At 41.8% G+C, this 288,358-nt stretch overlaps 1 protein-coding gene across 5 annotated transcripts; it reads left to right on the top strand.

Moving 5' to 3' along the window:
• Nucleotides 1-66,990: 66,990 nt before the first annotated feature.
• On the top strand, nt 66,991-206,098 carry rbfox3a (RNA binding fox-1 homolog 3a). Of its 5 annotated transcripts, XM_068004508.1 has the most exons (14): nt 67,006-67,236; nt 96,190-96,330; nt 120,513-120,566; nt 133,192-133,284; nt 147,207-147,267; nt 151,031-151,084; nt 167,962-168,094; nt 173,253-173,292; nt 180,218-180,282; nt 194,383-194,461; nt 194,999-195,076; nt 195,755-195,827; nt 201,493-201,568; nt 205,039-206,098. In XM_068004508.1, exons 1-14 carry the CDS (start codon nt 67,021-67,023, stop codon nt 205,073-205,075), a joined length of 1,200 nt encoding a protein of 399 aa, XP_067860609.1. In that variant the 5' UTR covers nt 67,006-67,020; the 3' UTR covers nt 205,076-206,098. The 5 variants fall into 5 exon arrangements, with proteins under 5 accessions (XP_067860610.1, XP_067860612.1, XP_067860614.1 ...); XM_068004509.1 differs by lacking the exons at nt 195,755-195,827; nt 201,493-201,568; nt 205,039-206,098 and adding an exon at nt 197,774-197,874 and having other exon boundaries at nt 66,991-67,230; nt 195,025-195,052; XM_068004513.1 differs by lacking the exons at nt 194,999-195,076; nt 195,755-195,827; nt 201,493-201,568; nt 205,039-206,098 and adding an exon at nt 197,830-197,874 and having other exon boundaries at nt 66,994-67,236; nt 96,193-96,330.
• Nucleotides 206,099-288,358: the final 82,260 nt, after the last annotated feature.

The raw sequence follows: 288,358 nt of genomic DNA, 5'->3' as shown, positions 1-288,358 counted from the left end.
CCAAGCAGGTTTGTAGCTAATTGATGAGTAGGATTTGGTCAGCTTTCTACAAAACAGTCTAGTTCTTTCTTTTATCAAGAGTAACTGCTGAATGTGCACAATATCCATCATTTGAGAACAGTACCAGTGTTGGGGTTAGCAAATATATGGACACTGCTGCAAGATATGAGAGACTTGGTAGATTTGCTGATAGAATGGGTACAGAGGCAGCAGGCATCATACTTCCCCTCAAAAGCGATACTGTTCATGTTCAATGCCATCTTTTACTTGAATCATATCACCTTTTGGAGCCCATATGTGGTTGGATCACAGGATACACCATATTATGTTTCTGAATTAACAACTAAATGCTGAAAGATCCAAACCCAGCAAATAGATAGTATTTTGCACTGAGTTTTGGTACTTTTAAGTGGTCTTACCAATATTTTTTCCACTTTATTCTTAAATGAAACAATTTTTGCTTTTGCAAGATATACATGCGATGCTGATGCAATTAAAGATGAGCTAACAGCAGATGTGTTTAAAATTGGTCTGAATCAAAGAAATTAGGAATTGCTGTAATATGGTTGGAGTTCCCCAGAGGGAACTGAAACTATCATTTAAATAAGGCTTAGTAACAGCTTTCATGTTCATCTCTTCCCTCTGACTTTGGCTTGTGCAGATACTACACCCTGGCTGAGAGGCTGTGTTTGGGCTTCATTTTCATCAGTTACTTGATAATTTGCTATAATTGTGTTAACACATTAGCCAGATTTCTTCTGTTCCATGGCACTATTTTAACCGTCTATCACATAGAGGTTGAACTGATAAATCTAGGAGGCTGTACCTCTGGGCGCTCTCAATTACATCTCCTCCCATAGCCATTGTTGCCCTTGGGGAGGCAGAAGTCACTTTCTGTCTCTGCATGGTAATAGAACAGAGAGTGATTGAAGCACTGAAAAGATAGTCACTAAGATGAAAACCAGATTTAATCAAAGTACTTTCAGGCTTAATCAGTGGCTACACTTGGATTTAAATCACTCATTAACTTTGTTACACTGGCTACCCAATCATTAGGTACCAATGCAAATCAATTCACTGTATAGGCTTACTTCATCTGAGAGGATCTTTGTGCAAGCATCAACTTATGTGAATTGTAGAAAAGATACAAGTGTTGAATAAATATATGAAGATTATTTTTAAAGAGCACGATTGTGTGGCTTTGAATTGGGTAGATGATGTAGTGTTTTTTTTACAAATGTACTTCCTTTATGAAATCAGCATAAATAGAATATACTTTCCTCAATTAAACTTAAATTTGAAATTATTTTAAACAAAATCTCAGCAACAACTACTTGCATTTATATAGCACCTTTAACGTAGTAAAACATCCCAAGGCGCTTCGCGGGAGCGATTATCAAACAAAAGTTGACGACATGAAGAGATATTAGGACAGGCGACCGAAAGCTTGGTCAAAGAGGTAGGTTTTAAAGAGCATCTTCAAGGAAGAGAGAGAGGTAGAGAGGCTGAGAGGTTTAGGGAGGGAATTCCAGGCGGAAGGCACGGCTAGCAATGGTGGAGCAAAGAAAATTGGGGATGCGCAAGAGGCCAGAAATGGAGGAGCGCAGAGATCTCAGAGGGTTGTAAGGCTGGAGGAGGTTACAGAGATAGGAAGGGGCCAGATCTGGCAATGAATCGCTAAACTGGTTGTCTGCCATAAACATTCAAGTCTGCGTCCCTTGAACTTAACTGAGCGGAGATGGGGGCCATAGCAGGGGGAATAACCAGAGAGTAATGGTTTTAATGGGAAAAAAGGCATCAAAGGGCATCAAAATCTCTTACACTAACATTTTATCACCAATTATGCTGAATCTCAAAATGGAAACAACATTTGTCCAACATCTTTACTGACATTTAACTGATGTTGACATCCAAAACAGCAGCCATTTGGGCACTACTCACAAGTCAGGAACACTTCTGGTGTGGATGATATTAACATGATTGGTGGTTGATGCTGCCAGAAAAATACAACACCATTTTAGGGTATACAAATCCCAGCAAACCAATGGAGTGAGAGTTTTGTCTCTCTATGGGCTCAAAGTATTCTACCTGAAATGAATATGGTCAGCCTCAAACCAATTTCTTGAGGACAGAAAATCAAAGGAAAAGAGTGTCCAAAATTTGACATTCGTAATCTCACAAAGAGAGTCCATGAGGGTCATTGGTGTGGAAAATGGAAAAAGCTGCACTGGTGCAGTGGGAGATCCTCTTTTGACATGGGTTTAAACATGATGGTGGGACAATGGAAAAGAAATTTGCCCCTGCATTAGCTATACTATGCTTAACGTAGGTGACATTGAGTTGGGTGCCTTTAACAAATTGGGGTCTGCCGTAGATACTGACTGTAGTGCAGTGGCATCAGTTGCTCCTGTAAGCAGTCTGAGCATCTTACTTTTTGGAGGAGTTGACCCACACTGCCCTATATCTATTTGTAAGGGGTGTAACAGTAATACTCCCTTGTGATGTGGACTGGATATTTGTGTCTGTCACACATGTACTTTTACAATCTCTGAAAGTGGTCCAAGCAAACAGTTGGCAATACAAGGTCAGATACGAATTGTTAAGCTGCTTATTTTGCAGTAAGGTAAATATACAGAACAGCCATTATGATTGGACTAATTCAATCCATACAACTTTATCTTTATGTAATAATACAAAATAAAGAACACACCATGATAACATACATTCGTGGATCATCTTACTTGACTTAAACAAGATGGCTTTTAACTATTCTATAACATTTCTAACCTCAGTGTGAGTGAAAGCCCTCCTAGCTTTCCCTTCAGTAAACTTGACTTCCCTCAAAGCCTTCCTGTTTCAAAAAACCAAGTCCCTGTCTCTCGCTCTCTCTAATTTCTCCCTAATTTCTCCCTGTTCACACAGACAAGGATCAAAGGACTTTTCAACACAATGGGTATGAAATGTTTTCCAATTACCTAGCCAAGCTAATGTATTCTTTATTGTTTAGCCTCTACTGAAAGCAATTTCCATGTAGCATATTAATCACCTTTCTCTGTGTTTTTATTTATGAACTTGTGAGAACACACTTTGTTGAAAAACCCAACATTGAATGTAAGTTTTTTTTAATCTTTTCTGTGGAAAAATGGTTAAAAAATCCTGAGACGTGACAATGCCAAAAGTGGAAACATATTCTACTCCTGAACACCCACATCCCTCATCTTAATAAACACAAATAAATCTATCAAAAGGTATCAATCTAATAACATCATGATTGCATAGTGGTGCTGCTTGATGTGTTTGTAATAAGCCAGCGATGTATGTGATTGTGTAGTACTGGGATCTGATGGCCATTACATTGCATTATACTCTCATCCCATGAGATACAAACACTTCTGTTATTCCCACTGTCCTGTTTTCTTCACCTTTATGAGCATCTTTTTGTCATTTTTCTGCATTTGCATGGTTGTTAGAAATGGAATTTTGGAAATCTTTTTAAATGGATTGTGGGATATTACCCCTTTTAAAATATAATTGGCCTTTTCCAAAATCTAGAAGTAAACTTCATGATAATTAAGAAAAAAACATTTCTGCAACTTTCATCCATTTTTAAATTCCACCCCTTCGATCTCACCTGCCACGTCCCTGCCAAAATTAGGCCAGTATTCTCAACAAGAAGAACTGGAAGGTATTTGTGGCACTTATTGTCCAAGGTTTTAATGCTTCTCCACGTCCTGTTGCCATGAAGTGATGTAGTAATCTGGATAGATCTCCCTTTCCCTTCGGCACAGTACCTTGCGTCTGACTGATGCAATGCTGATGAATACTGTCAGAGGCTGAGATAAACCTGAGTCTCCAACTCTGTGATGCTCTATCGCTACCAAACAATGAAAGCCAACAAAATAGAACTGCACAATTCCCATCTAAGCATGTTCAGTTTAACAACTAAAAGCACCATTATAATTTCAGATGTACCATATGGGACCAAAAGACATAAACGAGAGCTCCACCTTTATTCTGAACTTGGGATCATTGCTATGACTCCAACATTCAATCTAAAAATGTAATAGGAACTCCTGAAAACTGAGGAAGTTCTTTAAAAATCTGCTTTAGGGATGCCCTGGTGATGCTGAGTGTAAATCTCATGGCAGGTTTGAGGAGTTGAAAATCCTGTAAGATATGTGCACATATCTTAGAATTTCACCTTTGATAAGTGTAAAATCCAAATATTTTGTTTGTCAATGATTATGTAATGTAAAAATAAAGATAAGGAACTTGCTGTCATACAATACATGATAAAGTTTAATCAGCCTCAAGTGCTATTTGCAGGAAGTGCGATTTAATCATCAAATTATCAAAGGGAAAATGTAGTGTGAATTCTGCTGATCTTGTAGTCTGCTGTAGGATTAAAACAAGTCATGCATTAAAACTGTTCATTAATTACGGGGGTTCATTAATTAAAGACATTTAATTTAAACAGTCTCTGATTTTATTCTCGCTTTATATTGTAAATTGTAAATTGAGTAAAATAAAAAAGGCAATCTGTGGGGTTTTAAGTGAATTTTGTCTATCTGTTTTTTTAAAAAAAAGTTTCAGTGCTCTGTCAATCTCTACAACCCAGCACAAAGAACAGGGACAAAGTACCCAGAGTACATCCTTCGATTATTTAAAAATATCTGCAAAAGCTGCTGGAGCTGTAGCACTGTTTCAAGGGCAATACCTAAAACAATAACAGTTCAGTGCAAAGGCACATGAAGCTATGGGTTTTTAAAAATCTGTAATGGTGCTGTCATGCAATAGGTGCAAAGTTATAATAGCATTTTGACTTATTAATGATACACTCTCTGTTGTACGGTTATCCTAAGCCCTGCATTATACTTCCACCGTTCATTCATTTTTACACATACATCGTTTGATATTAATGTGTGAAAAATGCTGCCTTAACTTACTACTTACACTTAACTGTGCTACCACATCCTCTCTTCCCCCATATTGTATTTTTTCTACTCCTACTCCATTTTAAGTTGTTCAACATCACATGTTATTCACCAACTGAGAACTAACCTGCTCCCATGGCATACCAAGTCCCCTTGTTTGCTAATATTATGCCTGGGCAGTCTTAAGTTGAGTTACATTGAGTCTACAGCACAGAAACAAGCCATTCGGCCCAACTGGTCTATGCTGGTGTTTATGCTCCATACAAGCCTCCTCCCTCCCTACTTCATCTAACCCTATCAGCATTCCCTTTCTCCTTCATGTGCTTATCTAGCTTCCCCTTAAATGCATCTATGCTATTTGCCTCAACTACTCCTTGTGGTAGTGCGTTCCAAATTCTTACCAGTCTTTGGGTAAAGAAGTTTCTCCTGAATTCCCTATTGGATTTATCAGTGACTATCTTATATTGATGACCTCTAGTTTTGGACTTCCCCACAAGTGGAAGCATTTTCTCCACATCTACCCTATCAAATCCCTTCATTATCTTAAAGACCTCTATCAGGTTACCCCTTAGCCTTCTCTTTTCAAGAGAAAAAAGCCCCAGCCTTTTTAGTCTTTTTTTTATATTGCAAAAATATACTTTATTCATAAAAATTGTAATGGTAAACAGAACATTGCAACTATCACAATACAACTACAGGTCATACATGATAAATACAGTTCATGACACTCCAGGGTGCCTCATTGCACTTGCAATCAGTACAGATTACAGTTACATTACAGCAATTACAGTCATTACACATTTATTACGAGGAGTTTTTTTTGGTTTCCAGTCCCTCGGCGTACGATGGCGAGAGCGTCCTAAACTGTGGCCTTTCCCCATCAAGCTTTTGCAGCGGCTGCATCTCAGCACCCAGTCCTGGAAATGCTTTAATATCTAAGGGTTGCTAGGTATTTTGCTGAAAAACTAACAGGACGCGAACAACGAACACCACTATTAATCGGCCAGCAAGTCCTTCGCGCTGACCGCTCGGACAGACAGTGATTAGAGCTTGGAAGTTACTCCATTGAAAACTCACCGCCTTGAGAGCGCGTGTTATTTCTATTTTTAGTCATAAACCAGGGGAGAGCGCGAACACAGTCCCCCACTACTACAGATTTTGCAGTCGGATATCCCGCATTTGGGGACATCGCAGGCGTCAGCACACCCGAAGTGCCTCGTCCTGGGAGATCTGCCATTTTTTCATAAAATATGCTTTATTCATAAAATTTGCAGCATATCCCCTCAGTTCTGGTATCAACCTTGTGAATCTTTTTTGCACCTTCTCCAATGCCTCTATATCCTTTTTATAATATGGAGACCAGAACTGTGCACAGTAATTCAAGAGTGATCTAACCAAGGTTCTATGCAAGTTTAACATAACTTCTCTACTTTTAAATTCTATCCCTCTAGAAATGAACTCCAGTGCTTGGTTTGCCTTTTTTATGGCTTTACTGTATCGTATTTTTCATGATTTGTGTATCTGTACCTTATTTAGACACTTATTATCCAAGCAATATGTGGCTTCCTTATTCTTCCGACCAAAATGCCGCACTTCACACTTATCTGTATTGAATTAATTTGCCAGTTACATGCCCATTCTGCAAGTTTATTAATGTCTTCCTGCATTTTAATGCATTCTTCCTTTGTATTGGTTGACGTTCCCTCCAGTTTCCCTTCATCACTCCAGGGAAGCACTTCACTTCAGCTTGGTGCCTCCATGTAATGGTTGAGCTACGACTGCAAAGTGCCAGTCGCATACAAAGGCAATTCGTGCTACTCTGGTACATTGTGCTATTACACAAATATGGACTATCTGTGCTCCAATCATTGAACAGGATGCATTGCATGCAGATGGTTATTGGAAAATGATATTAATCCGTGGACTGTTTTAAATGTGCAGTAAAGCTGCTGGAATAGCACTACTGACTTTGTACTTCAAAACTACACTTTCAGCAAGACTTCAAAAGAAATGTTGCAATGCAGCAAAAAGAAGTTCAGGGGCCAGGATTCCCAATGGAACTTCATGTTGCTTTGAACACAAGCCAGTTACAACTCCAACAAAGGAAGTAACTGTAACATCAATGTTAAATTTGGTCTTTGTCAAACTTTAATCTGCTCTTTTCTAAACACCCTGATCCCTGCATTAAAGCAGCATCCAAAATGCTTATCATATGAAATTACACTAGGAATGAGGTATTTGTTTTTGTTTTAATACAGCGTATTTTAGTGATGTTGAAATGAATATGAAATCATTGTAATCTATTGTTAACACATAATTCAGCTATCTTATTCCTATAAATTAACACCTGTGGGTCATTAATATTCATGATGTTATTCATGATGAATTGTAGAATGAAGATCAAAGAACTAGAACAATTTACAATGATAAGAAACCATATGGAGGGTGATGGGTGACAACTGGGAGGAATATTAAATGGCACCTAATACTTAATTCCAGAGCATGAATATATAGCAGAGCCAAATCCTCCATTTATAGTTGGTCTGGAAATTGGTATTTGTGTTGTTTACGATAACTGTTGTTGTATAGATCACGGACCAATTGCTCTCATCAGATTTTAGACTAACTGCTACCACCTCATCCTCTCAGTATTGTTTGGTTTAGTGAGGCAGGTGATTTGTGTCTAACCAATAATGTCTGACACAAACATCCTGCAGATGCAAACTTGAAATAAGAAGTCTGTGCACGCCTGGTTAATAAGACAATTTTAAACCTGCAGCATCAAGACAGTTTTCTACCCCACTCCTAGAAATTCAAGAGTAAAGGTAGAAAATGCACTTATTTGGTTAATCCTGACCTGACCTTGAATGAAGTCTCAGTGGGCTAAATTAAACCTCACAAGGGGCATTTTCAATTGTCGTTGACTATGAACTAATTTAGTGTTGACAAGCTCGTTGACTAGGCTTTGTTAACACCTATTTTAATTCATTGAACTCAATGAAACAGGGCTCTATACTTCTCACCTGTCCTATTTCAATCAGGATATCCCAACATTAAACAACGTTGTTGAGAAAAGAAGCAGTGATGTGCAAAACACGAGAACTGGCAAAATCAGCTAATTTACCGACTGCAGGAAACTGCACTTCTGCCCGAGTATTGACCCAAGTTTCACCCTTTCAACACAGTCCTTGTTGTAAGGTATAGTGATTATTTCTAGGCCCAGTGTTCAAATCTTACCTTAGACTGATGCAATGAGGATTTTCTTTCCCTGGAGGCTGTAAGGATCCTGAGTAAAATGACTCCGGAGAGCTAAATCCAGTTTCCAGCTGGTAAGTTTACAGCTCAGAAGTATACATAACTCACTATTAATTAGCATTAAATTGGCAGACTCACCGAGAGAAACTAGAAGGATAGATGGTGTGGGAAATGTAAAATTTACCTTGTTGCTCTTTTGAAGTTGGAGATATATTGTAGCATAGAAGAAGACATTTTATTCTGCAGTTGGCCTGTGCTTTACCTCACCAAAGTTGCTGACACGTTACCAAAAGTTGAAAAGTGTTCCAATTCCCAGTACTGATGACCATCACCTCAATTAGCATAAAACATCTCTCAAAAAAACTAGAACCATAGAAAAGATACAGCACAGAAGGGGGCCATTCGGCCCATCATGCCCACACTGGCTCAAAAAACAACTAGGTGCCCATTCTAATCCCACCTTTCAGCACCCGGTCCGTAGCCCTGCAGCTTACAGCACTTTCGGTGCAGGTCCAGGTACTTTTTAAAAGGGTTGAGGGTCCGTACCTCTACCACCAATTCGGGCAATGAATTCCATACACCCACCACCCTTTGGGTAAAAAAGTTTTTCCTCATGTCCCCTCTAATCCTTCCGCCAATCAGCTCAACTATATTAAACGTGATAGTGGAGGATGGTTTATCCACAAATTAAACATTAAGATTCCTTGATCTAATCAATAAACCAATTATTAACAGTTGCCCACAAATATGATTATTTTCTATTTTAGTGCTGTCACTGGTTCCTTTCACTAGCCATTAAACTAGCCAGCAGATTGTGTTTGACATTTGTCAATGGATTTTTGAGCTCCATTTGGTAAACCTTTTTTTCGTCTACTCACAACATTGGGAAGTAATGCTGTAAATTGTGACAAATGGATCATTATATGATTTTAACATGTCATTACCATAACAAAGATGTCATCCTAGTCAAACACTTTCTGATGAAGACTGTACCTTTTAATGAAAATGGCCTCAACTCTTCATTGTGACCATGGAGTTTCACTCTGCCTCATCTGTATGTATATGTTTCAACTTCAATTCTAAGCGTTATCTGTGTTTATAAATAGAAACAAATATCTGGTGTATGTTATGACTGCAAATTCTAGTAAGAAGCAAAAGTGTAGAAGCAGTGCGCCAGAGCTGCATGTATAAAATTAATTCTTATCCACCTCAAAAAAAACATATCATGAACTGGTGCTTTTCTCTAGCATTGTAATACAAGAGGTTTGCATTGTACAAGGATAAACAGCAAATGCAAATCAGTAGCAATTTTTTTTTGCTACTCAAATGCCAATGCATGATTGAGGGAGGTCATTTATCACCTCCGGACATGTTAATTGACTCGGGGAAGTTCCCTATATTATTGTTGAGGGAATTTCAATCAGCTCTGCCCAGGTGGATCAAAACTAAATGACATTACTGTCACTGGGGCTCAAAAAACAATTGGCCCAGAATTGGTTGGAGTGGGGTATCTTGTGGCATGCCCTGTGAGTTGGATTTTTGTTTCTCACCTTTCAGCTCAAAAAATGTTTATTGCTGGATGTGCGAGCTGATAACAGCGAGGTCAACAGGGCATCTGGGACCTTGGTGAACGACGGGACGAATAGTCTAACTCCTTAACAATGTGATTTAAGGATAGAGAAAGAAAGAGAATGAACGATGGAGAAGGAAATGGGGTGAATTAGAGTCAAATTAGATACAGAAAGAGAAATAAAGAGAGAGAAAGAAAGATCGGATTAAGAGTGAGAGAGAAATGAGACAGAAAAGCAAAGTAAGAAAGAAATTTTAAAATCTTTAAGAACAATTTACTACCTGCAGGAGTGAGACTCAGTTTCAAATTTTCCCTTTCTGGGCCTTCGAGCTTGAGTGGCAATCCAGGAACATAAATCTTGTCATTAAAAGGGTCTTTATGTCGTGAAATACCAGCCCTAACTTTCTTTGGTGAGTTTAATTTGTATTTACAGCACAAATCATCCATCAATTTGTGGCGATTTGCAAATCACAGTGTATCTTTTCCTCTCCACAAATTGCTGGGTTTTTCACGCACTAATAGCGGTGTGTGCCTTTAACCCGCCATTATTTTCCCAGCAAATTCTGGGCCAATGTAAAATGTGATACCACTGGTATTTGCAAACATAATGTAACTTCTGGAAGTTAGCTGATAGCAGCACACTGTTGGGTGTTAGCAATATGCAGTATATCAGAATTCATATTATGACTCATTTACTCAGAGCCATAAAGGTATTTAATGATCAGAGTATCTCACCAGCAATGGGTTATAGACATTCCTTCACTCTTGTAAAAGATTGTTGCAACCCCTGATCCCTGCAGGACTCGAGAGTTATGTGTCTTTCATGCATCTGAAAGAATTTTGATAAATCATGTTTACTGATGGGACAGCCCAAATGTCCTTTCACCTGTGCATCCTCAGAGCGAATCGTACATTGCATTACAAAACTGTCTTATGACCTGGTTTCAAATCTTGCATTTCATAATGAGCAGTGTAATGATTATCATATCGTTAACTCTGTATCGAAGACAAGTTGACACTAGGTTGGCAATTTTAACCCTCCCTGCCCAGCTGAAACAGGGCATGTGGAAAGTTAAAACTCCCCGGGTTACGTATCAGCTGATGACTGTGATTTTTACTCCTGCCCAAAGCTGGCAGTGTTCTTCTTTATATACAAATAGGCTAAATGACAGGAAACAGAGAGTAGTGGTCAATGGTTGTTTTTCGAACAGGAGGAAAGTGTACAGTGGTGTTCCCCAGGGTTTTTTTTTGATATATACTAATGACTTGGATTTGGGTGTACAGGGCACAATTTCAAAACAGGGAAAGTCGTAGTCTCCACCCACAGTCCTCCCCCGCCTCCCCTGCCTCCCCCCACTCCCTCCCTTACCCTTACATGAAATCATTCCAGATCTCACCCCCCACTCCTACCATCATGGCAGCCAAGGGACACCAGATTTTCCAAAGGCCGGTAGCTGCTTTCCACCCACTTCCTGCCCGTTGACTGGCAATATGTTAAGGAGGCCCAAGAGTTAAAATACCCCTGGCCTGTTTTCTGTTGCAACGAGTGAGTTAGAAACTCCTCATTAACATGCTGCCAGTCCAGTTACCACCCACCCAAAACATACCCTGAGTAAGACTTGGGATCGTGTGTTAGATCATTTCCCCTTTATAGTTGTGGGTTTAGATTTGGGAATATAAAGGATTCAAACATTGTCCCTTCAGCCCTCTCAGTTCAAAATCCCACACTTCATAATTGATGTTATACTGATTGCTGCCCTTTCAGCTCTAAGACCTTAGTCACAGGAACGGGAGGGGGATGGGAGTGCAGTGGAGTCTAGTGTTCATTACAAATTTGTTCTTTCTCTTCAAAGGTAAAGGATTCAGATCCTCACTAAGGCTGAGTTGGTGGTGCAGTGAATTTGAGCACAAAAATGAGTTTTAGCAGACGCAGTGGGGTTCTCAATGGACATAAGTCCACACTGACCTCAAATATGGTATTGATGAACTAGCACTAATTTGACAGTTGCTCTCTAAAAGGTTACAAGAAGATACATGTCAGACAAAATAAATGTCACTCTATTGCATTGAGAGCAGCTCTTCTGAGGCCGAAGCTGAGGTTTGTTGTTAGGTTAAGACTGTATTCTATATCTATTCCATTTCTTGCCCATCACGATAGTGCTGGAAAGTATCCCTTGATGATAGCTGGGTTCATTGAGGCAGATATTTCTACTCTTTACTGATTTCAATGAAAGAGCAGTTGTAAATCAAAAATGGTGGAGTAGAGATAGAAAGCATTAACCGACACTTTGTTTGTCCATGTTCAGTGCTGCTCTGACGATCCTACCCTTTACCAAATGTGCATCAGTAAAGAGAGATTTTAAAAGCCAGTTTTTGCTTTTCAAGGTCTTGTTCAGGTTACTGTTGAGAACCTGTGTAGTATTCCACCCAGGTACGTCTGTGTTCACCATCTTAATGACATACTTCCACATTTGCCGCCCCCGTTGCTTATTCAGGGAGCATCTTCTGTGACCAAAAACGTCTTGCTGATTTGCAGTGCATCATTGCTGAAGCAAAATGTTCAGTTAGCTTTGAGCCATTTTCTGGTACAATTGCCCACTCTATGGTCAGATTAATGAATTTTCCAACATCTTTACTGGTTAAGTGGCTCATTAACTGTTTGAGAACTATTAAAGGATCGTTATTGTGGGTTCATCATGACTGGCTACTAGTTTTTCATAGCCTCAGTTCGTGCAGTATGCTGCAATAGTTTATCTATGAAACTCCTCATTTTGACTCCGGGGGGCTGTTTCCCCTGATGCAGACACTAACTGCTGCAGGGTAATAATTTCATTAGGCCCTCATTGATCTTATACACATGAAAGTTTCAAAACAGTGTAAAGTACCAGAGACTTAAGACAACACTTTAAAAGTTTATTATAGCAGCCAGAATTCTAAGTTTTAGATGTAGCTTCCAACACCTCACTCCCCCGCCTCCTGTGAACGGTCCATCGTACTGCACCACATAGTCGTGAAGCAAGCTGTGTCTGCAGTTCCCCACCTAAGCACCTGATCCGGTTCTGGTGCCCTTATTTAAGAAAGGACATACTTGCATCGGAGGCAGTTCAGAGAAGGTTCACTAGGTTGATTCCGGGTATGGAAGGGTTGTCTTATGAGGAAAGATTGAACAGGTTGGGTCTATACTCATTGGAGTTTAGAGGAATGAGAGGAGATCTTATTGAAACATACAAGATTCTGAGGGGACTCGATAGGGTAGATGCTGAGAGGATGTTACCCTTCATGGGGGAATCTAAAACTAGGGGGCACAGTCTCAGAATAAGGGGTCGCCTGTTTAAGACAGAAATGAGGGGGAGTTTCTTCTCCCAGAGGGTCGTGAATCTTAGGAATTCTTACCCCAAAAAGCTGTGGAGGCTGAGTCATTGAATACATTCAGGGCTGAGTTGGACAAATTTTTGATCAGCAAGGGAGTCAAAGGATATAGGGAAAAGGCGGGAAAATGGAGTTGAGGTAAAAATCAGATCAGCCATGATCTCATTAAATGGTGGAGCAGGCTCGAGGGGCTGAATGTCCTACTCCTGCTCCTATCTCTTATGTCTTATGGTCTTATCTTAACTCTGTTGTTTCAGTAAGCTGCTGAATGGAAGTCAGGCATTTTCCCGAGGAAAAAAAAGTGATGGCCAGTCACCCTTGACATCTCTTGCACATCTCCCAGTTACTGACTATAAAATGGGATTGGATAAACCTTGAGAGCAGATCTCCAGCCAATTCTCTCAGATGCAGAAGGTGTGTTTAGAGAAGAATAACTAACTGGGGACAGGGGCATTTCTGTCGCTGTGTGATGTCTCTGTTCGCTCATTTGTTCTTTCTTTATCCCTAGCTGTCTCTTTCTTTCTTGTTGTTTTATTTATTTCCCTCTTTCTGTTTACCTTCTTTCTTATGTTGTTCCTGCTGTGGCCACCTTAAGCAAGGGTGCTGGCAGATGTAAGCGGTGTTTAATTTATGCTGTATTATTAGACCTAGCATTTTAACAGTGCCTCTTCATATGCATTATGAATATTAGGATAGCTTCATCTTTAAATATTCTATTCTTGGGGGGCCAAAACTCCTGGAACCCTGCTCTGCCATTGAAAGTGTGTACCATCTACAGGATGCACTGCAGCAACTCGCCAAGGCTTCTTCGACAGCACCTCCCAAACCCGCGATCTCTACCACCTAGAAGCACAAGGTCAGCAAGCACATGGGAACAACACCACCTGCACGTTCCCCTCCAAGTCACACACCATCCCGACTTGGAAATATATCGCCGTTCCTTCGTCGTCGCTGGTTCAAAATCCTGGAACTCCCTACCTAACAGCACCGTGGGAGAACCTTCACTACACAGACTGCAGCGGTTCAAGGAGGTGGCTCACCACCACCTTCTCAAGGGCAATTAGGGATGGGCAATAAATGCTGGCCTTGCCAGTGACGCCCACATCCCATGAACGAATAAAAAAAAGTGGAACAGAGCAGGACATCAGGCCAACACTGTGCCCCGGAGTTGACTCCAGCTCAAATCGCAGGGATAGGGTCATTTCCACGGTCAGGGTAGATGGCTTGTTCCTGTAGAAGTGCACCCAATGAACTGGCAGAAATCAGAGTGACACCTTGGCCCTCTGACAAGGGGACTCTAGAGCCCAAGAGGGGTCAAAGAAAGAAGGAGAGCGAATTTCTTGGTAAGCACAGAATCAATACCTTTCCCTCCAGCTGCCTGGGGCTTTCTTAAGGACTAGTACAGAACCTATGCCTATCAGGTAGCCTGCAGGATGGAATTCCTGCGGTAACCCAGGAATACCCCCAATGTCTTGCCTCGATGTACAGGACTCGGGCAGATGACTCATTTGCCCTAATTAAAATTTGGGTCATGGAAACCCAAGAGATCCAGATTCCGGCCCAAATTTCTGCTACCTATGGCCAATATGTCTGCTCTGTGCCTTCCCAACCCCGCCCCCGGAACTACAGTCCCTTGCATTCTTTCACTGGAGAGCAAGAGAAGAGAGGGAAAAATGCTGAATATTGGCACCAGTAACATCCAAAAGCCAAGAAGAGAGACAGAGAGATGTATATAGTCATAGATCTGTTAAGAGTTGTGGGTAAGAGAATCTTGACTTGCCCCCGTCCTTTAGCAAATATAAAACATTTGCTTTGTATCCACACCTGACCACCTCCTTGCCTAAGTTGATCCTAATTGGGGCAGTATTCAACATATATAAACTTACCTTGCAGTCCAATGGCGTGCAGTTACACTGGCATGAATTTTGCATGTCCTTGTCCATTCTCATTCTTTCCTATGTTCTTAATGCCACTCAGACTGAAGCTTTATTGACCAGGAAATAACAACAGGAACCCAAAGACAGGCCCTCTTTAAGACATTTTGCTCAAACTTGGGCTGTAATTTTGTACTGGAGGAAGAGTTAATCTACAGCCAGATGCACACTTGTGTATAATCTCACCTCATGGAGGTTCTCACATTGTTTCAGACATTCCTGACATTGAGGCTGCTTTGTAATGACGGCTGATGCTGTCTGGCGTAAAAGCAGATTTTCATCTGGTTAGAAATGTAATAGGGTCAAATTGATTCATGAAAGAATCCCTTTTGGGACTCGGAGTGTGTATATGAGAAGTACACTACCTGTTACTCTGACTGTTATGAAACTAGCACCACTGCATCAGAATTTCAATTAATTAACATAAAAATACTCTTTTATATTTGCACTTCATGGTTCGGTGGGTTTCCATATAGTAGAATCCTCAGCATGTAAAAATGACTAATTTGTAATATTTATACCTCAGCCTATTTAATCATTCTTTCCACAACTGAATAAAAAATTAAAGAACAGAACATCCTTCACTGTTATAAATTATATATTCTAAAAATGACTTTGTAATAAAGCAATATTGCGCATAAGCATTTAACATGTTCTTCTGTCTTTGGGTAAAATTGGGCCATGGAATAATAATACTTGATGTGCTAGGTAAAATCAGCCAATCGGGGAAGGCTTTATGCTTGGACGCTTTAATTATTCATTTAATTGTTATGGCCAGGCCATCTGTGTAATGGGAGTGAGCAGGAAGTTATAATATGTGTATAATATATATAAAATATATGTTTAGAGAGTGGGAAATAGTTTGGTACATTGAATTGAACACACAGCATGAGAGTGAACAGCAAATGGTCCATCTGCATCATGAAAACACAACTCCAAGAACGCACATTCATCATATTTTGCAGAAATCCATAGCTCAGACTTTCTCCCTTCTGATTGAAGGTTGTGGTTAGGAGGAGGTTCAAAAATATTTATTTTCAACATTTCAAAAGTGAAATTTCTCTGAAGTTCAAACTTTTCATACTTCTAATGATGTGCCAACCCGGGTTTCACTAATGTGGGTAAAAATGACAGCTGTTATACTTTTATCAAATGTAATCACACTTACAGGTGTTACAGGGCCATTACAGTTGTGAGTTTAGATGGGTCTTCCTGTATGCAAACATTTTCTATAGTTTCCTTCCCATAATCTGTGTCCCTTATTACATAAGGTACAAATATACACGTCATAAATTGATGGTGCTGCTGTCAGTGCTGTGCTCTTTTCATTAGAAGTTATAATCACTACAAGACCTGTGTGAAGCTGAAATATGGGAAGACTTGACACTCTCCAACTCCCTTTCATGTACAAGACTTGTACCTCGCTCCCCGCAAGTCAATATTATGTGTGCTTCTGAACAGTACTCAGTTTCCCCCTTCCCATCCAACATGTTATGTTGTTTATATGTATCTCTGACTATTGACCAAGTTGTGCACCCCAAACAAAGTTATAGCAGTTTTAAGTATTCACTCTGTGGTCACTGATTCCTGGTTCTCTCTGAATAGACAGTCCTAAATGAAAGCATGATTAGTTTCATGCCATTTTATTGCAAAAAAATGAAAAAGCAATGAATTTTATGTTTAAATTTAAAGATGATTAAATATCAGAAATGTGCAGCAAAATAATAGTAGGTCCTCTTTATAATGCTTCCTTTGGGAGCCATGAAAGTATGTTACAGTGAGAGGTGTGTTCTGTAAGAGGGTGTTTTACACATCTATTCATGAGGACCATACTAGATTGGAGGTCACAGTGTTCAAAAGCTGCTGAGTTTGCAAGAAACTAAGAAGTACAACATGGAAGTATGGAATCGGGAGTTAATATTTCAAAACAGCAGCATCATAATGCTGGTAATAGTAAGAAACTAATGAATCTTCAGTGGCTCAGAGGCTAAATGTTAGGCTGTCATGGTCAGTGAACATTTGTTTGCTAAGACCTGATTGAAACTTGCAGAACTCACTTCCTTAGGACAGTTAACATTCAGCTGATGGGCGAAACTTGGCCATTCTTCTCTGCTAGATTCATTCCTGGCTAACTGAAGGTAAAAGGACATTGCATCAGAATAACGTGTTGTTGCATTTTGAAACTTAGTCTCTGTATAAATGATCTAATTGTCTTCTTCAGAATAGTACAGTTTAAAATTAATTTACTTCAGGAAAATGGATCGCATCTATGATCATCACTTTCCAATGGTAAGCGACGGCACGAAGAAACTCGATGCCAAAAGGCTTTAGCTAAGAAGAAAAAATAAAATAAAATATTTAAAAACTATACCTTGGTACATAGTGACCCATATCGAGCTCAACCCGCACTAAAACCTGTGTGTCAACAACATAATAAATGGGTATAGCTCACCATGTTAACAGCAATTTCTAGTTAATAGGGCCATTAACCCCTTCAGATCGATTACAGTCATTTCTAAACAGTAATAACTTGTATTTTAGGATGTGGTAGGGTTTTTGCGAACCTGTGAAACTTTATTTTGCCAACTCTCCAATTACATTTGATTTGGTTAACACGTATAAAGTTTATGCTCACCACCCACTGTAAAGAGGTTAAAGCAGTGTTTGTGCTCAGAAGAAGACATGAGGCAAATAACAACTCAATCCTCTTGATCTGCAATGGCAAAAGACAGTTGATTTGCTACAATTTTTTCCCATCAGACTAAATGTGATGAATTCAAACAATCTTCCATTTCAATGGCACAGTTCTTAAATTATTGGAAAGGGAGTGGAGGTTTGAGGGCTACTATTGTAAAAGATGTGGGTTGTCTGCCCTATTTGGATCCAATGCGGAGTTTTTATTCTGAACAAAAACCCCTAACAGTAATATACCTATATATCTTTAGCCAGTAGAAGGCACTTTGATCAGAAAATGCCTCTGGACAGTATTAACCTATTCTTGGGTTAATGCACCAATCAGCTTTCTTCTGTGCAGTCGATAACAATTTATATCTGGGTCCCAGCATTATTTTTCCTGTATCCACATTCCCCTATTGCTGTCGCCTGTGGGCATACCTTTGTGCTAAGGGAGTTGAGGGTAGGATCTCGGATGGGACTGTGGACTTCTCTATCGTCTGTATTGATGTCTCTCCTTAACCAGCTGAAAGGCGATGGCCTCCTGCAGGTTCGAAGAGATCCTTGAAACTGAGCCGGTAAACAGATAAATGTGAAAGACTGCTGATTAGATCGATACACAGTTAAAAGTTCTCTCCCACATGTGGGGATTATATTACTGGTTCTGTGTATTCCTCTGCCTGTTTGGTAGTATTTTGCCGTTAATCCATTCAGCGAGTGCATACCCTCATTATACATTGGATTTCTTGCACCAGTAGCTGCAGTAATAGGGAAAAGATGTTTTATTTATTCATTGTATTCATTTTAAAGCAGTGTTTTGGTCCAGTAGCCCAGTTCAGATATTGTGAATCTCACCCATCCAAATCCATGTTTCACAAAATGTGATCATTCTTCCTGGCCTTGTCAGTTTCTTCTTTCCCTCCCTGAGGTGAAATACTCTTGTCGGTACATCTCCATCTAGCATCCCAACCAATAGCTGGCATTATTTTCCAATTGAGGGCAGCAGCTTTCAAATGCCAGACAACTGGCATTCAGACTCCACATCAGTGTTCAGCACTCAGATAAATTCAGACTTTGGATTTGAACTAAGGTGTTCAAAAATTCATATTGTCTTAATTGGAAGCTCAAATTGAACAGTCAGTGCATGAATAGGAGGTGCTTTCATTAAACAGTCAGGGATCAAGACGTATATTCACCATTAAACTGCCCAGGATGACGTGTGCCTACACCCCTCCCACTAGACTCTTCGAGAAGCAGTCACTTACCCACCAGATGGCCAGAGGCAATGGATATACTAATGGAATGGAAATGCCAATACTATCAAAATATTTTTAATCCCCTACTTTCTTTTTGCAGTTACTCCAAGTGACAGACAAAGCAGCAAAATGTATGTAATATGCAACTGAGCAACCATTTATTTATTTTGTGCTCATGAAGGTGAGGGGTGTTCGTACGGAGAAATGGGCAGCATTCTGTTAAGTGCTCCTACCTTACCAAAATGCCTCCACCCCCACCCCCCCCCCCAACCCCACCACACACAAACGCTGAATCTTACGACTTCCCTGAGAGACTCCCAACTTAGTGCTAGTTGTTGTCAAGTTATGGCCAATTTTGTATTGTGGACTTGTACCTACAAGAAACTGAATTGTAATTGTCCAAACTCATTTTGTTTCATGATGTTACAGCTATCAATTCAAAACCAGAGCCCAGAGATGAAAGGATATATTTGTGCTACTCAATGTTCAGCTCAGTAAACATTTCCCCAATTGATCAAACAACAAATAAAAGTAAGGGTTAAGCATGGTTTTACAGCTGCAGTTCTGTTAAAAGGAATGAGTTGGATTTTCTAGCCATTGACTATAGACTTAAATCTAACCCCTATTTAAAGAAACATAGTCGGCAAGTTTTAATGTCAATCCACAGGCCTTACCGATTACCCTTGAGAATTTATTAATAATTTTGAATTTGGTACAAAATTTCAACAAGTTTACATTGGTATTGCTGGGAGGAGTTATTGCCAGAACACCATGAATTAATAAACGCTTCTCGTTACTTGCATCTTTCCAGTTTTATTCTGTGACAGTCATCATCGGAAGCTAATACAAAACTTTTTTATTTCTCTGGAAATAATGATAGTTGGAAACTGGAAGTGCTTTTCAGTAGTCAAAGCACTAAAGCTGTCAGTGCAAAACTCTCTCCTGGTATCGGACATTCTTTTTAAATTAAATTTCTGTTTATAGTTGACAGTATTTTTAAGGAGCTTTAAGAAAGGTTATTGAGACTTCGAATGATGTCATGACCTGGCCAGCAACTTAATCTCTGGACTCCAATCTTGATCTTTTTTTGATTTATTACCTCTTCAGAACCAAAAAAAAATAAACAAAAAACAAGCCACGGCCTCAGTATAAAATGCTTCCAAGCGCAGTGTGCGATAAAATGGAATAAACCGTTTAAAACAGAAAGCTGCAGCCAGCAAACTTGGCTCATCTTATCCCTGATCTCCCTCCACACTGACTTGTGGGCCCAGGGACCACATGGAGGCCAGCCATTGCGTACACAACTGCAACTTCAACCTGCAAGTGTAGCCCTGGGAAAGATAAAAGTAAGAGGTTAGTGCTAATTCATTACAGCACTCACCTCCTTCACGCCTTCTGGCACCTCAGTAATTGAAATAGCTGACCTGTGTTGCTCAGCGTATCTGCTGGCAACTCACGTTGAGAGCCCCGGCCCCATCAGCACCGCCACCACTTGCAATGCCATCTGGAATGCCAGTTTTGACACTAAAAATCAGCTCCACGGCTTCAAAGGTTGACACTCACCTCCTAGGATCAAGTCAGCAGCTTCTATAATGCTGGTTTCAACAGAGCTGATGACTTACATTTAGGGGTTAGGCCGCTAGCCAGAACCTCCTTGTGTGCATTTTGGTCATATCTTTGGATTCAGTTTTTACAGCTAGCAGTCCGAGAGGCCATGGCCAATCTCACAATTTCAGAGAACCCAGCTGATGCTTGCTGGGTCTACTCACTGGAAAGCAAGAAACGTCCATAGTACACAAGCTACAACAGCTCTTGGAGCTAGCTGCAAGAAGGTGCATAACCAATCTGCGGTCGAGTGAGGGCCTACTCACAACAAATATGTGGCTGAAGCACCTTTACGACATATCTGAATCCGAACAAGTGATGTTTGGTTTCTGCCTGGTGAATGCCTAGCAACCTGGGATCCATTATTGGAGACATAACTTTCCCCCCCAAAACCCAAGCCATCTCCCAGGAGGAGAAAGTGGGCCAGCACAGACAGAGAAGTAAGCTAGCAACAAGAAGCACAGTGACCGCAGTCACTAGGACCACTGGTAGGCAAACCCCATATCCCCAAGCCACCCGACTTCCCTGGAACTAAGATCAAACAAATTGGTTCAATTCTTAAACCCAGACTGCTCTCTGCACAAGCTCCAGTGCACCAAGAAATCCTAATGTATCAATGTACTCCTCTCACAAGCACCGTGCAATCAAAATGTACAATGACTTCATAAAATATATATGTGGATGTGAATGTAAACTCTTAAAAATATAATAAAATAGAAAGGTTATTGAACTACATAAGCTTCAAATGCACATTAAATATTAAATGTTGTGCAAATAGGAAATGTCATTAAACTAATCATGCAAAAGTGAGAGATATTGATGAATAATGGTGTTCAAACTCATGTCATCCCAGAGGCTTATTGTTACAACCTATGTAAGCACAGTACTCTAGGGTATAAGTTCTTATTGTTAGTATTGCTTTTATGCTGTTTCTGAGACACATTTTAGAATTATACTAGAATTCATATGGTATTGCTTCCTTTGTATATCTCCCTCGTTCATGGCTCACAAGTATGAGATCTGTTGAAAGAGACAGAATCCATGAAAAAATAAAAACAAGAGCAGGAATGTTGGAAATCGGAATTAAAAATAGAAAATGTTGCACATCTGGTGGATCAGCATCTGAAAGACAAAGGGAAGTTATTTTTGTCGTGTAACCCTTTGTCACAACTGATGAATAATGTTTCCAATGAATGGTTAAACCTGAAGCATTAGCCTGTCTTTTTCTATCAGATGTTGAGCAATCTGCAGTACACGGCTAGCATTTTATGTTTTTATTTCCAAAAGGATGTTTGTTCAAATCTATGTAAAAGTTTTTGTTCAGTAAATAGATCGAACACTGCACTGCGATTGTTGTCCCGATTCCCTGATCCGCGCCTCCTTCAAGTAGATACTCCATTGGGAGCGCAGGATTGCTGAATTTATTCGATACACAGGTATCATGCATGCAGACAATGGGCAGAATTTTAACTGCCAATGGGTTTCTGGCGGGAACCCATTAGTTTCAGTCAGGTACCTGCCCGCTGTGGAATGAAACGATGATGATTTTAACAGTCGGGCATCATTTTTTAAAATTTCAAAATATACTTTATTCCATAAAATTTAAGGATACACACAGTTTACACGCAGTTCAAATAAAGGACACAAAATGCAGCAAAGCAGTACAGTACAGATCGTGTACACTATGATTTAATTATTACAATTTTAAAGCACATACATATTTTCTGATACATTCTGTACAATACAAGATAGGCTGGCTTTATATGGTGGCCTTTCCCCATAGGGCTTTTGCATAGGTTGCACCTCGCTTCAGTGCGTCCTATAGCATGTACTCCAGGACCTTGGATAGTGCCAGTCGGCAACACTCGGTCATGGACAGCTCCTTAAGCTGGAAGACCAGTAGGTTTCGGGCAGACCAAAGGGCCTCCTTCACTGAGTTGCTGGTCTCCCAGCCACAAGTGATATCTGTCTCAGTGTACGTCCCGGGGAACAGCCCATAGAGCACAGTGTCCTGTGTTACCGAACTGTTTGAGATGAACCGGGACAGATACCAGCGCATCTCTCTCCACACCCTCTGCGTGAAGGGGCAGCCCATCAGGAGGTGGATAATGGTCTCCTCCCCGCCGCAGCCTCGAGGGCAGCTCTCGGTGGCGCTGAGATTCCATGCATGTTGGGAGGACCGCACTGGGAGGCTACATCCTGGTGCCTGTTTATCGGCTCTGGGGATGAAACATTCTGCTAAATGGAATCGACCGTCTGGTCGGGGAAAAACCCAATCAAGTACACCCTCTCCTTTCCTGGCACGACTCTCAGAAAGTTTCATGTCGACCACTGTCTGACGGCCTTGCGGTCGAAGGGGTTCCTCCTCAGGAACTTCTCCACCTGGGACAGGTGGGGGAGACGGTCCAGCTGGACGGGACATCCTGAGCCTGTTCAGCCATGGCCAGACCCAGCCTTCTCAGTCTGTTGGACAGGTAGAAACTCAGCACATAGTGACACTTGGTGTTTGTGTACTGGGCCTCTACCAACAGTCGGACATCATTAACTCTTTTATTTCAAAACATCATTAACATGCCACCGGCCAACTGGGTACCAGCCTGTGGAAATTCGGGTGGCCCTTGGCTGCCCGCCAGCACTAAGTTAAGTGTAGGGACTGGGGGTCGGTCTTGTAGTAGTGAAGGGGGGTGACTCTGGGGGGTGGGGGGGGGGAGGCTTAAACTTTCCTTGCCGCAGTGGCTTCCCCACTCAGGTCAAAGTTAAAATAGCGGTCGGGGCCTGATGACATCATCTGCATATTTGTAGAAGGACCCTGTTAATGTCAAGCAGATTGCTTTGCCACCTGCTCAGAGATCTAGGCGGAGCACAGCTGGTCGATTTTAATTGACAGCGGAAGCAGTGCGGGTGAATTTAAAATTGACACCAACACGCATGTCCACAGAAGAGATCAGGAGCTGGGCGTGAGCACACAATGGGTCAGAAGAATGGTACATGTAAGGTTGGACCAGAAAGGGTGGGTCAAAAATAGTACTTTATGACTACAAGTTTGAGTCACAAGGATTTTGACTACAGAAGGATACTTTTTTTGGTATTTGGTATTTGTCAGCCAGAGAGGCTGAACATGAGTAGCAGTAGACTTCCATGGAACATATCTGTATGCATGATACAAGTTGAAAATCTTCATATACAGGAAGGGCTTTACATTAAGAAGGGGGGATAAAACAGTGGGCAGTAAGAAGGAGGAAAATAGGGAAATCAGAATGTTAGGGTGAGGAATTGAAGGCACATTTGAAGAAAAGAATTTTGAATGCAGTTTTGAAAGCAGAGTGAAGTAACCAGGAGTGTAGTAAATGAGGAGCCTAATGAGTGAACAAACAGCCACGAAGGGTGGAGCACTTGAGGAGGAGTAACCGTGTGTTAGAGAAGCAGAGACTGTGTACATACTTATTAGGGATGTGCATGCGAGAGGATGCCCTTTGTGGGCACGTATCATGGAACTTGTGCACCAGAATATACACTGGGAGTATCTGCATATTTGCTCAGTATATATTTCTCTGTGGACGTGTTTGGATGTGTGACAGGTCTATTATAACACCCATGCTTGTATGCATTGATGTTTATTTTTAATATGCATATATACATACTTCATGTTGTTTGGAATATGTTTGTGTGCACGATTAAAGAAGCAATGTAAATGGGAAAGGCAGATCTTGCCAGTATCCTGCCCATTAAGTGATAAATTGGTTAAATAGCTTTGTTTGCCGGCAAATTAGGACTTACAGCGATAGCACTGCAGTGAGCACTGATGTGAACATTAAACAGGATTGCATGGAGGAGGGCATTACTTTCATCTTTTATCTCTGCAATACACCTTAATTGTTGAAACTATAATGGCAGTTTTGCACCATGTGCTCATAAATAAAAAAATATATAATTTTCTCATAGACCCAGAGACATGTTTCATGTGAATAGACTTTGTTTTCATTATGTTTCTCAATAGTCCATGGTTAGGAAAAACGGAATATACAGACAAATGCTTTGTGTCGTCTAAAGTAAAATATATGATTCAGCCCTCAACTGGTTAAAGGATTTCTGCATTATCCAAGCTAATGGTTTAATAAGGGGAGGAAACTACACTCCAGCTACCACAATTGTTTTTTTAGAAAAACAGATAAAATCAAAGAATAGCCTGGGGAATGTATAATTAATGGATGAAGGAGTTTGGGTTACTTCCTGGATAATTTCAAAAGATCACACTCCTGATGGAACTCCGACTTCTACACAATCTATAATAACAAATCAAATATTACTACAGTAGTATGGGAGATTTAAACATCATTTCGCCCAGGTCTTACCACGGCAATATTATTGACTATTAGAATTTCGAGATGTAAACATCTTTTAACATGTAAAAACAAATTCAAGATCAGCAAAATGCCATAAAATTCATCTGACTCCACTTATTTTATGTAGCTTTTTATATAATGGACACTGATTAGAATATTAGTGCCCCTGCGTGTATATATAATGTAATTAATTTACCTTTACTTGTCCAAAATAAATCAAAATGCACTAATGGTATCTATTGAATGGATTGACTAATTTTCTGCAGACAGTAACATACAGCAACATACATCTTTATGTTGATGAAAATGGCAACATTAAAATATTAAAATCAATAAGGTACCGCAGTCAATCATGAATGATTGTCAAATACCCACTGGTTCAAATCTCCATGCCTGTGGTGTACAATCATTCTTCTAATACTCAGACCTACTTCCAATTCACCTTTATGAACCCTTTTGTGGAACTGGTTATTTCCCATTGGGAAATGATCAGGTGTGTCAAGACTTTCACAGGCCATTATGGCCTGGTGCTGTAATCTGGGCTCAGCATTTTGAATCCACAAAGGCAGATTGTATCTATATCAGGGCTGTTCTAGAATAGAAATATTTGTATATTGCTTTATTGTAGCCATTTTAAATTTAAAATGGCAGTCGCAGCAGCTGGACAGGGATGCTTGCACTGCCTGCTATGAGGAGAAGTTGCACTGGAGATGCACACCTGGAATTTCTTTGACGGTCCTTCCGATCTCCCGCCATAACTTTGACGGAGAATCAGCAGAAACCCCAGAGAATCAGCTTCTTACCCCATTTCTTTGGGGTTTCCGTCAAAGTTACAACAGGAGATCGGGGAACCCAGGTGGGTTCTACCATATTTTTTTTTAACTCGTCCGCTTCAATACTACAGTGGCATGTGCCGGAAGCAGCCTTTCAGTGGCCTGTGCCAACACTAATTCTGAATACATTACATCTGAGTATTCTATGCTTGGAGGTTTGATTTGGGTTTTATCCAAATTCTGAAATACGGTATCCAACACTCCGCGTCACAGGCACCAAATCTATCTGGAAGGCACCCAATAAGCCCACATGCCTGATCATGCTTGATCAGTGTTATGTTTAATGGAGTTGGCCAGCTCGGGTTGGCTTCTGCATGTCTACTCAGATGAATTATATTTTGTTTTATTTGTAAAAGCTAGTACCAATGGAATAAATAGTTAAAAGTTCTGTAGGGTCCTGACTTTACCTGAATTCTTAGAATTTATTTCCTGACCAGCGCTGTTCCCATGTGAACACTTAAAGTACTTATACCCAAATTCCTCTGTATGCATTTTATCGCAAGTGTTAAGTCATTTATTTTGAGTTGGTTAACACGTTAAAATGCAAGAGGAATTTTGTATGAATGCGTTAAATCTTCGTGGGAATAAGACAGAAGATATACCCCTGTCTTCCCAGGTGGATAGTGGAGGCAAAGCTCTGGGATCATTCAAGAGGCAGTTCATTTCTGGGGTTATTGAACTTCAACTGTAAAAGGCTAAAGAATAAGGGTGCATCTACATTATAACTGTAGCGTCAGTGCAAAGCAGGTTCACGTTTGCCTTGATCCTATATTTGTGGAGTGTGAATGCAGCTGTAATTCAACATTATCCAGCTATGATGTTTACCCTGAAAGCGCATCTTGTGTGTCAGGTCCAGAACAAAACTGCTGACGTCAAGCACAATTTCCATTGTTTCCTTCTGATGTACATCACACTCCCCAAGCACACGTGGAACTTAGGTAAAGTAAAGATTTGGGGAGAGGGGAATCATACTTATTAGAAGTTTCTGAAAGTTACAGATTAATCTGCTATAATATTTTTAGATTGTAAAGATGAGCCCAAAGGCACACACGTGATACCGGACAAGGTTCGCACACTTGCTGTGTTATGTGAATCTGTTAGCAACTCTGGAAGACATTGTTGATAGTTTTTTTCTCCAAAATTGCTAAACCAATATATGAAAATTGAATAATATTCTCTCCACTGATTACATTGGAATAGCACTTTTCTATTCAGTACATATTGTATTAAGTGGTTTATGATCCACACATATTGAATTAAGTTCTGTTCTTTGTGTATTGTATAGGCAATAATGACGGATGCCTGAGAATGATTAGTTCAACTGTAATCTAATCGAGGGGTTTGAGATGACATCATAAAGCTGAACAGTGGTTTATAATCATAATCGAAACTTCACAATTAGATCACAACCAGAATTCACTCCTTGTAGCTGTTATTTTTGATAGTTATTTCGTTGTTTTTTTTTGTAATTTATCTATTTTTCATCCCTTCTTGGATGATAGAATATGTCCTCTCTCTCTCTCCTTGGACTGGACAGTTTTCAGTGAGATAGTTGGAAAATATAAACCAAACACCAGTAGCTGGATTTTTAAAACAGAAATCCTAATTTCTTCTTCTGTATCTTATGATTTTGAGACATCAATTATTAGGATTGTTAAGGTTTTCAATGAATTTTCATCAGTGCAAAGACATCAGAACTCAAACCCTGATCTCACGCCCACACTGCTCCTTCGGCACCCTATTTTGTTTTGGACTTGGCAAAAGGAATCACTGCTCCTGCTACTGAGACCTTGACTGAATGTTCTCCTCCCTGACTATACAGACGTCACTCTATATAAGTTCACTACCTATTCTTGTTTCTCCCCTGCAAGCAGATGCATTACTCAGCTCATTGATACCCTGGATAACAGCTCAGAGGGACAGTTGAGTGGAGTGGAGAATCGTATCTGCGTCCTCACATCCCATGGGCTGTGCACTGGGGTTCCAGTGTGTCATTCCGTCGTCACCTTCCTATGCTGCTTATTATACTACTTTGTCAGCTTTGTATTCTATCTATGAGCCACATTTTTGCCAATGCTAGTTGATGGTGTATGTTTTGTACTTATTAATGATGATGTTTGGAAAAGATATTTTACATAGAATTACATAAAATTTACCTAGAGTCTACGTCACGGAAACAGGCCTTTCGGCCCATCTGATCCATGCCGGTGTTTATGCTCCACAAGAGCATCCTCCCACCCCTCTTCATCTACCTTTATCACCACATTCTTCTATTCCTTTCTCCCTCATGTATTTATCTAGCTTCCCCTTAAATGCACCTATACTATTCGCCTCAACTATTCCTTGTGGTAGCGAGTTCCACGTTCTAACCACTCTCTGGATAAAGAAGTTCCTCCTGAATTCCCTATTGGATTTATTAGTGACTATTTTATATATATGGCCCCTAGTTTTGGATTCCCCCACAAGTGGAAAAATTTTCTCTGCCCTTTCATTATCTTTATGACCTCCATCAGGTCACCCCTCAGCCTTCTCTTTTCTTGAGAAAAGAGCCCCAGCCTCTTTAGTCTTTCCTGATCAGTGTGGTATCATCCTTGTAAATCTTTTTTGCATCTTCTCCAGTACCTTTATATCCTTTTTATAATTTATGATTTGTGACTTGAGTACAAGGGTTTAAAATGATTGTGAATGTATTGGTCGCTGTGATTTACTTAACTGTGTTGTAACTTCCTGGTAAATTAATACAACTTGCCCAGATTATGTGCTTTGCCAGATGCAACCAGAATTCTCATAGTTGCACTACCAGACACCTTGTTTCCTTCTCCCTTGAACCCAACCTCTGATTTCATTTTCTTTACAATTGGCATCCATTGATGGTTCATAAGTCATGTATGTTTCCTTAGCCCTAAGTACTTATCTGGATTGTCAATTCAACAGAAATGAATGCGCTTTTGTGCTGCTGTTGAAAAGAGTTGTTAGTTATGCTCTCCCCAAATAATAATCACCAAAACAGGAGCCTTGGAGCACTGAATCATACTAAAGACAGGACTCTACCATATTAATTTCATCAGAATTTGTTGTATGTCTAGGAATTCCAGAATCCAACAATGCTAAAGTTCTGATTTAAACACCACAATTACAAGTTACATCTCCAGTGTTGAAATCAGTTTATATCCTTTGCTTAGTCATGAAGCTCGGCTGTGTACAATGTAGGATTCAAAAGTGCTTTCGCAGACAGCAGATAATGAAGTGGACTTCATTTCTGTGTTAATGGTATGTTTTGGACTTGAAATACAATGACATCTTGAATTAAATTACAGGGATGAAAATGATATCACTCTCTTTCTTCAGTCAAGCCAACCTATCCCTTTCAGGTCAATTTCATACATTCCAATTCAGCTGAATCAAAGATCTCTGTGAAAGTGCATTGTGAATATGATTTAGAAGCAGCACTGTCAGTAAATATACTACTGCAATTTGAGTGAAATACTTAACAAAGAAAAGTAGGTACAAGAATACATAAAGCACTAAGCAAAAAGTTATTTTACAAAAAATATCTACTGTTGTATTTAGCTTCCAAGCAAAATAAGTCAAAATACCTGAATGTTGAAATGTTTAAAGCAGTCTTTATTTAAAATGATCAGACAGTACTGATTTGAAATCCTTGACTTCAAATGTTACTTGTCAAAAATAGATTTATGGAAAACTTGAAGGAGCCTTATTCCTTAATTAGAATTGCTGAAGTTTTAGTGACGTAGTGGGCAGTTTTCCCTCACAAATGTATTTAAAAGATCACATTCTGGTTAAGGAAGTTTAGCAGCTGAGCTGTCAATAGGAGACTCTTTCCGTTCTGGGGGTGGTTGAAAAATCAGGCAGAGATCCAGCTCACTGGATCTTCATCTATTCTGCGCCATGTGTGATTTTCCAGCTGGACCGTATGGCTGGCCTTGGAAGCTCTCGCTGAAAATAGCTTTATTTTAATATGTTAATGTACTGAAATACATTAACAAGCATTACAGGGAATGTGCTGTGCCTTGAGTTTGTCGGTATAAAATGGACTGATTGATAAGGTGTCCCTATAACTGGCTCCACCACACCCATTCATGCAGCGGCCACGAAGACATTGGAGGGACCCGCAAAGGACGTCACAGGAATCAGCCACTTTATTTGTTTAGCTTTCAGAAAGCTGATGTTTTCTTTTCTGCACAACAAAACAATGACAGAAATATAGAACATGAATAGTTTTATTTAGTTGTACAGTTCAATTTGTGTATGCGTTTATTGTGTTTGCCTTTCATAGTTGCCCCTTGTGAGCCATGAAATTCTCCTTGTTGGTTGTGAATATACTAAGTGTTCCCCTAGTTAACAAAGTAGCACTGGTGGTGGCTCCATAGCCAACTGGAGAACTGCAGGGGATACAGCAGGTCCACTACTTGTATCTGGAAGTAACCTTGATCAGACTGCATCTGTGCCAGGGATATCATTTGGTGTATTCGCTGTAGGCTCAACACTATCAGAATCAGCACCTGTTATTTGTGCAGAACTATGGCTGAAATGAGTACCAACCGGCTGCTCCTCCATGCATGCAACTACTTCAGGGCATCTCCTCATGATGCCCATCAGTCTGTGCGTGAGCTGAAGTGGGTCGTGACTGCTTCTTGAAGTTTACAATGCACATCCTCCATACCAACATGGGGAAGACTCATGAGCAATGCCTCTGCTGAAGATACCATTGTGTAGATAGATGTTTAATGCCAGACTGCAATGCAGACAGTTGACTACGCAGACCATCTTCCACTAACATGTACAAGAATGCAAATATCTGCTCAACAAGGTTGCTGCTGTACCAGCTGCCATTCCAAAGGAGGTCTGTATTCTTATACAACTCAGTAGGGGTCCTTAGCGTACTTCATCTCTGCCTTGTACCTGCAAGCCCCTCATCACTGCTATCCCTTTCTCACAAATGTTCAGTACCTCACCCTATGCTTCCTCCTCCTCAACATTTCCCATGGTGCATATCTGGGCTGGTGCCTGATTCAAGTGGTGGTGGTGATAGAAACATAAAAACATAGAAAATAGGAGCAGGAGTAGGCCATTTGGCCCTTCAAGCCTGCTCCACCATTCAATATGATCACGGCTGATCCTCTATCTCAATACCATATTCCCACGCTCTCCCCATAACCCTTGATGCCTTTTTGTGTCTAGAAATCTATCTAGCTCGTTCTTAAATATATTCAGTGACTTGGCCTCCACAGCCTTCTGTGGTAGAGAATTCCACAGGTTCACCACCATCTGAGTGAAGAAATTTCTCCTCATCTCAGTCCTAAATGTCCTACACCGTATCCTGAGACTGTGACCCCTCGTTCTGGACCCCCCAGCCAAGGGAAACATCCTCCCTGGATCCAGTCTGTCTGGCCCTGTCAGAATTTTATATGTTTCAATGAGATCCCCTCTCATTCTTCTAAACTCGAGTGAATGCAGGCTGAGTCGACCCAATCTCTCCTCATACGACAGTCCTGCCATCCCAGGAATCAGTCTGGTGAACCTTCGCTGCACTCCCTCTATGGCAAGTATATCCTTTCTTAGGTAAGGAGACCAAAACTGCACACAATACTCCAGGTGTGGTCTCACCAAGGCCCTGTATAACTGCAGTAAGAAGGCCCTGTATAACTGCAGTAAGTGATGGATGATTGGTCCTCATTTGGTGCATTTGATAGACCATTCTTGGTCTGTGAAGAGAACAGATTACACAATGTGGCTCTATAAGCATTATTATTCATGTGGGTACTGTATTTTCATCAAATGCCGTATAATGCAATTGTGCACAATTAGTGAGAATGAGCAAATTAATTGAAGATATCACATAAATCATAGACTATTTGATTACTGTGGTATACACCAGTACACCAGTCCAATGTCCACACTTCTAGCACCTTTCAGACTCTCACTTCTGAGTAAAGCAACTATGACTATAGTGTGATTTGGTTCGTGCGTGAGGCTAAAAGGTTTGCTGAATGCTGTGCCTTCCTGTTATGAGAGCAGTAAGAATTGAGGCAAGGTGATTTGGCAGTTGAAATTCCTTCCTACAGTATATTCTCCTTCATATCATCCCATGCACAATCCTACTATTTTCATTTCTAATAGCTGACCTGCTATATCTTTGCTATCATTTTGCTGTCAGTACAGTGATTTTTGCATCTATCTCCAGCAACTATTGTTTTCCTTCATGCCCATAAATGTCCAATACTGTAATATTCATCCTTATTTTAAGTTGTAGAACTTTATCTGGACCTCCAAGTAATTGAAACTGCACTTCCAGTGATATATTGCCATGCCCAGCACCTCCTTTTCATAGTTAGGGGCCATCGTCTCCAACAAAAATATGCTTGCGTTTCTCCATAACAGAAGTTACCAACAAACTTAGGCAGAGGAATTTTAACTCTCCCCACCTGACGCAAACTAGGCAGGTTGGCACTTAAAATGGCATCAGGACCCTACTGCCATTTTAATGTTGGCCTGAGTGGGGAAGCGGATGCGGCTTTCCCGCAAGACAGAAGCGGGCCGGAGGCTGATCACCAGGAGAAGAGGCAAGTGTATTTATTTCCTTTTTGGAGCCTGGAGGAGCAGAAGCGAAAAAAGTGTTTGCACCCTCTCCTCACCGTCCTCACACTTACCTTGTGGCGCAGCCTCCGAGCCGCCCGATTTTAAAGACTGGACAACCTTTTTAATCGAGAAGTCTGCCAGTGGCATGTAAGTGAGGCCCAGACGACAAAATTGGTTGGGCTTCCCATTGCCTCTCCCGGGCACACCGACTACTCGCTGGGCCGTTTTGCTGCCCGGGAACTTAAAAAAATCCCCCAGAGTTCTCGTTATTAAATCACACCTTTTAAATGTTATCATTCAACCATTTTCCACAACTGGGTTAATGAACTTTTCAATGTTTTTCCCGGATGTGGGGCTTGCTTGTTAGCTGTTTGAGGAGCATTAAAGGATCATTACTGCAGGCAGATCATGATTGGCTGTTTGTTTTCCATTACTGCTAATAAAACCACTTTCTCAGGAAGCTCACATTTCAAAACCCTGCGTTCCTGTGATTTTGTGAGTAGCCCTAATATTTTTTTTGGATAAAAGGAATGTCCAATCCAAAAAGTCTTTTTCAAATATGAAAGTCCAGTTTTCCATTTGCTTCTAGATATGATGACTGAATGGCCTAGGCTCCGTGCCCCTCTACCCCCTGGATTGAGGCACATCTCTAACAGGCAGGACTTCCACCCGTCCCAGAGCAACACCGACCCTGGCCTTATTTCTGGTACTAGGTGTCAGCCTTCACTCACAGTTGGTAGCACTCTCACCTCTGAGTTAGAAGGTTGTGGGTTCAAGCCCCACTCCAGAGACTTGAGCACATAATCTCGGCTGACACTTCTTTGCAAAACTGAGGGAGCGCTGCACTATCGGAGGTGTCATCTTTCGGATAAGATATTAAACCAGTCTGCCCTCTCAGGTGCATGTAAAAGATCTCACAGCATTATTTCGAAGAAGAGCAGGGGAGTTCTCCCCGGTGTCCTGGCCAACATATATCCCTCAACCAACACCTAAAATGGATGATCTGGTCATTTATTTCATTGGTGTTTGTGGGACCTTACTGTGCGCAAATTGGCTGCCACATTTCCTTCATTACAACAGTGACTATGCTTCAAAAGTACTTAAATGGCTGTAAAGCTCTTCGGGTAGTCCTGAGGTTGTGAATGGTGCTGTATAATTGCAAGTATTTCTTTCTTTAACATACGGGAGGTGGACTTCCTAGCCTCTTTCAGGGAGTTGTGTCAATCTGGGGCCGTGGAGTCTTGCTGCAGTCGACCTCAGGAGCTTGCTGCAGTGGGAACACGAGGCAACAACAACAACTTGCACTTATATAGCCCCATTAATGTAAAAAAACATCCCAAGGTGCTTCAAAGGAGCATTATCAAACAAAATTTGACACCAAGCCACGTAAGGAGATATTAGGACAGATGACCAAAAGCTTGGTCAAAGAGGTAGGTTTTAATGAGCGTCTAAAAGGAAAAGAGAGGTAGAGAGGCAGACAGGTCTAGGGAGGGAATTCCAGAGCTTAGGACCTAGGCAGCTGAAGACACCGCCGCCAATGGTGGAGCGATGAAAATCAGGGATGCGCAGGAGGCTAGAATTGGAGATCTCAGGGGTTGTAGGACTGGAGGAGGTTACAGAGATAAGGAGGGGTGAGGCCGTGGAGGGATTTGAAAACAAGGAAAATCGAGGCGTGGACAGACCAGGAGCCAATGTATGTCAGCGGGTACAGGGATGATGGGTGAATGGGACTTGGTGCGAGTTAGGATAAGGGCAGCAGAGTTTTTTTATGAGCTCAAGCTTACAGAGGGTGCAAGGTGTGAGGCCAACCAGGAGAGCAGCCAGTATGCTGCCTGTAAGAAAAATAATACATTGTACAGCTGAAAATTTGACCTTTCCTTTGATAGGGCCCATGCATGAACACACTCGGAGGCGCTTGCACAGACCCCTTCTGCTCCATGGTCCTCTCACCAAGATTCAAACACTGGAGACTAAGGCCTACCAGGCAGCCCCAGTGTCCAGTGTTTGAATAGTGCAAATGGTGGCAACCACAGTGGAGGCTGTCTTTCCCTTATCTCAAAGCACTTATTATACATCCATCCATATATGGCTGGGCATACTGCGCCTCAATGGGATTGATCTCCAGAAAACAAGGGGGAGGGGGGACTCAGTGCAGTGCAGTCCAGTGGAGCGTGTTTCTGAGTTGCTTTCTGTCTCTATCCACCCCAGATCTACTGAAAATTTGGCTGGGGTTTTTATTGATGTTTTGAGGATTGATTCTGCAAATTTGTCAATTTTTCAGTGAAAACTGTAAATCAGTGGTCATAATGTGACCTTTTTACTTCATGCTTATGTTGGTCGGCTTAATAGCCAAATATGGGTAAATGTAGCAATTAGGAGCAAGAAATTTCACAGGAGAAAATACCTGGCAAAGTATATTAGCAGCTCTTTTACTGGTTTTGTTTTAAATCATATTCCAGGAAGACCATTATGAAAGCCCCTATGGATTATTTTTTTAAATTACCATAACTCTGTGCTGAGAGTCTAGAAAAGTCTGAGCAATCATGAACACATTCAAAGAGCACCTTTCATTGTTATGTCAAGTAGTTATCCGTTCACAGTTATTTAGCAGAGCATTATAAACATAATGAAACCTGTTAAAATTGTTACAAACACATCATCTGTTATGCAAATGTAATAGGTTGAGGCTTCCACTCAGTAAGGTGCTGGGAATGTCTTTGAGAAGCTCTTGATTTATGAAGTGAGGGCGGTCAAAAGTCAGCAGAAAAAAATGGAAATGAAATCTCTGTTTTTCTGCTGATTTCAATTCTTCTTGACTCTGAAAGATACAATGTACATGGGGGAGCTCTGATTAATCATCCCTGAAAATCAGCGGCACCTCGCGCCTCTGCAATATTTTCTCGGTACTTCTGTAACTCAGCTGGTGGATGAAAAGTCTTCAGTCTTTTGAATTGTCTTGAAGTAATCCATAGATAACCTATTTTTAATTAAAATGAAACAATGTTCTTCGTTGCACAGAATCCAATTTTTCCTACCTACAAAGTGCGGGAGACCCAGCGTTCCCTCTGGTTATTCTGTTCCCTCGTTATTCTGTTTCATGCTGTTTAGAGGCATCAAACATCTTGTATAGAACTTGCTGATGTGACGTTATCACGATGATATCACACTAGATTAGTTAAACCCAGAATTAGGGGGGTAGAGTTTCTGCTTTGGGTGCAATCGGGAAATTGCGCTGGTTAAGCTACAATTCAAGTTTCCGATAAAATTCATTTTGCATTATCACAAATGTAAAATCTTTAATGAACTAGCGCAATCCTGGGCAGCGTAATAGAATATAACAACTTATTTTTGTTTCTTTCCATTAAAAAGTATGCCTTGATATATTTAAGAGTGGTAACCTGTTGCAGTTTTATTAATTCAGCTGAAAACGGGTTTATTAATAAAAATAAGCATTTTTAATAAGAGTGTCCAGTCCTCCATCTGTGAGTAACCTGATTTAAAATCACTGAAAATTACTTTAAAAAGCTATACTGAACCATTTAATAGTTTCATTGGTGTACACTGGACAGTTTCTTAGTAAATTAAATACTTTTTGATATGAAGAAACTTGGAAAATGTGCCTACTACCAGTGCGTCTAAGAAAATTAAGGCAATTTGAAGAGCCTTCCTGAACTAACGCAATCGGTGGAAACTCGCAATGTCGACTGGGTACGTGGCCAGTTTTGCGGGCGAATTGAATCTTAAAACAGCGTAAAAGACCGGCGAAAACACGAATGTAAGGGTGTTTGGGCGTAACTCACTTACGTTTAAAATTCCCCGATCTTTTGCGCTGGTTCGGCCGATTTCACCCAGCTTACCCTGATATTACTGGCGTAAACGAGCAGAAACTCTCCCACAATGTGTGCAGATCCCATCCTGGTGAATTGTGAAACTGAATTCAAAGTATAAATGAATTCAACATACTTGGTCCAAAGCAAAATACTGCGGATGCTGGAAATTTGAAATAAAAACTGAAAATGCTGGAAATACTCAACAGGTCAGGTGGCAACTATGCAGAGAGAAACAGAGTTAACGTTTCAGGTCATACTTGGTCATTTGTGGGCTGTCACCAGAAAAGAACCACTGTGAAAGCTGTCAGATTGTCATAAAAAGCCACTATTGACTTTCAGGGAAAGGAACCTGCCTCCCCTACCCAGCCTGGATTATATGTGATTCCAGTCCCACTCTTTGTGATTGCCTCAATGTCCTCTGACGTAGCCTAGCATACCAGTAGGTTGTCAGGGCAACTAAGGATGGGCAATAAATGCTGCCATACCAACATTGCCTGCATCCTGAAAACAACTAAAAAATGAATGGAGATTTCTGATCAGATGGTGCCTATTTTCAGGGGTACATGAGGAATCTGGTGTTAGGCCTTGCACCTGGGATCTCTTAATGTTGGAAGGTCTGAGGGAATCAGACAGCAAGGTAGGAGAGGCCAGGAAGGTAAGTACTACCTCCCAATGGATCTTTGGGCCTGGAGGCCTTTGGCTGTGGGTGCCTATCCCACAGCAGAGCCTGTGTTCCCACTCCCCCCCTCCCCATTTCCTAGTGGATGGCCCAATTTAGCACTAGTAGTATAATAGAATGGGTTTTCATGATATGTTACCTTGTCACATCTCTCAAGCCCCCATCTCAAAGCACTCAATTAATTACTTTGAAATTCAGTCAATGCTGCTATGTAGGCAAGCACAGTGGCCATTTTACACACAACAAGGTCTTACAAACATCAATGAGATGAGTAACTCGTTAATTTTTTTTGTCTGGTATCGGTGAGAGAATTGTTGGCCAGGACACCAGAAGAGCTCACTTCTTCAAATAGTGACACATGATCTTTAACCTGACCAAAGACAGACAGAGCCTGTGTTTGATATCTAATCCAAAGGATGGCACCTCCAGCAGTGTAGCATTCCCTCAGTACTGCACTGGAATGTCGGCCTAGATTAGTAGCATTGCATTTACTACTTGTAGCATAGAATCAAAATGTTAAGTATGCATTTCATTTGTGTGCAGTAGCACAGTTTTTCGTGTTCATATTAAATTGTGAAGCTAAAGTAAAATCCCTACTTTATGAAGCAGTGTCTTTTAGGAAGGTTGTATTTGCAGCTAAGGTTTTAAAAAACAAAGCTAAGGTTTAACTATGTGAAATAGTTGCCAGAGGATGAAAACTATTGGCTTCACAATGCAAGGGAACCTGGGATAGTCTTATCTGCTAGCAGTATCAGCTGAATGCCTTGCACAGCAAAGATCAGACAAGAGAAAGCAGCATCATTTAAAGCAATATTGAACTGAAATAAAATTTTATTGTGTCAGTTTACTGACCTCTCAGGGGCAGCCCTTTAACATTTGCCTTGTCATCCAGTTGTGGATCAGGGCAGCGTTTTGTACTGTAGGAGAGACTGTTGAGTAACAGAAATATATTCACATGTCTGTACCCCCTCAGGAGTGGTGTAAACAATGATGTTACCTGTAGTTCTGCTCTGTAACAGTAATACATGCCTACTGTGCCCATCAAGTAAAGAATTCCTCTGTCCTTTAAATTTCAAGCAAAGGGTATTTAGTGTGGTGTGAATATCACACTGATATTTTCATCAAAACATCTACTTTCATCTTATTGAGTTCATACAGGACACCCTGATAAAATAGTGAATTGAAGCTGAAACGTTTGGGCAATAGTCACTTTGTACAGAAATAATGTTTTAGCCCTTAGGGCTTTAACTTATGACAAATAAAGAGTACATGTACAAGAAACACAAAGTTAACATGCACGTACAGCAAGCAACTAGGAAGGCAAATGATATTGTTAACCTTTATTGCAAGGGGGTTGGAGTACAAGAGTAAGGAAGTCTTGCTGCGATTGTATAGGGCTTTGGTGAGACCACACCTAGAGTACTGCGTGCAATTTTGGTCTCCTTACCTAAGGAAGGATATACATGCCTGAGAGGTGGTGCAACAAAGATTCATAGATTGCTTCCTGGGTTAAGAGGGTTGTCCAATGAGGAGAGATTGAGTAGAGTGGGCCTATACTCTCTGGAGTTTAGAAGAATGAGAGGTGACCTCATTGAAACATATAAGATTCTAAGAGGGCTTGACAGGGTAGATGCTGAGAGGATGTTTCCCCTGGCTGGAGATTCTAGAACTAGAGGACATAGTCTCACGATAAGGGGTCGGACATTTAGAACTGAGATGAGGGGGAATTTCTTCACTGAGGGTCATGAATCTTTGGCATTCTCTACCCCAGAGGATTGTGGATACTCAGTCATTGAGTATATTCAAGACTGAGATCGATAGATTTTTGGACTCTAAGGGAATCAAGGGATGTGGGGATCAGGCGGGAAAGTGGAGTTGAGCTAGAAGATCCGCCGTGATCTTATTGAATGGCAGAACAGGTTGGAGGGGCCATATGGCCGACTCCTGCTCCTATTTCTTATATTCTTATGTTCTAATAGATTCTAATACACAAAATAAGAGCTCATGGTGTTGGGGGTAACATATTAGCATGGATAAAGGATTGGTTAGCTAACAGGAAACAGAGAGTAGGCATAAATGGGTCATTTTCAGGTTGGCAAGATGTAACGAGTGGAGTGCCACAGAGATCAGTGCTTGGGCCTCAACTACTTACAATCTATATCAATGACTTGGATGAAGGGACCGTATGTACGGTTGCTAAATTTGCTGATGGCACAAAGGTAGGTAGGAAAGTAAGTTGTGAAGAGGACATGAGGAGTCTGCAAAAGGATATAGATAGGTTAAGTGAGTGGGCAAATATTTGGCAGATGGAGTATAATGTGGGAAAATGTGAATTTGTCCACTTTGGCAGGAGGAATAGAAAAGCAGTATACTATTTAAATGGAGAGAGATTGCAGAACTCTGAGGTACATGAATCACCAAAAGTTAGTATGCAGGTACAGCAAGTGATTAGGAAGGCAAATGGAAAGTTGTCATTTATTGCAAGGAGAATGGAATATAAAAGTAGAGATGTTTTGCTACAGTTGTACAGGGCATTGGTGAGACCACACCTAGAATACTGTGTGCAGTTTTGGTCTCCTTATTTAAGAAAGGTCGGAATTGCTTTAGAGGCGGTCCAGAGAAGGTTCACTCGACTGATTCCTGGGATGAGGGTGTTATCTTATGAGGAAGGGTTGGACAAGTTGAGCCTGTATACATTGGAGTTTAGAAGAACGAGACGTGATCTTATTGAAACATATAAGATCCTGAGGGGACTAGAAAGGGTAGATGCTGCGAGGATGTTTCCCCTTATGGGAGAGACTAGATCTGGGGCCCACAATTTAAAAATAAGGGTTTTTTAAAAATTTATTCATGGGATGTGGGCGTCGCTGGCAAGGCTAGCATTTATTGCCCATCCCTAATTGCCCTTGAGAAGGTGGTGGTGAGCCGCCTTCTTGAACCGCTGCAGTCCCTGTGGTGAAGGTTCTCCCACAGTGCTGTTAGGTAGGGAGTTCCAGGATTTTGACCCAGCGACGATGAAGGAACGGCGATATATTTCCAAGTTGGGATGGTGTGTGACTTGGAGGGGAACGTGCTGGTGGTGGTGTTCCCATGTACCTGCTGCCCTTGTCCTTCTAGGCGGTAGAGGTCGCGGGTTTGGGAGGTGCTGTCGAAGAAGCCTTGGCGAGTTGTTGCAGTGCATCCTGTGGATGGTACACACTGCAGCTACAGTGCACCGGTGGTGAAGGGAGTGAATGTTTAGGGTGGTGGATGGGGTGCTATTCAAGTGGGCTGCTTTGTCCTGGATGGTGTCGAGCTTCTTGAGTGTTGTTGGAGCTGCACTCATCCAGGCAAGTGGAGAGTATTCCATCACACTCCTGACTTGTGCCTTGTAGATGGTGGAAAGGCTTTGGGGAGTCAGGAGGTGAGTCGCTCGCCGCAGAATACCCAGCCTCTGACCTGCTCTTGTAGCACAGTATTTATGTGGCTGGTCCAGTTAAGTTTCTGGTCAATGGTGACCCCCAGGATGTTGAAGGTGGGGGATTCGGTGATGGTAATGCCGTTGAATGTCAAAGGGAGGTGGTTAGACTCTCTCTTGTTGGAGATGGTCATTGTCTGGCACGAATGTTACTTGCCACTTATCAGCCCAATCCTGGATGTTGTCCAGGTCTTGCTGCATGCGGGCACGGATTGCTTCGTTATCTGAGGGGTTGCGAATGGAACTGAACACCGTGCAATGGGTCTCCCATTTAAGACGGAGATGAGGAGAATTTTTTTTCTCTGAGGGTCTTGAGTCTGTGGAGCTCCCTTCCCCAGAGAGCGGTGGAGGCAGGGACATTGAATATTTTTAAGGCTGAGTTAGATAGATTCCTGATTAACAAGGGAGTCAAAGGTTATAGTTGGTAGACAGGAAAGTAGTGTTGAGGTCACAATCAGATCAGCTATGAACTTATCAAATGGCAGAGCAGGCTCAAGGGGCGGAATGGCCTACTCCTGCTCTTAATTTGTATGTTCGTATTGCTACATTACTAAATTTCTCTGAAATCAGTTATTTAAGTATAAATGAGCTCTGGGCCTACCTTTTTAGAGAGATTAAAGGTCACTCGTGCCTCGTTCTTTTTAAGAAAGATTTCTTGATCCTTGGTTGTTTTGGGAGCTGACATTTTTTTGTCATGGAATAGTTGAATGTCTGTGCTTGTGACAGGGACAGTTAATATATACTCTTAATGATTCTGCCCTGCAGGTCTTGCCTGACCCCAGTGACTGTGTTTTGTACAAAAATTCCTCATGAACAAAATGAAAGTAATTAAGGGGATGCGGCAGCGGTAGATGCATTGAGACTGAGACAATCACCGAAATTATTGAATTATCAGAGTCTGAAATCGCAGCTCATAGAAAAGGGGACAGTTGTGCTCTCTGATAGAATCCTCAGGGGGCTCGGTGCTGACCAGCCTGATAGCAGCGCTGACAATTAGAATAAGCAGGGGAGCTGCACCGAGGTTCGAGATCAGTTCATATCCAGTAATTGGGTATTTGTACCTGTGCTATAGCAATTATCAGATGTGATGAGGCTGAAAGGGTGAGGATTTAGTTCAGTGTCAAACCTGCTGTACTATATTACACTGGATTAATCAGGATCAGGGGTTGATGAAGCTGAAAGGATGAGAGTTTAACCAAATCATCAATCCTGATAAATAATCTGCAGTGTTGTATTGCATTATATCTCTGTACGAAGACGGTGATCAGGGGGAGGATATAGCTGAAAGGGTAAGGCTTTAACCACAGTCACTGATATTCTGCTACAGATAGGTTAGAAGAAAATGCCGACAGGACAATTAACCCAGATTTACATTTGCACTGTTTTGCTTTTCTCTGGTCCTATTATTAAAACGTCACAGTATTCCATGAAGAAGCACATGGAACAGACCTGTTACTGGTTCAGCACTTGTGTCAGTACAGGGCTTGAACTGGTACTGATGTCATTGCATATGTCTGTATGTTGTGCCTGCACTGAGCTAGAACTGGCACAATGTACAGACACCAAGTTACAGTATGCCTGTTTTGTGAAATACTGTTACATCCATATCAGGACTTGTATTTAGTAGTAATCTAGAAATTAAAATGGCCATTTCCTCCCAGCTAGGATTGCTATGCTTAAAGAGGCATTGTTGTGTGGATCAGTTGCTGACAGTTCGGAAACACAGCCACAGTGGGTGGATAAAAGGGGATACTGAGGTTCTAAATGGAATTCTGTTTCTCTGCATCTCTCAGCTATTTTCCTGCTCAGGTGAGTAGAAAACCCTCGCTCTACCTGTCAGATTCATGGAAAATAACGAACGCAAATATCATTATGTTAATGTGGAGGTAGAGAGAGTTATAGATCTGGTATAAGGGATGGGAGCAGCCAGGAATTAGAACAGCTTAATGGGCCATGAATAAAAAGATAGTCCTAATGACAAGCTGGCTGACAGTCCTAATTAATAAAAGTTATAAAAATCTGCTGTCAAGAGGCAAACAGTCAGACACAAAGGAATTATAAAACTCCTTGAGTAGAAACAGGAGCTCACTAAAGATCTGCCTGTGTACGCGGACCAGAAGGTAACATTACCCCAGACAATTTCTCTGTTAAGTTCTTATTAAAAATGAAATAAAATAAGATAAATCAAAATGTCATTATAATGTAATTTTAATCAGAAGAACCTTCAGCACTGAAGCCTTGTTTTCGCCAAATCTCTTTTAACATGTTTTAAAATGTCTTTGTCGATTGAAAAAATTATTAAAATTAAAGTAGCATTGTGACCTCGGTGTCAATTTGAGGAATTTGCACCAGGAACAACTTCTTTCAGGTCAGTTGCTGCACAGTTTAAATATTGGATAAAGCTCTCTGCACTTGACTTCAGCAAGATGATAACATTTCCCTCACAAGCAATCCTTGTGGTCTCTCTGAGTGAAACTGTCAATTTAGTGCCAAATTATGGACTGTTTGGTGCCAGGAACTCTGTTGAAATTGTCCAACCTCATTCCAGTTAGCAGCGCACTCTTACAGGCATGAGAGGAAAAGGAAACTATCAGCTTGAGCTGTTTACAAAGCCAGGTCCAGAGCTGTTCTAACCTGCTGCAGCTTCTGGTCCCCCTCTGTTTTTAGATATATTTATTACAGTGCAAGGGAGGTCCAGCACACAGCAGTGTGGGGTGGCAGGGTAGATTCCATCTGTGTGAAAATAAACTTAACAGTCAGTGTTAGCACTAGCCAATACCTTTCCCAGCCCAGAAAAAGGCACATATTATAACGTGTAATGTGCATGATTTTTTTTTACTCTCTTTTAAACGCCAAAATGTGTACACCTTTCATCCATTCTGTGCTAATTTATGTTAACTTATGGACAGTATTTTAGGCACCAGTCTGATTCTTCGTTGCATGGATGCATAAAAAAAATTAATCAATGTGTGAGTGAAAAAAATATTTTTAGCAGCCAAAAATAGTCTGGTGCTGCTAATCTTTTAGCCGTTGATGAAATTAAGTGTGTTAAGAGGAAATGTAACACTTTTTTTGATTTGCAAGTGATTTCAAAGCGAATGCAACTGAAGGTACAAGCTCCTTGGTTTGAACATAAAGCTGTGCATGAATACATTGTAGATGCAAGAAGCCAGCACAGTGTGCCTATCGGCTGAAAATCTGCTGACTTATGGCTTACTGAGAGCACATACTGAGAAGAGTGGCAAGGATGAAATTGAATGGGTGAATGGAAGCTGGAGATGAAGGCAGACGGGAGGGTGAAATTTGTGCAAGTATATTTCGCCACATAAGTATTAAAAGTGTCAGTTTCTATTTTTAATTGTTTTACTCATATAATGACGTTGTATATTTGCAAGATATTTATTTTGCATGTCCATTATCTAGAGAAGCAAAAATGAATTGCAGATTATCAAGGAATACCAACATAATTCCCTTTATGTCTAAATCATTGAAGAAACAGTGCCGATGTTTATTTCAAGTGTTCTGTCTCCTTTTCACACCAAGTCTGCACACATTCACATGATCACTGTTAACAGCACCTAGTGTCTTATTCTTTCCCATTACTAAAAATGAGATTCATGCACATGTTCTCACATGAGAGAGCCACTTGTACCCCTCAATATTCACTTCCTTAACAATACCATAGTTATCATATCTGAACTCCTGACCTCCACTGCTCCCATTTTTTGGTCAGCGCCATAGAGAGGTTTCACCAGCCTGACCATGCCAGCTCTAATGAAAGGTCCCACCCAACATGTCAACCTCCCTCTTTCAACTGCTAACTAACCTGCTGTATGCTTCCAGAATTTTCTATTTTCTTATGGTAGCTCTGCCTCAGCATCTTCCATTCTTTGAGTGTTTTGCTTTTATCTGCAGCGCAAAGCACTGCAGACAATTGTGCAAAAATAGCTCAAATTCCAAATCGGGGGTAAAACAGAAGTAATGCGTCATTACTTAAATGAGAACGAAATCTTGGATCTTTTCCTCACCCCTAATTAACCCTTAAAGTACTATTCATGATCACTGTCTGGGGAGCTCAATTAAGCTGCATTGTAACAGTTAACGTGCGCCTGGTCAATGTGATCTCCTGGACGGGCTTCGATCGCCTAAGGGGGCCCAAGAGGAATTTTCCAGATTTTTTTCCCCCCTTATTGTCCCTGGCTTTTTAAATCTATTTTTTGCCTCTCCCAGGAGATTAAATGGCTGCAGTGGGGTGGGGGGTGCGTTGGACGTGTCTGGTCATGATGCGAGTGTGGGGCAGGTTTGATGGACCAGCTGACCTTTTACTGCCCATCATTTTCATATGCTCATATGTTCGTATTCCCGTTTGCTTGGTACAATACCAGTTAACGCTTTTTACTGCAGACAGTAGAACAGGTTTTTTCCTAACAGAGCGATAGTTTTCTGAACTAACCACTGTACATCAACAAAATGGATGCTATCCCTCTAATGAAATACTGATTGTGATACATCAGTCTGGAGATTTTCAAATGTTTATTGCCATAAATTTTTTATGTCTTAAAACCCTAGGCATTAGCTTGCAATGTGGAGCTCAGGCGAGTCTGGGAAGTGGCATCAATAGGAAGCCAGTTAAAAATTCCTTACCAAGCAACTCTGGGAGGCTTTAGTGATTTTTGTAATGTTTTATAGTCCTCCTGTGGCATGGTCTTTCAAAATGAAATATTGCTGCACTGTGTCATGCTATTTTACAACAAAGGAATCGCACCGGCTTTAATTGTGTAAAGCAGCCATGGCCCCTGAGCTGAGAGGGAGAGAGCAATTCAAACACACACAGATAATTTGATTTGGGTTGTAACAGGAACAATTTATAAACACAATTTCCCAGCTTGAATCTGGACATGTTAACAGTATTGTCCACTGGCAACTTCATTCACATTTGTATTCTACATTAATATCGTATTGTGTTACCAGCTATCTGCAAGTACAATTCCGATAACCTTTATTATATATATGGAGAAGTGGCAGTGTATGCATTTAATTTACACAAAGCTGCCGCTTGCAGCTGATTGAGCAGGCATTTGTGTATTATACTTATGAAGGATGACAGAGTTAGCTTTGCTCCAGTTTATTCAGTGATTGCATTGTTCTCCTCTTCAAACACCATCTTTGGTTTGCCAAACAAAGGAGAAAAAGCACTTGACAGTAAATGAAGGGGGACATTGACAGGAACTGCCGTCTTCCCAGTTGTCAAACCTACTGTATAGCATTTGACAGATCCAAGTATGGTGTATGATTGTGCCGTCTCTTTTATATCAAGCATATTGTCTTGGGAGAAGTGGGAGAATAACATGCAACCTGTCGCTATGGTTTCAAACTGACAAACTCACGGCATGCATAGCTCAGCAGTTTGGAGTTCTGGCCACCAATGGGGCCCAATAAATACACAAGCACGAAAAGTAAACTACCTTCGGTTAACAATCTGAAGATGGCGTTTAGATAGCTCTGCAGGCCTTCCATCAAATAGATTGACTTATAGAACGTATAGGAGTCTAAATTCAACATTGTTGCACCCGTTATATGGGTCTAAAACAGGCACAACAATAACCAATTTTGCAGTGCAGAGGCCCACGCCCAATCTGCAAGGAAGTTCAGGCCACTGCTAAATTGGTTGGGGCCTTTTTATAGGCAGCCCTGGAATTTAACCTCAGTGGAATTGTTTGGGCATAAGTAGTGAAATATTCATTAATTTACTGTATTTGGAGTTTAATTTTAGCTGTTCAATACTAGGTATTTGTTTGCTTGGTGCCTTAACTGGGGACGGTTTGAGCCGGTAAAATGGAATTCACTGGTTTCAAAAGAGGTGTCATTAGCTGTGGTAGTTGGGCTCTTGTGTAAATTAAGACAGTAAAAATTTGAGCTGAGAAGTGAGAGATCAATCTCAAGCTGTGAGAGGCCAGTGGAGTGTGAACGGCCAGGAAAGTGTGGAGGTTAGCCTCAGAGGGAGTTCAGCCTTGATATGCCGTTGGACGGGAGTTTTTTCTATAATTAATACGTGAAGTAAGTAAGCAGAGTTTGATCCTTATGCAAGTTTGATGCTATTTAAGGTTAACACCATCTATCTTTTTAATTCACATACAGAGGGATGACATTGCAGGGGACTCTCACAATGTGTGCGGAGTGCAATATGTGTGCCATTATGGATCCCCAGAGTATTCAAAGGCAACATGTTTGCACTGTGTAGGATTTCTGTGCAGGAGTAGCAGTTGGCCGCACTCTGCAGCATTAGAGAGGACGAGGGACATCTGGATCATATTCTCCAAAATGTAATCAGCCAAGAGGCAATGCTCAATACTAGGTGTTTGTTTACTTGGTGTCTTAACTGGGAGTGCTTTGAGGTGGTTACAAGAAGCATGTGGAGAGAGAGAAGTGGGTGACCATCCAGAAGGGTACCAAAGGAAGACAAGACTCACAGGAGAGTTACTGGAACTGTCCAATGGATAGGATAGCGTTGGACAAGTATGAGGTGGATAGTGACAGCGACTCAGAGGAGGGTGGTCCTGAGCAACACTGGGATTACCCAGGAGGATGAGTGGCAGGTGGACTACAAGAATAGGAAAATGGTAGTAATGGATACCTTGCCTACTATGGTGATGTTGTTTAATTTCTTCCTGCACTGCAATGGAGATCTGGGGTGCAAGGGGATGGAACTCGCTGCTCCCTCCACAAAGCGTGTATCACATTCTTGGTGGGTCTCTGCTATCCCTGACTCCACACACCATCCGTCCCACTCCACGTCTCCCATTATAACATGCAGATCCAGCTCTCCAAAGGTTGCCGTTCATTTCTTCAAACTGGCTGTGCCATTCTTGTCTCCCAGGTTGCTTGCTTCCTCCAGTGCTCCTATTGGCCCTTTTAGGAGTCGGACGTTCTATATCCTACTGCTGCATTAGGCCTCTGCCTCGCCTCCAGATATTTTCGGGCCCTATCCCCCTCCCCACCCATCCCCTGCCTCCCCATTCCCCCGCCCCTCCCCAGTCAGTCTGCAATTTATGGGAGGAGGGTGTTCAGCACCATGACCTAAAGGCAGGTGGAAGTTTTGCTTTCTCTCAGTTCCAATGGCGTCTTGGAGTTTCAGGCCCTTAGAATCTACATTGCAGGATAAAATTAGTTAGCATTCAGAAATAGATGGCTTAAACACGGACCACCAGCACAGATTAGTTAAAGGCATGTTGTGTTTGACAAATTGAATAAAGATTTTTGAAGAAGTGACCAATTGGATAAAGGATAGATGGTATAGATGGAATGTACATGGATTTTTAGAAGGCATTCAACAAGTTGTCTCACGAGACTTATTAGAAAAATTCAGTTGTGTGGTACAAGAGAAAATGTAGCAGCATAGATAGAAAGTTGGTTAATGAATAGGAAACAGTTAAGATAAATTGGTGTTGCTCGAATTGGAGAATGTTTGGAAGTGGGACGCCCAGGTGTCGGTGCTGGGATCACTTTCATTTTCGGTATGTATCAACGATTTGGTGTTTGGCATAGGAAGCACAATCTCAAAAGTAGGAGATTTCGCAAACAGTGATGAGGGCTGTAAAAGACTTCAGGAAGACATAGACCAGTTGGCGGGATGGGCAAACAGGTGGCAAATGCAATGTACTAAAGTCAATGGAACTCTATCAGACGGGGCATATAACGAGCGGCAGATGCGATACCACCCACTTTGCATCCCTGCCCAAGTCGAATTTCACCCCCAATACTTTTTGGGGGGAGAAACAAGGATTGGAAATATACACGATGGAAACACACTGAAGGGTAGACGAATGTAGAAACCTAAGGTTGGCAGCCAGTGCACTTCTGGGGGAGATCAGGCCCAAAATTGGTTCCCCAACTCTGTGCAATGTTTTTGGTGAGGAACAGGATTGCTGCTGTTTTTGGCAGTCTTGACCTGCAGCGAGTTCTCGATCATCTATGACTTATTGTTTGACAGCACAGCAACAGTGGTGGAGAGGTAAAACTCAGTGTCATTGGCATAAATATGGAAACTGAGCCCGTGTTCGTGGGATGATGTTGCTGAGTGGCAGCGCTTGGATAAAAAATATTGGGGCCAAAGGATGGAACCTGGTGGTACACCAGAGATGACAATGCAGGCGTTGGAAGAGAAGCCATTACAAGAAATAACTAGTTAATTATTAACTAGATAACTGAGATAGATAGCTTTTTGCCAACCAAAGGTATTAAGGCAAAAGGCAGGTATATGGAGTTAGATCACAGATCAGCCATGATCTTATCAAATGGTGGAGCAGGCTCGAGGGGCTGAATGGCCTACTCCTGTTCCTATGTTCCTATAACTTAGAAGAGGTAGGAATAGAACCATGTGAAAATGGTGCCTTGGAGATGGACCACAGAGGAGAATGACATGGTCAAGCATGTCAAAGGTCGCAGAGAGGTCAAGGAAAATGAGGAGAATTTAACAGATTGTGGTCGCAATCATGCAGGATATCACTGTTGACTTTGACAGGGCAGTCTTGGTGCTGTGGGTGGGATGGAAACCAGACTGAAGGAATTCAAATAGAGAATAGTGAGAATAGACCTAAGTGACAATGACATGTTTGGGAACCAATTAGGGGAGGTTGGAGATAGAAAAGTTAGAGAGGGTGGAGGGATCGATAGTGGGCCCTTTTGTAGGGGTGGGCTTTTTAAGGAGGGGGGAATTACAGCAGTTTTAAAAGGAAAAACGTTACCTGAGGAGAGTGAGCCATTGAGGATGTCACTGAGCATTGGGTCAGGAGTTGGGATGGGGTGTGATTGAGGGATCAGGTAATGGGTTTCAGGGATGAGATGATGGAGAAATTTTAAAATATTGTGGAGTCGTGTTGGGGTAGAAGGAGGGTTGGAGATAAAGAAGGATGGCGGGGCTAGAGAAGGCTGAGGCAACATAGCAGATAGCATAAACCTGCCTGAAAGTCCTGTATGAACCTTATCCAGTATGTTGCAGTGATTGGTATCAATCCTTGCTTTCACTGTGTCCAAAGTCATACCATGAAAATCAAAATACTTTTCTTGAATTAACATGATATTGCATTTATTCTGCCTGATTACAGATGCAGACATACAGACAGCGACAGTCATTGTAGTATTGAGACTTGTGGATCAGCAATGAGTGACTAGGCCTAAATTCAGTTCAGTTTGAATCAGAGCCAAGCCCAGAGTGAGAACCTAATCACTAAAATTGCTATTTCTACATCAATGCAAAGTGAAAAACGGGCTCAACCCCAAGCTTCTCATCTGAAAAAAAGCAAGTTCAATTTATGTTTATTGTCCTGACTTAAATATGATTACTCTGGGTCTCCCGCCCACCCAGATTTTGTATTCTTCCTACTGTGCACTGACTATGCTTGTACGTCATTTTAACAAAAAAAAACTTTAACCATGTTTCACATCACTGGTGTGATGGATAGTTAAGGAACATTTATTTTTCCATCAAATATAATAAAACTGCTAATCACCATTTTGTTTTAATATCTCATGATTTCTGCATAATTTAACATAATATAATGAGATTTTAATGGTTGAGAAGGTTTGTTTTAGTCTACATTTTTCTGGTGGATGTTTTCTTTGTTTTTAGTACTCATTAGGGTGGAGGTGTTTGGTAATGCAAGATTTTTCATCACTTTACAGGGCTGAGTCTTTTTGTGACAATAAGCTTGATTTGAGATGGCAAGTTCCTGTAGCCTGGAATGTCCCGAGAATCTGTTTGCTGCAAATTAGTAATGTCATATAATGCAAGCAACATTACTGCAGCTGAGAAGTCTTCACCTTGCACTGTTTTAGGGGAAAGCCTATTCGAGGAGCTGACACATAAGCTTCTGTTTAGCACGTGTGGGTTTATCAGTTGGCCTCAGTTGCGCCTTGATACCACGTTTTCTGCTTTAGAATTGCAGGTTGGAGGTAGGTTGGGAGAAGACATTTTGTGCAGAGCTCTCCCTGGTGAGCTGTCATGAAATTCCATTCGAATGACATCACAAATCAGACAACTACCAGTAGCCCAGCATTCCAATGCATGGTGTCCATGAAGTGGGACTTTCACATTAGGGAAAGTTTAATGCCAAATATTTACTCCCCTGCTGCCTCTCACCAGCCCTTTCAAAGCAGAATACATGGTGAGAATGAGCAGCTGTGAGGCATCTATTAAGTCACTGATTATCTCATTTTGGAATATTTGAAATGATTTGACAGTTTAGTAGAATATAGTTTCCCTTAAACAAGAAGCAGACCAATCATATCATTTGTTTGCTGTCACTTGGGAGTCTACAAATCAAAAACCCAGTCCCACTCAGGGATTCTACCAGATGCTCAAGATCCCAAGTATGTGGGCTTAATTTGACTTGATTCACTGCCACGATTGCAGACCAAAGAGTTCCCATTCTAGGTTCAACTCATTCATGTAAGTGGGCGTAGAGCGTTATTGCTGCTGATATGTGTGCCAATGGGAGAAACAATATCAAAATGTTCTGAAGCATGGAGGGTGAGGTTATGACTCAAACGAGTAAATTTATCACTTCGCAATAAGTACCATCGGGAGCTGCTCACTTCCGTTTCATGGAAATGTTTACATTGGCAATGTTCTCATTATTATTGAGCTTTTCTTATGAACTGTACCATTTCCCCCTGTAATTTTAATATTTTTAAACACACACACACACACACACACACACACACCATAAAATGTGCTGTTATCACCATTAGAAATGATTACATTGCCAAATCCTTAATGTTTCATTGCTAAAAAGAGTTTATTTGAAAAAATAATCACAACGAGTTACAGTCTTCCCTGTCCTGACAGTACATCTTGACCTCCCAGCCCATGAGGAGTCCCCTCTGTTCAACTTAACCAGCTTTCACTACTGAGGATCTTTAACCTGAGCCCCAAGAGCTGAGTCTGCAATTACTGTAGGATCATCCATTAATACAGTTCAAACTGTGACAGTCAGACCTCAGGGACCTCCAGAAGCTCCAAATACCTCAGTGCACAGAAGCTACATTTCTGCACAGACTAAATTGTCTTCTTTCTTGCTGTTTTCCTTCAAAGCACAACCTTTTATTCAGCAATCTGCTCAGTTCATCAATTTTTCCCCTGAGCTTTTTACACATATTTTGTAGTTAAAACATGAGCGAAGGCTGCTGGGAAATGCAGCCTTGGCTCAAGAGTTCCTTGTTGCTTGCTTTTGCCAGTATTTGGCCCTGGAGAGGCCTGTTTCTGCGCTGCCAGCTGTATGAAATACAGTTAATCCCAGGCAGGACTCCATTCCTTCTGTTCAGTCCCCAGTGCAGGATATTTCCTCTTCTTTCATTCCTTCCTTCCCAGCGGGGCCCATTTGGAACGGTGAAGGCTTGCCAGTGAAGAGTTGGATTGTAACACATTGTAACGACAAGTTGTGGTCTATCTCAACCCCTCCCCTGGGCTGTCACGCTAGATTAAACCCCTGTTGGTAGTGATTTCCCCATAGCACACAGGATGCATTCAGAAATATATCTTCATCATTAACCATTTCACTGACGTGAGCCTCGGAAATCTAAAACATCAATTTGTTTTGTGAAAAAGGACGCCCGGTGAAAACAAAGGGCAGGTGTGTGATATAAGATACTGACACTGAGCTCACTGAGTACTTGTGTGCTATTTGTCCATCAATAAAAACTGACAGCAGGTTAGAACTATTGTTCCAAGGAATAACAACATATTAATAACCTCAGTTGGGCCTACTCTGATATTCCGTTCAATAAAACACTTTCAGTCACAGTCTCTGACAGAAAGCTTTCCTCTTGTTTCGGAATTCAATGTATGTTTAAACAAAGTCCAGGGAAGATAACCATTACATTGTAATCCACACTGGACAAATACTTTTCCCCAGAAATTTGCAGCACAGAGAAGTTATTGCCCACGTTCTCATTTCTGTAATCTCGTTCCAATCATTCTCTTTTTAAATTGATATCAAATGTTATTGCTGTAATCTGCTCAGTGACAACCCTGCTCCTAAGCCAGCCTGGTTACACAGCTATCACGGGGCAGTTTGATTTTGACTTTGTGAAATTGGCTAGGGATTGAGAAGACACCATTAAGGAACTGTATGATAGAGCTTTTCAAATTATCTGTAGCAATCTAAAAGAAAGGGAAGGTGGCTTTAACCCTCAAAAGGATTAAGGTAGCATTTTTTAAACTTAAAAAACAAAATAAAACCTCGACAAGGACTAAAGGTAATCAGATATCTGTAGAGTACAAAGAGTTAAATTATTCACAATGAAGGAGAGCTGCACAGCTACAGATTATAGTACTGCATACAGACAGGGGATCTGTTCAAGCCTCCAGCTTTCTCCGAGGCAGTTCACTGGCGAGAGAGCGAGTGACATATAATGATACACACTTATATGTATATACAGACACAAATTGAGCAGATATGAACTCACCAAAAAAACAGATAAAACACACACATACTCAAAGCATTTTTGCAGAGTATGTACACGAGGTAGCGTGTATATGCACTGAAACTCAGTAAACGTGCACAGACAGAACTTGACAGCCAAAAAGAAAGAAAGAAAAAAAAACTGCAAATGCTGAAAGTCAGAAATAAAAACAGAGAAAATGCTGGAAAGCACAGCAAGTATCTGAATGAGAACTGTCCTGGTGAAGGAGTCCACTCAAAATTCTAACCTGTCTTTCTCTTTTAGAGAATCAGACTGCTGTGCGTTTTCTGCTTTCAACACAGATTTACATACTGAACACGTGCAGTCACAGATCAGCAAGTGTACACATGCACATAGGAATGTGTACACATGCACGGACATACACACCTACCTCATCACTCCCATCCAAGCATTGTGCCCTGACACTATTATGCTGACAACACAGACCTACTACAGGTAGAAAACTATGATGTGACTTAATGAAATCCTTGGTGTGGAACTAAAAATGAAAAATTTTCCCTCTGCAAATATACCTACCCCATTCCCTCACTCCTTTATTTCTAAAAAAAAAATGGACAGTTTATTCTGATTGAGTACAAAGTTTCCTGAAACTCAAAGGATTATCTAGAAGCCTGCTACAGTAGCAAATCAAAGAACTAATCATTAGTGATTCCGCAAACCTCACAGTGCCATATAAATTCACCCACGCCCCACACCCAGCAGGGAATTACCCTCGAAGCGAATACTGTCGGAGATAAAGCTACAACATTAGAGTGCTATTCTCCAGCCCATCCTCCCTTCGAGTGTGGCTTCCTTCTGGCAGTGTGGGATCACTGAATTTACCCTTTATTATTTTTAATAACTACAAATGCAGTAACAATACCTAACATTTGTGAATTTTCAAAATATTTTCACCTAGTTACATTAGAAATCCTTTGTCGTGGGTGTTCTTAATATTATGTCAGCTCATAAAATGGTTGACTTCAGGTGCCAGTGTCATAACACTAAAGAATTGATCCCTTGTATTCCCGGTTTCTTTGCTAGCAGTTTGACGTTTTAAACAGCCTACAGTCAGGAAAGGAAAGGGTCAATTTTCCGCATTGAGCTGTTGAACCGTGCTACATGCACTTTCAGATGAACTTCTAATAAACAATTGTGCTGAAATCTCCTGGGAAGAGGTTGCATGTGCTTTCTTACCTGCATGCACTCATTCAACTGAAAGCTAATTATGCTAAAAAGGGCCAGTGAATGGAGCTTGCTGAGCAGACAAAACAAAATGTGGGAGGCTTCTTAGCACCGTACAAATGGGAGGAAAACAAAAAGGAAGATTCCCTGGGGAAGGCTCACCAAAATTATATTTGAGCCTAACCCCAGCAACTGCAAGCTCCTTATGAAAAACCCTAAGGTAAACTCACCTGTATTTTCTGTTATAGTTTCCTTGTATCAGTGACTGTCCCATATACAGCCATTAGAATCCTCTCCTTGAAAGCGATGTGGGGTGACATACAAATATTGGACATGGGCCCAAAGTTCAATACTGAGGCAGCTAATTAAAGTAAAATCTATTTTGCAATAAAGCAGTTCTGGAATAAATGTACACTAAACTCACATTTTTAAATAAACTGTGCTTCGTAAATGCATATAGCGCATAGTCATCAAATTCATTTTAAAACAATAAACAGATCAAAAGAATCACAATTTTAATATGCTTTGTTTTTTGTTTTATTTATTGACTAGGAGTTCATCAAGGGAACAGGGTAAGAGGAGTTACTGAATCCAAAATAAGGCCTGAAATTCTTATTCGCCCACAAATTAATAAAAATGCCTACTCTTTTGTCAAGATTAACAGACTAGTAATGAAATCACAGCAATGAATGTTCTGGAAACTGGAGCTTCCTGATAATATGATTTCATTAGTGGTAATCACAATAAAGAGTCAATCACAATGCACCACAATGATCACTCTTTAAGGCTTCTCAAGCAGCTTAAATGGATAAAGATTCAAAAGTTTGTTAATCCAACCGTGGAGTGCGCAATTGTACTATAGAATGACTTAATGGTAACAGAGAAAATCTCTTTTCAGTGGCAAAACACTGCAGGTTTGCTTGAATTTTCTATTGAAATATAGCAGAGGTTTTGGTGGGAGAGAATACCCCAAAATATGCAAAGGATGAATTATGTGCAGGAACACACCATCAAGATGGTGAATGCTGTGTCATCAACCAAAAAGACCTAAACGGAGGTGAGACAAAGTTATAGGACCTAAGTACAAAGGTAAGTCATGAATATTACTATTAAGTAGCTAATAGAACCTTTATGGATATGATTCAAAGCTGTTGATATCAAAGATTTATGCCACCCAAAACTGCACTGGCACAGAAAATGTTAGCAAGGACATAGCAGCTAAGGATATACAGATGAAAATAGCATGGTTATGCAAATTACTTTATACATACCATGATGGGAGAGAGAATGTGCAGTAGGAACTTACTTTCACGGGCCAGATCGTCATATCTCTGGGAATCGGGCAGGAAAGTGAGGTTGAGGTCAAAGATCAGCCATGATCTGATTGAATGGCGGAGCAGTCTCGAGGGGCCATGTGGCCTTCTCCTGCTCCTATTTCTTATGTTCTTATCTCAATACCTACTACTGTTATATTTAAAGGCAGCACATAATCAGAGAGTATGGGTGGAACAGGTGATGTTCCCTGATAGCATAAGCTACTGAGCTCTTATGAGGAAGCTGTATTTGAGCTACTTGGGAGGGACAGCTTGAAAAGCCTGGTTTGGGAAGTTGTACAATACGTTACTTCACATAAATGTGGCCAAACACATAGCAAAGCCTGCAACAACAATGTAGTAACCGCATGTGATAAGTGTGCTTGGTCACTTATAATGTGCCATCTACTCTCTTCACAGAGCATGGAGAACCTACTGACCTCGAGGCTGAAACAGAAAAGCAACACTCACCAAAGCACAAACCATTATTACGCACTGTTGAATCACTCACCACCACAAATGGTGAAGTTGAGAAAAGAGTAACTGGTGGTGAAAGTGCTTGCTGGTGGTTCATGAGGGGGACAGTTGATGCAGAGACGTGGTGTGGAATGCTCGGACCTCTACTGAGTTGTTTGGTGAAACAGACCTTAGCGAGCCTGCTTTGAAATGAGGCTGGTACAGCAGCAGGACTATACTGAGCACTCTCTTTGCCTCTTTGAAAACAAGAGCACGGGGAAGTCCAACACCCATACATGTGATGTCATGGAGGAATAGTTATCTGTACTGCAATTACCAGTAAACATGTGGAAACACCAGTGGAATCTGCACTGGGGACCTCTGATACACAGACCATCGGAGCATTTCCTATGTATGTTGCCACTGTTCTGATAAGAGGCTTTGGATCCAAACTCCAAGCTGTAGCCATGGCTGGCTTCAGCTTACTTGGAGAATGGTTACAGACATCCATAAGGGAGAATTTCTGAAATCTCATGTGTTCACGCAGACCAGCAAACATACTGAGGGGATGCCATCCAACACTGGCATTCATGAAATAGCACAGGAGCAGCCAGTTGGCACTCATATCAATGGTGATTCAGTGGCATCATGTAACATTGCAGAAGCAACAATAGGCATCACCTGTGAAAGTATTAAGCCCACAGAAATTCCAGCAAAGGGCACCATTGGGACTGAAACAGATCCATCTGAGTTCATCTCAGATGCAAGTAGTGGGGCCTCTGAATCCCCATGCTGCTGACCAGATGTAGCTAGCCACCCACCAGTACCACTCTTTCTACTAGGGGATATAATTTTTTTTCACATCGTTCACCTGACGAAGGGGGAAGCCTCTGAAAGCTTGTGAATTTAAAATAAAATTGCTGGACTATAACTTGGTGTTGTAAAATTGTTTACAATAGGGGATATAATAGTAGGGCACATACGCAACCAAACTTCACAATGCACCAGGAAAACACATACACACCAATGACTACACAATTCAATAGAATTCATTCACTTTCGCCATAACTCACAATCTCATTGTTTTATTCTGTGGAAAAGGTATCATCAATTGCCCAAAAGGCAAACAAGGTACTTGCCTCCTGAGGTGTGACCCACGTAGGTGCATGCAAGGCCCCAATGGCAGTAAAGTTGATGGCAGTGGAGTCTTTTGAAGGCCAGTTTTCCAAATGTGTGCTTCCAGCTGGGAGCCTCAGCCACTGGAAACTCATATCAGGAAATTGCAGGTGTGTTCCAAAAGAACCTCCATGCGTTATGGTGGGTGAGACTCCATCCCAGGAGCATGCATTCAGAAAGTCATCCCTTTACGATCACTGGTAATGCATTCCGGATGGCTGACTGTCTCTGCAGGACTTTGTGGGCCAGCTGACTCACCTGAGTTACAATTTCCCTGTCGAGACTTAGCCTACTCATGCAGTGTACCTCAACCATGCCTGGGGAGCTGACTCCATTGTGACAGACTCACTGCATGTTTAGAGTGGGGTAGAAATAGAGCAGTGGTAAAGACCAAAGAACAGTCTGCTCTAGCTCCATTCCACCACTTTTTACTCATATCTCCCATTTTGCTAAAATTAACAAACGCAGGAATTTCAGTAGCAATATGATTGAGCTGTAATACATGCAGTGATAATGCTAAAACAACTATATCCCACAATCGGGCTTATTAATTTCTCTCATCACCTCCATGACACTCGGCTACATAAGTGTCCTGATCAGAACACACTAGCTCCAATTTTAAGCTCTGTTTTGCTCCATAAATATTAGTGGAATTAGGAGGTAAAAGAACAGAAATGTGGGTAGAGATCAGTTCTGCTCTTCCAGTGGGCATTTTGAACTTGCAGGAAGCTCCCATCACAAAGAGGAGGGAGCTTTTGTTCATTGTTATTGAGGGCGAATGATGTCCCTGCTAATTCCTTGTCTTTACTCCAGTTCTGCAGTAGGGTTTATGTAAAGGAACAAAGGAAGATAAAATAGAGGTTTTCAAGTCTTTGTGGGTATTTTTGGTTAATGTTTTTTAGGTCACTTGATGAGAGGCTTCATGCCAATGGTTCTTGTGTATTTTGCTAAGGTTACAGAAGTATGGACAATGGGTTTCCCCATGAAAAGGGTGTCCAAACTGCAACCAGTGGGCCAATGTGGCCTCCCAGCCCTGGCAGTGCATTTTGTATTTATATTTTTATTTGCCAGTCCGTCCAGTTTGAATTTTGAGGGTGTGGAGTTTTGGAAAGGACTTTAGTGGTTGCCTCACTGGTGGATAAATCCTACCTCAGAATACTAAGATCCGTGAGTATCATCAGTGTGAGATATTTGCAAATCAATGGGAACATGGGTTTAAACTTAATATGTACCCAACGCCCTTAAAACTCAATGGCACACATCTATATGACCTTGAAAACAAAAAGCTTGGAGACCTCTGCATGTTGGGAATCCTACTAGATTTGTGCTTTCTTCACGATGAAGAGGAGAAGCAAAGGAGGGATGCCTGACCACCCATTGCTGCCCTCCTATCCTCAGATATAAGCAGAGCCACATGTCCCTGAATTTTTCCAAGGAAGATTGTGTGCATAGGCTCCGATTCACTTGGGAGGAAGTAGCAGAGCTGTGCCATATGCTGCAACCTGACCAGCAGCCAAACTCCACCACAGTCACTGCATTGCCAGTGGCGAGAAGGTCGCTTCAGTCCCTAACTTTTAGGCGTGAGGCTCGTTCCAGGCATTCTGGAGTACTGTCCGAAGGGAAGGATACTTCATTTTTGTCTGCACTCTTTTACCCCTCATCCTCTACAGGTTCAGTTAGATTTGTGGTCTTTCTAAAGGCTGTAAGAATTTGTTCCCCCTAAATGGCCACTTAGCTTGAAGTAGCTGCACCCCTTTTGATTTCACTTACACCGATTTTCCAGTGCCCCTTTAGGATAGCTCCATGCACAAGGCTAATGCAACACTGGAAAGTGCAAATAATTATGGAAATTATCTAGCCACTGCACTTGTGGCTAGTTTTGCACTTGTTCCTAACCATTCTGTACTGAACTTTTGCCAATCTACTCTACTCTCTAACGTGAACGCACTTTACTTTCAAATTTGCTATGTGCGGAAGAGAACCACAGCGATGTTCTATATTGGTGAAATTAAATCCACTTTGGGCACTATATCCATTTCCCATTTTACTTCCCATTTCCTGCTAAACAGTCTGGCCATTAAGAGAACTTTACATGGTGTTGACGCCATTCAACAAAATCAGACATGGGTTTAACACAGCAGTAAACGATTACTGCCAGTGAAATAAAAACGCTGCTTTAGCCAAATATTGAGAGTGATTCCAATTTGAATAGTAATATTGCATATGGCATTGTTCTAAATGGTATCTGACACCAGCAGTGTAGGTCACTTTTGGACAAGCAACAGAATTAAGTCAATAATTCACATTTTTTTACATACATATATGGTGGAATCTCCACTATAAAATAATCTTATTGAAGCATCATGGTTTTCTTCATAATTGTTCCATAGTTCGATATGTGTAGCCAACCCCTATTTGTGTTGAGTTATAGAAGAAGAAGAATCATAGAAAGGTTACAGCACGGAAGGAGGCCATTCGGCCCATCGAGTCCGCGCCGACTCTGTGCAAGAGCAATCCAGCTAGTCCCACTCCCCTGCCCTATCCCCGTAGCCCTGCAAATTTTTTCCTTTCAAGTACTTATCCAGTTCCCTTTTGAAGGCCATGATTGAATCTGCCTCCAGCACCCCTTCAGGCAGTGCATTCCAGATCCTAACCACTCGCTGTGTAAAAAAGATTTTCCTCATGTCGCCTTTGATTCTTTTGTCAATCATCTCAAATCTATGTCCTCTGGTCCTTGACCCTTCCGCCAATAGGAACAGTTTCTCTCTATCTACTCTGTCTAGACCCTTCATGTAAGGAATCTTACAACACCAGGCCACAGTCCAACTGCTCCACCTGAAAATCACAAGCCTTCGGAGGCCCTCTTTGGAGAAAGCCTCCGAAAGCCCGCGACCCCCAAACAAAACAGCCGGACCACAACCTGGCGCTGCAAGATTCCCCACATTTGTCCACCCCAGTCCATCACTGGCATCTCCACATCATAGACCCTTCATGATTTTGAATGCCTCTATCAAATCTCCTCTCCACCTTCTCTGTTCCAAGGAGAACAACCCCAGCTTCTCCAGTCTATCCACGTAACTGAAATCCCTCATCCCTGGAATCATTCTAGTAAATCTCTTCTGCACCCTCTCTAAGTCATAGAGTCATAGAGTATATTATATATTAATGTTGCTCTGAATGGTACATAGGAAAAGTTTGCAACGTTAACATTTTTGTGGGGAAAATAATTAGTATGGTGGAACAGCACAAGCCAAGCCACCATCTGGATAAATAGATTGATGAAAGCACGAGACACATAATAAAAGTGACAGACACGACAGAATATTAGAGAAACTGCAAGATTTGTGCAAAAAAAGTGAACAGGTGACATGTAACAAGTTTCAAATCTCTACACGAAGTAAAAATGGAGGAGAAAAGAGAACACTGGACAATGAAATGACTACAGCAAATAAATAAAGATATTCCTTGTACTTCAAAACATATCTGCATAAAATTGTAATTAACCTCACCACTACATTAATTTCGAAGCCTTGAGGGTCTTCCCTCTGCGGGGAACAGTTCAAAGCTTTCCGGTTTGATATTTCACTCTAAACCCCACAGTACACATCACCGTGACTTACTCTTTGATCAATTGATTGTGAGTTATTGTGTGGCTAATATTTTTCAAATCTTAACACAAAGAAACAACTTCTTTGCTTTATTTTGCATTGTTTTTAAAATTCAAATTTATTCCACACCTCATTGCTAACAATAAAGATGTATTTCATTGCAAAAAAGAAAATAAATGTTCTCCTTTAGCCGAAGCAATTGTCTGATCCCGATCTCTTAGCACAATCCGTGCTATAAAATACTGGCACCATGTTCCTGCCTGCACCAGATCTCCACAGTCCATTAAAATTGGGACCTGCCAGCAATACAGGAAAACTGCTAGGACCATTGTACTACATTGGTACCACTGAGGAAGCTCACTGACCAGAACAAAGGTATCCATCTAGTGGGGAGAGGCAGGGAGAAAGAAAGAAAGCGAGTGAGTCACAGGTGTTCCAACTTGTACAGTGGCTTGAGTTACAGGAATGCACCAAGAATTCACAATTTCTTTTTGTTCAAACATTAAAATTGTTTGAAATAACAGCAAAAAAGTAAATTTATTTGCTTTCGTCACAGCAAGCAAATATGGAAACAGGACATTCACCATGTGATTGTCAACACTAGTTATGGTTAAGCCTATTATAGAAGACTTCATGAGCATTGCTGTTTTGCTATTTTATCAAAAGAAAATTGCATCTCACACTTACCAACATGAGAAGATTCTGAAGATGTGCTTCTTCCCTCAGTATTTGGCTATCATTTTCTTTTGGCCAACTGAGCATCTTTTCAAGGCGGCTTTGTTTGCCACCTGCAGAATGTTTATTTTTATTGTGGCTATTTTAATTTTTGGGCATGTGTTTTAAATTGTTGACATATTTTCTGCAGCCCTTTGCCTTTCATATCACTTTAGAAATGTTGTTAAGTTTAAATAGAACAATGGGCCTCACCCTTCAATGGCCTTTTGAGAACAATGATGGCTAAGAGATAGAAAAACATGCTTCATTTTGATTTGTTGTTTAATGGTTACAAACACTTTGGCCTTTCTGCATGACTTCTTTTTTCAACCCCTTTTTTTGCCCTTTTCTGTTATAAGCTACATGCCATATTGATCATGTTCCTGATCTCTGCTTGTGACAGCAGTAAATCTGAATAATTAAGTTAAGATGCAGTAGATTAGGACATGCAGCACTCTAATGGCTCAGCAGTAAATATATGCAGCTAATGCTGCAAAACTGCTTAAAGCACCTTTACACATGGCAGACAGAAAATAGGGTTCTATGGCTCAAGTCTTATCTCCTATTGGATACGATTAGCTTACTGAATGCTTCACAATGACATAATTAAGTGAGATAGAGACACCTTGCTGACATGCAGTACTATTATTTTCATCACGAGGAGGAACCCATTTCAATATAGAATAGGGAACTCTCATTTGGATAATGGAACATTTTCTTAATTGAAGAGTCAGGACGGTTTGTTTGCTGATATGTCTGGCATTGGCAGGAATGCTAAATTGCAGTTGTAGGAAAGTTTAATGGAGCCGTGGACTCGGTGAACATTAATTAAAGAAGGCTGTTTACACAAAATTCATAAGGCAGTGCGTTCAGACACAATTTAATACAAACCACACAAGACATGCGGGGTCCAATTTTGCCATCGGTCAGCGAACATCTGTGGAAATCAGCCATTACCCAATTGTGAAATTTTACCTTCACAGCAGTACAGTGAATATTTGAATGTTACAATATCTACCCAAAGTTCAGTGTTTTGCCAGCTATTGTTGTTCACAGCTTGAGAAATATCGGAGCCATTTGTTATTTTCTCACCTTCTCTCATAAAGGCATTGAATCATGCTCGAATATGGTTTCATAAGCAGTGGCAATCCTCCAGTACTTTGTCCAAAGGGCCATTTTTCATGTGTGAGCATGAACGGTGAATATTAGCAAACTATTTGCATGTGGAGGCACCACAGGTGAGCCAAATCCTGTCCTGAGCAGACACTTGTCCGAACACACTTTCAAGGGTCACTGGATAGTGATCAAGAACAGAGGACTTGCATTTATATAGTGTCTTACCATGTCTCACAAAAATATCTTCAAGTGCTCCAAAAATGGATATTTTTAAGTCTTTTGCAGGCAAATATGTCAGGCTGCCATTTTGAACATGGTAAGAGCCTACAAACAACAAGAAGTTGGATGACCAGTTAATTGTTTTTAGTGGTATTAGTTTTGGGAAAAATTCCCTGCTCTTCTTTGAATACTGCCATGGGATCTTTAACATGTACCTGAACCACAAGTACAGACAGAGGAAACCTCAATTTAATGTTTCATCAAAAGATAAGAAGTATGGCCAATTTCCTTCTTCCCAACCCAGGGATAATGAAGCCAATGACATTGTCCCAACGCTGCCCCAACTGAGATCAGCAAACTCAAAACAGACCAACGACTGAACCCAGGACCTTCCTAGGATTTTTTTTTATTCGTTCATGGGATGTGGGCATCGCTGGCGAGGCCGGCATTTATTGCCCATCCCGAATTGCCCTTGAGAAGGTGGTAGTGAGCCGCCTTCTTGAACCGCTGCAGTCCGTGTGGTGAAGGTTCTCCCACAGTGCCATTAGGTAGGGAGTTCCAGGATTTTGACCCAGCAACGATGAAGGAACGGCGATATATTTCCAAGTTGGGATGGTGTGTGACTTGGAGGGGAACGTGCAGGTGGTGTTGTTCCCACGTGCCTGCTGCCCTTGTCCTTCTAGGTGGTAGAGGTCGTGGGTTTGGGAGGTGCTGTCGAAGAAGCCTTGGCGAGTTGCTGCAATGCATCCTGTGGATGATACACACGGCGGCCACTGTGCGCCGGTGGTGAAGGGAGTGAATGTTTAGGGTGGTGGATGGGGTGCCAATCAAGCGGGCTGCTTTGTCCTGGATGGTGTCGAGCTTCTTGAGTATTGTTGGAGCTTGGTGGAAAGTGGAGAGTATTCCATCACACTCCTGACTTGTGCCTTGTAGATGGTGGAAAGGCTTTGGGGAGTCAGGAGGTGAGTCGCTCGCCTCAGAATACCCAGCCTCTGACCTGCTCTTGTAGCCACAGTATTTATGCGGCTGGTCCAGTTAAGTTTCTGGTCAATGGTGACCCCCAGGATGTTGATGGTGGGGGATTCGGCGATGGTAATGCCGTTGAATGTCAAGGGGAGGTGGTTAGACTCTCTCTTGTTGGAGATGGTCATTGCCTGGCACTTGTCTGGCATGAATGTCACTTGCCACTTATCAGCCCAAGCCTGGATGTTGTCCAGGTCTTGCTGCATGCAGGCATGGACTGCTTCATTATTTGAGGGGTTGCGAATGGAACTGAACACTGTGCAATTATCAGCGAATATCCCCATTTCTGACCTTATGATGGAGGGAAGGTCATTGATGAAGCAGCTGAAGATGGTTGGGCCCAGCTCACTGCCCTGAGGAACTCCTGCAGCAATGTCCTGGGGCTGAGACGATTGGCCTCCAACAACCACTACCATCTTCCTTTGTGCTAGGTATGACTCCAGCCACTGGAGAGTTTTCCCCCTGATTCCCATTGACTCCAATTTTACTAGGGCTCCTTGGTGCCACACTCGGTCAAATGCTGCCTTGATGTCAAGGGCAATCACTCTCACCTCACCTCTGGAATTCAGCTCTTTTGTCCATGTTTGGACCAAGGCTGTAATGAGGTCTGGAGCCAAGTGGTCCTGGCGGAACCCAAACTGAGCATTGGTGAGCAGGTTATTGGTGAGTAAGTGCTGCTTGACAGCACTGTCGACGACATCTTCCATCACTTTGCTGATGATTGAGAGTAGACTGATGGGGCGGTAATTGGCCGGATTGGATTTGTCCTGCTTTTTGTGGACAGGACATACCTGGGCAATTTTCCACGTTGTCGGGTAGATGCCAGTATTGTAACTCTACCGGAACAATTTGGCTAGAGGCGCGGCTAGTTCTGGAGCACAAGTCTTCAGCGCTACAGCCAGGTTGCTGTCGGAGCCCATGGCCTTTGCTGTATCCAGTGCACTCAGCCGTTTCTTGATATCATGTGGAGTGAATCGAATTGGCTGAAGACTGGCTTCTGTGATGGTGGGGATATCGGGAGGAGGCCGAGATGGATCATCCACTCGGCCCTTCAGGCTGAAGATGGTTGCAAATGCTTCAGCCTTGTCATTTGCACTCACGTGCTGGACTCCGCCATCATTGAGGATGGGGATGTTTACAGAGCCTCCTCCTCCTGTTAGTTGTTTAATTGTCCACCACCATTCACGGCTGGATGTGGCAGGACTGCAGAGCTTTGATCTGATCTGTTGTTTGTGGAATTGCTTAGCTCTGTCTATAGCCTGTTGCTATAGACAGCATGTTGCTATAGATTGTGTGGGTGACCTGTCCATCTTGCCCAGGGGACCCTCTCTGAATGTTTATTTGTTTTAGAGAGGTTTGGCAAGACATGAAAAAACTAAAATCTCTTGTCCTGCTCAGGATAGGACTGTTTTGCCATTTCTGCTGTCTCAATTCTTTAACCTAGGTGCACAATGTCAGTCTAGCGTACAAGGTTAGGACAACTGCAGCTACTAATTGGCCCTGTTTCATAAATGATGCATCCAAAAATTGTGAGTGGGGGGATGAGAGATATCAGACAGTGGTACTCAATTAGCACAGACTTGCCTATGGGCATTAGGATTGAAGAATAGTAGACCTGTGGGGTATCACAATTTTGGAGTATCAGCCTTGGCTCAGTGGTAGCTCTCTGGCCTTCAAGTCAAAAAGTTGTAGGTTCAAGCCTCATTCCAGAGACTTATGCACATAATCTGAATGGCAGTACTGAAGGAAGTGATGCACTGTCAGTGACACTATCTATGCCCTCAGCCTAAACTGACTTAGACCTGGTACTAGTTCATGTTCATGTTCGCATGAGCACAAAAATATTTTCCAAATTTGATTTGTGTTTGCACGGAGGTATTCAGACATGATACAATTGTCAGCCCAAATCAAATTTTGAAATCCACGTCCTTTTAAAAAGGGTTGAATGCAGTTGTTTTAAGATTTTCCTACACTACTAAGGTTTTGTATCTGTGTAAGTAAGTAAGATTAATAGCATTTCTGTCTATCCATCTAGTTTCCCCTGCAGACCAATGGGGAAAGGCAATGTGAGGATTTCCCTTATAGAGTCTAGAGGGAGCTAAATATGGGAGATTTCCTTAGCACTCCAGTGAGCAGGTATAATATGATGGATTTCTTAATCAGGGTCTTGAAAGGAGAGAAACAATATTTGTTTGCAGTCTGATGGGGTGTGAATGGGAAGTGTCTCTTCTCACGTGGTCAAGGGCTCAGGATGCATTCATGTTATTGGGGCTATCAGATGTAAATTCATACCATCAACATTTTGAGTATTCTGAATACAAAGCAGGAGCTTAAATTGATCTGGATGGTGATGCCTAGAATTTGAACTGTTATTTCTCTGCTTCACTGCCTGGCTTTTACTAGTCCCAATTCTTAGGTATGTTCTGCAGTGTCAGAAGCCAGCAGACTTATCAATAAACCATTATTGCCAGTCGTCCCTGCAATGTTACTCAGAGCTGTCAGTTTGGAATATTTGAGTGCATGTTTACGTTCGAGTGACTCAACAAATGCCAGAAAACCTATCAAAATACACCCGGCATTTAATACCTGACTGTATATAGAATAATAGTTATATTTAAAATCATTGCTCTGAGCAACTGACTGGAAGAACATTAAAAGAAAATGAAATACTTCAGAAGGATACTTTCGTGACAACCCTGTGTGCAAGGGCCGAAATGACAAAGCGAATGGAGTGATTGGCAGTGTGATAAAACAGCTCTGCTTGAAATTGTGCGAGCTCTTGTTCTCTTTATGTGAAGAGTCTGAGTGACTGATCCCTGTCAGTGGGAAACCAAGGGCCTGTTATCAGAATATTCAGCTGGTTCTCTGATTTAACCTATCAATGCAACAGCTGGAAACACTGACAAAACTGCAGTGCTCAATCACAGGCTATAATCAAGTATTTATCAATTAATTGATCTCTGGTATTTTCCTAAGCATTGCAATTCCGATCTGCTGAAATGCTATGTGTGTTAATGATATGATTTACAAAGCAGTATTATTTTATAAGAGGTCTGCTCATCAGTTGTTACAATCATTTTGAGTGCAATGTATACATATATTTTGGTCATTATTAAATTCCACCAGTTTGGGACAATAAGAGCTGTCTGGCTTCAGCTCCTGAAGGATTCCAGGAACATTTTTGTTTCCCTCACAGCCTGGGAATTCAGTAGTTTGGAATATTGCATTTGATTCTTGACTAAAGTTCACTGTGAATGATTCTTGCAAAATAAGATGATAAATTATAAATTTCTTTGCATTGGTTGTACATACCAATTACAAAACCGATTTGACTCGAGTGCTGCCAAACTTCATCGTTTGTCCTGTGTTTGTTTCAGGGTAACCAAGAAGCCACAGCCCCTCCGGAAGCAATGGCACAACCCTACCCACCCGCCCAGTACCCTGCGCCACAGAACGGAATCCCAGCTGAATATGCTCCAGCACACCCGCACGCTACTCAGGACTATGCCGGACAGACCACGGTACCAGAGCATGCCATGACGATTTACACACCAACACAGACGCATTCCGACCAGCCGTGCACCGATGCAAACACACAGTCCTTAACGGGCACATCCACAGTACCGGTAAGTACAAAGTTAACAAACAACGCTGCGTTCGGGCCAATGGGCTACAAGTGAGCAGTGAGGGGAAATTCCTTCAAAAAAAAGCTTGAGTTTTTTTGAAACTGAAGAAAATATCTTTTAACAGAGAGTTGGTCGGACAGTGTTTTAATACACCCCACTTACAGCTCAGTGGCATGGGTCGAAAGCTATCTCAGATTTTAAAAAATGACAGGTCTTTATTTCTTTATTGGTTGCTATAGATTCAAGATCTCAAGCCAGCGCACAGTGAGAATGAGTTTGCAGCACTGAACTGACTCAGATTTATAATTCTATCTATAGAAGACAACATTGTAAGAATGGGAAAGGTGGTACAGGCACGGCATTTCTCTCGTGTTGGGTTTGTGCTTCAATTTCAGGGTAATGTAAGTGGAGCTCTGACTTGCAGTTGGTTTATGCCATTACTGTCCTAAAAGCGCTTGGCACAGCCTCATGATACCAGTTGGTAAACCATCTGCATTCTCCAGCTTGCTGAATGTACTCGCACACTAAAAATAATCCTGTCCTTGTACATATTCTTTGGCATCAATGACAAAAGACACAGTATAAAATGGCTGGTGCAGCCTGGCACTGAAAAAAAGCAAGAGCACTTAGCAAGTGGCGATCCATTTCATGGGAGCACCCATCACAGTACAAGTACCACACCAGTAAGCCCGCTATTTAGTTTTAAAAACTCTGGTTTCAACTTCTAGCAATTGGAAGAGAGCAGATTGTCCATTGGCATCGGAACATAGCAATATTAGGAACAGGAGTAGGCCATTCAGCCCCTGGAGTCTGCTCCATCATTCAATTAAATCATGGCAGACATGTAAAGTCGCACCCACTTAGAGTGAGCCTCACTTATGATGGTTTAAAAATCTGACATGTATTTATGTACCTCACTTTTTAACACAGCTTCGCGTGTTTAAATAAGTTTGTGATGTTTCACTTGTTATAAGTATAACTCCTAAAATTTTCCTAATATTCACAATTCTGCAGAGATACAAGGAGGCAGAAATACTGTCAGCAACATACAGTGTGAGTAAACACTTTTTTTTGGGGCTTGACAGGGTAGATGCTGAGAGGATGTTTCCCCTGGCTGGAGAATCTAGAACGAGGGGACATAGTCTCAGGATAAGGGGTCAGACATTTAGGACTGAGATGAGGAGGAATGCCTTCATTCAGGGTTGTGAATATTTGGAATTCTCTACCCAGAGGGCTGTAGATGTTCAGTCGTTGAGTATATTCAAGACTGAGGTCGATAGATTTTTGGACTGTAAGGGAATCAAGGGATATGGGGATCGGGCGGGAAAGTGGAGTTGAGGTCAAAGATCACCCATGATCTTATTGAATAGCGGAGCAGGCTCGAGAAGCCGTATGGCCTACTCCTGCTCCTATTTCTTATGTTTTTGCATTTTACAAGCATTAGAAAATATAAGATCACTCTTTAAAAAGCCGGTATGATACCATGTACAAAATGCAATATTTTTAAATGAGGACTGTATTCTTTTCACACAATAAGAACATTGCCTCAAAATACCATGAGTAAAATTCACAGCTCTGCTGATAACTTGTATTGTTCAAAACAAATGTGTTCTTTCTCCAGTACACTACATACTGCTTGTAGCACTGCACTCTACCCAGCCAATCATCAACCAGTGACAGTTTCGGGCAAATTCAGGGATTTCATGGAGCAACGATGACTTGATAAGAGTTTCACACATGCAATTGTATTTAATTTTTAACTATAACAAGGATAATTTAAACTTGAATAATTATTAGCCTATTCTTTCTTTCTAGTGTCTGTATGGTTTTTAGGTGGTTACTCTAGTAATAGAAGTTTAGATTTTAGCAAATAGCTGAAAATTGTACTTATTAACAGTATCCTCATCTGAACAACTGATCCTGTGGAGAAATCACTGCATTTGCCAGCTCAGCAATTTGTGTAATTTGCTGTTAAATAATGAGAATGAGGAGTATTTCTTGGGTAGGAAGATTCTGTTTCCCTTAAGAGGGAATCTCAAAGGAGAGGCTCCTTATTTGCTATGCTTATAACTATGTTGGACATATCAAAGATTTCTTCCTAAAATAGTCATAACATTTAATAGGTCAAATAAAGGACAGTTTGACAGAAATAAACTTTGGCAGATTTTCATAATGAATTTAACTTGATACTTTTGCAAAAAAAAATCCTGAATTCCTGCCAATGACTTAATCATAAATTGACCAGAACTGACTATAAAATCATTCCAGCAGTGCTGTGTCGTGAGGACTTTTCTGAAAATGCTGCTTTCTGCTAATAATTTCAATTATAGGCAATATATCCAATTGTCTAGCAGCAACAAAGGTAATGTTCAATACATGTTTATTATGGAACCATAGAAATTATGGAATCTTAGAAATTTCAACATTGAAGAAAGTCATTTGGCCCATCATGCCTGTGTCAGTGCTAGCTTTGTATTAGATCTTTCTACTCTAATTTCTTTTCCCTGCATCCTTTCTCATGGTGTTTAAATAATTCTTTCTAAAATGCAGTGATTGATTCAGCTTCAATAGTAACTTGAGCTAATACATTCCATATTCTTATAACCGTTTGCATGAAAAAAATTCTTCTAACCTCCATGTTACAAGTTTCGGACGTGCTTTAAATAAGGTCCTGGGTACAATGTTGCTGGCCACTCCCGTAAGCGGTCTGAACATCTTTCATTCGTTCAGGAGTGTGCCCGTACTGCTCAATTGCCAATTTTGCAATTGTGTAACCCGGGAACCTGCTTTGGAATTGGACTGAACGTTGGCATTTCTCCACTCTTCAAAAGGCAGATTGAAACACTTGGTGAGACAAGGCCAGATATGAATCATTAAGCTGCTTTATTTCCCTGGCAAATTCTACTTACTGAACTCGATCTTACTTCTTTTTATCTGTTAATGCTGACTCTAAGAAGCAGAGGGGTGATACCTCTGACACCCTCCCAGGCAGGGAATCAACGGCCGGTTTATCAACCAAACCAACTATCCCCTCTCTCCCGAATAGATACTCTGTGGACACCTCATACCGTGTCCATGTGAATAGAATCGTCCTCACCACAATGGGTTTGAATATTTCTCTGCTAATTGGGGTGAAACAACAAATTGATTAACATACCTAGTCATCCTGGCTATTGTAAGGAATCTTACAACACCAGGTTATAGTCCAACAATTTTATTTTAAAATCACAAGCTTTCGGAGATTATCCCCTTCGTCAGGTGACGAAGGGGATAATCTCCGAAAGCTTGTGACTTTAAAATAAAATTGTTGGACTATAACCTGGTGTTGTAAGATTCCTTACATTTGTCCACCCCAGTCCATCACCGGCATCTCCACATCATCCTGACTATTGGTTGGGATGAGACTGTGAGCTGTGACATGCCACACATTGGCTGGTTTGGCTTCAATGTACATCTTCAATGCCTGCAGCCTGTGGTCCCTTTTTTTAAATCTGTACAAATTCACTTTGTTTTAAAACACAACTCTGAAACATCACTCAATCCCAAAATCCTTTCAAAAATCCCAAAATCTGGCACTTCCCCTTTATGCTTTTAGCATGAATCCTAAACAGATGACACCTTGTTATCAGTGTACTGACTTATACTATTTCCCCTCTCAAAATTTTGAATACTATTAGATCCCCCTTAACTTTCTCTGCTCTAGTTAATTCAACCCAACTCATCATAACTAAGTCATCTTATCTCTGGTAATATGCTAGTGAATTTTTGTTGCACCTTTTCAATGACTCTAATGTTCTTTCTATAATGGGGTGCCGTAAACTGTACACAGTACTCCACCAATGTCTTGTTGAGCACCTCGTTTTTTAAAAAAATTCGGTGCCTCTATATTTAAAAAAATCCCATTTGCCCCTTTTATGCTTTTTTCTATCTCATATTTAAAGATTTGTGTATCTTTATCTCGAGATCTCTCTCTTCTCTGCTGCACTGAGAATGTTACCATTTCAATCATATTTTACTTCTCTGTTCTTTTTCCAAAATGTGCATTTATCGACAAGGAATTGCATTTTCCATGTATCTGCCAAGTTCCCTAACCTATCCACATCCTGATTCAATCTCCTGCGTTCTTCCCCACTATCCATTAATTTGTTGTTGTCGGAAAATCTTAATATTAGTCCCTCTATGTCTATATCATGTGTCTAGATTTATTATCACCAACTCATCTTTGTTTCTTTCCCACCCTCATGCTTTCCCACCTTGATTAAGTTACAAGTAAAGGGGCATTATGTTGTGAAAGTTTTTGGCCAGTTAAGTTCCCCAAACCTCCATGATTAGAGCTGAAGTAAGTTTAAGCAGCAGTAGGAGTTCAATCTGTTGCAGTGCAAATGTTACCAGTGAGTTTCTTAGTTTTGTTAAGGTTCAAAGTTTATCATACTAGACAGATTAGTGCATCCATGACATTGCACGACCAATCATACTTCGGGTCACAAATCTGAGCAAGTGTCTCGCAAAACAATTTTCCAAGGTACAATAATCCTATGAAGGAATTGTCTAACTATGTTCATTATGTGGAGATGCCGGTGATGGACTGGGGTTGACAATTGTAAACAATTTTACAACACCAAGTTATAGTCCAGCAATTTTATTTTAAATTCACAAGCTTTCGGAGGCTACCTCCTTCGTCAGATTTTATTTTAAATTCACAAGCAATTCGGAGGCTACCTCCTTCGTCAGATTTTATTTTAAATTCACAAGCTTTCGGAGGCTACCTCCTTCGTCAGATTTTTCACATCGTTCACCTGACGAAGGAGGTAGCGTCCGAAAGCTTGTGAATTTAAAATAAAATTGCTGGACTATAACTTGGTGTTGTAAAATTATGTTCATTATGAAAAGGCGAGACACATCAAACAGGTTAAAAAAAAATCAAATATAGTGCAGTCCAGGGCATGTAGCAGTCATGGTTCTCCTCCCCTTGAATTCCGAATCACTGACAGGATAGCAGAGGAGGAAGAAATATGATTTTAAACGAATGAGATAACAAGCCAAACCAGACCACTCCTGTGTATCTCCTGCAGGCTGGTTCCAGGGTGGTATGGGCAAAGACCTGGAAACAAATGACCTTTGCTTGCTTGGCATGGGGAACTAAAAGGAGGTAACAAAAATAGTTTTAAATTCTTGACAGAAATCAGAGCCTGTTGCGACTGGAAACTGGTATGTGTCAATATGAAGTCTGGTGGAACTTTAAAATGGATAGACAGCGATATTATACCAGTCTGTACTGTCAGTACTATTAAATTAAAATTGACTTAACTGTCAGACTTCCTTTAAAAGTTGGCAACCGCCTGTTAATAATATACCAAACAGTGCTTCCCATCGTCCCTCTTCCATCAACTAGCACATTTGTCAGGATGGAAGCCAGAAAGTGGTATTGTTCATATTTCCATGTGTTAGTTTACCATCAGTAGCAACTTAAATCACAGGTGGTATATTAGATTAAATTCTAGTGTTTTAGCACCTTGAAACTGCGAACAAAGCACTTGACCTTTTGTTGCTGTTTGGTGACTTAAGGGACACAAGCAATAAAGTGTAGAAAATGTCTCAACCCAAAGATATGTGTATGCAGTTCTTTCACCGAGAAACGAATGTACTTTTTTAGCAACTCGTAAAAAGTAAAGAGAATGATCCTGAATCCAAAACGTACAAACTCACGACACCACAAAATTTGGTTTAAACTTGCCAAAAAAAATAAAATGTCATGTACTACTAACAAAGCAGAGGAATGTAAACTACCTAACCTTAAAATGATGGCAGGATTAAATGTGGTCCATAAGAAAGATTTTGAAAAAATAGGACAAGGATCCAGCAAAAAAAAAGACTGTTGCTGAATGGAAAGTGGCCTGAATTCTCAATTTTGTGAAAGCAATGGAGAGCACATTTACTGACTGCTTGGATTATTGCTTAAAAATAGAAACCTAATGTAATGCAGTAAACATAATATGACCAGTGTAACTTGATTTAACACATTATGACATAAGTAATGCATATTCTCATTTTTATGCTTGAAATTTTGAAAGTAAAAGAGAGTTCAAAGTCTTGTGTAGTGTAGTCTTTTTTTAAAAAAAACTATTGATCTGACTGAATTGTACATCAGCTATTCATAACTTTTATGTTCATTTCTTCATATATGATTCATCTAAACCCGTTAATAATGCCTGAATCTTTGAATGACGTTCTTGACTGATAACTCAAAGGAAGAGGGCGGGTTAGATTTGCCAATACTGCATATCCAACACAGACAGTAAGAATGTGGGAAAAACCTCAAATGGCCCAATTCACAAAATGCTGTCAACAACCTAAACTACATGAGGGAGGAGATAGTTGTATTAACCAGCAGTTTTCCTCTCAACCCCCATTCCACTAACAGCTAGTGTCCTGAGGATTCAGGGCACAGAATATATTATGGTTGCTACGCACTCTGCCTTATTCTAGATTATTTCAGCTCTTGTATTTTAGCTCACTTTTGTGGGCAAGTCCCAAATCCCTAAACCTTCAAGAGTGTCTATCCTAGCCTTGAAATCTAGGTAGCCTTTCAGTAACATGCCCAGGATAACAAAACAGAAAATCCTGTTTGTTAATTATTTTTACCTAGTAGACTCATCACATTCCTTCATAGAAGCTCTCTGTTCTTCGACAAACGAATGGTTTAAAACCATTAAGTGAATTTATTTAACAAAAGACACAAGCAAATAATATAACACTGTTATATATTTACTGTAGAAATCCTTCCACCTAACTCTTTGAGTACAAAAGTAATAAAAGGATCTCAACTCTAAGTACTAATCTATTTGTAAATACATTTTAGAATATGCATTGTTTCTTTTCTTCAATTTTTTTACCAATACAGGAGCTTGTATTAATCTAAACTATCTATCAGGAGTTCCAAACTGACACATTCCTTCTCAGATTTTCAACTTGACTCCTGGATTCAAACCTTTATTGAATCCCAGGAAAGAGTTACTGGGGTTTCCTGAATTTAGAATGATTGATCACAAACATTTCAAAAAAAATTAACTGTCAGTCAAATACAAGCTGAACCAATCATGTAGAATAGATTTGAGTTATTCCTTTCTCAAGTCTGTAACAGACTAAAGTTGAAACATTGATTTGATTTGAACTTGGGCCAAGATTCTAGCTGTAGCTATTTTTTTAAAACTCCTTATGTACTATGACTGGATTTAAAGGAACCAAGCCAGAACTAAGCAAAACACTACATTTTTGTTACAAGAGTCTGCAAGTAGTCTGGGGGTGGTCAGTTAAGTAGATTGGGTTTCCTTCAAGTGTCTGTTGACTACAGTGATTTCCAATCATCCGCCTTCCTCCACTCGAGATGTTGTTGGTTAGAGCTCCCAGGAATCCCCACGGATGGCTGATTTGATGGAATTGAGGGGCTCGCCTCAAATGTCACTATGGCAATATATCACACAAGGCAAAGACTGGCCCGGTGAAAGTCCCTGTTAGTAAACCTGATTCATCAAGTTGTAAATCTAGCACTGTTTAGAATATTATCCATAATCTAGAAATTGGTAGTGAAGAACACAATTTTTTACTCTAAAATAAATTGTACTGCACTTTTCTAATTTCTTTTTCATCTCTGCAAAATTCAAACGCTTTCCCTCAATATTAGTAATAAGTTACTATTGCATCTGGAAAAGAAAATTCTAAAGCCATACTGTAAGGTGCCCTGTGACCCATATCTTCTGGTAGTTTAGTGCATGTGTAGTGGGACTACTAGCCACAGGACACTGGAACTAAACAAAACTCATAACCCTGTTGCAGGTATTACATTTCTGTATTTGGCCTGCTGTGAATGCAAGTGTGAGTGAAATCTAGAAGTTTCCAGTCGAGCTATGCTCAAACTTCGGCCAAAATGAAATAGCTTACCTGTGGAATGTTTGCTTGGAAGTTTAAAAAAGGTTTGTTATTTTTAAGAGCATCACTGTACATATAAAGCAACCTACACATTTTCAGTTGTGCCTTTTAAACTTTTAAAAGCATTTTTTTAAAGTAAAGTTAAATCAAAGTAAAATCTCAGCCAGGCTTGAATCAAACCCCCGCCCCCCCACCACCACCACCCCCCCCCCACACTATCCTCCGACCCCACCCTCCCCCATGCTATCCTCCGACCCCACCCTCCCCCACGCTATCCCCCGACCCCACCCTCCCCCACGCTATCCCCCGACCCCACCCTCCCCCACGCCATCCTCCGACCCCACCCTCCCCCACGCCATCCTCCGACCCCACCCTCCCCCACGCCATCCTCCGACCCCACCCTCCCCCACGCCATCCTCCGACCCCACCCTCCCCCACGCCATCCTCCGACCCCACCCTCCCCCACGCCATCCCCCGACCCCCCCTCCCCCACTACGCCATCCCCCGACCCCCCTCCCCCACTACGCCATCCCCCGACCCCCCCTCCCCCACTACGCCATCCCCCGACCCCCCCTCCCCCACTACGCCATCCCCCGACCCCCCCCTCCCCCACTACGCCATCCCCCGACCCCCCCCTCCCCCACTACGCCATCCTCCGACCCCCCCTCCCCCACTACGCCATCCCCCGACCCCCCCTCCCCCACTACGCCATTCCCCTCCCCCCCTCCCCCACTACGCCATCCCCCTCCCCCCTCCCCCACTACGCCATCCCCCGACCCCCCCTCCCCCACTACGCCATCCCCCTCCCCCCTCCCCCACTACGCCATCCCCCTCCCCCCCTCCCCCACTACGCCATCCCCCTCCCCCCTCCCCCACTACGCCATCCCCCGACCCTCCCTCCCCCACTACGCCATCCCCCGACCCCCCCTCCCCCACTACGCCATCCCCCGACCCCCCCTCCCCCACTACGCCATCCCCCGACCCCCCCTCCCCCATCCCCCGACACCCCCTCCCCCATCCCCCGACACCCCCTCCCCCACTACGCCATCCCCCGACCCCCCCTCCCCATCCCCCGACCCCCCTCCCCCGACCCCCCCCTCCCCCACTACGCCATCCCCCGACCCCCCTCCCCCACTACGCCATTCCCCGACCCCCCCTCCCCCACTACGCCATCCCCCGACCCCCCCTCCCCCACTACGCCATCCCCCGACCCCCCCTCCCCCACTACGCCATCCCCCGACCCCCCCTCCCCCACTACGCCATCCCCCGACCCCCCCGCCCCCACTACGCAATCCCCCGAACCCCCCTCCCCCACTACGCCATCCCCCTCCCCCACTACGCCATCCCCCTCCCCCCTCCCCCACTACGCCATCCCCCTCCCCCCCTCCCCCTCCCCCCTCCCCCACTACGCCATCCCCCTCCCCCACTACGCCATCCCCCTCCCCCACTACGCCATCCCCCTCCCCCACTACGCCATCCCCCTCCCCCACTACGCCATCCCCCTCCCCCCTCCCCCCTCCCCCACTACGCCATCCCCCTCCCCCTCCCCCACTACGCCATCCCCCTCCCCCTCCCCCACTACGCCATCCCCCTCCCCCACTACGCCATCCCCCTCCCCCACTACGCCATCCCCCTCCCCCTCCCCCTCCCCCCCCACTCCCCCACTCCCCCCCCACTCCCCCACTCCCCCCCCACTACGCCATCCCCCGACCCCCCTCCCCCACTGCGCTATCCCACGAACCCCCCTCCCCCACTACGCTATCCCACGACCCCCCTCCCCCACTACGCTATCCCCCGACCCCCCTCCCCCACTACGCTATCCCACGACCCCCCTCCCCCACTACGCTATCCCACGACCCCCCCTCCCCCACTACGCTATCCCACGACCCCCCCTCCCCCACTACGGTATCCCCTGACCCCCCCTCCCCCACTACGGTATCCCCTGACCCCCCCTCCCCCACTACGCTATCCCACGACCCCCACTACGCTATGCTCCGACCCCCACTACGCTATCCTCCGACCCCCCTCCCCCACTACGCTATCCCCCGACCCCCCCTCCCCCACTACGCTATCCCCCGACCCCCCCTCCCCCACTACGCTATCCCCCGACCCCCCCTCCCCCACTACGCTATCCCCCGACCCCCCCTCCCCCACTACGCTATCCCACGACCCCCCCTCCCCCACTACGCTATCCCACGACCCCCCCTCCCCCACTACGCTATCCCACGACCCCCACTCCCCCACTACGCTATCCCACGACCCCCCCTCCCCCACTACGCTATCCCACGACCCCCCCTCCCCCACTACGCTATCCCACGACCCCCCCTCCCCCACTACGCTATCCCACGACCCCCCCTCCCCCACTACGCTATCCCACGACCCCCCCTCCCCCACTACGATATCCCACGACCCCCCCTCCCCCACTACGCTATCCCACGACCCCCCCTCCCCCACTACGCTATCCCACGACCCCCCTCCCCCACTACGCTATCCTCCGACCCCCCCTCCCCCACTACGCTATCCGCCGACCCCCCCTCCCCCACTACGCTATCCCACGACCCCCCCTCCCCCACTACGCTATCCCACGACCCCCCCTCCCCTCCCCCACTACGATATCCCACGACCCCCCCTCCCCCACTACGCTATCCCCCGACCCCCACTACGCTATCCCCCTCCCCCCCACGCTACCCCCCTCCCCCCCCTCCCCCACTACGCTATCCCCCTCCCCCCCCTCCCCCACCCCCACCCCCACTACGCTATCCCCCTCCCCCACTACGCTATCCCCCGACCCCCCCTCCCCCACTACACTATCCCCCGACCCCCCCTCCCCCACTACGCTATCCCCCGACCCCCCCTCCCCCACTACGCTATCCCCCGACCCCCCCTCCCCCACTACGCTATCCCCCGACCCCCCCTCCCCCACTACGCTATCCCCCGACCTCCCCTCCCCCACTACGCTATCCCCCTCCCCCACTACGCTATCCCCCGACCCCCCCCTCCCCCACTACGCTATCCCCCGACCCCCCCTCCCCCACTACACTATATCCCGTCCCCCCCTCCCCCACTACGCTATATCCGACCCCCACTACGCTATACCCGACCCCCCTCCCCCACTACGCTATCCTCCGACCCCCACTACGCTATCCTCCGACCCCCACTACGCTATCCTCCGACCCCCCCCCCCACTATCCTCCAATCCCCCTCCCCCACACTATCCTCCAACCTCCCCCCTTAATGACTGAGTTCAGGTGGAGTGTGAATTTAGTTTTGGTTTTTCCTCAATCCAGGAGTGCAACCACAAAGGTTCAGACTTATGCCCATCTCTCAAGGAGGCAGCATGGAGACAGACAGTTCGTGGAGGGGGAGGTGGGTGGGGAAAGTAATGGAATTCCACTGCAGTGAAAAGGAGGAGGATGGAACTCTGTTGAAGTTCAAGCTGTGGATTCCTACTTCACTCAGCAGATGCCTTAGAGCAGAACACTTGCATCATTTCATTTCTTCACCTATAAAAATTGAAATACTTAGCCAAAAGATTTTTTTTCTAAAAGTCATCGGATTTACAGTTAGTTATGTTAAAGGAAATTGCCATGTCACACAACATTTGAATGTTAGACATTTATTCTTCATTTTAGCTAATCGAGGGGGCTAATTACATCCTGTCAGCAGAGTCTTTTTAAATTTTTTTTAATCCTTTATCTGGTTTGGAAAAAAATATATACACAAAGGGTTCTTGAAGGCTAAAAACAGTTTTGTTGATTTTATTTTAATAGCTCTGAGAAGCTGGAAAGGCTGAGGAGGTGACTGTCTCTTTTAACAAGAGTTTTTTTTTTGAAGGGTTTTAAAATCATTTCAGGTTAAGAGCCACTCACTTTAATCAGCTGCAATGTATCAGTTTGGCTGATGGCCATACTGATGGCTTCAATTATGTGCTGAATTGCAGCTACCAGCATTCCAGAGGGGAAATCTGCAGAGGATAGCACTTCAGAACAATTTCCCGATAAAGGCAGAGCAGGCAGGGAGAGCTGTATTAGTGCCTTTCCAGCACATAGATCGGGCAGGTTCCATATCATCTGAGAGGCTAATGCGATTAAAGGATTGTTGTGATGCTATCAGGAACAACAGGGCATGTTAGTCCCTGGTGCAGGGGAGGTAGAGGCAGCCTTCTGGATTAAGGTCAACTGGCACTGATAACGTGACAGTCTATGATGAATAACATCCAATAAGTGCTCTGCTTCCCACGGGTTTAAAGTATATGCACACCAGCTCCAGCTTCCCAAAGGCTAGCATAATGTACAGCAACAATTAATGTTTTCATTTTATTTGTACATTTTTTTTTCCCATTGTGCAGCAAATTTGAACAACCTGTAAAATTCATTTGCGCCAATTCGCGCTCTCCAAAATTATAGTTCCTAAAAATAAAACCGAGACTGTTACATCTCAAAAATTTTGGAAGCTAAGTCACAGCAGATGGATAATGAGCAGACAGCTTTAGACATGAGTCTGTAAATTTCAAATGTATTGACAACCAAAATGTCATGATAAGCTGATGCAGGCATTACAATCATGAGCATTACGATCCATTAAATCTAGTAGCCAAACCACTGGGCTGCAGCAGAAAATGAAACTTTCCATTTAAAACAGTCTTCTGCTAAAGGTAAAGAGTTGTTTGTTTTAAAATGAATTACAAGTGGAATTTGACAAACTACAAAACATAATATCCATACCTAAATCTTCCACCATTCCTAATCTCTTACTGTTTACAGTTATGTAGCAAACTGAACAGCAGAGATTGACCCTTCCTTGTACTCCTCACCAGTTAGTAAGCCACCAGACAGATTTTTCACTTAAATAGAACATTAAATGTTTCAATAGTCTCTACCCAATTCCATCTACCCACTAGGCAGTCAATTCCAAGCAGAAGTGATTAAGCTTTTTACCTACATCTTCCCTTTTACTTCTGACCACTAGATAAGTTCTTCCCAGCTAAAAGGATTGTCCCTCTCTTTGGCCATTTGCCTTCTGATAGTAGTTACCAGTGAGCTTGCTCTCAGTAATGGTGGGCTTAACCCTTTGCCTCAGATGTTACAATTTATGGTAAGCAATTGGCCAGCTGCTCCCAGCAGAAATATTAACCCTTTCAACCAGCTCTCCCCCAGTACACCAAGGGAATGAATAAAACCTGAATGAAACTCAATTAAGTATCAGTGGAATGAACCTGGCAAAATGGTTTTCTAGAATTCCTTGCTTCTAAATGAATTATTGATTGTTAAATAACATTTCAGTCAATCTGTGTTAACCATAAAATGTTCGTCATCTATTATAGTTCTAGGTGTCTGATCTTGGTGCAGGAAGAGCTCATTACAAAAACCTTTATCTACAATTACATCACTACAGCTGAAGAAACCATAAATATAACATGCATTAGGGATAAGTGAAGTACCGATTTAGTGGCTCAGGTCACTTTGCTTCAACTGGCCCAGTCCAATTGAACTTGGTACCCAAAGCAGGCTTTAATAGATCAACATACTTTTGTGTACAGGCTTTTGTTTACAAATTTAAAAATAAACTAAATATTAGTTTTTAACCTCTCAGCTGCACTAAACTATTAAAACAATTGTTGGATTCTTTTAATCATTTCAATTTTTTAAAAAAATGTTTAATTGAATCCCTAAATGTTTAAGGCTACATTAACCTTGCACAATCCCACCCAAAACAAACCAGAAGTGACGCAGACCTAACATTACAATCCGCCTACACATCTGTAGCAGCTGGCCGGCTCAATCATTTAAATAATATGCAAATATGAGTACAGCCGCTATTTATGCATAATTCCTTCTCTCCACTGTTCTACCATTTCCCTTCAGGCTGTCATAAAGCATTAGTACCAGTTCAGGACATTGAAGAGAACAGAGAAATAGTTTGAAAGGCATCTACACCTAAGAGTTTCAAACCACCTGTGATACTTAATTGGCAAGGTTGTTTGCAGAATCATTAAAATCCTAGTTCTTCTATGAACAAACTACCAATTAAAAAAAAATCTATCATTAAAAAAAATGTTTAAATAGTTTGAAGTGGAGTAGTGCTTTTCTGATGGAACTGACATTTTAAATCTCCATGTCTCAAGCAGACAACAGCTGTATGTTTCTGCCCAGCTGCAGCCTATGCCTATTTCTCATCTAGCCCGTGCTACAGTGACAGAACGAATAAGCTCGACAGGCTGTCTGCTACTCCATCTGACCTGAAATGTTGAGGACTGTCAGGTCAGGGTTCTCTGCTTTTGCACTTGCCAGTCGACGAGTTTCCTGTCCTTTAAAATGAATTGGAGGAAAATCACCGGCTGGTGAGCACACAAGTGGAAAGCCCTGGCTGTGATGTATGTGGTACGTACATTTCTTGAATTGTATAAAAACTGCAACAATGAAATAATTAATATAAATATCAATAGGTAGCACTCCTGCTTCTGGGTCCGAACATTGTGGGTTTGAGCACTAGTCCAGGACTTCAGCACATAAACTAGGCTGGCACTCCGATATGATACTGGAGAAGTGCTGCGTTGTCAGAGGTGCTGTCCTTTGGGTGAGATATAGGCCCTGATATTACCAGGGAGGCGGGTTGGCAGCGGAGGGTCGACTGGGCGCATGGGTAACCCGCCCAGTAAAATCGGTGGGTTCCCCACGCGATCGCGAGTAAGTTGAAGCCACTTACCTTGGCATTCGGGTTTGGAAACCTGCGCAGTGGGCGGACTGCGCACCCGCATCACAGGCTGTCAGCTGGAGGAGCCCTATATAAAGGGGCAGTCCTCCAATGCTGCTCCTGCAGCAAACAGCCATAGTTACAGCATGCAGCAGCCCAGGGGAAAGGCTGCTCCCAGGTTTAATGATGCCTTACTCCAGGTCTTACTGGATAGGGTGAGGAGGAGGAGGGAGAATCTTCTACCCAGCGGACGGGAGGAAGTAGCCTGTCTCTGCTACCAAGAACAGCCTGGCTTGAGATGGCAGAGGAGGTCAGCAGCACCAGCAACATATCCCGCACCTGGATACAGTGCAGGAAGCGCTTCAATGACCTAACTAGGTCAGCCAAAGTGAGCACACTTACTCATGCTCCTACACTTCGTCTTCCACATCACCGCCCCCACGCCACAACTCCTTCTGCACTGCCAACACTACTCTATCACATCACTCCTCACACCCACTCAAACCTCATCCTCAACTTACCTGGACTTACTCACCTCCCCAGTACTCATCCCACCACTACCACTCAACCCAATCCTCATACAATCTCATCGCTCCGTCTCATACTCACCCTCTGATGCATCTCTTTCGCAGTCACCCTCACCCAACCTGCCACTACCTCTGCTGCAGCCACAGGGGATGCATCACGTATGAGTAGTAGGAAGCGAAAGGCAAAGGTTTCGTGAGCACAAAGGGGATGCACAAGGGTGTTTGACGGTTTGGCATGTTTTTTATTTACATTTGATTTTGGTTCAACTCACATTAAATATTATATTGTCACTATTACTGCCACGTCTTGGCCATTCTTGACTGGCTTGTGCAATAAATCCCTTTCATGAACACCCACACTTGATGCCACCCATTGGGTCACCCTACAGTGGGTGTATGTGTAGTTGCATGACTATTTTGTGCAGGTGCCTGTGGCGCAGCACTGTGTTGTGCAGCTCCACGTGGCGGAGGTGGACAGCGTGCCTGGCGAGGTTGGTGATGTTGCTTGTCCTCGGATGAAGTGATGAATGCAGCAATGGCGCCCCCCATCCTGACGGTGTGAGTTTGAGGGGGTCCGCAAAGTAGGTAAATGTGTTTGTACTGCAGTGTTTAGGGTAAAAATTAATAATTTTGAGTGGAAAGACAAAGGTGTTGCAGCCAAAACTTTGTCTGAAGTGACAGAGTGCCCTGCTGCAATAAATGAGGTGTTCCCCCCACAACTGTCAAAAAATCCTTTGCATCTCCCATTGGCTGCTGACTGAAACACATCTGCTCCAACAGGGAGTGTTTCCCACAGCACGGGAAACACGCTGAGGATGCATGAAAATTGCACCCCTGCCAAAATCTCCTGTCAATGAGGTCTGTCAAGTACCTCAACTAGGTAAGTATTTAAATTGTCATCCCGCCGGCTTTACTGAACGCATCACTGGGGAACCTGGAAGTGAGCAGGTTGGAGCCGTGCTCCGGACCCGCTCCAGGATTCCCTGATTTTACGAGCCCCCCCGCCCCCAATGCACCCACTCGGCCATGCTAAAATCGACCCCATTAAGTCAAAGCCATGGCCGCTTGTTCTGGTGGTTCAGCTAGAAGTTAAATCTCCCATGGCACTATTGGAAGAAGAGCAGGGGGATTGCCATGTGTCCTGGCCAACATTTCACCCTTAACCAATGTCACCAGAAATAAATTACCTAGTCATTCATCACATTGTTGTTTGTGGGATCTTGCTGTGCAGGAAATGACTGCTGCAATTGCCTACATAACAACAGTCATTTCGCTCCAAAGCAATTCAATGCGTGTCAAACACTTTCTAATATTTCTGAGAGACCTGATCCAGTGCTATATAAATGCAAATCTTTGTCTTAAATTATGGAACCTGGGATTTGTGCAGCAGAACAGAAAATGCTCCAAGTTTTGCCTTTTACTCCAGGAGCTTTGTTGGGTTTCACTATGTTTTGTAGCATTGCTGACATGTTTTCAAGAACTAGTTCAGAAAAAAACACAAAAAAAGAAAAAAATTAAAGGATATGGGGAAAAAGCAGGGGAATGGGACCAAGTGGACAGCTCTTTCAGAGAGCCAGCAAAGGCACAATGGGCTGAATGGCCTCCTTCTGTGCTTTAAAATTCTATGATTCTACCAATTCCAAGCAGTTCTGTACAATGTCATGGCCCTAATATTGAAACATTTACTGTTAATGCTCGCATGTGAAAAATGGCCATGGGTGTGGTATTAATGAACCACTGACACCCATGTAACTGTACCCCCATCAAGAGTCAGGGCCATGAGGGGGAAAATGGAGAGAAAACTTGGGGAAATGCCCAGAAGTAAAGTGGAATGTGCACATTAATCCCCTTCACTAAAAGGGATGCTATAGGTATGGGACTGAGTGACTTTTTTAAGTTGTGCTACTTCTGGCCTCACATGCTGCAGGCATTTGTCTTATTTCGGCATCTGCATGCTTACCGACCATTTAGAATGGTTCTGAACCATCTGAATTTAAAGGTTTCTCCCGAGTCCAAGTTTGTAACGGCCTTGACCAGACTTTCAGTCACTGTCATTTTCTGGAAAAGGAGTAGGAAAATTGTCTGTGTGTACCTGCTCTGTTATACAGTAAATAGTTTAATCACAAGGTACTTAAAAAATGCAAAGAAAAACACTCAGCTGTCGGGGTACAATTGTCCCTTAGATCCCACCGCAAAAGAATCATCCAACTTTCAGTTAGATTTTTTTTTAATAAATTTGATCAGGTATATAACTCAGGAATTTTTTTCTGATGACTGATGACAATCTAGATGAAAATTTCTTAACACGATGGTGTTTATAGATCTTATTTGAATTGGCAGTGGTGCAGTGCTGACCCATAGCCATTTCCCCGCAAGGCAAGTTCATGATCTCCATCATGCCATCAGGTTAAGATACTCGGCAGAAGCTAGGCAGGAAGGGAAAACGAGAGGGTGAGTCATCCCACGCTGCTCTTGTGAACTCCTAGTGGCTGTCTCAAGAATAGCATTTCAGAGACTTCAGAGCAGGCTCTCAGATCAGAAATGTGCTGCATGGAAAGGCCCAAATGAGTTTAATTATTTTTCTTAAAACTTTATAAAGGTGATGGCTCATTGAATAAACACCTCCTTAAAGTTACCACTACTGTCATACAGTCCTAAATCCTAGATTTCAACTCCTGTCCCAACAAATATATTAACCTAGGACCTGCTACTCACACACTAACACCTCACTGCTTGCTTCCTATATCCATGGAGCTTCTTGTCTCCATGGGTCCAAAGACGGACGAGTGTCCTCTTGAAAATACTTCAAAAGACAAAGACAAAGTCCAATAAATGGGTGACCAGGTCTCCAACTAAATATTCTAGTTAATGTGCAAATTAGATGCAGCTCAAATAAGAGGTAGCTCTGTAAGGCATATTTATTGATATCTTAAAAAAAAGTAATCTTTAATTAGACATGTTTATACAACTAATATTTAACCTTTCGATTTGTGAAGAAACAGGTGATGTTTTTTGGTGCTTTAATCATTTACATTACTGTTGAAAGTGACATAAGATTTCCCCATTGGTATCCTGTATAAAAAGAAACAGAGGCCATGAAATTGGTCTTCTGCTGAAAACCGGTGCAAAGTGGGCAGCTGTCAGCAATGCACACCCAAATGCGAAGGCCCAAGGCTCATCTACATGATACCAGAGAACTGCACTCCTGCTCCACCGGGATCCACATTAAGGTAAGTAAAGAAACAAAACTTACCTGTTCTTCAGTGGTCTCCAGCGGTCCCTTTAAGGACCACTGATTAGGCCACTGTGGATCCGGAAAAACTGCTCTGCCCAGTTTTTGCCGAATTTGGCACCTGGTCCTAAAGCAGCCATTAGGCCCCTGATTAGCATATTCAAGGGGCCTGATGCTTGTTTTAGGCAGGCATCCCCAGGTATTTGGAAGTTTCCAGTGGGCGGGGGGGTGGGGAGGAGAGGGGAATCGGGACCCAGAGATCGTGCCTAGAAACTGTTGCCTCCACCTCCTGTTTCTCGCCCAAAGGTCGGGCACAACAAGTACCAATTTCTTGATTTTTGGGAATAAAAGTCAGGTAGTTCTGGTGTAGGTTGGAATTTGGGGTGTAAGTCAGACACACCAGAGTTCAGATCTGAAATACACGCTAAATTCCAGTAGAAGTAGATGTGGAATGTGGAACTCGCTACCACATGGAGTGGTTGAGATGATTAGCGTAGATGCATTTAAGGGGAAGCTAGATAAGTATATGAGGGAGGAAGGATATGTTGATAGGGTGAGATGAACTTCGGTGGGAGGAGGCTCGAGTGGAGCATAAACACCGGCATAGACCTGTTGAGCTGAATGGCCTGTTTCTGTGCTGTAAATTCAATGTAAACGGGTGCTGGCAGAAGATCTGCCTCCCTTCCCCCTTCCCTCCCCATGATCCTCCCCCCACCATATGTGCATGTGAATATAGACAAATTATATTTGAGCCATAACCATAGTTTACTGATATATCTGAGAGGCCTCATTCACACACAGATACAGGTCTCTAAAGGCCTGCCCCCTGTATAGATACATACTCATTCACGCCATAACTAAGGAATGATCAGTGATTGCTAAGGTCCCTCTCTCGTTCACAGTCACACACTCAGGCCATGTATGAAAGAATCTCATGCTCTGTTGGGGGCCTGACAGTCTCTCCCTCCAGACTATGTTTGAGTGATGATCATCATTTCCCAGGGTCTCCGACGGCACACCCATTACGCAGACCTTATGTGCTGCTTCATTTGTTTTGCAAAAGATAATTCCCGAATTGTTTAATTAAACTGATAATCTACAGATAATATAGACTCTTGTGTTTGTTGAAACTGCCAGATGTTCCGCCATGTGTTTCCTAGAATGCCACTGGGCTGTGAAGGAACGGAGTCTCCACAGATCAGTGGAGAAACAAAACAAAAACTCTCCTGCCATTGAACATATAGAGCATTGTTCCTTAGAACTAACCTTGTATTAGAATGATTATTTATAGTGACTAGGCATTGTTTTCACTGAATTGAATACATACATTATTATCCATTCTATTACCTTTGGTGACTATATTCCTTGCCTGCATCAGTGGTCCCACAGGATGGATAATACTCCACTGCAACTGACTACTCTTATTAAATCAATTTAAGGAAATCAATAAATACTAGTAGATCTCCCCAGGCATTATTTACAGGTAGGCCAAGATCTGGAGCGCCGTTCCTGATGCTTACCACAGCAGCCTAAATGCAACAACAATTTGCCCATCATTGTATTACGGTAATCTTCTGAAGCAATATATTACATTGCTGCCATGAGGTAAAAGTATTACATACGTTACTGATGCTGAAAATACAGGCCTTACAGATTGTAAAATTGTAATACCATTTGCCTATCGCTTCATAAAAATTTGTTTGTTTGTTCTTTTCTCCACAAAGCTTCATTAGGATAAATTCAGCAATCTCATTCATAGCTGGAAGCTACATTCAGAAGTCAGAGAATCGGATTAAAGTGTAGTAGCCCTATATTTGATTCACGCTCCTTTCAAATGCAGTTCCCCAATGGGACTGCGGGAGTGCTGAATTTGCCCTCTCATTCTTAGTAATTTACATTATAAAATATATATTTTTGCCCTTCCTCCCACAGTAGATTTGTTGTGTTTGATTAAGATACTAACACTAATATACTACTTCATTTACTTTTCCCTCCTTCCCTGAACCATTTTTCTTAGTCATTCACATAATTAGAAAATGTAATTTTTTCTACCCCTTATTTCCCACGGTGGATTTGTAGTCCTTGCTGAAGCTGCCACTGGTGTAATATTACACAAGAAAGATTTTTGCCGTTGTCAAATCTTCAATGGCATTGCTCATTATTTGTAACCTTTCCACCTCATTGTCATATAATGTGGATTGTCATGGTGCACTGTGGGTATTTTAGTTCCGTGGGAGAGGATGAAAATGAAACTCTCATGACGTATCTCTCTCGCACGTATAAAATCTGTCGACAAAAGCTGGAACTCCCCAGCCCAGCTGAAGAATTCTATTCTGCCTGTTGTCATGTGATGTGACCTTCTAGGGTGCTGTGGGATGCTTGGTTGAGGATGGACATTGGGCTCTGCCACCTCTTTGTCCATATATTTTAGAATGCAGTGACACCCCTTGAAGCAGTGTGGAAAAGCATTTTGGTGTGTTCTTCTGCAGCGGTGCTGTGTATACCTGCATGTATAGGAGTGAGGAATAAAGAGTTAAAGAATTAAGAACAAAGGATGATATTAAGAGATGAGCTTGGGGGAAGCCTTCAACTTCATCCAGCACCACTCCTTCCATTACCTCCAGTGCCCTCTCCTGGTCAGGAGTCAGATGTCTTAGATGAGGCAAACCCTCTCTTGGCCAATGGAATATGAGAGATGTACATCGCCCAAGTAACCAGCCCAGAAGCCACCTTATGTGAGTCTGTTAACATACAGTATGCTTGGTGTTTGTTGCTTGCCACATTTAAGGGGTTGCAGGGCAAATTCTTTGGCATGGCAGCAATCAGAGTGTCTGCTAAAACATGGGCATGCCTGTACATTTGAAAAGTAGATAAATAGTTGCCAGAGTGCATTCTCTCCCTTTGATGATCTACCAATTACAGTGATGCATCATAAAGCACGATTGGAAAAATAAGCAAAATGTAAGCACATTTGTCTTGGCAACCCCACAAAGACCAGCAAATTTCTTCCTCAAGTATTCCCAGGATTGGCACATGAGTGAGAATCTTTCAGCCACCTTGCTGTGGCACTGTTCTTCACTGGCAATCTCTCCCAGCTGCAAAAAGGGCCATCTTTCTGTACATGACCTCCAAAGCTGCACCTGGAATGGAGCCATTTTGCTTCATCAACTTGCCCCAACCATTTCCCATTTCTCTCCCTCTATAAGCGGACATTTTTTAAGAAGAAGAAAAAAAGAATGTCACGAGATAATTATGGATCAGGAAGTCCATTCCAGGATTCTTGCCTCCACTAATCTATTTGGAAGACCATTTTACTTGTTGATCACTCTTTTTGTGAAGAAAATTTTCCTGATATCAGTCCTAAATTTACCTTTTACTAGTTTGAACCTGTGTCCCCTTGTCCTACTCTTGCAGTTTAATTTAAAGTAATATTCCGGTTTTACCTTTTCCATAGCCATAACTGTCTTGTACACCTCTATATGATCACAAAATTGCTTGGGAGTTGTGCCTGTTCCCTGCCATTTCCAGGAGTTTTCTGATTGCCTCGAAAGGAGGGAATCTTAATTTGCCTTTTGCGAGGCAAATGACGGCCAGTGAGGTGAGCCAGGGTGGGGATATCCGACACCAGATGTTCCCACTTGACAGGTTTCAGTAGAACCCAATGTTTCAGTGGGGGCCAGGACATCAAGGGAGTGGAGATGTACTGTCTTCCACAAGGACAGAGTGGGCCCCACTGGTGGGGTCCAAGTCAGGCAAGCAGCTTGAACTACCAAAGACCAAGATACATCTTCAACAATTTTTTGTAGATCGTCTGTCTTGCTCGGGGGGACCGAGGAAACTATGGACAGCATTGAGAGGGACCTGGGCGCTACCACCCCTCCCCCACCCCCACCCCACCGCCCTCCCCTTCCTATGGTTGGGAAGGCATCTGAGCTTCTGACTGACATGGGCAGGTGCCCAGCTGTCCTAAGAAAATTTCAGCAGAGTTAGTGCTGGATGGCACTGAGATCCCAGTGGAACCACCCTAACCCATGGAATTTCAGGGCCCGCCTCAGATACCTCTCCAGGCTGAAAAGCCCATGTTTCTCTAGTCTTTCCTCACAATTCAAGCCTATTATCAAGAGATTAGCCACATGGCTCTTGTTTGCTTTGTCTCCAGCACTTGAATGCCTCCCTTGTTTCTCAGCGACCAGAACTGGCCATGTTACTCAAGATACAGTCTGCCCAGGGCACTGTACAGTTTGATTCCCTGTCTTATATGCTACTGTTTTGACTACGTAATTCAACATTCTGTTGGCTGTGCATTGATTGGACATTTTGATTGCTGAGCCTACTAAAACTCCTAAGTCCCTTTCAGTTTGCAGTGATACATTATACAGGATGCCCCAAAGTGTTTCACAGAACAATGAATTACTTTTGAAGAGTAGTCTTTGTTGTTTTGTGGGCAAATGCAGCAACCAATTTGTGCACAACAAGGGCCTGAAACAGCAATGAGATGAATGATTTGTTAATCTGTTTAGGTGGTGCTGGTTGAGGGATAAATGTTGGCCAGAACACTGGGACAATTCCCTGCTTTTCTTCAAAACAAAAAGATGCCACGGAGATCTTTTATGTCCACCCAAACGGACAGGGCCTTGGTTTAATGTTTCATCCAAAATTCAGCATCTATAAAAATGCAACTCTCCCTCAGTACTGCACTGAAGCGTCGGCAGAGATTATGTGCTCAGGCATGGAGTGGGCCTTAAACCCACAAACTTCTGACTCAGGTGAGAGTGTTACCACTAAGCCAAGCTGACATGTGTGATTGTATTGCTGCCACACTAATGTGTTTGTCTGGTGACCTTTTGAAAAGTTGCTAGTGCCAGATAACCCATCCTGGACCGTGGTGTATTCACAGCCCATCCTGCACTGTGACCCTTGAGCACTGCAATATCACATAAATGAACTCACCGTGCATTATATCGTTATGTCAGCTCATAGCACCCAAAGAGCAGTAGTCCCAGCACTACTGCATCGAGAGGGCATTATCGACCCCTCTCACCTTTCACCTCAACACATTCACTTACCACCTAATAGCCAGACTTTGATTGATGTTTCACTACTTTGTCGGGGTCTTTACTTATTCTCTGCTTTCCCTTCACATTATGCATTTTTTAAAGTCAGTTTCTCCATTTAGTTTTGTCCATGTTCCCCATAACATATCCCTAATTTTCTAGTATTTATATTTTCTATTATTTGTACTGCAGGTTCCGAGAATATCCTCCTATCCAGTCTGCTTAGGATAACAATGTTGCCTTTATTTATTGCAACCCTTTTTCTTCCAAACGGACTGAAGCAGTTTCCAATAAAGTGTAAAAAGAGCTAAATAGGCAGAGATTAACGATACTGCCACAATAGTAATTAGAAATGGCAAAATTAGATCAGCCTGCGCTGTAGAAGTTTTGTAAGTAGTGAAATGTAGGAGCTTGTTCCACATTGCGCAATTGTAGCATCTGCTGTACGTTTTCCTGCTGTGCTAGGTTAGATGGTTAGTTGATTTTCACTCAATGCTTGCTGAAATGGTTCTCCACATCTAGTTACCACAGTCTTCTATTTAACTTGAATTAACTGCACAATGAAGCTGCAATTGCCACAAGATTAAAATGCAGTCTGTTAAATATACAGTTGCAAATCACAGCCAATGCAATTAATTACATATTTTAAATGCTTAAATACTTCACTTTCAAATTCAAGTTTGCATATAGCACCATTTGGCCAATTGAAATTTCATATGTATCTACCAACAGTGGCCTCAGACTCCCAAAAGAGTCTGTATTATTTATTTACATTTTTCATCATGTTTCATGCACAATAGGATCACTTTTCACTTAGAATTGACCTTTCATCATTACAAATTGAATTGATCTTAAGTTATCTCAGTTTAAGAGCATTGGGTCTCCATATTGATTTGAACACACTAATTCCAAATTATTACAAATTTTAAAGAATAACTCAATCCTATTTAACCCTTGGACCCAAGCTGCCAGGAAATTCAAGTTTTCTCTGGGCCAGCCATTTATTTACAGTCTCTAGCTCATGCAATGTGATGCTGGAACAAACACTGGACAATGATAAAGCTTTTCAGGTGTTAGGAGTTTCCTTATTGCTACAATATTAAGCATCTTCCACAAAAATAAAAGCTTACAACAATTCTTATCCACACTTCTGTGGAAATGGTTGAGCCTGTGATACTTTTGGAAGTGTGCATCAGTCAACTCTTCAATGTAATTTATGTTTTTTGCTTAATGCTTGCAAAATCCCATCAGGATAAGAATAAACCTAGTTGTGAAAAAAATACAAGGCTCACAGCAACGGACATAGCAGTTTGACTCACACAGGACACAGGTGTCAGCCTTGGCTCAGTGGTGTCACTCTCGCCTCTGAATCAGATGATTGTGGGTTCAATCCCCATTCCAGAGACCTGAGCACACAATCTAGGCTGGCACTTCTGTGCAGCATTGAGGGACCCTCTCAGGTGGACTTAAAAGTTTCCATGGCACCATTTGAAGAAGAGCAGGGGTGTCCTGGCCAACATTTATCCCTCAACCAACACCTAAACAGACGCTCTGATCATTTATTTCATTTCTGTTTGTGGGATCTTGTTGTGCACAAATTGGCTGCCGCGTTTCTGACGTTACAACAGTGACTACATTTCAAAAGTACTTAATTGACCGTAAAGCGCTTTGGGACGTCCTGAGGTCATGAAATGCACAATATATTAGATTTTCTTCCCTTTTATTCTGCTTCCATTTCACAAACTTCTGATAGCTTCTCACTGCTGCTGCATTACAGTTAGGGAGAACATTCTGGCCCTATAGACCCTATCCCTCAGATATTATCTTTCCCTAATAGTTCTCTGTGTGTCCAACCTGCTGTTCATCCCTTTCTTCCTCCAAATGAACAATGTCATCTTGCTATCCTCTTGCTCAGTTTGGCATCTTATGCATCCCATGGAGCTCTGCTAGAGGTGTGACTTATAACTCCAAGTGTATACACATATAATTATTTGCAACAACAACTACTTGCATTTATATAGCACCTTTTAATGTAGTAAAACGTCCCAAGGTGCTTCACAGGAGCCTTATCAAACAAAATTTGATACCGAGCTACGTAAGGAGATATTAGGACAGCTTGGTCAAAGAGGTAGGTTTTAAGGAGCAACATAAAGGAGGAGAGAGAGGTAGAGAGATGGAAAGGTTTAGGGAGGGAATTCCAGAGCATAGGGCCTAGGCAGCTGAAGGCACGGCCGCCAATGGTGGGCAAGAGGCAAGAATTGGAGGAGCCCAGAGATCTCGGAGGGTGTAGGGCTGGAGGAGGTTACAGAGATAGGGAGGCGTGAGGTCTTGGAGGGATTTGAAAACAAAAATGAGAATTTTAAAATTGAGGCGTTCCTGGACCGGGAGCCAATGTAGGTCAGCGAGCACAGGGGTGATGGGTGAATGGGACTTGGTGCGAGTTAGGATACGAACAGCAGAGTTTTGGATGAACTCAATTTTATGGAGGGTGTAAGACGGGAGGCCAGCCAGGAAAGCATTGGAATAGTCCAGTCTGGAGGTAACAAAGGCATGGATGAGGGTTTCAGCAGCAGATGAGCTGAGGCAGGGGCGAAGACGGGCAACGTTATGGAGGTGGAAGTAGGCGGTCGGTAATGGAGCGGATATGTCAGGGATCATCTCAGGGTCAAATAGTTCTGGATCAGCTTCAGACACCAGGGAGAGGTCTGGAGCTAGTGGCTAGGGATTGGAGTTTGCAGCGGGGACCAAAGACAATGGCTTTGGTTTTCCCAATCATGTGGGAACATAGTGTGCCTACATTTTAATTAGACTCCCTCTCTGATACTGTTCTTTGTTTACCAACAGATAACTATTATCCCTATTTTAAACCATGCAAAGTAAGAACCAGCATCCCTGGTGACTGACTGAGACTTTACACCTGGTATTGTGTTTTCTCACGTTTTAGTAGATACGAGCAGGTGGATTATTTTGGATGGTTTTATTCTCTCCCAACTGTCATTACACTGTTCACGTAGAATCTTGAGCAGTGTAATGACAGTAGAGGATTGTGTGATTCAAATTCCTAGCAGTAAAGTGAGGGAGTGAAACGTGTCCATAGACTAGTTGTGATAGTCATGACCTTTGCACCAAGAGTATTTTATTTGAAAACTTCCGTCAAGTGATTGTCCACAAAATACCAAAACTGACAACAAAGGACCTTTTTAAAAAGTGAAGAAAATAAATTAAGCTGAAATAATCAAGGAGAGACAGTACCTGCTGGGAGCTCTCCCACTGCCAGAGAGCTCTACATGCAGTTGCTTGTGGCATATAATTGTTATAAATTTCACAGCTGTCTAACACAGCAATGACAGACTAGGATTTGTTTGATGCAAGAAAGCCTTTATAAAGAATACCGCTCTATACTGACAATAGCAATATTGTCCAATCCCATTAATCTTGTTATTTTCCAGGGAATGTAATGTTTTTCCTATTGATTTATCACAATTACTATGATTGTCATGAGTTATTATTAGTACAACAGGGAAAAACAGATCTTGTTGATTATCATATTGGGTTTTTACATATTACAGTACCACAACATCCTTATCCTGGTGTTCTGTGAGTAAAGTGCACACACATAAACCAGCTGCAATTTAACATTTTAATAAAATAATTTTTTAAAAAATCTTAGCAATTAGCAAGTGTGCAGTTTAAATGGAACTTCACAGCGTGCAGGATAAGTGCAATAGCAAGAGTTTTATTTTCAGTAAACTCGCTGTGCAAGTCATGGGGTTCTTATGTATCACAGAAACCCTCCACTATGTTTAAATAATAACGGAGGACTGTGTTGATGTTCTGAAATACAAGGTTCCAGAACAAGTCCCTCGTCAGTCAGTTTATCCTCAGTACCTAAGCACATTATCTGCAGAATCCATTGTTACCAGTCGATCACAGTTTCTTTTCTGGTTTGAATCACCGCCTTGTTCTTCTCATCCTTTGCAACCTTAAAAAAAAACTGCTTCAGCTCAAACATTAACCCTCCATTGCTGCTGAGATACCGGGGGGTGAGGGTAGTTGACATCCCATCACATGTTACAGCTTCATGAGATAATTCTCAATTGAGCTCGACTGTCTATAATCAAACTTAGTGGTTGTGTGTGTTCAGTCTTACTGAATTAGGAAGAAATAAAAAGAGAGAAAGCTGGAAGTCTAAATATTAGAAATGCACAGCAGGTCGATCAGCAGCTAAGGAAGACAGGTCAATGTTTTAAGGCACGAGTCACTTATAAAAATCAACATAACTATAAATTAAGTCTATTTAAATAAATTGAAGACATCATATTAATTTATGCATAATCACATATTTTGTGCAATTGAGGTACTTATCTGTGATTATGCATAAGTGAATTGAAATCAGTTCTTCCATTATATGTGGGCTATGTATAGGATTTTTGATCCTGGGAAATTTTGGATACTTGGTTTCACTTGAAAGTAATGATTTCCTCAGCATGCATTATTTCTAAGGTTTTTCTTAACACAACAGTTGCACAAGTTTAACTTTAATGAAGTGCCCGCGTTACAGTTTTTCTTTTCTGGTTAATTAGACTTTTTTTCCCCCAACGTTTAACTGAAATTTGATTCTGGAAGAGAGTGTCAGCAGCAGTGTGAATCCTGGTCACATGGTGCAGCTTGCTGTGGCCAAATATGGTCCTTGGGGAAAAAAAACTGCGTTCATGTTGGTATTCTCACATTGTTGTAGAGGACACGGCTATTTCATAAGTTACAATAATCATGCAAATATATTTCTTTGCCACTTAATGAAATGCACTGTATTCTGAAACCTTCTGGCATGCTGCACAGTTCTAAAATATTGAATTACATAATAGAAGACAATTAGGTCATATAGCAGAGCTGGGCCCATGATGCATTTTTTTTGTGCATGAATATTTTTAATCATGAAGATGGACCCATAACTGAACGAAGATGTCATCTGATTAGATTTTTGAGTGTGATGATTGTAGAAAAATCATCAGCACCTCTTCAGAATATACTGAGAACTCTTTAGATCCTCTTGCTGTTTGGTTTGCCATGATCACAAAATAAGGCACGTGGTATTGCAACCTATTACAAAATGGAACAATTAGCTTCATGTAATCACAGTGGATGTAAAGGGCCACTTTATATGTTTGCATGTAGACCAGTTCCTAATTAACCCTATTTTCATATCCGTATTTGGTTTACAAGTGATCTATAAATACTCAAATTGCCCTTTGTTCCATTTCTCTGGGTCATATAGAACAGTGCACGTTCCAACAGTAAGTAGATTGTATTCTAAAAGAGGACAGGAGAAGGAATGGGACCGTGACTAATGGGGAAGGCATGCAAATATGGCTCGTTCAATTTGACAGGCAATTTGGATTCAAAATGGCTATTCTAGGCATGAGAACGCCTAACCTGACCTAACCTCACTTTTGTGTCATGGCTGGCATGCGTTCCATGTTACTTGCCTATCGTTTTATAATTTTCGATCCTGTTTTCCCAGCAGACAGATGAAGCCGCACAGACAGATTCGTCACAGCAGCTACAGTCATCAGAGACCACAGAGAAACAGCAGCCCAAAAGGTTACATGTCTCCAACATTCCCTTCCGATTCAGAGACCCTGACCTGCGACAAATGTTTGGGGTAGGTGCATAGCTTTTAATCATAGATTAAGCAAGGACCCTCCCTCTTTCAGAAATTCTGAGCTCTCACTTGTGTATTCACACTAGTTCAGTATTCTATAATCAAGCGCATTGGAACTAGACAGCACAATCTTTATTGATTGAATGGTTTACAGATTGGTTGATTGATTGTAATTTTACAGGACAAAGAGATGGTAGCAATTTATTGTGGCAGTGTCAGCACACTGCAAAAAGGACTTTAATTCGGGATTTTGTTTTTAACTCCAACGTTTCCAATCAGGTGATTTGAAGAAGCTATATTCTTTACTTTGACAGTTCTACTACCAATCTGTTAAATGCAAATGCGTTTAAAACTATTTTTGTGAATTAATTTGATGTGGAATAGCACTCCTGCTATCTACCAAGGCTGTCGCAGCATGAGGTTGAGACAGGTACAGCTGTGTGTTCCTGCTCACTTATACCCAGACCCTATCTCCCAAGCAGTGAATGGTACAGTTACAGGCGTTGGTTTGCTTGATAATGGAAATAGTCGATTGAAGCAGAGAACAAACACATTTGTGGTCATTTTAACCTAAGTCGCCGGGCGGGAAACCCATGGGATCGGGTGGATTGCTGGTTTTACACCCCGCCCAATGACTTCAATAGAGAGCAAAATCGGGCGGGGTATAAAACCAGTGTTGCACCCGATCCCATCAGTTTCCCTACAGTTGGGTTAGGTTAAAATTGGCCCCATTCATTCTAGAATTGGTTGGGTTAGGCATTTGATTTTGTAATCCTTTACATGTAAAATTGAAATTACGTGATTATATTTTTAAAAAACACTAATCTCAGAAAGAATGACAATACATGAGTACCAAATTTTAAAAAATAAAATTAACAGGGCATATAGTTCATTTGAATTAAATGCTCTAAATCCCCAATTAAGTGATTCTTCTGGAGAACTAAAATTAGGTCACAGTATCACATGACCATGCATTTGTAAAGCAAACAAGACATAGAAGGTTAGATTTTCCAATTAGTGGGAACAACCCCACCAGCACAAAATGGACAAGTGGGAATTGGCAAATTGGTTCTCGACAGGTCCTACTCGTAACGTGCACTGTGCCATTTACTGCTTGGCGGTGGCTTCTGCTATACTTCGGTCACACACAGAATGCATGAGACTTTTGGCCTGTAGCCATCCATTTTCTGAGATCGTGATAAAAGTTCTGCCCAGTGCTAATTGCACCCATTGAATAAGCATTGCAGGTCAGCATCAACAACACCTTTGCGGAAGTGCCTTCTAAAAGCTGAATTGCTCCAGTAACAGTTGCTGAAAGTGAACTTAAAAGTTAGGAGTTTTTGCATTCAGTGCTCCCCAATCCTTCATTTGATGGAAGAGTAGAAAATGACCAAAGAAGGGATGATGGGGAGATGCAACTGCACTAGAGGTGGTCTGTCTGTACCTGCTATTGCCTAAAACTGGTCTGTGCATGGCTTCCTGGCAATGTCAGATAAGAAGAGTCTTTGTTTCAAATGGATCTACAGATGACTTTCAGTAAAGTGACAGTCAAGATCACCACTGCCCTCAACTTTTCTTCCTTCACCTCTGCAATATAATCCAATTTGCAGGACACAGATGCAGCAATCTTGGCATTCTTCGCCACATTGCTAGATTCTTCAAAGTCCCTGGGGATTAGTGATGGCATCCGTATTGTCCTCTGAGCCCCAACATCAACTGAAAGCAGTTCCACTTCACCAGTGTTCAGCTGGTCAGTTATCAGGTGGTCTTGATCAAACTGGTCACTGCCCACTTCCCATGCAGAAGTCACAATGTTTTCATTCTAAGGCCGCCTGCTTATTTGAAGACAAAGGCAAACTGCAAAGATGACTCCTCAGAGACCAAGTTTACCTCTTGCAGTCATGGCTAATGACACATTTGGGCCTGCCACTGATAGAAGCACAGCACAGATAAACTGAGCCCATGCAGCTACTCAGAACCCTATTGAGAATACCATTGATATCCCGAAGCAGCGCTTCAGATACCTCAGCAGGTCTAGGGCCAGCTTACAGGGTATTCCCTCCGCTGTCTCCAGGATCATCATCATCTGCATGCTGCACAATGTTGCAATACAAAAAGTCCTAAGCATGAAAGAGGAGAAGCCCAAACTGCAACGAAGGCTACATCAGAGCTCAGGCAATAGTCAAGAGGGCATCGTCACAGTAGCACTTTGCAATCAGGAAACTGGTGCTTCCAGGCAGACACAGGATACATTCAACTAAATACTTAAGCTTTTGTTCGCTCAGAAAGAAACTTTCTGGACAAAGGTCAAATATAGTACAAATGAAAACAGAAAATGGGGATCTTGCCCAGGAATTCTGCACTGCTCTCCTATTGGGTGGACATCCCAGAGTGCCAAATAGGTCATTCCTCGTCGCACCCACCTTATGGATCCACATCCCCAGTTCACCATCTATGATCTGTGGGGTTCACCAGCTGCAGCACTCCCCAGCACCTACCACATATTCAGTTTGCTGGCTTAGAATTGTATTTTCCTTCCAATGACCACGTCCCTTAAATGACTGCTGCAGCCCTTCAAATATCTGGAGCAGCACAGACTCGTCGGCCTGCATGAGCTCCCAGAAGGAGCCGTCTCTGTGGGCAGGAGCAGACGCACGATACTTAATGTGGACTGAACCTGGATTTTCAGGTGGGCGTGGCTGAGCATGCTACTTTGGGCACTTTTGTGCAACATTCCTGCCTCAGGTGCGCCAATCATTTCAACTATGCAATGTTTGACTGGTCAGTGGGAAGAATTGTAATGTTCTGAATGAGTGCATTAAGACTACAATGTGATTGTCGTCTAAGACTTGCCTCATGCCATAGGTAAGTAGCACTTCAGCTGACGACACAGCATTTTTTGGTTCTTCACATTAACTGCTCATAGTAGTTTACCTCTCCCAGAGGTCAGATGGCTGCCAACTGCACTAAATTATTTATAAATTTAAACCCAGACTTCGTGTTTGTCCTTCCCCAGCAGAATCTAATAACTACACATTTATATTGAATCTGCAGATTATGAGGCATCTTTTCCTCTGGGTATTAATTTGAATTAAGAAGAAAAAGTGGATGATAATAAACAAGACTGGTAGAATGTGGTAACAGACTTTTTGTCCATTATTACTGTTACTCTGAGTCTTGCTCACAGCCTAGAATGAGTGTAAGTAAATTAATGAAAACGAAAACAAAAACTAATGTGCTTGTTAAGGAGTCTGAAACTTTGTTAAAGGCGTGTCCTGAAAAAATCCTGTAGAATTTGCATGAATGAAGAATGAAGAAGGAGCAATATAATGAAACATGAGTCTAGGACCCAGATTCAGAATGGGAATTAGTTATACAAGAGATGGTCAATATTTGAATGCACCAGCATTGTCAAGTGAATAGTGCCATGGAATTTTAAGCCACGCCAAATGGCGGCTTATTCATATTCCAGCAGGAACTGGAGGAGAGGGTGGTCCACTAGTGCAGAGGACAGCAGAGGTGACCTCGTCACAGAACTAACTGTCCAGGGGATGGATCTAAAGTACCTTCCTGGACATGATGGTGGACCAGTACATTGAGACTAATGCTCAGTAGGGATGCTGTGGCTGAAGTATGCAATCTGCTGCATGAAGACAATGTCCATTCAGGCACAGTCAACCATCCATACTGCAGTGAAGATGCCATCAACTCTTACATCACTTAAGCCAGTCACCATGCTATCCACTGCTGCATAAAGCAAGTGACTTGTGCCCTATTTCATCATGCACCCATCTGATGGCTTTCCCAAGGTACAGGGCATCATTTGCTGTAAGTATGTAGTACGTACATATCAGCAGTTCTGTTTTAATACACAAAATGGTACACGACCCATGCCAGAAAATAATGTTTGTCAAGGCACACTTCACATGGTGTGTTCATTCTGAGGCAAACCTGACATAGCTCTTTGAAGGCAAATGAAGGAGGGAAGAGTGGCTGCTGGGATATATGCTTGGCATATGTCTAAAGGTTTCTATTGCCTAGTTCTTCTCCTAGCCCCATTGAGCTCCACAATTTACCACTATTACTTACCACAGGCAGATTTTCAATAACTGCTTTTTCTGCTTTGTTTTGCTAACATTTTCTTTTCTGTACAGTAAAATAATGACAAACAAAGTAAATAGGTTGCCATCTGCATTCTAATAGCGTACAGAGGAATGTCATGCAAACGCATTAAGGATTTGTCTGCTAATGTTGCCTGTAATAGTTTCTAGCCTGTGATGTTTGCGTGCTTGTGCTCTCCATGTTTAACTTGCTTTTCTCATATTTTCACTGCTTTTGAGTTGTGAACATCTTCCCATCCCTTCTCTGTGTGTCCCACTCCCAAGTGCTTCTTAGCTGAGGGCTTAGAAGTGAAGGATAGCCACTGAGCCAATGGCCCAGCAGCATGGAATTAATAAAACCACCTATCTGTAACTGAAACTTCCTCTAACATACCTACATCAGTGAGAGGGAGCCATGTGCATGATTCAGTGTTTGGGATGCAGTACCTGGTGCCACCGAACTGCTGCTGACATGAGAGGCAACTGGCTGCTCACAAGATTCTGCATGCATGCCAGTGTTGGAAGTTATACCCTCATGAGGCTCCCAAACCTTCTAAGCTGTGGGACTTCCACATCCCAAGAATGTTTTTTTAAATCTGAGTGGTGATCTTACAGAGGTGTATAAGATGGTATAGAAAAGGTGAATCTGAAATATTACTTCAATTTGTGAGACAAGGACAGGGAGACATGGGTTCAAACTAGCCAAAGGTAACTTTAACAGATCAAGAAGTTCTTCTTCACTCAGAGAGTGATCAACATTTGGAATAGACTTCCCTCTAAAGTGATGAAGTCAAAAATGCTGGATGCATTTAAGAAACAATTGGCGATTGCAATGGGGGTGGGGATTTTATGGTGCACTTGGGTGCAAGAACTAATATCGGCCAAATAATCTTCCTCATCCATAATTATCTTGTGTTGTATTGTAATAACATGAATCATTCAGCAATTGTGCTCAATTAGTATGCATGGACACATTAATGTATGATTAATATGGTGCACAACATTTGGTTTTCATAGTCATCTGCATGCTCCTCCAACTTCCTCAGGTCCAACATCTTTTAAAGCCTCTCTCTCAATTCATTGAACAAGTCTGTTCTCACATGTCATTCATGGTATCTCCTGGGAAGGTCCACCTCTTCTTAAAGTCCTTGTCCTCCAATTATGTGCCAGTTTTGCCTTTAACAATGAGAGCAATATCGATTAAGTTAGGGTAAATAGGGAAAATTCAATGGCCATAAAATGGGCCAAAAATGGGTAAATATGTCCATCGTGGACATATTTGAGTACAGTGGCACAATGAAGCTAACTTATCAAATGCATATATTTAATCCCTGTACATTCTAATTCTGATAATTCTAAGTCATCATTTGGTAACTTGAATTAAATAATGTTTAAAAAAAAATAGAATTTAGTGCAAGAAAATTGAATTAAGAGGAGTACTCCATCATGTCCATGTTGGTACAAGATGCTTTTATCACAGTCGGTAAGCATGAACCCTTTAAAGTTATAATGTATATATGTCTATCATCACCATATCTGTCCTTGGTTGATATTCACAATAATATTGTAGCCTCACCTATTTTTTTTCATCTTGTGAAGGTTCTCACTGTTTTAAAAAAAAAGTCAGGTATTTTCTGTAATGTGCCATCTACTATCAGCTGCAAGCCCTAGTCATTACATCTGGCTTTATGAATTGGATACAGAGCCATAACTACAAAAATTGAACTCTCTTGCACATTCCACAGTTAAGTGACAATTTAGATGCTTCAGCTGTATAAAAGCAGCCTTATTACTGGTGTTATTACAGCGGCATTATTAAACGCGTTATGATCGGCTAGTTTTCTGTCCTGTTATCAGATTCTTGTTTCATAAAATCAACCACAAACATATCATGGCCAACTACATTTTAATTGGTGGATGATAAAATCTACAAAAAATAGCATTAAAAACAATTTTTTATCAAAAGAGGAAAATATCTTTCATGGCGTGGTAACCATTTTTGTAATTGTGAATGATTTTCATTAGTAAAGAAACCTACTGAATAGAAAAAGAAAAATCCCAGTTCAGCCCAGATTCCTAGCATTTAAAGTATTAGCCTAGATTTTCTTTCTGCATGATTGCCAGTGGAAGTGTGGCTTGTCCTCCCAAGTGACCTGGCACTGACCCCTCTCAAATTTCTGGTGTCACTTTGTTTAAATAACAAAGGCAGATCCCAGCTGCATTGCCATTTCTGTTTGAGAGCTCACCATCGGGGCGTTGGAGGGGCAGGAATTAAAGTGCCCCTGCAGGTTTCCAACACCTGCAGCAACTTAAAGGGCCGAGCAACATTTCCAAATGCGATCGTAGAGCTGCCTCCACTTGTAAACTGAAATTCCAGCAATAAGGGAAAGAACATGGCACATCCCTCTCTCCATTAAAGTGTTTGCTGTTGTCAATTAAAGTTACTTCCACGTTTTCCATCACATAGCAATGCTGGGAGCCTGGTGTGTACGGACGTGAGTTACATTCAACGTTTCTGAGGTGGTAGTGATGGGAAATACGATGAAATGCGTCACACCATCATTACTGCTTCATTCCAATATTTGGGCAAGTGCTTCCGTGTTCGGCAGAAGTGACACTGGAAAATTCAATGGCCATAAAATGGGCCAAAAATCAGCCAGTCCTTTAAGGGAGATCTTCCCCACTGACTCTGAGAACTGCAGCATATTGTAGCCATTTTTTGGGATGGGTAAGTTGTCTTCACACATTGGAGTCTATACACCATCTATTGTTGAGAGGCTAGCATGCATATTCTCACATGAAGACATCATTCTAAAACTATAAAGGTCCATACTTAGCCATGAGAAGTCTGTGAATTTGCATAGATTATTCTCAGAGAAATAACGATCGCTTTTTGGGTTAATGGATATTCATTACCATTGGTAAATGGCAAAGATAAAATTCAAATATATGCAAATTCTTGTACTTTCAATTACAAACTGTATGTACTTCAGGGGACTGTCATTAGTCTTTCTCTGCTCCCAGCAACCTCCAGGATTAAATTTGTGAGAAGCCTGTCCTTGTTACAGTCACTACCGACCATGTCCTAATATACAAAAAAAATCATAAACCTTTGTTAGAAGTTTATCAAAGTAGCTACATGATTTTTCTAAGCCTCTCCTCCCAATCTGAATAAAAATCCAAAGTTCATCAGGTGATGTATGCAGATTCCTGGTAGTTCAATTACAAAAATTGATGCCGCGTCATGTTTATTCATTTAAAGGGACAGTGTATTCACAAAGCAGTGTTTGGCAAACCTTTTCCATTTATTTACAAACAGGATGATAATGGTGTAAACCATTTCAATACACATCATGTTAGTGTCACATGATTTCACTTTCATGCTAAGGTATTCTATACATTCTAAAACTAGTCACTGCGCTTCAAAGTAACGTGTCTAGGAAGGGCTTTGAGATGCTTCTGAGAAATGTGAAAATGACATTCTATAAATGCAGAGTTTATTTTTTCATATATCAAATTTGATGTAGTGGTGATAACGGAGACCTGGCTCAAAAAAGGGCAGGATTGTGTACTAAATATTCCTGGATACCAGGTGTTCAGGAAAGATAGGGAAGGGAAAAAAGAAGGGGTGGTGGCAGTATTGATTTAAGGAGAATATTGCAGTGCTGGAGAGAGAGGACATCCTTGAGGGGTCAAAGACAGAATCTATTTAGTTAGAGTTAAGAAACAATAGAGGCACCATTACACTTCTGGGTGTATTCTATCGGCCACCAACTAGCGGGAAGGATATAGAGGAGCAAATTTGCAAGGAAATTACAGAGAGGTGTAAGAACTATAGAGTAGTGATAATGGGGGATTTCAACCATCCTAATATAGACTGAGACAGTAATAATGTAAAGGGCAAAGAGGGGGAGGAATTTCTGAAGTGTATTCAGGAGAACTTTCTTGATCAGTATGTTTCCAGACCAACGAGGAAGGAGGCATTGCTAGATCTAGTTCTGGGGAATGAAGTGGGTCAAGTGGAGCAAGTATCAGTGGGGGAACATTTAGGGAACAGTGATCATAGTATCATAAGGTTTAGATTAATTATGGAAAAGGACAAAGAGCAATCTAGAGTAAAAATACTTAATTGGAGAAGGGCCAATTTCACTGAGGTGAGAATGGATCTGGCCTGGGTAAATTGGAATCCAAGATTGGCAGGCAAAACTGTAATCGAATAATGGGCGGCCTTTAAAGAGGAGATGGTTTGGGTACAGTCTAGGTGTATTCCCATGAGGGGAAAAGGTAGGGCAACCCAAGTCTGAGCTCCCTGGATAACGAAAGAGATAGAGAGTAAGATGAAGCAGAAAAAGGGGACATATGAAAGATGTCAGGTTGATAACACAAGTGAGAACCAGGCTGAATATAGAAAGTATAGAGGAGAAATGAAAAAGGAAATGAGAGGGGCAAAGAATGAGCATGAGAATAGACTGGTGCCCTAACATAAAAGGGAATCCAAAAGTCTTCTATAGGCATATAAATAGTAAATGGGTAGTAAGAGGAGGGGTGGAGCCGATTAGGGACCAAAAAGGAGATCAATGCATGAAGGCAGAGGGCCTGGTTGAGGTACTAAATGAATACTTTGCATTTGTCTTTACCAAGGAAGAAGATGCTGCCAAAGTCACAATAAACAAGGAGGTAGTTGAGATACTGGACGGGCTAAAAAATTTATAAAGAGGTACTAGGAAGGCTGGCTGTATTTAAAGCAGATAAGTCACCAGGTCCAGATGGGATGCATTCTAGATTGCTGAGGAAAGTAAGGGTGGAAATTGCAGAGGTGCTGGCCATAATTTTCCAATCCTCCTTAGATATGGGGGTGGTGCCAGAGGACTGGAGAATTGCAAATGTCACACTCTTGTTCAAAAAAGGATGTAAGGATAAACCCAGCAACTACAGGCCTGTCAATTTAACCTCAGTGGTGGGGAAGCTTTTAGAAACGATAATCAGGGATAAAATTAATAATCACTTGGACAAGTGTGGATTAACAAAGGAAAGCCTGCACGGATTTATTAAAGGCAAATCGTGTTTAACTAACTTGATTGAGTTTTTTGATAAAGTAACAGAGAGGGTTGATATTGTGTATATAGACTTTCAAAGGCATTTGATATGCTCCACATGGACCTCCTCCCACCATATATTTGCTGAAGACAAGTTGGAAACTCCTGAACCAATAAGTCCGTTGAGCATCACATTCCTCAGAAATGAGTATGTAACAGAGCTGAATCATTGGGGGTAATTTTAACCTAACCCGCCTGTTGGGAAACCCATGGGATCAGGTGGAATGCTGGTTTTACACCCCGCCCAATATTCCTCTCCACTGACTTCAGGTGGAGTGTAAAACCAATTTTGCACCCAATCCCGTCAGTTTCCCGGCAGGCTGATTTGGTTAAAATTACTTCCAATATGTCTGTGCATGCTTTCATTTTTAGGAGTTGATTATATTCATTGAACACATTAATACCCAGAATTTCAGCACAAAAGGCTGTTTTGCATTGAGTGCATCTAGACACTCTGAAAATAGCAAATATTCTTGTAACACATTTCTAATTTCTAGAAACATTTACTTCAGAATGATTTAAAATTCACTGAAGTAACTTTTATATTTGAATTATTTCTACAGAGTATCTATAATAATTATTGGTTTTAAAATAAATATTTCACTAGCCTGTCTGAAGGTGCTATTAACTGAAAATACTACCTAAGAGTAAATATGTGGAATATGATAAATCATATTCAGTGCTATAGTAACCCTCAAGAGGAAGCTGTCAGTTAGCAGTAAAAATATTTCAGGGAAATATAAACAGTGTTTTATATTTCAGTAACAACTGCTAAATCTTTCCAGCTACTATATGGTTTGTCATAAATTATCAATGCACTGAAGTAACAGCCAATATGACCCAGCAGCTTGGCAAGATGAATAAATTAATGGAAACATTCATGCCTTAAATCAAATATCATTAAACTAGCTATCATTTTAAACTCTTAACACCTGAATAATATTTCTTAAAACATAAGAAAATGCAACTTGCATTTGCAGTATGATCATCCTTGCAACACAAAGTTTTTTTTACAGAGGAATATAGCTCATAATTATTTTTGTTAAGGGCCGCATTCCTTACTAAGGGCTTTCATAAGGGTAACTCTCTAGAATACTTCGAGATGCTTCACCACAGATGGACATGGATCTGGACCTACATCCTTTTAGTGATAATTCTAATTCTGTGCCTTCTTACTGATTCACCAACCAGCTTTCACTATTTACCCTTTCAAAGACTTTGGAAATAAAAATCGAGAGAGATGTAAAACGGATTTCCGATTCGTTAGCACTCGTTTTACATTATTGCACAAAGTCAAAATTACCCCCTTAGACTTTCCAATCTGGCAACGATTAACTTGTGCAACTAGATAGCCAAGGACTCCACGGTCCCTTCCAGAACATTCATGAGAGAACCTGTTTTGTGATTGAGCTTCCTTGAGGATGCCACATACTCTGGGTTTGCACAAATCTCTCCTGTATCACTGCAGTAGCGATTGTACTGATTTGGAGAAGAACGTGCAAGTACAAAGTGAAAGATGTTACGGTACCCCACTGCAAATGTGCCCTGCACGTTGTACTATATGTACAAGTGCTGCAGAAGGGGAAACAGGTTCATCTCATTCTATAACTCTGGGAGGCAGGGAGGCAGTCCTTCCATGGAGAAGCATGTGGGAGTAGAGTAGAGTTCACTTACCTTGGCACCTCGGTGGATGCCTGAAAACTTTATCTGTTTTTGCATCCCGGTTCAGTGGACATGGAGGACCACATTAATCTGATCCACCCCTCCTCCAGACAACTTGCACTACCACCTGTGCAGGAAGATAGTATTCTGCATCACCCCCACCCCACCCCAGAAAACAGACCCCCCCCATCTCTCCAACTGCTGCAGCAGGACCTCCAGGGCTTCATCATTGAAAGGGGAAGTTTCTCCCACATTGCTCCTTACAGCCATTCTTCCAGATAGGAAATGGTTTATTCTTTAAAAAGAAAGAAATCATTTCCCCTTTAAGAACAAGCAACATCCCTTTAAATGCTTCTGACTGACCAGATTTTGCAACTGACAGCCAGTTGGCTTTCAGTTCTGACTCCCTGCCATGTTTTCCATGCTGAGGGGCCCATAGGCAAATGAAGGAATAGGCCTGACATTGCAAAACTTGGCATGGCCCACTCCCTGTGCTGCAATACCAGGGACGTGTGCAGCACCAATGTTTCTGAGATTGCCAAATCGGGGCTTATATCTTTATTTCATGGTATAGCTGTTAATCTCTGACTTCCTATTGGATTGGAAGCATAGCAGCTGTTTTGCATACTGTGGAAATAATGTTACAGTCCGATACATCAGTTTAATATATCATTTTAATATAATTGAACATTACAGTTATGTAAAATATAAGGGTTATTGATTTAAAACTTCTGTAGAAGGTATTGTTTTATTTATTGGAAAATGCTTATCAGGAAATGAATGCACATTTCAGTTTCAGTTGAAAAATTGAATATTAAAGGCATTTATTGAAGTTAACTAGAAATGCTAAGTAACTCTGTGAGAGGTGGTGCTGCAGTATGTGAGTCGCCAACACACTATGTGCTATTGAGTAATAGCGCATGGGTTCAAGTTAATGATTCCCAGATAGTCCGTTTCTAACGCAAGTCATGTCATTACGAGCAAGCACTGAGTGGAACCGATACTCTTCCACAAAGATAAGGAGGAAATGTTGTAGGGGCAGTCACTGAAGCTGCTGTCAACTGTCTCCCAGTGGCCACTTATAGAGTGGTCTTGTCGATGGCCTAGGACCAGATTCTGCAGTGATAACCCTGTTGTGTTAGCCTAGAAAGATGTCTCATACAGAGAGACTTCAGGAAAAAAGGGAAGAAAATAAAAATAGGTAGAAACAACATTCCCAGGCACTTCAGAGGCACAATCAAGAAAAAAAAAATCAGTGGTTCAATATCATAAAATAGAAGTACAGAAATTTTGGAAACTGTAGAATGTCTCTGAAAATCACTGCAACCATTCAACCGACTAAAAGAACTGCTTTCTATTTCAAATTTTTCCTTCTGGGAGGTCCTCTGCATAAGTAACGCACTCTCAGGGAACCCTGCCCTAACTTCCATAGGTAGTGTCAGCTACCCAAAGGCAGTGTTATCACTGCAGAATGTGGGGGACAATTTCCATGCTTTTTTTGACACCATTTCAATGCATAATCAGGGCAAGTAACTTTTTGTGGCAGGAAAATGGGGCAAAAGTCGTTAACACCAGGTTTCTACCTCCCCGAAACCTACCTCCCCGAATTCCCTTGTGCTTTTTGGCCCTCTCCACAACCTGCCCGTCGAGTCCCAAGTGACCTCAATTAAATATATTATAATGAGGACCGGGATGCTGCAGCTCTGAGTTTCCTGCTTTTACATTAACAAATCACTCAGGGCAACTTAGACTAAGAATTATTTGGTGCAGCAGTTGCCAGCGTTAGCTGAGACGGGCAGAAGTGAAGTGAGCCTGAAAAGTGTGGAACGTTTCACTTGCGATTTCTGTGCCAAGGAAACACTTATTGCAGCATTTTCTTTCCATGCTGCCTGCACACTGCTTCTGACAGGGCCAGACCCCTTAGATTCCAGTGAAGCTGCAACACGCTCCATTGGTGCCTGCAACAAAGACAAATCTTCCCTGATGTTGCCATAAATGGAAGCTGTAAACTTGGGAGTTACGGCTGTCAGTTGCTGCACAGTCTCGGAGACTGGCCACAGAGCCTACACATAAGAAGGAGGTTTGAGGAACATCGCACCTTTCAGGCAAGTGCAAGAGTTCTGAATCCCCTGACTTGAAAGCCATAGGCAGGCCTCTCCTCCATTGAGAAGGTGGCACATCCTCAACTTCTTCCCACTCCTCCAACTCCCTCATGCTTTGTGAATTACCTAGTGTCACATTCTTACTACCACTGGTTAACAAGGCCATAAAAAAGGCAAACCAAGCACTAGGGTTCATTTCTAGAGGGATAGAATTGAAAAGCAAAGAAGTTATGATAAACTTGTATAGAACCTTGGTTAGACCACACTTGGAGTATTGTGTACAGTTCTGGTCCCCATAATTATAGAAAGGATGTAGAGGCATTGGAAAGTGTGCAAAAAAGATTCACAAGGATGATACCAGAATTGAGAGGATATACTTATCAGAAAAGGCTGAACAGGCTGGAGCTCTTTTCTCTAGGAAAGAGAAGGTTGAGGGGTGACCGATAGAGGTCTTTAAGATAATGAAAGGATTTGATAGGGTAGACTTAGAGAAAATGTTTCCACTTGAAGGGCCTGTTTCTGTGCTGTAGTCTCAATGTAACTATCTAATTGTCTTTGACGACAGTATTTGAGCTGGTGCTTGGGAGTGAAGCAGGGGGTGAGTTGGAGGGGGCTGGGTCAGAGCAACACTGAGCAAGAGCGCTCTGCAGGAACTCATGGTTATACTTGAATCCAAATTCATCTCTTTCAAATCCCTCTTTGTCAACATCCTCCTCGTCCTCCTCATTATCATCATTTCTCCATTCTCTTCTATCTCCTCCTCATCATCATCTTCCCCCTCCTATGCCACACGTTGCTGTGGTGGATCTGCAGGAAAGGAAAGTAGAATGTAAGGATGGGTGAGCAGTACCCACTCACTGATTCCTGGTGCCAACTGGCACACTAATGAGCAGCATGGAGATTAATGGTAAGACCGGGAGGTCGGACGGAAGAACAGGTGGAATATGGAGTCCAGCAGCCATGGATTGTGAGGTGACACTGGGGGCCTATAGATACTAGAGATCAGTAAGCAGTGATTATTTAAGATAGAATTACTTAGAATTTACAGTACTAAAACAGGCCATTTGACCCAGCTGGTCCCTGCCGGTGTTTATACTCCACATGAGCCTCCTCCCACTCTAATTACCTCTTCTCACCCTACCCCATATTCATCTATTCCCTTCTCCCTCATGTATGCATCAAGCCTCCCCTTAAACGCATCAATGCTATCTGCTTCAACCATTCCATATGGCAGCAAGTTCCACATTCTTACCACCCTCTATGTAAAGAAATTCCTCCTAAATTCTTCATTTGATTAGTTAGTAGCTATCTGTTCTGGACTCACCCACAGTGGAAATAGTTTCTCCCTATCAAACCCCTTCATAATTTTAAAGACCTCTGTCAAGTCTCCTCAGTTTTTTCTTTTCCAGAGAAAAGTGCCCCAGCCAGCTCAATCTTCCCTGATAGTTGCATTCTCTCAATTCTGGTAACTTCCTTGTAAATCTTTTGTGGCCTCCCCCATGGTACCAGACCCCAGGACTACCCTCCCAGTGTTGCCAGGCCTCTGAACCGCCAGTGGTGGAGCGAAGAAAATCAGGGATGCGCAAGAGGCCATAATTGGAGGAGCGCAGAGATCTCGACGGGTTGTAGGATTGGAGGAGGTTACAGAGAAAGTGAGGGGTGAAGCTATGGAGGGATTTGAAAACAAGGATGAGAATTTTAAAATTGAGGCGTTGCAGGACTGGGAGCCAATGTAGGTCAGCGAGCACAAGGGTGGTGGGTGAACGGGATTTGGTCCGAGTTAGGATACAGGCAGCAAAGTTTTAACAAGCTCAAGTTTACGGGGGAGGGGGGGAGGTGGGAGGCCAGCCAGGAGACCATTAGAATAGTCGAATATAAAGGTAACAAAGGCATGGATTAGGGTTTTAGCAGCAAATGAGCTGAGGCAGTGATGGAGTCGGAAGATGTACCAGAGGCGGAAGGAGGCGGTCTTGGTGATGGAGAGGATATGAGGTTGGAAGCTCAGCTCAGGGTCAAGTCTTTTATTATTTGTTCATGGGATGTGGGTGTCGCTGGCAAGGCCAGCATTTATAGCCCATCCCGAATTGCCCTTGAGAAGGTGGTGGTGAGCAGCTGCAGTCTTTGAACCCGCTTGAACCGCTGCAGTCCATGTGGTGAAGGTTCTCCCACAGTGTGTTAGGAAGGGAGTTCCAGGATTTTGACCCAGCGACGATGAAGGAACGGCGATATATTTCCAAGTTGGGATGGTGTGTGACTTGGAGGGGAACGTGCAGGTGGTGTTGTTCCCACGTGCCTGCTGCCCTTGTCCTTCTAGGTGGTAGTGGTCGCGGGTTTGGGAGGTGCTGTCAAAGAAGCCTTGGCGAGTTGCTGCAGTGCACCCTGTGGATGGTATATACTGCAGCTACGGTGCGCTGGTGGTGAAGGGAATGAATGTTTAGGGTAGGACGCCAAGGTTGCAAACAGTCTGGTTCAGCCTCAGAAGAGGGATGGAGTCAGTGGCTAGGGGACGGAGTTTGTGGCAGGGACCAAAGACAACAGCTTTGGTCTTCCCAATATTTAATTGGAGGAAATTTCTGTTCATCCAATACTAGATGTCGGACAAGCAGCATGACAAATCAGAGATGGTGGAGGGGTCAGGAGAGGTGGTGGTTAAGACTCTCAATGGATTGGAGGAACAGAGAGAGGGTACAGATACACTAAACTTTAAAAGCCTTAAAGCGGAGAAACGAAATTCCAGGTTTCATACATGGGGCCATTGAACACACAATCAGGCGGAGATGATGAATCTGTACAACACATTGATCAAACCACAATTGGTGTATTGTGTGCCGTTCTGTACACCCCATTTTAGAAAGGATGTTAGAGCCATGAAAAAGTGCAGTGTAGATTTACTAAAGAAAGAACTTACATTTACATATTACCTTATATGTCTCAGGATATCCCAAACCACTTCATAGCCAATTAATTACTTTTAAATTGCAGTCGCTGTTGTTTTGTAGGCAACACAGCAACCAATTTGCACACAAACCAACAAGCAGCAATGAGATAAATGACTAGTTTATCTGTTTTAATGTTGTTGGTCGATGGGATAAATCTGGCCTACTCTTGATCCCATGTTCCTATAAAGGCATTTGAGATATAAATCAACCATGGTCTAGTTGAATGGCAGAACAGGCTCTAGGGGCTGAATGGCCTACTCCTGTTCCTACATTACTATGTTCCAATGGCCAGAACACCAGGAGAATTCCCCAGCTCTTCTTCAATTGTGCAGTGGGATATTTTACCTCCACCTGAGAGGACAGACGGAGCCTTAGTTTAGCGTTTCATCTGAAAGACAGATAATACCAGGGATGAGAGGATACAATTATGAGAGACCTGAAAACTAGGACTGTGCTCGCTAGAGCAGGGAAGGTTAAGGGAAATCTAATAAAAGTTTTCAAAGGGTTTGAAAGGGTAAAGAGTGAAAGATCATTTATACTGGTCAGTGAATCGTTAACAAGGGGGTACAACCTAAAAGTATGAAGGGATGGTGCTAAAATCATATATTAAAAGCAAATAGAGGAACATTTCAGTTTGCATAAAATAAGTCATTTTTTCTACACACCTCCTTTCAGCTAGTCATAGAGCAGTAGATTACCTGTCTTCCTTTTTGATCAAAAATGGTGTGGGTTAGAGAGGAGGAGAGAGGTTGTTCTGAACAAAACTCATTTTCACCTTGCTTGTCATCAAACCTATTTCTCTCCAGTGCCCATTGAATACAGAATCTTTTGAAGGCATCGACTAAATCTAATTTCACTGCACAAGGCTGCAGTCTGTTCCATAATTTAACAACTCTTACTGTGAAGCAGCGCAGTGGAGGAACATGTGTGGTGCTATGAAATAATGAGACATGAATTTTGCACCAATGATTTCCGACACTGCTAAGTGTTTGATATTAGCCACATTGGTCCAGTGAAATGCTGAATGGGGACCACTGACTTCCACAAAGGGAAAAGGGAAAGTCAATGAGAACAGCCAGTCTTGTACACCTCCTAACGAGGTGTACAAGACCGTTGTCAGTTTCAGAGCGAAACTGACAACGGTCAGGGAGCAGGTCATCTCACTATTCTCACAACCAGTTTTGATGTTGGTCTAGTGAGGTCTGAGGATAGGGAGAATGCAGATGGAGCACTGCTCGTGAATTATAAAACAAAATCTTTAATTTTAATATACTCACTCCTTAAGCCATATTTCTTTAACTTGTAATCATGTCCCAAGTTCTCTTTCTTTGGGTCAACACAAAAAATTTCTTCACATCCATCCCACTGATTCTCTTTGTGACTTTTTTCTACACCAACTTTTCTCTCCTCCTTCTCTGCTAAAGATACTGATCCCTTGCTGAAGCACAGTTCCATGGGAGCCCCATGGTCCACGTGACTATTATTCATGTATGAGGCTCAACAGAAAGGGTTGGATTTTCCAATTGCATGGTCTGTTAGTTGCATACGCCTGATCATTTTACGCTGACTCCACAAAATCAGGCGGGGTCAGCTTCACTTACATAATGTGGCCGAGTCTTCAGCCCACATTGATCCTGGCATTGGAAGCTTGCTGGAAGGGGCCAGTAAATTGCATGAAAGGAACCCTTAGAGGGCTGCCTACAAAGAATGATGGTTGAATTTAAAGGGATGCAGCCACATCTGAAGATGAAAGTGTTTTTAGCGTTGACAAAGGCTAATATTTTAATCCAAATCTCAGGCTTTTCAAAGGCTATTTGGGTCGTACAAATGCCTGACAAAACTCAGTGATTGCACAATAAACGTGGAGTCACATGTTTGTGGCCATGTGGCATAACACTCCAATACCTTCTTCAGGTGAAGCGGGGTTAGAAACGGAGGATAATTGAACCAGAGTGCACAGATATAATTCAGTCCCCATTTTAAAGTCATACATTCAGTTCTTCTTTTTATATTTTTATTATAAATTCCGATCCAGATTTTATAATGGAAATTGTCTATGAAAGTGTTGTCCAATGTTAACCACATGTGGCTAATTGGCAATCCAGATGTGGCTAATTGCTTTGCTGATTAGTAAATAAAAATGAGTAATAGACACCGTTATTGGGCATGTGATCTCAATGCAGTGTACTTTAATCCTTAATGCATTAGATGGTGCAATGGTATAACTAAAAGCAGAGTGTGCAAGTGTTTTTTGATTGTGAGTGTTTTACTTCCATGGTTACTGAATGGTGGTAGATGTTTGTTAAGTAAATGTACACATGTGAAGTACATTTATCTGTGCTGTGTGAATGTATGTAAGGCATTTTCTACTAAAATTAGTGCATGTGCTAAAACAGTGTTGCTGTCGCAATTTTTATTGACCTCTGTAAACTTGTGATGCTGTAATTACTTCCTCCCATCAGTGGTGGCGCTGTAGTGCTACCAGCAGCAAGAAGGTGCAATTACAGCATGACAAGTTTAAAATGAACGTCGGAATTTATCATGAGAAAAGGGACTGTGGCAGAGTAAGAGTTTTAATGTATAATATATGTATGCATACGCACACATATATCTTGCTTGACAACACTACACAGTTAACAGCAACAAACTAATTTAGATTCTGCTGCTGTATATTGTTTGACTGCCAGTTCATGTGAAAATTTTATGATTTTTTTTCACTGGAAAGTATCTGTTTCACACCTCTGCTATTTTAACAAGGTCATGTAGATGTAGCTTGGTTGTTACTATGCGGGAATAAATTCAGAAGAAGGTACATCCAATGAAGGCAGTGTACACTGGTTCAATATATTAATGGCATTCTTGTGTCTGTTTGTGATTCTCATTAAAGTAAGTGTCAGGGAATGGAACATCCTTTCCAGCCAGTGACAGCTTTAAGCATTGAAGGTTATGTACAACATGGGTTGGCTGCAGTATAAACCTTCTACACACCACCAACAGTAGCTAAACCCCAACCTCAGAAGATTCACCTAATCTCCTCTGCTTCGCACTAGTGTGATATTTCGATTTCCCATATTCTGTGTTCCTGTAATCAGACTGTGATGCATAAAGATCTGAAATTATGCCTTTCACATTTGGTGCCAAATTTAAGACCAGCTTTGAATTATAAATGCAGCTGAGTTGAGAACTACGTTGCTAACTCCACAAACTAATTTCACAACCATCAGGAAAACGAGTGAGATCTTCAGCTCCTTTACATAAACTAAAAGAAGGTCTAAGTAGCTGAAGTGGGATAGATCTTCACAAGAGTAGGAATAGACAGGGTGTTAGGCGGTTCTTCTTTTCCCAGAGAGTAGTGAGCCTCTAGAATATGTTGCCGACTGGTTCGGTAGGTGCTGACTCTCTGCATACCTTCAAGAGGGAGCTGGACCGGTTCTTGACTGGGGCAGAGATCGCTTCATATAGAATAGAAGGTAAGTGGCTTTACAGATAACACTTGGTCCATGTGATCTCCTGGACTGGTTTTGATTGCCTGAGGAGGTCGGAGAGGAATTTTCCCGTGTATTTTTTCCTTTATTGGCCTGGAGATTACCTAGGAGATTACCTAGCTCTGTGTGTGTGGGTGTGTGTGTGTGTGTGTGTGTGTGTGTGTGATTGGTAGGAAGTGTCATGATGCTCCAGCTATCATGAATGTGGGGCAGACTTGATGTATCAGCTGGTCTTTTCCTGCCCATTAATTTTGTATCTTTGTAATAGAAGGAAATCTGACTGTGCTCTGCTTAAGGTGTGCAATGCTGTCCACCTGTTTTTCCTCTCTGCACTCACCCAGGTGATACTTTACACCCAGGCAATACAGATAAGAATTTACCCCAGTGCTTCAACACACTGACTCCACTCACCAGCATCCTCTCTGTGGAGACTGCATTTTGAAGTCTAGTGCTGATATGGACTACTATGACACCAATTTCCAGAGAAAATAAATCTGTGGGGTACTCGGCCTGGAGTATATCTGAAAGGATTGTGCTTTAATAAAGTGACCTACCCAACCTCCTGCTCAGGAAGTATTCCTTTCTAGTTGCCATGAAATGGTTGACTAGTCCCATTTATTTTAAAAAATGTTACAGATCTCACTTAAACAGTCTGCAAGCTACATTTTGACATCAGTGATCATTTTGAAAGAGGCTCTGAGAATTTCTCTGCATCTGTCACCTCTCTTAGATGTTCTGATATGTCAACTAAGCACTTTGAGCCCACCATTTCTCCAGCAGAAAATAGAATTCATCGACTTTTCACAGCAATTAAAATGAGAGTTTTGTAGTAATTAGCCATTTATGATAAAAGCCATTAATATGTCCTGTCAGAAAAGGAGAGAGATCGCGATGAGTATCTCAATTTGTCTCTGAGGGTTCATTAAGATTTAAAACACAATGCAGTAATTGGACAAAAAAATGATGCCTTCAAAAATAATACCAAAAACAGGAGAGGGAAGATATTGATATTATAGAGAACAAAGACAAATATTTTTAGCAGAAGAAATCTCATCTGCTAATTCCTAGCCCTTCAAATTGGATCAATGCACTTTGTGTTTGTAAAGCCCCATTTCATCTACATTGCTCAAAGATGACTATAATTTGGATTGTTTGGTAGGATAATCTATATATCTTCTTAAAAGTCTTATGTATCCGCACTCATCTTGTCCACAAACCTGACTCCCCATCCTTAATTCCTTAAATCTTAATTCCTGTTGTCATCATTTTTTAACATTGAAACTGCCTATGTAAACATTTATCATGGGAATTTTCAATGTATGTAGTTGCTTGTAACATTTATTCGTGAATCAATCAAATCACTCAAAATGCATTTTCAAAAAAATGTTGCCTGCTTTTTTTCCTAGTAACTGAAATTTATAGAGCCTGAAAATAGATGGGCAATATCAGCAATTACATGGGATTTTACCCACTGGGACCCTCCAACAATGACACTGCCAGAATATGTGGCCGTTTTCGAGCCCCGTCTCAGCTTTGCGGGAGCCCGAGAATGTTAGAAGGTGTTCCTCGGGCCTCATCTGCAAACTCAGGGCGAGCTGCCGGCACTGACTGTGCCTCCACAGGCAGCTCGTCGCACAGAGGAAAACAATTTCAGGCCACCTGCCTTGCCGGTAAACCCTAGGAGAGGGGTTGGAGTGGGCTACGGGAGGGAGGAGCGATCGCGACTCCCGTGGAGTTGGGGGAGCAGTCCTGCTCCTGGTTCCATAGGAAGGTATTTATTTTTAAAAAATCAAACTCACCTTTGATTGACAACCGCAGGGGCCGCTGAAAACATGAATGTGGTAGGCCCAAACCTGCCCCTCTCATGAGGTGACCAATTTCTAAAAGGGGCCCTTTCGTAGGTATTAGGCTCCTAATTCACATATTTAGACCGAAGATGCTCAAAAAAAAGGGTCCCACGCATTTGGCGGTGGGATCAACATCTGCGCATATTAGGTGCAGGACGTCCATTGCTAAATTGCGTCTGTTTTAGTCTGAAAAATGGTGCAACACGTAACAAGTTCTACCCCCGATAAATCATAAATTGGTCAAATCTAGTTTCGACAACCCAGTTTCACAACACATTCACAGGAAGCTTTATTTGCAGTTTTCGAGCAATCTTGCATCCTATCAAATGAAATGATAAAAAGAGCAAAAAGAATTGAGTACAAAAGTGGGACTGCAAGCTATTACTGTTTAGTGAGCAACCGTTTTTCTGCCAAAATTGTGTTCACTTATCAGAAATAGTCACTGAATCCCATAAGCATTGAATAACAATTTGATCACTGGCAAAAATTCTAACAGAAAACAGGACAGTTCAGTTCACTCTCAGAATATTACAAATTAAAGATATGATCTGTGGCTCTGTTCAGTTCTCAAATTTTGTTTTATAATCAGAATTAATCATTCGCAGGAAATCATTTTTGGAGATTTGGATTGGAAATGTTTGGAGTTAGAAAGCTAAGCAGTGTGTTCAGTAATGAAAAAGTGTACAGGAATTCCAAGTGGAATGTTGCTGTGTTTTCTGTGGAAATATTTCTGCTGTACTTTTAACTGAAAGATTTATTCATGATGAAATATTAAACACTCTTACCTTAGCTTAAACTTAATGCATTATAATGGAAAATTAAATTTAAAAAACACAGAAGCTGCTTTGGAGGCTATAAAATGTGCATAAAATACATGCACTGAAAATTAATTTACAGATAAAAATATTCAGTCATTAGGTATAAATGCTAAGGATATAAAACAAATAGATTATGCTTTTCAATCAATATTCATGGAAAATGCTCACTTAGGACCGTGTTAATGTTTGTTTAATGAGAATACCTGGATAAGACAACTATGGTGGAAATCTCTTTGGTTGCAGATTATTATTTTGTAATTGGTTTTTTTTCTAAAATGTAATAGGTAGGGACATTTTAGAAGCAATAGAATGAAGGGATTTTTAACCTTTGAAAGGAACAACCACAAGAGTAGGAAGGCTGGGTACATAATTGCCCAGGGAGCACAGAGGCTGGCTCCAGATTTGGCCCTTAATTGGAAAGATAAGGTCCAGAGTTAACCTGGGTCCAGAGTTAACCTGGGTCCACAGTTTGCCTTTAATTGAAGAGACTATGTTTAGAGTTAACCTGGGACCACCAAGGCTGGGTCCAGCATTGGCCCTTAATTGGAGCGACTAGGTCTAGAGTTAACCTGGGACCATAGAGGCTGGGTCCACAGTTTGCCTTTAAGAAAGATGTTGGGTGGAGAGAAACTTTGGGAGCATAAGTCCTCAAGTGAAGGGACTAGGTCCAGAATCGGCACAAACATTGCCATTTCTTTGTGGTTGTCACATCTGATACATGGTTCCCACGGAGCAATTAGCTTACTCAAATGTGACATTCTATACCCGACAGCTCATTTTTTGATAATACATGCAAGCTGAGTTACTCCTTTGTAACATGCAGAGAAACACAACCCAATATCACTGCTGGAGCTTGTTGTTTACTTTGATACCTACTATTAGACATGAAGATTATTTCCCTGTAATTTTCATATCTGCATCACATGTCCATTGCTTCAGTTATGTAATGTACCTGTTGTTCTTTATTATTGACAACCTTCTGTTCTGTGCAGTTACTTTTCTCAATGTAATACCAGGATTTTTCATGAATAAAAATGACTTTCAAAATATTAGGTTGATGAATTACAGATCTGTACGGAGGAAGGAATCCCTCATTGGTTTTGGGCCTGTATATACATGAATATGAAATCACTTGTGCTTATACAGAACCACTTGCACATCTGCAATTCACCATGGCCATTCATTATTCTACATATACAGTTGTTGGAATGGTAATACGGCTTATGCCCGCACCCATGTGGTAATGGATGGACAATCAAGCCACTACATTGATCAAGGAGTTTTGATTATGCAAGCATAATCTCATGTAATTTATATCCATCGATTCCTAAGTATATGACTGCCTCAGACCATTTGTTGCTGCCATGTGTAGGCCCAATACTGATTTTGTTTCTTGAAGACATCCTCGATGGAGCGTCACCTCATAATGTTTAGTGGCCAAATGTCAGTTAATGAGACTTATTGCTCATGTGTATACTGTTTACTTTGGTGACTTTTTTGTTGATCGGCAATTTTTGGGGTGTTTTGGTGCTTCTCCACATTAAAAAATATATAAATCAGAGCAAATATTTTAACCTTGCTCACCTCATGGATTGGAAACCATTAATTCTGGTGAAAATAATAATCACATGTAGTCATTTTCTCTGTTACTTTACAGTAAGCTCAGAAACATAAACTCATATTGTTCACAATAAAATCATATGAAATAGTTAAAGTTGAAGAATGCATTTTAGATGTCTTTATGGCTATTAGGTTTTAACCTGAAAATTGGAAAGCCTACTCATGTATTTTTTTTGAATAAACTTATAAGTAAATAATTGCAAGACACTTTTTAAGAGAAAATTATAAGGGTTATTTTGTATTGCAGAGATAATCCTATTATAGAAAAGAAGTAATTGAATACTGTGATGCAGTTAAATTGGGAAGAGGCAACTCCCATTACACAATGTTTCCATGTTCAAACTCCTCGCACAATCTCGACCATCTGCTCCCCTTCAGCACTATGAGTGGCTGTACGTTTGCAAGGAAGCAGGAGCTTTTCAGCTCCATATGAAAAGGATTGTTTCTAAAGTTTGTACTTTGTGAATCACAGTGTAATCTTTCTAATGATTGTCTCTCTTGTTTCTTTTACAGCAATTTGGTAAAATTTTAGACGTTGAAATAATTTTTAATGAGCGGGGATCGAAGGTAAGTGACACATTCCAAATTTGTTGCTTTATCTTTTAAAGTAGTTTTGGTAAATTTGACAAAAAAAACTGTGGGTATTTTACGATATGTGTGGGTGTACTGAAAAGGGTTATTAGACACATAGATACTCATAGTTTATTGTATAATACACATTCTTGACATTGGACAGCTTTCCCCATCAGAATGCCTATGTGTACACATGTATGTGGCATCAGAAGTTTTGCTGCTAACAATACCACATATTTCCCACGGGTTATGTGCTCACACTAAGGGATAGACTATCCAATGGCTTCAATTGGCAATACACACAGATAAACACACATCTCAATTTGGAAGTGGATTTTGTGCTCCATTTTAACAGTCCGCTGAATATTTGAGTAATGAGTACAGATGACATAATTGTGGAAACTGGCTTGGATGAGCTACTGAGTTGGATAGTGAAAAAGAGCTTAATTAATGGATAGAGCTGAAATGACAAAATCATTCTAGGTTAATGGCTGCATCCCTACTGATACTAACAGCTCCATCATGCCGTCAAGCCCAGTAACATTGACACGACAGCTCCCTCAATGATGTCATCAGCACTTAGTAATACAGTAAAACAAATAAAGCATCACATTTCCTCACGCTATTTGTGTTTAAAAACAGTGCAGATGATGAGACACTCTGATGTCAGTGAGCTGGTCTATGTGGATCCTTAATGATCTGTAAGAATTACAGTGACATTCTTGCACATCTGAAAATTGTAGAGATTAGATTGAGGGTTAGAACACTGTGCCACGGTTATGGCCATTCATGGATGCTCTTACTGTTTTACTGGAAATGCAGTTTTCAATTGTCCCATATGATATTCATATATGCTCACATATCATTAAATTGTTTGTAAAAAAAACGAATGTGGCTAATTTCTGTCACATCTAAAGTTTGGACATGTGAAAAGTATCCCTACCCTTAGACACTAAATGAGTGTGATAACATTCTAATTAAGGATTTTGTGGACTATGATTTTGGAAAGTACAATCTGTCAGAAAACGTGAATGCTTTTCAGAGGCTACAGAGTGGTCTGTTGTCCTGAAAGGGTTATGGGGTGAACCAGCAGGTTTAAAAGGGATAATGTGTGAAATAGCAGGATTAGAGGATTAATGTGTGAAGCAGCAGGGTTAGAGGATTAATGTGTGAAGCAGCAGGGTTAGAGGATTAATGCATAAAACAACAGGTTTAAAAGATTAGTGTGTGAAACAGCAGGTTTAAAAGGTCAGTGTATGAAACAGCAGGTTTAGTGGGTTAATGTGCAAAAGAGTAGGTTTAGAGGATTAAAAGGGCAAAATTTTCCTGCTGATAGTAGCTGGACATGGTTTTGCACCATTATTAAACCAACTAGCACCAGCAGTGGGGGCAGGAGGAATGGGGCAGGCTGGACCTGAAGGTAGTGAGTGCTATTAATCTACCACCCAATTGTCACCATAGGGTGAGGATGGGGAGGGGGAGGGGGTGCGTAAATCTGGTCATGAGGAAAAGGCTTGTTCGAGGTTAGTCATTTTTATACTGGCGCTGTATACTTTGGATTCCAGGAGCCCAGTATTCATAAACCAACTCCCAGCATTTACATTGCTAAATCCAACTCCCTTATCCTGGTGGCAGAATCATAGTTTCAGTTCTCATGGGTCTCTGAGTCTGCCACTGGGATAATTGAGCTGGATTTCACAGTATAAATACCAGAAGCAGTGCCAGTATAAAGTGGTTGTTGGTGTTATTTCTACTTTGTAAAATTATCTGCCAAAGCACTACTACGAATACTAATTTACTAATACTTTACTCCTACTTCAACTTTACTGTTATTTTGCTTCTACATCTACTACTATTACTTCCAATTTACTATTACTTCTACTTTACTTCCACTACTACCACTTTATTACATCTACTGCAACTACTATTACTTCTACTAATTTACGACTACATCTACGACTATTGTTATTGCTAGTACTTCTACTTTACTACAACAACATTGCAATGAAATCCTCTCACCTGCAGGACAAGACTCTGGCTTGGTGTCCCTCTATTTATTTGTTAATTTTTTCACTCTGCTCCGAGAATGGTTTTCAAAAAACTGATACCAAAATTTGACAATGCAGCCTTCAATGTAAACCATGAGGGGAAAAAAAAGATAATAGGTCAACAACTGGTCCCATTGGTACAACCATTAGTACCCATCAGAATGAAAAGCTGGCCCATTGTGTCAACAACAGTTTCAGGGAGACTATGGGAAACAGAACGTTTAAAGGATTGGTGTGTGAAACAGTAGGTTTAAAGAGAGCAAGAAGAATGCCAGTGGATAATTTACAATGAAAAAATAGGCAAACTCTGATCCATACATAAGGATTGGGAGGGTTTTAGAAATCAGCAAAGGATAACCAAGAACATATGAACATAAGAAATCGGAGCAGGAGTAGGCTGTACAGCCCCTCGAGCCTGCTCCACCATTCAATAAGATCATTGCTGATCTTTGACCTCAATTCCACTTTCCCGCCCGATCCCCATATCCCTTGATTCCCTTCGAGTCCAAAAATCTATCGATCTCAGTCTTGAATATACTCAACGACTAAGCACCCACAGACCTCTGGGGTCGAGAATTCCAAATATTCACGACCCTCTGAGTGAAGAAATTCCTCCTCATCTCAGTCATAAATGTCTGACCTCTTATCCTGAGACTTCATCCTCTAGTTCTAGACTCAACAGCCAGGGGCACCATCCGCGCAGCATTTACCCTGTCAAGCCCTCTTAGAATCTTATATGTTTCAATGAGATCATCTCTCATTCTTCTAAACTCCAGAGAATATAGGTCCATCTACTCAATCTCTCCTCATCCCAGGAATCAATCTAGTGAACCTTCATTGCACCGCCTCTAAGGCAAGTATATCCTTCCTTAGGTAAGGAGACCAAAATTGCACACAGTATTCTCGGTGTGGTCTCACCAAAGCCCTGTACAATTGCAGCAAGACTTCCTTACTCTTGTACTCCAACCCTCTTGCAATAAGGGCCAACATACCATTTGCCTTCCTAATTGCTTGCTGTACCTGCATGTTAACTTTTTGTGTTTCGTGTACCAGGACATCCAAATCCCTCTGAATACCCACATTTAATAGTTTCTCGCCATTTAAAAAATATTCTGTTTTTCTATTTTTCTTATCAAAGTGAATAACCTCACATTTCCCCACATTACACTCCATCTGCCATCTTCTTGCCCACTCACTTAACCAGTCAATATCCCTTTGCAGACTCTTTGCATCCTCCTCGCAGCTTACTTTCCCACCTAGCTTTGTAACATCAGCAAACTTGGATACAATACACTCATCTAAGTCATTAATATAGATTGTAAATAGCTGAGGCCCGAGCACCGATCCCTGCGGCACTCCACTAGTTACAACGTGCCAAACCGAAAATTACCCGTTTATTCCTACTCTCTGTTTTCTGTCCGTTAACCAATCCTCAATCCATGCTAATATATTACCCCCAATCCCATATGCCCTAATCTTATGTAACAACCTTTTATGTGGCACCTTATCGAATGCCTCTTGAAAATCCAAATATACTACATCCACTGGTTCCCCATCTACCCTGCTAGTTATGCCTTCAAAAAAACTCTGATTTGTCAAACACGATTTCCCTTTCATAAAACCGTGTTGACTCTGCCTGATCATATTATGATTTTCTAAGTGCCCTATTACTACGTCCTTAATAATAGATTCTAACATTTTCCCTACTACTGATGTCAAGCTAACTGGCCTGGAGTTCCCTGTTTTCTCTCTCCCTCCTTTCTTGAATAGCAGGATTACATTTCCTACCTTTCAATCCATAGGTACCGTTCTAGAATCTAGGGAATTCTGGAAGATCAAAACCAATGCATCCACTATCTCTGCAGCCACCTCTTTTAAAACTCTGGGATGGAGGCCATCAGGTCCAGGGGATTTGTCGGCTTTTAGTCCCGTTAATTTTTCTAAAACAATAGAAATTGATAAAGAGGAAGAAAATTGAATATGAGAGTAAACTAGCAAGAAATATACAAACAGATTGTAAGAGCTTCTACAAGTATGTAAAAAGGAAGAGATTAGAGAAAGTAAATGTGGGTCCCTTAGAGGCAGAGACAGGAGAAATTATAATGGGGAATAAGGAAATGGCAGAGATGTTAAACAAATATTTTGTATCTGTCTTCACAGTAGAAGACACAATAAACATAATGGGGAACCAAGGGTCTAATGAGAGTTAGGAACTTAAAGTAATTAAGATTAGTGAAGAGAAAGTACTGGAGAAATTAATGGGACTAAAAGCCGACAAATCCCCCGGACCTGATCGCTTACATCCTAGATTTTTAAAAAAGGTGGTTGCAGAGATAGTGGATGCATTGGTTTTGATCTTCCAGAATTCCCTAGATTCTCGATCGTTTCCCGTGGATTGGAAGGTAGCAAATGTATCCCCGCTATTGAAGACAGGAGGAAGAAAGAAAACAGGGAACTATGGGGCAGTTAGACTGACATCAGTAGTAGGGAAAATGCTAGAATCTATTATTAAGGATGTAATAACAGGGCACTTAGAAAATCATGTTATGATTAGGCAGAGTCAATGAAAGGGAAATCGTGTTTTACAAATCTATTAGAGTTTTTTGAGGGTGTAACTAGCAGGGTAGATAAGGGGGAATCAGTGGATGTAGTATAATTGGATTTTCAAAAGGCTTTCGATAAGGTGCCGTTCAAGAGGTTGTTACACAAGATTAGAGCTCATGGGATCGGGGGTAATATATTAGCATGGATTGAGGATTGGTTAACAGACAGAATACAGAGAGTAGGAATAAACGCATTATTTTCGGTTTGGCAGTTTGTAACTAGTGGGGTTCCGCGAGGATCAGGGCTTGGGCCTCAGCTGTTTACAATATATATCAATAACTTAGACGAGGGGACTACGTGTAATGTATCCAAGTTTGCTGATGATACAAAGGTAGGTAGGAAAGTAAGCTGTGAGGAGGACACAAAGGGGTCAATTTTCGGATGGCCGAGCGGATGCATTCGTGGCGAGGAGGTTCCTAAAATTGGGGATTCCTGGAGCGGGCCTGGAGCCTGGCTCCAACCCGGCCACTTCCGGGTTCCCCAATGACGCGAATCAGTGCGTGTGCAGCCCCCGCATGCGGGATCCCACTTAAGATCATTATCTGGGTATTTGATGTCGTTTACAGACCTCATTAGTTGGAGATTTTAGGAGGATTCGGATTTTGGACTACCCAGAGCGTGTTTCCCATGCTGGGGGAAACACTCCCTGTTTAAACAGACATGTTGTAGCCAGCAGCCAGTGGCAGCTGCAAAGGTCCATTTAACAGGTGTGGGGTAATCCCTCATTCATTGCAGCATGGCACTCGGTCACCTGTCACCCCGTTGTCTCCACACTCCAAATTATTAAATCATACCCTAAACTCTGCTGTCCAAACACATTTACCTACTTTGTGGACCGCCTCACACTCACACCGTCAGGATTGGGGGGGTTGGGTGGGGGGGGGTTCCATTGCTGCATTCATCACTCCATTGGAGGACGAGCAACATCACCAGCCTCGCCAGGCATGCCGTTCACGCTACACAACACAGTGCTGCGCAACAGTCATGCAACTACACATACACCCACTGTAGGGTGACCCAGTGGGTGGCATCAAGGGTGTTCATGGAGAACCTCATGAAAGGGCATTTTTGCACAAGCCAGTCAAGAATGGCCAAGACGTGGCAGTAGTGATGAGAATATAATATGTAATGTGAGTTGATCAGAAATCAAATATAAGTAAAAACCATGACAAACCCACAAACACCCTTGTGCATCCCCTTCATGCTCACGACACATTTGCGTTACGCTTCCTACTACACATATGCGATGCATACCCTGTGGCTGCAGCACAGGTAGTGACAGGTTGGGTGAGGCTGACCGTGAAAGAGATGCATGAGAGGGTGAGTATGAGATAGAGCCATGAGATTGTATGAGGATTGGGTTGAGTGGTAGTGGTGGGATGAGTACTGGCGAGGTGAGTGAGTGCAGATAAGATGAGGATGAGCTTTGAGTGGGTGTGAGGAGTGATGTGACAGAGTAGTGTTGGCAGTGCAGAAGGAGATGTGGGGTGGGGGCGGTGATGTGGCAGACATAGTGTAGAGGAATGAGTAAGTGTACTCACTTCGGCTGACCTACTTAGGTGATTGAAGTGCCTCCTGCACTGTATGCAGGTGTGTGATATGTTGGTGGTGCTGGTGACCCCTTCTGCCACCTCGAGCCAGGCCTTCGTGGTGGCAGAAGCAGGCCACTTCCTCCCGTCCGCCGGGGAGAAGATCTCTGTCCTCCCCCTCCTCCTCCCTCCTCCTCACCCCATCCAGTAGGAACTGGAGTGAGGCATCATTAAACCTGGGAGCAGCCTTCCCCCGGGCTGCTCCATGTTGTAATTTTGGCTCCTTTTTGCAGCATCAGTCAGTGGAGGACTGCCCCTTTAAATAGGGCTCCTCCAGCTGACAGCCTATGATGCGGCTGCGCAGTCTGCCCGCTGCGCAGCTTTCCAGCGCGAAACCCAGAAGCCAAGTTAAGTGGCTTCAATTTACTTACGATCACGTGAGGAACCCACCGATTTTACTGGGCGGGTTGCCCAGTCGAACCCCCGCAGGCAACCCGGCTCCCTCCTAATATTGGGCCCAAAGAGTCTGCAAAGGGATATAGACAGGATAAGTGAGTGTGCAAGAAGGTGGCAGATGGAGTATAATGTGGGGAAATGTGAAATTATCCACTTTGGTAGGAAGAATAGAAAAGCAGAATATTTTTTAAAAGGTGAGAGACTAAGAAATGTTGGTATTCAGAGGGATTTGGGCACTCTTGTACATGAACCACAGAAAATTAACATGCAGGTACAGCAAGCAATTAGGAAGGCAAATGGTATGTTAGCTTTTATTGCAAGAGTTTGGAGTGTAAGAGTAAGGAAGTTTTGCTGCAATTATATAAGGCTCTGCTGAGACCAGACCTGGTGTACTGTGTACAGTTTTGGTCTCCTTACCTAAGGAAGGAGATACTTGCCTTAGAAGGGGTGCAACGAAGGTTCACTAGCTTGATTCCTGGGATGAAATGGTTGTCCTATGAGGAGAGATTGAATAAAATGGACCTATATTCTCTGGAGTTCAGAAGAATTAGAGATTATCTCATTGAAACGTATAAAATTCTTAGAGGGCTTGACAGGGTAGATGATGAGAGGCTGTTTCCCCTGCCTGGAGAGTCTAGAATTAGGGGTCATAGTTTCAAGATAAGTGTTCGGCCATTTAGGACTGAGATGAGGAAAAAATTCTTCACTCAGAGTTGTGAATCTTTGGAATTCTCTACCCCAGAGGGCTGTGGATGCTCTGTCGTTGCGTATATTCAAGATTGAGAGCGATAGATTTTTGGACATTAGTGGAATCAAGGGATATGGGGATACGGCAGGAAAGTGGAGTTGAGATAGAAAATCAGCCATGATCTTATTGAGTGACAGAGCAGGCTCGACAGGGCGTATGGTCTACTCCTGCTCCTATTTCTTATGTTGTTATGTTTATATGGTTTATTGATATAGTTACTATTTTAGTAATATGATTCTTAGTAAAGACTTTATGCCATGTGATTGAATGTCTTTTAGCCATTTACGTGCTAGAATCTAGCCTATGGCCATAATAAATGACAACAATAATCAAAATCCTCTCAATTTTACCAGTACTAATTGACGGCAATTAACTGTAGAATTATTTTTTTTAAATATTCAAAAATCAATATGAACATATGTAATATTTCTGATATACCTTCTGCCATTCATGGGGCACTATATTACTTAGTGGAATATTGTAGTTTGGTCCCCTGAGTGACAGATTCCCATATGTTCCAAAGGGTCCATATGTTTTTAATCAACCAACATCTATTCTAAATCACAGAGTAATTTAGAACCAACCACAACATGTCTTTAATGTATCTTAGATGAGTATAAGACTACCTTTAATATGCTGCAGACATTTTTGACAATATTTAGAAGCAACCACTTTAGCTGGTACAGTAGTGTGTTTATTTTAAGACCAATATTTAAAAACAACAGTTTCAGAATAATTTCAAAAATACCAAAAGTATGTAATCAGTACTTAAACAAAGTGAAAATAATTTTATTTTGCTATGCATGATTTAGAATATGTTTGGTATATTGGTTCTTACTTGTCTGTTTGACCTCTGCCCCATTTCAAGACTGATGCTCAGACTGATGTTCTGAACATTCTTCAACATACCAGTTGTATCATCCTCTGAACAGAGCAAGGATGGCAGAGAACAGGGACTCAAAATGCAGATGTGATTAATCAAATTGGTTTGTGGTATTTTCTGATCGCAGTCTTCAGATACAGTCTTGTAAACATACCTTCCCAATGCACCACTGCTATCCTCCCAGTTTCCCTGCTAAACATGACATTGCCATTTCCTAGAGCTGCTAGTATCCTCCTTATACTGCACAAATAGTATTAGTTTGAGAAAATCTCCCAAATCATCAGCAATTTCCCTGGAAATTTTTGAGATCATTTTTGAGATCTTAGTTTTTAAACATCTAATGACTTTGATATAAAAAAAACAATTTTAATTTTCTCACCCAACCATATCAAGTCAAAATATCTTAGAGAAAAACCACCCGCCAGTCTATGCTCTAATCTCCCTCATTTGTGCAGACAGCAGACAGAGATGCCATCACACCATGTATCAGAAGATGATAATCAGGAACACAAGTTCCAAGTTGAATAAGCAGATGAATTTTTTTTAAAATATGAAGTCTATATGAACTGAATTTTTGAATAAAGTAAAAAAGAACACTTGAAGTGGGACTGAAAGGCTGCCTCACTGGTTGAAGAGCTAAACTTGCTTAAGCAATTTAATTTACAAAAGGATATAATTCCCCTTAAGCACAAGATACAAATTTATAGTTTATGGTATAAATACGATTATTAGAACAGATTTAAAAAGTAGTCTAATTACAAGACAATTTAAGGTGTATATATTAATTGTTTTTTTCTTCAAATAATCCTCTTCCTTGTCTAGCAATGTAAGTCTAATACAATGTTATGTATATTCTCTGCCTGCCAACAGGCCTGGAATCACCAGTAGCTCCTGGCTACTAAAAATAGTAATTTGGCTACTACATTTGAAGTCCAGTAGTCCAATTGGTTTTGCATGTATAGGGATCCTAACTCTTACAAAGAATTCTATTCTGATCTCTACATGTTAACAGCGTAATGACAAATGTTACTTTTTACTCTGTGAAGAATGGAGTGCAGGATACTTATCACTATAATCACCACATTAAAACTCTTTTGACATGTCAAACTTATACGATGTGGACATTGTGACTTTAGAAGCCGGGAAAACAAAAATAATGATCAGGCAAGCTTGTAATCATGTGCATGAGACTATAAAACATTTTAATAGATTATTGCATTTGTTAAGTGGACAAGTTGAATAGCTGTTATTTTTTTAAATAGAAAAATACTACCCTTGATTCACAATCCGTAACACAGAAAGCAGAACAACCCCTGTTCAGAAGAGCAGAGTCACTTGTCCTACATCTGTGGATGATGCTGAATTGTTCAGCGTCATATTTTTTGTGAAGTCATCTCAAGCCAACATTGCATTCTTAAGTTCCATTGAAGTGTAGCAACGCAATCATCCAAATCCAGATCCACCTCAGGAAGGATATATTGGCTTTGGAGGGAGTGCATTGCAGATTCACCAGAATGATACCGGGGCTAAAAGAGTAAAATTATGAGGACAGGTTGAATAGACTAGGCTTGTATTCCCTTGAGTAAGTAAGATTAAGGAGTAATCTAATTGAGGTCTTTAAGATGAGTAAAGTGTAGATCGAGAGAAACTATTTCCTCTGATGGGGGAGTCCAGAACAAGGGGGCATAATCTTAAAATTAGAGCTAGGCAGTTCAGGGGTGATATCAGGAAGCACTTCTTCACACAAAGGGTAGTGGAAATCTGGAACTCTCTTCCACCAAAAAAATTGTTGAGGCTAGGTCAACTTAAAATTTCAAAATTGAGATGGATAAGTTTTTGTTAGGCATGGGTATTGAGGGTTACAGAAAGGCAGGTAAATGGAGTTAAGATACAGATCAGCTATGATCTAATTGAATGGTGGAACAGGCTCGAAGGGCTGAATGGCCTGCTCCTGTTCCTATGTTTCAGATCAATTGCCTTTAAAAGCCTGTTACCAAAAGACTTACTTGGCGCAATGGCACAGATGCTCTGATTGACAGAGCTCTATCTAAGGAACTAATTAATCCCAGTCCATCATTTTCAACAGAACCTGTCAGCTGAAGTTTCCTTATCTGATTGGAAAGCAGCCAATTGCGCCTGCCCAGAAGAAGGGATCAAAATCAGACCCTCAATAACTACCAACTATTACCTGTTCTGTCAGTAACTCATGAAAACTGTAGTAAATAAAAAATTGTTGCAATATCTCAGCCATAACAACCTGCTATTTGGACACTAATTTGGCCACAGAGCAAATCTGTCAGATGCAAATTTTAATCTCATGGTCTATAAATGAAGTGATTCTCCCAATGTCTAGCACCCAGTTAGAACAGCAGTCCTTATAATTTTTAGGACTTTTAATATAGCAAGACATCCCAGCTTCATTGAGAAGATGAGATGTGATGTCCTGAACTGGGTATGTGACTTTCTAAGAGGACACAAGTTCATGTTAATTTATCTTCTTGTTGCATCAGCGTCACAGGGTCCTTGTGAGAAACTTTTTTGGCTCCATCCTGTTTATTGCCTTATTCAATGATTTGGTACATGTTATCAAAAGTGACAGTATCCCCTTTCTTGATGATACTAGCCTCCATAGTGTGCTTAATCCTACATGTGAAAGGCTAGCAACATCCAAATCAGTCGAGGCAGATAGAGTTATCATTCAACATTGGATGGCCAAATGGCATATTACCTTCAGCACTAAAAGAATCAATCAATAACTCTGTTGAAAAAGATTGATTGTGATGTTATCAACCTTTCTCCACTGTAAATTTTCCAAACTCCCTTCAATTACAACCATTCAGCTCTTTGACCTGGTAATCACATCTGACCTACCCTGGGAAAAGCAAGTGGCAAGGGTGGGTGGAAAAACTGGCAGTAAAGTGAGAATTCTCAAGATAGCTTGGCACTCCTCATCGCTGCTGGCAACTTTCGAGTTCTACAAAGCCAATATCCACTCAAGTGATCCAATATTGTAGCTCTGTTTAGCTGACTGCACAGAAATCATGTCTTGTTCCTGGACTCAGATCTATGCAGACCAGTGGACTTGATGAGGATATCCTCTTCAATGCCAGACCCTTTACAACTTTGGAGAGCTGTCATCGGCTGTCAGTTCTCTACAAGATTATGACATGAACAGCACCATGAGTTGCTAGTGTTTAAACCAAATCTCTGTATTTTTGTCAGGAACCACAAGTGCTGTAGCAGCTGCACCTCGACACTCTGTTCTGCTCCACACACAACCAGCAGCAAAGCTTCCACTCACACACTGCTAGTGGAAGTATCTGCCACACAGTGTCATCACTCGGAGCTCTCCTTTATACACATAAGTTCAAACATAGAGTTAGTCGTTACATGCTGAGCTAGGGTTGCTGAATGTGCATTGAGCTATGGGAAATCAGTAACTTGCCCATTTGTATCCAGTGGAATTTTTATAAGACAGAAGTAAATCTGTGACACACTTGTCTTTATATTTGTCCATGGCTATATCCTGATAAAAGTGATGTAGCATATAATTAAAAAATATAGAACATAAATTAAGATCTTACGAGCCATTATTTCTCAAGACTCTTGGATAGCTAAAGGCCTTCCTCTACGTACAATGCAAAAAAAAACCTGTACCATTATATATTTTGGATAAACTAAATTCCAGCCTTGTTGCTATTTTTTTGCTTCATTTTACATGGTTTCAACTGAAGAAAAGTTACTGGTGTCAGAAACTACAGGCATCTTGTGATCATTTTTGAAACTGGGACAGTACTGTTTGACCTTCCATGAAATGTCCTAAACCTTTATGTAATTATATTTTGGTACATAAGAAACAAAACTATTTTCTTACCTTTTGCAATTTATTTTAGTGGTTACTTTCCAAAAAAGTGAAGTGATGCAAAGAAACTTCATGGGCACAAGTTGGGCTTAAGAAAAGTAAAATGGACCCATCTAGGTTAGATCCTTACAGTTTCTAATGGTACCCCCACTTTACTTAGTCAGACAATTCACTGGAAAGTGATCTTTCTGCTTATCCACTTTGGTAGTATTATCAGGTACAAGATCCTAGCAAGCATAATATAGCTGAACCACAATTACCACAAACATGTAAATAATCGAATTATGTGTTTTCAATTGCTCCAACTATTTCTTTCCCTCTCGATCTACTTTTGTTTCACATTCTTGGGTTTGGTTGCTCTGTTGTCTCATAGAATGACTTTATTACCTTGATGTTCCAGCTGGTGTACTTAACGTATCAAAAGACTGTCTTATTCCCTGTATAATCATATGCATGTCTCTCTTTTCCTTTTCTCTTACCTGCATGCAGGGATTTGGTTTCGTAACTTTCGAAACTAGTGCTGACGCGGACAGGGCACGGGAGAAATTAAATGGAACAATCGTAGAAGGTCGTAAAATAGAGGTGCAGGTCCAATTCTTTCTCTTTTCCCTACTTTCATTGTCTACTTTGTCATTTTCCATTGGTTAGTTAGTGTGCGTTTTCCATTTCCTCCTTTCCCATCTTCCATATCTGAATATATTGCCTGAAACAGGTGTCTTCTTTCAGCAAAGGAATCACAGTGCCTGGTTTGGTGTTCCTCGTTGTCCTTTCAATGCTCAGGATGGTGTAGTATTTGAGATCAACAATGTGTAAAGCTCTATAAAATCATATCTAATAATGAACACTGCCAGTTAAAGCCACTCAGTAGTCAAGTAAAACTGTTTTTATTTTATAAGATCATCTTATTTCTAAAGAACACGTTGGACTTTATAAAGACAAGGTTTCACTCAGTTTTTGTTTATTGCTGATGCCAATAGATAAGACATAAAGACCACGGACAAAAAATACACTTTATCAAAATAGGGCACAGCTATTTTGTGTTTTCTTCATATGTGGTGACGTCATTTTAGACAGAATATCCTAGTCTAATATAGTCACATCATTTTGTTCAAACACTTCCTGTGCTGGGGACAGTTAATATGCCCACTGCCTTGTTTTCTAAAAAAGATGTCTGAGAGCAACTTCCTCAGCCACTAGCAGCACTGAAATGAAAGAGTAAGTGGCTTTTCAGTTGAAGATATTTTAAAAGCTTTTAGTACAAAGAGTATACTTTTGCAATTGTTCTAAGCCATCTTTACTGTGATGCTTTTTGTTACTCATTTCCATTAGTTTTTGTGTTCACCTTAAGACTCACTGATGAACTCTGATATGAAATGAATCCCATGGGAATTAATCTACAAGTCAACAGCATAATAATAATGCTCAATTTCTTCAGCTTGAAATTTGCAAGACTTAGCTGGAAGTACAAAGAATATAAATGTTCTGGGGTTTAGCCTATTTGCTTCGCTGCCTCACAGTGCTGGAGATGTCCAGAATACAACAAACAGTATTTTTGGCATTAATGATAGATTAGTACAACTGCTGAACTGAGACCAGAGCAATGTACTACATGTATCAACAGTGGATCGGTATTGATAACAAGGAAGGTATACTTAATTACAGGACCATTGTAAGATTGCAATCAAAATGCTCTCTCTAATGCTATTTCCTGGTTTATAATAGTTTTTTGTTGGTATCAGTACTGATATATATGGGTACTGACTAATATGCGTAATGGCTCAGAGTGAAGAAGTAAATTGAGGCACCAAAGTTACTGTCACTATTCATGCTAGTAGTGACTCCATCACTATTTAAGTAGCTGAAGGTGGAGGGTAGATTCCAATAATTGCATCTAATGCATCTAATGTAGTGTCTTCACAAATCTACATTTCCTTTTGAGGTTCGAGTATATTGTGTCTACAAAATTAAAGGCAGGCCTATTGACCTGTATTTTGTTTTTCCATTTTAAAACTGTGAAATGCCAAAAAATTTTACGCAATTTCCTATTGCACCTGAAGTGATCCAAATAGTGTACACTTTGACAAATAAATAGGAGCTCCACATGTTTAGCACAACAGATGTAACAGTTAAGATTGTAATGGCTAAAAATGCCCATTTAAGTATAATTCAGTGATCTTGGAAACAGTGAAATTTGCTTCTATTAGATTGGGTTTTACAAATTGCACAAGTGCACAGCAGGGTTTTCAAAGCTTGAACAGTCGGTACTGGGAAAAGATTCTGATCTGGCACTAGATGCCTGAAACACTGTGCCTGGGTTCTTCCAGTCCATCATCACTGATCCATACCATTCCTATGTCACTTACCTGCATCTCCTTCCATCTCTTTTCATTTATGAAGTTCATACCATACCCATATAGATCATTTCATAGCTTCTTATTCAAGGTAAGCATGTTATAAGCAAAGCCACTTAGTTTAATATAGTTGACGGTGTGTGCTTTGAAGTTAAATTATTTGTCGATTGCATTAAGATCTGCACGACTGCCTGTTACTGGAAATCTCCATTTTCTAAAATGTGCCAAGGTTGATGTAAATTGTTTTTTTTTAAATTCGCATTTATTATTAAAAAAGTTTTGATGTGACATTTTTCCTTAACTATGAAAGCATGAAATGTTAACGGTAGAGATTTTTCATTTTGGAGATTTTTGCAACCAAATTCATCAAAATAAATAATGGGTCGAAAATTGCGCTAAGCGGCGAACAGACATCGCCCGCCACTCGTAAGTAACTAATTCGCCCATAAAATTTTTGCGGGCTCTGAGTGCCAACTTGCTTTAATTGAGACCTGCAAGAAGTGCAGTTGTCTTTCCCGGACTTCTCTGAGCTGTGAGAGCGGGGAAAGGAACTCTCTCTCCCCTCAACCAGTCAGCTGGAAGCAAGCCACGCTGTGAGAACCAGGAAGTGCAGCTCATTCACAGACGAAGAACCAGGAAGTGTCAGATAAGATTAGTAAATGTACTATAAAATGAGATAGAGAAAGCGAAATAGAGTGTAAGATTAAAAAACTGAGATAAAAGAGACAGAAAGAAAAAGTAAAAAATTAAAAGTTTCACATTTTTAAACTTTTTTTAAATTTAAATGTCCAAAAACTATTAAAATCAGGAGTAATGAGACTCCACATTTTTCAAAGTTAATTTTCCGTGCCAGAGAGGTTGTTTGGCAGTCATTAATACTTGCCACACTGTTAAAAGTTAATTTAGACCTGATATAACTCAGCATACCTTTTTTCTGGCAAGATTAGTTAGTTTCCAGCTGAACAGGAGAGCATGTTCGCATTGGGCCATTGATTGTAGCAGGCGATATCTCTTTAACGCAAAGCTGTCATATCAGCAGGGAATCAGGAAGACCAAGTTCTGGATTTCCGCGTTTGACTGCGCATGTGTGATCGCCAAAACCATAGAACCATAGAAAAGATACAGCACAGAAGGGGGCCATTCGGCCCATCGTATCCGCGTTGGCTCGAAGAACAACCAGGTTCCCATTCTAATCCCACCTTCCAACACCCGATCTGTAGCCCTGCAGCTTACAGCACTTTAGGTGCAGGTCCAGGTACTTTTTAAAAGAGTTGAGGGTCCCTGCTTCTACCACCAATTCGGGCAGCGAATTCCATACACCCACCACCAAAAAAAGTTTTTCCTCATGTCCCCTCTAATCCTTCCGCCAATCAGCTTAAATCTATATCCTCTAGTTCTTGAACTCTCCACAAGGGGAAACAGGTACTTCCTGTCTACTCTATCTGGGCCCCTCATAATTTTGGACACCTCAATCAAGTCACCCCTCAGCCTCCTCTGCTCCAAGGAAAACAACCCCAGCCTATCCAATCTCTCCTCGTAGCTGCAATTTTCAAGCCCTGGCAGCATTTTTGTAAATCTTCTATGCACTCTCTCCAGAGCAATTACATCCTTCCTGAATTGTGGTGACCAGAACTGCACACAGTACTCCAGCTGTGGCCTTACCAGCATTTTATACAGTTCCATCATTACATCCTTACTTTTGTATTCTATACCTTGGCTAATAACGGGGAGCATTCTGTATGTCTTCTTCACAACCTTATCTACCTGTACTGCCACTTTCAGGGATCTGTGCACATGCACTCCAAGGTCTCTCACTTCCTCTACCCCTCTCAATATATTCCCGTTTACTGCGTATTCCCTTTTACTGTTTGCCGTCCCTAAGTGCATTATCTCACACTTCTCCGGGTTGAACTCCATTTGCCATTTTTCCGCCCACTCCACCAACCCATTGATATCTTCTTGGAGTCTACAGTTATCCTCTTCACTATCAACTACACGGCCAATTTTTGTGTCATCTGCAAATTTGCCAATCATTCCCCCTACGTTCAAGTCCAAATCATTAATATATACCACAAACAGCAAGGGACCCAACACTGAGCCCTGTGGCACACACTGGAAACGGATTTCCATTCGCAAAGACATTCATTGACTTTGCCTCTTGTTACTGAGACAATTTTGGATCCAATTTGCTACATTTCCCTGTATCCCATGGGCTTTTACCTTTCTGACCAGTCTGCCATGTGGGACCTTGTCAAATGCCTTACTAAAATCCATGTGGACAACATCCACTGCACTACCCTCATCAATCCTCCTTGTCACTTCCTCAAAGAATTTAATCAGATTTGTAAGGCATGACCTTCCCTGAACAAATCCATGCTGACTATCCCTGATTAAATCATGCCTTTCCAAGTGACAGTTTATCCTATCTCTCAGTATTGATTCTAATAGTTTGCCCACCACCGAGGTAAGACTGACCGGCCTATAATTGTTCGGCCTTTCCCTCGTACTACGTTTGCAGTCTTCCAGTCCTTCGGTACCTCCCCTGTATTTCGCGAGGATTGGAAAATGATCCTCAGAGCATCCGCTATTTCCTCCCTGGCTTCCTTCAATAGCCTAGGAAACAATCCATCCGGCCCTGGTGACTTATCAACTTTCAAGGATTCCAGTCCCTTTACTACTTCATCTCGTAATGTTTACCTTATCCAATATTTCACACCTCTCCTCTTTAACTACCACATCCAGATCATCCCTTTCCTTTGTGAATACGGAGACAAAATATTCATTTAAAACCCTACCCACATTCTCTGCTTCTACACACAAGTTACCCTTATCATCCCTGATAGGTCCCACCTATTCCTTAGCTATCCTCTTGTTCTTAATGTACTGATAAAACATCTTTGGGTTTTCTTTAATCTTACTAGCTAATATTTTTTCATGCCCTCTCTTTGCTTTCCTTATTTCCTTTTTTACGTCATCCCTGTACTTTCTATACTCCTTTCTGCAGTATTTAGTTTTCTGTGACAGTCAGAAGCTTTCTTTTTCTGCTTTATCTTGCTCCGTATACTTCTAGACAACCAGGGGGCTCTAAATTTGGTAGTGCCACCCTTTTTCTTTGAGGGGAAGTGTCTGTATTGTACCCGTAGAATTTCACTTTTTAGTGCCTCCCACTGGCTTGCCACTGATTTCTCCTCAACTAGTTGTGTCCAGTCCACTTCTGCCAAATCACCTCTTAGTTCTGTAAAATTTGCCTTCCCCCAATTTAAAATGTTTACTCCTGATTTAACCCTGTCCTTTTCCATAATAATGCTAAAACTAACTGAATTGTGGTCACTATCCACAATATGGTCACCCACTGTCACTTCACCCACTTGCCCATCTTCATTTCCCAGGACTAAATCTAGAATTGCATCCCCTCTTGTTGGGCTTGTCACATACTGGCTGAGAAAAGTTCTCCTGGACACTGATCAAGAATTTTGCGCCCCCTGTGCCCCTCACACTGTTTGAACTTGCTCTTCGATTTGCCCATTAATAACAGTGAGCGCTGTTAGGCTCATTGTTATTTTACAAGTACTTTCCAGCCCAATATCATCATTCCTATTTCCTTAACAATTGGTTGTAACACCCTATATGTTTGTTATCTTATAGAGGTGAATAAAACGTACTGGTTTAATCTAATGCTGGTAATATCTTGTCTAGATGTATGCGAGTAGTTTGGTTAATCTTTTATTGAACAGTAAAATTTCAATGCAATTGTCATGAATCAGTTCATCATGGAAGACAATTACTTCATGTAAACTCCAGTGTATAAATGTAGCTAGTTCCCCTCCCCCCATCTGGCCCCACATATGCTGGGGTAGCCAAACTCCGGTCCCATCTGTTATCAGGGCCAATCCGCTCTTGGAACTGTACCTGAGAACCAGCCAGCGCAGCTTTGGGCACCCACCACAGAATGGAAGGATGCCCAGAAGAAAAGGGATTACCTCCTTAAAGGGATCACTGCCATGTGATCTCCAGGCCACATTGTTATCACTTTTTCACAAATGGGTCATCTTTACAAGGATGATACCAGAACTGAGGGGTTATAACTATAGGAAAGACTGAACAAGTTGGGGCTCTTTTCTCTAGAAAAGGGATGATCTGATAGAGGTAATTAAAATTATAAAGGGGTTTGATAGGGTAGACATAGAGTCTATGTTTCCACTTGTGGGGGAGTCATAAACTAGGGGTCATAAATATAAGATAGTCACTAATAAATCCAATAAGGAATTCAGGAGAAACATCTTTACCCAGAGAGTGGTTAGAATGTGGAATTCGCTACCGCATGGAGTAGTTGAAGCGAATAGCATAGATGCATTTAAGAGGAAGCTAGATAAGTACATGAGGGAGAAAAAAATAGAAGGATATGCTGATAGGGTTAGATGAAGTAGGGTGGGATGAGGCTTGTGTGGAGCATAAACATCGGTATTGACCAGTTGGGCTGAATGGCCTGATTCTGTGCTGTATATTCTATGTAATTCTATGTTGGCCTGAAAGTGCCTCCCCATAGGGAGCCTCCTGGGTCCACTTCCAATAGAAGAGTAAAATATGTGGCTCACAGAAGATCTGAGAAACCAGGAACTCTCATCAAATCCATGGATGGAAATTATTGGATTTGCTTGGATTAGGGTTCTTGCATCTCCTTTTAAGGTTCACTGGAAATGATGATGTGAGGGTTGCGAAGCCACATGTATGAATTCCTGACCCAAACTGCAGCATGTTCCCCCCCATCCCCATCTTGCTGAAACAGCTGGATGCCTAGCTGTGAGAGGTAAAAAGTCCAGGAGACAATGTCGGTCTCTGCCCTCAGTCAGTCTCCAGCAGAAAAGTACCAAGGAAAACAATACAAACCCTATTAAGTCAATTGGCAGATGAGGTAAGGGCACAGAATGCCAAGAAGCCTCTGTGCAACAGACAGTCCAACAAATAGAAGTCACAGTGGGACTACTCTTTTTGCTCTTGGCACTATCTCTGGTTTAGAATCTTGCATAGAATATATGGGAGCTGTATGCGATAATGTAGCTATATGCAAATATTTAACTGCTTACTTGGGTCATTGTGGACTGATAGGCATCAGTTGAATTTCTCCTGTAATTATTCCTAGTCCTTGGATGGTGATCTTCCTCATAGATCATTTAAAGTCTTTGGAAGTGATCAATGGGTCAAGTTATCCATTCAATTATAAGCATCCTGTGGGGCTGCTTACAGTATATGTTTGTTTGGCAGCTGTATCTGTCTAGGCAAACACCATATTGAATCTTGAGAATGTCCGAAAGCCTACATATAGTGGTGAAAAATACAGTTTAGATGTCCTTTGTTCTGGGGTATCTTCAAAGAAATTTGGAGCTATGTCTTGGGAGGCATTGCACAAAGACAGCAGTCAGTCTGATGCCATTGGGGTTATAAGGCTAATCAAGAGATTCAGTGGTAGCAGATAGCATATGAAAAGTAAGTGACTTGTTTCAAGAGTTGGTTTTATGTTGAGTATTAACACAGAAGTACCTTTTTTTTTGCATTTTAAGGAGATTAATAATGTTTGTACTTTTTGTAGATATACTATTTGTGCTCAGATCTATCCATTTACCTATTTAAAGTTAATAAATTGTTTGTTGGTTTATAATCATAACCTCAGTCTGAAACAGTGTATATTTTTCCATTAACCAAATGTGAACAGATCACGTGACAGCATGTGATGTATTCCAACAAACCGGAATACAGAGACAAGGGCTCTTTCTTCGACCCTTGGGTATTGCCATTTATATAATTGAATATCAGGCAGGTAAAGGCACAGTTTGGTTCATAGGGCATGCGAGGCATTGCATACGGGAGTGTGTGGTGACCCTGAATCCAAGGAAAGACCTAACATAAAAACCCCCAGAAAAGCAAATAGGTATAAGGGTTTCCATGTACAAGATTGTGCATGGAAACCCTTAGTGGCATAGTAAGATGTATTGATGTACAAGATTGCATACATTGAATGCAGCACATAATTTTAATAAAGAGCCCTTGTGTTCCTGCTATTTCCATCTCAGTCTATCATTTGCACCGCAGTCTAATGTGACAACGCAGACCTCGTCAGCTATCACTGGGAGAGTAAGACTCCAGCTTATATAAGTGAGACCTTCTTACGTGCTTTAAATATAAGGGAGCACCATTCACACTAGTACTGTTTATACATCAGATTTTACAGTAATTAAAAATCTTTCACGCTTCTGAAAGATTAATTCCCTGAAGTGTCTACATTTTAATTAATACAAAATTCAGAGGCACTCACTACAATATTAGCTGTGGAAACAAAATCTTAATTTTCTCATCATTGTAGAGAGGTTAATGTTTAAAGTGATGGTGTTCAATGTGCAGAAGATATATACTTTTAAACCCAAATATTTCAAAGGAGTTTATGGTATTGCTAATATACCAGGGCCGGGTGGGGTGGGGGGGAGGGATTTTTCAACTTGGGAAAGCCCGTTTAACTTCCAAGAAATGAACACCAAGCCGCTGAAAGTTGGGTCATGATCTCGCATTCCCGTTTCACACACAAAACTCGCCCTTTACCATTGTGAATCGAGGCTTTTAGGCATCCTGTCTAAAATGGAGGCTTTTAGGCATTCAGTCTGCCTGAAAACGGCAGGTGCCTATCCAAGCATACTAATTAGGGCCCTGTGCTTGTTTTAGAATCCATGTGCCCTTTTCAGCTCTGGTGTCCAATTCGGCAATTCTAAATCAGTCACAGAAATCATGGGTGTGACCAGCCTGGAGGATTAAAGGGATCATAAGCTGCTGTCAGGTATATCAATGGTTAGTTTAACTGGACTGCCAGTGTGCTGCTTTTGAGCTTTTGGGGAGTTTTGGCTGTTGGAACTGAGAGTAATTGTTTCTGAAAGTATTTGGTGAGTCAGCAGAGAGCTTTTGACCAGGGGCTTCTGGCAAACTTCTGCTTGGTTTCAGTAAGCTTGGTGCCATTGTGGCTGGAAGAAGAGCAGCAGGTTGGAGTCCAGGGAGCTGCAGCTGCAGAGAGGAGAGATAGGTGGGCAGCTAGCAGGAGGCCTTACCCCACGGGAGTGTAAAGGCCCAGAACTTCATACCTGCAGTGTATGAGGAGGTTCTGCTTTACCAAGGAGGCTGTCACAGATTTCTGTCACCTGCTGCAGTACCAACTGCAGCCCAACACAAGGTCACATACATCCTTGCCTGTTGCTGTCAGATACGGTGGCTCTGAACGTTAATGCCCTAGGGTCATTCCAGTCTGCAGCAGGTGATATCTGCAACATCAGTTCAGGTCTGCATTTGCCAGGTGACAGATGGGCTTTTTCCAAAGCCAATGACTTAATTTCCTTCCCCATGAACGAAGCAGGAAGATGGGGTTCTGAGTTTTTCCAGGATTGCAGGCTCCCCCCCGAGGTGCTGAGCACCATTGACTGCACACACATAGCTTTGCGTGCTCCAGTAAAAGAGCCTGGAGTCTACATGGTGAGGAAGGGATTTCACTCACTGATCATCCAGCTGGTGTACAACAACATGCAGGTCTGTGCCAGGTTTCCTGGTAGCTGCCATGATGCCTTCATTGTGCGCCAGTCCTCAGCCCCCCTCTCATCCCGAACATCAGGTCAGAGGCTGGCAGCTTGGGGACAAGAGATGTCCTCTCCAAACCTGGCTGATGCGACACCTCTCAAGAAACCAAGCACGGACGCAGAGATGTGGCACAATCAGTGCCGTGCCTCCACTCGACCCACTGAAGCAACACTTCTGCTGGCCGGATAAGCCTGGAGGAGTCCTGCAGTACAGTCTCCGGGGACATCCTGTCTGCTGCATGCTGCACATCTATACCATTAAGAGGGGCCAAACCGTCGAGCCAGCTGCAGAAGAAGGCACGGAATGGGAGGAGCATGCACGACAGGAAGACCCTAAGAATGATGAGGAAGAGCTGAGGAAGAGCAGGGTTCACCCATCCTGCCAGCGGCAAGAACCCTTCAACACCAGCACATCCAGAAGTGCTTTGGCTGAAAACTCCTTATTCTCCTGCACCAACAGTCCCAATCCTTAGGACAACACTCAACCTGAACACAAGCATGAGTGGTCGCGTTGAGTCGGAATCAAATACTCACCAAACAAACTCTGCAGAACAAGAATTTCAAAAAAGAATGTAATTTACAGTGATGTTTACACCTCCATGAACTACTGTTCACCCTAGTGCAACCCATACGGGGATAGGGCAGGAAAGTGGAGTTGAGGTAGAAGATCAGCCATGATCTTATTAAATGGCGGAGCAGGATTGAGGGGCCATATGGCCTACTCCTGCTCCTATTTCTTATGTTCTTAACCCCTTAGTGCCTGTACTAAATGGTCTTCTGCCTACTCTAGTGCTCCTATAAGGTGCTCCCTGAGTGGCTTCAGCTTGGGATGTAAAAGACTGCTGGGCCTCCAATGAGGGACCATGAGATGGCGGTAGCCAGCAACCTCGAGGAGCTCAGGCCTTAGAAGGCCCAGCTGCAGTTGTGGCACCTCGGCGGCTGCTGCTGGGGCAGTCTGGCCAACTGGCTTTGCCACACCAGGACTGGCACTGAACAAGAGGGTGGCGCGAGAGCAGGCCTACTGTCACCCTGCGAGAGGACAGCACGCACCTCTCCCATGTTGTCACTGCCATATGTATGTGATGGTGCCTCGGCACTCCCACTGAACTGCAGTAGGGCAGACTGTAGGACTGACGTAATATCTTGGAAGCCCCTATCAATGCTTTCCTTCAAGCTTTGTTAGCTGTAGGAAATGGTGGGGCCCAGAGCCTGCCTGGTCTCAGTATGTGCATCGTTAAGCGATGCTTCCACTGGTGCCAGAGACTCTTGGCGAGAGTGCCCAACTGCTCCATGGTAGACTGCAGTAGCTTGATGCCATGTATGACTACCACACGGAAGTTGGAAGTTGACTCTTCCACATTCTCCATCATGTTACGTTGCTCCCCAACATGCAGTCCACTACATCTGACAATTCCTGGCATGTAGCCAATATTCGCCTTTTGAAAGCTGGGGCCTGGAAGTCATTGTCTCTGCCCTCTAAAGTGGGGCTAGGATAGTGAGCTCGCCCTCCAGTGAGCAGTGTCCTGAACTGTGTTGTCCTCCTATCCTTGTGGCTGTACACATATGCTCGGTCATCAGCCAATGCTGACCTCTCTAAGTCACTATCTAAAGCACACAGAGTGACAATTTCTGAGCTGGTGCTTGCAAGGGTAAGAGTGATTGATGGTGCATCTTGAGTTGCACCTTCTTCTGTACTGCTAATGAGCCCAAGACTTCATCAGGCCAGGTAGCAAGAGGCCAGGTGCATTCACACAGATAAGGGGAACGGCAAATTGGAAGGAGAGTCAATTTAGGCTTATCCTGCACCTCCTAGTAGTTAGTTTCAGATCAGATTAGAGGAGCTCCATTTGGAATGCCTCAAATAATGAAGCATTCCATGTCCACATGCAGTAAGATCTGGATAACATTCAGGCTTGGGCTGATAAGTGGCAAGTAACATTTGCGCCACACAAGTGCCAGAAAATGATTATCTCCAACAAGAGAGAGCCTAACCACCTCCCCTTCACATTCAATGGTATTACCGTTGCTGAGTCCCCCACCATCAATATCTTGGGGGTCACTATTGACCAGAAACTCAACCAGCCACATTAATGCCGTGGCTACTAAAACAGGTCAGAGGCTGGGTATTCTGCGGCGAGTGGCTCACTTCTTGATTCCACAAAGCCTCTCCACTACCTAGCAGGCACAAATCAGGAGTGTAATGGAATACTCACCACTTGCCCGAATGGGTGCAGCTGGAACACTCAAGAAGCTCAACACCATCCAGGACAAAGCAGTCTGCTTGAACGGCACCTCATCGACTAGCCTAAACATCCACCCCTTCCACCACCGATGCATCCTAGCTGCAGTGTGTACTATCTACAGGATGTACTGCAGCAGCTCACCAAGACTTCTTCAGCAGCACCACCCAAACCCACGGCCTCCACCAACTAGAAGTACAAAGGCAGCAGCTGCATGTGAACACCACCATCTCCACATTCTCCTCCAAGTCACATGCCATCTTGACTTGGACATATACTATGGACTCTTCATCATCAATGGGGCCAAAATCCTGAAACTTCCTACCTAACAGCATTGTGGGAGCACCATCATCACACAGACTTCAAGCAGGTGGCCCACCACCACCTTCTCAAGGATAACTAAGAATGGGCAATAAACGCAGGCCTAGCCAGCGATGCCCACATCCTGAGAATGAATAGTTTTTAAAAAGCCTGAAGCAGTCAACTACCATCAATGGTGCATAGCACTAGGAGAACAAGAAAAGGAATGGGAGAAAAATGCGAACTGAAAAATTCAGAGGAAAAACTACAGACGTTTCTTTAAAACTTCAAACACTAATTCATTTTACACAATGCTATTAAATTTTGATGGTTAAGAATAAGTTGTGGAGAGGTGTGAAGGATGACATTTAGAGAGAGTAGGCCTTACTATTTTGTAATGGACCATGACGTGTTCAGTTGCTGCATCTAAATGAACATTACTAAGGATTTCCATTTGTAAAGGTGAGAATTGAGGTCATTAATAAACTGCATAAATGTGAATCTAAATGCATCATGTGTATGGATTGCAAAACTATATACTTAGTCAGAAATTACCATCATTGTCATGTACTTAATAGAATAGGCTTGCATAAAACTGTTTGAGGAAATTGTGGCTTTTATAAATCAGCACATTTAAAATAGAAAACGTCTCATCTGAATTGTCCAGTGAATTTAACAGACTTGAATCTCTACAACAATATGGAACAGTGCAGCAGTTTTTCAAGATTAATTTTTTACTGTATGATTAAAAAAAAATCAAAGGTTATGTACACTCAAATTTGATTTGTGAGGAATGTGGTTTTAATAATTTTGCTACCAAAGCCATTTAAATATTACAGAATGTCAATGATAATGAAAAGTGCAGACTAGGGTATATGTCAGGGGCGCTCAATGTACCAGGATATTCTCAAATTGTTTCTACTAACTTTAGCAGATTGTTTAGAAGAGTGGATGACAACAGTATGTAAAATACTTTCCTGAAACATTACCCTGGAATGTGAATTAACCAGTTAGAGTCTTCTCTCTTTTTCTGTTTTACTTGCTCACATTTTCTCATTGATTATTTTTGTTTGTTGCTATCACTCTGTTTCCCTTTCTTTGCCTCTGGCTTCTTGGTATTAGGGGTTGCCAGCGAAATAGGAATCCAAAGCAGTTTCATTTGTTTCCAAGTGGGCATCAGTTCAAAGCACAGGAAGATGTTTCAACGCAAAGCAACAGTCTCAGATAGGAAACCAATAACTGATGGTGGAGCTTGGATATGTCACTTAGATACAATGGAGAGCTTTCACTTGAGGTGGGATTGAAGGGCATTGCAGGGGGATCTGAGCACGGCATTATATCTAAGCTACAAACCCGTTCTTGCAACACATTACCCTGCAATGTAATGCTGTCCCTGGGCCCAAGGTGAAGATCAAATCTTTTCCTAGGTCTGTCATTTCTTGCCTGCATAAATGCCAAAAATGTATGGGGTGAAATTGCACCATGTAATATTTGTATATGAATGAAACTACTTGGTGTGCTGTTTTAACAGAGGTGTTACATTTATTTTAAATCCTTTTGTTAAAATAGGAGACAAGGGAATTACAGGTACCTGGGAAACTTGTAACTGATTTGTGGGTTCAATCAATGTCTTAAACTCTTAACAGTTCAACAGAAGTCATCTGTGGACTATAGCTTATAACCCACATTCAAGTAACTTGTTATTTTACACGATTATATATCATGATTAATATACAATGTTTTAGTTTTAAATGAGCTGCTGCAACCTGGCAGTGTTCTACAGAACGCACAGAGTGCCTACAGCAAGATCATGGGACTCGCACAAGCTGTTACAGTCTTTTCTGAAATAATTAATACAGGATTATTATTTCACATGACTGAATAGAGACAATTCCAAGGTTCTTGGGTTTTTTGTGGTCGACTGCAGGTTATTCAGTACATTATAGCTTACTCCAAGAGGATCCTATTAATTCCTGAATGTGATTTGTTTCATTGTTTAATCACAGGTAAACAATGCAACAGCAAGAGTAATGACGAACAAAAAGACCCCCAATCAATACACAAATGGTAAGGCAACCAACAGCCGCTGACATAATCCGTTATTTCTATGGAGAAGATTTTTTTTAAATCTATCAATAGCAATGGAAAATACAATTAAATTGTGACTTAAGAAGCAACATTAAATATAGAGTCTCCTCAATGAAAGGTATAATTAGAGCCCAATTTTCCCTTTTGTATTGGACACAAACTCTGCATGGGCAAATAGTATTTACATATGGGGCAAGCACAGAACAAATTTTGTGGATTTTCTTTTTGTATTATTGATTTCAATGCATCAAGAAAGTAGGAATATGGGCACTTGCTCTGGAGTGTGCAGAAGTTCAATTATTCCTTCATTTATTCAATTGTCCTTTCTGGACAAACTTAGAAATAGCCTGTGATGAGAGGCAAGAGACACTGAGTGTTATGTCAAATTAAACTTGAATATGCCTACATAATTGTGCAAGGAAAATTAGAGATTTGAACATTAGCAGATTAATTTCCACACAGGCAAAATGGTCCTTATATATTGTACGTTGAAAAGTTAAACTTTATTTGCAGAGACGGTTTCTACTGAGTTAAGCAACTACAACGGGAATCTCTCTCAATATTGACTAACAAATCATTAAGCTGAGCAATTTGTTCCTCCAAAGGCAGTCTGTGGAACAAACAGTCTGTGTCCTTTCAATACACTGAGATCTGTTTGAATTCACATGGAGAGTGCTTTTTGCTGGGCCCTCTCACATGAGACTGATGTCTGTCTGGGCAATGTCCCTGCTTCTCAATACTGAGGAGTTCGAGTCCCTACTTCCCCTCCTGTTGCAGCCTGTCATCAATGTGGGAATGTTGTCAGCTCGCCAACAGTGTAACTGGACAGAGCTGGCCTCACCCACAAGCTACAGAGATGTGGAGGACCCAGTCATGTAGTTACATGGTCTCACTGCTGAATCAAATCAGCATGGCGTAAGCCAAAGTGAAATCAGGGCATATTAAAAGCTGATTTCATTATGTTTGATGTTGAGAGACTTTTCATTCTTTACAATTGCCAGGCCCTCCAGCAAGAACTCATAACCTGCAAATAAATAAATTGTCCCTCCTTGAAACTTTTGTTGTTGTTACTTCCCAAACATTTTCTTGAAAATGTACATCTCATTTCTGTTGCAATACTTGACAGATTGCAGCCTGAAGAGATTGGAGTACAAGACCCTGTTAAACTTAATTTGTATTTTCTAACCAAAAGTATGGTAATTATACTGTGGGATACGTTTTAACATATTCATCTCAAATTCTCCTCTTCACCAATTTAATGGAGGCATCAACCTGTTTAAAATAAATAGTGGAGAGAGGAATGCATTAAGAAAATGCATTAAGAGCTTGCACACCAGTATCTCATGGTGTATTTTTAGGATCCATGAGTTGTTCTTAGTTAGGCTGTGAACTGGGTTAATCTCACAGTTTTTCTTTGTAATAATGTCAAGAATTTTTTAAAACTGGGGTAAGATTTGCTTTCTGCCATTAGATGTTAATTATTGTTTAAATGAATATTTAAGTACAGAGAAGTTTGAAGGTGTATTAAACAGGTCCAGTACCAATTAATGGGGACAAATATTCAGATAAATATGGACTTTGAAGTAAAAGGATTCCATATGTGAACCCTTCAAGTCTGAATCTGTTGATATATAAAGACCAATGCAGGAGCAGGGAAACAGGGTTTCCTGGACCACCAGGAGCTCCGGAGCTCGCGGCCACTGAACTCAGGCAATGCGACTACAATGTCCCCCCTCTTCACACCCATATTATTGGTCAACTTTTAAATATATGGTAAGGGCTCCAGCCACCAGTATTAGCCAGTGTCAAGGGAATCTTTGAACATGAGATGTTAAGAATGTGCAGAGGGCATTTTGTTCCTCTAGTCATTGTTTTTAATGGTATGAATTAAGCCAAACATTTTTTTCTCAATTAATTCAAATCAGTCCAATTTGGGATTGTGACTTCAGATTAGCTGTTTGGCCCTAGTTAGTCCATTAACTTTTTCCAAATCAAACTACCTTGTCAATAGAATGTCAGTGGCTGGACACCAAGTTTTCAATGCCTTCACTTACCTGTTGGTAAGTTAAGAGCTACCTTTTGTTTGTTTTATTGTCATAAACTAGTTGGAAGAATTGAACTTGATGTGGAGTCATGAAGATGCTATTCTCACAGTAATATGATAAATATTATACTGGTGTGGGAAGAAACACAGTCAATTTGAACCTCATTGCCCATATCTAAAATTTTGGTCTCATCATTTTGATCATAAAAAGTTGAATTTTGAAAGGGAATTTAATCTCAACCAGGAGCTAAACTTAAATGGGGTCTACTTTAAATGAAGCCGAACAAAAATGACCATCTAAAGCAAATGATTGGATCAATTTTGTCTCGGTTGTTATATTGAAAAAGGTCAGCTGCTATATTCTCTGATAACTTAAAATTGACAATAAATTCATGAAAATCTGTTTATTTTATTGAATGGTTTGGATTTACACATCCAATCAAATAATTAGAATCAAAAATGTAGTTGTCTGGTTGGATATTGGAATGTAACAGGGCAGTTACACTGTTTCAGATTGTATTTGAAACAGCAAGATTTTCACTGGTTTAAACAACGTAACAAATGATGGTCATTTTTTCTGCTCTCATTTATAAAATTAAATTTCCTTTTACAGTTAAAACCCAAGTGCAGTCATGTGTGAACAACTTCCATATTTATTCTGAGAGTTGAAATTCACCTGCAAATTAACAACTTGATTAAAACAATGCACTAAAAATAGTGCACAGAGGAACTTTAACCTATATGTATTATATTCAACATATATTTTAGGAATAGTGGGCTTTTTGCACTTTATTTCACCAGTGAGTTCATGTTATGAAAGGTTTTCCTTACAAGTGCAATTAACTGTATGATCATACAATATATGGTTTAATTTTTTTTTACTGGTCAAATTTAGCTTCCCCAGAGAAATTTGTCTGCACTGGGAGCTTTCATTTTCTTGGGATACCAGCCTGGATTTTCCGATCAGCATTATTTTCAATGCATTAAAATGAACCCCAATTGGAAAAGCCAGGCTATAATGTCATGGCTTGCTCTTCCCTCTCAAAAGTAATTAAATATTTGAAGCAATATTTTTCATGGTTATTTGAAAATGTGAATGATTTTTCTAAACTATTGCAGTATTTTTTAAACTCTGACCATTGTTACAGTGGAGGGGGGAGGAAGATTTCCTCTGCATTCTATTTGTAGCGAACCCCATTCATGAAGGAGACATTTATGATTTTGCTACAAATAGCAAACAGAGGAAATCTCCCCTCTAAGGGCTCTCGGGTCAGATTGGCTGCATGTAAATGGACTGGGAGTGGAGAGCAAAACCAGGCAATAGGTCATATATTGAACACCGAATTATGTTTTGTTATTTACCAGCTCTTGAATAGTTATGTTTACCCACATGTTTCATATAAATATTGTTTTATGCCAAATGCTCTTCCTATATTTGTTTGCATTTTTTTATCTTGTAAATGGGGGTCTCCTGTTAAACTAACCTTTTTGGCTACATGGACGAATCTGTATAAATAATGCATTCTAATAAATAAATATAAATGTGAAGTTAAAACTCTGCTGTAATTACCGGTCCAGTGTGTATGAAAGTGGCTGTTAAGCTGCGAGTGAAGACGAGTGCTAAGCAGTGGGTTAGCTATGATGAATGAAGTTTGCTGTTGCAAAGCTGTTTCACATCAGACCTGTCTCTTCTTTCAGGCTGGAAATTAAATCCAGTCGTCGGAGCTGTCTATGGCCCAGAGTTTTATGCAGGTAAATAATTTTACAAGTCAGAAAATAAGTGAAAGCAATAAAGAAACCTGCAGGATAGCAGTATGAAAAGGAGAAACAGAATGATTGAAATGAAAGCAGGTGACAGAAAGAGCTCATTTTTCATTTTTATTTCCTTTTCCTGATGCCGTACCAAATCATCTTTAATGGATACTGCCTTCGTTTCAAAGCAAGGCAGTCTGTTGAGCTCACTTGATTAATTTACCACAAATCTTTTCTCTCCCCTAACCATAGTGCTGCAGTTTGCCAAGTCTAAACGCTACCATATGTTTTGTATTCCCTGGAGAGACAGTAAATAGCCGTCTTTGCCTGGCCACATTCCTTGGATATATTCACAAATAATTATAGAAGGATTTAATATACTTTCAAAAGGAATAAACTGGATAGACAGTAATTAATCACAGTTTATCAGCAGGTTTTCTATACTGGAGTCCAGTGCTATCAGTCACCGTAAATCCAGTATTGATGACAGGCAAGTCTCCCTCCATTCATCCCCAGGCTTAGTTTTATTATAGTCAAATCTGCTTCACCACAATGACAAATGGAGCAGTAACCTGTTTAAAGAGACTGTATCCCTTTTCTGCTGTCCTGCATAGTCCAATTTTCCACCCAATATTTTACATAAATATCTCCTTGTTTTGCTTACTGAGGCCTTCTCGCAGTTAGAAATTGATTTAAAAACTCTTGAGTGCAGCTTTTAAACCTGCTGCAGCCAGCATCCAATGATCTGCTTGTCGATTTCCAGACAGTTCCATGAATTCAAAATGAAGCAGCGAGTGATCACAGCGTACTGGGGGTGCTTCGAAAGCAGGACTATCAGAAACCAGATCACTGCAGTAATGTTTAAATTACATTTAACCCTTATCCAGCTGAATAAATATGAGACCCACTTAGTGGGAAATATGGATGAAAGAGAAGGATAGTCTCTTTTTGAATCACTTTACTCCATTCCTGTAACAATTCCTTATAAAAGTTAACAAGAAAATCATATTAAAATCGAGTAAACTGACTCAACAGGAAACTATTTTTTCCTTTTTAACAGACCTCAGTACAGTATGGTAAAGGCCCTTAAAACTTGATTGTTGTAAATTTAAAGCCACATTACCCCATACTTGCTTAATTGTTTTTATCTGATATATCAGTCGGAACAAACATGCTTGTTCATACGTGTCATTCAAAGTGCAATCCGTTGTGAGGATTATCCATTTTCACAGCAAATGGCAATTTTACAAACACTTAATTTTTTGTGCTCCTGTCACTAACCTCCATTTTCTATCGTAGTTTTGGGTTTACGGTTAGCCAGAACTCAAGAGTGAAGAATGAAGAGCAGTAGCACTGGTGCACAAACCATGTCTTCCCAAAATAGACTGCCACTTTTAATTTTCCAGTATTATGAGTCATTGTATGCAGCACTTTAAGACATTTTGATGTGATATGCAGCGATATAAATATAAGGGTTTTTTAAAAAACAGATAGTATTCAGAACAGGTAGGTTTTCTTAACTGCCGCCCAGACCACTGCAGCTTTAAGTCAGCAACTCAGGGGTAAGAGTTCCTCTCGTTGTTATGCGTGCAGCAACATCGGAAATTCATTCCTAAAGTTTTCCTCTCATCAATATTTCTTAGACACACTTACAGTTTTGCTAGAAATATCTACCTGAGGAAATCTTCATTAATTTCTAATGTAAGGAAAGCAATCAGAGAAACCCAACACCCACCGCATCTCACTTGTGCCAACTGACTATTTCATGAAATTAATATTATAGTAGTTATGAAAATAGCTTTTTTTTCTTACCAGTTTTCTCCATTCATCTCTTCTGAAGATGTTGATTCCTTGTTGGGATTTGGTTCCATAGATGCCCTCTGTTACCTCCCCCAAGCTGTTATTCATGGGGTGAATTTTGACTAATCCAGCTGTAACTCGGCGCCCACACATGAACACTTCTAGAAGTGGTCACCTGAGTCGCAAGTGGAAATGGGAGCCTTGGCCAATTTCCCCCTTTATTTTGTACTTCTCTTGTCTTTCTTTTCTACTTGCCTCCTCTCCTGTAGGCATTGATTCCTGGGTACATGGCTCCAGTACCTTGCACAGTTGGACCTTATTCATATGTGAGTCTTAACCACTAGGCTATTCATCCATAGGGTCATAACAACTCAGCCCAATTTTGCGCACGCATATAATTCAATAGAGGTCACTGGATAACAATCAAGAACTCTGGTGATTTTCCCCTCGTTGACCCAGGAGTGCTGAGGCCAATTGCACGACCTCTACTGCCATCCTAGCTGAGGACAACTAATGCAGCACAGATTAAGGATTGAGGCTGGTCCTTCCTGATATGCATTGCTCAGCTATGCAGTGGCTGATCTTGCTAAGCCATTGGGAGATTTGTGCTATTGAAAGATTAATAAAATATTTGGAGCAATCATTTACGTGCAGTATATTATCAATTTGTCAATTAGCCCAGCTAATACACTATAAGCTTAAAGGACATTGCTGGGCTTGTTTTTCTGTTATACTGATGTCAGCCATCTTCCATGGAACAATACCAGATCAAATGTGTGACTGATTCAAAGAGAAGATGATTAATCCACTATTTAATCTTCTGTTGATTAGCATTTTAATTGAATAATCAGCACAGCTGTAATAGCTCATTCACTTGTTATTGGATACAGTGATGTAATTGTGATTGAGAGTGCTCCCTTCCAAACAATTTTTACACTGAATATAGATAAACCAAACTGTGATTGAAAATGTCTGCAACAATAAGTCCCCAACAATAGGACATAGTGTAGGGTTGAAAAGTCCTGCCAGTCTAATAGTGTTGTTTGGCATCTGTCCAGGTGTCTGAGCTACACTGACTAATATTGCCTCCATTACACAGGCCACGATGTATTAGCTGCAAGCACTAGTTTCTCTGGGTTTCTGGAAACACTACTGCACATTTGCATGCATCGTAAGTGGCATACACGCTTCTGCACACAGTGGTGTTCTGAGTATCAGTGGAAGTCAGAATACCCACCCAGCACATGTGGTTAGTATCCTGGTCAGTACACTTATCTACCAGCACATCAGTTTGCGCCAGAGGGAAATATAAACAGTGCTTGATGTGTACGACATGAAATTCCATTGTCAACTTGTGTATTAGATTCTGAGCTGTTTAGCTACTCCTTATGTTAGGCCGGAACTGAGACAGCGTTGTGCCACCTCCAGATCATTGCTACAGGACCGCTCTGTACTGAGATTTTCATGGCACATTTACACTTCTATGATTGATATAAACGTCCTAGTATAACAAGGATATTAAGCATTGTTAGGAAAAAATTATGGTAGCTGAGCCACCAATGCAGATTAGATTGTGCCATGTCTCTGCTGCTTCCGGGAATTTCCCCAATGCTTTGGAAGGGACAGAATTTCTGTCCACCATCTACAAGGCAAATGACGGCCAAGGGCAAGGACTTCCTAAGCAGCCAGGAGATTCTGCTCCTCAGGCTGCAGTGGGATCCAGCGTAGAGGTAGTAGATAGTATACTGATTGAGAGGAGGTATACTGGCTTCCACAAGGGCATACGTGATGATCAGCCCTCTTGCTCTGGGGGCTAAGGGGAATGTTGCCAGGTTTGTAGGGCGGGCCTGGGAATGCCAGAGTCAAAGTTCCCATAGGAACGGGGCAAGCAGATGGCAGAGATGTGCCCATATTGGTGCTTGAACCCCGTGCTAAGACCTGCCCTCCCACTGGCCCCACTAATTCTGGCAATGATGTGGAGATGCCGGTGATGGACTGGGGTTGACAATTGTAAACAATTTTACAACACCAAGTTATAGTCCAGCAATTTTATTTTAAATTCACAAGCTTTCGGAGACTTCCTCCTTCCTCAGGTAAATGTTCAGGATCTCCTTGAAGCCTACGCATTTATACATATAGAACAATACATGGTGTTTACAGACTGCCCCTGCAACTGCCCGTTGCCAAGGCAATCACCGTGTTCAGACAGAGAGGTGTCACCTGCAGAACCCCCGAATACACATTCAACAAAAAAACAAACAGGAAAAAAAAACAGAGAAAAAAAACAGAGAGAGGCAGAAACATCCGGAAGGCAGAGAGAGCCAGCAAATGACCCATTATATTAAAAACAGATAACATTTGTTCGCTGGTGGGGTAACGTGTAGCGTGACATGAACCCAAGATCCCGGTTGAGGCCGTCCTCATGGGTGCGGAACTTGGCTATCAATTTCTGCTCGACGATTTTGCGTTGTCGTGTGTCTCGAAGGCCGCCTTGGAGTACGCTTACCCGAAGGTCGGTGGATGAATGTCCATGACTGCTGAAGTGTTCCCCGACTGGGAGGGAACCCTCCTGTTTGGCGATTGTTGCGCGGTGTCCGTTCATCCGTTGTCGCAGCGTCTGCATGGTCTCGCCAATGTACCATGCTCTGGGGCATCCTTTCCTGCAACGTATGAGGTAGACAACGTTGGCCGAGTCACAGGAGTATGAACCATGCACCTGGTGGGTGGTGTCCTCTCGTGTGATGGTGGTATCTGTGTCGATGATCTGGCATGTCTTGCAGAGGTTACCGTGGCAGGGTTGTGTGGCGTCGTGGACGCTGTTCTCTTGAAAGCTAGGTAATTTGCTGCGAACGATGGTCTGTTTGAGGTTGGGTGGCTGTTTAAAGGCGAGTAGTGGAGGTGTGGGGATGGCCATAGCGAGGTGTTTGTCCTCATTGATGACATGTTGAAGGCTGCGGAGAACATGGCGTAGTTTCTCCGCTCCGGGGAAGTACTGGACGACAAAGGGTACTCTGTTGGTTGCGTCCCGTGTTAGTCTCCTGAGGAGGTCTATGCGATTTTTTGCTGTGGCCCGTCGGAACTGTCGATCGATGAGTCGAGCGTCATATCCCGTTCTTACTAGGGCGTCTTTCAGCGTCTGTAGGTGTCCATCGCGTTCCTCCTCGTCTGAGCAGACCCTGTGTATTCGCAGGGCCTGTCCATAGGGGATGGCCTCTTTGACGTGGTTAGGGTGGAAGCTGGAAAAGTGGAGCATCGTGAGGTTGTCCGTGGGCTTGCGGTAGAGTGAGGTGCTGAGGTGCCCGTCTTTGATGGAGATTCGTGTGTCCAAGAAAGAAACTGATTCTGAGGAGTAGTCCATGGTGAGCTTGATGGTGGGATGGAACTTGTTGATGTTATCGTGTAGTCTCTTTAGTGATTCCTTGCCGTGGGTCCATAGAAAGAAAATGTCGTCGATGTATCTGGTGTATAGTGTTGGTTGGAGGTCTTGTGCAGTGAAGAAGTCCTGCTCGAACTTGTGCATGAAAATGTTGGCGTATTGGGGTGCGAATTTGGTCCCCATGGCTGTTCCGTGTGTTTGGGTAAAGAACTGGTTATCGAAGGTGAAGACATTGTGATCCAGGATGAAGCGGATGAGTTGTAGGATGGCTTCCGGAGATTGGCTGTTGTTGGTGTTGAGTATTGATGCTGTCGCAGCGATGCCGTCATCGTGGGGGATCATCAATGAGGACAAACACCTCGCTATGGCCATCCCCACACCTCCACTACTCGCCTTTAAACAGCCACCCAACCTCAAACAGACCATCGTTCGCAGCAAATTACCTAGCTTTCAAGAGAACAGCGTCCACGACGCCACACAACCCTGCCACGGTAACCTCTGCAAGACATGCCAGATCATCGACACAGATACCACCATCACACGAGAGGACACCACCCACCAGGTGCATGGTTCATACTCCTGTGACTCGGCCAACGTTGTCTACCTCATACGTTGCAGGAAAGGATGCCCCAGAGCATGGTACATTGGCGAGACCATGCAGACGCTGCGACAACGGATGAACGGACACCGCGCAACAATCGCCAAACAGGAGGGTTCCCTCCCAGTCGGGGAACACTTCAGCAGTCATGGACATTCATCCACCGACCTTCGGGTAAGCGTACTCCAAGGCGGCCTTCGAGACACACGACAACGCAAAATCGTCGAGCAGAAATTGATAGCCAAGTTCCGCACCCATGAGGACGGCCTCAACCGGGATCTTGGGTTCATGTCACGCTACACGTTACCCCACCAGCGAACAAATGTTATCTGTTTTTAATATAATGGGTCATTTGCTGGCTCTCTCTGCCTTCCGGATGTTTCTGCCTCTCTCTGTTTTTCTTCTCTGTTTTTTTTTCCTGTTTGTTTTTTTGTTGAATGTGTATTCGGGGGTTCTGCAGGTGACACCTCTCTGTCTGAACACGGTGATTGCCTTGGCAACGGGCAGTTGCAGGGGCAGTCTGTAAACACCATGTATTGTTCTATATGTATAAATGCGTCGGCTTCAAGGAGCTCCTGAACATTTACCTGAGGAAGGAGGAAGTCTCCGAAAGCTTGTGAATTTAAAATAAAATTGCTGGACTATAACTTGGTGTTGTAAAATTGTTTACAATTCTGGCAATGTCAGTGCTGGAGGGCACAGGCAGGCGCGATCCCTGTGTAACCACTAGGATCGTGACACGAAGAATTTCGGGGCCAGTGCCTGGGCTAAGTGGTGGAACTCTCTCCTCAGAGTCAGAAGGTCAAAGGTTCAAGCCCCACTCCAGCACATAATCCAGGCTGACACATCAATGCAATGCTGCACTGTCAGAGGTGCCGTCTTTCAGCTGAGATGTTAAACCGAGGTTCGGCGTCCCTCTGAGGTGGAAATAAAAGATCCCGTGTCACTACTTCGAAGGGAGTTCTTAAAAGAAGTGGCTGCAGAGATAGTAGATGCATTGGTAATAATTTTCCAAAATTCCCTAGATTCTGGAAGGGTCCTATCAGATTGGAAAATAGCGAATGTAACGCCTCTACTCAAGAAAGGAGGGAGACAGAAAGCAGGAGACTATAGGCCTGTTAGCTTAACATCCGCCATAGGGAAAATGCTGGAATCTATTATTAAGGAGGTTATAGAAGGGCACTTAGAAAATCTCAATGCAATCAGGCAGAGTCACAAGCTTTGTGAAAGGGAAATCGTGTTTGACGAATTCATTAGAGTTCTTTGAGGAAGTAACAAGCAAAGTGGATAAAGGGGATCCTGTGGATGTGGTGCACTTGGATTTCCAGAAGGCTTTTAACAAGATGCCACATCAAAGGCTACTAAACAAAATAAGAGCTCATGGTGTAGGGGGTAACATATTAGCGGGAATAAAGGATTGGTCAGCTAACAGGAAACAGAGAGTAGGCATAAATGGGTCATTTTCAGGTTGGCAAGATGTAACGAGTGGAGTGCCACAGGGATCAGTGCTTGGGCCTCAACTATTTACGATCCACATCGATGACTTGGATGAAGGGACCGAATGTATGGTTGCTAAATTTGCTGATGACACAAAGGTAGGTAGGAAAGTAAGTTGTGGAGAGGACGTAAGGAGTCTGCAAAGGGATATAGATAGGTTAATGAATGGGCAAAAAATTGGCAAATGGAGTATAATGTGGGAAAATGTGAACTTATCCACGTTGGCAGTAGGAATAGAAAAGCAGTATATTTAAATGGAGAGAGATTGCAGAACCCTGAGGTACAGAGGGATCTGGGTGGCCTAGTACACTTTTTTATTTGTTCATAGGATGTGGGCGTTGCTGGCAAGGCCAGCATTTATTGCCCATCCCTAATTGCCTTCTTGAACCGCTGCAGTCTGTGTGCTGAAGGTTCTCCCATAGTGCTGTTAGGTAGGGAGTTCCAGGATTTTGAACCAGCGACAATGAAGGAACAACGATATATTTCCAAGTCGGGATGGTGTGTGACTTGGACGGTAATGTGCAGGTGGTGTTGTTCTCATGTGCCTGCTGCCCTTGTCCTTCTAGGTGGTAGAGGTCACGAGTTTGGGGGGTGCTGTTGAAGAAGCCTTGGCGAGTTGCTGCAGTGCATCCTGTGGATGGTACACACTGCAGCCACGGTGCGCCGGTGGTGAAGGGAGTGAATGTTTAGGGTGCTGGATGGGGTGCCAATCAAGCGGGCTGCTTTGTCCTGGATGGTGTCGAGCATCTTGAGTGTTGTTGGAGCTGCACTCATCCAGGCAAGTTGAGAGTATTCCATCACACTCCTGACTTGTGCCTTGTAGATGGTGGAAAGGGTTTGGGGAGTCAGGAGATGAGGCACACGCTGCAGAATACCCAGCCTCTGACCTGCTCTTGTAGCCACAGTATTTATGTTAAGTTAAGTTTCTGGTCAAAAGTGACCCCCAGGATATTGATGGTGGGGGATTCGGCGATGGTAATGCCCTTGCATGTCAAGGGGAGGTGGTTAGACTCTGTCTTGTTGGAGATGGTTATTGCCTGGCACTTGTCTGGCGCAAATGTTACTTTCCACTTATCAGCCCAAGCCTGGCCTTGCTGCATGTGGGCACGGGCTGCTTCATTATCTGAGGGGTCGCGAATGGAACTGAACACTGTGCAATCATCAGCAAACATCCCCATTTCTGACCTTATGATGGAGGGAAGGTCATTGATGAAGCAGCTGAAGATGGCTGGGCCTAGGACACTGCCCCAAGGAACTCCTGCAGCAATGTCCTGGGGCAGTGATGATTGGCCTCCAACAACCACTACCACATGAATCACAAAAAGTTAGTATGCAGGTACAGCAAGTGATTAGGAAGGAAAATGGAATGTTGTCATTTATTGCAAGAGGAATGGAATATAAAAATAGAGATGTTTTGCTACAGTTGTACAGGGCATTGGTGAGACCACATCTGGTATACTGCGTGCAGTTTTGGTCTCCTTATTTAAGTAAGGACATAATTGCTTTGGAGGCGGTTCAGAGAAGGTTCACTCGACTGATTTCTGGGTTGAGGGGGTTATCTTATGAGGAAAGGTTGGACAAGTTGGGCCTGTATACACTGGAGTTTGGAAGAATGAGAGGTGATCTTATTGAAACATCTAAGATCCTGAGGGGACTAGAAGGGGTAGATGCTGAGAGGATGTTTCCTTTTGTGGGAGAGACTAGAACTAGGGGCCACAGTTTAAAAATAAGGGGTCTCCCATTTAAGAAGGAGATGAGGAGAAATTTTTTCTCTTAGAGGATCGTGAGTCTGTGGAACTCCCTTCCCCAGAGAGTGGTGGAGGCATTGAATATTTTTAAGGCTGATTTAGATAGATTCCTGATTAAGCAAGGGAGTCAAAGTATATAGTAGGTAAACGGGAAAGTAAGGTTGGGGTCGCAATCAGATCAGCTATGATCTTATCGAATGGCAGAGCAGGCTCGAGGGGCCGAATGGCCTACTCCTGCTCTTAATTCATATGCTCGTATTACAATAGTTACTACACTTCAAAAAAGCTGCACTTCATTGGCTGTAAAGGACATCCTGAGGTCATGAAAGGCGCCTTATGAAATGCACGTTCTTTCTTTATTTAACACAGAGACCGACATATGAGGAAAGTGGCTGCAAGCAGTCTTTTCTATGAGAAGAAAATAGCTGGGAGCATGCAGCACGAGGCAGAGCTATCTGGGGAATCCTGGGAGCATTACTTAGAGTAGTTAATGCATTATCTCTGGATGGTGCCTTCTTGTAAGAAGAATTTGGAATGGAAAATCAAAGAACCCGGTGATAAAATTTTAAAGTGCTCGTCTTATCAGCTGGCTAAAGGAGTTATGCAAATTCAGGGAATCGAGGAAAGCTGAAAACAAAATCTGTTTGTACAAGTGTGTTAGTTCGCACAAGACGTGTATATGGAATTCTTCAGTTGTGAAATGTTTCGCTTTTTGTTTAAATTGCTTTTAATCTGTGTGATTGTCTCGCAGAAATAGTTTTGACTGCTGTAGCTGGTTAGAGGTTGCCAGAAACCAAGGCATTAAAATGAATTTAAGGATTGGATCAGTTAGTCCAGCTCAGGCGAGCTGAACTCTAAGCGATGTGTTCACTGCAAAATATAATGGCACGTATAGCTAAATCCCACACGGAATTACTAATGGCAACTTTTTAACATTCTAACAAATAATTGATCCCTTAAAGTAATTCTAATGTTAAATATTAAAATGCTAAATATACACTATCAGTGTCAGTGTCCAATCTGTGTTCCTCTCCTGCCAATGACATGCAGCAGAAAAAAAGGAGTTTTCAACGTTTGCGTAAGAAAATAGATGAAATTAAAAGCCTATGTAAAGCAATCACTGGCACAGGCCAAATAGCCCCCCATTGTGCTGAAACTTCAATGAACACATTCATGAGCATGTCATCCTGTGAAATTTGCAATTAGCAGAAAGTAGATTTATTTTTCTGCATTTTAGATGGTTATTTTCTTCTCGAAATCCTTACAAAGTATTTTACTCTGTCTCAGAATACACAATCAGAAAGCCTCAGTAGGGTCGATAAGACCTTTCAACTTTGAAAAGATAACATCAGGGATATACGTTAAAAGGTTACATTTTAAAAGGAGAGACTTTAATGGTTCAGATACATAAATCTTTAAACATGGGAGGACATGATTATAAAGCTGTAAAAAATAAAGGGATTATAGGTTTTATAAATAGGGGCGCAAAATTCAAAAGCAAAGAAGTAATGGTAAGCCCATATGAATCATTAGTTAGAATACCGGGGGGAAAATTTGTTGTGACCATTTTCAGGTGCATAACTGATGGTACGGTTCTAAGGGGGGGGTGATTGTGCCTCCAGGCTCCACAGTCCTCAGGAGTGCTGTGGAGCCTGGAGGCACAATCCTGATCCTCCTGGCTCGACAGGAAGGTAAATTTTTTTTTAAAAACTTACTTTTTGGTGACAGCTGCTAGTTAGGCCGCAGCAATTCCAACAAAACCAGCGCTAACAAATGTTGGTGAGGGGTCCTTAAACAGGTGCTAGGCCCCTCATTAGCATATGCAAGTGGATTAACACCCCCTTAAGGACACCTCCAGTGAGTCAGCAGCTCTTTATAGGTCCCACACTCTGAAATTCTTTCCTTAAATCACTCCCCCTCTCGTCCACCCTCTCCTCTAAGATCTTCCTTAAAATCCACCTCTTTGACCAAACTTTGGTCACCCTCCTTTGACTTGGCGTCCATTTTTCCTCATGCCTCTATGAGACACCTTGGTACATTTTTCTTTACTATATTAATGCAAGTTGTTGTTATTCTTGTTGTTTTCTGGGGTTGCAACTCACCATAAAAGGGGAAGTTGTGGTGGTGGCAGAAAAGTAAACTAATTGTTCATAATGGTACATTGGAGACATATGGGAAACAATGCTCACTATGATGCTGAAAATTTGGGTGTCCCGCAACAAAAGCTGCACAGACGGAGGGTACCTTTGGGGCTAAAAGCCACCATCCATTAAAGCACACATGGTGGCTGAATGGAGGGAGGTGGCCGACCAAAACATTGCATTTATCCAGATCTCACATACCTGGCTGTAAATAGGAAAAAGTGTGCTAGTATCAGGAGCAAAGCAAAAGTAAGTGTGCTGCTCACTTTTGCACACATTTCTTGTAACACAAAACCATATTACATACCTTAATTGGGAACTCTGCACCTGTTGGGAGATACCATTTAAAGCATTGTGCACAGCCAGTGACCTTCTTGACACTATCATTTGATAAGTTGCATGGCAAACTTTTCATGGGGGTGGCAGCTGAGTAAACAGATGCGAGGAGTCCAGGCCAAGGCACTCCTTTGCTATAAAAAGGTTTCTCAGTGAGGTCAGCAGCCATGAATGCAAAGACACAAGTAGCCCTGTTCTCATAAGATCCATCTTCCCACTGTTCTTTATCCTTCAAGTCATGCAGGAATTTTAGAATGTCACATATTGAAGGCATCATGGCTGCTTCCTGGATGTGCATTGTGATGTTTCTGTGATCAGAGTACAAATCCTTTCTCCTCCTGAAAGCCATGGGGGTTCATATGAAGAGCTTTGATATCCAAATGACTGCTATCTATGCTACCTTGCACTTGAGGGTACCCTGACACCCAGCGAGAGATCTACAACCTATCCAGCTGATACCTCCTTTCTGTAGGGAAAGTGATGAAGGTTTTGTCCCATACAAACATAGCATTAATCATTTGCTTGATACATGTATGCGCTGCAGACTGTCTGAAGTGGTAGATGTCTCCTGGGCTGATTTGGAAGGATTCAGTTGCATGAAAGCTTAATGCTGTGGTAACCTTCACTTCTACAAGAACCATCCCTGAACCAAATAAATACCCATCTGGTTTTGGATTGGGAAAAAGATAGCCACCCCACCCCTATGCCTACCCTAGTAATTAATTGATTGTCCCATTGGTGATGTCATGCTTTTGAACATGGCCATGCCTCTGATGTTTGCTGATTAATTCATTACATCATCCAGTGATAGCTGGGAAAAAAGAACAGAATTTTGTCATTACCGCTTAAGTTGTAGACTCAAGATTTTAAAATCATTTTTAATTCTGGTTTTAATAAAAGAGATATGAGCCATCAAAATGTTTAAAAGTGTTCTATTAAGTCAGAACTTATATTAATAACCTGGGTTTCTGAAAGTGCCCTTAACATTTAGTTCAGTTCAGGCTAGCTGAGCTTAACACTCTGTCCCACATTGAATGTAACAATGCAAGACCCTGGGCAGCATTATCACAATCAGTATCGGCTGGTGTTTAGTTGTTGAGTTGTATCTGGTACTCCGGACACTAGCTGCAGACGATCAATCTTCAGAAGATTGGGATGTTGTCACAGTGGCTTTTTCTTCAAATTCATTGACGCATTCATTGATAGAAACTTTCTGTTGGAATTTGTGTATGTTAAACTTTTGAAGCCCAGGTTATAATGTTTCATTTAAAAAATAAATAAATGCCACGCTGCATAATAATTTATTGAATGTTCCAAAATTATTATTTCCAGCACTGCCCTATGGTGCCCTGAGACCACTACTGAATGTAAGACCATGGTGCTTTGTGAATTTAACTGTTTTCACATTTTGATATCCAGTTGGAATCTTAGGGTACAGTAATGGTATCACTTTCATGTTGATGCCCATTGACAACAAAGTGGTAGCATAACTCCAGAATCAGGTCCCAACTGTAATAAGTTGCCCAGGCCCCAGTGTGATCATGGAAAACACCTAAGCCAAGTAGGATAAGATTTCCCTCCAGAGGGCATTCTCACATCACTTGGGCTGGACAACAAGTGGGATATAACTCAAGTGTGGCGTAACACTAGACTTTTAATGTTGTGAGAAAGCTGACGTTCCCGCCTGCTCTGTCCTAATATTAAAAAATATTGTTTCTAACAATTAAAAACTATCCATAGGGGAACCAGAGCTCAGTGCACAGTGGAAGCTCTTTCCCAATAGGAAACCCACAGGATCTTGCCAGATGCACTCCACAAGGTCCTGCCTCAGACCAGTAGTACAGGTTACAGCAATGTTGGTGTCCATGTGGGGCATTATACTCTGGAGTTTGCTTCTTAAGGCTACTGATTGCTTTCTTTGGTGAGATGTTAGTCTAATATCACTATACTGACTGGGTGATGATTTCCTCCAGTCACTATTTCATACAAAATTGTAAAAACATTCTAAAAGAATGGGTTTATGATTTTGCTGGAAATAGCACTCAGAGGAGATCGCCCCATCACAGTTATAAAATATTTTCCCTTCTGATGTCACAGTTTGGAATTTTCTAGATATGATAATTATGAAGAAAAATATCAATACAGATTGTACCAGGAGGTGATTTGAAATAGATTTTGCACCAAGGCCTCATATTGATAACTTTGCTATTGTATGCTTGAGGCCACTTTCATTATAAAGAACTCACTGAAAACTTTGTATAGTAGCTCAGATCTGGAAAACCATGACACATGAGACATAGAAAGCACTTTCCAACTTACGGCTGGAACATAAAACCAGCGTTGCAGGTCTCATTATGGAAACCAGCTGATTTTCCTTTCCATTGATTTCAATGCCAATTTTCGCTCCAGCAGTAAGTTGAAAAATCCCCCATTATTTCAGCATCGCTGTGTCTGCATCAAATACTCCTGGGTCAGATACGACATGGTTAGATGCTTTATCCCAACAATTTACCTCAGCCTCCCCCTCCCTCAGAAGAGGACCCCCCTATACAGCCATATGAATGAGATTGTCAAATAGTGATTTGGCCCCATAGCCAGTAAGAGCTGGATTGATACTACCCAAACTCATGTCACTTAGGACACTTATCGGCAACAAACACAGACTTTCATTGCATCAGCCTGGGCTGAATTTGAACCCAGGACCTAGAGGTGAAAGGTCAGTGTGTAACATAGTGCACCATCCAAATTTCTCTATTTTTCATCTTCCAATTTTTATTTTCACTGAAGTGAAATAATGAACTATCATGCAATGAAAATAACCATGATAATTGTAGAACAAGTTCTATTTTAAATGACAGAACAAGTAGCAGGATGTTGCATTGGTGACCTCCAGTGTGTTGAGGTCTTCCATGCATATGAAAGACGATCTGCCTCATCTTCTATTCATTAATCACTGCTGAGTTCAGAATTAAACACATTCGAGAATGCAGCCCACACTGTTGAACCATTTGTATTTTTTTCCTTGAGTGAATTATAACTTATCAGTAAAAGCACGCTCACTCCAGTCAGGTGCCTTGTATTTTGGTTGTGTTCTGTAAAGATGAACTGGAGTGCTGTCAGTGAATAGGGCTGAGTTGAATGCTTTCATTAACACACAGAGTTGGGATTCTGTTTCCTTCATTACACTAGTCAGTTATTATTGGTGCTCAATGACTGTTGTGCCCGCAGCTGAGTATCCAAGCTCCAGCACCTGGGCCATTTCTAGCCTTTGACTCCTGGCAATCTGGCCCACAAAACCCAGGCTGCAGTTTTATTTATGCTTTTACTTCTTACTCACTGGTTAGTCCTGCTTAATTTTACAGGCCTGAAAAGTTGAAAAGGCTCTTCTTACCGCTGTTGTCTCATTTTTTTAAAAATTGTATAATTAGTAAATTTTACATCTGGCGCATGTCGGTACGTCTGTATGACATGAAGCATACACAAATTTCACATTCATTAAAAACACTTAAACGCTTAGTTCACTAACTCTGAAAAATTTCCCATTCACCTAAAGGAACCAGCCATATCCCTATAAAAGTCCTTTGAGTGGCCATGTGGGTGCCCCACTTGCTGGATAGTAACCAGCAACAATGGCAGAGACTGTTAAAACTGGCAGTAAACCAGGAGATAAGATGAACCCGACATTTTTTTCTTTCTCTGTTACTTCCTGTATTCCACCTTAAAAAAGGGTAAAATAGATGTTTTTTTAATCTCCTGTTACTTGTTAAAGGCCTTGTTAATGAGCTTTCAGAAAAAGCTGTGGCAATTTTCCATCGCGGGAAACTAACGGTAGAAATGAGCTTAGCTGCTGCATTTGAGTTCATTCAGTGTGAATGGCGGAGGCCAGCAAGATAAGCATTAGAGATATTTTCCTTGAGATAATAAAGGTATGAATCAGAGTTTTGGTAGCAGAAGGAGAGATGGGCACGGAGGTGAAAGAAAGTGGTCGTGGTGATAGATGAAATGTGGGGGAAGAAGCTGAGCTCAGGGTCGAGCAGTGCAACAAGGCTCCATACTTCTGGGCTCAGTCTAAGATGGCAGTCAGGGAGGTCCATGGAGTCAAGGCTGGGAGTGTCCAACTACAATTCAAGTTGTAAAATGGAGCAGCTAAACTTTTCAGTAAAATATCTATTCAACAGGAAATTTTCAGCAATTGTTACACTATCTGGTTCAGTGTTGTTGGTGGTGATAGAAGGTAGCCAAGGAGTGTCAGCTTCAACAGAGATTAATCACCCCTGCCATCATCGACTGTTGCTGCACTCACTTGCACTTTAAGCAGCACCAGGCTCAGGACACTTTAAACAGATGAACAGCAAACTGCTTAAAACTCCGATGTCGTGCTCAGCTTATATTTCATTCTCCTAGTTGTGTAGTTTTAATGCAAACTACACAAGCAGATTATGTACATAAATTTTACAACTTGAATTGTAGTTGGACACTCCCAGCCTTGACTCCATGGACCTCCCTGACTGCCATCTTAGGCTGAGCCCAGAAGTATGGAGCCTTGTTGCACTGCTCGACCCTGAGCTCAGCTTCTTCCCTCACCTTTCATCTATCACCACGACCACTTTCTTTCACCTCCATAACATGCCCATCTCTCCTTCTGCTCCAAAACTCTGATTCATGCCTTTGTTATCTCAAGGAAAATGTCTGTAATGCTCATTTTGCTGGCTTCCACCATTCACAAAATAAAGCTTATCCAAAACACTGCGGCACACATTCTCACCCATTCTAAGGCCAATATTTCCATCAACCCTGTCCTTGAGAACTCTACTGGCTCCCCATGCCCCAGTGAATTGACATAAGAAACCTTGGCCTCATCCCACACTGCCTTAGCAATCTTCTCCATCCATACAGCCCTGCATGCATCCTCCCATCCTTGAACACCAGCCTACTCCTTTTCCCCACTCCACCATCATTGGCCGCTCTTTCAGCCATTAGGCCCTCACCCTTTGGAATGCTCTTCTCCAGCAACTATACCTCATAACTTCCCTCCCTCTAAATGCCTTCAAAAGCCTCTTTGAGACCTCTTTCCCCTCAGTTATGCTTTCAGCCCTCCTCTCAGCCTCTCTTTTTGCCTTTCCCCCTCTTTGGTGTCTACTGTTTTTCCACTACCCTGTAAAGCACTTTGAGATATCACTCTGCACCTGAGCAGTGCTGGAGAGATGCAAGTTTTAAGAAACATTTTGTAAGGGATGTTTTACATCTTTGTATGCAATATGCTGCATAATGAGATCAATCAAATGAGTGCTCGTATGAAACACTTAATCAATTTAGCTTCTAATTGAGCTGTAATGAATGCAAGGCAATCTAGTAAACCTGATTTTCCTCTCTGTCTCTAGTGACTGGTTTTCCCTACCCAGGAGCTGGAGCAGCTGTGGCCTACAGAGGAGCTCATTTACGGGGGCGAGGTCGCGCTGTTTACAACACCTTCCGCGCTGCACCCCCACCCCCACCTATCCCCACATACGGAGCGTAAGTATCAGTACAAAACAGGCATCGTTCTAGACTTGGCAGATCTCTTTATTTTATTGCCCATTATCAAATGTTCAGTGCAAAATGCTTTCTAAGAACTTAAATTCCTTAAATGTATATGGAATAATAGATTTACAGTGATAGCTGTTTTGGCCTTGTGTGATAATAGTTTTAAATCCCTGCTATTTTGTGTAGCATTCGGATATAGTGTCGCCAGCCATGACATGTGATGTACTATATATCTGCATTGATGCTGAGGGGATGGTGTTATCTTCCTTTATGCTGTATCATCAGTGAATAATTTACAATAGATTACAGGCAAATTCTGTAAGCAGCACATACTTGATTCTACAAAAGAACATCTTCTCTTGCGTTGTTCTGCTCTTGACTTTGTAAACTGTTTTACTTTGAAGCGCTAAAAGTTAATGGAAAATTTGACACATCTATGGGTAAAAGATTTCCACTGTTCGCTAGGTGTGGTGAAATTGTAAACCCATTTATCAAGAATGGGTTTACAATTTTGCTGCACTTAATACAAAGAAATCGTCCTTCCCCACTCTAATCATTAACCTGGGTCTTGGCCCTGTAGTTAAATTCCCTGTAATTTAGTGGCTGTAATAGTTCACTATCCCTGTTGTTGTGGCCTTTCAGAGCTGTACGACATTTAGAAGAGAGTCTTCCTAATTAAAAAAAAAGTATGGACAATAAGTGTTGCTACAAATAAAAAAATAGCTGGTGGAAAAATACTTAAAATGATGCTGTAACAAAGCGAAAGTGAGCCACTACAACCTGGTTAATATGAGATATAGAGGGCAAATTTGCTTTTGAAAGATTATTTGTTTTACACAGCAGAGCGGCATAATTGAATTGCATTTTAATTAAAGTTTTTAATAGGAAAATTATTTGTCCTCAATTCATGTTTGAAGTTCCTATTTTTCACTACAAATGTGGTTAATTATTCTCTTCCACCCTTCCCCTGGATCTGCCCTGAATTGTTCTAATTATCAGAACAAAAATAGAAAATATCCCTTTTCAACCTCACCCCGCAGCATTTTGCAGATTGTCTAGAGCAGGGGTCATGCACATTAGCTTAATTCTTTTGTTCTCTCTGTTTGCTTATGTTAGCAGAAAGGTGAGCACGAGGTATCAAGCCAGTTTGCCCACTTTGTTTCCTTTCTAACTTTTTCATTACCAGTACAAAATGGAGGGAATGTATACCCTAATGTACCTTTTCTTCAAAGGCTCCATTAGCTATCTGGATGCATTATTACAATCTTATACTTCAGAATTGACAAAGTCTCTTTATAACTCAGTTAATGGATAGTTTTATTTGTAATCAATAATATATGTATCCTAGTTGATTTAGATATGGATTACTTGCAAGCTGCAAAATAAAGTATAGTCAGCCATTCTTACCAGATCGCCTCAGTGTGATTATAATCAGTAAACTGGTGATCTAATAACTTGCACCCTACAGCTAGACCCTCAGCTCTGGCCTCCCTTGTATCTGAGGGGCTGGGAATTTGCTTTCACTCTGAAGACTAGTTGTTGTTACAGATGCTGAGTAATCCGACAGGCTTGACAGGCTAAACAGAAAAGGCATACACAAATGCAAGGTGAAGTGGAAATCCAGCAGACGGAGAGCTATAAAAAGCAACAAAGAGACACAAAGAAAGTAATAAGAGGTGTTAAAAGGGAATATGAAAAACTTGCAAGGGATATCAAAGCTAACAGCAAAAGGTTTTGTAGATATATTAAGCGGTAGATAGTGGTAAGGGGGAATGTGAGTCCATTAAAGACAAGAGCAGGCGAGACTATAACGGACAATAAGGAAATGGCAGACTTGTTAAATGAGTACTTTGTATCCATTTTCGCAGTGTTAGGAAGAGGACAAAATACCAGTAGTACAAGGGAGCTTAAAAATAAGCCAAGGAGAGTAACTTCATGGATTTAATATAAATTTTAAAAAGGCAATGGAGAAAATAATGGGATTTAAGATATACAAGTTTTCAGGAGCTATTGGTTTCCACCCCAGAGTATTAAAACAAATAGGTGAGGAGAATAGGCACAATTTTCCAAAGCTCTCTCGATTCAGGAATTGTGCCTTTCGATTGGAAAATTGCAAATGTCACTCCATTATTTAAGAAGGGAGGGAGGGAGGAGCCAGGTAACTATAATCCTGTCAGTTTAGCATCAATTAAGGGGAAGATCCTGGAATCTAACATCAGGGACAGAATGACTGAGCACTTGGACAAGTATGAGCTGATCAAAAAGGGTCGTCATGGATTTGTGAAGAGTAGACCATGTCTTACTAATCTAGTTGAATTTTTTCAGGCGGTCACTAGCACAGTGGATAGGAGAGTGTCTATGGATGTTGTCTATTTGGACTTCCAGAAGGCATTTGATAAGGTTCCACACAAGAGATAATTAGCAAAAATGAAAGTGCATGGTGTTGGAGGTAACCTTGTGACATGGGTTAGTAATTGGTTGGGAGGTAGAAGACAGAGAGTAGGGATAAAGAGAACATTCTCTGATTGGTGGGATGTAACAGATATTGTTCCCAAGGGATCTATACTCGGGCTTCAGATTTTCACCATATATATTAATAGGAACATAGGAACAGGAGTAGGGCACGCAACCCCCGAGCCTGTTCTGCCATTCAATTAGATCATGGTTGATATGTATCTTAACTCTAGCCGCCTTGTTTCCTTAACCCTTAATAACCTTGCCTAACTAAAATCTATCAATCTCAGTTTTGAAATTTTCAATTGACCTAGACTCAACAGCTTTTTGGGGGAGAGAGTTTCAGATTTCCATTACCCTCTTTGTGACGAAGTCCTTCCTGACTTCACTCTTGAGCAGCCTCGCTCTAATTTTAAGGTTGTGCCCCCTTGTTTTGGATTCCCCCACCAGAGAAAATAGTTTCTCTCTATTTCCTCTATCAACTCCTTTAAATCATCTTAAACACCTCAATTAGATCACCCCTTAATCTTCTATACTTAATGACTTTGCTGCAGGAATAGAGAGTTGTATATCCAAGTTTGAGGATGACAGTAAGTTAAGAGGTACAGTAAGTTCTGTAGATGGGTGCAAGAATGGAGTTCAATGTGGAGAAGCGTGAAGCTTTGAAATTGAGAAAGACAAATCGGAATATTTTCTTAATGGTGAGAGACTAGGAGCTGTGGAGGTGCAAAGATCTAAGGTGTCCATGTACACAAATCACTAAGAGTCAGTGTACAAAAAGGTAATCAAAAAGACCAATGGAATGTTGTCCTTTTATCTCAAGGGGGTTGGAATTCAAAAGTGAGGAAGTTATGCTTCAATTGTACAGAGCCTTAGTCAGACCCCTTCTGGAATAGTACGTTCAGTTTTGGATATCACACCTCCGGAAAGATATATTGGCCTTGGAGAGGATACAGCACAGATTCACCAGAATTATACTGGGGCTTAAAGGGTTAAATTAGGATGACAGGTGGCATAAACTTGATTTGTATCCTCTTGAGTTTAGGGGTAATCTAATCGAGGTGTATAAAATGATAAAGGGATTTGATTGGGTAGATGCAGAGAAGCTTTTTCCTCTGGTGGGGGAATCTAGAACAAGGGGGCATAATCTTAAAATTAGAGCTAGGCTGTTTAGGAGTGAAATCAGGAAACATTTTTTTACACAAAGGGTAGTGGAAATCTGGAACTCTGTCATCCAAAAGGGATGCTGGGTCAGTTGAAATTTTCAAGACTGAGACTGATAGATTTTTTTAGGTTAGGGTATCAGGGCATATGAAGCAAAGGGGGGTAAATAAAGTTGAGGTACACATCAACCATGATCTAATTGAATGTGGAACAGGCTGGAAGGGCTGAATGGCCTACTGCTGTCCTTATGTTCCAATGTTCCTTTAACATTTTGTGTAAAATTTCACATTTTAAGTGGCAGATTGGATTCCACTGACCGAGTGATAAAAACACATAAACTACTTTTAAAGCACAACATTATCATATGAGATGATTGTTCCTGTGTTTTTTCCCTGAGAAATTAAATTATGCGATTCTTAAAAAAAATTATAAATCCAAGTATGGACAAATTCTCATCAGGTTTGATAATCTCAAAGTAGCATTTTACCATATCTTCTGGCAGGAAAACAAGACTCACATTTTAAAAAAACAGCTATGTCACCAAGGGATAAAAATAACTGCAAATGTGCTTCAGCTCCATCAAATTTCTTAAGATCATCTGATATTTATTATTGATGCTTCATATATAATCTAAAATGTAACAAAATCTGTAAAGAAAATCATTAGTGGCTGAGTTCCCCAAATAATATATTTATAATACGATATCCTAGGAGTTCAGCTTTCAGTCAACAATTTGTTGTTATTCGTAAATATGTGTTTTGTGTATAATTCCTGTTGTACACAGTGAGCTGCATTTTGACCTTGTTCTTTACACACATCTCATCTCCTCTGCATTAGCCTGAAACATGAAGCTGATAAAAGCAAGCCCACAGTATGTAGAAGTACGAATTTATCACCAAGGATCCTCATCCAGCCAGGAAGTCAGTACAGTTTGAATGCCATCAATCCCACAATTCAAGTTGGGAGAGCTTTTTATTCCTCTCACTGGCAGAGCATCATGCTACTGCAATTTGCTCCATCGAGCAGCATAGCTGTGATTAGTGAAACCTACCGAGATTTATAGGATTTTTTTTGGGAGGAAAAAACATGATTAAAAAGTACCTTCAGGCTCTAAGGGTTTAAGCTGTGACTTTAGTATGAAAACTTCAGAAATCTTCCCATTGTGCATTGTAACCGTAAGAGCACAAGCTCCTGCACAGCCTGGAGAATGTCATTCTCTAGTTGAGAGCTGCCAAAATGAGACCCTTTTGTTGTTGGTTATCATGTCCACAACAGGTTGAAAACTATATATAAAAATATCAGTTACTTGATCATTTCGAACACTACATGCCTTCTGGGGACAGTATATATTAAGGAGGGTTCAATTCGAACAAGTTTTACTTGACAAAGAAATGTATGTACTGTTGGCTTCGTGTGAATGTAACATGGACGCTACAGCTTTTGGGTTTGCTCGTTAGTAGAGCATTGTCCTGTGATCATACCCAGGTTTTATACAAAAGATAATTCATGTTGCTTCCTATTTTTTTTGCAGAGTTGTGTACCAGGATGGGTTTTATGGGGCAGAAATTTACGTGAGTATTGATTTAAAAAAATCAAATCATTTTCAACTGATCAGCACAAAGCACTCACCTGACTTTTATCTGCATTTGTGGGGTGTACAATTAAGACCACTACAAGGTCTAGTCTTATGGCAGGAAATGGATATTCTGTTAGATATGCATGTTGGTGCCAAACCATTCAAACATTTAGATATCAATAGGTCTAAAAGAAATAGTCAATACCTCCTTGAAGAGACAGGTATTTGATCAATATTAAAGCAGAACAGTGGTTCTTAATTAGAGACAAGTTTAACAGATCTGATAAAAAAAATTATACAATTGCTCTTATGTCGAATTAGTTTGGCAAGAACCCAATTAAATTAGAGTACTCATAATCCAGCAATAACAAATATTAAAAACCCAGTGAAATCTAACAGTTATCAAGATGAGAGTGAATCATTTTGAACAAATTTAGCTTATTAGATCATTTTGAGTACATTTGCTGCATGTGAAAATTAAAGTCAAACCTAAATAAATCCTCAAAAGTTTAATCTAAAGAACATTTAAAACCGAGTAGTTATAAGTTGGAACTTGACTCAGCATAGTTTTTTTGTAATAATGAGATGAGAAATTGCTGCCTTTTAAAATTTACGAATAAAAAGATTTCAGCCAAGCCATTTCTTAATAACAACTAGTTCCAGGGATAGTGCAGAAAAGAGAGCAGTAATGAAAGATTCCCATAATATGGCAGATTCATCCCTGTATATAAATAGCCTGACTTGGCAGAAAACCTCTGGCAGGTTAGCAATACATTGAATAATAAAGCACCACAAATTACTACCAAACTGGGACCAATAGTAGATAATATCTCTTTGTAACTTCACTCAAGGCTGATACTAAATAGTTTAACATTCTTGAGTACAAGTTTACGGTTGATTGTTACACTGCATAAAAGATTTACTCAACCATTAAGTTGAGTGACTACAGTTGCTTCCTCCGGTACCTGGAGCAGCTCCAGAATATTTTTACTCTGGGTACTGCCGTACATATATAATGATCCAACTGTCCTGCTGACACTATGATCACAGTGAGAAAGCTAACTTGAGGTAAAAGTGAAGGAGTTTCACTCAGACCACATGCACAATCAGACACTGGATAGACCCCAGTAGACTGATGTCAGAAGTGGCGATTGCTATCTCACTGATCTTTGGATTGCTTTGAAACCGGTGACAATTCCAAAGAGTTTAATCAACGTTGCTTTGGGGCTCTGTTTACACTCCCTTTAAAACAATATTGAACCTAATGGCACTTTAGGGTAAGCTTTTGCACTGGCTTTGCACCGGACTACATTTTTGTCAAGATCTAAGCCAAACAATATAGAATCTGGGTTGGATTTAGCCCATGACAAAGTTTCCAGTATAAATGGATGAATTCTCTGAAAACTGTTAATGTTGACTATTTACACTTGAATCTGGACTGATGTTGGTTGCTGAGTCCATTTGATTCAACAAGATCATACGTTTACTGAGATATTGGTGTAGATTTTCCTGTTTCTGCTCCTGTGCTTGGATTTATTGGATCACGTAGGCACAACAAATAAAGGAAAATCACTTGCTAGTAAGGAAGGCAGCCCAGTTTCTGTCCTTCAACGTAAACAGATGGAAAATCTGGGGGATGGGGAGGCTCTTTCTCGGAAAAATGAGCCTCCCTGCCTGATTTTCCTCCATTTGTTGCACCCAATATGCCCAGGCGCAGGAACAGGAAAATCTGGCCCATTATGTTTTTTGAGTGCAATAGTCTCGACCTAAGAAGGTTGGTAGTTGTACCGCTCTGTGCCTTTTTATGCCCTTCTTCACAGATTTTCAGAAACCTTCACCGTCTTACTTGACTGGGGAAGACTTTGAAAATGTCTACTAGAAATTGATGATCCATCTTTATAGCAGAATTGCAATTATTTTTCACAAAGCTTTTAATTACCCAGTTATTAAATCTTTTTACCTTCATTCTTCATGGTTTGTTTGATTGCCTCATTGTTATTCATTAGCCATGATCAAAGCACCAAACTACATGTCTTATTGGGCTAAAAAGGTAACAGACAGCTTTCTGCTGGTGACTGAGGCACTGAGATCCACAACAGCTGCAGAAGCTTTTCTATCACCATTACCTTATACTATACTGTCAGAGACAGCCTTATTCTACATAGTTTTCTTGGGAGCATGAATCCTGCACCATTCTACTATGAGTTATGGCATCAGAATATATAATTCAAACAATTATTATTGCCATGGACTGAAAAGCCAAATGTGATTAGCTAAAGAACCATCATCTTGTAAGAAAACAGTGCTCACTGTTGCCCACTAATTGACATGGGTGAGGAGGAGGGGAATGGGGAGGGGGAGAGGTGCCAGACTTCTGTGCGTGACACCAGTGAACAATAGGACAAAGATTACTGGCTGATTATAGCACACAGCACAGACTATAGCCAGTACAAAATGGGCGAAAAAGACCAATTTTAAATAAATATTGTACAAGGGTATAATGAAAAACATATTTTTTAAGTTTCTGGTCCATTAGGTAAACCACTGCCTTCCATTGCAGCCAGTATTTGTACTATAATAGTTTTCATGGAAATAACTGGCCTCGGGCTGCACTACAGCTTGATATCCCAAAGGGGTCCCATTCACATACAAGCTGCCTCATGCAAGCTCATGCAGCAGGTTGAGTCCCTTCACTAGCATCAGCATTAAAGAGTTCCTCACATTGCCATGCTGTAAGACATAATCTAAAACAGCAAATTAGTAGTTGTAAATAAATTAATTAAACAAGAACTGAAGCTTCTGGTTTAAACAGAATGCATAATGAAAGAGTCTCGGAACAAATGGGTGGACTTTTCTGTGTATTTGCGCCCAGAGACACGTAATCGGGATGTTAAGCAAATACCCGGCATAAACTTTAATTTTTATTCTTAAAGAAGTGTGGTCTGAGTTCTGACCCCCCACCCCACGGGTCCTGATTGTTTACGCTGATTTCCGCATGTTTACGCCCATTTTTGAGTTCCTCACGAAATTTAGGTGTAAATTGACATCAACAAAATGGCCGCACAAATGGGCACGATTTCAGGTGTAACTTCCCGATTATGCCCCCACAGGAAATTTTCCCCAAGATTTCTGACATTCCTAAGCATGACCTGCATTGCAGTCATGTTGCAGAATCGTGTCCAACATTTTTTCATATGATCAATCAGCTTGAATTTATTGATTAGGTTTTGTTCATTAACCTTTGGCCAAACCCTCTTCTGAACAACAGGATTTTAGTGTTTGTTCTTTCTAAGGTTTTTAATGTACAATTGTGCAGAAGTGGACCTGGAATTTCCTCTGTGGGCGCGACCCAGAAGTTAGACTTGAAAATGCACCCAATCCCAGGTCCATTCTGTCGACGTGAAGTTACGCTCAAATTTCCTGCGAATCTCATGAGAATATGCCCGTTGTAAATCAGCGCAAACAATCGGGGCTCAAGGAAAGCATTGGACTCATACCATATATTCCTGTTCTTTAAGTACGAAAATTAAAGTTTCAACTCATTCAACCATCATTCATGCACATCAGGCACACGTTTAAGAACCTGCTATTGGGGAAGCTTTTCAATTTTTAATGTGACTTATATTTATGCCATAAAAATGCACTCAAAGAAACAGAAAATACACAAGTCTCAGCAAGGATAAATTTTAAAAGAACACTCAAAAAAAATGCAACTAAACTCCAGAAAAATGATTTTATTTCCTGCTGCGCCTAAAAATCTGGCCGTAATTTGAAAAGAGCCTCTGAGCAAGTGCAATTGCAGGAAACTCATACGGGAGGCTCTGTAACTTGGGGGCTTGGCCTGTTTTATGGGCGGAGTTGCGTTCAGGTGGAGACAACTGCAAAAGATCGAGGAGATGGGGGTGTATTGTACTTACGCGCATAACTCACTTGTGCCCAAAATTCTGCAATTTTTTAGGCTACATAATTGATTTGCGCCCTGGTTACGCATGTCTTGGGGCACAATTACGGAGGAAGTTCAAGTGGAGATTAACTGTATATTTTAGTTTGTAAGTAACTTATTTCCTTTGATTCCCCCCTCTGCACCCCCCCCCACCCACTAAAATTTTGGCAGATACTTTTACCATTTATTTGGAAACTTTGCACGCTGTTGCAATGTATTAAGCTGCACTCAAACTGAGTGTGCACCAGATTGTTATTCCTGAGAGCCATGAATGGTGGAGCAGGCCCGAGGGACTGAATGGCCTACTCCACTTCCTTATGTTCCTAGGGTACAGAAACAACCTGGGAGTATTTCAAAACGCATCATTGTAAATGGGATTTATGGCACAGGAATTAGTAAAACATGAACATCACTTTAATCAGCATTGCATTTTTTTTTTAAATTAACACCGAGGGAGAACTGGATGACAGAAAGCTGTTTTCTGACCACTGTGAACTGGATTTGTACATCCAAAGGTCTCCTCTCCTTGGTGGCTAATAAGGGTGCAAAGTGAATTGAGTTTAGACGTGTCTGATCCAACCCCTATGGATAGGAGTCCACAGCAACAAACCACCTCCAGACGAGGCATTAATTGGCATTGTAGTGAATAAAAACTCTCAACCTTTTTTGGGCAAGTTGTGATTAAAACAGCGACCTTTACCACAAGGGAGAGGGCAGCAGTTATGTGTGTCTTGTACCGGGGTCTGGACCCAGATTATCAGTGTACAAAATGAAAATTGTCACAGATTTATTGGCTGCAGTAGATTGTGAAGAAACAACCATTAACCTTCGGGAGGAGGGCCGCTGTTTAGGAATCGTTTAAGATCCTTGTGAAAGGTTTATGAGAGATTTATTTGAAGAGCTGTATAATTGAAGCTATCTGCAGGATGATTTCTCTTACCTTTTTAATTTAATTTCTAGGTTAATATTTAAAAAAAAATCCCATCTGAATGTTAATGAGCCTAAAACTCCCATAAGGGGGAGGGAGGGGATGACTTTATTAGATAGGCAGCCCTCAGTGGACCCAACAATACCCAGTCCCATTCATTCAATTGCTGTTTAAAAAGTGAATGAGATGGCAGAATGCCAGGGGCCCAGGCTGCAGTCCCTGTGTTTTAATTAACACTGTGCTTTGCACGGTATCTGAGAGGTTTAACAGTATTGAGGTTTCAGATCGATCTGTCACTGCCATGCTCTCCACATCCTCTATCGAAATCTCTGCACTGCCTGATTCCCATTCCTAACACACTGCTGAGACACCGAACACTTCAGTCCACCAGCTTCCCCAAAACCTCAGCACTGCAGCCCATGCAGGCCCATCAGTCCATTACAGGTGCTAGCACATAGCCCACTTCTTATCTGTAGTACCTCCTCACATCTGGAAATATTGGCATGTAAAATTATCATTCCGTTAATTCAAAATAATGAGAAGTCCCTTTTTTATAGGGAAAACTTCTCAGCCTCCAATCGATTCCCAATGTATACAAATTGCCACTAGTGGGATTTGTTCAGGAGTAAGCTGATAAATGGGAAGATTTTATTTTCATCGAACATCCCAATTAACAGCTTTGAACTGTCCCAGTAAAGCACAGAAAACCCGAATCACAAAATGAGATGAGAAAAACCGATCCCAGCTACATTGTCTTCCCTGCAGTTGACACTGAGCATGGTCTTCCCATGGTTATTTTCATTGTTGTTGGTAAAGCTGGGTGATTTGTTGTTGATGTCTTTAGTAATATTCAGCTAAGCTCTGACCAGAATTGGGAGGGCAGGTGTTGTGGCATTTCCACCATTGTAAAGCTGACAGCAACGGGATTTGTAACAGTGCCACAAAACATTTAAATTGTTTTCTTTAGACTGGTGTTAGCAATTAGTGCATTCGAGAGGGCAAGCTGGATAGTTTCAGGGCATGTCAATACTCCAGTGTGGCATTTATGAAAACATTCATGTGTTACTTAAGAGCTCTTCAACTACAGCTTAGACTGAGCAGTGAGCAGAACAACCAGATCTATAACACATTATTTGTTTTTAAATGAAAGATGAAAAAGCATTTGAAAACTTGACTTCCATCTCTGAAAGGACCAAAAATCTAACAACCACTAAAAGCATCTTTTGAAACTTTTCAAAAGGCAGAAATTGAACACCACATGTGTAATCCTAACTACAATACAGTGGCTGAAAGTATCCAGAGAGCTGAGATTTGTTTCAGGAAACCCAAACCTCCCCCAGAAAAGAGTGTGATATTCAGAAAGGCCCAAATAATTGACAAAGGAAGTCATTCCTTGATACTAGATTTCTAATTCCATGTGTTTACACAGTTTATAATCTTCAAGAGACTGTGTAATTCACCAGGAGAAGTGAGTGGGTTCAGTGTGCTGCAGACGAGGATTAACTCCGTTTGCTTTGTAAAATGTCTGCTTGTTTTGACAGATACTCTGTCATCTGAGAAAGGGGATAGACAATTATCTACAGTGGTGGTTCGTGTCAGGATACCACTGTACAGGTCTCTCAGTCTTTGCTGCCCATCACAGACTTTTTACATCAGTGGCCATTGTACCGTCCAAACTGCTGGAACTTGCATACCATTTTTGTATTTTACCCCAACTTAAAGAAAAGGATTCTTTGCATATGGAATTTGTCCTGGGCTAGTGTTTAACGGTGGTAATGACCCAGTGAAATGATTTTTACAGAGTGGAGTAAGTAGCACCATTTAAACACCAGGACAGCTCTTTACATTTACTTTAACTGGCTCTCGAGTCCAGATGGCAGCAATTGGCAGTCACTGCTCATAGTTTGACAGCCTCTCCAGTTCCTACTGTTTACAGCACCTCTACTTCTCTGACCATTTCACTGCCTCTACATTCCAGAACAACAGTCATTTACTGCAGTATCAATCTATTATACATACAATATAATGAAGCTCTTCTTTCTATTCCAGGGAGGCTATGCAGCATACAGATATGCCCAGCCTGCTGCAGCAGCTGCCGCAGCATACAGTGACAGGTACGAAAATCTACCAAATGCAGGGACACCACTTTATTTATTGGCTCATTTCTTCCTATTGTGGGATTTGATCCCATCGTTCACCCCTTACATTTATCTCAAAGGCTGGATGAGGGCAGTGAGTTCTGCCTGCTGTGAAGTTGCTTAAACTTTTTTTTTTATTATTGGGCTGAATTTTTTTGCAAAGTAAAGTTTGTGAAGCATTTATCAAAGTGTCATAATTTCCCAATCTGTGCTGAGCCCCAGTGAAGCTCTGTGATGCCAGTGGAGCCTCGCAAAATCAGGCAAAAATGTTGGCAGATGTAACACAAGGGAATGAACTAAAAATCCAGATACAAAGTAATGACTGTTAAATAGAATATATAAGTGTATTTGTAAATAAACTGAGGCTTGTCGAAGTGGTGTAAAGGAAATGGTGGACTCGTTTAAACCGAGAGTTGCTATCCGATTCATTCATGTCAGCTGTGGCTTAGTGGTAGCACTTTCGCCTCTGAGCCCCACTCCAGAGACTTGAGCACAAAATTCAGGCTGACACTCCAATGCAGTACTGAGGGAGTGCTGCACTGTTGGAGGTGCTGTCTTTCAGCTGAGACGTTAAACCGAGGCCTCGTCTGCCCTCTCAGGTGAACGTAAAAGATCCCATGGCACTATTTCGAAGAAGATCAGGGGAGTTCTCCCCGATGTCCTGGCCAATATCACTTAAAAAAAAAACTCATTATCTGGTCATTATTTCATTGCTGTTTGTGGGCCCTTGCTGTGTGCAAATTGGCTGCTGCGTTTCCTACAGTACAACACTTCAGAAGTACTTCATTGGCTGTAAAGCACTTTGGGCTGTCCTGAGGTCACGGAAGGCGCTATAAAAGTACAAGTTCTTTTTTTCATACCTCAGCATGATGTTAAAGCTTAGATTTAAATTCAAGTTAGTTGTGTGAAGAGCAATTAAACAAATAAGGAAATAAATGGCATTAATTCAGTTCTTTTATGACCTCATAAATGGATCAATTATATCGAAAAAATTTGCTGTTTTGAAACTCTGATCAAAGGATTCTGATTTATGGTGTTGTGATAATAATGGAGATCGTGGTGAAAGGATTATGATATATTATAATGAAGTGTCAGGCAGATTAAGGTGCACAGGCTGGAGCACATTGAAAAGTTGAGTTGACATCATAAGACTGATTTTATAAATGGGAACAACCCATGGGGCCTGGGCCACTGGCCACACACATTGCAGGTTGCGTTGTCCACAATTTTCCAACCATGAATTTGAATAGATTATAAATTGTGGGCAGTGCGCCCATGATTTCCTGATAAATGTGACCAAGGCCTCCCACCAATAACATGCATTTGTCATAAACCACTAGACCAAAACTTGAGCGGTTTATCAAGGTCATCTCAACCCTTAGATGTGATACTGCCTTGGTGATACATTCCAGAGTATGTTATTCTGAAACTTTGGCCTCTAACGCAACCAAAAATATTCCATACTTTTTTCACTGATCATCAGATCTGGCTTGCACAGTGACATCAGTGTACACGTTACGTGATGTGTGTGCTGTGCTGCGCTGATGTCACTGGTGCAGTGAGTGTGCAGGTAAAGAAGCAGAAGGCCTGCAATTTGGATGTTCGAAAGGGGCCTAGATCATCTTTAGGTAGCGCTGCGAGGGGAATATACTTTTTACTACTGCAAAAGTCAGCCTTTCATTCCTAGTTCATTGTGGAGCAAGGGTGCACTGGAAGTTACCACACAGATAGTTCCCTGAAGTTTGAGGTCATCAATCAAAGGCTGACCCAAGTCACATAACAAGACATTGGCCCAGATTTTGCCGTGAGCGGCGCCCTTCGTTAGACTTGCACTTGCCCCTAGACTTTTTATGGGGTTTTGCACAGCAAGCTGCTGTCAGCGGGAGAGCCAAACAGCGCGGTGCCCCCAACAGGGCATCTGGGACCTGTATGAACAGGGCAAGCAGCTGTGTATCTCCTTAACTAATCAGATTGAAGAATCGTTAATGAGCAGCGCAAGAGTCTGAACCAGGAAATGTAAGTTAGAATAGTGAATTCTACGTCAAATCAGATACAGAAAGCGAAATAACGAGAGGGTAAGAAAGATTGGATTAAGAGAGAGAGATAAAAGAGACAGAAAGAAAAAGTAAAACAAATGTATTTAATTTAAAAAAAAATCTCCAACAGTAATTAAAAGCTGAAGTAATGCGACCCTACAATTGTAATAGTTAATTTTCAGTGCCAGAGAGGTTGTTTGGTAGTAATTAAGACTTACCATGTTGTTAAAAGGGTACATAGACTGATATGGACAAACCTTAACTTTTTGTAGTGAGTTTAGTCTGTGTCGATGACATCGGCACAGGAACTTAACACCGTTCAATACATTTGAATGGGGAGCCGGTCGGCAAGATGCTGTTTTTGCAGAGCTTATGGAAGGGCAGCGCATCTTGGACAGCAGCTTCTGGATTTTCACATCTAACTGCGCATGTACGCTCGGCAGCAGCTGCTGTCTGATTTGCGCATAAATAACGGTGAGCACTGTTAGCCTCCCTGTTATTTTCACAGCAAAATCCGGCCCATTGTGTACAAAGAGCAAGATTGCCCTGTGCATAATCTCCAACAATTTTTATTATTCCACTATCACAGCAGCAGGTAAGCGCTTAGAGCCACAACAATAAACATAGCTTCTTCACTATTAATTTAAAATAAACTATCTCAGTTAAGATGTGGAGATGCCGGTGATGGACTGGGGTTGACAATTGTAAACAATTTTACAACACCAAGTTATAGTCCAGCAATTTTATTTTAAATTCACAAGCTTTCGGAGATTTCCTCCTTCCTCAGGCAAATGTTTCAAGAGCTCCTTGAAGCCTACGCATTTATACATATAGAACAATACATGGTGTTTACAGACTGCCCCTGCAACTGCCCGTTGCCAAGGCAATCACCGTGTTCAGACAGAGAGGTGTCACCTGCAGAACCCCCGAATACACATTCAATTTTTTGTTGAATGTGTATTCGGGGGTTCTGCAGGTGACACCTCTCTGTCTGAACACGGTGATTGCCTTGGCAACGGGCAGTTGCAGGGGCAGTCTGTAAACACCATGTATTGTTCTATATGTATAAATGCGTAGGCTTCAAGGAGCTCTTGAAACATTTGTCTGAGGAAGGAGGAAATCTCCGAAAGCTTGTGAATTTAAAATAAAATTGCTGGACTATAACTTGGTGTTGTAAAATTGTTTACAATTATCTCAGTTAAGTGAAAGTCTGATGGTGACCGTGAACTGTGCAAATAATTGTGTGGTTGTCATTTAGCTTAACTGTATCCGTTTTGAGTCTCTTGCTTGTTCTTTTGAGTTTTAGCAATGTTCAAAATGAAAACTTTTTTTTAAACTGATTTTCTCCCAATTTACCCGTTTTTTAGGAATCCATTTTTCCCCATTGATTTTCTTCCATTTTCTACACTACAAATAAAAGCTGGAAAAAAACAGGTGTTTACATTAGCAGTAAAAACTGACTAAAGATCCTTATGGATAAAATTTCCTCATTATTAATAGGGTTAAAAGAGGAGAGAAACTCATTTTTAGTTCCGAGGTGCCATAACCTTATTGCTTTGTAGGTTATGAGTTAAACTAACAGCTGACAGTAGCATAGAATGATATAACCAGGAACATTTTAAAGGTGTAGTTTAGCAGAGACATACTGTGCAATTGGCTACTGAGGGATTCATTGGAGATTGTGGTGAGGCATTGGTTGACAATGTTGTTGCATCTCCGAAGCAGAGCTGTCAACATTGAGTAAATCCCAGGTGTGAGATTTTCAATTGCAAATCAGCTGCCTCATGCCAAAAAGCTAAACATTTTTAAAAGTGCTAACTCGTTACCATCACAATGGTCACAGGGGATGGTCTGTCCCTGGTTTAATCCAGAGTTCATGCTCAAAAGTCAACTAGTTTACAAAACTGCACTGTCGTCAGTTACTCAGCTTTACATAATATGCCTGATTTCAGCTGATAACTCTAACCGTGCTGTGGAATCTTCAGTCAGAGGGATCAGATCCAAAGGCCAGTCACAGCGAATGGCTGAGCTTGGGTTCTGTCATTAGACTACTTTAATCAATTCTTATCCTGGCTTCTACCTGAGTACTACTTGGTAACCGAGTGCTTCAAGTGGGGGAGTGGGGGGGCAAAAAAACAGTTGGCAGGATCAGTCCCACCTCTGAGAAACATAGATGCATTTAAGGGGAAGCTTGATAAACAAGAGGGAGAAAGGAATAGAAGGTTATGCTGATAGGGTTAGATGAATAGGGGTGGGAGGAGGCTTGTGTAGAGCTTAGACACCAGCATGGACTATTTGGGCCGAATGGCCTTTTTCGGTGCTGTACATTCTATGTAAGCATACCTTCCGCTATCTGCCCCTGGAAGTTGATTAATGGAGATCATAATGTATAACTCAGGTTGTCCTTTAGTCCTGCTGAAAGAATAAATTATGACTAAGGGAGGTGGCATTGACAATTGAACTGTTGATAGAATATAAAAACACTTTTATATTGCTGCTGGGATTTCCAGAGAGTGGTGCTCAGGCAGAAACCCTGGACAACCAAGCACCACTTTCACCTTTTTACTTTTGCCATGTGCCATTAGTCAATGTGGGCCCTTGTTGGACAGCCAATGGAAACAGGCGTATGTGTTCCCTCCAACCTCCGTTCTCAGGACACATGAAAAATTGGGTCCCTGATGCCATCGGGATCATGAAGGTCAGGTCAGTTATTTTGTCGGATGCTTTTAATCGGGGGAGTACTGTGCACTTGCTTTTGACGGAGCGTTATCAATGTGAAAGTGCTTCAAATGAGAAATTCCTCCATGGCGGCATAAACCTTTCTATGTCTTGTTACCTCTGCATCTCTTCTTTGTGTAAGTAACAGAACGGCATATCCACGTGGAATTACATGAGTAAAAAGTCTGTAATAAGAACATCTTTAACAACTCAAACAATAAAACAGCAAATTTCAAGTGGAACTTTATCAGAGCCAATGCTGAACCAAAAGCTATTCCCCAAACCCTCCAGCCCCCCAGGGAATGTATTTATTCCTACAGCATTAACTGATATGCATGGGATATAATGTGCTAACAGAAGTGGGTGGAGTGGGTGAGTTAAAGAAAATTGTTTTCGAGCCTAATTCTTCAATTCAATTTGTGAGATTGCTATTGTTCACAACTAGAAACTCGAACTTCAACTCCTTTACACCCTTTATCAGACAATAGAGTGATTCTGATTGATGCAGAGATGCCAATTCCTGGTAGTGTGAAGATTACAATAAATTTCTGACCATTTTAAAATATAGCTGATTTGTGACAACGTAAATATTACAGCTGATGTGGAAAACTAACGATTAGGGCAGATTTCCGACAACGTAAATGTTATTACAGACTCCTGATAATATAAAGGTTTGACCATGTTGATATCACAAAGTATTGATGACAATTTAAGGAGTATAGAGGGTTCCTGATAAAATAAAGACTTTATTGGATTGCTGGTAATCTGTTCAAAGTCTAGGACATTGCTAGATATTAATGTAAATTTAAAAATCAACATTTTCTCTCACTTAAGTGTTAAAAATTTGTCAAAATAAATTGACGTATATCAATATTTTTGAATTCCTCCTGAACTGTCTCTTAAGGGTGTGTGCACAAGGGCTGCCAAATAAGTGGACATTAAAACCATGCTGAGTCAGTCACAGCATAGAAATAACTTTACTGTATAGTGTTGACAGACCTCATATAGCATGTGTTTCATTACGTAGTCTAAATATTTCCCCACAAAGGCTGCCTTTCAAGTTGTGGTCTACATCTTACTCTAAGTGAGTTTATGATATGATGCCTGTGTCTGTAGACGTACAATTTTTCAGTCCATTACAATCCCTCGAAGCTCTAACAATTGCCAGCCTATTCTCTTCGAAATTGTTTTGGAGAAGAACCAAAACAGTCTTAAGCCGTTTTGTTGGCAGTAAGTGATTTGCTGCAAAGACAATGAACGGAATTGCAAAGAAATTGTCTCTGGAACGATGTCAGTGTCTCTGTCTGAAGTTATGAAACTTTTTTACAAATCTAGGCCACAGAATGGTCTGTGTTATGAACAGCGTTGGCAACAAGACTAAAAGTCGCAAATGCATTTGCAGAACTGCAATTCTTTTGAAAATCAGGACCTTAAATGCTTTTTATGCAGGAATGAGAAAAAGTGGACATAAAATAAGTATGGGCACTAACAAAGGGCTCACACATTCAATTTCAAGAATCTCTAGTGTAAGGAAATCCCGATCTTGTGTAGCTGCCTACAGGAACAATTGTAAGGAATCTTACAACACCAGGTTATAGTCCAACAATTTTATTTTAAAATCACAAGCTTTCGGAGATTATCTCCTTCATCAGGTGAGTGAGTGAAAGGTTCTCAAATTTGAGAACCTTTCATTCACTCACCTGACGAAGGAGATAATCTCCAAAAGCTTGTGATTTTAAAATAAAATTGTTGGACTATAACCTGGTGTTGTAAGATTCCTTACATTTGTCCACCCCAGTCCATCACCGGCATCTCCACATTACAGGAACAATGTATACAGGGGAAGGTGAAAGTAGAAATGTAGGAGTACCTGAGGAAGATATGGATGAGTCGCTACTGGAGATATTTAAAAGGAAAGCATATTTTAAAAAAAGTTAATGGAACTAAAAGTAGAAGTCACCATCCCTAGATGGTATGCATCCCAAGAATAATGAGAGGGGTGGAGACAACAACTATAATCGCCCAAAAATCTTTGGAAATGGGAATTGCACCCAAGGACTGGATGGTGGCAAATGTTGCACCCCTGTACAAATAAGGGAGAATTGTTAAGCCAGGAAATTATTGGCCGATTACTTTTACCTCAGTTTTGGCTTATTTAACACTGTAATTGGTCCATATCTGTTTTTTTTCAGAATCTCTACACAGCTCTTGACAAGTTACTACTGCTTATAAACAGGCTGTGGAATTATGTTTAATATTTTCTGTGGCATGTTTCAGTTTTTCCTTTTAAGATGACAGTCTTTCTTCAGAGAATCTGATGACTATTTGTATCACACTGAATTAATTTGCCAATTTGAAGCACACACAGCTTTAAAGGATTCTCCCCGATGAAAAGTATGTGAATTTATTCAAATGGAGGTGTTTTCCTGCTTTTAAAACCCCAGCTATTCAGCCTTTCACATAAGTCCCTCTGAGTGGAAAGATGATTGATTTAAATGTGTATATCATTCAAAGTATTACATCACTTGCAACGTGATTGGCTTCATTCCCTCAGAATTCCCTCTTTCCTGGCTGTGGCTGCTTTGTCACTTGCTGCAGCCTTGTTATCTGCAGCACACAGACCTCATTTGCAGTTTGTCACTTTAAAGAAGTAGCCGAGATGTTGGCTTGTTTGCTGGCAATCACGCCGATCAATACATTTGCAGTTTAAAAAGTTTTTTCTTTCACAAAGAAAGATGAAATTACAGAATCCTGCTGTAACTGATGGCAGGGGTCTTTCCAGACACACAGTCATTTTATCAACGCATGTCGGTGGAGTCTGTCAAAAGAGAAACTACTGGAGCAACCTTGCTGAAGGCGAGACTGTGATTTTTAAATGGGTTTGAAACAAATGTACGATTAAAAATTATTTATTGGCTCATAACAAGAACATAATGAAAAGATAAATTTATCCAGACTCTTTCAAACTACTGCTACACTCAAAGACAAGGACTAAGAATTTGGCCTTAACACTGACTTTCAACTCTTGGGACAAGGAAAAGGGGGCGGGGGGAAGGTTTAATTTGATAGTGGCTTCCTAAAATGTATGCAGTCTCTCACATTTATTGAGAAGCTGTTACTGTGGCACTGTGAAGTTATGCTCAGGATTTGCTTATATTTATTTTCCAATTTCCTCCACTTTTTTCCCTTCCCTTCCTTTTCTGAAAGTGCCAACTCCTTGCTTGGGTATGGTTCCACAGATGCCAGCTGTTCTCCCGTGCCTCCCTTAAGTGGTCATTCTTCAAGTGTGACAGTTGACAGTGAGTGTCAGCAGGCCATCTGACCACGGGGGACATCACAGTCAAGTCCAATCTGATTCTCACCAGACTTCCACACGCATACCTTCCAACACAGTTCACTGGATAGCGTTCAGGAGTGGAATTTCTTTCCCTCCTTAGTCCAGGGGTGACTAGATGGGTTGTAGTATCACGATTGCCAGGCTGTATGAGATCAGTTAACTCTGCTCAAACTGGAGATTGAACCTGAGAACTTCTTGGTCTATTATGGCTCATGCGAGGTTTTCGAGGTTTGAAACACAGTCCAAATATGTGTTATTCATATGCTCAAATAATTTGGCCTAGGGTTTCCACCTTCCCCTGGCAGGCAGAGCCAGAAAGCAACATGGGGACACACTCTGTTGCTTCCCCACATTTCATTGCTGGTTAATCCATCAGTGGGGGGAAACTACACCCATTCATATGTGGGTGGGTACATGGTAAATACATACAAAGGAGGCAAACACAGGCTAGCCATGATTAGCACCATTTGCACTCTTGGAAAGCTGGAAGCGGTGGTAGGCCCAGAGTCCAGGGTTCAGAGATCAATGGAAGGGGAGCCCCAGAGCAGAAACTGAAGAGGGGCCGGTGCAAGTGCTTTCAGAGCATTGCATGCCCAGGCCCTATTATTAATTGACATTTTAATAGAAGAAAATAGTTTCCATTCAGGCATCTCACTGCAGGGCTGCTACAACAACTCTTACCCCCCCCACCCCCAGAATGCTGTCGCTCCCCAGCAAAGTCCATGGATCCTGTTTCCTCTACATCCATTATCCCAAGATCAGAACAACACGCAGGGTCAGTTGGTAATGCCCAGGGCAGGCAGAGGTCCCACACCGCTGGAGACATGCCCCCAATCAAGGAGTGGGGGAGTCAGGATGGAAAGTCTAGGTCTTTATAGGCAAGATTTTCTTAAATCCCATTTTCCCTCTCCTCATTTCAATTTACATCAATGCAGCTCATTTTAACACAAGTCTCCGAATGCAAATTCCACATCTGTAAGGAAAAACTTATGGTTAGTATTTAATTACTGAGCAATATTCATTTGTACAGCAATGAAATCAAATTGTTTTAGTGAATTTGGAGGGACCATTTGAATAAACGTTCCCTTGCCTTGATTTGAAGTTGGACTGGCTGCTCCAGTGCTCTTATAACATGATGTCTCTTTTCCTATATATTGAACAAGCTTTTCCTCAGGGTTTCATTCCTGTTTTTCTCCTACAGTGCGAATGCACCGACAAACAAGTGAAATCATTTTAATAGTTTCAATGCTTCTCTTGGTGTATTCTTAAATTGCTTCTTATATTGTTTGCACTATTTGTAATTTATTTTATACTCAAATGTCCCTACTCTATCAAACTACCTGCTCGCTCCATATGAAACATACGTTTAAATCACTCCTGCCAACTTTTGACCCCACCATACCATAAAGGAGAAAAAGATACAAGATTACAGTGATTGTAGGATTAATATTACTTACTGTTTCTCACTATATTACTCAGCTTTGTCTGTTGTTCTCTCTTTCTGTGCAGTTTCTTCCTTCTGTCCCTCATTTATTTCTTTCCCTCTTCCGACTTTCTCCTCCTGTCAGTCTCTTTTTGTCTGTCTCTCTCCATTGTTTTATGCACTCCCTATGGAGGCACCATTTTTTTTTATCCAAACTTCTCTATATCTTCAAACTGCCTGCCTGTTTATCTGGGATGCACGTTTGCTGCTATTTCATATTTTGGTCCCACCATTTTAAGAGTTATTGCTGCTGTCCTGCCATTTTTGAGCTTCTATAAAATGGTAGATTTTGGGAATTGATTCATACATATCTTGGGAACATTGTCAACTGCAGGAGTCCACATATAACTTTGTAGGTATGTGCTGCCGTTCACTATGGTGCACTGCGTGTAGGGGGAGAATAGACTGTTGGTTGACTCGGGAAAGGTGCTCCTCTGTAGGCAGAATAAACTTATGAACTATGAAGAACTGAAGCAGTTTTAGTCTCTGAAGTGCTATGAATGGATCCACAGTAAATTTAATGAACAATCGAATGAATCCTGGGTTAGCGATAGTTTCATTTTTTTCAGATAAGCGACTTTGGAAAAAGATGGAGCAGACATGCTCCATTAAAAACTGTATATGTTAGGTTGGCAATACAGGTTGAAGTATTATTAGTAGCAAATGGTAATCGTCCCAATCTAACTTTCAGTCTGGAATTCCTTTCTCTTTAGGCATTTAACACAAAGCGGGGAAAGGAATTTCAGACACATGTTAAGCATTTGCACAGGAGTAGCCCAGAGCGTAACTTCATGATCTGTGTTATAAAAAACTATAACTGTTAATAGATTAAGACTATGATTTTTTTGTGACATGGTCTCATTTTATACATGCAGTCTTTAAATACAACTCCATTTCTTTGTCTATTTTATACAAATTAAATTTATACAAGTGTTATACCCGTGTTAGACTGCTAGATGGAAGAGAAACAGTAATAAAGTAAACCTCCCTCAGATGGTAGTAGGAAGGAAAGAGCTGGCAGGGAGACTTATCCCATAAGTTGGTTGATATGGAGTGATATTAATGGAGGTCATAGAGAAATCCACTACTGAGACCATCCCACTCATGAGGAGGGTATGAAGCTAGTGAGATGAAATTATGTTGTCAAATTTTTTTGAAGGGCCTTTATTTAGTTGCACCTGTTTTAATGTCACACAAATATGAAGTTTACTGATTGCTAAAAGAAAACCACAGTATGTATAAGTCTAAAATTAGAACAACATTGTCCCGGTCATGTTCTGTCCAAGCCCTCATGCAAGGAGGATAAACAATGCAAGCCCTCCCTCATGTAAGCATCAAGCTTCTCCTTGAATTCATCAATGCTATCTGCTTCAACTACTCCATGTGGCAGTGAGATCCACATTCTCACCATTCTCTGTGTAAAGAAATTCCTCCAAAATTCTTTATTTAATCTGTTTGTGGCTATCTTATATTTATGCCTCCTTGTTCTGGACTCAACCACAGGTGGAAACAGTTGCTCCACATCCACCAAATTGAACCGCTTCATAATTTTAAAGACCCCTATCAGATCTCTTCTTGATCTATGCTTTAACAAAGAAAAGAGCCCCAGCCTACTCAATCTTTCCTGATAGTTGCATCCTCTCAATTCTGGTAACATCCGTGTAAATCCTCTTGCACTTTCTCTAGTGCTTCAATATCCTTTTTTGTAGTATGGAGACCAGACTGCACACAATATTCCAAGTATGGTCTAACCAATGTTCTGTATAAATGTAACATTATTTCCCTGTTTTTGTATTCTATTCTTCTAGAAATGAACTCCAGTGCTTTGTTCACACTCCTTCTGGCCTTATCAACTTGTGTTGCGACTTTTAGCGATTTGTGTATCTCTATTCCCAGATCTCTTTGTTTCTCTAGCCCATTTAGTTTCTTTCCATCCAAGGATTAAGCGATGTCCTTATTCCTCCGACTAAAATGAACCACCTCACGTTTTGCTGTATTGAATTTAATTTGCCATTTATCTGCCCACTCTGCAAGCCTATTTATGTCTTTCTATATTTTGGTGCACATGATTAGCTATACCACCCAATTTGATACATTTTGCAAATTTTGACACCGTACCTCCAATTCATGGGTCCAAATCATTTATGTATATTTATGTGTGCCACGTGGCACCCTGAAAAAGGGAAATTTATTTTTAATCATAGCCAAATTCACACTGTGTGACTATTAGCATGCCTTATCAAATTATTTTGCTATTTTAACTGAGGCATTAACATGTTTATTTTAAATAAGTTATTGCCTCTATTAAATTGGCAGGTAATGAAATTTCACACATGTGTAAAGTATTCTTCCACTAATATTCATACAGTATAAGGTCACAGAGAAAACTCAATTTACATAGCTTACTGCAAGTTAAACTCCTTTCAACCTATTCAAAATTATCATGGAACAATCAGTCATTGAAATCAGAATACGATACTAACATAAGCTGGATTCACCACACTGGCTATTACAAGGTTCATAATTGGGTTTGAAATGTCTGTGGTCTGCATCAGTGTGAATATTGCAGTCCAGCGGGTGAGCCTAGCACATCCCTTCTGGCAACCTTACATTAGTGTGCAGGTTGTGTCCCATTACACCCCAAGCTCAGCTTTCAACATCATATCCTTTCCATCAAAAAGACCGCCTACTTCTACCTTCGAAACATTACCACACCTCTGCCCCCGCGTCAGCCCATCAGCTGCTGAAATCCTCAGCCATGTCTTTGTCACTTCTCGACTCGACTATTCCAATGCATTCTTGATTGGTCTCTCATCCCCCACCCTCCGTAAACTTCAGCTCACCCAAAACTGCCACCCATATCCTATCCTGCATCAGTTCCCGCTCAACTATCACCCCTGTCCTCATTGATCCACATTGGCCCTCGGTCGCCAACGCCTCTAATTTAAAATTTTCATCCTCGTGTTTAAGTTCCTTCATGGCCTCACCCCCTCCCTGTCTCTGTAACCTCTCCAGCCCTCCAACCCCTACAAGAACCCTCCATCTCTCCAAATCTAGCATCTTGTGCATCCCACTCTCCCTTCACCCCTCCATTGACGGACATGCCTTCAGCTGTCTAGGCCTAGGCTCCACATTCTGGAATACCCCTCTGCCTCTCCACCTCCTTCTCCTCCTTAAAGACACTCACCAAACGGACCTCTTTGATCAAGATTTTGGTCACTTTTCCTAATATCCTTTGGTTCAGCGTCCATTTTTATCTGATTATGCCTTTGTAAAGTGTCTTGGGGCTTTTTACCGGATTAAAGGCACTATGTAAGTGTAGGTTGCTGTTGTTGTTGTAGTACATGTGGGTAAATTTACAAGTACCCTCTCCCAATAGAGAACCTCACCCACTGGAAGTGTGTATCAGAAATTCAGATTAATACTGTCCTCAATTTTTAAGCCATTGAAAAGAATGATCGGAAAATCGTGGGCCGTGAATTTCCAATGCGCGATCTTACAGGTTGAGGCTCCCTACTGGAAGTGTGGAAAAATTACCCCCTGTATGTAACTTTCTTTTTCAGGAAAAATCTGATTAGGATTGAAATTCCCCAAGAATCTTTTTAGTGCACTCGTTGAAGCGATTATGTACAGTCCCTGTGTGTGCTATTTTGACAAAGTCTTTAACCTGTTTATAAATTATACTAGTTAAGAAATCACACTCCTGAAAAGAAGCAAGACTTGCTTGAAAATGTGACTTATACATCAGCTATTTTTAGTAAAAGTGGCAAAAGATTAGAAAGTTCAATAGAAAAGCCTCCAGTGATAGCACTCAACTGTAGGACATGCACAAATGGAATAGATTTCAATTGAAAATTCTGTACTGGAGTGCCCTCTAGCAGATAATTTATAGTTAGCTACGTCTCTCCCATATGATTACTGTACTGTGCTTGGAGCTCTGTTGTGTAAATGGAACCTTGGGGTAAAATTCTTCACATCACCACTGTAATCATCAGAGAAATATTATAAATATATATTAAAGCAGTTAATTCGAGCAAAATAAAAACACTGCATTAGATTTGGAATGGATCAAAATCAGTTCATTGTTAAATATTTCAGTAGTGATGTTAGATTTCAGTTAAGGAAATGCCAAAGCAGAGTGTTTGAGCCCAAAACCCTTCTAACTGCTGGGGATACTGGAGCTACGGTACAATGCCAAATTCTATCTGTTATGTTTTAAAAGTTTTCACTTTTATTTCTAAGTTATGACAATTACTTTGAAGCATTTTTCTTATCATTTTACTTGGACTTGCACAACTCCAAGCTCTGCTGGTCATAGCAAAAGAGGCAGTCAGAACATGAACTGCAAACACTATCATTCTCAGCATTTGTTGACCAGATTCGAGTGAACACAGTGCTAGCAAAATGGGAGCACTTAGTCCTACGTTTGCCTTACCCAATAGAAGTGAGTTGGTGATTCGTAGTGTGGTTGTGAGTTACATGTACTTCTCCTTATATTTCAGTTATGGCAGAGTCTATGCAGCAGCGGACCCATACCACCACACTATTGCACCAGCTGCAACGTACAGTGTTGGGACCATGGTAAGCATCAATAACTGCACTTACTGTTAGTGACTGACAGAAATAAACACAAACATGTACTTTGTGGGTGTGTGTCTGTGCAGATACATCTGCACCTCGGCACATGCTCACAAGGACACATAGGTTGTACTTTTAATGCATAGTAAGAACTTCCATAGGCAAGTAGCTGAACACTTTCAGATCTTAAATCCAGCTATAACTTTAAGCAAAACACTGACCCTAAAACCTAAGCTATTTTATTAAAACTGCTTGAACCGTAAACCAAGAGGAAACATACATTCGATCACATGTTTGTACAGCCCTTCCTTTGTGGAATGAACCTTTAGATGGATAACACCGTTGGTACTTCTAGGTTTTCTGATATAGTTACTACAGTATAACAGTGTACCCATAGATGTATGTGACTCTATACACATATGAACCAAACCTACAGATAAAAGAGAGAACAAATCACTGCTGATAAAATGGCTGCGGTTGTCCATCTGTAGATCTGTTTCATAAAGGATGCACAAGTCACATATGTACGTTTATCCGCAGAGATACACACAGGAAAGCACTGGGAGAAACTACAACCCCTCACTGACGCCCAATGTGTGTTTTGTTTATACCAACCAGGTAATAATAATGGAGATTCATAAACTAGTTTTACATTTATTCAAATGTTAAATTTAATTACGTTGAAACATTTACATACTGATAGCAGTTAAGATTTTTTTTATGTCATGAGAAAGCTGTTCATACCCCATGAAGAAAATGCCATTTCCACAGATGCTATTCTATTGCAGTGGGATGACAGATAATGTATCCCACAGCTTTGGAGACCACACATGTAGCATAAATGCACACAGATTCAAATATATGCATAAGAACACATAAAGATAATGAAAGTGAATTATTAACCTTTTACAGGGGGAACGTGCCTAGACTTTTATAGTAATGACTTTGTAAACTCCTCTGGGTTCTCGAATTGGAACAAAAAAGGTAATTATAAGAAATTCTGATACACCCAAAAAATTATGTAGTTTGGGAGAAATCTGTTATTAAACAATCTGCTGGCTACTGAAAGACTAGCTAACTTAGACTTGGTCCTCTCTCGTCTCTGACATCATTGAATAATCTTCTCATTAGTATTTCTATTAGTATTAATAGTGGAAAATTTCTTACCTCCTGCCTGTTTTGTCTTGTAATTTCAACATGTCCAGTTAGAGAATCTCTTGTTCCCCCACTCATTTTCCCCCATTTTCTTTCCTCCCCCATGTTAACCTCCTGCAACCATGGCATCCTCCTCGTTAGAGAGAGTGGGACGGTTCATCTCAGAGATATCTCCAGGAATGCCGTCAATGCCAGTCCTTGGTTGGCCTACCAGGTAGGGATTAAGCATTGAACTGAACCCAAAATCCAAACGGATTTAATCAAATCCAAATCCAATCAGAATTTTCTCCAGTTTGGATCAGTTTTGCTTCTGAGTTTTCTAAGTCCAAAAAAGTCAAACTGGAAGGTCTCTGGATTTTGTGCAACTGCAACCGTTCATTTGGTTTTAAGAAATATTTTTGCCCATCGTCTACAAGCTACGAGAAGCTCCCACATATCCCATTGTATTCCATACTCTCGGCCCAGATAGAACATCGAGCAATTGCTAATCCTGGAACAGTGGCTAGAATATTGGAGCATCTCAGAATGCTGGTCCTATGCTTACAGAAGTGGAGTGCATGTAAATATCTAGGCAGGTCTGATCTCCAGTGATATAATTCAAAGCTATTTGTGTAGGTTTGGAAACTAGAATTGTTGGCACCAGGAAGGATCTTCTTCACTCTATTATCCAGGGAACAGGTGAGCTGCATGACCTCTATGTGGTCAAATACTCAGGATCTCAAGTACACGGAGCTATACAAATGCACAAAGCCCACACACAAACGATTATGGCATTTTTTGGATTTAGAAAGATCATTAACATTACTATCATATAACTTGGTTCTGCTTCATGTTCAGGTGAAACATGGAGGTCAGAAACAAATTAAATTGATGCTACAAACCATGGCTGGTCACTCACTTCTACTGTTAGGCAATGCACTCGAGGGAAGGAAATGTTCAATGGCCAACCTAGGCAATTCCCCTCACAGATGGTCCATCTGACACTTCTCTCCTAACAACACAATATTTGATGATGTCATAGAAGAAGCAAGAGCACTAACAGAAAACAGTTTGATTTACTAAGCTTTCGAGTGGGCAAAATGAGGGCTTCTCCTAAACTACAGGTATAATTGCTCTAAATTTAGCAACTTTTATTTTAGAATATTTTACTGCATACTTATTCATTTCACTTCTTATTACTTTATATTATTTTTAAGTGCAATCTATCATTTTTATCAAGGTACTATATTCATAATATAGAATTACGGTGATTAAGTTTTGAATCGGTAGAATTCTGATTTAAAAGAATTAGGAAATGCCAATTAATAACTATATCAATAGTGGGTGACTCTCCACCCTGCCTACTTGTCAGTGATGAGTTCCCTCCATTTAAAATCAGATGGGACTTCTCACCACAGCAACGCAAAAATACAAAGCCCTCTTTCTAATTCAATCCCTGAGACCATGCCACTGATAGGCAATAGCACTGGAAGCTGTGCTGTAGGTGAGGGCCCTATGTGCCCACTGCATCAGTGCAAGGAGGCCATTAAGGAAGGGATGTCAACTAGGGAATTAATTAAAATATAAGTTTATTATAAAAAGTAATAAGGATATATACATTTAGCTGTTTAGCATATGAAGATCTAGGGATTAGGCTTTATATTTTTTACACAATTATCATCAATGTCGGGGTAAATTCATACACATACACACTGTTTCTCTCTTCCTCTGTCTCTTTTCTCTGTCTGTGTGTGTGTGTCTCTCTTTCTCCGTCTCTCTCTCTTTCTCAGTTCTCACACTCACTCTAGTGGATACTTCTACTGATACACGTTTTTAGCTAGCTTTGCAGCCAACATCACAGATGAAAAAAAATTCAATTTTCCATTTTGAGAGCCTCAACAAAAAAAAAAGAAAACATTAAGATTAATGAATGGTGATTGCGGCAAAGCCCTCTGTAGCCGTTTTGCGGAGAGAGAGAAAAAAAAAAGCCTGCCACTCCCTTGAGCTTCATCAGCGCAATGCCTTCGTTTAGACAAATGATTTAAATTTGCCGAGGTGACGTGTGTGTGGTTTCAAATCTTGCAAATCTCCGGAGCAGCTGCTAGCTAAAAGCTTTCATTAATTAAGATGATTTTTCTCCCTTCATTCTCTTAATTAGATTTGTGGCTTGTGTTGCTGTAGCATTTCGTACATTAAAAAATATTTATTCGATTTTTTTTTCATCTTTGATGTTGCAGGCTAGCCTGTACAGAGGAGGGTACAGTCGCTTCACCCCGTACTAGCAAGAGAAACTCAGAGACACACTAAAACCCAGCAGGGCTAGAAACGTCTTCTCAGAAACTGTGGGGGTTTCGGCACGACATGCAGTAATGTTTTGTGCTGACACTCTCTGGTTAACATGATATTTTTACCTCAGATGTTTTTTTTGTGTTTATTACATGTTTTATCTGTGGTGACTGCAAATTTTTCTTGAGTTTTGCTCAGTATAATCTACTTTGAAAAATTTCTGATGTGTAAACTTAAAAGAAAACAACAGGAAAAAAATAGACTTGACAGCTACATTGTTTTCTTTTGAAATTGGCATCCTTGTCAATTTCACAGATTCGCACCAACCAGAGAGCTCTCTGGATTTAGGCCGAAATATTTTTTTTTCAATTTTGTTTTTTTTTAAGTGAGTCTATCAGATTTGCAGGATGGTCGATTTTTAAATTCAGTTCAATGAACAAGAATCTGGATGAAATGGGGTACACAGCTTTAAGGTGATAGTCAGAAAGAAAAACCTACACAACATATATTTTCTCCTCGTCTATTCCCACCCCAGATTACGGTGCGATCCTCTATCAGCACCAGACTTCCCACCTAACAGCTAGCCAGTGTGACAAAACTGACAAAACTCATCACATGCGTCTCTGGTGGATTGAAGTGTCAACCAGAACTGTGATTGAAACATGCACCTCATAACCATGATTGTGTGAAGTGAGCCTTTTAAAAGCCTTCTATGTTATTCATTTTTGAGTCTCATTTGATTGATAGAGGAAGGAAACAGTTTATTCTCATAGACAGCTTCAGTCTAACTTCTTTAACAATCAGTTTCAGTGCAATAATAGTTTCTTAACATAAATCAAAAGATAAAATGCTGTAACTTCCTCACATAGTTTTCGCCAATAAAGCAGAGCATGTCCAGTTGACATAGTGAAATTTGTATTCATGCCTCTTCCGTGGAGGCATTGTGTAAACATTTCTCACTGTGACTAAAAGGGTTGGAGAAGAAACCAAACCGCTGAGCTGATACTGAATAGCGCTGCTTTTCTATGGTTCAGCAATGTTTCACTTGTAGTAAAATTGTAACATTGTGCTGCAAAGGGCAGTCTTGCCACAGCGAACAGCTAACGGTCAATTTAAAAGGCAGCGTCACTGTCTGCACTTATGTTTTGGTTGATGGTCTTAGGTTCATTTTTTTTTTAATTCCCACATGGCAATAGGGTATTTTGAACATAGCTAGTACAGCGTCTGATAAGGGAGGTAAGGATGTTCTTCTGCCCAGCATTGCCTCTTTTTCTACATCCCATTCCTCTTTTCCTCACTGTTTTTGGGATTAATACAAACCTCATTTACTTCAATACACTATATATGTCTCCTGAGCTGTCACCTCATTAATTGTCATCACATTTCCTTAGATCATTCTGGAGTTGCTAACAACACAATTTAATAAATTAAGCTGACCCCAGCAATTGAAGTTGGTTCAGTTACTTGCTAAAAGCTCAAAAGTAATTCTCCTGAAAAGAAATGTAAACTTTTTTAATTTAGTAATTCAGTATAGTTAACTGTGTTTCTAAAGGCATTCAAATTATTCACAAAAAGTTTCTAATAGGCTAACATAATATTACAATACAATATATAATACAATTCTTTACATTAGGTAACTATATGACTCTCTCAGCGAAGCTAAGAGGCAGGGATTTATTAGACATGAATTTTCAAGATCAGAATTTTTGGTCCCCTAGTCACAGCAGGCAATTATGCAAATATTAATGCCTAACTTACAGAAATTCAATGTAACTGCAATTTACTAAATGGAAGGCAGTTGCCTGATAAGCACTTTATCATCTTAAGAAGAGGCTTCTGACGTTTCAAATGGGCATGTTAACTAAAGAGAACTGTCTAAAACATTTGGAACAGGAATTAGCTGTATATTGTTTCTTTTTGGTATAATTAATATTGTAACCACAACTATTATCTATAATTGTTAGCAAAATCATCATTCAAATAGGAGGAAGGCTAATGAACAATAAGCTTAAAAAGAGGTCTTTCCCATTTGGAATTTTGTATCTGTTAGTCTCAAGTATTGTTTTTTTTATATATATAACAAACACAGTTCTGTGAGGTCTCCCTAGAGTACTGAACATCTTTCCAATGCAAGTTTCTATATTTTTTTAATCATTTATTGTCTCTGAGGAAGTTTCCTAAAATGTGAATTGTGTAAAGAGATTAGATTATTAAATATGATATGAGATTGTGGCTGTGTGAATGAACCAAAAAAATGGAATCACATTCTATTTTGTTTTGTGGAATGTTATCAAAATCTGACATCTCTGAGGATTAACTGGAGCAGAGTATGTTAGGAATGTTGTGTAGGTTTCGTAGTGAGATGAAGGCGACATAATCAGAACTGAGGAGTTACCCTAACGTGTGTTGTGTTTTGTTTGTTGTACAGTTTTTTTTTAATTTGTGTGTAGTTTATTTTAGGTTTTGATTTTCTTTTTCTTTTTTTACTGCCAAAATATATTCTATTAAATTATACTCCAAAACCATTGCAATATGGTGTATTATAGGTCAACCTGACTCAAGTATTTAAAACTGAGTATTTATTATGATTAGTAGCATATGATTGTCTTCGTATCCGTAGATTAAAATGAGTAGGAACAGACTTAGAAAGAAATGTATTCATCCTTTTATACACTTTCAATATGTGCACATAAGTATTCCATGGATCATTTTTTTATATTACAAAAAAAAGAAAAAATAGCTTTAAAAAGGCACTGTTTATACTTTTTGGGGAAAAGAAAATAGCTAACATCTTTATAAATGTTTACTTATGAAATATGATGTGAATTGTGTGCTGTAGAAAATATATTACACTATGTGTTAGCTGTAAATCCCACTGGATAGAATTAAAGGGGGGTTAAAACTGGGAAAACAATCAACAGAATTTTTAATTACCTTTTAAAATGATCTCCGACAAATTTACTCCACACTTATGATCAACTCTTCAACATAACCCAGACTAGAATTTTAACAGTTCTATTGCTCTATTATTTTGACTTCAAGAATATATTTCTAGCTGTTACTTCAAACACAATTCCATTACTTCGAGCTTATTTTCTTCACGAGACTCTGTTTCTTTTGACAGAAGCTCAGCTGATCTTATCTGGTCTTGCCTACACTTTTAGTTTTCGTATTTTACCTAGCATGTTGTTACCTGCTTTTGAAAACAGTGCATCTATAGTCACATGTGTTGCAGGGGCTTATACACGTATGATTCTTAGAGTTAAATCTTCATTGTTGTCTTTATTTATTAATTTTCCACTTTTGAGTTAGTGGGGGTAATTTTAACTTTTAGTGACAGTGTAAAATGGGTGATAACAGATCGACCCCTCTCCTGAGAAAGGAAAGTCGGGCGAGGGGTATAACAGGCAGCTGATCCAATATTGCCCATTTTACATTGTCGCCAAAAGGTAAAATTACTCCTGGTGTTTTCAACAATTATGCCCTGATACTCCCTTTTTTGTGCACATCCATAAATATGTGCACATGGTAGTGCATTTTAACTCTGTGACTGTCCCATGTACACTGCACAACGCTATTTGAATATATATACATTTTGCTTTACATGCGGACAGGGCACACTAGCCCAATGTTCGTGACCATACCAGACTATGACCATGGGAGGAATGGACGGATGATTACGTACACAAGGTAAGTCTCCATTCCTCTCGATATGTTTCAGACAAGCGCATATCCTCCCGAGCTGTTTCCTGGGCTCCTGTTTCAATGGGTGCAGAAGTCCATTGATTATTTTTTTTTCCCCCAATGGAAAACCACATGAAATGTCCAGTGCACTCAGCTTAGTTCCTCTGTGAGCAAATCCTACTCTGCTCACTTTGCCCTTCCTTTAGTGATTAAAACATTAAGGAAAATCACTTCTATGGTGCTCCCAGCTGACTTTCCAGCAGCCTTTTCTCAATCCCAACTACCTATATGCTGCTGGTGGGGCAAAAATAGGAATTCCGAATGTCAGTGTACTGTGCACAAAGTGAAAAGTAGACATGTTATTTTTTTTTTGTTATTCTCATTTTAGGACTCAGATACTTATGAGTAAAGATTGTTTTGTACAGAAAGATCCCCTGTAATATTGTTTTCAATATGGCAACACCCATCATAGTGTGGGAGGATGGGACTCTGTTCACATGCAGTTCCTGTTCTAAACCATTAGATTTAAATGCTAACTATGTTCAGAACAGTGGTGTGGAGAAAAATCAACAAAATTCACAATCACTGGTATAACATCACAAAGACCAACTAACATCACATGGCACTTTCAACTGATTTCCTTTGGTGAACAACCACAAAAATTCACATTTATAGTTTTAAATTATAAACCTGCTACAAGTAAAATGTGTCAGAGCAGCCACGTGATAAGTTAACTAACTTAACTTGAGAGCCTGACCAGTCAGTTGTGACAGGAGTTATCCAGTTAGCCTTGTTTACAGAAATTTGTGTCATATCAAATGGCTGACTGTTGGCATATCCTCTATTTATTAAAGGTGTGGGCTGTCATAATGTTGGAAATGTTTTCCACATTTCCACACATAATACAACAACCAAACCATTATAGAATCATAGAAAGTTAAGGCACAGAAGAGGCCATTCGGCCCATCGTGTCCATGCCTGCCGAAAAAGTGCTATCCAGCTTAATCCCACTCTCCAGCACTTGGTCCATTACCCTGTAGGTTACGACACTTCAAGTGCTCATCCAAGTACTTTTTAAGTGAGTTGAGGGTTTCTGCCTCAATTACCCTTTCAGGCAGTGAGTTTCAGACCCCCCCCACCACCCTCTGGGTGAAAAAATTTCTCCTCAGCTCCCCTCTAATCCTTCTACCAATTACTTTAAATCTGTGCCCTCTGGTCACTGACCCCTCTACTAAGGGAAATAGGCCCTCCCTATCCATTCTATCTAGTCCCGTCATAATTTTATATATCTCAATTAAATCTCCCCTCAGCCTCCTTTGTTCCAAAGAAAACAACCCCAGCCGATCCAATCTTTTCTCATAGCTAAAATTCTCCAGCCCTGGCAACATCCTTGTAAATCTCCTCTGTACCCTCTCTAGTGCAATTGCATCTTTCCTGTAATATGGTGACTGGAACTGTAGGCAGAACTCAAGTTGTACCGTAACCAACGTTTTATACAGTTCTAGCATAACCCCCCCTGCTCCTTTATTCTGTGCCTCGGCTAATAAAGGAAAGCATTCCATATGCCTTTTTAACCACCTTATGTACCTGTCCTGCTATCTTCAGGAATCTGTGGACATGCACTCCAAGGTCCCTTTGTTCCTCTACACCTCTTAGTATCCTCCCATTTATTGTGTACTCCCTTGCCTTGTTTGCCCTCCCCAAATGCATTACCTCACACTTCTCTGGATTGAATTCCGTTTGCCACTTTTCTGCCCACCTGACCAGTCCATTGATATCTTCCTGCAGTCTACAGCTCAACCACATGGCCAATTTTTGTATCATCTGCAAACTTCTTGATCTCACTGTAACCGGATCCATTGGATAATATAGTGAAAGAAAAATAGCTAAAATTAAAATTAAATCTTTACATTTTGACAAATGACCTATTCATGTTTGTAAGATAGTCTACCGAGGGGTAGTGAGATATGAGGAATATTTTCACCTAATCTCACAAATTTTTGCTGAGTTCCCAGCTCGGTCCACTGCTGAAAATGTACTTTATCTTTCACCCCTTTGCATACATTGTAATCTGTTTCTGTGTAGTATAAAGTTGCTGCCCTGTGTGTGTCTTAACTGCACACAGTAAAGTTCTTGTCTCTATAACACCACAAGAAGAAAAAGCATCCTAGTGTGTGTTTTAATTTGTCAAATACACAAAATTTAATGTATCTTTTCGGAACACTGCAAATAGCAAAAGATACAAAAATTGACAGAGAAAGGTAACTGAAATTTCTGTTGTATTTCTTGTTTCTCCCTTTCTCAATCTGGTACAAAAATAGTTTTTATCAGGAACAGATTTGTACAGAAATTCATCATTCTTGTCAACAGAGTTAATCTAATGTAATAATACTCTACTAGGGTCCTTAATATTAACCTTTCCTTGCTGCCATTCCATTTACATCTTCAAGCTATTTTAAAAGATTTACTGTATATGTATTTCCTAGAAATATGTTGAGATTAGTGTTTGCTTTAAACACTTTCTTGCTAAGCACTTTGATAAACTACAGTCGCATCTATTTGCTGCAAAATGTTCAAAGGCAACTGCAATGAAAAGGGGTTGCAAAACACCCTTTTAATTGTTTGCAATCTGCAATTTTTAAAGTGTATTTATTTGTCCTTAGTAGCTAGCAATCCCCTTCCAGGGCTACATGCTGTCTTTCAAATATATAAACCATTAAATCTACAGAACAGTCTATATACAAATCTACAGTTACTATGTCCTGGCTTTATTTATATTATTAAAAATAATATAGAACATCTCTATATATGGAGGACTGTGTATTGTAGTGTGCTAAAACAATGTCTGTTTATGTGTGGGACTAGGGTTCAAATAAATCCCAGGTAGAAGGGAGAATAAAGATGTTCCTTTGTCTGATGGTGGCTGGGTGTACAGTGAGTTTGTCTCTGGGGCTTGGTTCAAATCAAGGCCAAATATGAGGGAGGGATGAAGGTCATTTCATCTCTCATAGCTGTTCAGAACCCCAACGTCAGTGAGTTTGGTTAGTTTCAAACTAGCTTCCCATTACTATAAACTCAAGAAGAGCACAACTGGTTCTTAATCAGCTATCTCTCTCAGAAAGGATGTAGCGACTGGGGTTGAGGTGCACCAGAGGTGCAATGTAGGTGGATCTTTACTCTGCATCTGACCTGAGCTAGTCATAACTTGAAAATGTTCAGTAAGGTCGCTGGGTGCAAAGAGAGAAAAAAATCTCTTTGCTGCATATTCCTATCCCTCACGTGGAAAAATACGTATATATTATATATATGCAAAAAGAAGTCCATCTATACCATCAAGCTTGAAACATTGCTACACGAGATGTTACTTTGGGGATAGATTGCTATTTCATTCTAATAAAGATATGTTGTCTAATAAATTTATCAGAACTATCTCCAAGCCAAACTGTGCAAGTTCTTTCCTTCATCTTATATTCCAGTGACTCTGGCATGACACAGGTGCACTGTACTAAATGAAGGGCTCAGAAGCTGAAATCTACGGATTCTGGGAATACAGAACCTTGTGCCACACCTACAGCAAACAAGATGTGGAACGTACGCAAGTACTGCCATATGGAAAAGAATTGTACGTTGTATACCATGTGTACGCTCAAACTCCTCCTTTTTATAACTCCACTTGTATATAGCCCTTTAGCTGCCACCCTTGTGCAATAGATTATAACACACCCTGACCTTCCCTCCTATTGAAAATAATGGGAATGTCTCTGGGGCAATAACAGTGTTATTGCCCAGTCAAGTGCATTTTTGTTATGCATTGAATCATTCTTGTTGTTTTCAATGGGAGTAAGAAGAACTGACAGCTCTCAACAAAATAGCGGCGAAACAAAGAGTTGAGCAAAAAAAAACTGTAAAAATTTCAACAAAAAAAAAATCTCTTTTTAGGACTTTCAGTGTCCTAGAATGGAAACAGGTTGTGTTGTAAAAGATTTTAAAACAGCCTGACGTTTCAGGACTTAGAGGCCCTCGTTCCTCCCACTTCCCTCCCTTTGCCCAGGCCATGACACTGTAGTATCCTTTTGAACTGCAGAACTGTCCCATTGACCAGCCCTTGGCACGATGATGCCGCCTTGGCCTGGGGTATGTTCTTATGCCGCTGAGTTCGTGATGTCCTAGTTTCAGTCCTAGGGTCCTTCATGGCTCAAACTTTGGATTTCTAGTGCCCTCTTGGCCTGAGGAACCCTAGCTTTGCCTGGCCTTTAGCTATCCAGTCTCCTTAATCCACGACACTATCACTTTTCCAAACCACACAGTCAGCAATTCCATCTCAGTCTTAAAGACTATTTTGCTCAACCCTTGTCTCCTCAGTGCTCTCTCAGTCCTGGAACTGCATGTTGTTTAATATCCTGTTAGTACCTCATGTGCTTTTAACTGTCTATATGCTGTTGGTTCCTAATTTCTTGCTCTCTGCTGCTGCTCTGGTAGATACCTGCTGATTAGAGAGCTGTAGTTTAGACCTCTGCCTTCCTTTTTCTGTCATTATGTAAGCTTCTAATGTGATTCAATTAATAATATCCTTAATAAAGGTTGTTTCTTTCTTCAACAAAAACAATTGTTCGGAATATTTTTTAATGCCGCACTCTAGGATTGGGAGAAATGTTGATCCATGTATTCCAACAGTGATATATTTATTGCAAAACACAAGACTTAAAAAATAACTTGAATTTTTTGTTGCAACATACAATAAAGACAATAACATATCAATATATAAAATGATAATTGCGCAGTACAGCATTTTGTTATTTTTATATACATGTTGAGATTTAAAGAGAAATAGAAACACGAAAGTATACGGAAGAAGATTTCTTCACAAAATTTGAAGATATGGAAGTGAACCACTGTTGAAAAGAACAGGAGGCAGAAGATTGCTCTTTCCCAAGATGAGTTGTGTGCCTAACAAAGAACAAGGTAAGAAAGTTGAGAGAATCAGGGGATGGTACAGGATAATTGGGAGTTATGGATGGTGGTTGAGTGAGAATCCAACACAGACTCCACATTCAGCACATCAGTTATAGATTCTGGAGGGAAGCCTCTTTAAGTCATTTGAAAAACCATCTTGAAAGAACAGTGATTTATTAATTTTGTGATCATCTAAGAATCTCTTCTAGACCATTATTATGATTGTCACACAGCATATGAATGGACATTAGTTAGTAGCAGCGAGCATTTAAAGCATTGTGGAAAGCCAATTAGGGATGGTGTGCATGACTGCAAAAGAAAGAAATAGCTGAGGTCCAAGAGGCATCTGTTAAGGCTAAGAAATACAGGTGTGCTTTGATGCTCAGGCCTCCTTCAATTCTCAATTCCTGCAGTCTATTAAAACTTTATTCATCGTTTCTTTTCTCCCCATAGGAGGAACTTGAAAAGATCATTAATTTTGTAGAAGTAGAAATTAGGTATTCATAATGGAATTAGTAAGATAATATGTAATTAATTTTTGGAATAACAGACATTTTAATGATACGAACTTTTCCCTAAAGGGAGAGAGGAAGAGCTTACCATCTAAAGTATTTCCTTTTTTACTTCTTTGAGGCTTGAGAAAGGATTGATATCTACAATGTTACCTACATTATGAGTGATAATGATTTTCAAGTACTACATATCGCTGTCTAGCCATTGAAATGGTCAGATTAGATACAATGTTGGAAAGGAAAACATTTTTTTTTCAAAATTTGATTTGATTCAATTCATTGTGAAGCGTTAGTTACAATATTTTTGAAATTGCTGGAAAGAGGATTACATTGGCAAATAAAATCTTATAAATCTATATGCTCTCAACAACCTAATGTTCCAGTCATTTCAGTTGGAATTTCTAAATATATCTCACAATCCTAGTGATTAAAATTCCAAACCCAAAGCTCCAAACTGTAAAACAAAAATCCATTATCGTGTGAAAAGCTTGTTCTGCAGCCACATGGGGCTGGTGAGTCCCTCTGTAGTTATCTGCAATAACTTGTGCATTTGGAGAGTATTCAAACATGAAATCACCATGTGAAGAATGGATTCAGAGTAGCTCAAGATTCATTATGTAAAGGGAGAAATTAAAACACTGTGACTTAGAAATTGGATGGTGCCCAAATCGGAGCTTGATCCCGGGGCATAATGAGGCTGACGGCAGGAACACGGCAAATTGTTCCACCGGCCTCATTACTATAGTACCGGCGAGCTGCGGGCACCAGTCATGGCCCCAGAGGCAGCTCGCCGATCGCATGGGGGCAGCAAAATCAGCCAGCTCGGACACCAACCGTGGGCCTCGAGCGAGCTTGGGAGGGAGGAAAACAATCAGAAGGGGGCAAGCGGTGGCCAGCAGCAGCCTGCGGTATTAATGTGGAGCCAGGAGAAGCATTCCTGCTCCTCCTGGCTCCACAATAAGGTAACTTACCTTTTGGATGGCAGCTTCAAGTATTCCCTTTGTTGGTCTGGTTGGGTTGGCTGCTATGCACCTGTACAAACTGACCGGCACATGCTGCAGTCACTCGCAGACCAATTTTACAAAGGGGTATATGCGATGGGCCGAATGGTAATTTCAGGCGTGCGCCTTGGACGTAAACTGAGCAGCCTAATATGGCATGCGGCACACTTCCAGCGTGGAATGTATACACACATGCCGCCCGCCGTATTGGACTCTTAGGTGCCCATTTTTCGACTGTAAAATGGGCGCAGTGCAATGTGTGTCAGTGTATGCGATATATGTGGAGTTGAAGATGTACCAATGATTACAGGTCAATAAGTAAGAGATTCATGAGGCGCCCAGACTACAGATCAACAATGGACTTACCCAACAGTGAGACTTAATCTTCAAATGAAAAATTATGTTGTGATTTTAAAGATAGCATTCCATAAAATGATCTACAGTTAAACATCTCACATCAACCACTATACGAAGTCAACCATTTTTTAAAAGTTCCATTCGTAAATCCAGGTAAACAGGTACCTGTAATTTACATTTGAGATGCCTTTTTAATTGAATCCCAGCCTACCCATATTTCATTAGCAACCCATTGATTGATGATCAATTTCAGCTGCAGTCCATGATAAATGCTGTCATATTGAAATTTATGTTTGAAAAATATTAAACAACTTTTAGTCTAACGGGAACGAACGAAAATTTTATCAAAACAACTTATATTATCTGACTCCCTCTAGCCTGGTTCATGGATAATCATGAACACAGATAATAGGAGATTGGATAATCAGGACTCTACTGTATATAGCAGCTCATGAGACACTTCAATAGTGCTCTTTTTCTTTCTAAGCTGGATCTCCATAAGTTATAATTACCATCATAATGGTACAGTTGTTCTGAGAGTTGGGAATAATTCTGTGCTGGTGATTATTTCTGAAAGAGTCATTTATGCTGATAAAATGGGAGAAACATTACAAGTGTAATGCTGAAGAAGTATGGGTTCTTTTGTAGGGCTGAGGCCAAGAACTCCATTTTTAGATGAGGACTCTTACCTAAAGGTTTTATAAAAAACTGCACTTACTAATGCAATAACGCCTATAATAGCAACCAATAGCAATAATATTCTGTACTCAATAACATTTTCACTCCAACATTACTAGATTAATCCATGTAGACTGAATATACTGACTGTTATTTTCTGGTAATTAATTGGTTACTATTAGTCCATTAATCTAGCAACATTCCATCACAATTAATAACCTTTAAGGGACAATATGCAACAACTTCATACACATCCTTGTTGATAACCACCATACCATTATTAACAAAAAAAAAGGCTGAAAATTATGACTGGCACCACTCATGTTCATTTTTATAATTAAAAATCATGAATCTAGCACACATCCATAGCAATACATCTCCTAAACATTATACATCTCTTGGGCAAAAAGTCACGGTTGGCTCAAATTACCACTTAATTATTATCAAAAGTACCAATGAGGAATGAACAGGAAACTGAGCTATCAAATCCCAATTTTCTTTAACAAACGTTGTCACAAAACAGCAAGTATCACAAAAGTGATCAATCAAGTTGCTCAAATAATTTGTTTGTACTGTTGTTGTCTTCCATTTCCTTTTTATATTCAGGTCAGTATACACAGCTAAAAATAACATTTATAAAATAACCAACACTTAGAAAATTGCACAATTCTGCAAAAAAAAAATCACTAATTGGCTCATTAGAAATTCCAGCAAGAAGATCCCACCTCATAGACCTGCCGTTCTGACTGGGACTTGGCTTGGAAATTTCACCCAAGTCTTAGCTGTTGGAGATTGCTGCAGACGAGTTCTGTCTTTTTAAGAGAAAGATGCATCCTGGTGAGCTAAAAGCCCCAATTTTGCGAGAACGGCAAAATGGGTTTGAGCTAGTCCTTGACACAGCTTCAGATGCCCCAGTTGCTCAGTGACCCGGCTGCGCCATATTTTACAACGCCAGGCCCTTCCCCCTTAAAATGAATAAAATAATAGCTCATGAAAAGCATGCCCAAGAAATTTGGCTGCAGTATACTTGTCTGGAAGGTGGAAAATCTGGCGACAAACATCCACAGTAGCACAGCAGAGACATGGGGCAATGCTGCTCCTTTCGATGATGAAGATTTGGAGATTTTCCTGCAGGCAGTGCACCAAAGGAGAGTGGCTTTATCTGGGGCAAAAGGGCACCCTCTTGAGAAAGGACAGCTGTACAGACGGAGGCAGAAGACAGGCAATGCAGTCACCCAGGTCTTTTGACAATGGGTACAAATGAAGACAACGTTTGCTCGTATCAGAAGGAAGGCAAAGGATGTGTACTGCCTTTTGTACACAATTCTTGTTGGGCCATAAAGAATAGCACAAACCTAAGTTGGAAACGGTGGTGCCCTCTGGGAGATACCACTTGAAATATTGTGCATATTAATAATGTTTTCCTATGTTAAAGGTGCTATATACATGCAAGTTGTTGTTGCATAACTATTGTTGTTCTTCTGCACACGCCTTTCATTGTGCAAAAGCCACTCTGCACACATTTATTGTAGATGAATATAGTTGGCCAAGGAGCAGTAAACAGCTGCCCTAACATGCCTCTGCTATTAGGGGTTTTCTTAGCAGGGTCAGCTGGCATGGATACAGAAGGTAGCCCTGTTCTCCTGAGACCCATTCCCACATTTTGTACTCTCTTTCAAATGCACTGGATGTGTTCAAATAGGGAGGAATGGAACCATACAAGGCCATAGAGCTAAATGATAGAGGAGAGACATTGGAGAAGGATGGCACGGTCAACCATACCAAATGCTGTGGAATGATCAAGGAAGGATAATGCACCATAGTCACAGTCACAATGGATGTCATTCCTAAATTTGGACCAGGTCAATTTGATGCTGTGAGAAGAACTAGAGCGTTTTGAAGTGACTTTCGGGAGAGATGAATATGGAGCTTTGAAGTCCTGGAAGGATCTCAGAGGAAAGAGAGGTTGAAAATGGGGTGGTAATTGTAGAGGACAGCTGGGTAAAGGGTGTTTTTTTTTGAGGAGGTGGTTGGGAAGAATGGGTTTGAATGGTATGTGAGGAAATGCAACCATTGATGATGTTAACTGGCATGGGGGCCAAGGAAGGGAGTTGAGTAAAGATGTGATTGAGGAAGAAGAAGGTGGGTTTCATTGGCAAGATAAGCTTGGAGTGGGTTTGGAGAGGGAAGAGATTGGTGAGAAGCTTCAAAAGGCAAGGATCCTCGCTAGAGGAGGTAGTCGAATTGGGGTCTCTGGGAGTGGGAGGAAGAGGAGGATGCAGCACAGACAGCTGCAAGGATGGTCTTGATCTTGGAAGTGGAGAAGTCCATAAGCTCCTTGCATTTGGTGTGTGAGCTGAGGGCTCAAACACCAAACTGGTCCTTGCCTTTTGGAGTAATATGAGGGTTTGGCTGTGCAAAACAAAGCCAGATTTGGCAATTGATGTCGAAGCCAGTTGTGTGCCAGGTATCCTCAAGTTTGCACTGCTCTGGCTTAAAGCAGCAAAGTTATGGGCTCGATTAGGAGGGTGGGAGACAGTGGGTGGGTTACTCCTTCACTAACCCATTTATAATTTATCATCACTTTGAGCCACACCTGTTTTTTTTCCAACTTCTTTCCAATCATTGCACCGTAATATTGCACAATAACCAAATCACCAGACACTGAGCTTATCTTTTGACAATTTTGGTAACAAAACTAGATAGACCTGAAATAATCAGTCGTTTTAATCTAACACTCAGCTAGTGATCTGCAAGATGATGTAAAGAGGAGTCCAGGGCTTTATAGAGCTGGATACAATTCAGCATAAGTAAAGTGATTTTACTTTGATTGATTAAAGGTGTTTGAATGATCTAAAGGCATTATGCTGGTGTTCCTTTCTTTGTCTCCCTAGTTCCCTGCCTAGTGTTTCTAGCTAACATGGTTTATCATTTTAGACTGTGTACATAAGAGTAAGTGAGTGAGTAAGGTAGGCTAGGGCTACTCAGTTGGCTGTTCTGCTAAGTCTCTGTTTAAAGCTGCCCAATTCTGTTTAAAAAGGTGGTTTTGAAATGGATTTGGTTTGGAGATCACTGTGCAGGTGAGGTAGATTTGAAGATACACAATTTATACACAAGATAGTTTTGCAATAACTATGACGTTTAAAATCTATTTTTTAATTGGAACCAAACAAAAGGAAATTTAACATTCAAAAAATCATTTCCCCTACAGCAGCCAGGTCATCAGATCCACTTGTGTAGCCAATACTTGCAATTTATCTAATATCTACTTCCTCTAAGTACCCTCGTTTTTCATAAACAGCCAATTTCTGCTATAAAAGAAGAAAGAACTACTTTCATTTAGTGCCTTTCTCGACTTCAGGGTTCCCCAAAGCACTTCACAGCCAAATAAATATAAGGAGGTAGAGTTTCCGCTTGTTTCCATTAGTTTTGCGCCCAGATTCCAGCGCAATCGGCCGAACTAGCCAAAAGATCAGGGAATATTAAACGTGTGAGCTATGCCCGAAACCACTTATGTTCGTGTTTTCTGCGATCTTTTACGCTGATTAAAGATTCAATTTTGCACTTCATTTTGCTGTCATTTTGCAATGACCATCTCCAACAAGAGAGAGTCTAACCACCTACCCTTGACATTCTACGGCATTACCATCGCCGAATCCCCCACCATCCTGGGGGTCACCACTGACCAGAAACATAACTGGACCAACCACATAAAAACTGTGGCTACAAGAGCAAGTCAGAGGCTGGGTATTCTGCTGCGAGTGACTCACCTCCTGACTCAACAAAGCCTTTCCACCAACTACAAAGCACAAGTCAGGAGTGTGATGGAATACACTCCACTTGCCGGCATGAATGCAGCTCCAACACTCAAGAAGCTCGACACCATCCAGGACAAAGCAACCCGCTAGATTGGCACCCCATTCACCATCTTAAACATTCACTCTTTCCACCACCGGCGGACCGTGGCTGCAGTGTGTACCATCTACAAGATGCACTGCAGCAACTCCCAAACCCACGACCTCTACCACCTAGAAAGACAAGGGCAGCTGACGGGTGGGAACAACACCACTTGCACGTTCCCCTCCAAGTCACACACCATCCTGACTTGGAAATATTTCACCATTCCTTCATCATCACTGGGTCAAAATCCTGGAACTCCCTACCTAACAGTGTGGTGAGTACCTTCACCACATGGACTGCAGCGGTTCAAGAAGGCGGCTCACCACCACCTTCTCATGGGCAATCAGGGATGGGAAATAAATGCTGGCCTTGCCAGCGACGCCAACATCCCATGAATGACGAAAAAAAATTCATAAGGATCAGGCCCCACCCATAAAACTGGCCACGCCCCAGGTTGACGTTGCAAATTTCTGCCAATTGCGTTGGTTAGGGAAGGCTTTTCAAATTGCCTTCATTTTCTTAGACACACGGGCACTTGTAGACAAGTTTTAAAAGTTTTTACATATCAAAAAATATTTAATGTACTAAGAAACTGACTGGTGTACACCAATGAAATGGTTCAGTATAGTTTTTTAAAGTCATTTTCAGTGATTTAAAATCAGGTTACTGACAGATGGAGGACTGGACACTTATTAAAAATATTTATTTTTGGTGATAAACCCATTTTCAGCTGAATTATTAAAACTACACCAGGTTTACCACTCTTAAATACATCAATGAATATTTTCAAATGCAAGAAGAAAAAAAAGAAACATTAATGTTCTATTACGCTGCTAGATTGTGCTGGTTCGCGGAAGACTTTACATTTATGATTGTGCAAATAAAATTTAGCAGAAACTTGAACTGTAACTTAACCAGCGCAATTTCGGGCACAATTTTCCGATTGCGCCCAAAGCAGAAACTTTACCCCAGTGTAATTACCTAAATGAAACAATCATATGTGAAAATAATCACAAGTTTTAATAAAAGAACAGATTAGCTCTTTAGAGACAGTGGGGGTAATTTTGACTTCAGTGGAAATAAAAATGTAAAACAGGCTGCCGATTTGCTCTCACCCGTTTTACATTATCGCACAATGTCAAATTACCCCCAGTCAGTGAACCTGTACCTGAATTAAACAGCCTCCCTTAAACACAGTCATGGTCACTAAGAATTATAATTAAGGGAAACTAGGTGGTAGAGTAGGTTGGACAGTGGCCTTTCCCCTCTGCAATCTGAGTTCAAATCCAACTCAGATCCCTGGGATGAAAGTCTGTTATGTGTAAAGGTCCTATATGAAATGAATTTGGATAGTCTTCATGCTCTTGAATTTCATTCCTAAACCTCTCCTCCTTTAAGAACCTCCTTAAAACTCACTCTTTGACCAAGCTTTTGGTCCCCCCTCCTAATATCACCTTCTTTGGCTCAGCATTCAATTTTTCCTTGCGCCTCTGTGCTGCACCTTGGGATGTTTTTTCTCTATTAAGGGCACTACATAAATGCAATTTGTTGTTTTCTCAATTAAGTTTCTACTGAGCATGGGTCTACAGCACAAAATTGTCCTTAATTGACAATTGCACTCAGAGCCGCCATAAGATGGCCAGTGTGAGAAATGGTTGAGACAGAGTAAAGGGAGCTTTCCTTTGCATCTGGTGTACTAAACCTGACCAAGGGTGCATCAGCAGCGGCTGCCCAGGCTTGAGACGATCTGCTCGGCTAAGACGAATGGAGTCATCCTGAGGCCCAAATGGGCCATGGGGGAAAAAAAAAATTTCTTTAACACTTTGGCTCTCTCTGGAGCCACTCCGACTACAAATGATAATGGACTCCCTCACAGATCGATTACCTTACTCTGGCAAAGGTTTGGTGTCTTCAGAAGGTCTCTAAGTGTCCCATACCAGGTCTCAATAGGCTTTAGTTTCACTAAGGCCATTCAAGGGCATAAAGGGAGGAATCTCCAGGGGATGCACCCCCCCCCAACCCCTCCCCTTCCAGATGTGAGTGATGGGACAGGGAGATGATCAGCCCATGGCCTCCCCAACTAGATTTTAATGATCTGGTTTAAATGGGGCGGTATCCCAGTGGAGCCAAGATCTGGCCTATATTACGGTACCTACATCTCTTCCCCTGGGTGTAAATGCGACTTATGCCTTCTCCAGTGCCAGTGATTTTGTGGCCAATGTCCTTAGGTTGGTGCAAAGTGTAGTGCATTTGGAAGGTATTGCACTGACTATGATGTTAAATATCAGTTTCAGCTCCAATAACAAATTACTGACATAAAGAGTAAATATATGTGATTATTTTAAAGGTTGATGTGTGTGTGTGTGTGTGTGTGTGTAAGGACTGCTAATTGGATTAAATACAAGATACAGGGTTAAAGTGTTCCCAACATCATTACATTCTCAGTCCAGTTTAACTGCACTGCAATATAAACACACTGACATATGCCACAGGTCTTTTAGCAGCTACTAATCATGTTTACCTGCGTTTGAAATCAACTCATCCTATAGAACTTAAAAATAATTAAATGCAAATAATAAGGACTGCAGTTAAATAGATAGAGAATCCTGTTCAAGTACAGCTGACTGCAGTAGTTCTGTAATAACAATACTAAAGTTGCTAATGTTCGATTACGATAAAACTCCCATTGCTTACTCTTGGTACTGTTTTGGGATTGCAAAACAGGAGATTCAAATTGACCAAATATAAGTGCTTGATCATTTTTGAAATTAAGCTGACATTAAGGATAGGATTTTCCCCTTGTGCACTTGCCAGCCCCTGACTCTTCCCTCGTGCATTTGAATGCACAGGAGAATTAGAGACTGGCAAATTCAGGAGCGAAAAACTCCAACATAAAACTCCACTGTAAGAACTGGGCAAGTTGATTCATTCAATTTCAGAGTGCAGTTGTACTGCCATTTTAGTGTCAAAGAGAAGCAATTCTGGGTGCAAATTGACACAAAATTTACAGCAGAAATCCAAGGTCAGTTCCTGACCTGGCTCCAACATGCAGTAAAGCCGAGCAGTGTGAGAACTCATCCAGAAAGCTTTCTCACACTCCTGGGTCTTGGCACTCCATTGTTGCCTGAAGCTGAGGTTAAAAAGTACACTGGCAAGTGCAGAGTTCTCCCTTTGCAGGCAAAGTACAATTCGCAGCCAACAGCATCACATGGGTCTTGCCGGCTGCACTTCACACTCTGCAGCTATCACTCTCAGACCGACAGTGCAGTGTAACAGTTACTATTTGTTAAATATTTCTGGAGAGGAACCTTATAATTCATTCTCCATGAATGTTCACTGTATTCAGTTCCATTCACAATTGCTCAGATAATGAAGCAGTCCACGCCATCATGCCACAAGACCTGGACAACACCAGAGCTTGAGCTGATAAGTGGCAAGTAACTTTCACACCACACAAGTGCCAGGCAATAACCATCTCCAACAAGAGAGAGCCTAACAATTCAATGGCATTACCCTCGCCGTGTCCCCTGCTATCATCATCCTGGAGGGGTCACGTTTGACCAGAAACTCAACTGGACCAGCCACATAAATGTCATGGCTACTAGAGCAGGTCAGAGGCTGGATATTATGCAGACTCCTCAAAGCCTCTGCACCAGCTACAAGGCACGCATCTCCACTTGGCTGGATGGTGCAGCTGTAACAACACTCACAAAATTCAACACCACCCAGGACAAAGCAGTCCACTTGATTTAGACTCCTCCACTAGTCTAAACATCCATCCTTTCACCATTGATGTACTCTAGCTGCAATGTTATATGTTTCTTATTGAAACATAGAAGATTCTGAGGGGGTTTGACAGGTTAAATGCTGAGAGGATGTTTCCCCTCGTAGGGGAATCTAGAACTAGGAGGCATAGTCTCAGAATAAGGGGTCACCCATTTAAGACAAAGATGAGGAGAGATTTCTCCTCTCAGAGGGTTGTGAACATTTGGAATTCTTTGCCCCAAAGAGCGGTGAAGGCTGAGTCATTAAATATATTCAAGGCTGAGTTGGACAAATATTTAATCAGCAAGGGAGTCAAAGGATATGGGGAACAGGCAGGAAAATGGAGTTGAGGCCAGAATCAGATCAGCCATGATCTTATTGAATGGCGGAGCAGGCTCGAAGGACCAAACGGCCTACTCCTGCTCCTATCTCTTATGTTCTTATGTTATGGCAGCAACTCACCAAGGGTTCTTTGGCAGTATCTCCCATAACTGCAATTTCTAATACCTAAAAGGACAAGGGCAGCAGGTGCATGGGAACATTATCACCTCCACACCCCCCTCCAAGTCACACATCATCCTGACTTGGACATATATTGACGTTCCTTTATCATCGCTGGATTAAAAGCCTGGAACTCCCTTCCTAACAGCAATGTAGGAACTCCTTCACCACACAGACTGCAACAGTTCAAGGAGAAAGCCCACCACCACCTTTTCGGGGGCAACTAGGGATCGCCAATAAATGCCAGCTTTGCCAGTGACGCTCACATCTCAAGAATAAATAATTTTAAAATAATTTACACTGTCACTTTATAGGGGCTTCTGTTTGCTTCCCTCTCTTTTGTGGCTGCCTAGTCTGATGTTTTAAATTTTTATTGCCCGCTTCCTTCCCATGTCCAAAACCATTGAAAAGCAATGAGTAATTTATGTGGAATCCAGCCTTCATATGCCTAGACTTTCCCTTCTATTCTAATTGAGAGTAAACAATCCAGAAAGTTTGCTTGCATCCTTTAGTTGGTGATGCCTACAAGTAATCATGGTGTAGTTTAATGGAAAATTAAGTAATTTATTTCAATCCTTTTGGTTAAACTCTTGAGATGTTGAAACTAAGGGAAGAGATCCTAGATGATTCTACAATCAACTTGGTTAGTGGTTTGTGGTGATGAGCCACAGTTCCATGGTTTTTAGACTCCCTAGCGAGGAGCTAGGAGCAATTGAGTTCTGTAAAATCTGTCATTCAAAATATATATTTAAACATCTTAATTTGATTCCTTTTAACTACGCTGTGAACATATTCAATGCCACATTTAAAGAGTTTTAATTGTACTACACCTGTCTACAGAGTATGTGTTTCAAAACAAGTTGGCAGAATTATCTCTGTCATGTTGGTTGACGTTTTTCTCTTCTTATTACTGAATCCCTCATTACTGTAGAATGCCCCCTCTCTGTGCTTACTTAGCTAGAAAAATGGAATTTTCCACAACAGCGAGCATGTGAGAGATCTTGGGGGTTATTGCTGTAATCAGGAAGAACAAGAAATGCAGTGAAAATGACTCGTCAGGATGCCGTCTATAAAAACTAGTCAACTCTGCCCTTTCACTAATTCTAAAAATTCCCTTTTAGTAGTCTGCAGCATCTATGAAAGAAGATTATCATTAGCACTCTGAGTAATATCTTTCGCTTAGAAATCTGAAATGGAGGAGACCATTTTTTGCTGTATTTTAATTATTAACTACGCTGTCGTGTAATCACAGTCAAGTCTTATGAACGCAGAGCTTAAGAAATGTATATTTTGTCTAACAAGTACTGGGCTTGTTTTTGAGGTTTAGTGTACATATATTACATATATTCATGTTTTAAAAACAGTGGAGCCAAAATTCCTCGCGTGTTGCACTGTTACACCGGCAGGAAAACGACCGAACCCCATGGAAAACAGCAGGAACCAGGTCCCCACCATTTCCAGGAGTTTCCAATTTGTCTTGTAAGTGGTGGAACCTCCACCTGCCACTTACAAGGCAAGTTTTGTCAAGGAGGCAGAAGCAAAGCCATGTGGTGGGGATTCCCTACACCAGAATTTCCAATTGACTGGCTCAATCAAGACCTCGCATATGTCTGGACCCTAGTACATCGACACAATTGAGGTAGTAATGGGCAGGGTGGATAAAGGGGAACCAATGGATGCAGTATATTTAGATTTCCAAAAGGCATTCAATAAGGTGCCACATAAAAGATCACTGCACAAGATAAGAGCTCATGGTATCAGGGGTAATATACTGGCATGGATAGAGGATTGGCTAACTAACAGAAAACAAAGAGTCAGGATAAAAGGGTCATTTTCAAAATTGCAATCTGTAACTAGTGGGGTGCCACAGGGATCAGTGCTGGGGCCTCAACTATTTACAATATATATCAATGACTTGGATGAAGGAACAGAGTGTCTTGTGGCCGAATTTGCTGATGATACAAAGATAGGTGGAAAAGCAAATTGCGATGAGGACACAAAGTGTCTGCAAAGGGATATTGACAGGTTAAGCAAATGGGCAACAATTTGGCAGATGGAATATAAGGTGGGAAAATGTGAAGTCATCCACTTTGGGAGGAAAAATAAAAAAGCAAAATATTATTTGAATGGAGAAATATTACAAAATGCTGTGGTACAGAGAAATCTGGGTGTCCTCGTACATGAAACACAAAAAGTCAACATATCGGTGCAGCAGGTAATCCGGAAGGCAAACGGATATATTGGCCTTTATTTCTAAGGGGATGGAGTATAAAAGCAGGGAAGTCATGCTACAACTGTACAGGGAGCTGGTGAGACCACACCTGGAGTATTGCATACAGTTCTGGTGCCCTTATTTAAGGAAGGACATACTTGCATTGGAGGCAGTTCAGAGAAGGTTCACTAGGTTGATTCTGACTATGGAAGGGTTGTCTTATGAGGAAAGATTGAACAGGTTATGTCTATACTCATTGGAGTTTAGAAGAATGAGAGGAGATCTTATTGAAACATACAAGATTCTGAGGGACTCGATAGGGTAGATGCTGAGAGGATGTTACTCCTCGTGGAGGAATCTAAAACTAGTGGGCATAGTCTCAGAATAAGGGGTCGCCCGTTTAAGACGGAAATGAGGAGGAATTTCTTCTCCCAGAGGGTCATGAATCTTAGGAATTCTTTACCCCAAAAAGCTGTGGAGGCTGAGTCATTGAATACATTCAGGGCTGAGTTAGGCAAATTTTTGATCAGCAAGGGAGTCAAAGGATATGGGGAAAGGGCGGGAAAATGGAGCTGAGGTAGAAATCAGGTCAGCCATGATCTCATTAAATGGCGGAGCAGGCTCGAGGGGCTGAATGGCCTACTCCTGCTCTTATCTCTTATGGTCTTATGGTATACCAGCCTTCAGATGGATGAAAGTGAGCCGTACCTTGTGGGGTCCAGACCAGGTAATTGGCCTGGACTCCTGGAGAAAGGGGACAGTATTTTTTTTGGATCAACCCCCTCACACAGGGTACTGAGGAGAACATGGCTGGGGTCACAGGGGACCTGGGCAACCCCCTACCAACTATGGTGGGCCGGTGCCAGATTTTCCAGCTGTATGGAGCTGGCAGGCACTCGAACTGTTCACGTAGTTGAGCTTGCACCCACCTGCCACATGCAAGTTACGTGCCCTCCCAATGACCATTTAAACTCTGGTGGGGTCCACTCTTGCCATCACATTTCAAATGTCACACTAAATTTCTGCGGCAACTTCAAAAAAAATATATAAAGATGCAAAGAACTACTCCAGGAACAACAAATAGTGAAGCCAGAATCTCTGCACTCCCTTAATTGACTTCTGTATGAACTCAACCAGTGTTTACTTAGCAGCAATTATAGTTTGTACCCTTAAAGAGATAAACACACACACACACACACACACACAAATGGAGAATAGTAAAATTTGCTTTATATTGTTATACTGTTCCGATCCTTACAAAGCAGCACATCATCTGTGTGGAGTGCTGCAGGGGATTAAGCAGTAATATAAAAATGGTAGGATCTTTGGCTCAAATCCACTCAGGTGGGTCTGGGGAGGGCATGGGTGGAAGACCAGCCAGTGAGCCATTCCACCGACCTCGTGCCAATCACCACCATTTCTGGGATTTCACACCAGAGGTGACAATGGTAGGTGACAATGGTTGTTGAATATGTCCACCCAAATGTGGATGGTCATTCTCAGCCTGGGCAGCAATGACGGGATAATGTCATATGATATATTTTCCTACATTACCTCCATAACAACACTGGGTGCCAATGTGATGCTGACATTCAATGTTACGGTGACGGGTGGGGAAATTTAAAATTGAAATCCTCCTAAGGAACTGTAATTGAAAACGGGGTGATAAAATACTTTCCAGAAGCCCAAGATATAAAACATTTTCAAAGAACATGGCCCTCCTCTTCAGTCAGCCACACTCTGTTCCTGAGACCATGCGCATGGGCCTCGCCCTCCTAATTGGATGCTGAGGCACCACTGAATTTCTAGTCCATAATCTCGAATATGCCTCAGCTGTAAAAACAGAAAAAAAAATTGCAAAACATATTTGAACTTACCCATAAAATTCCACAACTCCACTTAGAAATTAATCCATTAAATGCTGCCCTCAGTGGGTTAACCTCTAGCAGGGGTTTGTGTTCAGGTTTCTTGCCCACCCTGAAGTGCCATACACTGCCCATAGTCATCTCCTTCAGCCCAGTCTGACCCTAACATGCTTTCTACCTCCAACTTGTAGTCCCACCCCTTGGAACCTATTCCCACTGTTGTTCTGCCACCCAACCCTCTCAAGGCCTTCTGCCAGCATAAAGACGGTCTTCAACTCCCAATGCATTTATTATGTACTTGCCAGTTGTATACAGTCATGTTTCTCGGCCAGTGCTGTGAGGCTCCAGGATGGACCTCTCCCAATGTTGCCAGACCCCCCCTCACCGATTTGAGTCCCCTACTCCCAGTACTCCCGGGTCTCAGCCCGGCAGAATGCCAGAGCCCCGTCTTAGTGCTTGCGGACATCAGGATGCTATTCCCAGAACTCCCAGATGCTGCGACACCCAGTGCTCCCAGACCCCACCCTTCAATCAATAGTATAAAGCCCTGGGACCCCCCCCCCCCCGGCCCACACAGCCCCCTGTACATGCAAAATCCAGAAATCTTCCTCGAGTTCTTGAAACTGACCTCTCACCCACTCAGTGTTTCGAACCTTATCTCTCCCCCCCTCTTCCCTCACTCCCCTGAACCCCCCATGCTGCCACACAGTGGGATTTCTGCCTCCTGATACAGCAATGAACATTTCTGCCATTCTATGCATCTGAAAAAATATGGCTCAGGTTTCTTCCAACTGGCTGGAAAATATACTGTCAGACTGTATGGTTCAGGTAAAACTACTAAATAGATTTATTAAGAAATAAGATTATACCGAAGAAAAATAGAACAGTAGATCAGATATTAAATTCAAAGAATAGATCAATGTGAACATTAAGTAATGTTCACATTGATCTGTTCTTTGAGTTTAACATAATGAATAATTTGGAAATACTTAGAGTACTTCTATCCTGGTGAATGGGAAAGATACAAAGATCAACAAAGGTCACAAAACAGATAATAAGAGCTACAAAAAGAGAGTATGAAAAGAAACTTGCAAGGGATATCAAAACCAATACGAAGAACTTTTATAGTTACATTAGGAAAAAGAGGGTGGTCAGGAGCAGTGTTGGCCCCTTAAAAACTGAAAGTGGGGATATTGTCATTGACAATGGGGAAATGGCAGACATGTTGAATGATTACTTTGCATCAGTATTTACAGTAGAAAAAGAGGATAGCATGCCGGAAATCCCAAGAAAACTAATATTGAATCGGGGACAGGGACTCGATAAAATTAATATAAGTAAAGCAACAATAATGAATAAAATAATAGTACTAAAGAGTGACAAATCCCCAGGACCAGATGGTTTCCATCCCAGGGTTTTAAAGGAAGTAAGTGAGCACATTGCAGATGCCCTAACTATAATCTTTCAAAGTTCTCTAGATTCAGGAACTGTCCCTCTGGATTGGAAAATTGAACATGTCACTCCGCTTTTTAAGAAAGGAGAGAGAGGGAAACCGTGGAATTATAAACCAATTAGCCTAACATCTGTTGTGGGGAAAATGCTGGAGTCTATAATTAAGGATAGGGTGACTGAACACCTCGAGAATTTTCAGTTAATCAAAGAGAGCCAGCATGGATTTGTGAAAGGTAGGTTGTGCCTGACAAACCTGATTTAATTTTTTGAAGAGGTGACTAAAGTAGTGGACAGGGTAATGTCAATGGATGTTATTTATATGGACTTCCAGAAGGCATTTGATAAGGTCCCACATAAGAGACTGTTAGCTAAGATAGAATTCCATGGAATCGCGGGAAAAGTACAGACTTGGTTAGGAAGTTGGCAGAGCGAAAAGCGACAGAGAGTAGGGATAATGGGTAGGTACTCACATTGGCAGGATGTGACTAGTGGAGTCCCACAGGGATCTGTCTTGGGGCCTCAATTATTCACAATATTTATTAACGACTTAGATGAAGGCATAGAAAGTCTCATATCTAAGTTTGCCGATGACACAAAGATTGGTGGCATTGTAAGCAGTGTAGATGAAAACATAAAACATAAAATTACAAAGCGATATTGATAGATTAGGTGAATGGGCAAAACTGTGGCAAATGTGAGGTCATCCACTTTGGATCAAAAAAGGATAGAACAGGGTACTTTCTAAATGGTAAAAAGTTAAAAACAGTGAATGTCCAAAGGGACCTAGGGGTGCAGGTACATAGATCATTAAAGTGTCATGAACAGGTGCAGAAAATAATCAATAAGGCTAATGGAATGCTGGACTTTATATCTAGAGGACTAGAGTACAAGGGGGCAGAAGTTATGCTGCAGCTATACAAAACCCTGGTTAGACCGCACCTGGAGTACTGTGAGCAGTTCTGGGCACCGCACCTTCGGAAGGACATATTGGCCTTGGAGGGAGCGTAGCGTAGGTTTACTAGAATGATACCCGGACTTCAAGGGTTAAGTTACGAGGAGAGATTACACAAATTGGGGTTGTATTCTCTGGAGTTTCGAAGATTAAGGGGTGATCTGATCGAAGTTTATAAGATATTAAGGGAACGGATAGGGTGGATAGAGAGAAACTATTTCCGCTGGTTGGGGATTCTAGGCGTAGGGGGCACAGTCTAAAAATTAGAGCCAGACCTTTCAGGAGCGAAATTAGAAAACATTTCTACACACAAAGGGTGGTAGAAGTTTGGAACTCTCTTCCGCAAATGGCAATTGATACTAGCTCAATTGCTAAATTTAAATCTGAGATAGATAGCTTTTTGGCAATCAAAGGTATTAAGGGATATGGGCCAAAGGCAGGTATATGGAGTTAGATCACAGATCAGCCATGGTCTTATCAAATGGCGGAGCAAGCACGAGGGGCTGAATGGCCTACTCCTGTTCCTATGTTCCTATGTTCCTAATCCGCTAACTGAAGTTGTAAGCCATACATAGGTTTCTGTGCACCACTGGGTTCTGGCTCACTGCAATAACATAGGGCTAAATGGTTGAATCGGGTGAACTGAAGCAATTGCCTGGAGCTTTCATATTTATTCCCAGGTTCAGGCAGCTTTTGGCTACAGAACTTTCAATCAAAACTAGAACACAGACGCAATATGGTCCCCGTACAGCGTTGACGTGACGGATCTGCTCACACAAATGAGCTGACCTCGCCCAATATTGTTAGGTTGTCTCATTTAAATATTTTTCTGGCACTCCTGGCATGTATTGCATAATGCAATAGCAATATCAGGGGTCGGAGTAGGAGCTCCGGGCACCAGTAACCAGTGTAGGGCCACTCACTAGGGCTTCAGTAGCAGTGTAGGGTTTCTGGCTACTTGTGATGTGCCAGCACTTTTATTTCCAGAGGGTGGGGGGAGGATGATAGTGATGGCAGAGCACTTGGATCTTTTGTGATCAAATGCAGAGCAGGAAGCAAGCTGCATGGCCCTCAGGATAGGTAAGGGCATCCCAAACAATTGTTTTCTCGTATTGGGCCTCCTTTTCAGCATCCGTTAGAATTGGACGTTTGGTGACGGAAGCACTATTGATGCATTCCGGGGAGAACCCAATTCAAATATTTTTGGTATCCCTATAGCACAGTTCAAGTGTAGGCTCCCAGTGACTGGAGAGCCACCTTGACCTGTACTGAGGGGGTACAAGATTGGTGTCAGGTGGCTGCACCCAATAATACAGAGAGCCTGCCATTGCAGGTTTGGCCCCAATGACAGGGAATGGTTCATGGATTGGTCGGAACACATAAATGCATTTCAAATGGCCAAACAGGAGTCACTTGAAATGGGCAAACAGCGTGCTTGAAGAATAAGCAGCATTTAAGGCGAGTACCATCTGGTCCCTAATAGAAACAGCGCAATACTCTTTAACAAACAAAATCTAAGTAAGTAGCTGATTGCAAAAGATTAAAATATAGAAAAAAAGGATGTACATTGTGTAAATGGAGATTTTTTTTTAACTAATTGAGTATTTAGTAGCTAGCAGCATTGTTTAGGAACAAAACCTTTTCAAATCCAGAAAATTCCAAGTCTGTTTAAAACAAATACATTTAATGCCAATCTACCAGATGGAGTGAGCTGCCCTACATCATCCTCAGGAAATCAAATATCAGGCCGAGATCTCCCAGATCACGATAGAATCTTTCTGATGTGTTCTACATTTTTCCCTATATTTTGTTGATGACTTTCCTGTGCCAAACAAGTGAATGTATGTCAAGAAAATCATGAAAGCTGGAAAATGGTTCAATTTATTCAGTTGCACAGAAATACAATCTGTTGAGTATTGCACCAATGAAGTATTTATTGCTGAATAAATAATAAATGGTATCAGTCAAAATAGCGTTGTCAATTATATACAAAAATACTTGCCTATTTTTCAGACCTGTATTTATTTCATTTCACAGTTAACACACCAAACAATGGGGTAGATTTTATGAATGTTTCAAAGACTATTGTATTTGTCATTAGTTTTGCATGTCCTTTGAGGGTCTGAGCTGGAAGCGCTAATCATCAATCTCATTAAAGTTCACATGCAGTGAAGCGCCTTCAGCTTGAGCTTTCAGGCAACTCCTGTCTGAGCCCTGTTCACTGAATAGTCTTTCAACAACTGCATTTCTATGGGGCAGAAGCAGTGGTGCAGAAGTTTGCCTAACAGTGGCAATACAGACAGACTCGGATATTGGGAGACTTTTCATCATGCCAATAGTTCTCACCAAGCAATTAATTATTTTCCGCTGGAATTGTCAACAGTTCATATTCGACAGTTTCGACCTCTAGCTGATCCCGGATGCCGTCCAATTGTTCAATTAAATTTAGAAACCTGTCATCCAAAGCCCAAAATCTGTAGCTAGCTACACACTTCTTTTAACCATGCACTGTACAAGTGGCAGTTGCTTCTTTATCTGCAGACATGTTTTAACTTGGAAGTTTCAAAGCACAAGCAAAAATGTAAGTACAGTCTACACCTCTCCATTTTCCTACAGCTAGTGTACTAGCACCTGATAGCCGGCTTGCCAAAAGCAATATCATTTGGACGATATAAAGACTCATCCATGACATTGATGTGTACTGATCAGATATCCTTGATGTTGTGAGCAGGAATTCACCAATGGTGTGGATGGGCAAACTGATTGTGTTGAAAGTAAAAGATTTAATTCGAGGACAATACATGGGCACAATCCAGGAAGATAAAACAGAGACAAGAAAATTCTGACGACTGAGCACTGCAGTGCTGATGTCTGTAACATATTATTCACTCGTCCAGTCAAAGCGTCACTGCAAGGCTAGCCATTGTTTTCACAGTCTCCCAACAAACTAACTGAGCCATCTCATCTGCCAATGCTTTAAAAGCCTGTGTGGTTTGGTGCTGGTGAAGTGTGAAATGGAATGCTAAAGCTTTGCATGTGTTTTCCACTCTCCCTGAAGTAATAACATGCATCAACCAGCAATAACTGCTCAACACTTTGGACGCAAGGTGTGCAAAATGCAGCGAAAAGATGTGGAAGTTCACTCCCATACTGGGACAGCACATTATCTCAAACAAATTCACATCAGTTTTTAAGGGGCAACGTTTTATCCGCAGTAGTTGCATATCATATTTAAACTCCATGTGTACTATCAGAGAATGTCACTGTAATTTTTACTTCTATTAGCTTACCAAAAGAGGGGACTGGGTGATGTCTTAAGTTGGAACGCTGTCCTTTCGCTTTCATTACATAAGTTTGAACCTAGCCCAGACTGATGCCATGAAAGATTCCTCTCTCTGTCAGATGAAAGAATCCTGAATCAAATGAGTTTAGATAGTCTCAATCCAGTATGTAATGGGCACAGATCCATGGCACAAAAATACCCATACTGCAACATAAATTGGCAATCTCACCCAGACAAGCCATAAGAAGAGCTGGTGTGAGAAGTGGAAAAATTCATTCTGGTGCATTGGGGTGTCTTCTTCATTTGGAACAAAGGCACTTTCATGAAAAGGGGGCATTACTTTACATCTGGCAACGCAATAACTGATCTGGGAGATCTTGATGTGGATGTTCAATACCAAAAATGAAAAGGGATTCCATTTCTTACCACTAATATGTGCCACTATGATTAATTAAAATAAGTTTCAAAATTAACTTAAAAATCTTACTGAAGTTGGCTCTAATAAAACCCTGCTCACCCCTTATATATGCCACATTCCCTAACTTCTTCAAAATAACTTGCTCATCATGTTCAACATCGAAGACTTATGATCTCAACTGCACTTTTTCAAATATCTGCTAAATCACATTCACTCACCAGGCTTTGGTCTTAGTTTGCAGTGCTTATAGAATCTGAGCAAAGATTACTCATGAATCTTGGTACATCAATTGGCAGGTGATGTTCTGTAATAGTTTGTGCCCACAGTAATTCACTTCTGGCCATGTCTCCATTCATAGATCATATGGATCATTGCTGGACACAGATAAAACAAATAGTCGTTTACACCTGGTTTCAAGAATCAGCATTCCCTTCTACAAACCCTTTTCCATACATGCATCCACTAAAATGAAAATAAAAGAACATTTTTAGTAAACTTTCCACGATAAATAATTCTTTAAATAAAGAGCGTGTAGGTCAAATGGGCTGCTGGAAAAAAAGAGAGACAAAGGCTACCTAAGAATATTTTGTTTTTTGTAAACTAAATGTATGGTGTTCTTGATCCATTTACTAGAAGGGGTGGTGTGTGTGACACACCTGTGATTTTCCCTCCCTTCCTGTGGGAAGCTTCTGTTCCCTGATCAGTGCTTCTTGCATGACAGATCAGGAAATCACCATGTGGAGAGATCACAGGTGCAAACCCACATCCTATCCCTTCGTGGCACAATGCTTTTTCCAGTCTTTTTGATCTAGTTCGTAGGTTCTGCCTCCCCTGTCAGATTTAGTTAAGCTGATCCCTTAATCTTTCTCTCAATAAAAGATTACGCCTTCAAAGTACCGATGCACTTATGTTTGCAATCTCATTAAAAAACAACATTCCACGACGGAGAGGCAGTGTGGTACTGTATGTTACAACATATATTACCAATATAGCGAAATAAATTATCACCAGTTTCTCTTCTGGAGACTAGACAGGCGGGATAAAACGTAGCCCAGACAGTTGGGATGAAAGGCTTTAGTGCCTGTTAGCTATTAAGATTGGTTAAATTATTTTGGGGAGGCTCAACTCAGTGTCTATTAGACACTAAACCGCAGCAAAAAAACTCTCCATAAATATCAAGTTCCAGCCATGAATTATTTAACCGGTTTCATAGGGATAAATTGTTTTGGAAATAGCACACTGGTGAAAGGTGCTGTCAAACCCCTTCATGGGCATGATTGCTAACCTTTGCTACACCCAATCTGACAATATTATGCCAAATAATTGAAATGTTCATTTTCCATAATTGTCATATTTCGCTTTCATAGGTGTAACAACGATAAACGGATTATTTTTGTGAATGTGTTTAGATTGCTATTTACTGTTTTAGGATTCCATTTAAGTGTTTAATTATGACCATTTTGCAGTTGTTTGAAAACCGTAAATTAACCAAAAAAAAATAGTATTATTGATGATAAGAAAGTCATGCATTTGGAATGGTAGTCCAGTGGTTATGGTAGTGGACTAACGACACAAATATTATTAGTTCAAACCCCCACCTAGGCAAGTTGTAAAATTTGTGGATTGGCACCAGAAACTAAGCATGAATGCTGCTAGATTGTTATAAAAACCAAACTAGTTCACTAATGTCCTTCCGGGAAGAGAACCTGCCATCCCTAACAGGTCTGGTCTAAATGGTTGACGAGTTTTTATTGAGGTTATATGAGAATGTGAGAAAGCACGGAAAAGGGAAAGGCTATTCGGCCCATCAATCCCACTCCTTTCAGAGTATTTGGTCTCACCAAGGCCCTGTGTAACTGCAGTATGACATCCCTGCTCCTGTACTCAAATCCTCTTGCAATGAACGCCAACATACCATTAGGTCAGTATTTGAATAGTTTGAGAGGAATCTGACTTAATGTATAAACAGGATTTTAATTTCCAGCCTAAACCAAAAAAATCATTAAACCAAGGCTTGAGAAATATTCTTGGACTAATTCTCATGAAATAAATAATTCTCAGAAAAAAAACACTACTTCTACTGACCACAAAAAATAATTACATAGAATTACATAGAATTTTCAGCACAGAAACAGGCAACTCGGCCCAACTGGTCTATGCCGGTGTTTATAATCCACACGAGCCTCTTCCCACCATACTTCATCTATGCCTATCAGCATATCCTTCTATTCCTTTCTCATGTAGTTATCTAGCTTCCCCTTAAACGCATGTATGCCATTTGCCTCAACTACTTCTTGTAATAGCGAGTTCCACATTTTGGGCCGATATTAGGAGGGTGGCGGGTTGGCAGCGGGGGGTCGACTGGGCGGGTAGGTAACGCGCCCAGAGAAATCGGGGTGCTCCGCACACAATCGCAGCTTGATTGAAGGTACTTACCTTTGCTTCCGGGTTTTGCGCTGGTAAGCTGCGCAGCGGGCGGACTGCACAGGCGCATCATAGGCTGTCAGCTGGAGGAGCCTTATTTAAAGGGGCAATCCTCCACTGACTGATGCTGCAGAAAATAGGCAAAATTACAGCATGGAGCAGCCCAGGGGGAAGGCTGCTCCCAGGTTTAATGATGCCTCACTTCAGGTCTTATTGGATAGGGTGAGGAGGAGGGGGAGGATAGAGATCTTCTCCCCGGCGGGCGGGAGGAAGTGGCCTGCCTCTGCCACCAAGAAGGCCTGGCTTGAGGTGGCAGAGGAGGTCACCAGTACCACCAACGTATCGCCCACCTGCATACAGTGCAGGAGGCGCTTCAATGACCTCAGTAGGTCAGCCAAAGTGAGTAGACTTACTCATTCCCCTACACTCCGTCTGCCACATCACCACCCTCACCCCACATCTCCTTCTGCACTGCCAACACTACTGTATCACATCACTCCTCACACCCACTCAAAGCTCATCCTCATCTTACCTGCAGTTACTCACCTCGCCAGTACTCATCCCACCACTACCACTCAACCCAATCCTCATACAATCTCATGGCTCTATCTCATACTCACCCTCTCATGCATCTCTTTCACGGTCAGCCTCACTCAACCTGCCACGACCTGTGCTGCAGCCACAGGGCATGCATCACATATGTGCAGTAAGAAGCGTAAGACAAATGTGTCGTGAGCATGAAGGTGATGCACAAGGGTGTTTGAGGGTTTGTCATGGTTTTTACTTATATTTAATTTCTGATCAACTCATGTTACATATTATATTGTCACCACTACTGCCACGTCTTTGCAAATCTTGTCTGATTTGTGCAATAATGCCCTTTCCTGAGGATCACAATGAAGACCCACAACTGATGTCACCCATTGTATCACTGCAGAGTGGGTGTAGGTGTATTTGCAGGGCTCTTTTGTGCAGACGACTGAGAGACGTCGGCGATGTCCCCGGTGGCACCCTGGAAGGATGCGAAAGAGAAGTTGTTGAGGGCAGTGGTGACTTTGACAGCAACAGGTAAGATGATGGTGCTCGGGCCAGCCGTGAGCAGCTCAGCATGGAGGAGGCTGCAGATGTCCACGACTACATGTCGAGTGACTCTGAGCCTCCATGTGCACTGCTGCTCACAGAGGTCCAGGAAGCTGAGCCTCGGTCTGTAGACCCTGTGGCGAGGGTAGTGCCTTCTGCGACGCATCTCTCTCTGCGGTTGCCCTCCCTCCTGTTGTGCAGGTGGATGTGTCACAACACTGTGTTGTGGAGCTCCACGTGTCAGAGGTGGATGACATGGCCGGCGAGGCTGGTGATGCTGTTCGTCCTCCGAGGAGGTCATGACTGCAGCTACGGCGGCCCCCATCCAGAAGATGTACATCTGAGGGGGTCCGCAAGGTCGGTACATGTGTCTGGACACCGGGGTAAGTGTGCAAGTTGGTGAATTTTATTGTTAGGAGGAGTGTGGTGGAGGCCAAACTTTGTCCAAAGTGACAGAGTGGCCTCCTGCAATAAGTGAGGGTCTCCCCGCCCACCTGTCAAATGGACCTTTGCAGCTGCCACAGGCTGATGGCTGCAACAGGTCCATTTGAACTGGGAGTGTTTCCCCCAGTACAGGAAACAGTCCCAGTTGTTTGGAAAATCCCACCCCTCCTAAAATATCATGTTAATTAGGTCTGTAAACGACCTGAAGTACCTACTCAATTAGTTTTAGTGGCATCCTGCCGGCTTTAATTGCCGGCGGAAGTTCCACATGCGGGGACTGCGCGCGCATGTCAGCGCGTCACTGGGGAACCCGGAAGTGGGCGGGTTGGAGCTGGGCTCCGGACCCGCCCCGGAAATCCCCGATTCTCGGACCCCCCCCGCCACGAACGCACCCGCTCGGGGGTGCGAAAATCGAACCCTTTAACCAAATTGCATCAAATAGAATTCCACATTTCGTTGAGAGATCGTCAGCTTCCCATTGGAATGCTCGATGGGTAGGTTTACAGGACTTGGCACAAACAACACAAAGAGGATTTAGCCAACAGACTTGCACTCAGCCAACAGCTTCACAGTGAGCAATGATCCTCATTTATAGGCTGAAATGGAAGCTCCACGAGGGAGTTGGGCACATAATCTAGACTGGCACTTCTATACAGTATTCAGGAAGTGTTGCATTTTGGAGTTGCGGTCTTTCTAAAAATTCCATCTTCCTGATCAGGTGGATATTAAAGATTTGATAGTACAATTCGAAGAAGAGCATAGAATTCTCCTGGTATCCTGGCTGAAGTTCCTCTCTCAACCAACGCAAACAGGTTGTTTGGTTATTCATTCTTTTGCTGTTTGTAAGGCCTTGCTGGGCATAAATTGTCTTTTGCTTTTATCTATAGGTCTAAAGCAAAATTTAAAAGCAAGCAGAATTTAAAATATTTACAGTAGTAAAAAAAGGGAAAAAATGCAAAAATCTCAGAAAGAGACCTTGTCCAAGTAAAGCAGATGAAGTTTTTCCATCTAAGAAACAGTTTAAGAATTTTCATCCTGTTGTTGGATTTTGGTTCAGAATGAAAACCAGAACGCCTCATTCTAGGCACCCTGTTGATAAAGCTGTATAATGAAGGCCTGCTTCTTCCTTTCAGCACATCTTAAATTGAAACTCAAAGTTATGGGGATTTATAATTAAAAATGTCAGTAGCGGTATCACTTTCATTTATTTCACACTTATGTTGCCTCCAATACTGGGGTGTGTCTTAAGCCACCCTTAATGTGCTGCCCATTTCAAATGAGCATTCAAGTGAGACTGAAATCTTCAGTGTAAGTATCGTTCAAAAATAAGCTATACACATTTGAAAAATTCTATTTAATAAATAAACTGTGCTGCAGGCACCTCGTTGAAACTGAACCAATGGTTGAAAGAGAAAAAAATTACTTCTTAAGTAATTTATAAACACTCAATGGAATTCTGAGATTAAAGGCAATGAAAGGAATAGGTTAAAACAAGAAAATCAAAAGAATTTTAGTTCAAACCCAAAACAAGTAAGTGTTCCTATTGGGATAGAAAACCTAGAAAAACATTTGATTGTTACACTTCAAACACGTCTACTTCAGGAATATTTGAACCTAAGCCTAAGCCTTTTCTAAAGCAGACTAAAAACTTTTAAAAGTTAGTGGTCCATTTTTAATTCCATATAAATCCACAAATCTTACATCACTCAGTTCTATAAGATCCTGTATTACTTGATTCTAAGGGAACATGGTTTCAGAGTGTGATCCTTGCATTACTTGAGCCCGTGTCCTAATCTAGCCCAGATGGAAGAGATGAAAGGCTCCCTTCTCCTGATAAACCTTTTCCTGTTTTCGAACACTGTCCTTTAAGCTCTGGAACTTAACCTCAAATCAAGACTAAGTAGAGGGGCAATGCTTCCCTCCTGGCAATAATTGTAAAGTGCATTTTAAAAAATTAGTTTAGGCTGTCTCGACCCAATTCCCAAAGAACACGTCCGTAGGACAACGCTGCTCTCAAATTGAACCGCAGCTGGCACTAATTGGTAAAATATCAGTCAGGGAGACTATAACACTACATGTGAGAAACTGGAGCTGTTAAATTGTTGCATTAAGGAAACTGCCCCAAAATGTAGGGGCACTGTATAAATTCGACATGTTCTCAGATCATTATCAGCCTTTGCCCATGCCCTATCGATCGACCTATGCAGATCCTTTGGAAATTTTCGCTGGCTTATCTGTTTGTCTTCCTATGTCCATAAATTGTAAACAATTTTACAACACCAAGTTATAGTCCAGCAATTTTATTTTAAATTCACAAGCTTTCGGAGGCTTCCTCCTTCGTCAGGTGAACGATGTGAAAATGAAATCCTCGAAATGAAATCGCATTTATAATTCACAGAACAATGCTTGGTGAGTACAGACAGTTTTTTCAACTGCCCGTTGCCAAGGCAATCAGTGTGCAGACAGACAGGTGTTACCTGCCAGGTCTCACAGAATATACAAATCACCAAAAAAAACAACAAACAAAAAAAACAGATAGAGAGGTAGAAACATAGAAAAGACAGCAACTGACCCGTTATATTAAAAACAGATAACATTTGTTCGCTGGTGGGGTAACGTGTAGCTTGACATGAACCCAAGATCCCGGTTGAGGCCGTCCTCATGGGTGCGGAACTTGGCTATCAATTTCTGCTCGACGATTTTGCGTTGTCGTGTGTCTCGAAGGCCGCCTTGGAGTATGCTTACCCGAAGGTCGGTGGATGAATGTCCATGACTGCTGAAGTGTTCCCCGACTGGGAGGGAACCGTCCTGTTTGGCGATTGTTGCGTGGTGTCCGTTCATCCGTTGTCGCAGCGTCTGCATGGTCTCGCCAATGTACCATGCTCTGGGGCATCCTTTCCTGCAACGTATGAGGTAGACAACGTTGGCCGAGTCACAGGAGTATGAACCATGCACCTGGTGGGTGGTGTCCTCTCGTGTGACGGTGGTATCTGTGTCGATGATCTGGCATGTCTTGCAGAGGTTACCGTGGCAGGGTTGTGTGGTGTCGTGGACGCTGTTCTCTTGAAAGCTAGGTAATTTGCTGCGAACGATGGTCTGTTTGAGGTTGGGTGGCTGTTTAAAGGCGAGTAGTGGAGGTGTGGGGATGGCCATAGCGAGGTGTTTGTCCTCATTGATGACATGTTGAAGACTGCGGAGAACATGGCGTAGTTTCTCCGCTCCGGGGAAGTACTGGACGACAAAGGGTACTCTGTTGGTTGCGTCCCGTGTTAGTCTCCTGAGGAGGTCTACGCGATTTTTTGCTGTGGCCCGTCGGAACTGTCGATCGATGAGTCGAACGTCATATCCCGTTCTTACTAGGGCGTCTTTCAGCGTCTGTAGGTGTCCATCGCGTTCCTCCTCGTCTGAGCAGACCCTGTGTATTCGCAGGGCCTGTCCATAGGGGATGGCCTCTTTGACGTGGTTAGGGTGGAAGCTGGAAAAGTGGAGCATCGTGAGGTTGTCCGTGGGCTTGCGGTAGAGTGAGGTGCTGAGGTGCCCGTCTTTGATGGAGATTCGTGTGTCCAAGAAAGAAACTGATTCTGAGGAGTAGTCCACGGTGAGCTTGATGGTGGGATGGAACTTGTTGATGTTATCGTGTAGTCTCTTTAGTGATTCCTTGCCGTGGGTCCATAGAAAGAAAATGTCGTCGATGTATCTGGTGTATAGTGTTGGTTGGAGGTCTTGTGCAGTGAAGAAGTCCTGCTCGAACTTGTGCATGAAAATGTTGGCGTGTTGGGGTGCGAATTTGGTCCCCATGGCTGTTCCGTGTGTTTGGGTAAAGAACTGGTTATTGAAGGTGAAGACATTGTGATCCAGGATGAAGCGGATGAGTTGTAGGATGGCGTCCAGAGATTGGCTGTTGTTGGTGTTGAGTATTGATGCTGTCGCAGCGATGCCGTCATCGTGGGGGATACTGGTGTATAGTGCCGAGACGTCCATCGTGGTGAGAAGTGTTCCTGGTTCAACTGGTCCGTGGGTACTGAGTTTTTGTAGGAAGTCTGTAGTGTCGCGACAGAAGCTGGGGGTTCCCTGTACGATGTGTTTCAGGATGCCCTCGATGTATCCAGAGAGGTTCTCACACAGGGTTCCGTTGCCTGATACGATAGGACGTCCGGGTGTGTTGGCTTTGTGTATCTTTGGGAGGCAGTAGAAGTCTCCCACACGGGGAGTACGTGGGATGAGAGCGCATCGGATGCTTTGAAGGTCTGGATCGAAGGTCTTGATCAGTTTGTTGAGCTGGTGGGTGTGTTCTTTGGTCGGATCTGCGGGTAACCGTCTGTAGTGTTCCTGGTTGTCCAGTTGTCGGTATGCTTCTTTGCAATAGTCCGTTCTGTTCTGTATGACTATGGCTCCTCCTTTGTCCGCTGGTTTGATGACGATGTTGCGGTTGGTCTTGAGAGCGTTGATGGCGTTGCGTTGTGCTCGGGTGACATTCTGGACTGTCTTCTGAGTGCGGCTGATGAATCTGGCATTGACGCATTTCCTGACAGCTTGAGCATACATGTCCAGCTGAGGGCAGCGACCCCCCGGAGGAGTCCAGTTTGACTCTTTCCTCTTCGGTTGCTGTACCGCGGATCCCTCTGTCTGCTGTTCCGGATCGTCGATTGTCTCATTGGGTTCGCTGCTGAAATCTTGGGGTTTGTGGTAGAATTCCCGGAGCCTCATTCTCCTGATGAATTCCTCTGTGTCCGCCGCGAGACTAGTGGGGTCCATTTTGGTAGTGGGGCAGAAATTGAGCCCTCAGCTGAGAACTTCGATTTCGTCTGGTTGAAGGGTGTGGTCGGACAAATTGACAATAGACTTCCCTGTGGTTGCAACCGTGGTACCAGGGGAAGCTTGGTCGATGCTGGTGGTGATGCCGAGTTTCTCAAGCTTCATGCTCTTGGTTTTCATGTAGGCAGCGTAGTTCCGTTGCCTCGTCTGTTTGGCGGTATAACGTAGCTGGTCTGCTGTGTCCTGAGTACAGGTTGAGAGTATGGACTCTATCTTGGTTTCGAGGTTGTGGCGTCTGCTGTAGAGTTGGTGTATGAGATGGTTGCGGAGTGTGCGAGAGGTACGGCGGCAGAGTCTCTCAGCGTATTCCGAGTTGTATGTGGACCTGAGTGGGTTCGTGATCTGGAGTCCTTTCGGGATCTTGTCTGCTTTCTTGCAGCTCTGTAAAAACTTGATGTCTGTGTCTAAATGCGCGATCTTCTTGGATATCCTTTCCACTGTGAGCCGGCAGTTTGTGGTGTCGATGGTAGTCATGATGTGGAGATGCCGGTGATGGACTGGGGTTGACAATTGTAAACAATTTTACAACACCAAGTTATAGTCCAGCAATTTTATTTTAAATTCACAAGCTTTCGGAGGCTTCCTCCTTCGTCAGGTGAACGATGTGAAAATGAAATCCTCGAAATGAAATCGCATTTATAATTCACAGAACAATGCTTGGTGAGTACAGACAGTTTTTTCAACTGCCCGTTGCCAAGGCAATCAGTGTTCGATAACCAGTTCTTTACCCAAACACACGGAACAGCCATGGGGACCAAATTCGCACCCCAATACGCCAACATTTTCATGCACAAGTTCGAGCAGGACTTCTTCACTGCACAAGACCTCCAACCAACACTATACACCAGATACATCGACGACATTTTCTTTCTATGGACCCACGGCAAGGAATCACTAAAGAGACTACACGATAACATCAACAAGTTCCATCCCACCATCAAGCTCACCATGGACTACTCCTCAGAATCAGTTTCTTTCTTGGACACACGAATCTCCATCAAAGACGGGCACCTCAGCACCTCACTCTACCGCAAGCCCACGGACAACCTCACGATGCTCCACTTTTCCAGCTTCCACCCTAACCACGTCAAAGAGGCCATCCCCTATGGACAGGCCCTGCGAATACACAGGGTCTGCTCAGACGAGGAGGAACGCGATGGACACCTACAGACGCTGAAAGACGCCCTAGTAAGAACGGGATATGACGCTCGACTCATCGATCGACAGTTCCGACGGGCCACAGCAAAAAATCGCGTAGACCTCCTCAGGAGACTAACACGGGACGCAACCAACAGAGTACCCTTTGTCGTCCAGTACTTCCCCGGAGCGGAGAAACTACGCCATGTTCTCCGCAGTCTTCAACATGTCATCAATGAGGACAAACACCTCGCTATGGCCATCCCCACACCTCCACTACTCGCCTTTAAACAGCCACCCAACCTCAAACAGACCATCGTTCGCAGCAAATTACCTAGCTTTCAAGAGAACAGCGTCCACGACACCACACAACCCTGCCACGGTAACCTCTGCAAGACATGCCAGATCATCGACACAGATACCACCGTCACACGAGAGGACACCACCCACCAGGTGCATGGTTCATACTCCTGTGACTCGGCCAACATTGTCTACCTCATACGTTGCAGGAAAGGATGCCCCAGAGCATGGTACATTGGCGAGACCATGCAGACGCTGCGACAACGGATGAACGGACACCACGCAACAATCGCCAAACAGGACGGTTCCCTCCCAGTCGGGGAACACTTCAGCAGTCATGGACATTCATCCACCGACCTTCGGGTAAGCATACTCCAAGGCGGCCTTCGAGACACACGACAACGCAAAATCGTCGAGCAGAAATTGATAGCCAAGTTCCGCACCCATGAGGACGGCCTCAACCGTGATCTTGGGTTCATGTCACGCTACACGTTACCCCACCAGCGAACAAATGTTATCGGTTTTTAATATAACGGGTCAGTTGCTGTCTTTTCTATGTTTCTACCTCTCTATCTGTTTTTTTTGTTTGTTGTTTTTTTTTGGTGATTTGTATATTCTGAGACCTGGCAGGTAACACCTGTCTGTCTGCACACTGATTGCCTTGGCAACGGGCAGTTGAAAAAACTGTCTGTACTCACCAAGCATTGTTCTGTGAATTATAAATGCGATTTCATTTCGAGGATTTCATTTTCACATCGTTCACCTGACGAAGGAGGAAGCCTCCGAAAGCTTGTGAATTTAAAATAAAATTGCTGGACTATAACTTGGTGTTGTAAAATTGTTTACAATTGTCAACCCCAGTCCATCACCGGCATCTCCACATTATGTCCATAAAGGTATTAGCATAGCAAGAAAAGTGGGAAAACAATTAAATGGTTAAAATGTTCTTATCCAAAAAGGTCAGCAGCCATTTTATGAGTTCCACTCTCGCTATCTCAAGGACCATCATGAAGTCAGATCCCACTACCATTTCTTAGTCCCCATCTGCAGAATTAATTGGCCTCTCCTCCATTATAAACTGTCACAATTTCTACAGGGTGACAAATTTGCTGCACCATCCATTGCTCCGTTTTAAAGGAAAAGTCATAAGCCACAGTTTAATGTCAAACTTTTAAATAACCCCCAAACAAAAATGAACATTAGCACATTTATAATTTCATTACTTCAGTGCTTGCCAAACATTTGTTGCTTTAAATCATTATTAATTTATTAAAGAAAAGTATAGAATTAAGTCTAGATACATGGGGGACTGAGTTAATGGTGAAAGGATATTGTTTGAGGGTGTTACAGTTGTGTGTTTTTATAAAACTGTTCCGCTCTGTGTGATTTCACAGCAGTTCTCAGAAGCAGATCTTGTCCCACTGTAATCTGAAAGCTGCACCTTTTCGCTCGTCTATCCTTGCAGAGTTGAGTAACCTGTAATCTGAACAATTACTCTATTTGCAGTAATCTTCTTACTGGACTAACCATTGTCTTGGACTATGATTCCATTTTGTCCAGAAATGGCAGAATACAATGCATGCACCAGAGACATGTACAGGCTAAAGGAACTAAAATATTTATTTGCTATTCCATGAGACCATGAGACCACAAAAGAATTCAGCAAATACTGTCAGTGCAGTACAACTTGAAAATATGAGAAAGGCCTGTAATACATGAATTACATTTCAAGAAATATATTTGGATAATCTACGGATTGGCAAAATCTGCCTACCTACCATTCATTCCCTTTTGGTCTTGCCATTGATTGTAATGGGATCTTGATATAATTTAAGCCTCACATTAAGAAGTCCTCTTAATCTGAATCTGAGAATCCAGTAATTAACTGTTTAACTGAGAAAGCTTGTAGATTTTAACCTGTTGGACAATCAGCAATCAGCACCAACTGTGTTGGGAAATTGCCAGTGTATCTTTCTTCAAACAAGAGCAAATAATTACTTCTTAGCTTTTGAGGAATGTTTTTAGATGGGTCTTGGCCAAGCAGATAGTGCCTAACAATATTATAATTCAAAAATATAAGCAACATTCAATTATACATAGCATCCTACAGCAGTTAACATACATTTCCAACTGCAGAGCTTTGCACCATCTGTATGTTACCAGACAAACACAAAAGATAAATCATTATCTTGTTCAGGAACAGTCCACTGTTTACCCTGGGGCAGCCATTAGCACTTTGAAGCAACAGCCACCGTCTAAACTTCATTTTAAACTGCCGTGAGCAAGCCTACACATTTGTGACAGAGAGCTGCACTATCTTTACTGTTTGAAATTCAACTGATTGGCAAGTGTCTGCATGATGTTTGCAAACATTCAATTAATCTGACTCGCAAAAGTCAGTGCATTATGAAAATATATTCAGCATTTTTACAAGAAAATGTAACACCCCAAATGCAAAGTTTTTATAGTTGAAGTGATTTTGTGGGCTTTCGGATCGGGTGTATGATTATTCACAAATAGGAATATGCTTTGTGTGTTACTGAGGGAGGGCCATATGAAAGTCACAGGTCATCCAAGTTTGAAAATTGAACAGGTAAGTAATTGCTAGGCCCTTAATTTGCTGTAAAAAATAAACAGGGTATAAGGAGCTGACATTGTGTTCAGACAACCGTAACAACAATGTGCATTTATATAAGGTATATAAGGTATGTATACTACCCATTTATATAAGGTATATACTACCCTTTTAAGGTAGTAAAACATCCCAAGGCGCTTCACAGGAGCGTTATCAAACAAAATTTGACACCGAGCCACAAAAGGAGATATTGGGACAGGTAAAGTGAAAGTGTATTTCAGTCCCCAGCTTTGATTTCCTGAGAATATTGAGTAAAGAGAAAGAAGAACAGTTTCTATTCTGCAGAGATCCAGGGAAAAATCAGTACTCAGCTAGTTAATTTCACCTTTTCTAGCTTTCTTTCACTCTCCTTAGTTATTCTTCATTTTTTTTTCACTTCTCGCTTTAAGGCAGGAGAGCACTTAGCTTTTGAACACAAACTGTGTCACGCATCTTCCTTTGAAACCTTTCCTAAAGGTCTCAGCTTGTTTTTTTCTTGTTTTTTCCCCAGTTCAGTTTTAATTAAAATGTCATTGTTCCGGGTGCAGCTAATTAATTACAAGTGAAAATCTGACAACAGAAGCACAGAGTCAAATCTATCACACACAATTAAGTAAATGTAAACTGCCAAACATAGACTTCTCCAAATTCGGTCAAAATTTCAACTATTTCCAAACATTAAAAATTAACTAAAATGTCATAGGCTGTCAGTGGTAATGTCAACCCTTGATTCAATCTGAATTAATAGTTGATGGAAAATAAATTGCAGTTTACTACTAAACTAGACACTGTCATGATCTTAAATAAATGCAGAGAAAGGGCATCAAGTTTATAACATAGGAGCCTGCTGGTTTGTTACTATTAACAGTCCTTTGTTGTCAGTATGTATTGTCTTTTCATCCATTTTCTCTTTTCATTTTCAATCTAATTTATTTTATTTTCATGCCTTCCTTTCTATTTTCAGATTTATATTTCCTTATCTTAATGGTTTATTGAATTCTTATTTTCTCCTTCTTTATATCTATTTCCTTTCTACCTGCTTCTGATCTGTTTCTACAGTGGACTGAACACTTTCAATATCTCACAGTGTACTAGAGGTGGCCATGATGTGGAGATGCCGGTGATGGACTGGGGTTGACAAATGTAAACAATCTTACAACACCAAGTTATAGTCCAACAATTTCATTTGAAAATCACAAGCTTTCGGAGGCTTCCTCCGTCGTCAGGTGAATGTTCACCTGACATTCACCTGACGAAGGAGGAAGCCTCCGAAAGCTTGTGATTTTCAAATAAAATTGTTGGACTATAACTTGGTGTTGTAAGATTGTTTACTAGAGGTGGAGCAGGAAAATTTCTTCTACTCTAACACATTCTTTCCCAAGACTTCAAAACTGTGGAACGGCACATCTTCCTCGGTTTCATTTTCCTCCTACAATTTTCAAGCTTTATGAACCTAATTTTGGCATTGCCTTGTCAACATTTAGTGATTTACCTCATCTTCTGTCCTATCCCATGCAAGCTTGGTGTCACCCTGTGCTATGGGCCGTAGCTCTCCCAATATATTCAAAGAATAGAATCGAAGAAGGTTCATGGGGAATGGAATTAGCCACACATTCTCATTCAAATTTAATTTTACTTGAAATTCAGGTACTGTGACTCAAATCACTGTACGGTTCATTGATATCCTTCATTTAATATAACTGCTGAAGATGGGAACATAGGAACTTAGGAGCAGGAGTAGGGGATTCAACCCCTCAAGCCTGTTCCGCCATTCTATTAGATCATGGCTGACCTGTACCTCAACTCCATTTACTTGTCTTTTCTCCATATCCTTGATATCCGTGCCTTAAAAAAAATCTATTGATCTCAGTCTTGAACATTTTGATTGACTGAGCATCCACAGCCTTTTGGGAGAGTGAGTTCCAGATTTCCACTAGCCTTTGTGTGAAAAAATGCTTCCTAGTTTCACTTCTAACTGGCCCAGCCCTCATTTTGAGATTATGTTCTGAATTCCTCCATCAGAAGAAATAATTTCTCTGCACCTGCCTTATTGAATCCCTTTATCATTTTAAACACCTCGATTAGTTCACCTCAACCTTCTAAACTCAAGGGAGCACAAACCACGTTTAAGCAACCTGTCCTCATAGTTTAACCCTTTAAGCCCTGGTATCATTCTGGTGAATCTGTACTGCACCCCCTCCAAGGCCAATCTATCTTTCCTGAGATGTGGTGCCCAAAACCGAATGCAGTACTCCGGATGGGGCCTGACCAAGGCTCTGTCCAACTGAAGCATCACTTTGTCACTTTTGTATTCCAAGCCCCTTGAGATAAGCATCTTTGATTATTTTTTGTACCTGCACTGGATTTATGCTCTAAGTTAGATCCTGGCTTCAGATTTGAACTGCAATTCACCATCAGTGTGAAGCAATTCCGACTTTGCACTGATGCCAGACTTGCAGCATAAATACACCCTTCGAAATTTTCAATTGAGTAGGGGGAATATCCATACAATTAATTGCGATTAAGGGCCTAGGGGTTGCAGAGACTGAGGTTAGGAAACTTGGAAATGTATTTGAATCACCGCTGCAGCTCAGGCATTCCGCAATGTGTTCCTTTCCTGCATCACTGACTTCCCCGTCACATCTTGGAAAATATTGTATCCACAGCGGATATTAATACAAACTTTCTTTTCAAAGGTAAAATAGATTGGCATCTATTTAATGAACATATTCCATGATGATCTGTTATATCTGAAATGATCAGTTCACTGAACTATGCAAGTGCTGATGCAGTAATAATGTCAATACCTAAATATGACAGATTTTAAAAGTATGTCTAGTCATATTGAATATTTATGGTTCCGTTTAGGTCCTCTTTTAATGTACTCTGTTCTAGTTTTCTAAGAACCTTGACATTTGAAACACTGTATTGTAAGTTGACTTATCTCTGTTCTGAATGGCATCATTTTAGATTTAGGATAGTTTTAAATTTCTTTAGTTAATCATTACTTGTTTCTGTGTCAAACCCCTGCAGCATCCTAGAGTCCAACAGCTATAATTTTAACCAAACACAAAATTTCCCCTTTTACTGCTATAACAGGACTTTTCCTTCTTGGTATTCAAATTACACACTGAATCAATCCAGTTATAGTGGGTAGTCTTGTGATTTTCTTCAAAAAGGAATGTTAACCTTTAGTATTGTATCTATATGTAATCTGAATGTTCATTGCCTCAAGTTCATTTCCATGCATTTGTGGAACAGCAATTGTGTTGGGAAGTGCTTGCCTGATGGGTGGTGCTGTTCCCTACTGTACACCACATCAGAGTGTAGAGTGCTGTGCTCCATCTCTGTCATACTCCAGTTGTGCTATGATGTAAAGGAGAGAAATTCACATTGTTTGGATGAGTGTGGTCTCTGCCTGAGAGACAAGGCCTTCTCTCATATATCACTGAAACAAGCAACATCTAGTATTGAAGAGAAAGCCCAGGGCAAGGCCAAATGCTCACAACCTGCTTTACTGAAATATCGAGCCTTCCGCATATGTTAAGTTGCATGTTTCCTCCGACACTAATCAAAAATTCTGGGAGAGGTTTATGTTGAACAGGCCAGTAACACAAGGACACATTGTGGATTCTGTTACAGGTGCAGTTACATCTCGAATTGAAAGGATCACTGTTGCCCAACGAAAGGAGAATATTTGAGTTTGCCATAGTTCGCTGAAAACAAGTTTCATAATTACATGTTGTATGGCATTGATAACTGCTCTTAATATAAGTTATAGAATACAAATGCATTAGCCCAAATGCTTTATATAAGAGAATGAAACAGACCCCATCCATTGTCTGATCTATTAAGGACTGCAGAAAGGACTGACAAAATTCTTCCCTTCCAGGCAAATAAAGTAAAACTTTAGAAGACCTGTCTATTCTTACATCCTGCCTCATCAATCCTCATCCAACTATCTTCCTTGGCATTAAATTCCCATGGTCACAACAGCTCAGAAGCCATCATGTTCCATCCACCATCCATTTATTGAGTGGCAAAATCAGAATCAAATTCATGGCCTACTACTATTGTGTACTTTTAATTTTCTGTGCTTAGCAAATAACCGAACAACAAAATTGACAGATGTCTGTGATCAGAGCTGCTACACATGATCTGTTCCAGGTGGTGGCAGGAAACAAAGAGAGAGAAAATGAGGAACAAAAAGTGGGAAAATATAAAATAATAAAATGACAATTCATGGTTAGTACAGTGTATAAAATCTCCAGACATCCTCGGTAAGATATACCTCAGTCTTGGCATCTATTTTCACCATCGTGATTAAGGGACTTTTCTGCCCTTTGCTTCCCCTCCATGGTGTCATCCCTGACAGGCACAATTTATCCTAAATATTACAGTTTATGGGATACATACAAAATGATCACCTATTTAGACTTGTTTGATAAATTGTCCCATTGACTTTGAGATTCACTTACTAAACTAACTCTCCACCCCCCACCCCCCCCCGTACCCAGCCATCAAAGTTTCAAATCTTCAACCATGGCTCAGTGGTAGCACGCTTGCCTCCAAGTCAGAAGATTGTGGGTTCATAGTTCCACTCCAGAGACTTGAGTCTAAATCCAGGTTGACACTCCAGTATAGTACCGAGGGAGTGCTGCACTGTGGGAGGTGCTGTCTTTTGGATAAGACGTTAAACTGAAGCCCGGTCTGCCCTCTCAGGTGGATGTAAAAAATCCCGTGGCACTATTTTGAAGAAGAGCAGGGGAGTTCTCCTCGGTGTCCTGGCCAATCCCTCAACCAACACTTAAAAACAGATTATTGGTCACTATCATATTGATGTTTGTGGGACCTTACTGAGGGCAAATTGGCTGCCATGTTTCCCACATTACAACAGTGTCTAAACTTCACAAAGTACTTAATTGACTGTAAAGCGCTTTTGAACATCCTGAGGTCATGAAAGGCACTATTTAAATGCAAGTTTATGCATGCTTATTCACAGCCTCACACCTCTGGGTTACAGTCCATTGTTCAGTATGTAAGTTCCTGTTGGAACCTCCATATCATTATTACAGTACTTTTTTTTCAGAATCCTACATCTATGCACAGCTTATGCTCATGTTTATTTATATTACAGGAATGTCAGACCATCTGTGTCTGTACAGTTGGAATAATTGTCTTGCTAGGTTTAATACTATTGAGGTTAAGTACCATTAGATCTTAGATTAAATCTTTACTTCCAGGTACAGATATCCATAATTCCAGGTTTGAACTACACTCAGCCAGGGATGTCAAATATAATAAAGCAGCCAAGCCAGACCTACATGTGTTGACCATTCTGACAGCTGCCAGATGGTCAGTTTTCCATATCCTTCAGACACTGTACTGCAGGCATTCACTCATAGACAGACTCCCTTTTGCAGATACAACCATCAAGTTATTATCAATGTGAGGCTCACATTTGAAGGGATCTTGATTTAAATGGCCATTCCCATTTTATCGTAAACAAAACAAAAGTCATTAGTTTAACATCAATTTGTGGATGTGTAATCTATTTTTGCTGAGAATAGACCAAAACATGGAATACCTGACTTGGTGCTTTGACTCAGAGTATACTGCACTGCTGACCAGATATGCTCTGATTGCCAATTCTGTCATCAGTAGTGCTTATCCCATCCTTCACAAAGTAATGTTATTCTCAGAGCTGTATTATTATTATTATTAGCTTTTCAACTTTTTTGCAAGTTTCTAACTTGAATCGAGTTGATATAATTTTACTTCTTTTTTTTTGAGCCTGACCTTGTCAGGGTCAAAGTGATTTAGTGACTTCACCTTTTACACTTCACTGGAACAGTTTTGGTTGGGTAATTCCTCTTACATGCTACTAATGCAATATACGCCACATGAAGAGACAAAACAGCTTTTGAACACAAAGCAACTTATTCATTATTGCGCAATAAACTCGATTTATTTGGCCTGTCACTTGCTGATGGTTTCAACATAGTTTGAAATATTGAATCCCAATTACCTTTAATCTCAAGAAAATATATCATAAAAATCATACTTAATACCTGTTTAAGTTGAAAGAACTTGTATTTATATAGCATTTTTCACATCCTCAGGATCTCAGGATGTCCCAAAGCACTTCACAGCCATTGAATTACTTTTGAAGTGTAGGCAAATGGAGCAACCAATTTGCACACAGCAAGATCCCACAAACAGCAATGAGATAAATGACCAGATAATCTGCTATAGTAGCGTTGGGTGAGGGATAGAAGTTGGCAAAGGGCACTGGGACAATGCTCCTGTTCTTCTTCAAGCATTGCTATGGGATCTTTTACTTCCACCCGAGAGGTCAGGGCAGGCTGAAAGAAAGGCAGCACTCCCTCAGTATTGCACTGAAGACCCAGCCTAGATTTATGTGCTCACATCTGGAGTGGGGCTTCAACCTACAACCATCTGATTTAGAGTCAAGAGTGCTACCACTGAACCAAGGCTGATACTTATCTTCATGTCCATTATTAACAGGGAGGCACAATGGTGACATCAGTGATTAGTTAATTTAAAATTGTTAATGAAACCCACCCATAGGCAACAAAGTTAGTCATATCAAAGAGCAACTGTCTACAATAATTTATTAATACTAGTTCTCTTAAAGTTACAAGGTTAATCTATCCAGTTAAAGCAAAGACTTTCTAGTTAAAGAAGTACATTCTGTAGTTGTTCATTCACACTGAAGCTAACATTGCAATATTAACTCATCCAAGGAGAACAAGAACTTATGAAAAGAGACCTGTCTTCGTTAGTTCAATCTCATGTTAATGGCACATTATTAACCTACCCAGGAACAAGTCCTTAACTACATGTCCTAATTTGTGATTTTATTACTACTGCACTTCCATTTTAATGTCAATAACCATTCAGTGAATGTGATGAGTGTAGGTGTGCTGTAATATGTATGAATAACATTAGCACAGCACACAGCAGGACAAGTAATGGTCAGTAAGCAGTTAAACTTGTGGAGTCATTAATAAGTGAAGAATCAGCTTAGCCAGGTTACTTTCTAATTGATTTTTCTGTTCATAAGAGAGACTCCTGGGAAATGGCGACTCTATGACTGAGTAGCTTTGGTGCACAGCGACACGCTTTGGAGACCCTCAGCATAGGAACTGGACTTAATTGTGTGTGCCTAAAGCTGCAGTTAATAGATTGAAGTGTCCTAGGAGAGAATAAAACTCATCGGCATGTGTTTGACAAGAAATTAATCTGTAAAATGCTTAATTGCTGGCTTTGATAGCAGTCGGAGAATGACTCTCAGCTGAGTTAATTTGGAAAAGTGCAGTACAAGCGATTTATGAAATGAAATTTGACAAACTGCCAGTAAATGGTAATTAAAGACTGTTCATTAATTTGGGAGTTATTGATGGCCAATCGCAAGGCCCCTGTAATCAGGAACTGTCCAAGTGAACCCAAAAAATTCCAGATCAATCCTAACTACTATTTTGCTTTTGTGTGTATGTGCATGCAAAAATGTGTGTTTCTCAGCTTTTGACCACTTAGTGCAGATTGTGAAAGTAATTTTGTACTCTGGTCAATGGTCCTTAATTCATTCCATGTACGATACTTAACAGCTGTGATGTTCATCCCCTCTGTTAAGGCAAGGTTTGAATCCAGATCTTAGATTATAAAGGATAGTGTTCTAATATACTGTTACAATGAGCTGCTCCTCAGAAACAGGAGGCCATCTTCAGTGTCTCAGCTTAATAAAAACTCGGAGCAGAACAACACATTGCTTCACCAAATCTTCCATTGGAGAAAACAGACCTTCATCTTCTCCCAAGTCAGGTGGATATTAACCCAAGTCCCAGGAATGAAAGAATAATGTTCCAATCTCCTTAAGATAATAGACAGTGAATAAAGAGGAGAGTTTTGTTTACCCTTTTTGGCCTGAATTTTAACAACAACAACAACAACAACAACAACTTGTATTTATACAGTGCCTGTAACATAGGGAAACGTCCATGGTGAAGTGTAATCAGACCCAAATAGACACCAAGCTAAAGGAGGAGATGTTAGGAGGGGTGTCCAAAAGCTTGGTCAAAGACGGAGTTTTAACGAGGTTCTTAAAGGAGGAGAAGGTGGAGAGGCAGAGAGATTTAGGGAGTGGCCTAAAGACACAGCTGCAGCCACGAATGGTGGGGCGAAGGGAGAGAGGGATGAACAAGAGACCAGAATCGAAAGAACAGAGAGTTTTAGGGGAGGAGTTGTAGAGCTGGAGATAGGAAGGGATGAGGCCTTGAAGGGACCTAAACTCAAGAAAGAGAATGTTAAGTTTGAGGCATTGGAGGACCAAGAGCCAAAATAGTTCAGTAAGGACAGGGGTTATGGTGAGTGGGAATTGATGCAGCAAAGCATACGGACAGCAGAGTTTTAGATAAATGAAGTTTATTGAGCATGGACGATGGAAAGTTGGTCAGAAGACCATTGGAATAATAGAGGCTGGTGGTGATAAAGGCATGAATGAGAATTTCAGCACCTGGTGGGCAGAGGTAGGTGCGGAGGTGGGTGATGTTACGGAGGTGAAAGTAGGTGGTCTGTGTGATGGAGAAGATTTGGGGTCAGAAGTGAACTTGAGGTTAAATAGGACACCAATGTTGCGAGCAATCGGGGTGGGGGGGCGGTGGGGGGAGGGTGAACAGCCAGAGGTCGTGGTCCATATTGGTACCAACGACATAGGTAGAAAGAGGGATGAGGTCCTGCGGGCAGAGTTAAGGAGTTAGGAAAGAGATTAACAAGCAGGACCTCAAGGGTAGTAATCCCCGGATTACTCCCAGTGCTACGTGCTCGTGAATATAGAAATAGGAGGATACAGCAGATGAATGCATGCCTGGAGGGATGGTGCAGGAGGGAGGGCTTTAGATTCCTGGGGCATTGGGACCAGTTCTAAGGGAGGTGAGACCTGTACAAGCCGGACAGGTTGCACCTCAACAGGGCCTGGACTAATATCCTTGCGGGGAGGTTTGCTAGTGCTGTTGGGGAGGGTTTAAACTAACTTGGCTGGGTATGGGAACCTGAGAGGAGACTCAGAAGGAAGAGTAACAAAGTTGGAAGTGGAAGACAGAAAAGGAGTAAGTGAAATTGGAAGGCAGGGGAAACAAAGGCCAGCAGCAAATAAGGTCAAAATAGGAAAAAATGTAAAAAAGGCAAAATTAAAGGCACTTTATCTGAATGCACACAGCATTCGCAACAAGGTAGATGAAATGACGGCACAGATAGAAGTAAATGGGTTTGATCTAATTGCCATTACGGAGATGTGGCTGCAGGGTGAGCAAGGCTGGAAACTGAATATTCAAGGATATTTGACATTTAGGAAGGAGAGGCAAGAAGGAAAAGGAGGTGGGGTAGCGCTGTTAATAAAGGATGAGATCAATACAATAGTGAGAAAGGATCTTGGCTCAGAAGATCAAGATGTAGAATCAGTTTGGGTGGAGCTAAGAAACAGCAAGGGGCAGATAATATTGGCGTGATTTGTTTATAGGCCACCAAAGAGTAGTGGTAATGTAGGGCATAGTATAAAGCAGGAAATTAGAAGTGCATGTAACAAGGGTAATACAGTAATCATGGGGGACTTTAATCTACATATAGATTGGGCAAACCAAATTAGCACTAATACTGTGGAGGACAAATTCCTGGAATGTATACAAGATGGTTTTCTAGATCAGTATGTTAAGGAACCAACTAGGGAACAAGTTATTTTGGATCTAGTATTATGCAATTATTGCGTAATAATTGAGAAAGGGTTAATATCTTGTTGTAGAGGAGCCCTTAGGGAAGAGTAACCATAATATGATAGAATTCTTCATTAAGTTTGAAAGTGATGTAGTTCAATCCGAAACTAGTGTCTTAAATCTAAACAAAGGAAACTACAAAGGTATGAGGTGCAAGTTGGCTGTGGTTGATTGGGGAACTACATTAAAAGGTATGACGGTAGACAGGCAATGGCTAGCATTTAAAGAATTAATACATAATTTGCAACAATTATATATTCCTTTAAGGCACAAAAACCCAACAGGAAAAGTGGTCCAACCGTGGCTAACAAGAGAAATTAAAGATAGTGTTAAATCAAAGGAAGAGGCAGATAAAGTTGCCAGATTAAGCAGTAAGCCTGAGAATTGGGAGCATTTTAGAATTCAGCAAAGGAGGACCAAGAAATTGATAAAGGGAAAATAGAATATGAGAGTAAACTAGTAATTTATAAAGGAGAACAAGTAAATGGCAGAGAAATTAAACAAATACTTTGGGGCCGGTTTTCGGATGGCGGAGCGGGTGCGTTGGGGCCCGGGGGGATCGTAAAATGGCGGAATCCTGGAGCGGGTTCAGAGCCCGGCTCCAACCTGCTGACTTCAGGGTTCCCCAGTGACGCATTCGGGCACGTGCGCAGCTCCCGAATGCAGGACTCCCACCGGCAATTAAAGCTGACAGGTTGCTGATTTACATAGTTAGGTAGATAGTTGAGGTACTTGAGAGACATCATTGAGTGGAGATTTTGGCAGGGGTGCAATTCTGAAGGATCCTCAGCCTGTTTCCCGTGCTGTGGGAAATACTTCCTGTTGGAGCAGATGTGTTTCAGCCAGCAGCCAGTGGGAGATGCAAAGGATTATTTGACAGGTGGGGAGAAAACCTCATTTATTGCAGCAGGGCATTCTGTCACTTCAGACAAAGTTTTGGCTGCAACACCTTTGTCTTTCCACTCAAAATTCTTAATTTATACCCAAAACTCTGCTGTGCAAACACATTTATCTACTTTGCTCACCCCCTCAAACTCACACCGTCAGGATGGGGGGGCGCCATGGCTGCATTCATCACTTCATCCGAGGATGAGCAACATCACCAACCTCGCCAGGCACGCCATCCACCTCCGCCACGAGGAGCTCCACAACACAGTGCTGTGCCACAGGTACCTGCACAACAGCACGGAGGGCAACAACAGAGAGCGCGACGTCGCAGGAGGCACTACCCTCGCAACAGGGTCTACAGACCGAGGCTCAGCTTCCTGGACCTCTCTGAGGAGCTGTGCATACAGAGATTCAGACTCAGTCGCCAGGCAGTCGTGGACACCTGCAGCCTCTTTCATGCTGAGCTGCTCCCGGCTGGCCTGAGCAGCATCTCCTTACCTGTCGCTATCACAGTCACCACTGCCCTCAACTTCTTCGCCTCCGGATCGTTCCAGGGTGCCACCGGGGACATCGCGGGGGTCTCTCAGTCATCTGCATACAAGTGCATAAGGCAGGTCACTGACAGCTTGTTTCGCAGGGCCTCGCACTACGTCAACTTCCCCCATGGATGACCTCAGCTAGATGGAGAGGGCAGTCGGATTCCACTCTGTGGCTGGCTTCCCACGGGTGCAGGGTGTAATCGATTGCACCCATATAGCAATACGGGCACCTCCACACGAGCCAGGACTGTTCATCAACAGGAAGGGCTATCACTCCATCAACACTCAGCTCATCTGTGACCACCGCAAGAGATTCCTTCACATGTGCGCCAGATACCCTGGCAGCTGCCAAGATTCCTTCATCCTCAGGGAGTCCAACATCCCACCCCTCTTCCACGCACCGAACACCCGCAAGGGCTGGCTCCTCGGGGACAAGGGATACCTCCTGCACACATGGCTTATGACACCTCTGAGGAACCCCACCACCGAGCAACAGCGTCGATATAACGACAGCCACATCGCTACCAGGTCTACAATTGAGCATGCTATAGGGCTGCTCAAGATGCACTTCAGGTGCCTTGATCATTCTGGGGGAGCGCTTCAATACGCACCACACAGAGTGGGACGCATTATAGTCGTGTGTTGTGCCCTGCACAACATGGCACAACAGAGAGGGGTGCCGCTGGAGGAGGCCCCATCCACATCTGGCACCCACATTGAGAAGCAGGACGAGGCGGAGGAGGAGGTGGAGCAACCCATGGGCAGAACAGCAGCTCACCTGGCTGCTCGTGAGGCCAAGGAGTCACTGATATGTGGACGGTTCTCCTAACATCAGACAGTGTGAAGAATCCAGTCCTCACACCATCTGGACAGAGCAGCGGCCACACCAGCCCCATCCCCCCCCCCGCCCCCTGCACAAAATAGTCATGCAACTACACATACACCCACTGTAGAGTGACCCAATGGGTGGCATTAAGTGTGGGCGTTCATGGTGAACCTCATGAAAGGGCCTAATTACACAAGCCAGTCAAGAATGTCCAAAACTTGGCAGTAGTGGTGACAATAATAATATTTAATGTGCCATTAACAAAAATCAAATATAAATAAAAAACATGATAACCGTCAAACACCCTTGTGCATCCCCTTTGTGCTCACAAAACCTTCGCCTTTCGCTTACGACTACTCCTACGTGGTGCATCTCCTGTGGCTGCAGCAGAGGTAGTGGCAGGTTGCTCTTGTTCAAGCCCTAACCGATTAGATGCTTTGGGCCTACGCCCTCTGGGTTTCGGTGCCTGTGAGGACCCCTCCAAAGACTGCTCCACCTGGACTTGTGCAGGGGCAGTCTCAGCCACTTGGAGAGGAGACAGCATTGCGGGTACTAGTTGAGAGGGGGGCAAAGGGTGGGACGTCCAGACTTCCATGTCCCCTTTCGCCATCTTCCCTCCCCTGGGCCAGGCCCACACAACTCCTACCACTCTGCTGGATGACAGTTTGGAGGACATATGTGCAGACTTGTAAGGCCAGTGCCAGAGTATCTGCCTGCCTGTTTAAGGCGGCAGAATGTTGTTCACCCTGAGTCCAAAGGGCCGTTGTCAGGGCCTCGCTGGACTCATTGTTGAGCCATGCTTGAAGCTCCATGGAGGCTCGCCTTCCCTTTATCGCAGACATTCCCGCACTTACCCACGACACTATCTCAGAGATGCCCTCACGTCCCTGTGACAATATCTCAGAGATGCCCTCCCTTATCTGTGCCACCATTCCACTTATGCGGGAGTTGGACTCCTCCATCCTCTGTGCGATTGTAGAGAGTGTGCGTGGCACCTGTTCCAGCATCTCGCAAATGTGCTGCTGCCCCTCAATCATTCTCCTTTTTATGGATGGCCCCCAGGGTTCAGCATCTGTGTCCAGCTGAGCAGAGCCTGGAGAGGAGTGCTCCCACCGATGCAGACTCTCCACAGCTGCCCCTGCCACCAGTGTCTGCTCGTGCTCACGTGTGTGTGGTGACTCACCATGTGCGACCCCAACTAAGTGAGGACGGGGACCCACCGAGGTGTGTGTATCTGCGCTGGTGGACGGCTCGCTCAGATATGATGGTGCCCCCTCAGAGGCCGGCAGGTCCTCTGAGGAATCGCCCTCCGCCGTCACAGCGGTCGCTGAAGGCCCTGTAATAGAACAGAAGGCAATATTAAGCGTGACGACAGATGTTGAGGCGCTGAAGATGGCAAGGCATGTTAACATCAATTGCTATTGTGTGTGCTGAATGTTAAAGTTCTGTCACCAGCCGTTTGTCGGCTGCCAGTGTCGGCGTCCCCGACGGACAGGCACTCGAGGGTGCGGCTCAGTTCCAGAGCCTCCTGCTCCGCGTCAGTGAGGATGACTAGATGTTGTGGCCCCCCTCCGGTCCTCACCCTCTCCCGTGCATTCTGGGCTCTCTTTTCCTATAAGGAAAGAAAGTAGAGAAGTGTGAGTGATTGATGGTGATGTGGCCAACCGCTGAATGCATTGGTTTGGGTGAGGCTGACCATGAAAGAGATGCATCAGAGGGTGAGTATGAGACAGAGCCATGGCATTGTATGAGGATTGGGTTGAGTGGTGGTGGTGGGATGAGTACTGGGGAGGTGAGGAAGTGGTGAGTAAGTGCAGGTAAGTTGAGGATGAGGTTTGAGTGGGTGTGAGGAGTGATGTGATAGAGTAGTGTTGGCAGTGCAGAATGAGTTGTGGGGTGGGGGTGGTGATGTGGAAGACGGAGTGTAGGAGAATGAGTAAGTGTACTCACTTTGGCTGACCTAGTTAGGTCATTGAAGCGCTTCCTGCACTGTATCCAGGTGCGGGAGACGTTGCTGCTGCTGGTGACCTCCACTGCCACCTCGAGTCAGGCCTTCTTGATGGCAGAGGCAGGCCACTTCCTCCCATGCGCCCGGTAGAATATATCCGTCTTCCTCTTCACCCCATCCAGTAGCACCTGGAGTGAGTCATCAGTAAATCTGTGAGCAGACTTTCCCCTGGGCTGCTCCATTCTATAATTTTGGGTGTTTGCTCCAGGAGCAGCATTGGAGGACTGCCGCTTTAAATAGTGTTTCTCCAGCTGACAGCCTGTGATGCGGGTGCGCAGTCTACCCACTGCGCAAGTTCATGATCGGAAACCCGGAAGCCACGTTAAGTGGCTCCAACTTACCCACGATTGGGTGGGGAATGGACAGATTTTACTGGGCGGGTTACCCATGCGCCCATTCGCCCTCCCCCCGCTGCCATCCCACCTCCTGGTAATATCGGGGTCTTTGTATCTGTCTTCACGGAAGAAGACACAAAAAACCACCCAGAAATACTAAAGAACCAAGGGCCTGGCGAGAATGAGGAACTGAAAGGAATTAGTATTAGTAAAAAAATAGTACTAGAGAAATTAATGAGACTGAAAGTCAATAAATCCCAAGGACCTGATGATCTACATCCCAGGGTTTTGAAAGAGGTGGCTATCGAGATAGTGGATACATTGGTTGTCATCTTCAAAAATTCTATGGATTCTGGAATGGTTCCTGCAGATTGGAGGGCAGCAAATGTAACCCCACTATTTAAGAAAGGAGGGAGAGAGAAAACGGGACGACAGACCGGTTAGCCTAACATCAGTAGTTGGGAAAATGCTAAAATCTATTATAAAGGATGTGATAACAGGACACTTAGAAAATAATAATAGGATTTGGCAGAGTCAACATGGATTTATGAAAGGGAAATCATGTTTGACAAACCTATTGGAGTTCTTTGAGGATGTAACTCGTAGAATCGATAAGGGGGAACCAGTGGATGTGGTGTATTTGGATTTTCAGAAGGCTTTCGATTTGGTCCCACACAGGAAGTTGGTGAACAAAGTTAGAGCACATGGAATTGGGAGTAATATACTGGCATGGATTGAGAATTGGTTAACAGACAGAAAACAGAGAGTAGGAATAAAAGGGTATTTTTCAGGTTGGCAGACTGTGACTAGTGGGGTACTGCAGGGAACGGTGCTTGGGCCCCAGCTATTCACAATCTATATCAATGATTTGGATGAGGGGAACAAATGTCACATTTCCAAGTTTGCTGATGACTCAAAACTAGGTGGGAATGTGAGTTGTGAGGAGATGCAAAGAGGCTTCAAGGGGATATAGACAGGCTAAGTGAGTGGGCAAATACAAGGCAGATGGAATATAATGTGGAAAAATGTAAAGTTATCCACTTTGGTAGGAAAAACAGAAATGCAGAGTATTTTTTAAATGGTGAGAGATTGGGAAATGTTGATGTTCAAAGGGACCTGGGTGTCCTTGTACATGAGTCACTGAAAGCTAACATACAGGTGCAGCAAGCAATTAGGAAGGCAAATGGTATGTTGGCCTTCATCGCAAGAGGATTTGAGTACAGGAGTAAAGATGTCTTACTGCAATTATATGGGGCCTTGGTGAGATTGAGCCTGGAGTATTGTGCACAATTTTGGTCTCCTTACCTAAGAAAGGATATACTTGCCATAGAGGGAGTGCAACGAAGGTTCACCAGACTGATTCCTGGGATGGCGGGATTGTTGACTGAGGAGAGATTGAGTAGACTAGGCCTGTATTCTCTAGAGTTCAGAATAATGAGAGGTGATCTCATTAAAACATACAAAATTCTTACAGGGCTCGACAGGGCAGATGCAGGGGGGATGTTTCCCGTGGCTGGGGAGTCTGGAACCAGGGGTCATAGTCTCAGAATAAGGGGTAGGCCATTTAGGACTGAGATGAGGAGAAATTTCTTCACACAGAGGGTGGTGAATCTTTGGAATTCTCTACTCCAGAGAGCCGTGAAGGCTCAGTCATTGAGTACATTCAAAACAGAGATCGATAGATTTCCAGATATTAAAGGCATCAAGGGATATGGGGATAGTGCAGGAATATGGCGTTGAGGTAGAAGATCAGCCATGATCTTGTTGAATGGCAGAGCAGGCTCGAGGGGCCGGATGGCCTACTCCTGCTTCTATTCCTTATGTTCTTATGCTTCAACCTGAGACAACCTGGCTGAGGAGGGGAAGGAATCAGTGGCAATGGTACAGGTTTTTTGGTGGAGGCCAAAAACGGTTGCTTCAGTCTTCCCAATGTTTAACTGCAGCAAATTGTGGTTCATCCAAGACTAGCTTTCTGACAGCACAGAGGCAGTGTAGGGGTCGAGTGATGTGGTGGAGAAGTAGATGTGAAAGCAGAACCCACATCTTCGGATTATGTCGCCAAGGGGCAGCATGTAGATGAGGAAGAGGAGGGGGCCGAGCATAGATCCTTTAGGGACTCCAGAAGAAACAGTGTCGGGACAGGAGTAGAAGGCCTTGCTGGAGATGGTCTAGCTACGATTTGATAGGTAAGAGTGGAACCAAGCAGGGGTTGTCCCAATGAACTGGACAGTGGAGGAGAGGCAATGGAGGAGGATAGTATGGTCAACCGTGTCAAAGGCTGCAGATAGGTCGAACAGGACGAGGAGGGAAAATGCACTATGGTCACAGTCACAGAGGGTGTCATTTGTGACTTTGATTGCAGTTTTGAAAAGGAGGGGTTAGCCATTTACATGTCAGCTAGCATGGGGGCCAGGTAGGAAAGTTGGGCGGTCAGCAGTTTACTCGGGATAGGGGCCAAGGGAGCATTAGGTGGGTCTTATGGACAAGATGAGCTGGGAGATGGCATGAGGAGAGATAAGAGAGAAACTAGTGAAGGACGCAGGATCAGGGATAGGAAAGGGGGGAAACTTGGAGGGAGGTTTGGTTTGGTGGGCAAGAGTAAGGGAAGCAGCAGAGGCAGCAAAATGGATAGTCTCAATCTTAGTGACAAAGAAGCCCATGAGCTCCTCATACTTGTTGTCGGAGGTGAGGGTAGAGGGGACAAGGGAGAGGGCCTAGATCTCTGGCATTAAATGTAGTAATGCCATGAATGGTTGACCCAATCCCCATCAGTTAAAGAAAATACTCAGTACCTTGGTTCATTCAATTATTTATTATGCAACTAAAATTACATACAATCATATAAGGTTGGGAAAACATCATCAAGCCCATCCCATCCAGACTTGGTGCAGCCATGCACGCCACTGACCAATCCCGTAACCACACAATCTCCTGGGGGAGGCAAAAAATACAAAACCAAACCTGCATCCAATTCAGGAAAAGCTCCGGGAAATTCCTCTCTGACTCTTTCTTTTATTCGTTCATGGGATGTGGGCGTCGCTGACGAGGCCGGTATTTAATGCCCATCCCTAATTGCCCTTGAGAAGATGGTGGTGAGCCGCCTTCTTGAACCGCTACAGTCTGTGTGGTGACGGTTCTCCCACAGTGCTGTTAGGAAGGGAGTTCCAGGATTTTGACCCAGCGACGATGAAGGAACGGCGATATATTTCCAAGTCGGGATGGTGTGTGACTTGGAGGGGAACGTGCAAGTGGTGTTGTTCCCATGTGCCTGCTGCTCTTGTCCTTCTCGGTGGTAGAGGTCGCGGGTTTGGGAGGTGCTGTCAAAGAAGCCTTGGCGAGTTGCTGCAGTGCATCCTGTGGATGGTACACACTGCAGCCACTGTGCACCAGTGGTGAAGGGAGTGAATGTTTAGGGTGGTGGATGGGGTGCCAATCAAGCGGGCTGCTTTATCTTGGATGGTGTTGATCTTCTTGAGTGTTGTTGGAGCTGCACTCATCCAAGCAAGTGGAGAGTATTCCATCACACTCCTGACTTGTGCCTTGTAGATGGTGGAAAGGCTTTGGGGAGTCAGGAGGTCAGTCACTCGCTGCAGAATACCCAGCCTCTGACCTGCTCTCGCAGCCACAATATTTATATGACTGGTCCAGTTAAGTTTCTGGTCAATGGTGACCCCCAGGATGTTGATGGCAGGGGATTCGGTGATGGTAATGCCGCTGAATGTCAAGGGGAGGTGGTTAGACTCTCTCTTGTTGGAGATGGTCATTGCCTGGCACTTATCTGGCGTGAATGTTACTTGCCACTTATCAGCCCAAGCCTGGATGTTGTCCAGGTCTTGCTGCATGCGGGCTCGGACTGCTTCATTATCTGAGGGGTTGCGAATAGAACTGAACACTGTGCAATCATCAGCGAACATCCCCATTTCTGACCTTATGATGGAGGGAAGGTCATTGATGAAGCAGCTGAAGATGGTTGGGCCTAGGACACTGCCCTGAGGAACTCCTGCAGCAGTGCCCTGGGGCTGAGATGATTGGCCTCCAACAACCACTACCATCTTCTTTTGTGTTAGGTATGACTCCAGCCACTGCAGAGTTTTCCCCCTGATTCCCATTGACTTCAATTTTACTAGGGCTCCTTGGTGCCACACTTGGTCAAATGCTGCCTTGATGTCAAGGGCAGTCACTCTCACCTCACCTCTGGAATTCAGCTCTTTTGTCCATGTTTGGACCAAGGCCGAAATGAGGTCTGGAGCCGAGTGGTCCTGGCTGAACCCAAATTGAGCATCGGTGAGCAGGTTATTGGTGAGTAAGTGCCGCATGATAGCACTGTCAACGACACCTTGGTTGATGATTGAGAGTAGACTGATGAGGCAGTAATTGGCTGGATTGGATTTGTCCTGCTTTTTGTGGACAGGACATACCTGGGCAATTTTCCACATTGTCGGGTAGATGCCAGTGTTGTAGCTGTACTGGAACAGCTTGGCTGGAGGCGCAGCTAGTTCTGGAGCACAAGGCAATCAAGCAACAATTGGCCTTTCAACATGCTTTGCTGAATTTAATCCACGTGCACACTACAGCCACTGGCCTGCAAGTTCCAGGATTTTGACCCAGCGACGATGAAGGAACTGGCCTGCAAGTTCTGTAAGGGCAGCAGGTCAAAATCCTGGAACTCCCTTCCTAACAGCACTGTGAGAGAACCTTCACCACACGGACTGCAGCGGTTCAAGAAGGCGGCTCACCACCACCTTCTCAAGGGCCCACATCCCATGAACAAATAAAAAAAACAAATAAAATGAAACAGGCCACTTCTTGTGATTTATCTCGATAAAATTTTAATGAGAAACATCCAACTTCATATAAGTGTAGCTAAAGCCAGCCACACACAGAGGTTCCTACATGGATATGCACTATGGGTAGCAGAGGAAATAAAAAGCAATGTAAGTCTGTAAAAACCCATGGCTCTGCCGTTTCTAATTCACTGCCATGCTCGTCGCGGTGAATTCTAATTAGAAAACCAGCAAAATCTGGAGTAGGTTAGCAACAGTGAGATCGCCACATTAGACTGCCAAACAACTAAAAATTAACTTTTAAAAATGTGGAGTCTCATTACTCCTTATTTTAGTAGATTTTTGGTCATTAAAAAAAAAATTTTAATTTAAAAATTAAATCTTTTTTTTGCTTTTCCCTTCTTTCTTTTTTATTTAATTCAATTATTTCTTACCCTTTCTTTCGCTGTCTATAACTATTTTTACATTGATTTAAAATGTTGTACCTTTCGCTCCATGGTTTAACGCTACAAGCCTGCAGAGACAGTGAACGCAGCGTGTCAAAAATGCTGCGATCTGATTGGTCGAGGGGAGAGAGCAATCCTCTCACTTTTCCCATGGGTCCTAGCTTCGCCTGAACTGACGCTGGGCTTTTCTCCGCTTCCTATTGGAGAAAGTGGCCGACGAAAAGACCGCGGTAAGTTTGTGGGTTAGTATAAATCTATGGAGTGGCGAGGAGTGTTGGTTCGCAGTTCTGAGTGATATCGACCCCAAAAACATCCACAGCCCAAGAAGAATTGGAATTTGGTTTTAACAGTTCTGGACTAGCATGCTGAGCTAATGAAAAGATGGATAAAACAGAGTTCGATGATAAGGCGAACTTTACTATAATTTAATAGACATCGGGCCGGAACTTGCTCCAACTGGTGTAGCAAGGCTGTTCATACATCCTGCGGACAAACACCACGTAAAACTTACCTCCTGGTCTCCGACGTCCACTTGCTGCCTCTTCAATTTTTTTTTAAGTTCAGCACCGTGAAATCAGCGCAGGTTCATTCGTATTGATAATCGACTGTAGGAATGGAAGCCATGCCCACAGAATCTGTCAAAAGAAGTCACGTCCACAATCATTCCTTCACAGTATGTTAGTTTAAATAAAAAATTAACATATCATAAAAAACTAAGCAAATTATTTAATTTAATGACATTTACAGAAGTTAAAAGTAAAAAATAAATCCAATTTTTAATTTTTAAAACTTTTTTAATAATCAAAAAATATTGAAATAAGAGTAATTTGTCATTCCACATTTTTAAAATTTAGTTTTTTGTTGTTTTGCAGTCATTAACAGTCATCGCGCTTTTAAAATGTAGCGTAGGGCTGGTATTTTCCAGCATACCTTTTGGTGGCGTAAGTATCTTCGTTCCAGCTGGGCAGATGGGTAAATTTACCAATGTTTAATGATTTTATTGATTGTAGCGTAGGTGGCCCTTTAATTCGGACCTGTCAAACTGCCGGCGAACCAATGGGAGCAAGTTCATGGCTTCCTGGTTTTAGTGCACATGTGCGCATTCACGAACTTGCTCCCTGTCTTCGCTGGTGGGGAGAGAGGATGCCATTGATGATCGGCATCCTCAGGTGAGCAACTTATGCCCCATAGACTTGACACACAGCACATAGGAAATTGCGAGGAAAAAAGAGGCACAATGGGAAGGAAGCTTTACAAGTGGATATTAACTGGCTGAGTCAGAGGATGCAAAGGGTAGTTATGAAGGGAGAAGCTTAAAATGGAAAGAGGTGAGTAGTGGGATCGCACAAGGATTGATTTTGGGGTAATGTTTTTAATGTATACCAATGATTTGGAGGAAGGGACAGTAACAAAATCTCCAAGTTTGCTGATGATAACAAAGGGTCATAAATAATATGGAAGGAGATTGGGCCAAAAAGTGGAAGATGTTGTTTGATGTACAGAAAACAAAGTCATGAAGTTGGAGAAGAGAAACAAACAATGGGGATACTAAACAAATGGGAACAATTTACAGAAAATGATATAGAAGAGGATATTGGGCGTTAATGGAAAACACCCTTACACCAGTTACACAAAGTGTGGCAGTGGTGAGAAAGGCCCACAGAATCTTAGGGTGTGTAGCTTGAGGAATAGAGCACAAATCTCCAGAAGTGATCATTATTTTGTACAAACCCCCTCCTTTTGGGTATTGTGTGCAATTCTAGGCATTGTACCACAGTGAGGGCTATCCTGGCCTTGGAGTGAGTATAAAGAAGGACAAATAAATTAATTAATGGGATCTGGCACTTGTGCCTTGAGGAAAGACTAGAGAAGCTTACACTGAGAAAAAAGATGGCTTAGAGATGATCTTATTGAGGCATTTAAGATCTTGAAAGAAATACAAACCGAACCCACAGAGATCTAGGACAAAAAGCATGGATTCAAGCTTCAACAGTAACGGTGAATGCACAGTTAAGATATAACAACTTGCATTCCTATAGCGCCTTTAACATAGATAAACCTCCAAAGGCCCCTCACAGAAGCTTCTTCATACAGAGGGTGATGAATATGTGGAATAGCCAACCAAGGCAGGCAGTGGATATTACGAATTTCAAGAAAGTGTTGGATACATTTTTTGTAGACAGGGTTTTGTAGAGCATGAGAGGTAAAGTCGGGTTAGAATCTTAGGACTTTACACAATGGATAGAAATGGGGGCTGATTTTCATTGCACTACTGCCCCGTTTACATCTGTATGGGGCAGTAATGAGATGAAAATCTGGAAAAAAACACAGAATTTCAGGCAGTCCTAGATTTAGACGGTCAGCACTCCCGCCGCAAATAGAGGGACTAATTAAAATATACAACAGGGATCCACTAATGTTGTCAGGACACCCAACTGTATCAGCACTGCCATCACTACTTCCTCAACCTATGGACAAACCAAGGGCAGTACAGATCAGGATGCGGCCATTACAGCGCTATTTAAAGGGATATTCACCGGCAATCACTTCAAACCTGAAAGGGTTTGGAAAACATTTTGCTGGTCATGTAAAGTGGCTTCTGGCTTCTTAAATGGTTTTAAAGTGCTTGCAGTGTCTGTACAACCTTCTGAAATCTAAAGTGGCTTCTGGAAACGCACTTTTTTCTACATCGGGATATTTCTGGCAATTCCACTCTAGCTCGAGGACGAGGAGGAAGAGGAGCAGCAGCAAAAAGAGGAAGGAGCAAATAAAGCTTCAGCTGCAGGGAGATAAGATGCAATGAGCTAAGTTTGCAGGAATTTTTACCCTCCCAACAGAGTGTCTGGCCCAGGACAACCTGCACTTATCTGAGGAGCAGTGAATAAAGAGGCTGCACCTTTCTAAGGAGGCTGTCACAGAGTTATGCCACCTCCAAGACTTGCAGCAAGATTTGCAACCCTACAGCGAGTATTGCATTGCTTGTTGCAGTCAAGGGCACTGCAGACCTGAACTTCTTTGCCTCCAGCTCCTTCCAGGTTGCAACTTGGGATATCAGTAACATCAGTCAGTCTGTAGTTCATGATTACATTAAGCATGTGATTGATGCCATGTTTGCTAAACCAACACTTTCACCACTTTCCCCATGGATAACTGGAAACAGAAGGATAGGGCTCTGGGGTTCATGCAGATTGCAGGCTGCCCCCAAGCCCAGAGTGTCATTAACTGCATCATGTCCAACATTCATCCCAGTCCTTCCACCCTCCAATAAACTACATCTGCCAACATTGATATCCATGTTACCTGAAAGGGTGGGGTCACCAGCCACTTCAGGAAAACTTTGCACACAAAGATTTCAAAAAGATTAATGATTGTACTGGATTATACAAATGGCTACACATTAATTATCACCCGGGTCTGAGCCCCTAGTGCCTGTCTTAAGTGATCTTTTACCTATTCTAGTGCTCTTATGAGGTGTTCCCTCAGAAACAGGGCAGTAGTGCCATGAAAATGGGGTGGAAGAACGTACCGCCCCGTTCCTGCCTTCGCTGTGGGCAGCACTATTTTGCTGGGGTCCTCGGAATAGGCGGGTGGCTATAAATATTTAGTATTTAAATCGGTGTCCAATGATGTCAATAGGACCCCGATGCCATTCTCGGACTGAACTGGGCGCAGTGTGCACCATGCACGCTCTGCCCAATATCAGCTGGTGGTTGGGTGGAAAAGGATGCGACAGATAAGTTTCACATTATTTTTGTAGGACCGGGATGAGCAGAAGTGTTCCCTGAGCTCCACAAAACCAGCTTCAGCCTCTGCAGACCCCCCCCCCCACACCCCCATCCCCACGGACCTACATCCTTCCTGCCTGGAGGCCGTCAGGCCGCCCAATATTGCATTGGTCCAAAGCTGGAGTTCACTTGCAGAGGAATCTACCCCATATCTTATAGATAGAAAATGGAATTCTTTTGATATAATTCTAGTGGATATATTCAACAAGAATGGTTCTGCTCAACTGATAAAATTCCTAAAAATGCTAAGGTTTATTTGTGCACTTTTCTCTTGATGATATCTGTCTGACTCTTGAAAGGACTGAACTAAACTCTGAACATCTCCAATAGTGTCGAAGGTCAAGTATGTCAGCTTATGCAAGGGTAAATAATAACAATGATGACATATAATCAATGGCCTACATAATTTATTTACATATATTTAAGTGAAGTCCAGTGTGCCTGATTACTGCCAGTGTGTTTGGAAAGAATCAGTGTAAACATGGTTTAGAAGTCAAGGATGTAGTGCTACCATTTTTGTCTGCAATATCTTTTGTCTGTACCTGATGGAACTGGGGGATATGTGTCCCTCTCTCTGCTGATTGACTGATTATCTTACTACTTCACTCCCTCCTCATTTATTTTTGAGTTGACTATCCATCTTCTTTGCCCCTTCCAGAGAGAGCTCCATTTACCAATTGAATCTCCATCGGTGATTTGCAGAGGTGGATGAGGGTGTTACCTAAGTTCAGAAGGTCCTTCGTGAGGTCTTCCATCAGCTCCTTGATCACCAGCAACAGATAGAGTGATCAGTGGACCAGTAATAAAACATTCACCAATGAACCTATAGAATGACAAAGCTAACCCAAGCTCAGATGAATGGCTAGCTGAAAGTATTCTTCAATGTTAGAAAAAAGTTCAACAAAAATTGATAAAACTTAAAACAGCATAAAAAGACAACTTTTGATAGAAGTTTATAAATAACTTCTGCGACATTTTTAATAGACATAAAGAGAAAATGTCATCACCGTTTGTTACAAAGAGGGGGCATGAAAAAATACTAGCAAGTAAAATCAAGGAAAACCCAAAGATGTTTTATAAATACATAAAGAGCAAGAGGATAACTAAGGAAAGAGTGGGGCCCATTAGAGATCAAAAAGGTAACCTATGTGTGGAGGTGGAAGGTGAGGGTATGGTTCTTAATGAATACTTTGGGTCTGTCTTCACAAAAGAGAGGGACAATGCAGACATTGTAGTTAAGGAGGAGGAGTGTGAAATATTGGATGGGATAAATATAGTGAGAGAGGAAATATTAAGGGGTTTAGCATCTTTGAAAGTAGATAAATCGCCAGGTCCGGATGTATCCCAGGCTGTTAAGAGAAGCAAGGGAGGAAATAACGGAGGCTCTGACCAACATTTTCCAAGCCTCTCTGGCTCCAGGCATGGTGCGGAAGGACTGGAGGACTGCCAACATTGTACCATTGTTTAAAAGAGAGAAAGGGATAGACCAAGTAATTACAGGCCAGTCAGCCTAACCTCGGTGGTGGGCAGATTATTGGAAACAATTCTGAAGGACAGCATAAATCGTCATTTAGAAAGGCACAGATTAATCAAGGACAGTCAGCATGGATTTGTTAAGGGAAGGTCATGTCTGACTAACTTGATTGAATTTTTTGAGGAGGTAACAAGGAGGGTCGATGAGGGTAGCATGTTTGATGTAGTCTACGTGGATTTTAGCATGGCTTTTGACAAGGTCCCACATGGCAGACTGGTCAGAAAAGTAAAAGCCCATGGAGTCCAAGGGAAAGTGGCAATTTGGATACAAAATTGGCTCAGTGGCAAGAAGCAAAGGGTAATGGTCGACGGGTGTTTTTGTGACTGGAAGGCTGTTTCCAGTGGGGTTCTGCAGGGCTCAGTACTAGATCCCTTGCTTTTTGTGGTATATATCACTGATTTAGACTTAAATGTAGGGGGCATGATTAAGAAGTTTGCAGATGACACAAAGATTGGCTGTGTGGTTGATAGTGAGGAAGAAAGCTGTGGACTGCAGGAAGATATGAACGGATTGGTCAGGTGGGCAGAAAAGTGGCAAATGGAATTCAATCCGGAGAAGTGTGAGGTAATGCATTTGGGGAGGGCAAACAAGGCAAGGGAGTACACAATAAATGGTAGGACACTGAGAAGTGTAGAGGATCAGAGAGACTTTGGAGTGCATATCCACAAATCCCTGAAGGTAGCAGGACAGGTAAATAAGATGATTAAGAAGGCATATGAGATACTTTCCTTTATTAGCTGAAGCATAGAATATAAGAACAGGGAGGTTATGCTAGAACTGTATAAAACACTAGTTAGGCCACAGCTTGAGTACTGCGTACAGTTCTGGTGACCTAATTACAGGAAAGATATGATCAAACTAGAGAGGGTACAGAGGAGATTTACGAGGATGATGCCAGGACTGAAGAATTTTAGCTATGAGGAAAGATTGGATAGGCTGGGGTTGTTTTCTTTGGAACAGGGTAGGCTGAGGGGTGATTTCATTGAGGTGTATAAAATTATGAGGGCCTAGATAGAGTGGATAGGAAGGACCTATTTCCCTTAGCAGAGAGGTCAATAACCAGGGGATATAAATTTAAAGTTATTGGTAGAAGGATTAGAAGGGAGTTGAGGAGAATTTTTTTCACCCAGAGGGTGGTGGGGGTCTGGGACTCACTGCCTGAAAGGGTGGTTAAGGCAGAAACTCATCGCTTTTAAAGGTTACTTGGATGTGTACTTGAGGTGCTGTAACTACAAGGCTACGGACCAAGAGCTGGAAAGTGGGATTAGGCTGAATTGCTCTTTTTTGGCCGGCATAGACGCGATGGGCTGAATGACCTCCTTCTGTGCCGTAAATGTCTATGATTCTATGTTCCATTTTATCACTCCATCTGTTGTCAGTGACCAATACAGAGGCAATGCACCAAGATAATGAAGCCTGGAGTTCCAATAGAGCACACCAAAGGCATGCTCAAAGAATGTTTCCATTGTTTGCACAGCTCAGCAGGGATGTTACTGTATAGTCAAGGTGAGCACTATCATCACTGTATGCTGCATGCATCATTGGAATTGTCATGGCCTCCGGGTGCAGGGTCATGCAATGTCTCTGAAATAGCTGGAATCATATCCAATGATTCAGGGGCCACAATGCCTGCCCACTCTCTGACATTTCCTCATTCCTTTGAGGGGCATGGCTGAAGTATGAACTTGTGCTGATTCATTGAGAGGAAGCCACCTCCTTGAACCCATATCATGCCACCTTCTTAGTGCTGGGCTTCCCAGTTGAATGCCACCCAATATGTCCATAGGATGTCTCAGTGTGGGTGAAGCCAGCTGTCACTGCTCTTTACAAACGATCACCCAATGTATCAAATCCAAGAGTGACAGTCTCCTGTACTGAGTGCCCAAGGACTCAATGGTATAATTCATAGCGTTCATGAGAGAATTCTCTTTTGCACTTGCTCCCTCACTGCTTTGGGGCGCTGCTGAAAAGAGCTGCAAAGATTCCACTCGCTCCATGTCATTAAATCCCTCCACAGCATTGCAGCCATGTGAGGGAACTGCTGCTTATTTTCAGACCACAGCTGCAGGCTGCTCAAGGTGGTCTCAAAGGAGGATGCAAATGTCTTTTTGCTTCTGCATTACCTGTATTAAGTCCCATCTGATGGCAGGCCTAGTAGAATGCCAATCTGCTGTCCACGCTGTTGAGCTTCCTCTCATCCTACCCCCCATTTGCTCCTCCTCATTTCTGATTTGCATTTCATCCAGCACCTCCTCCTCAAACCACTAACTGAAGATGCTAGTTCCTATGCTGGAGCTTGGGGCAGATGGAATGCCTGGCACAACATGTGTTGAAGTGCTTGAGGCTAAACTGCCACTTCCTGTGATCTCATCTTCGGAAGAATCTACAAGTCAAGAAAAGGATTATGTTTTACAAAGTATCCTCCAAACAATGGCTTTCAAGACATTAATATCATATGACTTTATAGTATTACGCAGCGGATTAGCAAATGTGGGCCTGGTGCCAAGATTCTAACATGGACTCTCAATATGCAGTATCATAGCAACTAGAGGATGCTTGCTGGGTTGCTGCACTATAACTCCAAAGTCAATCAATGCCCTCTACAGATTCCAATCCACATTGGGAGAGTACCATATATTGTGATTTGCTTCAGTATTATTGGCCTACCTCCTGTTCTAGCTCGCTCCTAATGGCCCCATTTTGGATCTGGTAATGGGTAACAAAACAGGATTAATTAATGATCTCAAAGTAAAGGATCCCTTGGGAAGCAGTGATTATAACATGACAGAATTTCATATCCAGTTTGAGAGCGAGGATCTTGGGTCTGAAACTACTGTATTAAACTTAAATAAGGGCAATTATAAAGGAATGAGAGCAGAATTGGCTAAAGTGGACTGGGTAAACAGATTAGATGGTATGATGGTGGATAAGCAGTGGCAAACATTTAAAAAGATATTTTATGACTCACAACAAAAATATATCCCTGTGAGGAGGAAAGACTTCACAACCAACCATGGCTAACTAAGGAAGTCAAGGATGGTATCAGGTTAAAAGAAAAAGCATACAACATGGCAAAGATTACTGGTAAACCCGAAGATTGGGAAAACTTTAAAAACCAGCAAAGGATGACTAAAAGAATAATAAAGAGGAAAAAATAAATAATGAGAGTAAACTAGCAAGAAATATAAAAACTGAGAGTAAAAGCTTCTACAAGTATATAAAAAGGAAGAGGGCAGCTAAAGTAAACATTGGTCCCTTAGAGGATGAGACTGGGGAAATAATAATGGAAAACAAGGCAATGGGAGAAGAATTGAACAGATATTTTGTATCTGTCTTCACAGTAGAAGACACTAATAACATACCAATAATAGCAGAGAATCAAGGGGCAAAGGGGAGGGAGGAACAAAAAACCATCGCTATCACTAGAGAAAAAGTACTAGGTAAACTAATGGGTCTAAAGGCTGACAAGTCCCCTGGACCTGATGGCTTGCATCTGAGGTTCTTAAAGGAAGTGGCTCCAGAGATAGTGGATGCATTGGTTGTAATCTTCCAGAATTCACTAGATTTTGGAAAGGCCCCAGCGGATTGGAAAACCGCAAACGTAACACCCCTATTCAAGAAGGGAGTGAGACAGAAAGCAGGTAACTATAGACCAGTTAGCCTAACATCTGTCATTGGGAAAATGCTAGAATCCATTATTAAGGAAGTAGTAACAGGACATTTAGAGATTCATAATACAATCAAGGAGAGTCAACATGGTTTTACGAAGGGGAAATCATGTCTGACAAATTTATTAGAGTTCTTTGAGGAAGTAACAGGCAGGGTGGATAAAGGGGAACCAATGGATGCAGTATATTTGGATTTCCAAAAGGCATTCGATAAGGTGCCACATAAAAGATTACTGCACAAGATAAGAGCTCATGGCGTTGGGGGTAATATACTGGCATGGATAGAGGATTGGCTAACTAACAGAAAACAAAGAGTCGGGATAAAGGATCATTTTCAAAATGGCAATCTGTAACTAGTGGGGTGCCGCAGGGCTCAGTGCTGGGGCCTCAACTATTTACAATATATATCAATGACTTGGATGAAGGAACGGAGTGTCTTGTGGCCAAATTTGCTGATGATACAAAGATAGGTGGAAAAGCAAGTTGCGATGAGGGCACAAAGGGCCCGATATTAGGAGGGTGGCGGGTTGGCAGCGGGGGGTCGACTGGGCGCCTGGGTAACGCGCCCAGTGAAATCGGGGTGCTCCGCACGCAATCGCAGCTTGATTGAAGGTACTTACCTTTGCTTCCGGGTTTCGAGCTGGAATGCTGCACAGCGGGTGGACTGCGCATGCACAGCGTAGGCTGTCAGCTGGAGGAGCCCTATTTAAAGGGGCAGTCCTCCACTGATTGATGCTGCAGAAAATAGGCAAAATTACAGCATGGAGCAGCCCAGCGGGAAGGCTGCTCCCAGGTTTAATGATGCCTCACTCCAGGTCTTATTGGATGGGGTGAGGAGGAGGGCGACGACAGAGATCATCCCCCCGGCGGGCGGGAGGAAGTGGCCTGCCTCTGCCACCAAGAAGGCCTGGCTCGAGGTGGCAGAGGAGGTCACCAGCACCACCAACATATCACGCACCTGCATACAGCGCTTCAATGACCTCAGTAGGTCAGCCGAAGTGAGTACACTTACTCATTCCCCTACACTCTGTCTGCCACATCACCGCCCCCACCCCACATCTCCTTCTGCACTGCCAACACTACTCTATCACATCACTCCTCACACCCACTCAAAGCTCATCCTCATCTTACCTGCACTTACTCACCTCGCCAGTACTCATCCCACCACTACCACTGAACTCAATCTTCATACAATCTCATGGCTCTATCTCATACTCACCCTCTCATGCATCTCTTTCACGGCCAGCCTCACTCAACCTGCCACGACCTGTGCTGCAGCCACAGGGCATGCATCACATATGTGCAGTAGGAAGCGTAAGGCAAATGTGTCGTGAGCATGAAAGGGATGCACAAGGGTGTTTGAGGGTTTGTCATGGTTTTTATTTATATTTGATTTCTGATCAACTCACATTGCATATTATATTGTCACCACTACTGCCACGTCTTTGCAAATCTTGTCTGGTTTGTGCAATAATGCCCTTTCCTGAGGATCACAATGAAGACCCACAACTAATGCCACCCCATTGTATCACTGCAGAGTGGGTGTAGGTGTATTTGCAGGGCTCTTTTATGCAGACGACTGAGAGACGTCGGCGATGTCCCCAGTGGCACCCTGGAAGGATGCGAAGGAGAAGTTATTGAGGGCAGTGGTGACTTTAACAGTGACAGGTAAGAAGATGGTGCTCGGGCCAGCCGGGAGCAGCTCGGCATGAAGTAGGCTGCAGATGTCCATGACTACATGTCGAGTGACTCTGAGCCTCCATGTGCACTGCTGCTCAGAGAGGTCCAGAAAGCTGAGCCTCGGTCTGTGGACCCCGTGGCGAGGGTAGTGCCCCCTGCGACGCATTTCTCTCTGCCATTGCCCTCCCTCCTGCTGTGCAAGTGGATGCGTCACAGCACTGTGTTGTGGAGCTCCACGTGTCAGAGGTGGATGGCATGGCCAGCGAGGCTGGTGATGCTGTTCATCCTCCAAGGAGGTCATGACTGCAGCTACAGCGGCTGCCATCCGGTAGATGTACGTTTGAGGGGGTCCGCAAGATAAGTAAATGTGTCTGGACGCCAGGGTAAGTGTGCAAGTTTGTGAATTTTATTGTTAGGAGGAGGGTGGTGGAGGCCAAACTTTGTCCAAAGTGACAGAGTGGCCTCCTGCAATGAGTGAGGGTCTCCCCCGCCCCGACCTGTCAAATGGACCTTTGCAGCTGCCACAGGCTGATGGCTGCAACACGTCCATTTCAACTGGGAGTGTTTCCCCCAGTACGGGAAACAGTCCCAGTTGACTTCAAAATCCCACCCCTCCTAAAATATCAGGTCAATCAGGGTCTGTAAATGACCTGAAATACCTAGTACTTTAAGTGGCATCCCGCTGGCTTTAATTGCTGCGCGCGCATCTAAGCGCATCACTGGGGAACCCGGAAGTGGGCGGGTTGGAGCCGGGCTCTGGACCCGCCCCGGGAATCCCTGATTTTCGGAGCCCCCCCGCCACGAACGCACCCACTCGGGGGTGCGAAAATCGAGCCCAAAGTGTCTGCAAAGGGATATTGACAGGTTAAGTGAATGGGCAAAAATTTAGCAGATGGAATATAATGTGGGAAAATGTGAAGTCATCCACTTTGGGAGGAAAAATAAAAAAGCAAAATATTATTTGAATGGAGAAATATTGCAAAATGCTGCGGTACAGAGGCATCTGAGTGTCCTCGTACATGAAACACAAAAAGTCAACATACAGGTGCAGCAGGTAATCCGGAAGGCAAACGGAATATTGGCCTTTATTTCTAGTGGGAATGGAGTATAAAAGCAGGGAAGTCATGCTACAACTGTACAGGGTGCTGGTGAGATCACACCTGGAGTATTGCGTACAGTTCTGGTGCCCTTATTTAAGGAAGGACATACTTGCATTGGAGGCAGTTCAGAGAAGGTTCACTAGGTTGATTCCGGGTATGGAAGGGTTGTCTAATGAGGAAACATTGAACAGGTTGGGTCTATACTCATTGGAGTTTAGAAGAATGAGAGGAGATCTTGTTGAAACATACAAGATTCTGAGGGGACTCGATAGGGTAGATGTTGAGAGGGTGTTACCCCTCATGGGGGAATCTAAAACTAGTCTCAGAATAAGGGGTCGCCCGTTTAAGATGGAAATGAGGAGGAATTTCTTCTCCCAGAGGGTCATGAATCTTTGGAATTCTTTACCCCAAAAAGCTGTGGAGACTGAGTCATTGAATACATTCAAGGCTGAGTTAGACAAATTTTTGATCAGCAAGGGATTCAAAGGATATGGGGAAAGGGCAGGAAAGTGAAGTTGAGGTCAAAATCAGATCAGCCATGATCTCACTAAATGGTGGAGCAGGCTTGATGGGCCAAATGGCCTACTCCTGCTCCTATCTCTTATGGTCTTATGGTTGTAGGCAGTCTTAGCCCTGTGCAGGAGATAGACAAAACAGTATCCCTGTTCCCTTATCACTTCCCTTGCTGGCCCTGACTGTTCCCATCAGGCCACATGTTGGTTTTCCAGGTGCAACTCTTTTGTGGTTGACCTGTTAAGGGCTTTGTGCCTTGAACTATTGGCCCCGACTGACAAGATGCCTCACAGCTTTTGAGAATGAAATTGTGTTGCAATAAGGAAACAATGCTGAGTCCTAGCTTAGCAGGTGATCTCTCTGAAGGTATAGCTAATGAACAGATGCATTGGGCCACACCTTGTATGAAAGAATAGTAAGAATGACTGTTGACTTGGCACTTCATTTGATGCCACTGAAGTTCTTCTTCATCCGCTTCCAGGTTCAATGGGCCTGAGAGACTGCAAATTTTTGCCTCTTTTCTTTCTGATCTTATTTCTTGTGCTTTTGCATTTTGAATTTTCCGTGCCTCTTTTTTCCTTGAGAAGCATGTTGCACTGTGGAAGTCACCAGCATGCATGGAGGTGTCACTTCAGTGGAGGTGCAACAGGACATTTTCAGAAAAGATCACAATCACGCAAAATGGAGCAAGAACCACAACACTCAGGGATACTGAGTTCTCAGATTACACTAATACCCACTCAATAATCAAAAATGAAGCAGAAGGTAAGCCAGAAGCTCTGAGAGAGCTAGCGTCTGCAGGAGGAGTTAATGGATATTTTGGAATAAGGAATAGGTACATTTGAGACCTTTTCAGCATTTTTTGTGTTTATTATGTTATAAATGTTATTTTCATGGGTATATATTGGGATGAGTGAGGAATGAACATAGCCACTGAAAAGACTTTAAAAGCAATTTTCAAGAATGTGATTGGTTCTTTTTTTCTGAATAGGAATTTTATGAGAGAGAGTGAAATGTGTTTAAGTGTTTCTTCATTGGTTGCTTTTTAGTGATGTAAAATTTAAATCAATCAGCATCCTTTGTGTTCTACAGACACCTCGAGCCCATCAGATAAGCACCAGACTCAAAGGGCTCGAATTTAGCAGGCCTGCGGGTTCCCAGCGGGTGGTCCTCCGGGAGCGTGGTCAACACGCTCGGCGAAATTAGTGGGTTGCCCGCGCGATCGTAGCAGGCAACCCACTAATAGGAATCAATTACCTGCTCCTCCGGGGTCCACGGCACTGGCCTGCGCGTCGGTCGGGCTGCGCATGCGCAGTACGATCTGTCAGCTGGAGGCTCTCTAGTTAAAGGGGCAGTCCTCCACTGACAGATGCTGCAACCAATGGAACAAATTGCAGCATGGAGCAGCCCAGGGGGAAGGCTGCTCCCAGTTTAATGATGCCTCACCCCAGGTATCATCAGATGGGGTGAGGAGGAGGGGGAGGACACAGATCTTCCACCCGGCGGGCGGGAGGAAGCGGCCTGCCTCTGCCACCAAGAAGGCCTGGCTCGAGGTGGCAGAGGGGGTCACCTGCGCCACCAACATATGGCCCACCTGCTTACAGTGCAGGAGGCGCTGCAATGACCGCAGTAGGTCAGCCGCAGTGAGAACACGAAGTCTTTCCCCTACACTCCGTCTGCCACAACACTGCCCCCACCCCACATCTCCTTCGGCACCGCCAACACTATTCTGTAATATCACCCTTCATACCCACTCAAACCCCATCCTCATCTTACCTCCACCTACTCACCTCGCCAGTACTCATCCTGCCACTAACACGCAACCCAATCCTCATACAATCTCATTGCTCCATCCCATACTCACCCTCTCGTGCATCTCCCTCACGGCCAGCCTCACTCAACCTGCCACCACCTGTGCTGCAGCCACAGGGCATGCATCACATATGTGCAGTAGGCAGCGTAAGGCAAACGTGTCGTGAGCATGAAGGGGGTGCACAAGGGTGTCTGAGGGTTTGTCATGGGTGTTACCTATATTGAATTTCAGAGCAACAAACAGCACACATTATATTGACACCACCACTGCCATGTCTCCGGGAATCCTGTCCGTTGTGTCCAATAATGCCCACTCCTGGGTATCACTATGAGGACCCACCACTGATGCCACCCATCGTGTTACTGCAGAGTAGGTGCAGGTGTATTTGCAGGGCTCGTCCGCGCAGACGACTGAGAGACATCGGCGGTGTAGGCGGCTGCACCCTGGAAGGATGCGGAGGAGAAGGTGTGGAGGGCAGTGGTGACTTTGACAGCGACAGGTAAGCAGTTGGTGCTGGGGCTAGCCAGGAGCAGCTCGGCATGAAAGAGGCTGCAGATCTCCACGACTACATGTCGAGCGAATCTGCGCCTCCCTGTGCACTGCTGCTCGGAGAGGTCCGGGGAGCTGCGCCTCGGTCTGTGGACCCTGTGGCGAGGGTAGTGCCCTCTGCGATGCGTCTCTCTCTGCGGTAGCCCTCCCTCCTGCTGTGCAGGTGGGCGTGCAACAACACCGTGTTGAGGGGATCCACGTCTCTGCGGCGGACGGCGTGGACTGCGAGGCTGCTGGGGCTGGTCATGCTCTTCGTCCTCCGAGGGTGTCCACACACCACCCATCTGGCAGGTGTTGGTCTGAGGGGCTGTGCAGGGTAGGTGGGTGGTTCCTCGGACTGGGGCTGCGGTTTCGTGTCGGTCTGTCCTCTGGCTTGGCGGGGGGTGGTGGGGGGCAGGGGTTGCCCTATGTGACACAGTGGCCTCCTGCGTGGGTGAGGGCTGTCCCCCGTGGAGTGCACCTTGGCACCTGCCACAGGCTGCTGGCTGCAACACGCCTGGTTGGAGAGAGACTGTTTCCCCCAGTGTGTGAAGCTCACTGCCTTGAACCTAAAATCCCACACTTCCTCTTTTGACAGCTGATTCAGCTCATTAACTGACCTCAACAAGCAAGGTAAGTACACTCAAGTGGAACCCCGCTGGCTTTAATTGCCTGCGGGATTCCCACCAGCGGAGCTTGCGCGCGCAGCCCCGCACGTCAGCGCGGTACCCGGAAGTGGCCGGGATTTCGTCGCGATCCGGTCACGTGACCGGATATCGGGATTTTCCGGGCCCCCCCGCTGGAAACCCGCCGGAAACCCGACGCCAAAATCGAGCCCAAAACTTTTAATTATTTTGACCTAGCAAACTGTTAACACATTTATAAACCTTTGTTTAAAACCTACGGCAAGAATTTTAAAAAAGAGTTTCATTAGAAACATGAACACTTTGAGAAAATGGAGGTAAACTTAAAATATCTCCATATTAAGAGTGGGATGTGGTCCTCCTGAAGGTCTTGATATTAAAAATGATGACAATAATGTCAATATCAAACAAAACATGACATTAATGTTATATATACTCATCCCTCACCTCTGCATTCTGTGACATGCATAAACATTCTGATGCAACGCACACTATTTATGGCATTATTAATAGAGCACCAAGAAAACACACACTCAATTAGTCAACTGGAGTGATTTGGTGAATTAGAATTTATATAATGGGAATGAGTAAGAAGCAACTTGATAACCTAGAATAATATTAAATAGGATTTAGTACACAGGAGTTATATTCAACATACCTGGGATTTGAATTAGAATTCCATATAATACAATTTATATATTTGAATTCTATGTTATGGGACTAAATGGAATTTAATAACATTGGAATTATACAGAATGGAAGCAAATTTGACTTGGTACATTCAAATTCTATATAAATGTGAGCAAATAGGAATTATAACCTTTAATTTTATACAATAGGTGTGATTGGGATTGATATTATGAAATTAAATATATAATGAGTAAATTGGTTTTAATACATTAATTCTATATAATGGGAGAAAACGGACCAGGTACATTATATAATTAACTGAAAAAGCAGAAAAGACTGGTCTCTGCGGCAATAAGAGTTAACTTACGTTTTCTTTATGTGAAGTTGTTCTGCATTCTACAGGAGAGTGTGCATATAGACAGCAACACTGTAGTCTCAATAATAACCCATGTTGGACTATTTAATGTCATTGACTTTCTTGTATTATAAGCTTTTGCATCTGTCACATGAAAGGTCATTTATTATTTTTATTGGATTTTTTGTCTCCTACAGAATGTTTTGAACTTTTGAATCTTACATTCATGGTTCCATACAAATATAGTTTCCTTTTCTTAAAAAAAATAAAATAGTTAAAATATTCTTATGGCAAAATTGGCTAAATCTCTGCTGGAGCTGCTTTGGAATCAATGCTGTGCTGTTTACCTAATAGATGAAATGAGTTGAAATTTGATTTTCCCAGAATGTTCATTCCATTAAAATTGAACTGAAACGATTTGAAACTAACCCCAGTGGGAATGGAGGCGAACACAAGCCAGACCACAAGCTTAAATTCAAAGCTGTCTGACACTCCAGTTCTCCATATTGATGAGGATCAGAATAGCTCCCACCAACTGAATGCACAGCGTTCAGATAATATACCAGCATTCGGAATATCTTTGGACAACTCACCAACTGGGTCTCTGAATTTGCTATATTGAGGAATGACAATAATTGGTGTGCTATGTGTTCTACCTTTTTGTGGTAGTACAGCATATTATTTTTGTTCCTTTTTTGTTTTCTACAAATTGAAGACATCTGAAGTAAAATGGAAGAAAACAATCATAGAGTGGAATTTTTATCAGCCAAATACTGAAGAACGGGATGTAATATACAGTCAAGCGTGCTTTATTTCCTCAAACATTTTGGATTTAAAGATCCCTCCAAACCCCACTAGATCTTTTCTGCAACTGACTTACAAAGATAGAATGAAATGTATTATTTATGATTATAAAATATATTTTCCTCCTTATTCTGCTTATTTTTCCACTTCATTGTTATTTATTGAAGGCACAGACTCCTTTCTGGGGTGCAGTTCCAGAGGCACTGGTCTCTCTCCAGTACCTCACTCAAGTGGCCATCATTCATGTGTGAGCCTAGACAGTGAGTATCGGTAAGTTAATTGATCACAGGAGTCATCAGAGCCAATCCCAGTCCTGTCCACACCTGTTGTCCACATGCGTACATATCCATTAGATGTCAGTCAGTAGTAATCAAACATGGAAAGCCTAATTGATTTTTTTCCTTCCCTACATATGGGTACTGAGGTCATTTCTACTGCCCCTACCAGCATACTGACTGAGATTAGCGAACTCAACACAGATCTAAGCTGGAGCCCTCCTGATCTGCATGGTTCAGATACTCCCTACTTACTGAGCATGCAGGAGAGCAGATTATGATTCTCTAAAGCCAATTACTTTTCTTGTGAAAGACCTAGACATGTGCCTCAGATTCCATTAAGAACAAGTAGCATTTAAACACTGAAAAATAACCAGCAGCTAAATTTCATACTCCATTTTCTTAATGAGTCACATTATTAATTATTTGGTCAAGAAAGAGGTTGAGTGGTTACATTCAATAAATTGCTATTTGTTAAACTACTAGCAGAAAGCTCCCCAAATGATTTTGATGTGACAATATGTTCCGCGAGAGACCAGGAATTGATGAATTCCTGTATTTGCACATTACCCGATATTTTTCTGATAAAGGTTTAAGTTATTTCAATTGCAACCTAATTACAAAGAAATCTGTTTTTAAAAAAAACATAATTGTGGATTGATTAATTTTGAATGGCTATTGCAAGCGCTGTCAACAGAAAAATTAAAAGTCAACATTTTTTCCAGCTTCAGCAAATGAATATATTGATGTTCGCTACACACCCAGAGCTAAGATTCTTACAAAATTAATGCAATAAAGCACAGCCTAGTGCACAATGAGTACATCCCAAATTTCTGTTCATAGAGGCCATGGAAGGGTTTTGGACTTTCCATTAAAACACAACAAACAAAACCATTTTTGAATAGTCAACATTAGCCCTGATGAGGATAACTAGCTGAGGATATCTGGAGATGGAACATTTACTCATTGCCACTGATTATACTGACTGAAGGACTTACAAATTCTTCTGCAATCTTTGCCAACTATTATCAGCATTGGGTGTTAACTCTTGTACTTAACTTGAGAGTTATCTCCCTCTCCCCTTGATAATTGTAAACAATTTTACAACACCAAGTTATAGTCCAGCAATTTTATTTTAAATTCACAAGCTTTCGGAGGCTTCCCCCTTCCTCAGGTGAACGATGTGAAATGAAGTCCTCGAGGACTTCATTTCACATCGTTCACCTGAGGAAGGGGGAAGCCTCCGAAAGCTTGTGAATTTAAAATAAAATTGCTGGACTATAACTTGGTGTTGTAAAATTGTTTACAATTGTCAACCCCAGTCCATCACCGGCATCTCCACATCATGACTCCCCTTGATAATGGTCTAGAACCCAAAAGTTCAGGATAAGTATTTGAATTTTCTGAAGTTTCGGAGTCTGTATTCATGAAACATAAAAAAAGGCCTGCTTTAACCTGAAAGACACGACTGGTGGGATTGGCTTCTAATTCCAATTATGAAAGAAAAGATAAAGAAAGAAAGAAAGAAAGATGGAATTGCATATACATAGTGCTTTTCAAATGAAATACTTTTTGAAGTTGTAATGCAGGAAGCGCGGCAGCAAATTTGCGTACAGCACGGTCTCATAAACAGCAATGTGATAATGACCAGATAATTTGTTTTTAGCTGTTGGTTGAGAGATAAATATTGACCAGGAAATTAGGAGAACTCTCCTGCTTTTTTTTCCAAAAATAGTGTCATGTGATTTTTACTTCCACCTGAGAAGCCAGACGTTTCGGTTTAACGTCGCATCCGAAAGGAGGCACCTCCGACAGTGCAGCACTCCCTCAGTACTGCACTGAAGTGTCAGCCTAGATTATGTGCTCAAGACTCTGGAGTGGAACTTGAACCCACATTTTCTGACTCAAGGGCGACAGTGATACCACTGAGCCACAGCTGACACCGAAGAGACAACAAGATGTTCTGATCCGTAACAATCCAGTTAACCTTAGGCTACATGTACTCTTTGTTTATGATTTTTCAGTAATAATGAGTTTATCTTATTAATCAAGTTTATCTTCTGTACAGACACTAAATAACTGATTATCCAGGCTGGCACAGGAAGACAAAATTGAGTAGATGTTATAATAAATGCTGACATAACAAATGCCAGAATGTCACATTTGCCAAAGTGTTGCATTACAATCTATTACAAATATTAATTTAACAGGATTTCATATTACAAAAGAAAACAGGTAATATTGTCTATTAAAATCTGCTTTATTTTGTACACAATTTCTGTTTGCTTGATGTTGCACTGAGTGCAAAAAATACTATCCCCGCTTTGAATTCGCTCAAAAGAAAAATCAGGCTGACAAAGACTGTTCATGGGTTTCCTTTAACTGCTGTTTAATAATGGACAGAATATTATTTCTGTGCCTGTGATATAATGAAAGAACTTGTATTTGGAAAACTGTGTGACAGAAATTCAGTAAATTAAAAATTCCACTATTACTTGTATTGTACATTCACCTAAAAGGTTTCTATTAGCACAGTGTCAGAATGATTAACAGTGTGTGGGAGTTTCAGTTGACTCAGAGCTGTTTATTCAATTTGAATAACCTAGTGATATTAACTTATATATTATAATACAATACTTAGAAATAAACATTCCCTTTATATTTTTTTAAAGAAATGATTCTAGGCAATTAACAGAAATTACACAGGGGTTATTGTGCACACTTCAGCCCATGATATTTATTACATTCCTTTTTCTCATAATTAATAACTGTGCAATTGTGAAGACTGGAGAAAATAAATGGGAAAATATTAATTTTGCTGAAAATGAGAGTTTAGTGTTGTGTGCTGGGGGACTGAGCTGAGTGGCGCCTGAGAGTTGAGATTTGGTCAGACTCTACGGATTGCTGAACAGCAGGCTCGTAATTGCTTGCTCACCAGACTGCAATGGTCTAATTGTGGCCATAAATTTTCTGCGCTTCTCTGCATAAAAATTCAGCAGAGCCATTTACAGGAAAAGAGAGGGGCTAAATGCAAATATTAAAATAAGATTCATCGATTTTATTCAGAAAAGCATGACTGTCAGAAGTAGAAGCAGTGCGTTGTTCACGCTAGACTGGGTGTGGTTAAAAGGTCAAGCCCTCATGAATGTCAAACCGCCATGCATTACAGTAGACCCTGTCTACAATGCTGTTTTGAAGAGTCATATAAAATGCATACTATAGCTAGGGGCAAGTTAAAGAGAGGGTGTTTCATATGTTTTTTCTATTTATGAGGGAGCCATAAACAATTAAGCAATAACATCCATTTTTTCAGGAATGTACAAGGTAGTAAATGGCTTCAATGCTGATTAAATGCTGCGGCCGTAGGCCAAGGCATTTAATTAAACTACAGGAACAGTTATTGCTGAGGACAGTCTGAACAGAAGTGATTGCTATTGTATTAGCTTTCCATAAAATTTGTACGATGCATTTGAAAAAAATTACCTAAATTATCCTTTGATTGTTATACAGTAATTCTAATATCTGTCTCCCTCATTTACACAATTTAAATTTCTTCCTTGGTAGATAGCAAGACAAAACACTGTCGCTGTTACTATTTAGAAGGCTTTGAATGATTTTTAAAGCAAAATTGTACCATTTACTTCGAATATTCACAAGGATTCTATTTATTGTCAACCAATTTGATCAATTACCAGGCAGGGTGAATAATGATTGACAGTAACATTTGCTAATGATCATGAGAACTTTACCTGATTAAACCACTTCTCAAACACAGTGTGGTAAGTAGATTGGAAGAATTGAAAAATGGGAGAAAAACTACCCCTACTCCCAAATCAAGAGCAAAAAAAATCAGTTATGAACATGATTGGAAACTTGTGGGTTACAAGCTTTATTATCACTTGGTGATTCAGATTTCTGATCTACATTGTCTAGTCCTTAGAATCAGTGGCATAACAACTCACAGAGGCATGGTACAAGTGATTTTGATGATATTCAGATAAGAATAAACCTGTTCAATCATTTCTGTTCATACTACACTAAAACAGAGAAACTACAAAATGATAATTCAATTTTACTTTATTAATATGGCATTTTTATCTAGGGTGACCAATTTATATTCAATTTTACTCTATCACTGGGCTGTGTTAGCAAATTGAAAACAAATATAAGAGAATAGGGAAAGATTTCCTCAGCATGCGGTAAAACTGTGAACGTGTCCTTTGCAAGCAGTTTTACAATTTCATTACACATAGTGCATGGAGAAAATTTTCCACCAGTCATGTTACTACAATATTAAGAAATATATTAACAGAATATAATTCTATATTAACAAGTTTCTAGAGAACTTTTTTTTAATAATGTTCTGTATTAACTGAGGATCAGTCAGACAGTTAACTACTGCAAGTCGCTTTTTTGTATAATGCATCAGATATCTTATTAACAAAAGATGATTTATATAATAAAATGGCAGTACTTGCCTACTTCTGTATGCCTACAGGTACCAAACAGCTCATTAATATATTGTATACAATTTTTAAAAAGAGGGCAGGCCTAAGGATGCAATCTTGTAGTACACCAAATAATACTGGTCAAAGTACAGATTCTTTTTCAGAAATAGGTATTTTTGGAATTGTTTTAAAAAATAACATAAAAAGAGAATTGTAGTTTTACCATCTTCTTCTCCTCCCCCTACACATGTTTTGTCTTCCCATGTCACACTATCCACGTTGGTTCTGAGTGGAGGACAATTCATCCCATGAAGATCTTCATTGATCGCATTAAAGCTACTCCCTGGTTGGCCTTTCTGGATGTACATTTGAGTCAAGTTAGAGGGGGCCAATTCTCAAGCAGTTTTTCTATACATCCCGATTGTAACTAGCACATATGCCCTGGGGAAGCCTGAATGCAAATGTCAGTCCAGAGTCGAAATCAGACTTAGGTCTGGTAGCCCAGAGCCTTGTATTTTAATTCTGTAGCTACCAAGCCACCCATATAATTTCATTTTTACTCAAGACAATGGATTTTTAAATTTCTGACACAGATAATATGACTTACTGCACCAGAAGATTTGGTAATCTCACCCCCACCCTTATTGAAAACATGATAAAGGTTCGATATGTTCAGTAAACATTGATTAATTGAACTGAAAACATTATCCTAATACTGATTTATCAGATTATACATCAAACAAATCAGATGTTTGCTTAAAAGGGCAATATTATCATGAGAAGGTTTTTTGAGGGGGGGGGCAGAACAAAGGACAAGAACCAGAGGAGCTCATTTTTATGGCAATATCATACATCATGTGATGCTTTTGATGTACTTTACATTGTCTTTGTAAACATCTGAGAAAAGGATTCTCATAAATTTTTCCATGATCACAGTGTCCCACTAAAGGAATCGATCATGTATTTCACAAAATATACTTATAACTTGGGAAAGGATCGTATCAAATAATAATATTTGATATTGATAAATATCAATGATTTTGATAACAAGTGACAGCTAAGAGTCTAAGAATTGAATAATCTTAACAACTGAAGTTGAAAATAGGCATTTACATTCTTTTAATATCTGTTCTGGTGTAATAGGTTTAAATGGATCAGACGAAGATAAAATCTAGAACAGGAGCATATAGCTCCTTAAGCGTTATCCTGCTTTTTAAAAAAAATCCAGATGGAGATTAGGTGATGCAATGGGCTACTATACTGTCCTGTTACCTCTATATCATGGGTTATAAAAAGTTTAGGTAATGCCCATGTCGAAATTCTCCAATTCCCTCCCAAGCACTCATAAGACCATGCGCTGCCATGTCCAACATAAAACCCCTGTTCTACCATCTTCTCTCTCTCATCCCCTCCTCAGTAATACCAACTAAATGCACAGTAGATATTTTGCATTGTTGCATAGCCCATGAAAGTGTGTAAATATTGTGCAATTCAATTTAAAATGTTAGATGCCTTAAAACAGGCAAAGTACCTGATCCACCAGATGGGGGACACAATTCATTGGAACTGATGCGTTTGTAATTTTACTGAATTCAGGATAGATTCCAAAGTCTGGAAAATGGGTACCATTCTCCGTGAAGGAAAAGCCTGGATTCTTAAAAATAAAGTCTCGAGCAGCAAAAGGCTATTCCTCCCAAGTATGTTTACTATATCATATACTTCCCCTGCCCCTTCACATGTTGAAACCTACTTTAATGAACACTAGAGGGCTGATTAACTGGTTCCAATGCTGAAGCAGTGAGACTATAGTCCCAATCAGGAAAAGCCAATTCACTCACTCGCCCACTTTTTGGGCTTGCTTTCATTTGATGTGCAAAGCCCTGCCCTGGAATAGATATGCAGGCATGAGCTCACTTAAGGGGAAAGGACATGAAACAGTGTGCGTCATCGGGAATTAATGGGCTCTATACCATAATTAAAGGGATAAGTGATTGGATGTGAGGGCAAAATTATTTTCCAACCAATCTTTCCAAAGGCTGCAATCACCTAGAAATTATATTTCAGTCTTCCCACAAGCTGTACAAAAGTGACTGTTAAAAAACAAATATGTGTGGAGGCAGAAACCAGAGACTTTGGGCAAATAATGGAGCGTCACAGTAGAAGTTTCTTTGTACGATCTGAGTATAGAGAGGGTTGTCCTATTTAGCACTCCATGGCATCATCTCCAGAGGATAGCAGTACAATATGACTGACAGAAAATGGCAGCCAAGTTCAACATTGTGTACACTGGTAACAGATGTGGAAGACGATGGTAAACCTTAAGGAAGCTGCCATGTTAAAAATAACTAACTGTACCATTTAGCAGGTAGATGGCACAAGTATGAATGTCACATTGTGTTGCCTGTCAACTGTTCTAAATTTACTGTTGGCCCATGCCAAGCCTTTACACAACCCTACAGCTCTTTCATTGCTTACCATGCATACCATACTCCAACTGAGCACACATTAAAACTGCTAGAGATTCCAACAAACATCCAGCGAACAGCCACCTCACTTATTCCTGCCACAGGGAGAGCACCTAGAAGGAGCACTAGGTTCTATACACTGCCTCGTACTATGTCACTAAGGGGAGGTACTGGGTTAAAACGCACTAACCACATAGTCTCATTGTTTTTAGGGTATTACATTTGGCTACATTTTATTTCAACAGTATCCAGAGTTTTCTTCTGATCGTGCAGAGTAAGGTTTTAGCAAATCAAAGGTTGGGTATTGATGGTAGTTTAGTTATTGAACAGGAAAATACTTGTGATGGTGTACTGAATCACTGCAATGTGCATATAGACATGACTGTTAGTGTGTTGGGTGCCTTAGGGACTAAAGTAAAAATACTTCTCTGAGTCTGGTGTTTGACTTCCTGGCTGCAAAGATATTTGAGCAAGGATGTCTTCTCGGTCATTGTCAGGGCCCTAGGCTACAGGTGCGTTAGATGTCTCTGGATGACCAAATTTTGCAGTATGCAGTGCTAATCTTGGAGCCCCTCATGGGCTGCACTGTAATACACCCCCTCACAATGCCTATAAGCACAATATAATCCTAGTAGCTGCATGTATTGTATCTTCGCTCAGCTCCTGTTCGTGGCTATCAGAATGGTGTCATGACCCAGGCCTTTGCGTACTAGGACTATCATTCCAGTTTGCCTCCTCCTTCAAATCGCCCAGGCACGGTGAATTATCTTAAAACGAAGGCAACATGACTGCTCAATGTGACTGCTACCTGGGAATCAGGCACTCACCTAGATGATACTCTGGTGCCGGTCACTGACCACCTATACATTGATAGAGTGGAAGTCCTTGAAGAACATGTCTTGTGTGTTGGGTGACCACATGGGTGATACCAATAATGGCCTGGACTTTGAGGAATCCTGCATTATGAAAAATTGCAGTACCCTCTCGTACTGCTACCAGTTTTCCATGGCAAAAGTGATGAAGATTTCATTACCATTCCACAGTGACCTGCTTGATGCACCTGAACACACTAATTAACAATGTTTCTGGTGTCTCCTGTGCTAGCTGGGAACGAGCCTGAGGCATAAAGGTTCATGCCCGTGGTCACTTTGATTGCCTGTGGTAGAGATTGTCTATCAGAATGGTGTCATGACCCAGGGGATTCCAGCGAATAATACAGCTCCATTACTACTTTTCTGGTAAAGTGAAGCCTGCAAAGGTAGATTTCTGTATTCTTTCCTGGGTAGATGTGCCTCACATCCCTCCTTTCAACCTCTTCCTCCACCAAAACTAAAATACATGCACAGATAATACCCAAAACCAGATTTTATTTGTAGTAATCAAAACTCTTGCTACAAAAAAATTGAAAAATCCAAATGAAATAAACTGAAACACAACTAAAATTAATCACTAATGCAGCGTTCAAATGTCCAAAGTTAAAGTCCGCATTTGAACATTCAACCGTTCGAGGTCTAGCAGGGTCCCTTTAAGAGAACTGCCTTATTGGAAGCCCACAACGTGCCTGACCTGCTTCAAGAGAAAATCACAAAACGATTCATTTGTGTTCCATTTCCATTGAATTCACTGTTTAAAGTAAGCGTTCTAGGTCAGCCATTAAATAACAATGTGAGAATTGGATGGCGATTTCCAATAGCATTTCCAGGCCCATGCTCTCGAACCAGCTTAAAAATATGCCCCAAAGTTCCCTTCACCATCTTCCCTGAAAACATATCAAGTTGTGCTGGTACCATCTCTATAATCTTTAATCCCTTTCTCACCAGATATCAATCCAACTCCTTTTAAGAATGTCAATTGGTGCTAAATCAATTATAAAACTTTTTCTAATCTCTAACCATAGTCAAGGCTTGTGAATTTTGAACTTTGTACTTTTGTCTTTTAGTCCTACGCTCATTGTCCAGGTTAAACAGTTTAGTTACTTCAACTTTATCTATAATATTATTTTATAGCCCCATATCAGCACTCCCCTCAATCTTCTTTTCTCCAGCATCAATAAGTTTAGTCATTTGAGCCTTTCTTCATAACTTAATCTCATAAAGCCTGGAGCTATCCTGGTCATGCTTCTCTGAACCCTTGCTATGTCCTTTTTGAAGTCAAATTGTGTTTAACTAACCTGAGTTTTTTGATGAGGTAACAGAGAAGGTAGATGAGGGCAATGCAGTTGATGTGGTGTATATGGACTTTCAAAAGGCGTTTGATAAAGTGCCACACGGTAAGCTTATCATCAAGATTGAGGCCCATGGAATAAAGGGGGCGGTAGCAATATGGATACAGATTTGGCTAAGTGACAGGAAACAGAGAGTAGTGGTGAACGGTTGTTTTTCGGACTGGAGAGAGTTGTACAGTGATGTTCCCCGGGGGTCGATGCTGGGACCACTGCTTTTCTTGTTATATATTAATGATTTGGACTTGGGTGTACAGGGCACAATTTCAAAATTTGCAGATGACACAAAACTTGGAAGGGTAGTAAACAGTGAGGAGGATAGTGATAGAATTCAAGAGGCTATAGACAGGCTGGTAGCATGGGCGGACATGTGGCAGATGAAATTTTTAACGCAGAAAAATGCGAAGTGATACATTTCGGTAGGAAGAACGAGAAGAGGCAATATAATCTAGAGGGCGCAGCTCTAAAAGGGGTACAGGAACAAAGAGATCTTATGGTATTTGTGCACAAATCGTTGAAGGTGGCAGGGCAGGTTGAGAAAGTGGTTAAAAAAGCATACAGGATCCTGGGCTTTATAAATAGAGGTATAGAATACAAAAGTATGGGAGTCATGATGAACCTTTATAAAACACTGATTCGGCCACAACTGGAGTATTGTGTCCCGTTCTGGGCACTGCACTTTAGGAAAGATTTGAAGACCTTAGAGAGGGTGCAGAAGAGATTTACTAGAATGATTCCAATGAGGAGCTTTAGTTACGTGGATAATCTGGAGAAGCTGGGGTTGTTCTCCTTGGAACAGAGAAGGTTGAGAGGAGATTTTATAGAGGTATTCAAAATCATGAAGGGTCTAGACAGAGTAGGTAGAGAGAAACTGTTCCCATTGGCGGAAGGGTCAAGAACCAGAGGACATAGATTTAAGATGATTGGCAAAAGAACCAAAAGTGACATGAGGAAAAACTTTTTTACACAGTGAGTGGTTAGGATCTGGAATGCACTGTCCAAGGGGGTGGTGGAGGCAAAAGGGAACTGGATAAGTACTTGAAAGGAAAACATTTACAGGGCTACGGAGATAGGGCGGGGGAGTGGGACTAGCTGGATTGCTCTTGCATAGAGCCAGCACGGACTCGATAGGCCGAATGGCCTCCTTCCGTGCTGTAACCTTTCTATGATTCTATGATGACCAAAACTGTACACCATATTCCAGAACAAAAAGAAAAATGCTGCGGAAGCTGGAAATCCGAAAGAAAAACAGAAAATGCTGAAATCACTCAGCAGGCCAGACAGCATTTATGGAGAGAACGGACAAGTCAACACTTCAGGCAGGCAGACCCTTTGTCAACACTGTTTAGTTAGTATTGTTTGTCTGACAAGTATATCCATTGTATCTTCTGTCATCATATTCATTGCTGGTTTTAAGTAGTTCAATTAAAAAATAAACTTTATGTACGTTGGGGGAAACAGAATTTCTAGGCGGTGTATTTTCAGGGTGTTCTCCCGGATTGACCATCGTAACTTTGACAGAAGAACCATGGAAGCCCCCAGCCATTTATACCGTTATCCTCGGTTTCCACTGCTCTTCTGTTAAAGTTACAGAGAACAAGCAGGAGACCTCCCACTGAAATTCGCCATGCCTTTCAATATGGTTCCCAAAGCTCTGTTAAAATGTGCTTTTTTTAATCTTATTTCACTTGTTTTTGAAATGAAATCCTGTTGATAACTGTCAGTTAAGACCTGGTTAGATATTCAGCGTAAATGAGAGTCCTTAAATCTACATTTAATGACTAGTGCTTGACAGTTACAGACTTGAAGAAAAAACAAATTTAAACGTGTGTACTGCAGCATCAATATTACAGGAGTTTTCAATAATGTTGTTTTGGTTCAATTCAAAGCAGAAAGCAGTTTCTGAAAATGTGCTGCATCATCTAATTATCAGGACCTGCAAAGAACATTTGATCATTTTTATTTTCTCAGAATAACTAATAAGATTATTGCCACCGATTCCATAATGTATTGAATCAGACAAATTTAGTCTGCTCAGTATATTAATACAAATTAG

Source organism: Heptranchias perlo, chromosome 23 (assembly GCF_035084215.1).
Source record: "Heptranchias perlo isolate sHepPer1 chromosome 23, sHepPer1.hap1, whole genome shotgun sequence".
NCBI classification, from domain to species: domain Eukaryota; kingdom Metazoa; phylum Chordata; class Chondrichthyes; order Hexanchiformes; family Hexanchidae; genus Heptranchias; species Heptranchias perlo.
The sequence above is the reverse complement of the archived record's forward strand: the minus strand, read 5'-3'. Positions and strand labels throughout refer to the sequence as shown.

Bases quoted from the DNA above. Each gene is read 5' to 3' on its own strand.
- rbfox3a (XM_068004508.1), top strand. From the start codon at position 67,021: ATGGCACAACCCTACCCACCCGCCCAGTACCCTGCGCCACAGAACGGA. The intron at 120,567-133,191 runs GTAAGTGACACA...ACCTGCATGCAG, and splicing joins TTAATGAGCGGGGATCGAAG to GGATTTGGTTTCGTAACTTT. The intron at 180,283-194,382 runs GTACGAAAATCT...CTTATATTTCAG, and splicing joins GCCGCAGCATACAGTGACAG to TTATGGCAGAGTCTATGCAG.